General features: G+C 38.4%; 2 protein-coding genes across 8 annotated transcripts; both read right to left on the reverse strand.

Moving 5' to 3' along the window:
- Positions 1-21,379: 21,379 nt before the first annotated feature.
- crfb4 (cytokine receptor family member b4) lies at positions 21,380-68,672 on the reverse strand. Its single transcript, XM_079428943.1, has 7 exons — positions 68,404-68,672; positions 67,804-67,930; positions 67,318-67,484; positions 26,734-26,888; positions 22,421-22,562; positions 22,115-22,269; positions 21,380-22,036 (listed from the first exon to the last, which is right to left on the reverse strand). The coding sequence occupies exons 1-7, from the start codon at positions 68,462-68,464 to the stop codon at positions 21,854-21,856; spliced, it is 990 nt and encodes a 329-aa protein (XP_079285069.1). The 5' UTR covers positions 68,465-68,672; the 3' UTR covers positions 21,380-21,853.
- A 19,790-nt stretch (positions 68,673-88,462) lies between these two features.
- On the reverse strand, positions 88,463-208,851 carry LOC306876626 (plakophilin-4-like). 7 transcript variants are annotated; one of them, XR_013784844.1, is made up of 22 exons: positions 208,697-208,851; positions 178,265-178,380; positions 165,577-165,689; positions 149,908-149,942; positions 143,740-143,954; positions 141,502-141,985; positions 135,993-136,184; positions 127,585-127,783; positions 127,272-127,404; positions 118,115-118,328; positions 112,451-112,634; positions 104,409-104,526; positions 104,129-104,317; positions 103,490-103,663; positions 102,678-102,828; positions 102,131-102,323; positions 101,866-101,953; positions 101,669-101,786; positions 90,255-90,377; positions 89,996-90,069; positions 89,122-89,554; positions 88,465-89,002 (listed from the first exon to the last, which is right to left on the reverse strand). XR_013784844.1 is itself a non-coding variant. In XM_079427942.1 (21 exons), the coding sequence occupies exons 2-21, from the start codon at positions 178,373-178,375 to the stop codon at positions 89,315-89,317; spliced, it is 3,348 nt and encodes a 1,115-aa protein (XP_079284068.1). In that variant the 5' UTR covers positions 178,376-178,380; positions 208,697-208,851; the 3' UTR covers positions 88,463-89,314. The 7 variants fall into 7 exon arrangements, 6 of the variants coding, with proteins under 6 accessions (XP_079284068.1, XP_079284067.1, XP_079284072.1 ...); XM_079427942.1 differs by having other exon boundaries at positions 88,463-89,554; XM_079427941.1 differs by having other exon boundaries at positions 88,463-89,554; positions 90,255-90,380.
- Between the last annotated feature and the right edge of the window lie 10,852 nt (positions 208,852-219,703).

Here is a 219,703-nt window from a genome sequence, read left to right on the forward strand (position 1 = left end):
CGCTAGAAGAGTGGTATACGCTAAACAATACTCTGCGTCCCAATGTGCATACTTATACTACGCCCTTAACCTGTTAACGTTCACCAGAGCGACCTCGCACTGAACGATCTTTGTTTGCATGTGTCATTGTTTTCTAATAGAATAAATGAAACGGGACAAAGTTAATCTTGTCAAACTATATATCATTCTGAGGGTCTAAGCCTCAAGCATCGACGACAGATCGCTGTTTTTCGATGGAAAGCTTATAAGGAATGAGTGGCACAAATTTGCTACATTTGTGTAAGCAGTACACATCCAAACACGCAGAATAAAAAAGCAGTACATACCTTTATCATTGTAATAACGAGCCACAAACGCGTCCACTGCTGAAATCCCAGTTTAGTTAGAGAGGTAAGGGTCCACAGAACAACATACCAGCGAGCACTTTTAGTCCAGCGAAACAGTAACGTTGTAATAAGGATGAATATTCCTTTGTTTACGTTTCATTTCTTCAGAGAGTTATTGTTCGCGTCCGTTATGGAATAAATTACGCTCAAAAACAGCGTCTTGGTGGTAAAAAAACAAAACGATGTTACAGCATACGGTTTTACAAAAATAATGAGACCGTCTACGGAAAAAAAAGTCTCAGAAAAGCGGAATATAGATTATTTGAATTTGGCGCTCCCTCCTGCGAGCTCTGACGCGGGCTATGACGCTTCTGTCATCTGAGCGGGGCGTAACTTAGCGATCTGCTTTATCCATAAAAAACTGTTTTTTTTTTTCTTCTACATTTTTTATATGTGTGTGTGTGTATTGTGTGGGGAATGTGGCCGTGTCTGCATGATTATAATATGTATGGACGCACATCAGCGTGTTTATTAGCGACTCTATGACGGCTATCATTGTGATTCATTGATCAGCTATTATTGATTATATGGCCCATCTGTTTGATTATAATCTGAATGGAAGCACATCAGCGTGTGTTTACTGACTCTATGACCATGTCTGGCAATATCACTTCACGTCTGGCAGTGATATTTATCATTGTAATAACGAATAACGAAGAATACTTCAGTATACATACTATATACAAAGCATTTTTTTTCTATTTTTTTTCCTTTTTATTACTCAAATAATTATTTTTGTATTTTTTAGTGCTCAAATAAATCTGTCTATTATTTTATAATTGAAAAACTATGCAGGAACATGTATAATGACTAAAATAGCTTGTATAATTCTGCAATCCATTTGGTGGTTATTTTTCCTCAAACAGGGGGGAGGGGGGGACTATAAATAGTTTCAGAAAATATTGCAGGAATCTCATTTTTCATGGTATCTTCTTCAAATTTGAAATATGAACTCATGAGACCAGTGGCTTTCGATCCATTACTTTTCTGGATTGCTCCAGGACTTATTTCATGTATTTGTATATGAAATAAAAAAAACATTCAGTGTGGAAAAATATTTTTCAAGGCACGTCAGTGCCTATAACTTTTTATCTTTTTGAGCATTATCAACTCTGGATGATAGATAGTAAAGCCCAGGGTCTCTTCTTTCCAAAGATACCTAATTTGTTTGTGTAAGCACACTTTGTCACAAACTGTTACCATTTTAATTTAGGTAGGTTATTTTCACCTGCGAGGCCACAAATGGCAGTGAAGGTTAACAGGTTAAAGTATATACTCTTTTGGTGAAGAAAAAGTACACACTTTTGAGTAGAAGAGTAGGCAAGCTTTGGGACATACTATCATGTCACACAACTGTGTCTTTACCGGACTGCTCTGTCGCACCTGTTACATGCACCCTGTCACTGTAAACTGGCCTGTCAATCATCTTGCCACAGTTAACATCCTCCACATTTCATTTCATTTAACTTCCTACCGTATTAGAGAGAAAAGAAGTAGCTCGTTGATTTTCCAGTCGCGGGTCTTTCATGCAGAGAACTTAGCTCATATTTTCTGCATAATGATGCATTTAAAAGTTAACGACCAAATGGATGTTTATAAAATTTCACATTGTGGTTGCAGATGAAATATAACACAGATAACAATAAATAAATATTTTTTACCAGGTTAAATGTTGATAATTGGTAGCTCAAACCCCTTTTTGCAAACCTTCTACCTAACCGTCGATTGAACGTATCCGCCACGTTTGTAGTTTTTCTAACGCGTTTTATTCGTGTTTGTAGTTCTGGATCGAATCCTTTGCCAAAGCGCAATGAATTGTGGGCAATTTTAGCCATTAGAGTGTGCATGAATCCACACTTCAAAAATCAACCTGAAATAGTGGACCATCCAGGGACTTTTGGCATACTATTTTCAACATACTATGCTTTGGGACACACTCATTATAATCTCACATATTATTTAGGAAGGATAGTATGAACATTGGGACGCAGAGCAAGGCTTATAAAGCGCGTCTGATGGGATTCAGCTGTGTGTGTGTAATCAGTGCAGTGGGAAATGTAGTCCAGGGTGTAGTGTAACAGTCTGTGTCCATGTGGTGAGCAGGTGACCTCTGGTGGTGAGTGAACGTCTCGGTTACGTACGTAACCCTCGTTCCCTGATGGAGGGAACGGAGACGTTATGTCGTGACGACATAGGGGATTTACTTGGAAGCCCCAATCATCTCTGACTAAAGAGAAAACGCCAATGAAATTGGCTAGTGGATTTTGCATACCTGAGCCACTCCCCGTACATACGGGTATAAAAGGGCGACAGGTGCATCCACTCATCAGGTTTTACCCGCTGAGGAGCCAAGAACGAGTCCTCGGCAACCAGCGATGGTTCAAGATTGTGGCATGGGGACATAACGTCTCCGTTCCCTCCATCAGGGAACGAGGGTTACGTACGTAACCGAGACGTTCCCTATCTGTCGGTCACTACGAGTTATGTCGTGACGACATAGGGGTCATATGGAAAGCGCCACAACCTGAACCCCGTCACGACCTTGTGCATGCAGATGTTGACAAGCTAGTGCGTGACAGACAAATGCCATGCGAAGGTCGCAACCTTCCCATCGCCCCAGCGCAAATTCGCTAACCTTGCTGCCCGCAGGGACCACTGAGTACATTGCTACTGGAGATAGCCAAGCCGCTGTTCCTTTCCCCAAGAAATCGGAAGGGATTTCGACCTTCTATGAAAGACTGCTTCAAGTCTTTCCTATTTGTTGTTACAGCCTGGCAGTAACGACAGGGAAGCGAGCCTTCCGGAGAAGGGCGCTACGGAGGCCACATCCTGCCCGAAGGGAGGTAACATGTGGAGACACTGATATGGACTGACCCAGGCCTGGGGCAGTACTACATACGACTGGACCCTGGGGCAGATCCTACCTAGGAGTAGGGAGGAGGGCTGCCAGCAGGGCCTGACAGAACTCTGCCAACAACAACAACAACAACAACCTTTATTTATAAAGCACATTTAACACAATAAAAATTGATCCAAAGTGCTGTACATAGTGCATAGCAGGACTACACTATAAAAAACAACAATTACAAATTTCCAAAAGCTAAGGAATAAAAATGTGTTTTCAGAGTAGATTTAAAAATGTCCAATGAAGAAGCAGACCTCACATGATAAGGAAGAGCATTCCAAAGCTTAGGCCCAGCCACAGAAAAGGCCCGATCACCCTTTAATTTGTAGCGACTTCGTGACACATTTAAAAGCAAGTGATCTGAAGATCTGAGTGCCCTAGCAGGACAATATGGCACAATAAGATCACAGATATACCTTGGTGCACAGCCAGACAACGCCTTATAAACAAACATAAGAATCTTAAAATCAACTCGAAAGGCCAAAGTGCCAAAGGGAAGACACGGGTTTACCGTGAGGGAATCAGGCCATACGGACACCTAGCCGAGTACAGGGGCTGACCGGAGACCCGGGCGAGCTAGCACCAGTACTGGGCCTGGCGTCAGACTGCTCCGCCCAGTCTGACTGCCGGGGGTGCTGGAGGTCTCCACCAGGGTTCGCCGTCCGGGGAACTGAACTGGAGGAGGAAAACAGGCGCTTGTATCCCCGGGTGAGGGGGAATGGCGCAGCAAGCGTGACACCGGCCAACTCTTCCCGCCACTTACCTGTTACCCAACACACGGGAAGAGACTGGCTCCACGCGGAGACTGTAAAATCTCGCGAAGGTGTTCGGTGTCGCCCAGCCCGCAGCTCTACAGATGTCTGCCAAAGACGCGCCGTGCGCCAACGCATAGGAGGAGGCAACACTCCGTGTGGAGTGAGCCCTCACCCCAAGGGGGCACGGCTTGCCTTGGGATTGGTACGCCAAGGCGATGGCATCCACTATCCAGTGGGCCAACCTCTGCTTGGAGACAGCCTTCCCTTTCTGCTGACCTCCGTGGCAGACAAAGAGCTGCTCAGAGCTTCTGAAGCTCCGGGTGCGGTCCACGTATATGCGCAATGCTCTTACGGGACACAGCAATGCCAAGGCTGGATCTGCCTCCTCCGAAGGCAGTGCTTGCAGGTTCACCACCTGATCACGGAAGGGCGTGGTGGGAACCTTGGGCACGTATCCAGGCCGGGGTCTCAGGACAACGTGAGAGTAGTCCGGCCCGAACACAAGGCACTCTTCGCTCACCGAAAATGCTTGGAGGTCCCCGACCCTCTTGATGGAAGTGAGCGCGGTCAGGAGCGCTGTCTTAGCCGACAGGAATTTCAGCTCGACTGAGTCCAGCGGCTCAAAGGGACCCCTCTGAAGTCCCGCCAGGACGATAGAGAGGTCCCAGGAGGGCATCAGGGGTGACCTAGGCGGATTCAACCTCCTGGCACCCCTCAGGAACCTCACGATGAGATCATGCTTTCCCACGGACCGGCCGTCCACTGCATCGTGATGGGCCGCGATAGCAGCCACATACACCTTCAAGGTGGAGGGTGACAGCCTACGCTCCAACCTTTCTTGCAGGAAAGAAAGCACTACTCCAATCGTGCATCTTCGGGGGTCTTCCCGGCGAGAAGAACATCAGTTCGCGAACAGACTCCACTTCAGAGCATAGGCTTGCCTTGTTGAAGGAGCTCTAGCCTGAGTGATGGTGTCTACCACGGCCTGTGGTAGACCACTTAAGTCTGCCGCGTCCCATCCAGGAGCCACACATGGAGGTTCCACAGATCTGGACGCGGGTGCCATATGGTGCCGAGCCCCTGAGAAAGGAGTTCCTTCCTCAGAGGGATACGCCAGGGAGGGGCTGTCGCGAGGAGAATGAGTTCCGGAAACCAGGTCCGGGTGGGCCAATACGGCGCGACCAGCAGGACCTGCTCCTCGTCCTCCCTGACCTTGCACAGTGTCTGTGCGAGTAGGCTCACTGGGGGAAATGCATACTTGCGTAAAGCCCGAGGCCAGCTGTGTGCCAGTGCGTCCGTGCCGAGGGGCCCCTCGGTCAGGGAGAAATATAGCTGGCAGTGGGAGGACTCGCGGGAAGCAAACAGGTCTACCTGAGCTTCCCCGAATCGACTCCAGATCAGCCGGATCGTCTCGGGATGGAGTCGCCACTCTCCGGGAAAAGTGAGCTGTCGTGAGAGCGCGTCGGCCGCACGGTTGAGCTCCCCCGGAATGTGGACAGCGCGCAGCGACCTGAGCTGCGTGTGACTCCAGAGGAGGAGATGGCGGGCGAGCTGTGACATGCGGCGTGATCGTACACCTCCCAGCCGGTTGATGTACGACACAGCCGCAGTGTTGTCCGTACGGACCAACACATGCTTGCCTAGCAGCAGTGGCCGAAACTGCCGCAAGGCCAGATGCACTGCCAACAGCTCCAGGCAATTGATATGCCAAAGCAGTCGAGGCCCTGTCCAGAGCCCCGAGGCTGCCTGCCCGTTGCATGTAGCGCCCCAGCCCATGCTGGAGGCATCTGTTGTGACAACAACATGCCGGGACACTAGTTCTAAGGGCACCCCGGCCCATAGAAAGGCAAGGTCCGTCCAGGGGCTGAAGGAGCGGCGACACTCGCGTGTGATACTTACCCGAAGTGAACCGCGGCGCCATGCCCACCTCGGGACTCGGGAGTGCAACCAGTGCTGGAGTGGTCTCATATGAAGCAATCCGAGCGGCGTGACCGCAGCTGCGGATGCCATATGCCCCAGGAGCCTCTGAAACTGTTTCAGTGGCACCACAGTCCTGCCCCTGAAGGAACTCAGGCAGTTCAGCACTGATTGGGCGCGCCGTCATACTCACCGAGTCTAACTCCACACCGAGAAAAGAGATTCTCTGCACAGGGGAGAGCTTGCTCTTTTCCCAGTTGACCCGAAGCCCCAACTGGCTGAGGTGCCGTAACACCCGCTCCCTGTGATCGCACAACTGCTCTCGGGACTGGGCCAGAATGAGCCAGTCGTCGAGGTAGTTGAGGATCCTGACGCCCACTTCCCGTAGCGGGGCAAGGGCGCCTTCTACGACCTTCGTGAAGACACGGGGAGACAGGGAGAGCCCGAAGGGGAGGACCTTGTACTGCCATGCCCGACCTTCGAACGCAAACCGTAGGAACGGTCTGTGTCGCGGAAGGATCGAAACATGAAAGTAAGCATCCTTCAGGTCGATCGCTGCGAACTAATCCTGGGGCTGAATGCACCTGATCATACGCCTGTGCGTCAACATCTTGAACGGAAGCCTGTGCAGGCCCCGGTTCAAGACTCGCAAATCCAGGATTGGCCGAAAACCACCGCCTTTCTTGGGTACGATGAAGTAAGGGCTGTAAAACTCCTGCCTCATCTCGGCTGGAGGGACCGGCTCGATTGCATCCTTTGCCAGGAGGACAGCAATCTCCTCGCGCAAGACAGGAGCGTTCCGAGGTACCACTGAGGTCTTGAGAACGCCGCTGAACTTGGGAGGTCGCCTGGCGAACTGAATCGCATAGCCGAGTCGAATTGTACGCGTGAGCCACCGAGACGTGCTGGGCAGCGCAAGCCACGCTTCCAGACGTCGTGCAAGGGGCTCCAACGGCACAATCGACGTACCTGTGGTGGTGCAGCGCAGAGGAGTATGGCCGGATGATACAGAAGGCAGCGCGTTCTGAAGCACCCCTACCGAACTCCCTGGGTCCCAAAGGGGACTGGCTAGAGGTGCGTGGGGAGGCACTGCGTCCCCAACCCGCACTCTCCTGGCCGCTGGCAAGATGGGTCGCGGGCGAGAGTGAGGAGGCAGCGCGTCGCACACTGTCAACCCGCGAACCTGACAACCTGGAGGAAAAGGAAATTGCTCTTTCTGTGACATTGTGGGTACCGCTGGCCCTTGGGCCAACGGCGGAACAGAAACAAAAGGGAACACAAGGGGGAAGGAGCGGCGCTGTCCTCGCCGTCTCCTGAGAAAGAGCAAATTCCAACATCTCCAGGTTGCCCGCGTCAGGGCCGCTTCGTCGCTCTCCTGGACGACTTCGGGCCCGGCTGGGACGCGGGGGGCGCCGCCCTCCTGCGAGAGGCTCGACGCGCCGGCCCAGGTGTTGATTCGGCACGGGGCGGAGCAGCTCTGGAGGACGCAGGGGGGCGCCCACGGCGGCGAGCAGACTGAGGCCTGGGCCCGGGGGCAGCTGTTGCAGGTGCCTCGCGCCGGGGCAGGATGTGCTGGATCGCCTCTGTCTGCCTCTGCACCGCCGAGAACTGCTGAGCAAATCCCTCGACGGTGTCGCCGAAAAGCCCAACCGGGGAGATGGGAGCGTCGAGAAAGCGTGCTTTGTCGACATCCTTCATCTCCGCCAGGTTGAGCCAGAGATGGCGCTCTTGGACCACCATGGTAGACATCGCCTTCCCGAGGGACCGCGCCGTGACTTTCGTCGCTCGTAGAGCGAAGTCAGTCGCCGTGCGCAGCTCCTGCATCAACCCCTGGTCGGAACTACCCTCGTGCATTTGTTTGAGTGCCTTGGCTTGGTGAACCTGCAGGATAGCCATGGCATGCAGGGCAGAGGCTGCCTGGCCCGCAGCACTATAAGCTTTGGCCGCAAGAGCAGCCGTCAGCTTACAGGCTTTGGACGGGAGACGCGGGCGATTCCTCCAAGTGGCGGCGTTCTCCACCTGGGGAATGCCCACGTACCCCCTGGCAGCCCCGCCATCGAGGGTAGTGAGGACGGAGGAGGCAGACGAGCGGCTTCTGGCCGTGAAAGGGGCCATCCACGACTTCGTCAGCTCCTCATGCACCTCCGGGAAGAAAGGCACTGGAGTAGATCGCGGTTGTGAGCCGCGCCCCACTCCGAGAAACCAATCATCCAGCCGCGAGGGCTCGGGACTGGGCAGTCTGTTGACCTCCAGCCCGATGCTCGCGGCTGCCCGGGCAAGCATGGCCGTCAACTCTGGGTCCGGTGCAGGGGAGGCGACCACACCCGAAGGGGGCAGCCCCTCTGCACCTTCATCCTCAGAGGACGTAAACCCGTCCCCCGATGCTGCGATCGACATCCTATCCTCGGGTGGCGCACCGAATGAAATGCTGGGCGCCCCGTGGGACGGACCAGCGAAATCACCCGGGAACCGGACGGGACATTCGCTGCGTGAGGAGTAAGAGGTCCGTGGGGACGTACCCGGCGGAGAGGCTCTTACTGTGACCCTCAGATCTCCCAGAGCGCCAACCGGCGGTCCTCTGCTCGAGCCAGAGAGACCGGGGCGGGTGGCGGCAGAGGGTGCCAATCCTTTAAAAAAGGAAAGGCGAGATCGCAGCGACGTCATGCTCATACGCCCACAACAGGCGCATGAGTCATCCACGAACGCAGCTTCAGCGTGCTGGAGACCCAGACACTGAAGACAACGATCGTGTCCATCATCCGCGGACAGGAAACGACCGCAACCAAGAGGACACGGACGAAACGGCATCTTGAAAAAGACGTGATCGTCCGTGATTTTGCTCTTTTAGAATTTGCTCTTTTAGTTGAAGTGCCCAGGGGAATCGCTGGAGAAGGGACTCCGCTGTTTGCACCGTGACGCCAACCAGGAACAAAACAAAGATGAGGCTTTGTGGAGAATGGCACAACCGTCTTCATCCACTTGGCTCCGAAGCAAAAATCTGATGAGTGGATGCACCTGTCGCCCTTTTATACCCGTATGTACGGGGAGTGGCTCAGGTATGCAAAATCCACTAGCCAATTTCATTGGCGTTTTCTCTTTAGTCAGAGATGATTGGGGCTTCCAAGTAAATCCCCTATGTCGTCACGACATAACTCGTAGTGACCGACAGATAGGGAACGGAAGTTCATAGACCGGATTCGTGACACAGTCAATTTTTTTTTTTTTTATCTGTTGGTATTTGATAGAATGAGTGATGCCATGTGTCTAAACAAGATGTCCAGGACCTCCAGCAGAAATATAGTCCCACAACATTAAAAATACAGCAGTTAGTCCCACAACATTAAAAATACATTTCACTTTTTATCCCTGTGTTCACCAAACCCATCTTGAGTGTTTGCTGCTAAATAGCTAAATTTTTAGTTACATCTGACCATAGAAGCCAGTCCCATTTGAAGCTCCAGTCGTGTCTGACAACTGAATATGCTGGAGATTGTTTTTTGGTGAAAACGTTCTTTTCTTGATTTTTTCTTGAAGCCCTCCCAAACAACATGTGGTGATGTAGGTGGTGTTTGATCATTTTTTAAAAGATTTTCTGAACCCCAAACTCAACCTTTTTCTGCTATTCTCCAGCTGTGATCCTTGAAGAGTCTTTGGCCACTCAAACTCTTCTTCTCACCATGCATTAGGACGATATCGACACATATCCTCTTCAAGGGAGATTCATAAAATTTTGTGTTGATTGGCATTTCTTAATTATTGCCCTGATGGTGGAAATAGGATTTTTTTTACTGCTCTAGCTCTTTTCTTAAAGCCACTTTCTAATTTGTGAAACTCAATTATTTTTTGTTGCACATCAGAAATATATTCTTTGGTTTTTCTCATTGTGATGGGTGATTCTCATTGTGAGGGGGTAGTCGTGGCCTAATGGATAGAGAGTCGGACTTGTAACCCAAAGGTCATGGGTTCGAGTCTCAGGTCTGGCAGGGATTGTTGGTCGGGGGGTGAATGACCAGCTCTCTCCAGACCAAGGCACCGAACTGCTCCCCGGGCACCGCAGCATTGGCTGCCCGCTGCTCTGGGTGTGTGTTCATGGTGTGTGTGTGTTCACTGCGGTGTGTGTGCACTTGAATGGGTTAAATGCAGTGCACAAATTCTGAGTATGGGTCACCATACTTGGCCACATGTCTTTTTTTTTTTTTATTAATTTGGAATTTGGCCTTTGTACTCCCTCTTATTTATATTTCTGTGAAACAGGAAGCCATGGCTGGATAATTTCATGTTCATAATCATGCTGTTGTGCTCAAAATTGTGAATATGAATGGGAATATATTTTACTCATAAGAATTTCTAGGGTTACCAGTAATTGTGTCCAACATGTATTTGAGAAAAAAACATTTATTTCATAATGATATTTTCCCCCTATTTTAAATTCTTATTCTCCAATGAAAGCTTAGATTTTTGTGTGTTTTATTTTTATAAAAGTTTAAAAGGATTAACAATGTTAATTTATTTTAACAAATAGCCTTCTTTGATCATATTTACCAAGAGTACCAACAATTCTGACCATGTGTCTACATTATATTATAATCGCCAAGCATGGCATTACGTGGAGAGACTTGATAGACTAACCCTTAGAATTAAATTTCATTGGTCCACGTTTTCATTTCAATAGTGTTGCACAAGTGAGAGCGAACCAATTCATCCTTCGCGGAGGAGCACCAACTAAAAAATTAATATAATCAGAAAGAGTGGTTAGCATTAACATCTAAACATTCAAATTCCAATGCAGGATTCAGTAGCTCTGAATTTTGCACATTATTTTGCTCCTTAACAAAAAACATTGATGTGGAAGTATTTTGAGCCAGATCACACCTCATACCCACACTCCTATGCTGGCTCCCTGTTACAGAAGCAGGAGCAAATTTACATCACAACTATAAAACGTCCTTACCTTTGTTTGGAGCATAATAGCATTTACACTTTGCCACAGCTGAATGCAGCCACATAACACCATTTGATCTTCTAAACTGGCTAGAGAAATAATGAAAGGGGGGGTGTAAAACACTAAACCTCAGACCAAAATACCAGAAGTCTTTATGTGCCACAGAGATCTGCATGTGTGAACAACACCATAAAACAACATTACCAAACAGACAACACCAAAATAAGTGAACTCATTTCTGCCGACAGGTCTGACTGTAATGAGTGCAACTGCAACTAAAGCCATGGACATTGGAGTTCATGACGACACATGGGTGATAAAAACACCAATTAATCTAGAAAATTCCTCCAGCAGAACTGGGGTCTCTAATGCTCATGATACAGCAGACTGTATACACCTATTTTGTATACTTTATAATTGCACTGTCCTTGGAGCGGACCTGGCCTACATTTCACTGCTGGTTATACCCTGTATAATTGTGTATGTGACAAATAAAAATCTTTAATCTTGAATCTTGAATCTTGACTGTGAAGGCTCAACTGCAAGAGCAGCATCAGGTGTTATACACAGCAGTAATTCACATGTAACCAACGAGACTCAGTTTCATGTGACATCTGGAATTAAAATTACAATACATGACGATGATGCAGTTAAAGTAATTCCACATCTGAACATAAAACTGATGAGAAGTTCAAAACTAACTGTGGTTCTCTCTATATTTGTTTCTGTCTCAGGTTGACCACTGCAATTCCTTGGAGGTCAGATACCAGGAAGGTGCCTGGTCCCATCTGCATCGAGCCAGGACAGCGGAATTGTTAGAATATAACCTGATATTGTGGGAGATGGATGTAACAGCACTTCAAGAGGCCATTCATACCTCACAGTAGAACATCACTACACAAATATTTACATGGCCTCCCGGATTAGCACCGGAGCTAAATTTTTGCAACACAAATTGTTAATAGATTAGACTCCGTACATCTCCCAGACATGAGCACAGAGCACACACCTCCACCACTGCATCATCACCTCATCTAGACTAACCAGTCTGAACACTACATATCACAGAAGACAATGATGGCTTAGATCCCAAACGTGGTACCCCACTAAAGATCTATTATCCATCTTCACACTAACAGAACCACATATCACACACATAGGACAGTAGAGTTAATCCCGTGATGACAGGCCAAAAGAGACACAACATATCCTATTTACAACCATCTGCAAATGGAACAACACTGTAACACACATTTGCATGACTAGTCACAGATCGATGGTGTGAATTCTAAACACAGAGGCAGACGAGCCCTTACAATTTAAAATATTTAATCTTTCTGATTGTTATTAGGGTGGGCGACAAGCCAGAGGGCCCCTGGTTTCCCAACACATCACTAATAACAAAAACATTTTCAAAATGATCAAATGTTAAGTGCCTGCACTTCATTTCTATCAATCAATCATAAAATGTACAATTTTACCAAACCATCAACTGTGACTTAGCCTGCATATCAGATACCCATTCACATACACCCACACCCACACACCACTGTTATTAGGAATTCAGGATTTCCATTCTAGAAAAATTCTTAATCATTTTCTAAGTCACTTCTTAGAAAACTTTGATCTACATAAGTGGCTTGCATTGGAAGATTCCTGAATGAACAGTGTGATTATTATCCAGTCAACACATGAGATCACTCGATGATCACAGTGACATCACACCATTCTTATATGGTGATACTCACAGTGTGAGTAATATGTGAGCTCATTGTGAATTCAAAATGTTGAGCAGGTTGAGAGGAGGCAGTTCAAATATTGGTCACCGGGGGGCATTCTACTTCCTGTTTCTCAACACTATCACAGTGATATCACAGTGCTCTCACATAATGAGCTCATGAGTGCACACCCAGCTAAAAGATTTCAGAGAAGAACCTTCTCCAATCATACAGCTGACTTCCAGACACAGCCTTAGATGAAATCCACTGAAATAAAAGAAGACATTAAATCTCTCATGATCTCAGCAGTGAATGATTAAAAACTCCACAAACAGCATCACCAGCTCCACTCATTACTAACCAGATTGACTTTATTTCTGACATCTACAAAAGCGCTTATTGAGAATTAGATGTTTTATTGTTTTGTTTGATGCTACCATCAAAGTGATTAGTGTTTGCTTTAGTTGGATTCTTGAACCTTGACTTTATAATATATTATTTTGGGGCTGCTGTAACTGTGTATGTTATGCATATTTGTTATGGCCAGTGTTGGGGAGTAACTAGTTACATGTACCGGAATTACGTATTTTAATTACAAAATAAAAGTAATTGTAATTAGTTACAGTTACTAAGACAAAATGTGTAATTAAATTACAGTTACTTATAAAAATGTTAAGGATTACAAAGGGGTTACATCTGATTTTCTTCACACACACTCCCACATACAGATTTAATTGATTTCTTTCATAAATTGCAGTGACTGCTCTAAAATACAAAACACCAACTCTTATTCCTATATGGGTTTATGTATATGCTTTATTTTTTTTAAAAGATTAACAGTTTTTTTCTAAGGCATTATCAGATTCCAGTATTTCCTGTAATATCTATGCAAAGATTTGATTTCAAAAAACAGTATCATAGCTATTAAACTATTTCTTGTTATGATTTTAAATCTGTATTTAACCTCTAAAATCTGTATTTAATGATCTAAAAGTAAGTCTTATTTTGTGGTGGCTGTGCTTCAAAGAAATGGTCTCAGTGGTAGTGAAAAACAACACCCTTTTACCTTGTCAAAAACAGCTCTGCTCACAGCGACTCGTTTCGGTGCATATCTCTTTGCATGCTAGTGCAAAGTTCTGCTCACCCGACCCCTCTCTTCTGTGGAATAGTAAAGGCGATTAGCAAATAATCATAAAAAATACAAAGTGTGAGACTTACTTCTTCTGGAGGTGCAGCTGGATCATGAACAATGGGTACTGATCTATCCTTGAGTTTTAACTGTTTAACAAGACCTGCCTTGAATTGTTCCCCATTCAGAAAACATAAATTAATTTAGTGAAAGTGAAGTGACGTGGCCAAGTATGGTGACCTATACTCGGAATTTGTGCTCTGGAATTTAACCCATCCAAGTGCACACACACAGCAGTGAACACACACACACACACACACACCATGAACACACACCTGGAGCAGTGGACAGCCATATTGCTGCAGCGCCGGGGAGCAGTTGGGGGTTTGGTGCCTTGCTCAAGGGTCTCACCTCAGTCATGGTATTGAAGGTGGAAGAGAGCACTGGTTATTCACTCCAAAATCAAAATGGCTTGATAATTGAGATTAAGGTTTTTGGGTGGAAAAAAACAGAGTGACTTTTTATTATTGTAGGGTAGTTGTGTTCACATACTGCTAGACATATTTATATGCAAATGAAAATAAAAATAGTATAATCTTAATTCAAGTGATAAGGGACTTTTCAAGTCTGATAGTAATCAGTGTTGAGTACTACTGTGGGGTTAACCATGCCTGGTTTACATGTTTGAAAATAATTAACAGTTGAAAACATTAGAAATTTAGAAAAAGTAATCAAAAAGTAATTACATGTAATCGGTTACACTACTTTAATAAAGTAATTGACAAATTACACTACTTATTACATTTTAAGTAGGGTAACTTGTAGTCTGTAACCTATTACATTTCCAAAGTAACCTTCCCAACACTGGTTATGGCAAGGAATACCAAAAAGAGATTGCAACCAGGTGATACTGATTGAAAGAATATACCTACATAATTGTGATTGAATATGATTATTATTGCCATTATATTGCTTGTTTGCTGCATTTGCTTTGAGTCATCCAAATATTCAGTGTTGGTTCTGGGAACATAAAAAATGTCCAGTTTTCTTGACGTTAGAGGAACGTTTTTAAAAGGTATGATGTTCCTCAAATGTTCTTTAAACTTAATTTTGATTTAAAATTAAACATTCTAGGAACGTTGATTTGTAACATTCCAAGAACATAAAAATAACCAGTTTCCTTAATTTTAGTAGAATGTTATTTAAAGGTTAGTATGATGTTCCTGAAACATACGATCAATCATTCAAACACCTGCTGTGAACAAGAACTGAAAGAAAGATCAATAAGAACACAAACTACAACTTTCTTCAACCACAGCCTTAAAGGAACATTACCAGCTTCAATTATTGCTAACCAGATTGATTTTATTTCTGTCACACGTCTACAGAAGTTCTTATTGAGAATTAACAGAGGTTTAGATGTTGTCTCATTGAAAATGTTTAGTTTGAGGTCACCATCATAGAGATCAGTGTTTGCTTTAGTTGTGCTCTTGACCCTTGACTTTTGTTAAGTTGCTTCTTTAGCAGCAATTGCAGGTTTTTTCAGAAAATTATTTCTGTCTTGTTAAAGCAGCCCAACGTCTGTTTACACCACAATTATGGTGGCAATGTGTTTTTTCTTTCTTTTTTTCAGATGAGTCAGTTGTAGTTCTTGTGTTTCTCTTTTCTTCAATGATGCTGCTTCTTAACAGCAGGTGTTCATCACTAATGCACAATCACCATTTAATTAGTCACTTAATTATCTTATTAACTTTAACTCTTTGAGGACTTGGGATTTGACTTGAGACTTGCTTGTGACTTGAAAGGAATGACTTGGTTCCACCTCTGGTGAAATCAGCTGGCTGAGTTCATGGGTGGAATAAACATATGGCAGGACTTTTACTTTCTGACCCCTGGACTTTCCACCTCTGCTTGTAGATTCGCTGACAGGAAATATTATTACTACCTATTTTCAACTAGTTGCTGTACAGTACAGTGCATGCATAATTATTCAGCAAGTTGATATTCTGATCAAACCACAATTCCATGCCACATTAGTAACTACTGTTCATTTTGTTTATTTTTGACTACTGTTAATTTTGTTCATTTTTAGTTTATTTTTGAGATTAATTTGCCTGTGTCTGCTATAAGATGAAAAATCTATGGACAAAAACCCTCTCTACAAACAAAGTTCCTGTTTGCTGCCGAAATGTGCAGCCTGTATGAACTAAATTCCAGACTACCAACTATGTTCACTTCTACGGAGAATGCTTCTGTATCGTAAATAAAATGACAGTCTTTTGGTATAATTGTATACTTCAACGAGTTGACATACATTTGGAGACAATCCAAATAATAATAAAAAAATATTTGAAGTTATGCAGTTTTTCAGATATGGACAAACTGAGAATGGCAGATTTACAAAATAAGCTAGTTCACATTACCGCAGGAAGTAGGGGTGCTGCAGCACCCCCTGGCGTGTAGCCCAAGAAAAAATGGGGTTGTTGGGGGTGTGGCGTTAAAAAAGAAATGAACATTTTGTAACAAAAAATAAATAAAACTCATTTTATTAATTTGTATATTCATTAAAATTAATAGAAAAAAGAAGCCTAAGCCTACAATGACAATAAGCAACAGTAAAACATAAATTAAGTTGAATCAAACTGATTGTGAAAGTCGTTTCAACTTTAACTGACTTAGGAAGTCATTTGTTGCCATGACTTTTTGATCATATTATTACCTGTAACATGTCTGTGCCCTACCCAAATCAATAATTAACAACCATTTCTCCAGCAATTGCGAAGATACAGCAGAGAAAGATGGAGAGCATCTATTTACCTCAGCAGCAACCAATCTCGCATTCTCGCATCTGCAGCACTTATTTTGATATTTAACATTAGATATTTCCTATTCTTGGAACAAAATGAATGCTTAAGGTTGATTCAGTATTACTCTTAATGAAAAAAAAATCCCACACACAACATCAGTAATACTACAATGACAAAGTAGCTTATATTAAACATAAAACTTTTATTAACAGAACGAATAAGACATACCTGTGTTGTAACAAATAAATAAAAGATTTTTGTATTTCCCCCTTACTTCAAACGAATGCTTAGTTTGGCTCGTTATTATTATTATTATTAATAATAATAATAAAGGCTAAACAATAAAACAGTACACCGACAAATTCATATATATTTAACTTTTATTAACAATATGAATAAGGGAAACCCGCATTGTAACACAAGTAAATAAATAGTCTTTGGATTTCCCCTTTCTTTAAAACGATCGTAGTTTGTGGTTCATTATTAGCCTATTAATTAAAACACATCAGCAATAAAATAGTACAACAGCAAATTCACATAGGCCTATATTAGACATTTAACTTTTATTAAATTAATGAATATGACTGACATAGCCTACTTGCGTTGTAACACAAATAAATAATGTATTTTCCCTTTTTTAAAACAAGTTTGTGGTTCATTGTTTTATTTTATCTTATTTTTTAATAAAAACACAGAAACAATAAAGACAAACTCACTTATATTAAGAAATGAAACTTTTATTAACAAAAGTTGCGCTTTTGGATCATAGTGTCTCACATCACTCTCGTCACGTGACCATCCCAACCCTAAAGATTTTTGGGTTTTTTATTTTTTAAACCCAATAATTTCTGATTATTGCTCCACTATTTACAACAGGTTATACATACCATCACAATTGGATAAAAAGGCTTCTACTGATTTTTTTTTTTTTTTAAATCACTGAAACGAAACTGACAGTCAAACAACAAATTTGTGACATTGGAGCACAAAACCAGTCATAAGTAGCTCAGGCATATTTGTAGAAATAGCCAACAATATGGGTCTTTTATTTTATGCCAAAAATGATTAGGATATTAAGTAAAGATCATGTTTCATGACGGTATTTTGTAAATTTTCTACCATAAATATCTCAAAATTTTGAATTTTTGATTAGTAATATGCATTGCTAAGAACTTTTTTTTTTTTTTTGCACCCTCAGATTCCAGCTTTTCAAATAGTTTTATCTCGGCCAAATATTGTCCTATCCTAACAAACCATACATCAATGGAAAGCTTATTTATTCAGCTTTCAGATGTGTAAATCCAAAAATGTACCCTTATGACTGTTTTTGTATGACTGTTAATTTGCTAATTTGCTAAGCAGCTAACCCCTTTTCTTCTTTAAAAAAAAAAAAAACTAATTCCAGCTTCCCATCATCTATCACTCAAAGGGTAGTTCCTAAGCCTAAAAAGGTTTGTTTATTATTGATAACTGGCAACAGTTTTTTTTAAAGGTGATTATAAATGTATAAATTAATTGCTTCTGTATTTGCTAAATGAATAAAAAAGTGTTTTATTTAAATGATAAAAGTGTCTGTTGTTTTTATTTTATTGATAAAAGTATGTTATTGATGAAACTCGGTCAAGTTTAATTAAAAACAGGCACATTTCAAATTATACAAGATTAGTATATATTAGATTATTTTTATTTGGATAACGCAAATAGTTTTATTTTATTATTAGCTCTTTGGCAATGTTTTTGATACTGTTGAACATGGCTTTCTTCTTTAAAGGCCTTTGGTGGTTTCTTTTGATGATTTAAACCTCACACAATAAAACAAATTGCTCCATCATACTTAAACATAGAACCACTTCTAGATTTGAATTAAAAAGAGAAATTAGAAAGTTCCCAGATAGCAACATATTGTCGGCCCAGATCTGGCACATGTGGAATGATGATCTGGCTCACATGTAGCGCCCACTTGGGTGGACCGCTCCTGTTTGCCAGATCTGGGCCAAAAGCAAGCCATAGCAATGCCACATGTCAGCCAAGAGCAAAGAAATAAACCACACTGGACCTTTTCTGAGCCACAAAATCTTCATATATTATTTATAGAGTCCTCTCAGCTTGTCCAAGCTTGTTAACAAGCAAAATCACTGAAGGAAAGAAGAGAACAGAAAAAAAAGAGACAAACAGAATCTCAAGAACTACAGCTGACTTAAGCTACAGCCTTAGATGAATTCAGCTGAAGATAAAAGACATTAAATCTCTGACGATCTCAGCAGAGGAGGATTAAACAACTCCACAAACAGCATTACCAGCTTCACTTATTACTAACCAGACTGACTTTGTTTCTGTCAGATGTATACAGAAGTTCTTATTGAGAATTAAAATAAATCTGAGTGCTACACCATGGTAAACATGCCCCCGTCCCAACTATTTTGAGACCTGTAGCAGGCATCAAATTTGAAATGAGCTCATTTTGTGCATGAAATTGTTAAATTTCTCAGTTTAAACATTTGTTATATTATCTATGTTCTATTGTGAATAAAATATTGGCTCATGTGATTTAAAATTCTTTTAGTTTTAATTTTATTGAAATTTAAAAAACATCCCAACATTTCCAGAATTCGGGTTGTAAAATTTACTAGCAATTTCTGAGTGAAAAAGTACAAATAATTACAAAGATACTGCAAGCAACATCTAAGCATGATAATCCTTGTTTCATTTAAAACTTAAAAAAAATAATTTTTACAGAAAGTAAAATGACAGAGGACAACAGGGCAAGCTCATTTTTTAACATTACACGTTCATCTGTTAAAAAAACCTTTAGTCAGAGCACTTTAAAAACATTTCTGCCCGATACTGTTGCTCCCCCATTTTGTCTTGAAACAACATGGTGGAAAAGTAGAGATGGATAAAACCCTCCCCCTTTGTCTGGCTATGGACATGTTTGTTACTTTTTTTTTATTTTTGTGAAGGCAAACTTTAGTTGTTATGAACAGCATAAAATATCTGCCTGTTACAGAACATTTATTTTTTTGCAAGAAAGAGATGATCGGTTCACATATGCTCCATGCTGCCGAACTGAGGCGGCTACATTAGTCTATTGTGCTAAATTAAGCAGTGCCAATACGCCATTAATCCTCTGGTTGTGTTCGGGCTCAAATTGACCCGGAAAAGATTTGTACTTACTGACTTTGTTCACATAAGGTATAAGTACCGTATTTTCCGCACTATAAGGCGCACTTAAAAGCCTTTAATTTTCTCAAAAAACGACAGTGCGCCTTATAATCCGGAGCGCCTTATATATAGATCAAGGTGCTCTGTCAAAATGTTACCGTAGTCAGTAAACACCGGTACTGTGCTTACTCACACCCAACTGTTCAATTCGGACACTGAAGAAGAAGATTTCGAGGGATTCGTGGACGGGGAATGAACTGAAAAAGTGAGCTTTACGTGTTATACGTAACTGAACAATGTTTGATTTAGTGGTATCAGACTGTTTCTTTTACTACGTGTTTACTGAATTAGGGAAAAGTTCCTCTCCACGTTTGGGAGAAGAGCGAGCAAGGCTGGGAGATATTGTTAATATGCACATCAACGTTTGAACAACGTTACCATGGGAGTGAACGGAGTTGTCAGAACGCTTAATAAAGTTTGACTTTATCTGACTGTTTCGTTGACATTCCCTTTAGCACAGCTCCATCTAGTGGATGCATAGCGCAAACCCAGTCAAACGTTTGACTGCAGTATCTTCTATTCTATGCGCCTTATAATCCGGTGCGCCTTATAGTGCGGAAAATACGGTACTTCACACACTACACACATCTATGCATACAAACTATTGTGAGTATTACACCTATTTCATCCTACCCTGAAATGCATGCAGTATGCTTTTATGAATCTGAAAACTCTCTCTCTCACACACACACACACACACACGCTCAAACTGCCTTGTTCTAGACAAAAGATTATGACAATAGGTTTTTAGGCTTTTGTGTTCTCAAAGAGTAGACGAATGTTTACAAATAAATGCTAGAGCATACAAATGCCTCACAGTGCCTTGCTTGTCATTCGCACGAGGAAGGGACAACTGAAGATGAATCATACAGTGAAGATACATTGCAAGATATATTGGAAGAGGAAAACATCACTGAACGAGCTGAAAACCTTGCAACAACTGAAGAGGAGCAATCTTCTGATTTTGAGGGCCCAGCTGAAGTTGATGTAACGTTTTGGATGAAGGATGGAAAAAAAAGATTATTTTGAAGTCAATGCAAGGCCGTTTTGAGCATGTGTGTGTGTGTGTGAGAGAAAGGGAGAGAGAGTTATAATATCAGATTCATAAAAGCATACTGCATGCAGTTCAGGGTAGGATGAAATAGGTGTAATACTCACAATAGTTTGTATGCATAGGTGTGTGTGTGTGAGATAGCGTGAGTATACATGCATGGTCCAAGGCTGGTCCAAGGCCTTTATGTTTGCAAGCACAACATGCTCCTGAACACTAGTTGTTTCTCTTACTTTCATTCTTCCCCATTCACTTTCAATGGCCGGCCATTTTGTGTGACTTTTTGCAATTTTGTACAAAATAAAAGCACTTAAAAGCAAACTTCCTGATTAAACATTAAAGCACACTAGTGTGAGAATCAGTGCAAATTTTCATAATTTTTTCATCTCATATTGTGAAAATTCATAAAAATTATGTTTTTTTCACTCAAAAAACGAGGTACCTACTCTCAGATAAAAGGCTTACGATTAATCAGATGCAAATAGAAACACAAAACCAGTCCTAAATGAAAGAAAACAAGTTGACAAAAAGATTGAATCCAATATTTGGTGATAATATAGCATAATGAAAGATTTATAAGCAATTGTTTGGAGTCTGGTCATTTTTGACCGGGAACACCACAAGTGTCCGAACACAACCAGAGGGTTAATTGTTTTAATTTTGTTATACAATTGACAGAATTTGAAAGCTGGGACTTTGTAACAAAGCTAATGTTTAGTGTATTGTTTTGTTCATACATCGACTGAAAAACAGCATAGATTAAAAAATAGATTCTTGGGATTTAAGAATCAATATCGATTCATTAAAATGAAGATTGCATAAATATAAACAAAAACATTGTCAGCCCAGCCCTAGCTGACATGTTTAACTTTTATAGATGGTCCTTTTTTTTTTTTTTTTGCTGTTTTCAGTTGGCAAAATAAATGATCAATAATCACTGATTATGATACAGTATTACCACAGTCTCATTTCAGCAAGCAAGGGCTTCTGTTCTGTTGTGATTATCATTTCAGATTTCTCCTCACTGTTCTAAATCGGCTCCTATACAACACTCATTCTTATGTGTCTGAATCCTGATTGGTCCTTCTATCTGCTGACTGTCCAGAGAACTGTTTGGCTCCTTGTGCAATATCTCCAGCTCACAAAAGTGCTCCTTCACCAGCATGGCCGGAAGTATTGAAGACTGGGAGGGTTGTGACAAAAACTTTAAGAGAACAGCCAGTAAGAAAGTCAGTAACAGAAAACAGTTCATTATTCTTTGCCTCTCTTATTCTTTCATTACCTTTTTTATGTCCTCTGGCAGGTCAGCATCAGGGAAAATAATTTTGCATCCTCTGTAGCCAAACCACACAGCCAGAAAGATCAGGACAACAGCGACTAACACCACCAAAAAACTGACCAGGAGCACAACTGCTATAAGCCAGGGCTCTACTTCATCTGAGCAGACAGATAAAACGGAACAATACAGGATGTTGAGATTAAAGGTTATATCATCACAACAAAACATTCAGTAAATGTGCACGACACCACAAACATAAATATATAAACATGCAGCATCTACGATACAAATACAAACTACTTTGCTTACTGCTGGGGGTGTTGGTTAAACAGGTGATATTGCTGGTATGACTTGTATTGTTCAAATACAAAATCTCTACTTCAACACAGTAGTTTACAAGAGGCTCCAGTCCTGGTAACATAACTCTGTTCTGCTGTCTTATTAGTTCTTCCTGTTGAGAATAAAAAAAAAGACATTAAGGTAGGAAATGTCCTGATGATATAACAGACATAACCAAAATAAATGTCTTGTTTGCTTTTGAAGGGAGATGTGTGTTCAGATTGGAAACTGCAGTAGGAGCATCACAGAATGGGTTTCCATGGCCGAGCAGTTGCAAGCAAGCATCACATCACCAAGAACAAGTCAAGTGTTAGTGTTACCAAAGTGTTACCATGTGATTTAATGGAAAAACTATTTAAGTGGCACTATTGTGGCATGGCAGGATTTTAAACAGCCTTTAGAGTCATAGCTGGGCACCACAGACAGGAGGCAAGTGTGTGCATTGGATGTCACTGCAGGAGAGGCTTCAATACACTGAATTCATTACCCCAACATGACAGCTGATTACTTTATGAATTGACTGGCTGACTGGCTGTCCTGCGGAGGAGAAGAATTGTTGAATAAAAAAATATATATATTTGTCCTCTTTGGGCACAAAGGTTTTTTATAAGCTTCGTAAAATTATGGTTGAACTACTCATGTCACATGGAACATAAATTAAGTTATTTTTTAACTGAAATGTTCCCAGAACAAAAAATGTAGGAAGTATGTCGGTAAACGATGAACAAAGGTCTTAAGGCCCAGGTATACTTCACTTTCCGTGTTCCGTTCTGTCTCGTGCATAGCCGCGTCCGCACAGCATTCAAAGTATACTCAATGGCGGAACAACTTCCTACTTGACGCGCTCGGTCTCAACATTCACCTCGTGCATGCGCTGTTGTACACGCACTGTCCGCGAGCCCTCTTGATGATGAAAATTACGCCGAAGTATACTTTGGCCTTTATGGGTTTGGAATGACATGAGGGTGAGTAATTAATGACTGAATTTTCATTTTTGGGTGAACTATCCCTTTAACACTGTGTTGTTACCTGCATGATCCACTTATTATTTTTTTTTTGGGAAAGTTGTTATACTGTATGAGAGCCTTGATTGTCCTGAGCACTTTTAAAAGGCCCACTGTTTTCCAGCATTTTCTGCGTATTTGTATCTTTTCCAAAACTAAGTGTGAGGACAGTTGTGGGACTCATACCCAACTGTTACAAAACAAGACACATAAAGAGCAGTAGGGTGTAATCTTTAGGAATGGTGATCTTTTTATTTTTCTTATCCTCTTCGGATAGTCTGATATAAGGACTGTTCTCCATACTGACAAGCTCTTCTTGCACTACACATACATCTGCACAGTTTTGTTTTATTTAACTGGTTTGCACTATCTATTCTGCCACTTTATCTCTTTTTTTATTTTTCTACAATGTCCTCAGATTGATAAGCTCTTTTTGCACTACAAATATATCTGCACAGTTTTGTTTTTATTTAACTGGTTTGCACTCTATCTATTCTACCATGTGCCTTATGCCACTTTATCTATTTCTTTATTTTTCTACAATGTCCTCATTTGTATACCTGTATAGTTGTATGTACATATGTTTAAACTGTATTATCTGTATTTGAACGTGTTTAATGTTTACTGTATGCACCAAGGGTCTGAGAGTAACGCAAATTCAATTCTCTGTATGTATGCGCCGTACATGTGGAAGAATTGACAATAAAGCAGACTTGACTTGACTTAATCTTGTTTAGAGATCACATTTTTTTCCTTTTAGTACTGCTCTTTTTCATTTAGCACTTCCTCAAGAGCTAATTATATGACAGATGATAATATTTCCTAGAACATTATATTAGATTCAACTTTGTCATTATGCAGAGTACACGTACAGAGCTAATGAAATGCAGTTAGCATCTATCCAGAAGTGCAAGAATATAGTGTTTTATATACATATAAATGCATAGTAAGTGAAGATATGATTTACAGAGTGTACAGTGGAATTGCTATATACAATATTGAGCAGAGTATATTTTGCTTTATACAGTATTGAGCAGAGTATATACAGAATATAAATAGGAATGCAATGTAGGGATTGTATGTACATTATGAACAGAGCAATGTAGGATTATATGTACACATTATGAACAGCAGAAACGTGAGAACAGTGGTAATAAATACAGCTGGATGAGTGTGCAAAGTATTGATAGAACAATGTATTCTATGCAAAATAACAGTAATGCACTATTTTATAGAAATTATTTACTGTGCTTTGTACAGTAATAACTTTAGACAGTTTATAGTGTAATAACTTTAACAATGTGCAGTCTGTGCAAAATATGAGTAGTGCAAATGCATGTGTGTAAAGTACTGTGACCAGTGCAGTAATAAGCAGGTGCAGGTTAGATTGGTGGTGTGGCATTCAGAAGTGTCACAGCCTCGGGGAAGAAGCTCTTCCTGAGCCTACTAGTGCGAGAGCGTAGGCACCTGTAACGCCTGCCGGATGGAAGGAGGGTGAAAAGTCCATGGTTAGGGTGAGAGGCATCCTTGATGATGTTTCTTGCCCTGCCCAGACAGCGCTTATGATAAATGTTCTCAATGGAAGTTAACTGGGTGCCGGTGATCCGTTGAGCAGTTTTCACCACCCTCTGGAGTGCTTTGCGGTCAGATGCGGAGCAATTGCTGTACCATACTGAGATGCAGTTCGTGAGTATATGCTCTCAATGGTACAGCGGTAGAATTCCACAAGGATCCTGGGATTCAGGTGAACTTTCTTAAGGCTCCTTAAGAAGTAAAGGCGCTGCTGTGCCTTTTTGACCAGAGTGGAGGTGTTATGGGACCAGGTGAGGTCATCAGAGATGTGGATGCCAAGGAACTTGAAACTCGACACACGCTCCACTACAGCTCCATTGATGTAGATGGGTGTATGTGCATGACTCCTAGTCCGCCTGAAGTCCACAATGATCTCCTTTGTCTTCTGGGTGTTTAGTTCTAGATTGTTGGTGGCACACCACTCAGCCAGGTGCTGCACCTCATCCCTGTAGGCTGACTCATCGTCATCCTTGATCAGACCTACCACCGTGGTGTCATCTGCAAATTTGATTATGGTGTTGGAGGAAAACATAAACAGGAACACAGTCATGGGTGAAGAGGAAGTACAGGAGAGGGCTCAGTACGCAGCCCTGTGGCACGCCCTGTGGTACGTTCAGGGTGATGGAGGAGGAGAGGTTATCTAACTTAACGGACTGAGATCTGTTAGTCAGAAAATCTAGAATCCAATTGCAGATGGGTGTGCTGATTCCAAGCTGGCTGAGCTTGGAGATCAGCTTGGAGGGGATTACAGTATTAAATGCAGAACTGAAATCTATGAACAGCATTCTCACATGTGTGTTTTGACTGTCCAGGTGGGTGAGGGCAGAGTGAAGTGCTGTTGAGATGGCGTCCTCGGTTGACCTATTGTGGCGATAGGCAAATTGGAATGGGTCTAGTGTAGCAGGGAGACAGGATTTTAAGTGGGATGCAACCAGTTTCTCAAAACACTTGGCAAGGATGGGGGTGAGTGCAATAGGACAGAAGTCGTTAGGGACCGAGGCAGTGGAGTGTTTCGGTACTGGTACGATGGTGGAGGTTTTGAAGATAGTGGGGACAGATGTTTGGGCCAGAGACCGATTGAAAATGTCTGTGAAGACCTCAGCTAGCTGCTCCGCACAGGCTTTAACCTGTAACATGCCATACAATTCAAAACATTTAAATTACAATGTTCCATTTGTTCCATATTACAGTGGCCCTTTAAAGTTGTAATCTCTAACCATACAATGTAAATTATTTCTTGCAGCAGCTCACTCTGTGTCCTCCGGTATTTTTCAGATGCGTTTAATCCATAGAACTTTGTTATTTACCACTGTGAAGTGACGTGACTGGTAAGACTTTGCGTTAAATTTAACATGCATAGACCCACATGTAGACTATATGGCAAAAGTCCACAGACAGAAGTTATTGCATGTGAAGTAAGATTCGCTCTTAATTTATAGAAACTGATATTTTCACCATACATATTTGAAATTCTGTTTTAAACTGAACAGTAAATGTGGTGAGTGTCAAGTTTATGCCAAATGCAAATATATACAGGAACAAACTCTGATAAATGTTGAACACTAAATTAAATTAACAATATTATGGAGGGGGGGAGTGAGTCGTTTTTTTTGCAGTAGAGTGCAGGCTGAATGGTGTGTTGTGGGGCCCCAAAGGGTGATTTTGCTTCAAGGCCCAAAAACTTCAAGACGTCAATGCATTCATTACCTTTTTTGCTTCTCCATTTTTCCAGAAACGAATGAGGTAGGAAATATTTCCAAAGACATTCCTCAAATTCTTTTTTTTCATAGGAGGATCAGTGATATCAACTTCTGTTTGTCCTTTTCTGCTTCTCAGTTCTACATGAGGAGCGCTAATCTCAGCTGCAGACACAAAACACATAAACACATAATAAAACCGAATGAGACACAAAATGCTAACTATGATTATTAATAAAATGCAATGTTGTTTGATATTCAGTGCATTTAGGAAGTATTCAGACCCTACACGTCACGTCATTTTATCACTTCACTTTATTATACCATTTAAGGTATTTAAGACTTTCTATGACCTTGTATTTGATGCACCTAAATTGAAGACTTTTAAAGAATTTTTTTTTGTACCCACGGGAACCCTGTATTTTAAAACAGCCCATCGGAAAGGGCAGAGACACATTTTGGAAGGCCGAATGAAATGCACAACAGTCCCGGGACGTTGGGCTAGCGATTTTGCGAGCTCTAGCTAAAGCTACTTAATTCACCCTAAAAAGGAAGAAGAAAAAAGAAAACTGTCATCATTTATTCACCATCAAGTTGTTCCAAACCTGTTACAAAGAATGTAGGTAACCATTTTTGATCCCCAATGATTTTCATATTTAGTTTTTGTGTGTACCACTGTTCAGAACTGTGCTAGCTAACCATATGCTGATTAGCATATTTGAGCTAGCTTTAAAAGTATCTAAAATTGTCACTACCGAACAGAGGTGGAAAGAGTACTGAAAATTTGTACTTGAGTACAAGTACCGTTACATTACTGGTAACACTTTACAATAAGGTTGTATTAATTAACGTTAGTTAACATGAATTAACAATGAACAACTCCACTGTTCAGGATTACTTAATCTTTGCTCATGTTAACTTATTCATATACTACAGGGCTCCAAACTGCGACTAAAATGGTCGCATTTGCGACCAAAAATATTAATTTGCGAGTGAAGTTTTTGCTGAGGTCGCCACTGGCGACTATATATAATTTGCATGAAAGGACTTTTTTCCCGATTGTTTTGCGCTCACATGTTTTGTTATGTTCACGTATTAAACATAAGACGATGCGCATCAAAGTTTTACTGGAAAAGAGTTTCAAACAGTCCTCGTCTCTGCCGCACACAGTCTGCTGAACGCAGTGAGAGAGACCTGAAAGGGCCTGTTTACACCTGGTCACTTCATACATTTTCTCTGATCGGATATCTATATGATTTGTTAAAAAGTTTCCCCATTTACACTTGGCCACATAAATGTGTCTTCGCAAAACGGATATAAATCCGTTCTTCAATTCCCGCTTCATATGCAAATATAACGGAGTTCACGTCAATGAAAGCAATGGATAATTTTATTAATTATCAGCTAATTTCAATATCACAGACCGCAACAAGAGAGCGCGCGGCATCCGCACTGGAAAGATAGGCTAGTCTCGCAACTTTTAATGAAGAAGATTGTGTGTTGAGCGTCTGCGACTTACTAGAAATACTCTGCTACTCATCCGCGGTGATGCTTGTTGCATTGCGCTGTCATATCTGACTATAACATGCCATATAGCCTATAAAACGCTCTCACACATTACTAATATGGCTTCTTCTTATCGAGATCTTAGTCTATATGCTGTGTTCTGTTAATGCATGGACTTCCTGTTATTTGAAGCGCACTTGCCATCCAGTAATCGCAAAAAGCTTTGTGCTGTCTTACTTTTTAATAAACAAAGTATCAGGTTTAAAATGCTACGAAATTCAAATGATGCGGTTTGGGTGCTCTTTAATGCGGACCACAAGCGCACACTTTCGGTAATATAAACACCAGTACCCCGCGTCCACACGGTCCGTGTATGCGTCCGGATCGCGCGAGCGGAGAGTATCGCACTTAATGCTCAGGCGCGATCTCTTTAGCACCTCAGTTAAAGCAGCAAGTGAACCCATTATATATTTCGATTTACTACTATAGTATGAAATGAACATGATCAAATGGTAGGCAACAAGAAAGCCTATAGTACAGCTTACTGAAATGTTTTATGTAAAAGCTCATTCAGTGTTTCAAACTGAGGAAATGTATAAAGCTTGTAAACATTGCATTGTAATACATTTACCTCAGAATAACCACACAGTGTCCATAAACTCATCAGTCAGCTAGAAAAATAACTATAAAGACGAGCGTTTTGCTATATTCATGCGCTGTTGCATATTAATATTTTTACTTATTCTGTTACATGATTCAACTCCTCCTATAAAATTGCATTTTACTAATGAAGAAAAACAGACTGAATGTGTGAAAGACGTGACAACATTTATAGGATGCACTGCACTCAGTTGCCAAGTGATGCTTATGGTCCATGATATTGGTACAGATTCTGTGTAACGAACAATTCTTTGTGACTGTATATTTCAAGTTGTAAAAGACATTTAATTCACACTTTAAGTGAACCTTAGTCCCCCGGTCGACCTGATCATCTACAAGATGGATTAAAATGCTGATAAAGCCTAGAAAAGATAAGACAAACACATGACAAAATGATTGAAATGTTAAAATAGGGCGGGGAAAATAAAATGATAATAATAAAATAAACCACTTTTGTTCTGTGGCACCTAAAAAAATAATTTGGCGCCTAAGTTTTTCTTTTATAGGAGCCAATGGCTCCTTACTCGATTTTTTTGTCTGGAGCCCTGTACTAATATGTTAGTACATGCATTAGTTAACATGAACTAACAATGAACTATGCCTGTAAATAGCTTTAATTAATAAGCTTTATTTAATTATACTACATACAGTATATACACAAGTTTATGTAGCAGCTAACACACACAATGGTGTAGGATATCAGAGACTGAATCAGACAATTTTAAGATGCATCAGAACATTGAAACCTGAGGAGCTGGAATGCAGAGAAGCCTCAAAGCTGTAACAGGACAACGCCATAAATCGGATTCCTGCCTCCTAACCAGCGAGCCTCTTTCACCAAACAGCTTGCAACACTGAGACAAACGAACACTTATTGATAATTCCAATTCAAGAAGGAGACTGTCAAAATTGTTGCAAGTAATCAAGATTGATGGTCACATCTAAACCTGTGATAGAAAATCACGAACTACACACTCTCTCAAAATGTCCACACATAGAAGACAGACCAAACCAAAATTCGTTTGTCTAAAGAACATGTCATCATTCTCCTTAGAACTACACAAAGACTTTCTTTTTCATATGCACATAAAATCATCCTAAAAGGACATTTTTATGCAGAACCTCATATTATGTTGTAAACCACATATCATGTTTTAATCAAATAATATGTATGTCTTTTCAATAAGTATTGAATAGCTCGAGCCTTAAAGGGAAATATTGCATATTTAGTATGTATGAGCTTGAAAATTCATGCTTTAAGTGTTTCTTCCAATCAATTCTGTGTCAAATGCATCAGTCTTGTTATTATGAAATCATGTTCAAAAAGGTGTACTTTGCCAGAGCCTGTAAAATTTGGACCATGTGACTGATAAACAAGCTGATTTATGATGTAAAGAACACCCCTAGCTAAGATAATAGCCTATCTAATTGGTCAAGACATCCAGATGGGACGGTCTGAAAGCTGAGTTTAAAACTCTTGTCCGATTTCTCCTCCCTCTCTCTTACTCTCTTACTCTCGCCCCTCTCACCGCGTGCTGCTCTTTGAGCGTGCTCTGGCCCACGTGCCATAATGAGAAGGAAAACAACTTAGTCTCGTTACATCCTTTTATTTTATTCTTTTACTTTAGTTTCTTTTCTTTCCGTGGAGTTTCGTGTTCTAGTGTAAGTTTGCTGCAAAGTCCAGCTCCGACTGCACTCGCTTCAAGCTTCGACTAGACTCCAACTCCGCGTCCTCAGCCAACGCCCAAGACCTCACTTCAAAGACTACTGAACTCTCAACCAATCAGACACGTTGGGGAACCCCCTGTCTGCAATGAGACACAAAGGAAAACCCGTAACACAGGCAATGCAAGCAAGCAGGTACACCTCCAGATTCAATTGGACCTTAAATGAGTGAAATCCATTCATGCATCAGTTAGATTTTCAGAAACTTTATTACATATTATATTATTACACAATTGTGGTATACATTATATACATTTATATTATACAGTATAATCAATTCATTAAATAAACAAGAAAAAGAAAAAAAGAAAAAGGAGGTGTTTCTTCTAACGTTAACTGGAAGTGAGCAAGCATGGTCAGGTTAAGCTGGACAAATAGTAGGTAATCACCTTTGCGTTTTAAAGCCGCTATTTTCGATGAATGTCATTGAAAAGTCTTCCAAGAAGACCATTTCTATCTCGCTTTCCAAGCCAGTAAATCCACTCTATCAGGTGGTGTTTTAGTAGGCCCAGTCTTTTGCCGCTGAACCCCGCAAGAAAAAACGTGCGCGCGCTCTGTAGATAGTCACGTGGAACTAAACTATTTCCAATCAGAAAACGAGCTGACGGAAGACGGAAACATGACTGACCTCCAGCTCGCGCTGACGCTGTAACATATAAACTTCACGTTCACAGTCTCCACGACTCAATCATAACATTTTTTCTTGTTTAACCCCACAAACTTTCGGTAAATAAAAGAGATCCAAATATTATTTTTGCCATTTCTTCTGCACGTCGTCCGCCATTTGTTTACTCTAAGGTCACGTTTGTCAGTGCAAGATTTCCCGCTTTTACAGTCGTGATCTGTTAGTGGTGTACTGTCACATGGGAACCAAACTGTTAAATACATTTTTTGTTTGTTTGTTTGTTTATTATTTGTTAGTGTTATGCCTAAATCATGTTAATAAACAGCCAATGTTAGTTAATGTTGGACTAGTGTACACTTTACAACAAGGTTCACAAATTCCCTTAGTAAATACTTTGTTAATGGTAAGTCATGTTAATAAACAGTATACGAACATGAGAAACATTATCCGTTGATGTTTCATGAATTCCAAGTTTACCAATAGCCAAAATCAGTGGCAAATGGGGAGTTAGTATTGTTTATCCATTGTGTGTGTTAGCTGCTACATAAACTTGTATACTGTATGTAGTATAATTAAATAAAGCTTATTAAATAAAGCTATTTACAGGCATAGTTCATTGTTAGTTCATGTTAACTTATGCATTAACTAACATTAATTAATACAACCTTATTGTAAAGTGTTACCGCTGAAATAATACTCAATTACAAGTAAAAGTACAGGTGTCAAAATGGTACTCAAGTAAAAGTACAAAGTACTCTTCTCAAAAACTGCTCAGAGTACTAATTACTAGTTACTTTTTAGCGGCGATATTTAATGAATTACCAAACAATATTATATTCATATCTTCGCTTCTGGGTCCTAACGCTCTGCCAGATGCCCCAAGAAAACAACAAACTGTGCTATGTCATGTAATACTGAAAAATTATAACCCTAATCTTTATCTTCATACTGAAAACCCAGATGGTCAGACAGTGATTCAGGCTCAGTGAAAATATTAGTGTCTGAGACACTGTGAGCACGGAGATTGGAGATTTTCTTTTTCAAGATGGCTGCCAGGAGTTTTCTCTGAGAACCTGGCCTCTTAGAATCTAACCGAAATCTACTGAATCCTTTCTGGTATTCTCAAAATCTAGTGATTAATTGACTCAAGTTCATTTTATCCTAACTGTGTCTCAACATTGGAAACAATATTTCCTCTTTTCGTTGAGCTTGGGCTGTAGCCCAAGTTGATGGGCTTTTGGGCCTACTAGGACCTTGACAAACAGATCTGTCACCATCAACATTTGCAACTTTCTTCAACTTCCGGTACATCCTGGTAAGATACATCATGCCTCCTAAAAATGTTAAAACGTCCCCTAGTGAGGAAGATGCTGTTGTTACAATGAGTGTACTCTCCCAGTTAATGGAGCAGCAGAGAGAGATCTATAAAGATATGTTATTGCAACAGCAAGATAACTTCAAATGTTTCATTCAGCTGATCATGGATGGAACTAATAAAAGATTGGACGGTGTTATCAGAGATGTACAGGATCTGAAGACTAGCTTGGAATTTACCCAAGCAAAGTTTGAAGAAGATAAGATGGGATGCATTGAGACTGAGGCAAAGATAAGAGCATTTGAGACAAACACTACTGCTTTCAAGCAGGAATTGGATGCAATGTTCAACAAGCTTGATTATATTGAAAACCAGGGCAGGAGAACAAACATTTTAATCGATGGCATTGCTGACGAGAAAGGAGAGAATTGGTGTGAATCAGAGAAAAAGGTGCGAGATATGCTTTCTAATAACTTGGGCTTAGATGGAGCAAATATGGACATTGAGCGGGCCCAGAGACTTGGTCAGTTTCAGGAGAGGGGAAGGCCAAGGAAAATTGTTGTCAAACTTCTTCGCATTAAAGACAGAGAGCTGATTCTTTCTTCAGCCAAGAAATTAAAGGGCACTAGGATCTACATTAATGAAGATTTCTCTGAAGCTGTGCAACTGAGGAGGAAAGAGCTGTGGCCGAAGTTGAAAGCTGCCAGAGAAAGAGGTGATAAAGCGAGCTTAAAGTATGATAAATTGATCATTATCCCAAGGGCTGGACAAAGTCAGTCAGCGGCCTAATGAGCTTCAAAGCTCAATTTTAATTATGTTTGTGTATATGCATGTGTGCAGGACTTATATGTATGGAGCCTACTTGATGATGACAAAATTTATGGTACAAGATATTCAACTAGATTATAATATAGGACTTATTTATCTTTAACTAAGATGACTAGTATAAATAAACTACCTAAAGGTTTAATCCTTGCACATATTAATATATGTAGTTTAAGGAACAAAATTCACGACCTGTCTTTGTTTTTGCAATTAAACAAAATAGACATACTTATGATTTCTGAAACCCATCTGGACCATTTCATAGACAATTCAGACGTTGATATAGGGGGGTTTTCAATTTATAGAAACGATCGAAACCGGTTTGGAGGGGGTGTGGCCATTTACATACGTGATCATTTCCCTGTTAAACTGAGACATGACTTGATGGTTGATGATGTTGAAGTGTTATGGTTACAGGTACAACTTCCATATTTAAAACCGATTATTCTAGGCTGTTGTTATAGGCCACCTAGTGCCAGGATAGAGTATGTAAATGGTTTATGTGATATGCTAGACAAAGTGACTGAGGAAAACAGAGAGCTATACTGGCTGGGTGATCTAAATATTGATTGGCTATCTGATAATTGTCCTTTGAAAAATAGGTTGAAATCTATGACAGACACCTGTGGCTTATCTCAATTAATGGATCAACCAACAAGAATGTCTAGTAACAATACAGGATCTTTAACCCTAAAATGTATTGATCATATTTATACTAATAATCCTGATATGTGCTCAACACCAGTTTCTGTAACTGTTGGCTTTAGTGACCACAACTGTATTGCTGTCTCCAGGAGAACTAAGCTGCCTAGAGCCTGTCCTAAAATTATTATGAAAAGAACTTATGGGGTATTTAATGAGGAGAGTTTTTTAAATGAACTGGATCATATTAAATGGGATTTGGTATGTGACATTGAGGATGTGGACGCATCCTTTGACTTATTTATGGATGGTTTTATGAGAGTGGTTAACAATCATGCCCCATTAAAGAAATTTACAGTTAAAGCCAAAAGTGCTCCTTGGGTTGATACGGAGTTAAGGAGCTTAATGGCTCAAAGGGACGAGGCTAAGAAGGTTGCTGTTCTTTCTGACTCCCTTGAGGACAGAAATTTTTATTGTACTCTAAGGAATCATGTGACCAAGGTGAATAGAGTGAAAAAGAAAAAATATTTTCAGAAGCGAATCAACGATAGTGGTACAGATAGTAAGAGAATGTGGAATGTATTCAACGAAATCATGGGGAAAAAAATCTACTTGTACTTCTTTTGTTGAACTGAATGGAGTTTATTTGACTAAGCCAATACAGATTGCAAACTATTTTAATGATTATTTTGTTAAAAAGGTTTCTAACCTTAGAGAGACAATGAAATTTACTGTTGATTCCAACTCCAATGAGTTGATAGAAAAATGTATTATGAAAGATAAACTGTGTAGTTTTGAATTTCATCAGGTTAATGTTGTGCAGGTGGAAATGTTGCTGAGATCTTTGATTGTTAGTGGGTCTGTTGGTACAGACAACTTGGATAGTAGGCTGTTGAAATTATCAGCTGGACATATTTCTAAACCAATCTGTCACATTTTCAACAGATGTTTGATTAATGGTGTGTGTCCTATGCTTTGGAAGGAGGGCAAGATAATTCCTTTACCCAAAGACACAAAATCAACATTCTGTGGTCCAAATAGTAGGCCTATTAGCATTTTGCCTATTTTAAGTAAATTGTTGGAAAGGATTGTATTTGAGCAAGTGCAAGATTACTTTTCTAACAATGATTTGATTACGAAGTTTCAGCATGCTTATAGGTCTGGTCATTCCACCTGCACTGCAATGACACAAATGTCGGACAGCTGGCTAACATCAATTGATAATTCAATGCTAGTGGGTACACTATTACTGGACTTCAGTGCTGCTTTCGATGTGATCGACCATGAAATTTTGATTTCTAAACTTATTAGTTATGGTTTTACTTCCTCTGTAATCAAGTGGTTTAAGAGCTATTTGTCAGAGAGGTCGCAAAGAGTTTATTTTAATGGTGCATTATCTTGTAGCAAGTCCCTGGATTGTGGTGTCCCCCAAGGAAGCTGCCTTGGACCTTTGTTATTTTCAATTTTTACAAATGATATGCCATATACACTCAGTAAGGCTACATTGACTATGTTTGCCGATGATTCTACTCTTTATTATGCAGCCCCTACATGTTCTGAGCTTAATCAGGTTCTGTCTTGTGAGATCAGCAAATTGTATAACTGGATTAAAACAAATAAACTTGTTCTAAATATATCAAAAACAACGAGTATAATATTTGGGTCTAAGTATAGATTATCTGATAATCCTAAAATTAATATACAAGTAAATGGTCAAAATATACAACAAGTGAAAAAGGTGAAGCTTCTTGGACTTTGGCTTGATTGCACATTGTCATGGTCTGATCACATCAATAAAGTTGTTGCTAGAATGGGTAGAGCTGTTGCAGTAACCCGTAAATGTGCACGGTTTCTAAATTCACAGTTGTTTTGTCGTGTTGTTTGTACATTGGTTTTATGTCATTTGGATTACTGTTCTGTTGTATGGTCTGCTGCATCAAACAGTCTTTTGAAAAAATTACAGGTGGCTCAAAACAAGGCCGCAAGACTGGTTCTTGGTTGTTCTTCTAGGACTAGTGTTGCAGAGATGCATGAACGTCTTGCGTGGCTGATGGTCAAGCATAGACTATCTGCTAATATGTTAGTATATTTTCATAGAATTATTAACACTCAGACTCCTAAATTTTTTTATGATAAAATAATTTACTGCTCAAATATGCATTCACATTACACAAGAGGGGCGAATAGTCAACAGATTTCTTTACCCCTACCTAAGTCGGACTCTATGAAAAGGACTGTGTTTTATAGGTCAATTGTGTTTTGGAACAATCTTCCAGTTGTTATTCGTGAAATCAAGGGAAAAACTGCTTTTAAAAAGAGACTAAAATTGTATTTGTTCTCAACATCATAATATCATTTGGATTGGTTGAGTGAGGTTGTGTCGTGTGCTATGTTGCTTTTCCTTATTATATTATTATTTTAATAGGTATTTTCAGTATTGTTACTCTTTATTGTACTTTTATGTGAATAAATATGTGATATATTTGGGAGTAATTGTGAATGTAACTATTGTGTTTTGTATGTATTGTCTGGACCCCAGGAAGACTAGCTGTCGTCTTGGCGTCAGCTAATGGGGATCCTTTTTAATAAAATAAATAAAAATAAATAAATCAGAGTGAGAACGCCATTCCAGTGAGAAAGCGAATTTTCAGTTTTTGATTAAATATTACGACGGCAGACAATGCCCCCCCCTCCAGTCTATTGGCTTGCATGGTTTAATTATTCACCACAAGACTAGTAATGTGCACTAAAAAGTACATTACAAAAGTAGGGTCATTTTTGATTTTGTGATACTTCAATCATTTTCAATAACATTGGCAAAACTACCACATACTGTATACTGCCATATAGATATTTTAATATTTAAAATTGTTTTGTCCGTCCATTTTTTCAAGGCAAGCATTATTTCAAGCTTTAAGTGGTTTAATCCAAGTGTTCTAAAAAAAAGACATGTTTGCTTTATATGATGAACAGATGTTAATATAGGATTTTATTTACATAGCCTACATATAAACATTGATCAGTCACCATTACAAAAATCTCAATCTTAAACATTTGCTCATTCTGTGAATTTGTGTCTTTAAAATAGGGTAACTTTGTTGTAAAAGCTTACAGCAAAGAAGCTTGATTTCAAACTGAACTGAATTTACAAAATTATTAAACAAATGACCTCAATTCAGTTGAGGTATTCGAAATATGACAACACTGAATTTTAAGAGCCATTTACGTTGTTTATTTAGATAAATGGCTTTGACCTGTAATGTCTGTACAATGTGGTGATGCAGTTAGTCAGAACAGGATAGTTATATGTACAAATCATACAAATATCCCATTCCGAAACATTTCTAGCATAAACTTACATTGTAAAGAAATTAAAGTTCCATCTTTCATATTGAAAGACTTTCTGGTGCATTTCACTTACAGTCAATAAAATTTCCAGTAGCATTTTCATCGGTCGGGTGTGGATCTATTCTGAATGATAACTTTTGACAAAGTTTAATCTAGGAGCAAAGAGTAATAATTTCTACTATAAAAGCACGGACACCGTCTAAGTGCGCACAAGCAATATCGTACTGAGAGGACAGGCAGTTCATTTGTATAAGTTAGGCCTATTTGAAAGCTCGCATCCAGTTTTCTGCAATTACATGACTGTGTTCTCATGTTACAATAAAGCGCTCGCCACATATGCGCAGGAATGATTAAAATTATGCGGAATACCTGCAATCCCGTGCGGATATTCAGACTCTGTAATTGACAGGAGGCAGATGCATGGTCGAACTCGCTGTCGGAGAGGAGAGAGCGAGACGCAGCTTGTATCGGTGTAGGCTATACGGTAGATACTGTGGAACATGAGTAATGGAAGCATGTCAGCTATTTCAGTATAGGTATCAACAGGGATTAAAGTGAAAAAAAATCTTCTGACTGAATTTTTTTTTCAGGCCAAGTCATATTCCTTTAACCAACACTTTATTTAAATAGTCGAGACCAATAGCGTGGAAGATGTTTTAAACCGCTTTAATATTGCCAGTTTGCGTATTTTAAAAACTTTTTTTTTTATCTATGAAAAAATTATACATACCTTGACAAATAATCAACCATCAACATAACTTTTCAGTGCATGTTTTTATTTATCTTATAAGACCAAACAATGTTTTGTGAAACTCTTAATAATTAATAATCTTGAAAGTGCACTCTTGTCTTTGACAACTGATTGCGTTAAATTAACTAGCGGTTGTGAGACTGTGAACGACAGGTCATGCTCCGCTATGAAAGAACATATGCGCGCACTTTTAGATCACACACACGGTCGGCCATAGATGCATTAACCCAGGGGCGTAGCCATCATTTCAAAAGTGGGTGGGGGGGGGGGGGGGGGGGGGGGGCGGAATGTCTAGTGTTATACCTGTTTTTATGTTGTTGTTTTTTTTTCAGTTAACCCTTGTCTAATTGACAGGTTTTATTTTTAATCATACCTTTGTGCTTAATATGCTTTATGATTATATTATTATGTATGATTATAAAATAGAAGGAAAGAAAGATAGAAAAAAGAAAAAGAAAGAAATACAACAGCTTGTCACTGGGACAGTACCCTTAAAAGCACATCTTTGTACCTTATTTACCCCAAAAAGTTTCATAGTTGTACATATTGGTACTCTAATGTACTAATATGCACCTTTTTGAGTATAAGTTACAAAGATGTCCTTATAAGGGTACTATTGTTTACATATTTCAGATTGTATTTTGTGTGTGTTGTATGTACAGTACATGGCACCCAGTAATGGATACTCGCACATTCACATACTTTATTCTGTTCTGTTCTACTATACATTAGTCTGATTAATCTATGTTAAAAGGTATAAGAAATATCTTATCATAGACAATGCTGTAAATAATCTTTACCTCTGAAGCTTCACTGAAACTTTCTGCTTCATTCACTCTCAACTCTGAATTCACTTCTGCCTGTCTACAGCAAATAAAGTAGTGTTTGAAACATGTACATACAGGGAATAGTGACATACAGAAGAAAATAACTAATTAAGTACACTGCTGGACAATAACCAATCATTTGTATCCTAAATAAATTTTTAACACTTTAGAATGATAAACACATATTCACTATTAACTATGACTTTTGCCTCAATAAACTCATTTACTGCTTATTAATAGCTTGTAAGGTAGTCGTTGTAGTTGTTAAGTTTAGGATTATGGGATGCAGAATATGATCATGAAGAATACAGAATTAATATGTGCTTAAGTACTAATAAACAACCAATATTATGCAAGCTAATAATCACCTACTGTAGTTAAAAATGATAGCTGAGAAGTTGCTCATCATACTAATGTTATTTTTTATTTTTCTATATTTGACTAATTATGTGTTTTTTATGATTGGTCCATATATAATCCTACAAACGCTTGTGTATTAATAGACGTTATACAATATAAAAACAGCCAGGTGTTAAAAGCCACTCTTCTCACCTGTCACTGTGTGTCGTCCTAATTCTGTCCTAACAAACCTAAGCTGACTGTTTCTTGTTCATTCTTGACAACACATAAAAACTTAAAATTAGTGCAATAATGATAGAGCACCCCTAAATGAAGATCGATCCTGTATCAGATCAGTGCTTGCATACTTGATTGAAATACATCATGTATAGTATTGGCAGAGTTAATCAGTTCAGTATATATATCTATGCATTTCGCCAAGCCAAGCCCATCTCCATTTATTTTTTACATTTTTATCGATCTCTGATACATCGGAGCCTTCCTGCATTATAAGTGTGTCCATGCTATCTGAAATAACTTTTAAAATGGATTGAACACACGGAGCACTTTTTTCCGTGAGCGGGAAAAGAAAACCCGGAGTGGATCCAAAGCGGAGTGATTACAGAACGCTTCGAGAGGAGAGAGGAACGTGCTTTCACTCCACTCCAGGCTTTGATCACATCCCCCTCAGCAGGCTGAATACACCTCATCTTTCCTTAATTTAAGACCTATTCAAACTGAAATTAAGTCATTTATTACACTATTTGAGAAATGTAAGCCTATTTACGGCCTTAAAATTGTGAAAAGTGAATTTAAGACATTAAGGACAGGCGGAACCCTGCAATTGACGGAAAACCGTCATAGACTCGTTGCAATTAACGGAAATCCGTCGTAGCGACGGAGAACTTTAATCCCTGAAATATACAGTGCCCTCCAAAAGTATTGGAAAAGTAAGGCTAATTCCTTTATTTTTGCTGTAGTTTGGGTTTGACATCAAAAGATGAATATGAGATGAGAGATTAACATTTCAGCTTCTTTTTACAGGTATTTTCATCTGGATCTGATACACAACTTTTATCGACCGATTATCGGCCTGGCCGATTATTGGCACCGATATTAAGCAGTTTTATGATAATCGGTATCGGTCATTTTCAAAACCGATGTGCCGATAAAATTATTTAATTTTGAAACGCACTATTTGGCTCTGATGCAGCCTGTTGGAACTCACCACTCAGTGGCCTAGAGCAGTCTCCGCCCACCGCGCATCTGATTTGTTGAGAGTCAGGAGTCCGACCAGTCAACGTGGAAGACTAAAGGCACTCTCACACCGAAAGCGCTTGCTAACTGGTGCTGCTTCATCACGCATCAGTTATCTCTCAAAAGGCAGCAGCAGACGTTGCTCAAGTTGCAATAAATTACAATCCACTACACTGAAGTTGTAAAAACCTCAATATTATCTATTTATGGTTTCCGAGATGGGGGAAACGCAGGGGGAATCGCGGAATCCAGCGTTTACTGTATAACGCGGAGTCACGGAATTAGTCAAAGTTTGGATGAATTAATCAAAAGTAGGTCAGTACACTTAAATCGACTCACAATATGGACTATCTGCAAACATTAAGCTGCAAAAAGACTATTTAAATATGATTTCTGCATGTTCGGCGTGTCTCTGTATATGCGAATGGCACAGACGCGCGGTTTTGACACACACACACACACACACACACACACACACACACACTGAAGTGCGCGACGCTCGCGGTGTTTTCCGCATCTGCCATGTCACTAAATGAGGACATAAATATATGAACATCATCCCCAGAACTGCTCTGAGAGTTACTTCATGAGAATTTGACTGTTTCGTTTGAGTAAAACGATCGTCATATCATAAATAGGCTACAGAAACTTAAGAGGTCCTCATGGCAACCCGTCAAAATAAAAGTTCGGTTTATTTACTAATACTACTACAATTATTACAACTTTTGTTTAAAAGAACAAATCACACAATACGCTATTTCTTCCATGATTTAATTTTAATAGTAAACCCATTTGTTTGCCAAATTTGAGTTTAACTCTCATTTGATTAAAAGATAAATTTAATTAATGTTTTATGCCTTCATTTGCACTGCACTGTAAATGAAAACTAATGGAAATTACTGTCACATAGGCCAAGATTAAGATACTGTCACATAGGCCAAGATTATGATGACGGAAATTGGGACATTTCAATAGGCTATTGAACCAAGTGTGCCTATAACAGGCTATTAGTGTTATAGTTTCATTAAAATAGTTGCGGTCTTCTTCACAACTTCTACAATGGAGCTATGAAGACAATTAAATTATTTACACTTATTATATACATTGCGCTTTTTAAATTAATCAATTGATGTGCATTAGATGATGAATTGAATAGTCCCCTCTTGTAGGTTATGATTTAGTCAACCGAAAATAATTAATGAAGAATTATGAGAGGTTATGCTATTACACATACATTTCTAACATGTAAATTATTGAAGCCAAATACTTACATTTCCCCAAGCTGTTTAGCTTTAGTATTTAGTATTCATAGGCTTAATCATGAAGCATACAGTGGCCCCACTTTTAACTCTCTCTTTATATATTACCCTTATTGTAGATGGATGCATGGGGGAAGACAAGAGTAAGAAGTGCAACCAACACTAGGGAAGGCCATTTTTGTCAGAGCCCTTGTTATTCTTAATTTTGACATTCATTTTAATTTTTACACCAGACATATATATCGGTTCAATATATTGGTTATCGGTCTACTTTGTCTGTAATAATCGGTATCGGCATCAGCCCTGAAAAACACATATCGGTCGACCCCTACTTAGAAGATAACACCTTTTGTTTGAACCCACCCATTTTTAATGTTACCAAAAGTATTGGAACAGATAGAATTAACAGATTAAAGTGAAAAAGATTCGATATTTAGTTGCAAATCTTTTGCTTTCAACAACTGCATCAAGCCTGTGACCCACTGACATAACCAAACGTTTGCATTCCTTCTTTTGTGATGCTTTTCCAGGCTTTAGCAGGTAAAATGGATACTCTACAGGGTTTAAGTGTGGAGATTGGCTTGGCCAGTCTAAAACCTTCCACTTCTTGCCCCTGATGAACTCCTTTGTCGTTTTGGCATTATTTTGGCATTATTTGTCATTATCTTGCTGCATGATGAAGGATCTCCCAATCAGTTTGGTTGCATCTTTCTGTAAATTGTCAGACAGAATATTTCTGTAGACTTCTTCTGAGTTAATTTTGCTGCTGCCATCATGTGGTACAACATTAATGAAGATTAAGGTGCCTTTACCAGAAGAAGCGATGAAAGCCCAAGCCATTACATTACTTGTGTAATGTGTACTATAATGTACACCTGTGTACAGTATGTTTCAGATGAGCTTGTATGTTTGGGATCATGAGCAGATCCTTTCTTTCTCCAAACTTTAGCCTTTCCATCACTTTGGTCCATAAAATCAGTCCATAAAACCTTGTCCCAGAATTTGAGGCTCGTCTCCTATTCTTCGTTCTAATGAGTGATTTGCATCTTCTGGTGTAGCCTCTGTACTTTTGATCATGAAGTCTTCTGCAAACAGTAGATTGTGAAACCTTCACTCCTGTCCTCTGGAGGTTGTTGCTGATGTCACTAACAGTTGTTTTAGGGTCTTTCTTTATAGGTGTCACAATGTTTCTGTCATCAACTGCAGATGTTTTCTTTGATCTACCTGTTCGAGGTGTGTAACTTAGTACACCAGTGGTTTCTTTCTTCCTCAGGAGATTCCAAATGGCTGTACTTGCTATTGCCAGTGTTTGTGCACTGGTTTGATTGATTTTTCATCACAATTGCTCATTTTTCACCCATAGACAACTCTCTGGTTTTCATGTTGGCTACACATCTAACTAACTATAAATGCAGTCTGCACGGATCTGTAACTGAGCACAGACATTCAGTGCTATTTATTGTTTGAATAATCAATTAATAGGACACACCAGGGTAACAAAACACACCTGTCAGTCACATGTTCCAATACTCTTGGTAACATGAAAAATGGGTGGGTTCAAACAAAAGGTGCTATCTTCTAAATTGTGTATCAGATCCAGATGAAAATACCTGTAAATAAAAGCTGAAATGTTAATCTCTCATGTCATATTCATCTTTTGATGTCAAACCCAAATGTTTACAGTCTAGAGCAAAAATAAAGGAATTGACCTTACTGTTCCAATACTTTTGGAGGGCACTGTAGATATTTATGATAACACTACCATGTAGTTTGTTTCTCCAAACTTTGACTCCATAGTTACGCTGAGCTCCCTCAGTGTCTGATCAGCTCTTCAAAACCTGCTGCAGCAGGTCTGTTTACGGGTCTGTTGGTCTGTTTACGATCGGATATCTTTATTGGCTACTGAAATGCCGTTAAAGCTTTGGATATCAATTCAAATTGGGCGTACTCAGTAACGAACTACGATTTAAATGTAAAGAAGCAGATTATTTTGCTTAATTTGTACTTAAGTACAAGTAAAAATACAGCTTTAAAAATATACTCAAAAGTAATAGTACCCGAAAAAACGTTTGAAAGAGGCGGGGACAATTTTACTAAAATAGCTATAACTCTTGAACGGAATGAGATATCTTCATCAAACTCAGTTCACGTGTATGACCTTAATCTTTGGTCAAACAAAAAGAAATTGCGCAGCTCTGCCACTTGTGGCGCTGTAAAATGGAAAAAACCTAAAAACAGCTATAACTACGCGATCGTTGGTCCGATCGACTTAAAAATTGGTAAGCAGTGTCTTTATCCAATGTGAGGACATTGTATGAGGACATTGGCGTATCTCAAAAAACATGGCTGCCATCGGCCAATGAAGTTTGAGCACCTATTAGACAAGGTTAACGGAGGTCGATCGGAATGAAACTCGGTGGGCTTGTTCGACTCATGACCCTAAAGGTCTAAGAATTTTTAAAGAAATCGGCCACTAGTTGGCGCTAATGAGTTTTTTGGCTCTGTAATCACGTGGTGTTTAACATATCCACACAATATGCATATCATTTGATAGATCTCCTCATAATGAGCAACTTTGCCTCAAGAACCATTGCTGTCAATCAAATCGTTTATTAATTATTCAGAAATATGTTAAAAACCTACTTTTGCTAACTAGTCTCTTGTTTTTCGCTCAATCTTGATCAAACCACTGTAGTAATAATTTCTGGACTCTCTAGATAAATAATTATTGGAAAAATTTTGAATTTTGTCCTTTCGTTAGCTATAATTGGCTCATTTAAAAAAAGGGGGCGTGGCGACACATAACCAAAAGCCTATAAAACCTAAACAAAAACTTGAAACTTTACGAAAGTTGGTGAAAACGTGTCAGATGACTGTTAACAAGCATGAAAAGTTTCATGGCGATCGGACCATAGGTGGCGCTATAACAGTAAAAAAAAAAAAAAAAAAAAAAAAAAACTTCAAAAACACAATATTTCAATTGTACATGAACGCAAACTGTAAAAAAAAAGTTAGTATATTCCCACATACACTAGATATTCATATCTCATGATAGATCTCCTCATTCTGAACAACTTTGTCTCTAGGATCAATGCCATCAATAAAAGTGTTATTTAAATATTCTCAATTATGCTCAAAACCTACTTTTGCAAACTAGTCCTAGGTTTTTCAACCAATCAGAATCAAACCACTGCAGAAATGTTCTCTGGACAGTGTACATCAATAATTATCAAAAAAATGTTGAAATTTCAACTTACTTTCACAACGGGGCCCCAAAACGTTTAAAAGTCGCAGGCCAATTTTATGAAAAAGGCTATAACTCGTGAACGAAATAAGATAGCTTCACCAAACTTGGTATACATATGTATGAGCTCAATCTTTGGTCAAATAATAAAAATAAAAAAAAAACTATCCGGAGCTCTGCCACTTGGAGGCGCTATAAGAGCAAAAAAACTATAACTGGGTAACCGTTGGTCCGATCGACTTGAAAATTGGTATGCAGTGTCTTTGTCCAATGTGGTACAAGTGTCTGAGGACATTCGCGTACCTCAAAAAACCTGGTCGCCATCAGCCAATGAAGTTTAAGCACCTATTTGACAAAACTCGAAGGGCATGTTCGACTCATGGCCCTAAAGGTCTGTAAGAATTTTGAAAGAAATCGGCCACTAGTTAGCACTAACAAGATTTTTTGGCTCTGTAATCACGTGGTGTTTCCAAATGTTTACAAATCCACACAATATACATATCATTCGATAGATCTCCTCATAATGAGCAACTTTACCCCAGGAATTTTTGCTGTCAATCAAATAGTTCATTAAATATTCTCTATTATGTTAAAACTTACTTTTGCGAACTAGTCCTAGGTTTTCCGCTCAATCTCGATCAAACCACTGCAGCGCAATTCTCTGGACTCTCTAGATCAATAATTATCAAAAAAATTTTGGAATTTTGTCCTTCGGTTACATATAACGGGGTCATATAGAAAAGGGGTGTGGCCTAATTTACCCAAAAGCCTATAAAACCTAAATGAAAACTCAAAACTTAACGAAACTTGGTGAAAACATGTGTCAGATGACCCTTAACAATCATGCTAATTTTCATAGAGATCGGACCATAGGTGGCGCTATAACAGTTGAAAAGGCCTCAAAACAGCATTATTTTCATATATTCACACAAACAGTAGGTCTTCATATCATATGATAGATCTCCTTATTCTGAGCAACTTTGCCTCTGGGAGTAATGCTGTCCATCAAATTGGTAATTAAATATTCACAAATGTTAAAAACCTACTTTTGCGAACTAGTCCTAGGTTTTTCGCTCAATCTCGATTAGGTTAGCTATAACTGGTCATTTAGAAAAGGGGAGTGGCCACATATACCCAAAAGCTTATAAAAACTAAACGAAAACTCAAAACTTTACGAAAACGTAAAGTGAAAACATGTGACAGAAGTCTCTTAACAATCATGAAAAATTTCATAGAGATCACACCATAAGTGGCGCTATAACAGCTAAAAAGGTTTCAAAAACAAGATTTCTATGTTAAATGGCCTCAAATTTAAAAAAAAAATTGCTCATATATTCACAAATACACTGTATCTTCATAACATATGAATAATATACAACAAAAATTTTTTTGAACATTTGCATTTGTATAATTATAAACCGGTCATTTTATAATATGCTATTTACATAGTGTACCCAAAGGCCTATTAGTACTAAAAGAAAGCCCACAAACGGTGTAAAATGGTGCATAACTTCATTCTAAACAAGCATTAAAAAAAAATAAGAGAAATTGGGCAAAAAATAACAAAATTTTTTTTTTTTTTTTACATTTATTTATCCAGGTAAACTGTTTGAGAACAACTTCTCATTTACAAACATGACCTGGCCAAGAGGCTACAAAAATCAATAAGGACATACTATACAACTGTACATAGTCAAACACATAACACACATAGAACAAGCAATTGAATTAAAAAAGGTAACAGTAAAAAAGAAAAAGAAAAAAGGTGCTTAAATAAGTGTGTGTAAATATATACTATAATAGTTATAATTGTTAAAAACAGTGTTGTATGAGAAATTGCAATTTATAACCACTAGATGGCAGCGGAAGACCACTAATGGGCTTTTGAAACACTAAAACAGCAATGTTCATAGGTTTTCTTATGGAGATGTTATAAAAATCACTGTTATAACATTTAAAATCACATTTAATTCAAGTTTACCATTTTGTTCATACAGATATGTCAGTTTTTACAATTTTGCCATACGATTACAGAGAAACCTGAAAATGACTATATAAACTCTTAACCTGTTAGCCTGCACCAGAGCGACCTCGCACTGAACGCTCTTTGTTTGCATGTGTCATTGTTTTCTAATAGAATAAATGAAACGGGACAAAGTTAATCTTGTCAAACTCTATATCATTCTGAGGGTCTAAGCCTCAAGCATCGACGACAGATCGCTGTTTTTCGATGGAAAGCTTATAAGGAATGAGTGGCACAAATTTGCTACATTTGTGTAAGCAGTACACATCCAAACACGCAGAGTAAAAAAGCCGTACGTACCTTTATCATTGTAATAACGAGCCACAAACGCGTCCACTGCTGAAATCCCAGTTTAGTTAGAGAGGTAAGGGTCCACAGAAAAACATCCCAGCGAGCACTTTTAGTCCAGCGAAACAATAACGTTGTAATAAGGATGAATATTCCTTTGTTTACGTTTCATTTCTTCAGAGAGTTATTGTTCGCGTCCGTTATGGAATAAATTACGCTCAAAAACAGCGTCTTGGTGGTAAAAAAACAAAACGATTTTGTAGAATACGGTCTTACAAACATAATGAGACCGTCTACGGAAAAAAAAGTCTCAGAAAAGCGGAATATAGATTATTTGAATTTGGCGCTCCCTCCTGCCGGCAGTGACGCTTCTGTGACGCACGCTGTCATCTGAGCGGGGCATAACTTAGCGATCTGCTTTATCCATAAAAAACTGTTTTTTTTTTCTTCTACATTTTTTATATGTGTGTGTGTGTATTGTGTGGGGAATGTGGCCGTGTCTGCATGATTATAATCTGTATGGACGCACATCAGCGTGTTTATTAGCGACTCTATGACGGCTATCATTGTGATTCATTGATCAGCTATTATTGATTATATGGCCCATCTGTTTGATTATAATCTGAATGGAAGCACATCAGCGTGTGTTTACTGACTCTATGACCATGTCTGGCAATATCACTTCACGTCTGGCAGTGATATTTATCATTGTAATAACGAATAACGAAGAATACTTCAGTATACATACTATATACAAAGCATTTTTTTCTATTTTTTTTCCTTTTTTATTACTCAAATAATTATTTTTGTATTTTTTAGTGCTCAAATAAATCTGTCTATTATTTTATAATTGAAAAACTATGCAGGAACATGTATAATGACTAAAATAGCTTGTATAATTCTGCAATCCATTTGGTGGTTATTTTTCCTCAAACAGGGGGGTGGGGGGACTATAAATAGTTTCAGAAAAAATATTGCAGGAATCTCATTTTTCATGGTATCTTCTTCAAATTTGAAATATGAACTGATGAGACACATGGCTTTCGATCCATTACTTTTCTGGATTGCTCCAGGACTTATTTCATGTATTTGTATATGAAATAAAAAAACATTCAGTGTGGAAAAATATTTTTCAAGGCACGTCAGTGTCTATAACTTTTTATCTTTTTGAGCATTATCAACTCTGGATGATAGATAGTAAAGCCCAGAGTCTCTTCTTTCCAAAGATACCTAATTTGTTTGTGTAAGCACACTTTGTCACAAACTGTTACCATTTTAATTCAGGTAGGTTATTTTCACCTGCGAGGCCCTAAATGGGGTTGAAGGTTAAAGTGTTAAAAAAAGAGAAGACTTGCAAAAAGTATTGTCACCTGTCATTTATTTCAAATATCTATATCTGCAGAAAAATGTGTATGCATGTATGTCTATGTATGTGTGTGTGTAAATATGCTTATAGAGTATTAATATACTAGTTTAATCATTTAATTTCAGTGTGTGTGTGTATGTGTATTGTGTGTCTGTGAGCCTAGTCTCCATTTTGGATGTGTTTAACTGTCAGCCATACATCCAGGTTGGCCAAGACCACCTTGAGTGCTTGAACCCCGGTAATCGCTGCTCGCAGCTATATTTATTATTGCGTTCGGAAGTGACAAATTTGGGGAGAGGACAAATATTTCAAAACTTTCTGAAAATAAAATATGAGAAATAACTTCACAATTACTAGAAATGTATACCTCGGATATTATTCAATTTGCATACATACAAATGTTTTGGAAAAAGAGAAATATTTTTCAAGACGTTTCCAACTTTGACTTTGAACCAATTCTGTAGAATGGCCCATATAGACATTATCTTGCAAATTTTTTTATATGCAATAATTTTAGGACATGTCTATTTGTGATGTATTTTTGCTATTCGCAATTCTGAAGAGAGATCGCGCTCACGCAGAGAAGCTACAGAGCGCACAACATGAAAGTCCTGTTTAATTGTGATGAAAGAGGACAGAACTAAACATTTAAACATCTGCTTACACTTTAGGCCTATGGTTGTGATATTAAGGTAATTTCATTGTTGATTTTGATTTTGGCTTCCAAGGATCATAAAAAATATGATATGAGGTAAAACTATGAAACACTAGCCACGTTTCTTCTAGCGCAACTTCTTTCCCTTCACAGCGGTGCACATTCGTTCCTCCCTAAAACCTAACATCAGAATCAGCACAATTGGTGATTGCTGTAAAATACAGTCTTTGTTGCTAACTTGCGGAACGTTTGATCAATGTTGAAAGTACAATAATCCGAGTGAAAGACACTGAATTGTGTGTGCACGCTCCAAAACGGACAAGCAAATTACACTTTGGGATCAGGCGCATCTAAACGATCAAATACACACAAAACTGTGTCAAAATGGCCAGCTTGGAGAGTATACTTAAACACAGTTTATGTCTCGGACGTGAACAGCTGGGAGAAAATCTGATGGGTGTAAATATATATGCAGTCACCTTCTGACGTGTTCAGTGTTTGTTCATGTTTTTGTTGCTGTTACGTGATGTAGCGGGGGTCTGACTAGGGGCAAGACGTGGTCTGATGACTTCATTGTTTCAGAAAATATACGGATTCGCTGTACACACGAAAACGCAAGGGTGACGTTTTCAGATTTATCCACTCTGGGACCTGGTTTAAAAAAATAGCAGTTTCACTCTCCCAAAATGCCGGATCCGTCTGGATGAAACGCCTATACGTTACAAAATTTGTGCGGTACTAAACTCTGTGTGGACGGGGGCCTTAATCTGAATAATGTTAGTTAAAAAACATTAATCTATCAAATTATACAGTGAAAACTATACAGTCATATTTTACTATTGGTTATTTTATTAGAATTCTTTTGTAGACTACATTACTTACCTGAACAGTAATGTTAGTAGACACTAATTTAACTAATGAAACTAATTTATTTAATTTGTATCTGTTTTATTGCATTTGTCAGTTTGTTTTACAGGTATATTACAATAGATATTTTTTGTATACAAAAATACATTTTTGTATTGTACAGGTATATTATGTGCAAATTTGAAGTGTAAACTAAGTATGTATGTTAGATAAATAAGTGTATAAATACTGTTCTTGTGCCTGGCCGTTCTGGTGCTCAGTGCTCTGTAGCGCCGACCAGACGGCAACAGTTCAAAGAGGGAGTGTGCTGGATGTGAGGGGTCCAGAGTGATTTTGCCAGCCCTTTTGCTCACTCTGGATAAGTACAGTTCTTGGAGAGTAGGGAGGGTTGTGCTAGTGATTCGCTCAGCAGTCCGAAGTATCCAACGTAGTCTTCTGAGGTCAGATTTGGTAGCGGAGCTGAACCAGACAGTTATAGAAGTGCAGAGGACTGATTCAATAATGGCAGAGTAGAACTGTTTCAGCAGCTCTTGTGTCATGTTGAACTTCCTCAGCTGGCAAAGGAAGTACAACCTCTGCTGGGCCTTTTTAACAATGAGTCAATGTGAGTGTCCCGCTTCAAGTCCTGAGAGATAGTGGTGCCCAGGAACCTGAATGACTCCACTGCCGTTACAGTGCTATTCATGATGGTGAGTAGGGGGAGTGCAGGGGGGTTCCTACTTAAGTCCACGATCATCTCCACTGTTTTGAGCGTGCTAAGCTCCAGGTTGTCAAGACTGCACCAGACAGCCAGCTCTTTAATCTCCTGTCTGCAAGCAGACTCGTCACCATACTGAATGAAGCAGATGAGTGTGGTGTCGTCTGCCAACTTCAGGAGCTTGATAGAGGGGTCCTTTGAAGTGCAGTCATTCGTGTAGAGGGAGAAGAGCAGCGGGGAGAGAACGCAGCCCTGAGGAGCTCCAGTGCTGATAGTATGGGTGCTGGATGAGAATTTTCCCAGCTTTACCAGCTGCTGCCTGTCTGTCAAGAAGCTGTTGATTCAATGACAGATGTAGGTGGGCACGGAGCTGAGTTAGTTTGGGCAGGAGAAGGTTTGGGATGATAGTGTTTAAAAGCTGAGCTGAAGTCCACAAACAGGATCCTCACATAAGTCCCTGGTCTGTCTAGGTGTTGCATAACATAATGCAGTCCCATATTGACTGCATCATCTACAGACCTGTTTGCTCTGTAAGCAAACTGAAGAGGATACAGCAAGGGTCCAGTAATGTCCTTCAGGCCTGTAAGATGAACCAAACAGTGATCAGAGAGCCCCAAAGCTGCCCGTGGGACAGAGTGATATGCATCCCTTATTGTGGTGTAACAGTGATCCAAAATATTACTGTCTCTGGTGGGACATGTAACATGCTGTCTGTATTTTGGCAGTTCACGGTAGAGATTTGCTTTATTAAAGTCCCCAAGAATGATTAAAACAGAGTCCGGGTGATGTTGTTCTGTCTCTGTGATCTGATCAGTGCGTTTCTGTAAAGCCAGGCTCACGTGCGCTTGCGGAGGAATGTAAACACTCATGAGAATGAACGAACAAAATTCTCGCGGCGAATAGAATGGCTTACAGTTAATGAAGAGCCCTTCTAGATCGGGACAGCACATCTTCTTCAACACAGTTACATCTGTACACCACCTCTCATTGATGTAAAGGCATGTCCCGCCGCTACGCGATTTCCCCGTTGATTCTCAAATTCAAATTTTATTTGTCACATACATATACATACGTAGTACGACATGTAGTGAAATGTATTGTACGACTGTCCAACAAATTGTCCAACAAAATTAAGAAAAACCTCAAGTTTACAAAAATACAAATAGAAAAAGTACAGTAAACATATATACAGAAATAAACTAGCAATAAAATAAAATAACAAATAGATATGAGAATAAAAATAGATATGAGGAATAAAAAATAGAATATGATTCTATATAGATTCTATAAAAAGTAAAGTGTATGTCAGTGATAAAGTGTCCGTGTGCTGTGCAGTGCAGTAAAGTGTATAAGTGAGTAAAAGGAATACTAAAGACAAAGACAAATGGTATGTAAGTCCCACTCATTTATCCTTACGTAACCTTTTACAAATTAGTGCAGATTGTACTTGAAAAATGTGCAAAGTGGAAGTGTGGGGTGATGTGATTATAGTGGAGAGTAGGGATGTAACGATTACCGGTTTGACGATAAATCATGATAAAATTTCCCACGGTTAGTATTACCGTTTCATATTTTAATTATCATTAAAACCGTATTCGATTACCATGATTTGAACAACTCGCGATAAATAAATACTGTCCAGCATAAAGCAGAGTTTTCAGTAACAGTGTCACGAGCGCACGGCAGCACAGTAGTTTCGTTCTGAGTGAAAACAGGGCGGAAAAGCTGGGAGGTTTTAAAAGAGTGCTAAGGGAATTATACAAATGAATGTATCAATGAATTAATTATATGAATGTACCTCTGAAGGTTCGGACTGTCTTCAGAAACGATTTGATGGCATTTTGTTCTCATTTTCGCTCCATGCAATACCTAAAGGAAGTGTTCGCGGAGTTCACGGGAATCAGCTGTAATTCAGCTTTTCCGTATAAAGCGCCACCTGCTGCCAGAGAGTGGATTTACAGACACTTATTTACATTCAGCCTGTGTGCAGTTTCTGTCTGGCCAAAAAATTGACCAAATTTGCATGACCTGCTGTAAATTTTAACCGGTTGATGAAAAACAAACTTATGTGGATTCTACACATTTAAACAATTCATATGCTATATAGAATTATTTATGTAGCAGATAAAATACATATAATCATTTATTAATCAATTATCATTTTAACTTAACCCTTTTCTTTAAAGGCTGAAATGTGTGGTCTACCTTTATGTTAAACTTTTTCAAAGCTTTATTAGAACATTTACATTATTTATTTGAACATGATATTAAACTGTTGTCAGTCAAATTGTCATTTAAAATCCAGACCTCATTGGTAATGTTATTGTTTTAGTGATTATGCAAACAAAAAGTCATTTTATTTGCTGTTTGTTGATTTTTAAGTATGAAACTTGGTGAAGTGATTTATGTGTCGGTACTTTTTGAACATCTCCAGCACATTTTAACAATACCGTGATAATACTGATAACCGTGATAATTTTGGTCACTATAATCGTGATTAGAAATTTTAATACCGTTACATCCCTAGTGGAGAGTGGTTAAGACTCCGAATGGCCTGCGGGAAGAAGCTCCTCCTCATTCTCTCTGTGTTCGCCTTCATGGAGCGGAAGCGTCTCCCTGAACGCAGCAGAGAAAAAGAGTCCATTGTTGGGATGGCTGAGGTCCTTCACTATCTTCCTGGCCCTGGTCAGGCACCGCTTGCTGTAGATGTCCTGCAGGTCAGGGAGCTCGGTGTGAATGGTACGTTCCGCTGAACGCACCACCCTCTGGAGGGCTCGTCTGTCCTGCATAGTGCAGTTCCCGAACCAGGAAGTGATGCTGCCCGTCAGGACGCTCTCGATGGTGCAGGTGTAAAAAGTCTTAAGCACCCGAGAGGGAAGTCTAAAGTCCTTTAAGCGTCTCAGATGGTACAGACGCTGCCTGGCCTTCTTCACCAGGGTGCTGGTATGACAGGACCAAGTCAAGTCCTGCGTGATGTGAACACCCAGGTATCTGAAGCTGTCCACTCTCTCCACTGGAGTCCCGTTGATCGTGATCGGCTGGTATGACCGCTCCTGCTTCGTACTGAAGTCCACTATCAGCTCCTTAGTTTTGCTGATGTTCAGGTGTAGACTATTCACCTGGCACCAACTCTCCAGGTTCTTAATCTCCTGTATGTAGGCCGTCTCGTCGTTGTCTGAGATCAGGCCCAACACAGCAGTGTCATCAGCAAACTTAATGATGGTGGTGGACTTGGAAGTGGCCACGCAGTCATAAGTGTACAGTGAGTACAGCAGGGGGCTCAGAACACAACCTTGAGGGGCTCCAGTGCTTAGGGTGATGGAGGATGAGGTGTGTTTACCCATCCGTACGGCTTGCTGTCTGTCCTTCAGGAAGCTGGAGATCCATTGGCACAAGGATGTGCTGAGACCAAGGGCCTCCAACTTGGAGGTGAGTGTGGAGGGAATTATGGTGTTAAACGCTGAACTGTAGTCCACAAACAGCATTTTTACATAATTCCCTTTTCTGCAGTCCAGGTGACTTGTTGTGGTGTGGAGGTGTGAGATGGCATCCTCCGTGGAGCGGTTATGTCTGTATGCAAACTGTAGTGGATCCAGTGTGTCTGGTAGTGATGCAATGATGAAGTCTCTGACCAGTCTCTCAAAGCACTTCATCACCACTGATGTGAGGGCTACAGGGCGATAGTCGTTTAGGCAGGTGGGCTGCGGTTTCTTGGGGACAGGAACAATGGTGGACTGCTTAAAGCATGAGGGGACTATGGACTGTTCCAGGGAGAGGTTGAAGATCTCGGTGAACACCGGTGCTAGCTGGTCAGCGCAGGCCTTCAGAATCCGACCTGTGATGCCATCTGGTCCTGCTGCCTTCCTGATGTTCACTCTCTTGAATGCCCTCCTCACGTCATGCTCCGTGATGGTGAATACGTTGTCCTCACCGGCTTCCTCAGCGTGCATGCAGTTAGCACTGCTAGCGTCGTTAGCGTGATTAGCTGCAGCCTCGAAGCGAGCATAAAAAGTGTTCAGCTCGTCAGCCAGACGATGATTCTTCATCACGTTCCACTCTGAACAGCTGAAAGCTCAGCAGATGAAGCACGCTGTCCGGAATGGCATCATTCAGCCAGGTTTCTGTGAAACACAGAGCAGCAGAATGTGAAAAATCGTTGTTTATCCGGGAGAGCAGGAGGAGTTTGTCCGTTTTGTTGGGTAGAGAGTGGAGGTTCGCCAGATGGATGCTAGGCAGCGCCATTCGAAATTCGAATTTCGAAATTCAGCGCCAGTTTTCACCCCCTGGCTCTTAATGCATCGTGTTTCCTTCAGGAGCATCAGTGAATGTTTGAACCTTTTTTAATTGTTGTGTTTGAGTCCCTCAATCATCCTCAGTGTGAAAAGGTGGATCTCAAAATCATACAGTTACTGCTGGAAAGGGTTCAAATATGCAAAAGATGCTGGAAAATTGAAGATTCTGCAGGACCTGGAGGATTTTTCTGAAGAATAGTGCTCAGTTTAACTGTTCAGAACAAACAAGGGACTCATGAACAACCGTCACAAAACAAAAAAAACTGTCGTAGATCATCCAGGTAACCACACACGGTATTAAGAACCAAGGGTTCCTAAACTTTTGAATGTGGTTATTTTAATAATTTCAGCTATTTTTTTGTCTTGTGGTCTATATGTAAACATCTTTTATGGAAAATATCTTACTCAGGACAGTACTAAATAAAAAATAACATGCATTTTGTATGATCTCTCTTATTTTGGTAAAATTATCCACATTTTCACAGATTCTGCAAGGGGTTCCCAAACTTTCGCATGCCACTGTGTATGTATGTATGTATGTATATACACTCACCTAAAGGATTATTAGGAACACCTGTTCAATTTCTCATTAATGCAATTATCTAATCAACCAATCACATGGCAGTTGCTTCAATGCATTTAGGGGTGTGGTCCTGGTCAAGACAATCTCCTGAACTCCAAACTGAATGTCAGAATGGGAAAGAAAGGTGATTTAAGCAATTTTGAGCGTGGCATGGTTGTTGGTGCCAGACGGGCCGGTCTGAGTATTTCACAATCTGCTCAGTTACTGGGATTTTCACGCACAACCATTTCTAGGGTTTACAAAGAATGGTGTGAAAAGGAAAAAAACATCCCGTATGCGGCAGTCCTGTGGGCGAAAATGCCTTGTTGATGCTAGAGGTCAGAGGAGAATGGGCCGACTGATTCAAGCTGATAGAAGAGCAACTTTGACTGAAATAACCACTCGTTACAACCGAGGTATGTAGCAAAGCATTTGTGAAGCCACAACACGCACAACCTTGAGGCGGATGGGCTACAACAGCAGAAGACCCCACCGGGTACCACTCATCTCCACTACAAATAGGAAAAAGAGGCTACAATTTGCACGAGCTCACCAAAATTGGACGGTTGAAGACTGGAAAAATGTTGCCTGGTCTGATGAGTCTCGATTTCTGTTGAGACATTCAGATGGTAGAGTCAGAATTTGGCGTAAACAGAATGAGAACATGGATCCATCATGCCTTGTTACCACTGTGCAGGCTGGTGGTGGTGGTGTAATGGTGTGGGGGATGTTTTCTTGGCACACTTTAGGCCCCTTAGTGCCAATTGAGCATCGTTTAAATGCCACGGCCTACCTGAGCATTGTTTCTGACCATGTCATCCCTTTATGACCACCATGTACCTATCCTCTGATGGCTACTTCCAGCAGGATAATGCACCATGTCACAAAGCTCGAATCATTTCAAATTGGTTTCTTGAACATGACAATGAGTTCACGGTACTAAAATGGCCCCCACAGTCACCAGATCTCAACCCAATAGAGCATCTTTGGGATGTGGTGGAACGGGAGCTTCGTGCCCTGGATGTGCATCCCACAAATCTCCATCAACTGCAAGATGCTATCCTATCAATATGGGCCAACATTTCTAAAGAATGCTTTCAGCACCTTGTTGAATCAATGCCACGTAGAATTAAGACAGTTCTGAAGGCGAAAGGGGGTCAAACACAGTATTAGTATGGTGTTCCTAATAATCCTTTAGGTGAGTGTATATATATATATATATATATATATATATATATATATATATATATATATATATATACACACACACACACACATATACATATACATACATATACACACACACAGTCATGGCCAAAAATATTGGCACTCTTGGTAAATATTTATTCTATTTATTTATTTAGTCATTTAGCAGACACTTTTATCCAAAGCGACTTACAAATGAGGACATTAGAAGCAATCAAAACCAACAAAAGAGCAACAACATGCAAGTTCTATTACAAGTCTTGGTTAGCCTAACGCAGTACACACAAAAAGGTTTTTTTTTTTTTTTAAGAAAACGATTAGATAGAATATAGAAAAAGTAAAGCTAATGTTAGTTTTACAAGAAAAGCTAGGAGTTAGAGAATAAATATGCAATTGATAGAAGGTCAAATGTGTTTTTTTTTTTTTTATAAAAAGAAGACCGATACAATTAAATTAGAATAGAGAGTGCTAGAGTTAGAAGGTCAAATAAAGAGATGAGTTTTTAGCCATTTCTTGAAGATGGGTAAGGATTCTGCTGCTCGGATTGAGTTGGACAGGTCATTCCACCAGATGGGAACAATTAATGAAAAAGTCAGTGAAAGTGATTTTGTGCCTCTTTGGGATGGCACAATGCATCGTTCACTTTCAGAACGCAAGCTTCTAGAGGGCACATAAGTCTGAAGTAATGAATTTAGTCCCCATCAAGCTAGCTTCTAAACTCACAGACGTCGGCCTAAACTCCTCACTCTGTGACTGGATTCAAGACTTCCTCACCGGCAGACCTCAAGTGGTGAAAGTTGGCCAGTTCATCTCAAACTCCATCACTCTGAACGTAGGAGCCCCACAGGGCTGTGTCCTGAGTCCCCTGCTCTACTCTCTCTAAACGCATGACTGCGTGTCCTCTCGCAGCTCCACATCTATTATCAAATTCGCTGATGATACTGTGGTTCTGGGCCTCATTACCAACAATGATGAGACCGCTTACTTGGATGAGGTAGAGAGACTCACATCATGGAGCCAGGACAACTGTCTCTCTCTGAATGTGAGAAAAAACCAAAGAGCTGATCATGGACTTTAGGAAGAGACAGCAGCAGCCCTACACTCCTCTTATGATCAGTGGGACCCCTGTGGAGAGGGTGAGTAGCTTCAAGTATCTCGGTGTAAACATCTCAGAGAACCTGACTTGGACTACACACATCCAAACACAGGTTAAGAAAGCCAGGCAAAGACTGCACCATCTGTGACAGCTGAGGAAATTCAGGGTCTCACCAGCAATCCTGAAAACTTTCTATTCAGGGACCATAGAAAGTGTATTGACTCAGTGCATCTCAGTGTGGTATGGAAACAGCTCCAATCAGGACTGCAAAGCACTACAGAGAGTTGTGCGCTTAGCTGAGCACATCTCAGGGTCTGCTCTCCCCTCTCTGCAGGACATCTACCTCAAACACTGCAAAAGTAGAGCTGTCAAAATCATCAAGGACTCAAATCACCCTGGTAACCATCTATTCACTCTGCTACCATCTGGTAAGCGCTTCCGTAGCCTGATGGCAAAAACTGAGAGACTTAGGAGGAGCTTCTTCCCCCAGGCCATCAGGCTCCTAAACTCTAACTCTGTCATAACATCTCACGACTCCATGTAAATATCACTACATCAATAAGTTATTCATAATTTTTCTACCTCGTATTGCTGCTATGTAAATACCCTGTAAAACTTTTTTGCACATTCCTCTTATACAACTATTTAAGTCAACAACATACTGACCTGCACATTTATATTTATATTTTTTATCTTTTATTTTATTATTTTTCTACTTTTATTTTTCTTAATATTTCTGTACATTCTGTGTTTTGTACTCCATATAATTGCACTGTCCTTAGAGCGGACCTGACTTACATTTCACTGCTGGTTATACTCTGTATTGTGTATGTGACAAATAAAAATCTTGAATCTTGAATATTTAGGTAAAGGGGTGCAGAGCCAGTGGTGGTTCTGTAGACAAACATTAATGCCTTGAATTTAATGTGAGCAGCTATCGGTAGCCTGTGCAAATTGATGAACAGAGGGGAGACGTGTGTTCTTTTCGGCTCATTAAAGATTAATCTTGCAGCGGCATTTTGGATTAATTGTAGAGGTTTGATGGAATTGGCTGGAAAACCTTCCAAAAGAGCATTGCAATAGTCAAGTCTGGACAGAACAAGAGCCTAAACAAGGAGTTGTGTTGCATGTTCCGAGAGAAAGGGCCTGATCTTCTTAATATTGTATAATGCAAATCTGCAGGACCGGGCAGTTTTAGCAATGTGGTCTGAGAAAGTCAGCTTATCATCAATCACAACTCTGTTTTTGCAGGAGTTATGGTTGATGAGCCTAACTGGAGAGCCGTCTGAGAGAGGAATACTGCAGGTCACCACAGGCTCCACAAGAACACAGCACTGCCATGTCCACTAGACCTGCTCCTCTTTCCAGATCCCTCCAGTCAGAGGATCAACATGATGAGGCTGTTGGTGTATATCTTGCACAGCCTTCACCATTTAACACACTTTATCAACACATTAGTATGATACCCAGACTGAAAGATTGTTAAATGTTTTTAAATGGGTCAGATGGTATTCCTTTTAATAGTATATGTTTGGTACATCTACATACATATATATATATATATATATAAACAGTTGAAATGTTGTGTTTTGAGTTGCGTATTAACAGTGCTATGAAATAATATTTATGATTTAGTGCTGTATAAATAAAACTGAATTGAATTAACCATAAATGCAGATCTGCTTGATTGTGATTTATTGTCTACAAAATGGGACCATTCAAAACCTTTATAAAGTCCTCCTTCCTCTGTAAACTATCTTCTAATGGCTGACACAACAAATGCAGGTAAGGGCTGCCCAGAACACCACAGGCCCAGCGGACAACTTGTCTGTATGCTGTCATTATTGATCGTGTTATACCAATGGCATCAAAAAGTGTTACTTATAGGTAGTCATGACCTAAATAGAGTTAACTTCTAGAGTTAACTGTTTTAATATTAAAATCTTTAATTATGTATTTATACATGTATACAAGTATTTAGCTTAGAGTAATAAATTATTTCTGCCCTAAAACACGTGTCTGCTGCTGGCCTGGAGAGGCCTATGCTCCTATCTGAAGTGCATATAGGCTATCTGTAGCACATATGGGTTCAGACAGCAAGCCTCAAAGCCTGGTTGTAGAGTCAGACACTGCACATCAAGTGTGGGGGTCACATTCTCCACTAAGACCCAGTATGTAACGTATCTAACTCCCTGCAGCACTGACTTTCCTAAGCTGTGACCATGGGCTCGCATTTCCCACACAAGCACCTATGAATCAAAAACGTGTTTATCTCTCTCTCCTGCGGTGATCACGTAACGTTAGTGTGGGATATTAACGAGTGTGACACGCCTGATCAACGCTTATTAGTTTCTATTACTGGTAAGTATCAATACTCAGATGACCAATACTAGCATTGCTATTAGCTAACGTGTGTATATCTGTAAGCTAACACTGATCTCTCACCAAACACCTGCCCTGTTCTCCTCACATCAACTCAATTTGTCTCCTCTGACCGTTGTTCTGTCTAATCCTGGCCTGTCCTGCTCTCTTGGCTGCATAGCAGGCTCATAATTTTATCTGTGGTCCGTCATACGAGTGTAAATACACATTTAACATTTCCTCAGCGTCCGAACTGTCATTGCGATCCATTGTTTTCCTATGGTTTAAATGGACCGCTCTCCCTTTTGATGCGTCACTTCTAGTTTTGGCGCGTTTCAGATGCGGAAGTAAAATTCTCTCACAAAAACGACTCCAGAAGCCTTAATAGCGTATTTTAAAGGTCCCATGGCATGCAAATTTCACTTTATGAGGTTTTTTAACATTAATATGAGTTCCCCTAGCCTGACTATGGTTCCCCAGTGGCTAGAAATGGCGATAGGTGTAAACCGAGCCCTGGGTATCCTGCTTCGCCTTTGAGAAAATGAAAGCTCAGATGGCCCGATCTGGAATCTTCCTCTTATGTCATACGGGGAAAGGTTACCTCCCCTTTCTCTGCTTTGCCCGCCCATGAGAAAATGAGCTACGACCGTGCGAGGCGAGTGCAGTTTTTTTTTTCGAGAGACATCATGGCTTGCAAACGAGCGAAGCACTGTTTTGCGTCTGAGAAATAAACTGTGCATATTGTTTTTTTTTTTTTTAAAGTCGCTAGGTTTGTTAGTATGTACCCGTTATGGGAAAAAAGCCGCCTAAAGGGTCTGAAAGTTACTAAATATTGTTCTAAAGTCGCGCTCGTGTGTGTGAGACGCAGGAGCTGATGGCAGCGGGGGTGGATATTGTTGCGGTCCACCCAGGTAAAGTCTATGTGTGGGAAACACTGACCGTATCCAGACACAATATTTTAAACTAACCATTCAGAGATGTCCTGCTGTAGCCGCTGAGTTGCAACTTCTTCATCTGGTGCTTCTCCATCCGGATCAGATTCTGGGTCAAACTGAAAAGCTTTAATGACTGCGTGTCTACGAGCCATTGCGATACATCCACTGTCAACATTAGCGCATGGTACCGTGGCCGCAAGCTGCAGGACACACACCCACCCTCCACCTTGCCCCGCCTCTCTCCTCATCGCTAGCATTTAAAGCTACAGACACAGAAATGGCTCGTCCTAAGGAAAACTCATTGTGGGACTGGCTCGTAGTGGCTGAAATTCTGAACCAAGGCTGAATTTCAGGAACGAGACTTCAGATACAGTACTAGGGACCACTTAGGCCTATATAAAAGCATCCAAAAAACAGCATGTCATGGGACCTTTAAAGTATATTTTAAAGAAAATCTAGTTCCCATATTATTTTTCTATACATCGACTCACTGGAGTCTCTAACCTGCAATATGCCCTTTAATTCAAACATACACTTAATCTTTAATATTTGGCCATTTCTTTAGGATAGAAATGCTACAGCCACTGTAATTACATGAATATGTGGACAGCAAACAGTGTAAACTCAGAGTGAGGGTTTGAGCTTTTATTTTGAAATCGCGATGTATTCTCCTGTGTTTGTGTGGATTTATAAATGATTTGGTGCAAATGGGAATTGTCACTGCTCTAGCTCTTTTCTTAAAGCCCCTTCACTAATTTGTGAAGCTCAATTATCTTTTGCTGCACATCAGCAATATATTCTTTGGTTTTTCTCATAGTGATGGATGATTAAGGGAATTTGCGCTTTGTTTCCCCTCCTGTTTATATTTCTGTGAAACAGGAAGCCATGGCTGGATAATTTCACGTTGGAGTTCTCAAAATTGTGAATATGAATGGGAACATACTTCAGAGATATTTTACTCATAAGAATTTCTAGGGGTGCCAATAATTGTGTCCAACGTGTATTTGAGAAAAACATTTATTTCATAATGATATTTCCCCCATTTTAAATTCTTATTATCCAATAAAAGGTTAGATTTTTGTGATTTTTTAAATAAAAGATCAAAAGGATTAACAATGCAGATCAATTTTCACAGCCTTTGATCATATTTACCAAGGGTGCCGATATTTTTGGCCATGACTGTGTGTGTGTGTGTGTAATATATATATGTATAAGGATTTTTGACAGGCAAATTTTAAAATACAAAGAATAGTCATATCTTTTGTAGTTGTTCAAACATTAAGAAGGTTGTGTACACACAAATTCATATTAAAATTTTAAATTAAGTGATTTTAGTGTTTTTTCCATCTAGATGAATCATCCATAGCCTTAAAAAAATGTCATGTGGTGCGACCCTGATTTATATTCAAATTAATTTACTTAACATTTTTTTTAGATGTTCTCAGAAACTGAAGTGTTTAAAAACAAAGTATTTGCATTTCTATTGAGTTTTTGTACAATGATCTCATATTTTTGTTCTATAATTTCAGAGTTGCCTTCTTAATTGTAGTTAGCAGACTTTTTTTTCTGTAAATTGCATAAAACTGAGAAAAATATTTTTAAAATACCATTCACTTATGCATACTATAGCAGTGATTCATATTTCAGCCCCAGAAATTATAGATAATTTATTTTTAATTTAATACAGTTATTGCTAGTATTGGTCACGCCACATGATGAGTGGTCGCTCCAAAAGACACAAAGACCTTACATTAGGGGTGGGCGATATGGGAAAAATATCATATCACGATTTTTTATAGAAATATCACGATTCACGATTTTTATCCCGATTCTTTGTTAGTTTTACTATTTTGGTTTTACAAGTTGTCTGAGCATTACAGCCAAACTAGAAAGACAAAGATGCATGGCAGATATTTAGGCCAAAGTGGGTGAAGATAAAAAATCTTTGTCATTATTTTATTTTTCTTATTAAAAAATAAGAACAAAGATACACATTACAAATACACATAATATACAAATAATAAAAAAGTGCTTTATTTCCAGGTACAATAGGTGTATTTAGCAGAGCATTCAATGAAATTGAATGAACAAATATAAAAATAAAACACTAGATAGACTGATTCCTAAAGCAACTGTATTAAAGTTTTTCAGTCAAGAATAGTGAGTGATTTTTCTCTTTGTGTTTTGTTGTTTTGTTAACGTTAAATGAATAGTTCCCCCACAAATTAATATTCTGTCATCTGTCTGTCAATTCTGTCATAATGTTGTATTTTTATATCATCATTTACTCAAAAGTTGTTTTAAACCGGAATGAGTTTCTTTCTTCTGCTGAACATAAATGCTATTTTGAAGAAGGTGGAAAACCAAACAGTTGCTGGTCCTCAGTGACTTCCATAGGATTTTTCTTTCCTACTATCAAAGTCAATGTAGACCAGCAACTGTTTGGTTTTCCACTGAGTAAATAATGACAGAAATTCAATTTTAGGGTGAACTATCCCTTTAATGACAGTCGACAGCATGTTTAGTGTCCTGTCCCTTTAAGAGCTGCACGCATCTAATATACAGTACAGGCACGCATCCGTTTCTCTCTTAACTATTTACTTTCATTTTAGAGATAACCAACTCAGTCTGTATGTAAACCTTGTGTGTTTTGACAGTATTAGCGCAAAATATAACTTAGTTGAGTAATCAGGCGCTGTTAGACAGGCGTTTTAGTGCGCGTGCTTCAGGTGTATGCGCTCAGAAAAAGGGCACCTCAGACCAGCGCGCGAATTAAACATTTAACCAGCAAGGCTTGTATGCAAATAATGTACTTTTGCGATCGCGAATAAGTGCAGTGTCCTGTCTGAGTAACTCTACTGCTGTATGTCGTGTTGTACAATACATAGAGACGGCGGCGCCAGAGCTGTATTTGACAATGTGCGCGGTAGCGCGATACTACGATATTTCTTCAAAAGCAGATCGTGGAGACATTTTTATCGTCCACGATCAAAAATCGTCATATCGCACACCCCTACCTTACATCATTAAAAATCTATTTAAAGAAACGTGTGAAAAGTTCAGCATATGGCATTAACTGCAGTCATTTTTTTTAGACCCAGTTATTTCTAAACTTTGTCCAACCCTGACTGCTCAATTGACCCTTCACCGGGAGTTTGATTAACAGGCAATCTGAGCAATCATAATACCTAATCTGCCATTTTTGTCCGATAAACAAACCAGACAGGAGAGTAGATTAATGTCGGTGGACTTGAAAAATAGTGTTTATTGACATCTTTTCACAGTTGAAACAAGATACCTTCTGATGTTCATTCATGTTTATTTTGTGCTATAACTAGTAAGAGATGATCGGTCACATGCCGCTTGAACTGAGGTGCTACAGCGATCTGTCACGACACATTAAAGAACCACAAAACAGTTAGAATTTCTTAAAAAATTACTAAATTTGAACTCTGGGACTTTGTTTAATACCGAAAAGTACCTGCTCTGTCTTGTATGTCGGCATGTTGTCAAGTGTCCTCTTTGCTCCGTGATGTATTTTTCACTGCATGAGAACATGATGTGTGGCATAAAAGTGCCATGGTTTGTCAGATGGTTTGTCTGACGTAGCAAAAGTAACTAAGGGCGGGTCTTTGCTAAGGGTCAATTTATGGCGCTTTTCAGAATGGCACGACACGGCTCAGTTCGCTCGGTTTGTGTTTACACTGCAGTTTAGAATCGCTTTAGAGTGGGCGGGATTATTCACGTGTCGTTATAGTTGCGCCGCCTCTACTGCCGTGACTCCTGAAAAATGTTTTAATTCCACGTCGCTCCATCACGCTCTCGCTGGATCCGCTCCTCGGCTTTCAACGAGAGGAACGTCTGTACTTCCTCAACAGACAACGAAACAGCCATTATTTGGTTATTAAAAGAAAGGTGTGCTCATTCAAAACAGTTGTGTTCAATCCTTCGCTGGCTGTGCTGATTTAAATCTAACGGGTCTGTTGTGTCTCGTGCCGCAAGTTGACTGACGCAGGCAGTGACGATTTTCTCCGACCAATTAGTGATCAGCAGAGTTTACATGTCATGTTTTGGTAACGGTACGGCTCGCTTGGAACCTCGGTCGAGGTGGTACTAAAAAAGTACCAGGTACTGTACCAAGTGGAAAACCCCCCAAAAGTGAGCTGTACTGAACCGTACCGTGCTGTACCATGCAGTGGAAAAGCGCCATTAAAGTTGCTGGCTCAGGTTCTGAGATTAAATCATAAATATCTTTCTTACAGCAGAAAATTACATCTGGAGTTTGTGCTAGACTGCAGGGTCAGAATTAACATGCTGCCTAAGGTGAGAGTTTATTTTACTTTGTTTGGCAGTGGAATCTGGTCAAAAAGATTAAAATAGTTATTAATAAATATATAATAAATGACTAATAAATGCATAATTACCAAACTGAAATTAGATGCTCTAAATTCCTATTTTTTCATTTTTTGCTCATATTGTACAAAGATTACACACAAATCGCTCGAAATGACCCAAACTTCATAAAAATCTATTCCAAATTATATTAAAATAAATTATTTTGTGTACATAAACCATTAATTGAATATAAAAGCACAAAAACTGTGAATCTGGGACATATATCTATAATGGACAACACTCTGCATTGGTCGCACCACATGATATTTGGTCACAACACATGATATTTTCAAATTCAGTCAAAATTTACAAGCACAGAATCAGCCACTTAAACAAAACAAGCTAGCTTACCATGAAAGGTCACTATGAAATTTATGATAAAAATAAATGCTTGTAGAAATAACTTTTTTTAGGTCATACCGCATGATATCCAAATGTGGTAACTACATACCAGCCATTAAAAAGGTCATTTTTTTCCAAATTTGAAAGAGAGTTACAAACCAGCTAGATGCTTCTATGGGTCCGTGGCAAAGTGTTATATGATGCAAAGTCTTATCTTTGAATGTATGTCAACATAAAAGTACCAAAATGGTTGTCTCTTGATGGTCGCACCACATGATATTTCATAAAATGGAGATTATAGGACAAGTTTGTTTGAATATTATGATGGAAATATAAATACAAATGCTTTGCAATTTTATACAGGATTACAAAACACTTTGGAAAACATGCCAAATAGTGCAGAAATTTGATCTTAATAAATGTAGGGTAATTTCAAAGATGTTTCCAAAACAAAAGGTATGGCCGGACGGTCGCAGCACATGATGTTTTGACTCTTTGAATAACAGAAAAATGACAAATAACTAATGTTTTTTGAAAAATTAAAGTTGGTACATATGTGGGAGAGGTACTTCTTATATATGGTATCATTTTATGCATTTAAACCAATTTTTAACTGAAAAAAATGCAATCGGAAAGAAACTTTATGCGTCATGTCATTGACCCATGTAACAAAAAAGTACAGATAAGAACACCGTTAAAGTACTGGATCAATAAGCAGTAAATGTTGTGATGCCGTTAAAACCTTATTGATACACATCCATATCCTGCAGATACCATGAAAATAGTGAAATAAAATTCCTTCCTTGATATTTGTGTTGCAAATATTTTTGCTTTATGCTTAGACTCCAGTCTAATTTTCTACATTAAAAGAAATTGTCTTTTTTTTTTATTAGGGCTAGATATGTGAAGAGTGCCTGTCCAAAAGGGCTACCAGGGATTGTGAAAATTTGCAAGCCCTGGGTTTCATGAAACTGGGCCCTGAATACTTTCTTGAATGCACTGTACGTGTGATATTTAAGGGACATTAGTCCAATGATAATTGATTTAGCTCTAGGTCCACTAAAACATTTTAATTGTGTTCTAGAATGCCCCAGCCAAACTTTTGTGGAATGATTTACTAATTTCTCTACTGCCAACAAATTCAAAATAAGTATAAATATATAAGTAGATAAATTAGATGACTCACTTTTTTCATCCACTGATACATTTTTAGTTTCCACCCAATCAGAAGTTTCTCCATGTAGCTCTGCCCGAACACGAAGTTGGTAAGTTCCAAAAATGGAAACGTTGTCAGTGAAATCACAGCTTAGTGATGAGCTGCTTAGACACACTGGCTCATATATATTCCATCCTCTACAGGGAGAAAATTAGACAACAATTAACATAACAAATTGCATAAGCATCCACCTAGATCAACACAGCTTCACACACAGAATGCTTCTAAACCCTTCTGTACACCACTGCTTTTCTTACATGATTAAAATTTGGCTTTTGTCTCTTTTTAAAGACAGGTCTCTTTTATAAGACCTGACCTGGATTTAAAACCGGTTATACTATCAAATTATTGTTAAGATGCTGCTGCTACTGGAATAGTAAACTAACCTACATTTGTTAAAACCTTCTTTAGTGCACTTATCATCACCCTTGACCTGACTCTTGACCAGTAACTTACTTAATTTCAGCAGTGTAGCTGAAGAATGTATTTGTGGTGCTTTGTGGTGGATCCCATTCCAAAACTAATCCCATGTTCAGAGATATCATTCTCACATTCTCAGGGGCCGGGACCTTCTCTGACAACACTTAAACACACAAACATAGATAATTAAATAAATGGCTGCCACAAAGGTTTACTAAAATACACACTACCACAACAATGCAGCGACAAATGTTAAACAAATCAAAACTATATTTCCTAAACTGGATCTTAACTAAATACAAATAAAAAACACAAAAAATACAATTCATTAAAATTTTGCCTTTAGTAAACCTATAGTATAGTATAGTGTTGTAGTTAATCCAGAAATGTGTCTGAATCTGTTGACATGACTGTTTTTGACTGAATCATCCATTAATACAGAAACAGGAAGTTCAGCGAACATTTACTGTCAGACACGGACAGGTTTTCCCCTAACACACTGCTTAATACCACAACTAAAGTTTAAATAACAACGCAGTGTTGAAGAATGCTATGAACTAACTTAGTAGCCTAAACGTTTCCCCCTTTTATTACTGATGTTTCATTCGTGTAAAGCCTCTTATGAATGAAACTCACCTGCTGTGACGCAGACCGTACAAAACAATAAGACCACAGACAGACAGGATAAAACGGTCATCGTTCTTCTTTAAAAGATCAGGATCACCTGTATAAAGTTCACAGCCAGTTTGATCTTACTGTAAATTTGCGCTTTGAGAGCGCGTATACCGTACGTCGTTTGTTTCCTTGTATATGACTAAGTCTAGAAGGAAAGCGAAAGGGAACCTACAACGCACGCAGATGTACAACACTAGCGTGCATTTACAAGAAATATCGTGCAAGAGGAGGTGTCAAGCTGGTCAGGAGGCCAATTGATAGTTTTTACGTGACGTCACATCCTCATAGGAACGCCCACCTGGCGGGCAAAACGAAGCTTCACTGACCGCCAGATATTTTTACACAGATTGCATCAAGTAATAATGTTGTAAAACGCAGATATTAAAAGGCGAGATTCCGTGGACACTTTATTGATGATGTATATACGTTTTGTCGCACTGTTTATGATTGAAATATTGGCACGGGTGCTTAATATGGATTGCAAGTGGCCAAAACTAACATTTTGTTCAGAAATAGCTTTGTTTATTCTTTTGAGAGGTGATCTAAATATTTGCGGCTGGGAAACAGATGAAAAATTTACACCCTTGTGCAGCAGATATGGATGTTTCGCCCTCCAAGTCTTCGAGCCGGTCACATGACTGAAAACTATCAATAGTATGCAGCTGCAGCCCGCAGTTTCAGGACAACAGCGGAAGTGCAGGTGGACTTACTGACAAGAAAATGAACAAGAAAGAGGTTTTTTTTTTTCTTTTATAAATAAATAAATAAAAAAAAAAATTGATGTGGTGAACAAATTTATATAGTACGAGTTTATTTGCTAATATATGGGAGACATTTTACAATAAAGTTATATTAACAACATTGACTTTATTTTAAAGTTGTCCTTATGTTGTGTAGGCTATATCAATCAAGTCAAAATCCATATGAAAATAACAACAACAACTCATATCTAATAAAGAGAAAATACTTATAGTTGTCACAAATCTGTAAATAGCTTCATGTATAGCATATGGAGCAGTTTCAAAAACTCACTTGATTAAAACTGTACAGAATTTATGGAAAGACAATGAGATTAAGTTGTGGTGCTTATCCATCAATCCAAATTTCATCCATTTCAGGTGGAGGTAGGTAAAACAAGAATCTCACAACTGATATATTTGCATATTGGTAAAATATTGAAGGTCAGGTTACTGAACAATGAAATTATTAGAACCATGCTGGGAGATGAGAGAAGAGAAGGGAATGCAATAGTTTTGGATCGGTAGTAGGGGATATTGTTAAGGAAATAAAAGAATACTCATATGCCCCAATAAGATATATATTTTTTTCAGTTTTACAGAAAAAAATGAAAATGAAAATAAGATGCTTACAAAAGGAAGATACATAGGAACCAGAGGTACTTGCATAAAAAAACACACAAAAAAAAAACATGCTATTTTGATCAATTTAAAAGTGCATGCAATTTCAGGGTTGTTTTACTGGCCAATACAGAGAAAAAATAACTTGGTGCACCTATAAGAAAGCAAATTGCTGTTACTCATTTAGTAAATTAATCATGGCTGAGTGCAAATAGACCAGTACTACAGTGAAATCACTAACCGACCAAAACCTTTTTTGAGTGATTCTCCAATCTCCACCCACGCTGGTACAAGTATAAGTCCAAGAACACTTTCATATTGGGCAGTGAAATCTTAACTGTTGCAGAGGGGGGAAATGCATTCGTTTTGTTGATTTACTTTACACAAATGGAAAGTGGAAATTTACACTATTATAATTTGCCTTGACTCTCAAATATCAGATATACTGTATGCTTGTAAAAGTTTTTTCTTTTTTTCTTTTTTTTAAAGAAATTTCCTAAATATGCGACACCACAGTCTGAAGCATGCAACTTGGCACATAGCTTTCAACATGAGCAGCAGATGGATGGGGGTCAGCTGTGGCGTCTTACTTTGAAAAGTAGGGAAACAAAGATTCACTTTTCCTTATGTATTATAATGTTATTGCATAAATTGATTTTTTTTTTTTTTTTTGCTAAACTACAGGGGGAGCTCTCAAAACTCACAAAAACTGTGAAAATGGCCAGATATTGTATAGCGTGCACATTAATTGAACGTGGCAGTAAGTTTATTTTTTTGCAATCAAATTCACTTTCACCTTTTAAAGTCATTGCTGGAGACTGGTATGATGGTCTGTTGAGGTCCTTTTGGTGTTTCAACATCACATACTTGGCATTAATAACACTTCTTTTTGATAAAGCTTTCATACACAAACACAATTTATTGATAAGTTGGATCATATTGATAAAGTAGCTTTGCTAAATAACCATCTCTTTGTTCCACAAGGTGATGTTTATGCCCTCTGCACAGCTTGTAACAAGACAAACCCAGACAATGACATCTCTGAAAAAATAACGATGGTAAATGACCTAAAGATTCACACCGTGTTCACAGGATAAAGTTTAACATACTTGATGTATTGTTGATTTAATGTTAAGTCACTTGACTCTTTATAGGTGCTGTCACATTCCCTGTTCTGTGTCTTGTGTTTTGTAAGGAATTGTGTGGGGTCAGACACTTGGTGACGTGTCAAACACCGCCTTGCCAGGTGACCGTCCTCTTGGCTTACAGGGCCTTGCTGTGAGTGTACTGGGTTCTCCCATAGGTGGATCTCGAACACGAGATGATGAAAGCGAACAATAGGTTACTGTTCATAACCCCGGTTCTCTGAAACATCGAGTGAAGAGATCCACCATGTTTGCCCCGCTTGCTGCACAAGAAGCAAATATGCTGAGGAAAGGTAGCGCGTACGTGGGCTTTGTGCGCTCGGTTAAGGGGCAGCCCCTTATCTGCCATTGGGCACGCGCTCCTGTCTGTCAAGCCAGACTTGGTGCAATTGGATGTGTAACCGGTTCTACTCCACCCGCTCCGAGCAGGATTCAAACCGCGGTCTCCGGTGCGGGAGGCGGGCGCTCTAACAAGGAGGCTAAAGGCCACAGCCTGTAGCGTCAGTCGCCAGAGCGCCTCTTTTTGAGATCAGGGGAGTGAGGTTTACACGCACCAGCACTTACTTGCCTACGTCTGTTACAGATGCTTCTGCAGAGGTCAGGCGCAGATACCCTTACTATTATGGGGTAGTCGTGGCCTAATGGATAGAGAGTTGGACTTGTAACCCGAAGGTCATGGGTTCAAGTCTCAGGTCTGGCAGGTATTGTAGGGGGGGAGTGAATAACCACTCTCTCCACCCTCAATACCACGACTGAAATTTTATTTGTTTGTATTCATCTTGTTAAGATGATTTTAACATGTATCTGTTAACACAATATGTGTTCCTGGAAAAAAATATGAAGGTACAAAAATTGTAGCCTATTTGTTATTTTTATTCAAAATACAAATGTAACATTTTTCTGTCAACACAGTAGGAAAAGTGTCTCTGAGAGAGAAAAAAAAGACATCTGTCATTTAAAATTATAAGCAAAAGAACAAAACCGTTGGCTTGTAGCCATTGTAGTGAATTTTGCTTTCGCCAACCTAAGGAGGCGAAATAGTGTAGTGATGGGTACTCACGTCACAGGTCACGTTATGATTTTGGATCACGTGTCACTTAAGGTGTGGTTATGAGTACATCACATAAGAAAGATTGGTGGGATACCTATCTTGTAGAACCTTTACTGCATTATCAACACAAGGAAGACAAGTGTAATAAAATAGATTTTATTAACAAAAGATAGACAAGAGTAATCAACAACTACTAAATGAATACCATGAATGGGAAAGGAATAAAGAGCATAAGATGCATAAATACATGTTGCTATGTCAGAGCTACGTTATCTGGAAAGATAAACTGTTGCTACTCTGAAACAAGTAAGGTGAAGAGCCTTATTTTGCATCAAACAAATACATCAAACAGTTACATTCTCTGTGGTTAAGTGAGCAGTCCAGTGGCGGTGACTTCATCCACTGGTTGTGCTGGTGACAATGCAGTGGGAAAGGAGCAGGAATCCATTTCAACAGCCTTGAACACGACGCACTGGAGGAAGCTGATCTCCTGGAGCACCAAAGGGTCCTAAAATCTGGATCATGCAGATGTGGCCCTGGAGTAGGTGCAGAAGGTCCTTTGCCTGGAACACGCAAGCAAAGGTACCTTGGAGTGAAGGTTTGCTCGTCGGAGCTTAACCTTGTTTCAAATGTCTGTGTGTCTTCTGCCTCTCTGGGCTAGAGACCCAGAATTTGGTCGATCCGCTTTGTCTCTATGATGGAGACTCACGACGTGCTGCATCTGTTGTTGTATTGCTCGATGAAGACTCTGAAGTCTGAATGTAGATTATCTCTTTCCTCAAAGGCTGGAGGCTCAGAACGTGGTCGTATCTGTTGCTGCCTCAAAGCTGGAGACTCAGGACTTGGTATCTGTTGTTGCCTCTTCCCTCATGGCCAGAGGTTTCAGTGTTTCTGTTAGTGTCTCTCCCTTTCGGGACTCAGAACAGAGGTTGATCTGCTATCGTCTCACCCATGAAGGGCTCAGACTCAGAAAAGGTTTATCTGTTTGTGTCTCACCCTTGCAGGCCAGACACTCAGAACAAGGAGTGTCTTTTGGGAAGGTACCTTTATCCCTTTCCAATGAGGAGGAGATTGCATTCTGGCGCTTCTCCATTTCCAGGTTGTGATTGGCTGTTTCCATCAGAGTGGGGGGACATGGTGTGGCCCACCCTTCTTTCCTCCTGTGGAACTTATTTGCATAGTCCAAACACACATAAGTGTCACTGAAGTTTTACCAATGCATCATTCACTTACCAAACCACAACCAGAATACCCTTGGCAATGTTACGAACACATTAAGTCCAAACATGATGGAAAAAAGATTGAACTGTCATGCATGCATTCATTGGTCCATCAACAGCTAAGTTTGTGTAAGATGTTGCACTACACGTCGCTGTCACTGAGAATGCTTATTTCTCTGAATAAGTATAAGATGTGTGTGTTGTAGTTTGCATCAGTTTAAGGTTTGAGAACATAGGTAGTTATGAATGGATTTGGATGGAACTTTGTGATCTCTCTTTGTTTCACCCACTGCTGCTGCATCCAGAGGTCCAAAGGAATTTTTATGGCGGTCACGGGCCAAAACCTTTTAAATCAGTCTGTCGGTGAGTGAAGGGCAGAAACTGCTTTTTGCCCAATGAAAAGTCCTGTCCTTCCCGGGCTTTGTACCAAAGGTCTTCCTCTTGTCCTCTAAGAGGTGACTGGCTGTTGTCCTGGCATCTTTATCAGATGGCGTTGGACAGTTTGCTTATGTTAGTCCACCAAGATCCAATCAAAATGTAGCAAACCTTTCTCCACTATTGTGGTCAGAGAGGGGCCCCGCCATAAACTGGGCCCTGGAATGTGCTGTCCACTACACCATTGTGAAATTAAATCACTTTTTAACCTAACAATTAAACAAAAAATGTCCTGACTTTGATTTCAACGTCTCTCCTACAAAATAAAATATAGGCCAATAAATACATCAATAATAACTAATAATAAATTGAATGATATTAATGAAATGAACGAAAACTGTTTTCCTTACTTGCAAAATCACCTTTTTCCAAACTATTTTAAATATCCATGCAGAAAAAGAATGTCACTGATTGACGACGCTTTCAGTACCGAAAATATCTCCTCTAAAATCTGACCACAAAGGCTGAATGCTCTCTCGGAAGGTGCACTCATGGCCGGGATGCAAAGGATACATCTTGCAAGGTTGCTCAGGGTAGGAACGATGTGAATTCCACCACTGCAAAACTTTTTGTTGACTTGATAGTTCCAGTTTCATCGTCCTGTACTCCTGAATCTGAAAATCTAGTGAATTTGATCCACATGATTCCACATCATCCTCCCAATCTGAAAATTTACAGAGAACAGTAGGCCTTTTGGCAGGTGTTGGCTCAACATCCTCATCATGTGTATCAAACTTTAAATCTTCGATCATCTCCTTGACTCCCTGTATCACCTCCTGTCGCCCTCTTTCATCCAACATTTTCAAACCTCGCAGATTTGGTGTCAGAAAGGTTGCTATTTTATAAAGCATGTGAACCGAATGTGGCAAAGTGCTCTCTGTTGTCAGTAATTATTTCAGCTGTGTCACACAGACGGTGGCGATTTCAGAGAGCAGAGGGTCTTTTGTGACTGATGTACAGTGTTCAATTAATCGCACAGACCACGGAAGAACCAGTGAGGCACTTGGAGCTGTGTTGTCGGTTTCCAAGTCGTCAGTTGCCTCTTTGAAGGGTTTTAGGAATGATACTAATAACTTAAGTGTGCTGGCGCTGATGCGTCTGATCTTGTCATAATTATTGCTCTCAGTCAGCAGAGATGTGATGTCTTCGTACTGTTCCAAAACAGAATTCAGTTTTGTTCGACAAATGTAGCGACATCATCATTATTATCCGGTGTTAGAACTGCATTAATGTCTGTGGGGAGACTCTCGCCTTGCAGAGAGATGTTCATAAAACCGGTTTCGCCAGCCATTAGCCGAGAAATATCTACGATCTCATTCAAAATATCTTGCAAAAAGATGTTATATGCAGCGTAATCATCCGTGTCGATTTTGCGGAAATTTAAAGTTCTACGAATTTCTAAACCGTTAAATCTCGGTCTTGGAATAATTGTATAAATCACCCACATGACCTCCTTCATTTATTAGTCTATCTATAAAATTTCAGGTGAGACCCATATCTGGAGCTGACGGATCATAACCTGAGGACTCATCATTAGACGGCCCCGCACCAATTTGTTCACAGTCATTTATAGACATCCCTAACCATTCATGCTGTACATCTACGAGTTTGTGTAATCTTTCGATCATGTTAAGCAAATCTGGTTGTAACATTTGCAACTGATTATTAATCAGATCACGTAACTGATTGGCATTATTTTGAAAATCGTGTCTAGGTCTCGATGTTCTTTGATCATCTTCTGATCCATGGTTATGTAAATCGGTGTGACATCTTTTATTGCTCATTTTGAAAATTTATTTTAAAAATCAAATACAAAAACCCTTGAAAACAACACTGCGGTTCACAATGTAACAAACAGTTGTCAAAACAAACGCTTACAATATAAAACCAAAAATCATGTTTTGTCAACAGTGGGTAAAATCGCATCAGAAACTACGAATAATAAGAAGTTACAAATCAATACATATATGAAATGCTAATGATATAAATCAATCAATCAACGGTGAGCAGGTACAATTCAACAGGTATATGAATTACTAATAATAATACGCATAAAACAAGAATAATCCGTTGTCAATACCAAACATTAATAATTGTATGAAAAACTGGATGCCTGTAACAAAAAAAATTTATAAATACATGTAAGATTATCTCCTCGATATCATACTATCATACAAATCTGCTAGCATTCTTTGTAACAGATTCAGACGTTCAGACATCAATCATAAAGCATTTACCAAAAGTCTTTGTTCCGTGTGCTGGTCGTGGATGGCCTCCAGTACACCGCTCATGGCTTGTTGAAACTGTCTGTATTCGTTATACAGTTGCTCATGACAGCTTCTCCAAAATTCTGCCGCATGACATAAGGCGTCGGTGTGTTGTTGCTGACACGCTATGATATTTCTTAAAATCAAAATTACATCACCTTGCGCTTTAGCCACAATCTCTTCTGCTTCCCGGTAAAGATAACGGCTGTCCGGCCAGGTCAAAGACTCTCTCAAAGTACTGATTAACACGGTTCTGCGCGTCGCGATCAAGTCTCCTATTTAAATCACGTTCGCGGAACAGTTCCTGAGGTATTTCATGTTGTAATTCCTCCTCTTCCTCAGTCTCCGAATCGCTGAAGGATACCTGATCCCATGCGTGGTTCATGGAATCAGACCAAGCTGTAAGACCTCGCTCGTCATGATCTTGTTCTGTAAAATGAATAACAATAATCGTTTTATTAATTTATTAGATAAAAGGCGAACGTAAACGCTATAATGCGATTTTCTGTTTTAATATGTACCATTATTTTCTGAAGTCCTTAAACGGGTGGTGATCGGTCTGTCGACCGTCTCCTGTTCGGGCAATCTCACACGTTTTACACCCTGCCCGCTCCCGTACATTCGCGATGTGGGAGAACAGGTCACGATCGTGTGCGCACTCGCACAGACGGTAGGCGTGTGTACTCTTTCCGCTGAACACGATCTGTGGGAGGGGTCGTGTTGTGTTGCGTTGTCTGCTTGATGACGTAAGTCCATTCTTACCACAATCTCCTGCTGCATGCTCTCTGTAGGTGATATTATCACACCGTTGTTGTCATCAACGTTCTCGTCTGTCAAATTTGGCAGATACTGTTTATGAGATCCTGTAACTTTTTAACGTGTTAAGAGAAAAAAACAAAAAAAAACTAATACCTGTATAACTTACCGTTAAGGCCGATGTCATCAACGCCAGCGACTAGTTGGGCTTCATCAACTGTATAAATGATAATGGGTATTATTATTATAATTAACGCTATTAGACATTAAACCGTTCAATAGAAAAAAAGTGTAAAGACTTACATATCTCTTCGAGTATCTATTCTTATCCCTCGTCAAACTCAATATTCTCAAAAGTATCTGGAGATAATAACAATGTAGCGTTAAACAAATACGCGTTAAAATATTTAAATATCATCTATGAACAAAACACACTTACCATCGTAATTGTCAGCCATTGTTCAGCCGTTGAGGTATATCGATGTCGTACGAGAAGTAGAGTTTACAGGTTATAACTTTAGCTTTTTTAACGCTTCAGAGAGCGGAAATCGTATCATAAACCCGATAACAACCTGCAGGGGGTGACCTAATACCACAAATCTTTAGTACGGTATAAAGTTAATTTGTGAAATAGTAGTCAAATATTACGAAATCTGTGTTTAAACATAATGAAATCTATTCTATAAATAATACGCTCATTCGTTCATGATTACATAAATATAGATACAATATAGGATACAATATAGATTCACATCACATTTGTAAAAACAAAAACTCTGAATACATTTTATATTTAGTACTTTTTATCGTTCGCGTCCGTCGTATGTTTATTTAGATTCTGACTTTTGTTATAAATCTCATCAAAACCTCCCGCGTAAATTCATCAGACGCAGTTACCCGTCCCACATCTTCATCAGTTTACTTAACGCAGCTGGAGGTGTTACACCGACTGGGTGAAACGCCTTTTAGATCTTTCTTTTTTCTTTTACAACTTAATTGGTTCGATGTTAGCGTAGTCCCTCTTGCGTGTAGACGCCGTTTTTCCCTTATCTACGTGAAAGGTGCGTAGGCACCTATTGAAACCGTTGGCGTTATTAGGGGCCAAGCACCGACGGTGCAGGCACCTATTGTTATGGTTAGCGTTCTTATTAGGGGCCAAGCACCGAAAGGTGCATAGGCATCTGTTGAAATGGTTGGCGGTATTATTAGGGGCCAAGCACCAAAGTTGCGTAGGCACCTATTCAAACCGTTTGCGTTATTAGGGGCCAAGCACCGAAAGGTGCATAGGCACATATTGAAACGGTTGGCGTTATTATTAGGGGCCAAGCACCGAAGGTGCGTAGGCACCTACTGTGTTTGTTAGGATTCCTATTATTATTATTCTTCTTCCGCTATTGCGTCTTTGGCAGCCCATAGAACCGCTTGCGGGAAAGTTGTAAAATTTGGCACACTGATAGATGATAGTGTCAATAGTAACCACAGCAAATTTGGAGTCTCTAAATAAAACTCTGTAGCGCCACCACTAGTCCAAAATTTCAATTTTGTTATGCTAATAACTTTTGAATCGTAAGCCACAAAATGAAAATACTTTTTTTCCTCTGAATCCTTGGCTCAAGCTGAGTCGAATGAAGTCCACAATTCCAAATTTGTAAGGTTTAGGTTTTTTTTGCTATATTCAATTGTTCGTAAAACCTACTTTGTCGAACTCGTCCTAGACGGTTCATCCGATTCTCACCAAAATTGGCTCAGATCATCTACAGATCATGGTGGCAAAAAGCTATGGAATTCAAGTCGATTCGTGCAAGCGTTCTCGAATACCACACTAATGAATTTGCAGAAAAGAATGCAAAAATGGATCTGAGGCTATATCTCCGAAAAGGTTTGACGAATTGAGACAAAACTTGGTGTGTGTTATAACAAGCATGACCTAGGGCTACCTGCAGTGTTTCGGCGCTGTGCCACCTAGTGGTCAGGAGATATGAAAAATGCATATTTTTGATTATAACTTGTGATTGGTTTGGCCAAAAATCACAAAACTCATTGGATTCATTGCATCATGCCGTGTCGAACCATATCCAATTTTCCTATGTCAGCCATTTTGGGTGTCGGCCATGTTGAATTTTATAGTTAAATGCTATATTTTACGAACGCATTGACGTATCGTTACGAAACTTGGTATGGGCAATCAGCACGATGCCCTGAAGGAGCCTGAGAAGTTGCGAGGCAGCGCCACCTAGTGGTAAAATAAAAATTTCACATGCTTATAACTTTGAGCGGGGTTGACTTATTTTCACAAGAGTTACATTTTTAAACTCCTGAATACTTTCCGAGTGCAGCGATATCAAACTTGCCAAATTTTGGCTTATGGTTTGTGCTACGTTGCATTGTAGCGCTTAAAAAACATTTCAAGTCAAGTCAAGTCTGCTTTATTGCCAATTCTACCACATGTACAGTACATACATACAGAGAATTGAAATTGCGTTACTCTCAGACCCTTGGTGCATACAGTTAACATTAAACACTGACAGTAGACATTCAAGTACAGATAAATACAGTTTAAACATATGTACATACAACTATACAGCTATACAAATGAGGACATTGTAGAAAAATAAAGAGAGATAGATAAAGTGGCATAAGGCACATGGCAGATAGAGTGCAAACCAGTTAAATAAAAACAAAACTGTGCAGATATATGTGTAGTGCAGGAAGAGTTTATCAGTCTGTTAAAGTGACAGGAGAACAGTCTTATTATCAGACTATCCGAAGAGGTAGTTTGCAGTCAATGCTGGATGAGGTAGAGGTTCAGTTCAATGCTGCACAAGTGACAGGTGCTGGTCACAGTTTGTAAGCGGGTGGGGTCAGAGTTCAGTATCAGAGTTCAGAGTTCAGTGTTGCGTGGGGGTAAAAGAGGGGAGGGGGGGCAAGGACGGGAGGGAGTTCAGCTTCCTGACAACCTGATGAATGAAGCTGTCCTTCAGTCTGCTTATCCTCGCCTGGAGACTCCGCAGTCTCCTCCCTGATGGCAGCAGACTGAAGAAGCTGTGTGTCGGGTGGGTGGGATCACCTGCAATGCAGAGGGCTTTGCGGGTGAGACGGGTGCTGTAAATGTCCTGGAGGGAGGGGAGAGAGACACCAGCGATCTTCTCAGCTGCTCTCACTATGCGTTGAAGTGACTTGCGGCAGGATGAGTTGCAAGCGCCATACCACACAGTGATGCAGCTAGTTAGGATGCTCTCGATGGTGCCTCTGTAGAAGGTGCACATGATGGGGGGCGGGGCTCTGGCTCTTCTGAGTTTGCAGAGGAAGTAGAGACGCTGCTGTGCTTTCTTGGCCAGTGCTACTGTGTTGTTAGTCCAGAAGAGGTCCTCTGTGATGTGCACACCCAGGAACTTGGTGCTGCTCACCCTCTCCACAGTCGCACCGTTGATGGTCAGAGGGGCATGCTGGGTGTGTACTCTCCTTCGTCTTCTCCACATTCAGAGAGAGATTGTTGTCACTGCACCACCCGGCCAGACGGCTCACCACGATCCTATAGTTTGTCTCATTCCTGTTGCTAATGAGACCCACCATAGTCGTGTCATCCGCAAACTTAATGAAAATGTTAGAGTTGTGTGACGGTGTGCAGTCGTGGGTCAGCAGAGTGAAGAGGAGGGGGGGCAGCACACATCCTTGGGGGGCGCCAGTGTTCAGAGTGATGGTGCTGGAAGTGTTAATGCCAACCCGTACTGCCTGAGGTCTCCCGGTCAGGAAGTCCAACAGCCAGTCGCACAGAGAGGTGTTGAGCCCCAGCTGGATCAATTTGTGAGTGAGCTGTTGAGGGATGATTGTGTTGAATGCTGAACTGAAGTCTATGAACAGCATCCTGACATATGAGTCTTTTTTGTCCAGATGTGTGAGGGCTGGGTGGAGGGCAGTGGCGATGGCATCATCGGTCGAGCGGTTGGATCTATATGCGAACTGGAAGGGGTCCAGGGAGGGGGGGGGGCAGACTTGATGCGGTGCATGACTAGCCGTTCAAAGCACTTCATGAGAATGGGAGTGAGTGCTATTGGACGGTAGTCATTGAAGCAGGATGGAGATGACTTCTTCGGGACTGGAATGATGGTGGTAGCTTTGAAGCATGTGGGGACAACGGCCTGATTTAGGGAGATGTTGAAAATGTCTGTGAATACATCAGTGAGTTCCACTGCACAGTCTCTCAGTACACGCCCAGGAATGTTGTCAGGACCCGGAGCTTTGCGTGCATTGATCCTGCTGAAGGATCTCCTCACACTGTCCAGGAACAGCCTCATCACCTGGTCGCTGGGAGGAGGTGGAGTCTTCTGTGCAATGGTGCTGTTCTGTGCCTCAAAGCGAGCAAAGAAGGCATTCAGCTCGTTCAGCAGGGGGATGGTGCTGTCACAGGTCTGTGGTGGGGGCTTGTAGTCCGTAATGGTCTGTATCCCCTGCCACAGGCTCCGAGTGTCTCTGCTGTCGCTGAAACGATGGGCTATCCTCCTGGAGTACTGTCTCTTGGCCTCTCTGATGCCGCGGGAAAGGTTGGCCCTAGCTGTCTTCAGGCCCACCTCATCTCCAGCTCTAAAGGCAGCGTTCCGAGAAGTCTGTGGACCTCCCCGGTCAGCCACGGCTGGTTGGCCCGGACAGTGATGGTCTTTGTGACAGTTACATCATCAATGCACTTGGAGATGTAGGCAGTGACAGTCTCTGAGTACTCTTGGAGGTCTGTGGTGTTGTTGTATGTGGCAGCCTGTTTAAACATATTCCAGTCAGTGGTGTCAAAACAGTCTTGAAGTGCCTCTGACGACCCTTCCGGCCACACTTGAATCTGTTTGTGAACTGGTTTGGTGACTTTAACGAGCGGTCTGTATGCAGGCATTAGCATGACAGTGATGTGGTCTGAGGCTCCGAGTGGGGGAGGGGGAGGGCCTTATAAGCTCCTCTCTGGGTGGTGTATACAAAGTCCAGAGTATTTTTTCCCCTTGTTGGAAAGTCTATGTGTTGGTGTATTTTTGGGAACACACTCTTTAAGTCTGCATGGTTGAAATCCCCAGCCAGGATGAGAAAAGCATCTGGGTGGGCTGTCTGCTGCTCACTGGTGTGCTGGTACAGATCGTTTAGTGCCTCACTCCTGTTGTTGTTGTTGGAGCTGGGAGGGATGTATACAGCAACGAGCAGTATGGCTGTATATTCCCTCGGTAGATAGAACGGCCAGCACTTAATAATCATAAACTCCACCAAGGGTGAGCAGTGTTTGCAGACCACAACAGCATCGCGGCACCATGCATCATTGATGTAAACACAAAGCCCACCGCTGCGGATCTTACCTCCCTCGACGAGAGCTCTGTCAGCTAGATAGCATGTTAGCTGGTCGAGCTGTATGGCGCAGTCGCTGTTGTTAAGCCATGTTTCCATAAACACAAAAACACAACAGTCTCTTACAGTCCTCTGAGTGGAGCGAAGTAGTCGGATGTAGTCCAGTTTATTGTCCAAAGAGCGTACGTTCGCCAGTACGATGGTGGGGATAGCTGGCTTGTGTGGGTTGGCCGCTAGCCTAGCTCGGATACCTCCGTGCTTACCCCTCTTCTGCTTCCTCTCACGCCGCTTGTAGCGCCTCCGCTGTGGGCGAGATGCAGTAGTGGGAGTCGGTGATGGAGTAGCCCTTCGGAGCAGACCGAGGTCCCGCAGCTCTTCGGCGTGCGCGGAGTTTAACTCTAAAAATGTGATTCTGCCGACATCGAGCAGAAACTCATGACTGTATGTGCGCCTAAAGACAGGTAGACGTGACGAAGATGTACAAAAACATTGCGACTTACAAGACAAAAACCACAAAACCACCGTTCTGTCGGGAGAGAGAGAAGCCGCTGCGTCTGTGCGCCGCCATCTTACTACATTTGCCAATATCTTAGAAACCGTTACTCTGATCGACACGAAACCACCATAGGAAGTTCGGAAACTTAGCGTCCCAGCAAGACACTATTGCCCAATTGCCAAATTTTTATAGTAAGTGGCACAAAAATGCAAACAAAGTCAACAGTCAGTCATTTTTCATCTACTTACACACAAATATGTCTATAACGCCAAAACAAAATGAGATATTTTCACAAAATTTGACACTCATATGTATGGGCACACTCTAAGGGATTGTGCCTCTTGGTGGCGCTATAATTGAACAAAACATGAAATTGCCATTGACTATAATTTTTGTGTTTTATGATATAAAATGCTATATTTTACGAATGCATTGGTGTACCATTCCGAAACATTATCTGTACCATGGAGACCATGACCTGAAAGTACTCAAAATGTTTTGAGACAGTGCCATCTTGTGGTCAAAAGTTATAATGAAATGGCAAATAAATGCTTTTAGCTTTCTGTGAATTTTGCCTATTGTGATGAGACTGTTATTAATAGATTCCTTGGGTCATGCTGAGAACAGTGATACCAACGTTGCCATAGTCAGCCAAACTTCCTCTCTGACCTTTTGATTTTCTTTATAGACGTACTTATTCGAACTCCTCCTAGACCGTTGGTCCAATTTTCACCAAAATCGAATCATATCATCTTCAGACCATGCTGACAAAAAGTTATGGATTTCGTGTTGATAGACAAAACAGTTTTCACATACCACAACAACGAATTTGAGGCATGATGCCAAAATGACACTTAAGGCCGTATCTTTGCAATGCTTTGGCATATTGACTCCAAACTTTGTGTGTGCCATTGTCACCTCACACAGAACACACCACATCGATTTGATGACGGTGCCACCTGTTGGTCAAAAGTGAAAAGTCATTCAATCATATTACCAGTGTTGGGGAAGCTACTCTGAAACTGTAGTTTGACAAGCTACAAGCTACTCGTAAGTTAAAGTAGTTAAACTACAGTCAAGCTACCCTTTTGGAAAAGTAGTTAGCTACACTACAAGTTACTATCAAAAAGTAGCTAGCTACATTGAAACTACTTTTGATTTTTTTGAACAACGTATATTATAAATAACTGTGTCTGAGGAATGTTTTAAGTAAAATATTTAGTGTTTAAAACAATGCAATACAATTATGATTTCAAAGAGTATTGTTTTATTACACACAACACTCAAATATCTCAGACTGTTACAAAAAGTGTAACCTTTACTTGTCGTTTCTTTGAGAGACATGAACTTGGACAAATAAGGCCATGGGTAATTAACGTTAGTTGTTTCTCCATCCTCCAAATCTGCCGCCACGTCTTGCTCCATCATGGATAATATGGGTGTGTCAACCCACTTCTGTACGTCAGTGAACCGTTAGCCGCAAGATGCGTGATTAAACAACAGGTGGCGGTAATGGCAAAAATGAGTTTGTAATCTAACATGAAGAATATCCTTGCATCGCGCTGATTCGCGCAGGCTCGACAAAACGCAATGTAGCTTTTGCTCGCGCTACACCGCTACTTGCTGCAAAAAGTAGTTAGCTACTGGAAAAGCTACACTGTTTAAAAAGCAACTGAGCTACTGCCAAGCTACTGAAAAATGTAGTTAAGTTAGTAGCGTCGCTACTTGTAGTTAACTACTCCCCAACACTGCATATTACTAGTAGTTTTAAATGATTTTTCAGCCATTTGGACTACAATAATTTTCAAATGGCTTCAATTACTAATTTCTGCAGTTGGTCTGATGCTCCATGCTATGCTTAGCTGGTTTTCACATACCAAAACAACAAATTTGAGGCATGATGCCAAAATGACACTCGAGGCTGTATCTCTGCAATGCTTTGGCATATTGACACCAAACATTGTGTGTGCCATTGTCACCTCACACAGAACACACCACATCGATTTGATGACGGTGTCACCTGTTGGTCAAAAGTGAAAAGTCATTCAATCATATTACTAGTAGTTTTAAAAGATTTTTCAGCCATTTGGAGTACAATAATCTTAAAATGGCTTCAATTACTCATTTCTACAGTTGGTCTGATGCTCCATGATATGCTTAGCTCCTCGTTTTGCCGCTGATGTGCTTGGCCCCGTCATTGCTGCTTGCAGCTATATTTTAAGTTTGTTGTTATCGACTTCTTCTTTATCCATCTCATCTCATCCTGAACATCAGTTTGAAACCGCATTCGAATAGATTATAAATTCATTATAAATACTCAATTCTCAACTATACCTAACTTCACCAGATGTGTCATAAAAGGTTCAATAGAGCACACATCCTTTGACCCATACCTAAACCTTTGACAGAGTTCACACTCGCAGGTGCGTGTCATAAAATAGATGTGATAGAGATGCTTTGATCACTGAACATCTTAGAAAGATGATCTGTTTTGATCAATTAACTTTTTACCTCATGTTCTAACAAAGTTTACGACGCCAGATCCCCTCAAAACTCATTGGATTGCAAATGAGTGAGCCCCAGAAACTTTAGATATTTTACAATGGAACTCTTGAACAGATAAGGACATTTCAGTGATCATATGGCCAGATGCACTGTGGCCATTCTCATTTCGTCGCACTGCGTGAGACAAAATATTTACATATTAGATGTTGTAAAAAATGTAGGCGTCTAATTATGCCTGAAAATCCAAAGACCCCGCCAAAACATTTGCTTTCATTCCAGTTTGTTCTCGCATATGTGTATTTTAACTGACATAGCACACTAGAATTCAAATTCAAATTTTATTTTTAAAAGAAGTTTAAGATTGACAAAATCAAAGAGTAAATAAAAGGTAATAAGTGTGAATAACTAAACTAAAATAAAGTAAAACAACATTTCCTGTGGGTTAGAGGTGAATGTTTAAAAGAAAACTTGTGTAACCTAATTTTAAAGTGAAAAAAGTCTGGGTTATATAACACTGCAGAAGTCTTAAGCTTGACAAAATTCAAAAGGTAAATAAAGGACTTATGGCACTTAAATAAAATATATATATATTTTTTTTTTCCTGCGGGCATTTGTTTAAAAGAAAACTTGTGTAACCTTTAAAGTGAAAAGCTTTAGGATGAATACTGAATGGTTTCATTAATTAAGAAACGCTAAAGATTTATTAAAAATAACTTAAAAACGTTACTTTGTTTAATTCTTTTAACATTTAAATCTTCATGTCGGTCTCTCCTTACAGCGTTAGGGGCGGTGATGTGTGGCCTGACTGCAGCGCTCCAAGCTCATTCTGAGTTTGACACAGAAGTGAGAGGTTATCTGATAGACGCTGCGTAAAATAGACTGATCTTTTAATTTTATAACCTGTGACAACTAGTTTTAAATTGTAATGTTACAAGATCTTTACAAGTATCTTATACTATATTGTTTTAACGGTCTGATATTTTTATTTCATATCACGGTAAGATAAACCAGTTCTATATTATTTAACTTTGTATCTGTTATAAACTCAAACTTTAAAAAAAAATACAACATAGATTTTGATAAATATATATTTTTTAACTAACCCGTCCGATGCTTTTTTGTTATAGATGAACGAACGCGCTCACCTCTTCTTCTTTTTAACTTTGTCAAACGAACTAGTTTTAAATTCTAATGATAGAAACAACTGACGTATTGTTTAACTAAGATGTCAGATGCTTTTTTGCTTTATTTTCTACGTTTTTCCAAAAAAAAACAACACTTGTTTTAACAACACTAGCACGTCTTGACTTGTAGGGAAAAAAAAGTCATTGTATGTTCTACGCACGTTTGATCTTTTTTCTTGATATGCATGTGAAAACACTTAAATAAAAATGTTCCTTTATCCCATTTAACACAATTTCACCATTTAAAGTTTAAACCACATAACATTGGCCCCCACACATTGTCATAAATTCCATAAGATCACTGGGGTGGATGAAACAGATGGCCACTTAGACGGGTGGGGGTGTACAAAACAGGTGTCCAGTTATGGGTGGGGTGTGGAATTTTTATGAGGGAAAATAAATAAATTTTTTGAGACAAGGTGCCCTACTCTTTCTCTTCCAACTGCTTGCCAGTTCAGAGAAGTATAATAAAGATGAAGTCCACTGTCTTGGACTCAAGACACTGCTTGGTGTTCACAGGTGTCTGAGGATTAGCCATTTCTTCAGCCATGACACCTCTTTGTTTCTACAAAGAGTGTCTCTATGTGCTGAATGAAGAAGCAATTATAGTAGTAACATGAACTGTGATTCTGTGTTTGTGTTGCAGTCAGTTACATGAGTTTTGGCAAAGGTAGCGACTACTATTATTTATATAAAATATTATTTAATAATAATAATAGTATTTAATAACAGCCATCATAAATATGTACCACAGCCATATCACCCTGCAGCCCAAGACAGGTTGCCCACTGAAGCTAAGCAGGGTTGAGCCTGGTCAGTACCTGGATGGGAGACCCCCTTGGAAAACTAGGTTGCTGTTGGAAGAGGTGTTAGTGAGTCTGTGTGGGTCCTAACACCCCAGTATAGTGACGGGGACACTATACTGTAAAAAGCACCGTCTTTCAGATGAGACGTTAAACCGAGGTCCTGACTCTCTGTGGTCACTAAAAATCCCATGGCACTTCTCGTAAAGAGTAGGGGTGTAACCCCGGTGTCCTGGCCAAATTCCCTCCACTGGCCCTTATCAATCATGGCCTCCTAGTAATCCCCATCCACTTGATTGGCTCTATCACTCTCTCCTCTCCACCTGTAGCTGGTGTGTGGTGAGCGCACTGGCGCCGTTGTACTGTGGCTGCCGTCGCATCATCCAAGTGGATGCTGCACACTGGTGGTGGTTGAGGAGAGACCCCCACATCTTCGTAAAGCGCTTTGGGTGTACGGCAATACACAATAAAAGCGCTATATAAATGCATCATTCATTCATTCATTCATAAAAGCTGCTAGGCAATTTAGTCAGACGTACAACAATAAAGTTACATAAAATATAACGTGATGAGGTTTGCCCTCTGCCAAAACTATTTGCTGAGGAACAAATAATAGTTTAATGAGACCAAAGACCCAAAACTAATTATTTCTCTTGTTTAACCACTATGGAGACATCAGAGCCAGCAGCAAATTCCAGAAGATCTGGCCGAGGTGAGGTGCTCTTTCCACGGGTTCATGTGCGCTGAATGGCCGCTGACACCCTGGAGCTCACATCTCCGAAAACGTTGAAGCAAATTTTCAAATAGATATTAACTTTATTAAAAAAACACATATTTGAAGTCTAAACAACTACATTCTCAGCTAAAAAAAAACTCTTAAAACAGCATGAGAGACCCTCCACATGATTGTAAAGCGCTTTGGGTGTACAACAGTACACAATAAAAAGCGCTATATAAATGCATCATTCATTCATTCCGTGACACAAAAACAGTATTATTTATAAAATTATACTGGATTTGTACGTCAGTCAAACAATGAAATGGTTGGAGGAGTTCTTGTTATCACTAAAATATCGCACACTCCTCTCAGCCAATCCGATTCGAGGACCAGAAAGGATTGTTGTAAACACACACGTTTGTTTTTGTGAATTGTGGGGACATTCCATAGACGTAATGGTTTTTCTGCTGTACAAACCGTATTTTCTATCACCCTACACCAACCCTACACCTAAACCTACCCCTTACAGGAAACTTTGTGCAGTTTTACTTTCTCAAAAAAACTCATTCTGTATGATTGATAAGCCTTTTGAAATTGGGAAATGTCCTCATAAATCACCTTCTCCTTGTAAAACCTATGTCATGCCCATGTCATTATACAAATTTGTGTCCTCGTATGTCACAAAAACATGCACACACATACAAGTACGAACATATGTATGGCTGACTTGTTTCATGTAGTTACAAACAGAGATGCAGCAGAAAATCCGGTGAGAAAAAGCAATTTAATATATGATGGTTTCTTACTGAAACCGCTTCTATATTTTTGGATACAGACAGTTTATAGATGTTTTACGATAGTTTTTGACATGGACATTTTTGCCCTTTGAGGATTTCTGTGTTACCTTAAATTGATACACAATACTGTCATCAAAACACAACACCATTAAAAAAAAAAAGCAGCAAGAATGATTTTTTATTAATTTAGAACTGATATAATATTTATTCACTTAGGTCTGCAAGGTTTAACATGACAGTTTTTACGAATGTAGTAAAGCATAAACTATTTTCATTCAATCTAAAAATAAATGAACGATATGTACAAGATTCCATAGCATTAATCTCAACAACAACAGGTACAATGTTCCCTCTGAAATCCTTCATATACATTTAATCCTTATTCATTTATTTATTGTTTTGACAAACTGAAGTTCATGGTCAGGTGCCCCAAGTTTTAAGAATTTCCCAGTCATTTTCCTCAGCGAGTCACCAGGGGTGCAAAGCTCAGTTTCTGTAGGGCCACAGTCCTGCAGAGTTCAGCTTCAACCCTAATTAAACACACCTGATTCAGCTAATCAAATCCTTCAGGCTTATTTGAAAACTATATGGTGTGTTGAAGCAGGGTAGGAACTCAACTCTGCAGGACTGCAGTTTTTTTGCACCCCTGGTCTGCAACATCTCTCCAGTCCCATATATACAGAATTCATGATTCATTTCTTATTGCCATTAAACCAACATTCTGCTAGACATTCTCAATCACATTCATATGCTTTGCATCCACTTCTCACATCTCTAAAAACAATGTGTTCCCACGTGCATATCTGTGTTAGAGATAGGCTCTATACCCATGAATCGGGGGATCCTTGGTAATGTTCACTGTGGTGTAACGGTCTCCTGGTGGAAGAGTAAAAGTCCACATAGTTGCTTGTGGTTCTGAAGCCGTGTGTCTGGCTGTAATCAGTGGGAGAATAGTGCACCATCTTTTCCAGATATGAGTCCTCGTAGGCGTGTGGTGAATGCAGGAATGTGCGGTAAGTGTCATGGTTTCTGTGTCCCGTTTCATCTGTGCGATACACCTTCTGCACACAAACAAAACAATCTGGTCTTCAGCTAAACAGTCAGGATCTTGTTTATTCTAATTTTCAGTTCATTTTGTGTAAACCATTCATGGATAGTTAACAGGGCATTCTACAAAAGAGCGTTGTTCATGAACCCTTGAGTGCTCCCCAGGCAGCTAAAGCACCTCATAAGGCAGCATCCTAAACCAAGTGGAACATCATAAGTGACTGAATTAAGAAACTCCATTAAATGCAAATATATATATATATATATAATATATATATTTATAAAGTAGCTAAAAAAAGTATTTAAAACAATTTGAACTAATAGATTTGTAGTCCAGTATAAAATTATTGTTCAAACTGCTAGTGAATTAAAGTAATGAGAATCTATTGGGAATCCAATAGAAAAGGAAAATTGTAAAGGTCCATTGCAGTGTAAGTTCAGTTCAGTGACCTCACCTGTTCTCGTCTCGACCCCTCTCTGCTCAGGGAAGTGTACGGCCCAGTGTAATACTGAGATGCTTTTGCAGACCCTAAAAAAAATCAACTTGGAGTTAGGCAGATACATGTAGCTCAATTTTAGCTTAAAGAAATAGCTATCAGGTAAGTTTTGGATTTGGGGACTAGATTAAAGTACAATTCATAATTATGAACTCATTAATGGGCTTGTAAACTTAGTCCAGTTAGCAGGAACCTTTGTTGAAAGAAGTTCTCATACCTATAGTTTTGTTTTTACTGATGCCGTTTTCTCCTTGGTAATTATAAAATTGCATAGTTTGTGTCTTCGGACAATCAGAGTGTTCTTTGATGCCCAGCATGATGGGAGATGATAATGTGCTGCCTGCTAAAACAAACAAACAAACAAACAAACAAATCACTGTATGATTTAATGGGGGGAAAAAAACTAACCTAATTCTATAATAATAAAGTGTATTGTATCATAATTCTTGCAGTGTTACATGATTTACCTGATACTGATGGTTAATTTATCTGCATTTTTACAAAAAACATAATTTACAGTCAGAACTATATCTACCTCATTCACTCTTAACAATTATGTAATATCACATAACACACTGCTCAAAAAAATTAAGGAAACACTTAAATCATTGGATCTTGATGAACGAAATATTCAAGTTGAACATCTTTAAGTGTATACCCTGTGTAATTTGTTAAGAAGAAAATGATGTGACAATGGTCAATGGAAACCAAAATCTGGGCTGGATGGAAGCCAGGGTGTAAGGTCTGACAGCGGCTCTGAGGAGTTCATCCTGGTACCTAACAGCAGTATACGTAGGCTAGCACGCGGAGGTTTGTTACCCCTTTTCCACCAAGGCAGTTCCAGTGCTGGTTCGGAGCCAGAGCCTAGTTTCAAACCGGTTCTTTGTCTTTTCACACCCAAAGCACCAGCTCCGAACCACATTGCTGGGCTAGAAGAAAGAACTGCTCGCATCAGAGGCTGGGGGCGGAGTTACCGTGACCAACAAGATGAACAGAAACTTTGGACCGACATATTTCAAATAGCAGCTAAACACAAACACGTTGAATTCGCCGTGTTTGGATGCTGATGTAGGTTCACAAAGCCATGAACATCAATAGCAACGCAACATCTGCCATTGTTGATAGTTTGTTTAGGCTTGTTCGGGATTGATCGGCGCTGCGCGGACCGGTCGGTGTGAGGCATCGGGGTGCTGTGGGAGCAACTGGAAAGCAGACGGCCCTTTATGCTTTTGGATCGCGGTCACGGTGCTTTAGTGTGTTGTGTGCCGAGTCCTCCTTCTAAAAAAAAAAAATAAAAAAAATAAAAAATAAAATAAAACTGAAAGCGGGGATTTCGCTGACATTTTAAATGCCATTCAAGAATTGTCTACTAAACAAGATGCCACTTTCCAAAAACTTATCTCCATCGAGAATTCGACCGATGCTACAACGAAAACCGTTGACAACCTGTCTTTGGTAGTGCAGAAGCTCGTTTCTGATGTTAATGAGCACTCTGAAAAGATGTGCAGAATTGCAAGAGACATTACAGAGCTCCAATCTTCAGACAAGGATGTTCGATCTCTGATTGAGCAGCTTGAGCGGTACAATCGGTGTTGGTGTTTAAAGGTGCACGGGGTTCCTGAAACCAAGAATCAGAATCTGCATTCGATTCTTTTGAATATTCTTGAACATGTAGCACCTAACATCCGTGGCAAGCTCAGCGACACACTTGACGTGATGCACCGTATCGGGAAACTGAACCAGGATGGCGGTCATCGAAACATCATAAGATTCTCTACGTGATCACTCCGAGACATCGTTTGGAAGGCTGCGAAGGACAACGCATACTTGAAAGACTCTCACCTATGTATTTCAGAGGCATTGATCCCTGCAGATGCTGCTGTGCGTGCAAAGTTATGGCCAAAGTTATGGTCTGTCTGTTCCTGTCTGTCGTGCTGCTGAGAGGTTTGCAATTGTAGCTCCGTGTTGTCATGAGTCCGGGTCCTGCGCTTCTCCCTCTCACCACAAGAGGTCGCCATCTCCCATCTTCCCGGACTCAATTCTCCAGATTCCATTCACCTGACACTCATTATTACACCCTCAGCTGTTCCCCATTGCCACAGACTATATATATTCTCCTCTCACTCACCACTCTGCCTAGCTTAATTATTAGTTGTTGGTATGTGGACTCTCCGTTGTTTAAAGTGGTAATATATAAATTAATTCCCACCACATTTCTGGTATTATCTATCTATTTTGATTGTTCATGTTTTAAAACCGCGCGTGCAGCGCGTTAGCATTCGTTAGCTTGTCACTCCCGGTTCCATTTGCGCCTACTATTGTTTTCTTGTTTCTCGCTCCGTTTTTCATCAAACAACAGTGGTAAGCGAATCATTCATCAATCACGGTGAGTGATGGCTTCTCCTTGGATCATCACTTGCCACATGTATAGTTTTTCTGTCTCTGTCAGCAGCGAGGGATTGACGTGTGATAAATGCAGGGAAATACAGGTGCTGGTCATAAAATTTGAATATCATGAAAAAGTTTATTTTAGTAATACCATTCAAAACGTTCATTACACACAGACTGATATATTTCAAATGTTTATTTCCTTTAATTTTGATGATTATAACTGACAAGTTTCACTTTTTGAATGGTATTACTGAAATCTACTTTTTCATGATATTCTAATTTTATGACCAGCACCTGTAGTTAGGCTGACAGAGAAGATTTCAGAATTAGAGATACACATCCAAACTTTAGTTGAGGGCTGTAGATACTGCTTTGGATGCGACTAGCTCAGGGAGTCCTGTACATTGTTCGGTTCCAGTAGAGCCCATGCAGCAGGGCAACTGGGTGACTGAGGAGGCATAGTCGCGGGTCAAAACTAGGGATGCACCGAATCCAGATTTTTGGGGTTCGGCCGAATACCGAATCCACTGTTTAAGATTCGGCCGAATCCGAAACCGAATACCGAATCCTACTCGCATCCTTAGTTTTAACATCGGCGATGTTGTGTACTGCTTAGGGTCCTTGCCAAGAGGGCTGCATTGGGATTGGGACCCGCCGGGTCCCGCGGGACCCAACGCAAATCTCGCGGGAGCGGGCGGTTTGAACTTTGCTGCGGGGCGGCTAACCTAGCGACATGATGTCATTGTCAACAAAATCAAAGTACTTGAAGTCTAAAGAAACGCGCGGTAGCCTAAGCGTTTTAGATGTCCCCGATAGCCCAGGCTATATTCATCTTCCCTACCAGTGCGTCAGAATACATGCAGGTCAGGGAAAGGAACAAACATGAATCTCTTTAATAATGGCAATACAATACGTTTTTTTTTTTTTCCTGCGGGACGGGAGAAGACACAAAATCAATGCATCTCTATTATCGTGCGGGAATAAATTCTCAAGAGTTTTGCGGGTGCGGGTGGGAGTGGACATACATATTGCGGGAGCGGGCGGGAGTGTAACACACGTTGCGGGAGCGGGCGGTAATGGTCAGAAATTCGGCGGGCGCGGGATGAAGAAAACAGTCCCGCGCAGGGCTCTACTTGCCACCACGAGACAAATTGGCATTGCAAATTGAACATAAAGCTCGACTTGAATCGCCTTCTTTTGGTTGAAAGTATACTGCCAAACAAAACTTTTTTTGCTTACGAGTTCCATTTTCAGATTCTTACAGCCTACTACATTCGAACAGGTACTATGTAAACACCTTCACGTAATCAACGGCCGTGTGACGTCGTAGTGCAAGTCTAGGGTTCGGTTTCGGTGGAAAATAAATCTAAGGTTCGGCCGAAACCGAACCCCGTCAAAAAGCCCAGGATTCGGCCGAATCCTGGATTCGGTGCATCCCTAGTCAAAACACCGCTTTTCCGTTCCAATCAAAAGATCAAACAGGTTCTCCCACTCAGTGACACACCCACTGAGAAACCTGATGAAAGTGCTATGGTTATTGGTGATTCTATTGTACGGAACTTGAAAATAGAGACACCAGTCACCATAGTCCAATGTTTACCGGGAGCCATAGTCCCTGACAATTTGGCAAATTTAAAAGTGCTGGCTAATGCTAAACGTAAATTCAGTAAGATTGTTATCCACATCGGCGCTAATGATGTTCTACTTCGCCAGTTGGAGATCACTAAAAATAATGTTAAAGAGGTGTGTGAACTTGCAAGTACAATGTTAGACACTGTAATATGCTCTGGTCCGCTCCCTGCTTACCGGGGTGATGAGATGCATAGCAGACTATCGTCACTCAATGGCTGGATGTCTAAGTGGTGCCCACAGAATGACATGGGTTTCTTAGACAATTGGAATAATTTTTTGGGCAGACCTGACCTGTTGAAAAGAGATGGTCTTTACCCCTCCTGGGCTGGTGCCGCTCTTCTCTATAGAAATATGGCACATATTCTTAGAGTTTGTATTTGACTAACTGGGGCCAGATGAAAAACCAGATGATTACATTACTTTAAATGAGTCTACCCCCCATGATTACTGTTACAAACATGAACCGATTCCAAAAGGTAAAGGGGGAGGTGTTGCTACAATTTATAGCAATATTTTCAGTATTTCTCATAGGTCAGGTTTCAAGTATACAGGTCCTTCTCAAAAAATTTGCATATTGTGATAGTTCATTATTTTCTGTAATGTACTGATAAACATTAGACTTTCATATATTTTAGATTCATTACAACACAACTGAAGTAGTTCAAGCCTTTTATTGTTTTAATATTGATGATTTTGGCATACAGCTCATGAAAACCCAAAATTCCTATCTCAAAAAATTAGCATATTTCATCCGACCAATAAAATAAAAGTGTTTTTAATACAAAAAAAGTCAACCTTCAAATAATTATGTTCAGTTATGCACTCAATAAGGTCGGGAATCCTTTTGCAGAAATGACTGCTTCAATGCGGCGTGGCATGGAGGCAATCAGCCTGTGGCACTGCTGAGGTGTTATGGAGGCAAAGTCGTTATCAATTTATATCGATAAATTGATAACGACTTTGTACACTAAGGACACGGATCGTAATACTTTGTTACTTGCAACCAGTTTTCATCAGACTTCTTTAAAAAAAAAAAGGGACTTCCTAAGAGCCAATTTTATAGTTTGAGGAGGATTTGTTAATCTGACGAAGATTATTTGGGAGAATAAATCCTTTTTTTTGGAAGGACGAGCTTTACGGAGACCACAAAAAAGAAGTGTCGGAGAGGCTCAAGGGCCTCAAAGAAATCTACGACCGTGGACTCGGAGCTTCTCAAAGAGACGGTAATCAACATTTCTGAAAAAGAACTCTCAACTGATCAGATTGGGGTTTTGTCAAAAGGTTTATCATTTGTTCCGACTAGTGGTATAAATCCTTTTGGTCTAAAAGTGGATTTATTTAAATGTTTTAGACACATATAAACATATAAAATTATGATATTTCTTCTCTAAATCAACCTCCGTTTCTTCTTTGAGTATGCCCTTTAGACCAAAAAGTACTTTTTGTCCAAATGTTTCTAATCATACAATTCACACATTTTGCAGTTTAGTTGAACAAGATGCGATAAATGTTCGCTTCTAGTGATCGATTCTCTCATAATCTTTCATTGAATGAGAAAAAAAAGCTCTGACTGGATTGCTTAATGACCCAAATATTATCATAAAATCTGCGGACAAAGGAGGAGCGATTGTAGTCCAAGATAAATCCCAAATATCAAAATGAAATTCTCTCACAATTACTCCTTCGGTGTTCTTGATCGAGATGGCTTTGTATGTCTTGAAGTATAATTATTTCAATTTTGATAAAGATTTTTTTTCTTCAGATTAGCGGTACAGCTATGGGGTCGATCTTTGATGCTCAAAAAAATCCTTTTTGTTCACGTATTTTTAAATGGTATAGGTACATTGATATATTTTGTATTTTTTTGGCAGATAAAAATGAAGTTGAAGAGTTTGTGTCGATTCTTAAATTTGAAGAAGACTTGGAATTTACCTTGGAGTGCAACTCATTGAGAGTGCATTTCTTAGATATGTGGGTCCTAAGAAATGATAAATTGATAACGACTTCGTACACTAAGGACACGGATCGTAATACTTTGTTACTTGCAACCAGTTTTCATCAGACTTCTTTAAAAAAAGGGACTTCCTAAGAGCCAATTTTATAGTTTGAGGAGGATTTGTTATTCTGACGAAGATTTTATTGAAAAATCGAAAATCATGAAATTCATTTTTAGATGGGGGTTACCCTTCTGAATGGATTGAAGTGTTTACTAGTGCTTTTCAAAAGACACGTTCTGAGCTGTTTTCTTTTACTTTTATTACAACGCATTCAAATAAGTCTTATCTGATAAGATTGATTTTTAAGAAATATTGGCATTTGTTGTCCTCTGACCCGGAGTTGAGTACCATTTTTTTCAGCATCCACCTTTGATTGTATACAAACATTCCAAAAATTTGAAAGATTTTTTTGGTACATGCTCGTTTTCAGACGGATACTCCTGATACTCGGAGATTACTTATCCCTATACCAAATGGTAATTATTTGTGGTAATTGCACTCAGTGCAATAATACATCAAAACCTTCTTTCTTTTGTCATCCAAGAACCGGTAAAAAATATAGAATTAACTCTTTTATTACCTGTGTTTCTATGCATGTTTATTTATTATTAACAGTAGATATATGAATGATCTTTTATTTGACATGGACATACAATGACATAGGACAAACCATATGTATTAGTATGAGTGTTATAGCACACATGCTAATTTTCAACACCTGTCCACGGGATATAAAGCGAATGTTACATTATTCAGTATATACATCCACCTAGATGTAAATTTTTCTGGACCAATTTTTTTTGACAGCATTCATTGGAAGCGAGCATAGTAAACTCCCTGAAAAATTCTGCATCTCTAATAAAATCAGAGAGGTACATTAAGATTTTGCATAATGTTTATCCAACGAACTCTCAAATTGCTTATTTTTTTGATCTCTCTAACTTATGGGTATTCTGCAAAGTGGAGGAAGAAACTTTACTCCATTTATTTTATTATTGCAATCAGGTTAAATCTCTTTGGGAGAACTTAAGTTATCTTCTTTTATAAAATGTGATTTAAAAATTTCACTGAAAGACATTTTTGTATTTTTCTGGCAGTGACCATGCTATCAATCTTGTTGTAAATTGTTTTGCATTGTACATTTTTTATTCATAAAACCACATTTCTCAATACGTTACCTAGATTTGATGTCTTTCTTTGCAGAGATGTTGCTTATTGTTAAATCTCTTAAACACATTGATAACACTAAGAATAAGTTTATTAAGGTTTATGATGATATTTTTCTTACTGATTGATTGTTGTTTTTTCTCCTTTGTTATTGTATGTCAATGCAGTGCTGTTTCATGTTGTTTTCTTTTTGTCTTGCAATAAAAAAATGAAAAAATTCTTTGCGTGGCTTTTAGGTTTTCTTCAGTCACAAAGTCTGACGATGTGTTTGAGTTCTGGAGTCTCGCTAGCCTGATGTTACAGCTGTGAGCGCTTTGTAGCACAATCAACGGAGGCGAAAGAGCCAAAGATCGAGAGAGCAAGCCAGCGACGAAGGCTTTGTGTCCAGTTCTTAAGCGGGCTGATTTTGTCCATCCCTCGATGCGATCTTCCAATCAGACGTTGCAGGGCTTTAACCACGCCCCGTACTGTTCCTTATCATGCATGAATTAACATGCTCTTCAATTTATCACGTGGAGAATGTCCAAAACGATTTTGTTGATGCTTCTATAAAGTGTTGTAATCATGCGTATGATACCGAAAATCAACATTTAATTCACACCAAGTTATTGCTAATAAAACAAGCTTTCACCCAAAATCAAACCTCAAGTATCTGGCATACACAGAGTACATATACTATCCTTATCTACTAAACGGGTTTATAATGCATAGATTAAAATATCATGGGTTCCAATAAACACATCAAATGTTAAAAACGCTATATAAATAAAGGTGATTTGACTTGACTCTTCATTTACTGCCACAAATTGATGCTTTTCACGCTTTACATGTTACCCTTGGGAGATATCATTAGGAAACATGGTGTTAGCTTTCACTGTTATGCTGATGATACCAGCTCTATATTTCTTTGCGACCTGATGAAATTTACCATTTTGCTAAACTAACGGAATGTATAGTTGATATAAAAAAAAACTGAATGACTAGCAATTTCTTACTGCTAAATTCTGAATTAATTCTTTGGGGTCAAGTTGTGTTTTTTTTTATGAGAGGCTTAATAACAGCCAGTTTGAAGTTTTTTGGGACATATCCTAATGACAATGATGAGCTAATAATATTCAGAAGAGAATCTATTACTTCTGGAAGCACCTCTTTTAGGAGCTTAGATGGAACAGGTTCTAAAATACAGGTTGTTGGTTTAGATTATTTAACAAGTTTATACAATTCTTCATTTCCAATAGAAGAGAATGAGTGGAATTGTTCCTCAGGGGATCTATAGTGTACTATCTGATGCGATACTGTGGCTGACAGCTGCATGGTTACAATTTTATCTCTAATAGTTTCGATGTTGGAAGTAAAGTAGTTCATAAAGTCATTACTACTGTGCTGCTGGGTAATGTCTGCACCTGCTGATGTTATATTTTTTGTTAATTTAGCCACTGTATTAAATAAATACTTGGGATTGTGTTTGTTTTCTTCTAAATGAGACGTAAAGTAAGCAGATCTAGCAGTTTTTAAGGGTTTCCTGTAGGATAGGGTACTTTCCCTCCAAGCAATATGAAATACCTCTAATTTTGTTTTTCTCCAGCTGCGCTCCATTTTCCGGGCTGCTCTCTTTAGGGCCCGAGTGTGCTCATTATACCACGGTGTTTGACTCTTTTCCTTAATCTTCCTTAAGGGTAAAGGAGCAACCGTATCTAAAGTGGTAGAAAAGTGAGAGTCAATAGTTTCTGTTACATCAAGTTGTTCTGAGCTATTTGGATATGCTGAGGAATTGAGATAAATAAGTAAGATTATTTATAAAGTAGTCTTTTGTGGTAGAAGTGATGGTTCTACCATATTTGTAACAAGGAGTTGGCTTTACAGCTTCAGCTATATGGAATATACATGAAACTAGATAATGATCTGAGATATCATCGCTCTGCTGCAATATTTCAACGCCACTGACATCAATTTCATATGACAGTATTAAATCTAGAGTATGATTTCGACAATGGGTAGGTCCTGAAACGTGTTGTTTAACACCAACGGAGTTTAGAATGTCTATAAATGCTGATCCCAACTAATCTCTTTCATTATCAACATGTATATTAAATCACCAGCAATTAGGACTTTATCTGCAGCCAGCACTACCTCAGATAGAAAATAAGCTAATTCTTTATTAAAGTCTGTATGGTGCCCTGGTGGCCTGTATACAGTAGCCAGTACAAACATCGCAGGGGATTTATCATTAACACTTGTTTCTTTGGATAACGTTATATGAAGCACCATTACTCCAAACAAATTATACTTGAAACCTGACCTCTGAGAAATACTGAAAATATTGCTATAAATTGTGGCAACACATTCCTCTTTACCTTTTGGACGTGGTTCATGTTTGTAACTGTAATCTTGGGTGGTAGACTCGTTTAAAGTAATGTAGTCATCTGGTTTTAGCCATATTTCTGTCAAACAAAGCACATCTAGTTTATGGTCCGTGATCATATAATTTACAAAAAGTGCTTTTGTAGAAAGGGATCTAATATTCAATAAGCCAAGCTTTATCATTTGTTTATCTGTATTATATCTGTTTTTTATTTGTTGAACATCAATTAAATTGTTACTCTTACTTACGTATTTTTTAGTTCGGGGAACAGACACAGTCTCTATCGTGTGATATCTAGGTGAAAGAGTCTCTATGTGCTGAGAATTAACTGACTTCGGTGACGTGAGGCGGCTAGCAGACGGTCGGTTTAGCCAGTCTGCCTTGCTTCCTGACCTGGGCCTCAGTTAGTCAAGTACGAACTCTAAGACTATTCGCCATATTTCTAGAGAGAAGAGCGGCACCACCCCATGAGGGATGAAGACCATCTCTTTTCAACAGGTCAGGTCTGCCCCAGAAATTCTTCCAATTGTCTAAGAAACCTATGTCATTCTGTGGGCACCACTTAGACATCCAGCCATTGAGTGACGATAGTCTGCTATGTATCTCATCACCCCGGTAAGCAGGGAACGGACCAGAGCATATTACAGTGTCTGACATAGTATTTGCAAGTTCACACACCTCTTTAGCATTATATTTAGTGATCTCCGACTGGCGAAGTCGAACATCATTAGCGTGAATAACAATCTTACTTAATTTACGTTTAGTATTAGCCAGCACTTTTAAATTTGCCAAGATGTCAGGCGCTCTGACTCCCAGTAAACATCGGACTATGGTGACTGGTGTCTCTATTTTCACCTTCCGTACAATAGAATCGCCAATAATTAGAGCACTTTCATCAGGTTTCTCAGTGGGTGCATCACTGAGTGGGGAGAATCTGTTTGATGTTTTGATCGGAAAGGATGAGTCACCCAGTTGCCCTGCTGCACGGGCTCTACCAGAACCGAACAATGTACAGGACTCCCCTGAGCTAATCGCATCCAAAGCAGTATCTACAGCCTCCACATTCTTACTGTCCTCAACTAAAGTTTGGATGCGTGTCTCTATTTCTGAAATCTTCTCTGTCAGCCTAACTATTTCCCTGCATTTATCACATGTGAATCCCTCGTCGACGACAGAGAGAGATAAACATGTGGCAAACAACAATAGCAGGAGAAGAAGCCATTACTCACCGTGATTGAAGAATGATTCGCTTACCACTGTTGTTTGATGAACTCGTGAAAAACGGAGCGAGAAAAAAGAAAACAATAATAGGCGCAAATAGAAACGCGAATGGAACCGCGAGTGACAAGCTAACCGGCTAACGAATGCTGACGGTTTTAAAAACCGTCAGCGGTTTTAAAAAGCGAACGATCAAATTAGTTTGATCGATAATACCAGAAATATGGTGGGAATTAAGTTATATATTATCACTTTAAATAACAGAGAGAGAAAGATAGAGATTCAACAGAAAAGTGAAGCTACACGGAGCTACAATCGTAAACCTCTCAGCAGCACGACAGACAGGGACAGACAGATGCAATCGATCATTAGCACTGCAAAGATAGGTTAGTCTCACTACTTTTAATGAAGATGATTGTGTTAAGTGTCTGCGACTTACTTTCAGTTTCATTTGCGAGTTTGCATGTTGGCTTGATGAAGAGATAGGACTACTCAGCTACTCATCCACGGTGATGCTTGTTGCATTAGCGCTGTCCTATATCTGATTATAATATGCCATATAGCCTATAAAATGCTCTCACACGTTTATTGTTTTAATATTTTGGGAGGAGTAAAATTTGCATTTGTGGTTTCGACAACCAGATGCATTTACACTTGTCCAGTTTCCTGACCACCTCCTGAAGTGGTTTGAGCGATTGGATTTAAATGCATCTTGAAAGCGTTTCAGAGGGCATTTACACCTGGTCTTTTCATGATCGGATAGCTATCCGATCAGAGAAAACAGATGAAGTGACCAGGTGTAAACAGGCCCTTAATGAACAATAAAACACTGCAATGTATGTATTTGTGTAGTGTGACACTAACCTGTGTGGTGCACAGGGGACGTCTGTAGCATGGTTGATGGTAGAGTGGGTTGTGATTTGAAGCGCTCTCTCTCCAAAGTTGATACAGGAGTCAGGAAGTGATTCTGATTCCAACCATCCTGCTCAAACACAGGAAGAAATAAACACACAGACAGCCCTGATGTGGAGCAGCTGTAGCCTTACTGTGCTGCCGCTCACCTTCTTATAGATGGTGCGCAGGTCCCTGTACTGCCACAGCATGTTCAGCACCTGAGCAGCCGCCTTCACCACCTTCATAGAGTATCTGCTGCGAACGCATGTGCAAAACATACAAAATGTGCAGAGCGGTGGAGCTGAGAACCACTGATTTAGACAAATGAAGATGGAGAAAGTATGTGTGCGCACTGGTGAAGTATCGACTGACTACATAAAAGATGAACAAGCATTAAGATTTATTTGTTTAGTATTCATAGCAGTCGCTTACCTTTCTCCTCTGCCCTTGGTGATGTTGACGAGTTTTTCAATGCCACCCGCATCTGCCAGGGCTTTAGCATTCTCCATGTTTCTTCTTGTGACCTCATGCAGTGTGCAACAGATTGCTGCCACTGTATCATCTGACAGCTGTGTAGTGTCTCCCCCCGACAAACGGTTCACCAGGTCCCGCATGGCATATTTCCCTGAGATACAACCAACATCAATCATCACGCTCATACAATTAGTATTATCAAGCTTCTTTACAGTGGAACGGCAAACTGCATGTGTAAAACTCAGAATTATTTTCATGGCAGCTCTGTTAATGAACAGATAAGTCTGAGCTGGATGATAACATTGTTTAATTTTGTCCTCTTTTTAGAGCTGCTTTAAAGCAGAATTTAATTTTGTTTGTATTATTGACACTATTTTCATGTTTAAGGCTGTGAAGCTTCTTTGACACAATCTGTATTGTATAAAGCGCTATAAAAGTAAAGGTGATAAGACATATACTGCATGAGTAAAATATTACAGGTTTATCTTGGTAACGGCACTCTCACCAATCAGTTCTTTATTTCTCACGTCCAGGGCCATGTTTCTGAGTGCTGTGGCAATGGAGCACACCACTCTGTCATTATCCATGCGCAGTAACTCCACCAGAATGGGCAAACCTTTCTCCTTACGGACCGCTGCGCGAATATACGCTGCAAACTACAGACACATACAGATTAACACACATTCAAAGGCAGGATTAACTTTAATTAAAATTCTTATAACTCTAATGCCATATTAGATTACAGAATGTATATGAATGACAATTTTCAATTTGACATTTACCACTTTCCCCCAAATGCATATACATAATAAAGACTGAATATATCAATGAAAATATTTGTCCAAAAAAACAACAACTAAATATTACATGGTTTATCTTACATTTATTTTATAAATGTTTACAAAACAAGCAACAATATAACCAAAAATTGGGACATCTAGACACAGTTTTATGTTATTTTAGCAATAAACATAAAAAAGACATCTCTAAATAAAAATTTCTCAGAGTAAAAAAAACAGTGGGTAACTGCAAGTTTATATCTCACAATGTGACTTCTTAGTTGTGACTTTTTTAAATGTATAATCTCACAATGTGACTTTATATCTAGCAATTGGGACCTTATTTCATTTAATGTTTACTGCTGTTCATTTAAAACTAGTCAAAACAATGTCAAAAGTATATGGACACAGACTGTACCCTAAATATGCCTTTAGGATTTTTAAAAAAAGCTTTTTTACTAGCTTCTATTGCAAGCCTAAAAACTGTCTTAGAGTGTAACACTTGGTCCTCTGTGGGCTGTAGAATTCAATTACACACCTTCCAGTTTCCTGCGGAGAGATTCTGGAGTGATCCGGCAGAGCCCTCTAGTGTAGCTGGGTTTGAGCTCTCAGCTAACAGGGTAAGATAGGGCTTCACTACAGATGGGTGCCACAACATTTCAGCACCTTTAGGAGACTTTGAGAAACCAGGGATCGGCCCAACTCCATCCCACTAAGAGGAATAAAAAAAACACAGGAGTTATCAGTTGACTTAAAGAGACGTTCACCCCCCCCCCCTGATGACAGAATTATCTTTGAGTGAACTATCCCTTTAACACCGGCATATGAAGTGAGATTAAACAATCATACATAACTCTTACACTACCATTCAGAATACGCCTGTACACATGAAGCACAAGCTATGTATTTACATGCAGATAAACGACAACATGAACACAAACACACACACACAGGACTTAAGGTTGCATGCCTGTTTTTAAGAATTGAATTAGCTATTTAAGTTATTTGCCTTCTAGTTTAAAAGTTTTTGTAGGGGTTTTATGAAGTAATGAGATGAAGTAATCAGATTACTAGAAAAATAATTAGTAAATTATTTTGGTACTATTTTGATACTGTAAAGGAGTTACTTTAAAGTGCTGTTAAACCCTCTTTGGTGATGTAATGGTGTTAGTCTAACCTGTTCTTCGAGTAAATTCTTCTTTTTTCTCCTCTTCCTCCCCCAGCAGCTGTAATCTGCCTCTTTTCTGGGTGACTCTGATCCCATTAACCCATCAAGCTCCTGATTGGCTGTCAGCCAGGAGGGTGACATTTCCAGCTCCAGCCGATAGGAGAGATTCCGCAGGATGCAAATACAGTTTTCCACAATCTGAGAGAGAGACAGCCTTCACTGACTTAACATGATTGTGTGACAAAGTGTGAGTTTGTGTGATTGAGTATGTGTGTGTTCTGGTGCACACCTTGCTGTCAAAATCAGAGGTGCTGACACAGGCTTTGATGACGTACAGTAGTGAGTCCACGAGTCCCTCGCAGGAGCGCATATATTTTCTGGCTTCTTCTCCAGCTGAACTCAGGTTCCTATGCCAACACAAAATCACTACACAGTCATTCACAAACAGAATTGCAGCTCTGATTTGATTTATTAGTAGACAGTTTAATTTTGAGGTCATGGAAAAACACTTTAATATCAACACAATTTAAGCAATAAGTTAACACAGGTTGTTCATAAAATCACTTCAAAAGGGTGTTTTTAAGGCATGGTACAGAGTGCAGTGAATAAATTCCCAATATAGAACAATCTCTTGGGCATTATAAACCCTTATAAACCACTTACTACATAAAAACATGAAAACAAATTTAGTCAAATTTAAAATCATAGTGAATAAGAAAGCACTTTTCAGCTGCTCTAAGTGCTTTAACATGTTTTAACTTGCAGCAAATTGGTAATACTCTTTAAACTACTCTTTAATAGTGCAGTCAAAATTAGCGTGTTAACGCATACATTTTCCCAGTTTAATAGCATTTAAAATATTTATCGCAGTTAACGCAGGGGCAGGGCTAGAGTTGGCCACCCCACTCACAACTGCTGCTTCTGACTCAAATCAGACTACCGGCAGCTGAAACAAGCTCTAATAGAAGAATTCTCAGACCCAGAGTCTGAATATGGACCACTTTACTGCACTGGACATCAAACAGGGTCAGCATGAACCTCCTAAAGCCCAACGTATACTTCACTTCTAATCTACCACATCCAGTACTCAAAAGTCTTGTGAAAATATATTTACATGTGTGTTTTCTGGTCTTATTTCAGTGACTTAGCACACGCACACACACACACACACACACACACACACACACACATTTTCTTTAACCATGCATAACCCTATTTTCTCAAAAATACAAACTTGTACTTTGTAGCATATATCATTGTAGCACAGCACATGATTCTTCCAGGGGGAAGCAACGAAAGACACATTTTATATTATTATGATTTGAAGAATGATTAAATAAATTGACGAATAGATTAATCTTTTTATAAGGTCATAATATAATGTGCCCACACAGACAACACCTGTGATGTGACCGAAGAAACATTTAATCTGCAAAACGTAGCAAAAGTGTTTGACAAGGACCAACCACCCACAAAGCAATGGATGTTCCATTCACCAAAACAAATCAGACGACATTTGAAACAACGTACCCTTGCAAGTGATACACTTCTGCAAAATCTCACGGGGAACATAAAGGGGAACAGCACGTGCGTTAGCTGCTGACAAAAGGTTCCATGTGTAATCCAGTGGAATAACTTGTGGATCATTGATGAAATCATGGAAAATCAGGTGAGCAGCTCACAAAAAAAAACAAAAAAAAGAATCCAAAGCTGCAATATCCAAATTCATGTTATTGGCTATTTCTTGTTATTTTGTTTTATTATCTGTGTCCTGTCCTGTTACTGTCTTTCTGTTGCACTGTGGAGCTTCTGTCACTACAACAAATTCCTTGTATGTGTAAACATACTTGGCCAATAAAGCTCATTCTGATTCTGATTCTGATGGTCCCACGTACCTAGCATTTGGCAAAATCCAAATGTTTCCATATTGACAATGTAATGTTTATTTGCTATACTATTAATTTATTATATAAACAAGGATTTGTATTTCACTTGTCTCACAATATTCATGTACTTCTCATGCTTTGTAATAGCCTATAAGTCAAAGCATGTCTCAGATGATAAAAAAAAAAAATGACATTCTGGAATTTATGATAAAACTATATACTGTTCTGGGAATATGCATATACATGCTAGGGGGGTGGTTTGTACACGATTTACAGGGAGAAAAGTAATTTTTATGTGCATTCTATAGAGTTTATTTTCTCCTGTGACATTTGATGCTTATGTGGCCACCCATTCCCATGGCATCTCTTTGATATCCCAGGGAAGGTGTCACTAGCCTCCTGGCTAATGTCAGAAGAAGCAAAACACTGAGGCTGTCTTTACACTTGGCATTAACATGCGATCACTGTGATCCGATCAAGCAGATCGGATCATCAGTCAATCAGAACACGGCACGTTTACACTTGCCAACATCAGCTGACTTCTCTATCTGGATAACCGATCGGATCGGTCTTTCCCATGCAATATTTAAATAAGTCTGCAGAGAATGGCCTGGTGCAAAGTCAACCTGAAGTGGTGGGTTTTCTTTTGAAAATAATTTTCAAATCGCACGACATTTTACAAATCAAAGATGAGTGTAGGAGTCTCACTAGCGCTCTACATGGGTGTTCTCCGTCTTTTTTCTGATAGTTTGTGAGAGAGGGGGCGGAGTTTTGCGTGATGTCAACCTGTGAATGGAGACACGATGGCTGTATTGCGTTTACATTTCACTGAGATCCAATCACAATGAGTCCTCGACTACCTCTGGAGCAGGACACGCTGATCGTATAGCATTCCGACCAGAAGTGCGTTTACACTTGTCTTAATGTGTTTGTGGACAACATCCGGATACAGGTCGCATGTTAATGCCAAATGTAAACGCAGCCTGAGATTAGGGTCTAATCCTATAGACCAGCGGTTCTTAATCTTGGTCCTCGTGACGGTCAAATGGAACAAACCGCTGCTATAGACCCATCAGAGCTGCTGGCGAGTTTTGTTTGGGCCCTTCTTTTGATGTTACAATTTAATTCATCTGTGAGGGCGAGGGTTTACAACTCTCAGCTGGCATGATCCACAGGGTTATTCTCAGTGTTGTGCAAGTTACTTCCAAACTGTAATACATTACAGATTACGTGTTACTGTTATTTAAAAGTAATTCCTTACCTTACAATATTACTGTCTCAAAATTGTAATGCGTTACATGACTCCTGTATTACTTTTGAGTTACTTTCACCAAAATATCTACAGAAGTAGAACTTAACATTCTAAAATGACAAAATGTACTAGAGCCCTGCCCTAATGGCAAAGTGTTTATATTTTGTTCCCGGCTTTTTATTAAGTTAATTTAGAAAAAACGTTTGGAGCATTTTTTGTTCATTAAATAAGTTGTTTCTTTCTTAAAGTAACGACCAAGTGGCCAGCGGCAGACCGGCAGGCTGATCATAGCTTATGTTTGATCAATTCCGCCTTCTCAAATCATCATGACTTGCCTAAAATAAAATTTATAGATGCACTAAAACAGGTCAAGCATATAACAATGTTTAAATGTTAAACCTAGATAAATGTGCGCTGCATCCAGTTTGTGCGGTGAGTGGAAGCTAAATCGCAGGACATGGAGGCACCAGCGCAATCATTTGCAATTTTTTTTTCAATGGAAACAATTTACGCCATAATTTTTGCTCGTAAAGATAAGAGTAATACATCATTCGTAACTGTAAAGGGTCTACTTTTATTTGTGTGCACTCACAATATCAACAAAACGTCTGCTTTTATCTTGAACATGAGCGCTTCACAAAAATGAACCTAAAGTCAACGAATACATGCCTCACAGACATGATAAATATATCTATAGAAAGCTTTACATTACTACTTAATGAAATAAATAAAAACGAAAACAAAAACTATTTAATATAATCGTTATCCGTGAAGATGCACTTCTCTCTAAAGGCGCGTCTAACAAGGAGATGGCGAATCCTTACTATTTCCTCCCGGACACATTCATGGTAATTACTTTTGCTGGGGTTTTTGCTTTATTGTGTGTATTTGAACGCAGAACTCTTCAGCTGTGCTGGCGGCTCGCTGCTGCTGCAGGACACGCTCTTGATAGTCGCGGCAGCGCGGACTCATGTTGTTTCCACTAGCACGCCGATTTTTTTTCATCAATAATTGATGGATGTCTAAAATATAAAGATAAGGAGAAGCCTAAAAGAGGCCCGAGGACCGGCCCGCATCTAAACTATGACGTGAATATTGGCCCGAAGCCCGGCCCAAGGGATGTAAAAAGGTCGGATCCGACTTTAAATAAAAAAAATAATAAAAACAAATCGGGGGCTAAAGTGTAGTGATCGACCGATATTGATTTTTTATAACCGATACTGATACCAATTATTTGCCTGCTTATGTGCCCGATAACCGATATGCATAACCAATATTTATTTACTGTTATAAAGTAAATAAATGACTGCGTGAAGCAAGTCCATACTTCACTTTGGTTTTTCCTCCTTTCAGTCATCTTAACAAAAAATGTTTTGAGAATTAGCAGTCTTTCATGCAGGGCTCTAGACTCATTCTTCCCACTGATCTCACTTTTGCAACTAACTTTCTCAGTTGGTCGCACGAGCACATAATTTGGTTGCAATTTGTTTTTTGTTTTTGCACATTTGATTAATCAATGCATGCTGATGAACTTTTATCATAGTTTATAGTTATATGGTAACGAAAGTGTTCAACATTCAACTCGTTCTTTTTCATCTGTATTATTTGTGATTTTAATTTTGTGAACAGGAATTCCTTTTTTCGTGCGCTTTCACTTTCAAATTTGCGATCTTGGTGTCATATTTTACAAGAAAAGATCATTGTGTTTTGTTTATATCTATACACCTTTCATTTTTTAAGACTAAAACAAAAGATGGATTCATTGTTATTCTTAATTAAAAAGCACAACAACAATAAAACAGTACGTTGACAATGGCAAACTATATAGCTTACATAACATTTATCAACAAAAACAAATAAGACAAGGCATGGCACAGGACACATCACATGCTGTACTATATACAGAGTATATTACAGAATGTTTAGCAAACTCTGAGGAAGCAAATAAATATTAATATATATTTTTTTTAATTAAGGAAAGCCTCCATAGCGTAACGTGAGGTAAACAGCGAAGATAACAAGCTTCTCAAAACGAAAACAAAAAGAAAAGTAAAACTAAACTGGCTGTCACTGACAGGACTTGCATGTTTTTTCTACAAGAACACCAGCATGTTCACCTTCTCTGGTTTAAGAAGCGATCTTTTACTTTAGTTTGAAAACAAAATCCTCCGTTGCGCTCCGTCCGCGACGCGCACCTTCGCGCTCGTGCTGGCGCGGCGAGTATAAACCAGGCACTACCCACGAAGCACTCGAGCTGAAAGTACCTCTCTTCACGTGATCAGTGAAATCTGACTCCTGCTATAATGTGCTGCGGCTGGCAGCGCGCGCTGTATGAGGCAGACGTTTTGGAGCAGCGCAGACCAGGCACTCGTACAAATGCAACCACGTCATTTTACCATTTTGATCGCAGTCTAGAGCCCTGGCATGTTAAATTTAATCTTCGTATTACAACAATAAAAAACATTTTATTTATAAAAAAGCTTTAGCAGTAACACTAGTATTAGCAGTAAGCAAAATAAACGTAGAATGTCTAATGTTTTCAAATGGAGAAAATAAATAAAGGACAGGAGTCATATCAACTTCATTTTTAACTACAGTTTTAGTAGGTTTATAAGCTGTTTAATAGGCTAAAGAGTGAAGAATAATTCACTGGATAATGTTAATTCACGGAATAATATTCTCTGGAATATTGGAATATAACAAGCATTGTATTTTATTGCATTTCTCAACTGGCATGCTCTAAATTATGCTGCTGACAGCGCGGTTTATTATGCATTTACACAGAACTATAGGCTACTCAAACTGCGATCGATTGCAGAGAATTTCCGTAGAGTTGTATTAATTTAGATGTTTATAAACGAAATAATGGTTATATAGTAAGTGTTAACACAATTTAGGGTGCTTCAAAAAAGTTAATCTTGTTAAAAGTTACATGCGGTGGCCGTGCTGAGCATTTCTTGAGCATCAACCGCTGAGTGAACTGCAATATGAAAGCGCCGTCACAAGACTAATGATGAGCATATAGACAACAGAGAGAATTAAATTCAATGCTTTTATTTCCAACATGCAATCATTCATGGCTGTATTATTTAATTCATGCAAAGTTAAGTCTTTATTTGGAGAGGACTTGACGGATTATCTACATGACTCCGACTTCACGAGACTAATAGACCATAGAGAGAGAATTAAATTCAGCGCTTTTATTTCCAACATGCTCTGATTGGTCAAAGGAATGCTGGCAGCAGAGTGTCACAAGCTCATTCCTCGCCCTGGCCCTGTTCAGCAAGTAGCACTGTGGAAACTGAAGTAATGACCTACTTGAGAACAGCCGAAACAGGGATGGAGATTCTCAAACAATTTCCCACAATAAAGGAAATTTATTTGAAGAAAAATGCAGCTACTCCATCCAGTGCACCTGTTGAGAGACTTTTCAGCCTGGGAAGTCTGGTACTGTCTCCAAAGAGGAACAAGCTGTCTGACCAAAGGTTTGAGAGACTTCTTCTCATGCGGTACAACCACTGGTTTGAAGGGTAAAACTCAACTCAAACATTCATTCAGGTCCTTGCTAGTAAACACTTTGTTTTTTAAATAAATAAGCACACATTTGTTACTAAAAATATTTGTTTGTTAAAAATATTGGTTTGTTTAGTAGCCACAGTGACATTTCTGTTATATTTTAGAACACTAATTTTATATTAAATGCATTACGTTGTATTGCTAGGAAAAATGCTGCGTTTTTTTGTTTGTTTTTATACAACTGCAGATTTTGCACTTTGAATACACACAGCTTACATAAATTGGTGACATGCAACTCTTAATTTGTGGTTAGGCTGAAAATTGCTCATAGATTTCATTTTTGAGCAACTTTTATGGGGGTTTTTTATGTTGTTTTTTAATGCATATCATTTCTGGTTGTCCATAATAGCATTTTTTGGTGCTGAGTTTCCCAAATTGATTCTGAATCATAATTCAGATTGCTTTCATTTATTTATTTCAAAATGTTTTGTGTTATGTTGTACATTGTTGATAGTTTTCATACTTAAGCTGTGGAAGGAACATTTAAAGGGCTGAACACAACAGCTTTTATGATGCAGAACCCACTTTAGTTTTTTTATTTTTGATTCTGAATATATTGATCAGCCAGTTTTGTGTTATCTCAGAAATCCTTGTGATATTTTCAGTTTGTGCTGGTCTTAAAATGGTCTGAAATAAAATAGTGTTCAAAAATTACTATGTGTTCAAATCAGTTTTGTGTTTGTATAGACCATAACGCATAAAAGAGCATTATTGGGAACAATCTTTAAAAAAATAACTAAAAAATTACTTTTAACAGTAATGCATTACTTTTTGGTATAAGTAATCAACAAAGTAATTGAGTTACTTTTTGAATGAAGTAACTAGTAACTGTAACAAGTTACTATTTCTTAGTAACTAGCACAACACTGCTGAACATGTACCGAGTAAAATATTACTGAAAATTTATTAGTAATGCCTTACACTACTGTGTTACATCAAAAAGAATACGTTAATGTAATGCATTACTTTTGTAACGCGTTACTCCCAACACTGGTTATTCTGCTAGACAATATAATAGACAGGTGTGTGCCTTTCCAAATCAAGTCCAACAGATTGAATCTGTCACAGGTTAACTCCTACCAATTCAAGATGATTCCGATAAATGAAAATGCTCCTGAGCTGTCAAAGGAAATTGTCCGAATATATTATATTTAAAAAATAATAATTTTCTGGCTTCAGAAGACTTGGAATACAGTACATAACTTGTATGGACTACATTTATGATGCTTTCATGCGGTCATGCTTTTTTTTTTTGTTGTAATTTTGGAACTTGAAAGCCCCTGATCCTTATTCACTTTCATGATGGATACAGTTGCTGAAACATAGTTATGTGTATATAAAAATAAACTGTAAGAATTGGAAAAGGGGTGTCTAACCCAACATGCTGACTTTTTCTAAATTTCATCAGATCTATATATTTTTTATTAATAATAAAATAAACAAAATTGTTATTATTTACTTCCCACTTTATTCCCCTTCATCAGTTCAGATAAACCAATCATTTAGTGAATGTGAATTATGTGACATTTATTAATAATGGTTTGTGAATATGAATTAAAACTATTCTGACTTCACACTTCTCGTCCATGAAGCGGTGCTGTGATGTGCTGCTGTTACCTCAGACAGCCGGTGGTGTTGCGGAGCACGACAGAGGAGTGCAGCTTGAGTTTGTGCTCATCGTGAAAGTCAGTGCTGCTCCAGCCCGAGTGAGGGATGATCACAGTGTTGGTCACGCTGCTTAAGGCATCGCAAATGATTGTCATCTTCACTGCATCACACGAAGACAGATTCCACAACACACCTACACACAGAAAGCAGTTCACATGCATGATGTTTCTGGACAATCACACGCAAACCTGTTGATCGATAATCTGCCTCAATAAATTGTAGTTACTGTGGTCATTAAATTTGTGACAATATTGACAACAGGTCTTTGTGGAAAAAAACTAAACAAAACAAAATAACATTTACTGTCTGAAATCTGTCCCGTTTCGGTCCTGTAATTGTCTGAACATTAAAGATCCCAAATGAGCAAGACAAATAGTGACAGTGGCAAGGAACAAAATCTCTATCAGGAAGTAGTGGAGAAAAAAAAACTTGGGAGAAATCAGGCTCATTTAGAGAGACCAGATATAGCTACGTATATCAGATACTGTCACTCTTCATGTTTGCTGGACAACAGGTGATCAACAGATGATCTTTATACACTAAATATTATAAATATTATACACTAAACTCTAATATTACTAGCAAATTAGCTCAAAGGGAAATATGAACAATTCATTATTACTGGTTACTGCTGTAGTAATTAAACCTGATTACAATTAACTAGTTTGTCTAGAAAACAGTGTTTTAATTGTCTATCAATTCTCAGAAAGGTTATTTTTGTGGCTACAGAAAATCACTAATTCTTATTGTATATAGTACTGGCACCCTGTTCTCTTCACGGATGAGAGCAGATTCACACTGAGCACATGTGACAGACGTGAAAGTGTCTGGAGACGCAGTAGGGAACGTTATGCTGTCTGCAACATCATCCAGCATGACCAGTTTTGGCGGTGGGTCAGGGATGGTCTGGGAAGGAATATCCTTGGAGGGTTGTACAGACCTCCGTGTCAAGTCAAGTCAAGTCACTATTTTGTATAGCGCTTTTAACAATGCAAATTGTGTCAAAGCAGCTTTACATCATCTTGATATAAAGCTGGGTGGCTTTATATCAGCTTTACAGTCTTTAGACGGGGAAATATTGCGTCAAAATAGTGTCATTCTCCTCTTGTCAGACAAAATCAGCAGTTTAAATCTAGGCTAAAGCAGAGTCAGACTGTGCAAAGGACTCATCTGGTTCCTGTGGTCTTGTCCCGATGGCCGTCTAGGAGACAGGGTCTTCACTGTGGATCTGTCTCTGGGGCTCATCCAGGTTAAAGAGATGGGTCTTTAATCTAGATTTAAACTGACAGAGTGTGTCTGCTTCCCGAACAGTGTTAGGTAGATTGTTCCAGAGTTTGGGGCGCTAAATAGGAAAACGATCTCCCGCCCGCAGTTGATTTTGATATTCTAGGTATTATCAAATGGCCAGAGTTTTGAGATTGCAGTGGATGTGAAGTACTATGGTGTGATAAGAGCTCACTCAAATACTGAGGTGTCAAACCATTCAGGGCCTTATAGGTACTTAGCAAGATCTTAAAATGAATACAATGTTTAATAGGGAGACAGCAGTGTTGACAGAACCGGGCTAATACTTCCTGGTTCTAGTAAGAACTCTAGCTGCTGCATTTTGAACCAGCTGGAGTTTCTTTATTAAACGTGCAGAACAATCACCCGATAAAGCATTACAATAATCTAGCCTCGAAGTGAAAACATGAATTACTATTTCTGCATTTAACATTGAGAGCATAGGTCGTAATTTAGATATATTTTTAAGAGGGAAAAATGCAGTTTTACAAATGCTAGAAACATGTTTTTCGAAGGAAAGATTGCTATCAAAAAGTACGCCAAGGTTCCTAACTGATGACAAAGAATTTACAGAGCAGCCGTCAATTATTAGATAGTGATCTAGGTTATTAGATGCAAAAGTTTTTGGTCCAATAACTCTGTTTTTTCAGAACTTAGCAGTAAGAAATTGCTAGTGATCCAGTTTTTGATATCAACTATGCATTCCGTTAGTTTTGCAAATTGGTAAGTTTCATCGGGTCGCGAAGAGATATAGAGCTGAGTATCATCAGCATAACAGTGAAAGCTAACACCGTGTTTCCTAATGATATCTCCCAAGGGTGACATGTAAAGCGTGAAAAGTAAGGGGCCAAGTACTGAGCCTTGAGGTACTCCATGCTGCACTTGTGATTGGTATGATACCTCTTCATTTACTGCCACAAATTGATGGCGGTCAGATAAGTACGATTTGAACCTTGCCAGTGCACTTCCTCTAATGCCAACATAATTTTCTAGTCTATTTAAAAGAATGCTGTGGTCGATAGTGACAAACGCGGCGCTAAGATCCAGTAGCACTAATAGAGAGATACAACCACGATTACACAATGCATACAAGTAAATATTTTCAACTTGAATATTTTGTTCATCAAGATCCAATGATTTAAGTATTTCCTTAATTTTTATGAGCAGTGTATTTTCCACTCCCAAGAGAGTGGAGAAAGTGGTCACCTATAACTTATACTTATACTGAGGTCACACCTCTCCTGTTTGTCTTGACCAATGAAAAATGTGAAATTTCAAATGGGAAGAGTTTTTTGTTTGGAAGATGATTTATTTGGTTGATCAGAATGGACTGGCAGTTTTGTGTCCCTTCATATTCTGATTAATATCTCAGGCATTCAATACACGCTATGAGGTGAAGTTAAATTGTCTAATAATTCTATCTTAAGGCAAGCATGCATGAAAGGAGTGGAAATCAAATAGCCATGTTGCGGTCTCAGTGTGTCTTTCTGAGCTTGCCAAGAGTAATATGAACTAAGATACTAAATTTCTCGGATCTGATGTCTATTTAAATCTTTTAAACCTAGTATGATATGATACACAATATGTTTGTCAGTAAAAATGGGTTTAAAAAAATGTTGTGATCAGATCACTAAAATAAATTTCTTTGATTACTTTCCGTATGCAATTTAAGCGCAATTAAAAAATCAATTGTTTTTCATGCTACTAAAAGAATCAATGCACATATAACTGTTAAGTCTATGGCCAACTACAGTCCTTACATATCAAAACAATTGTTTATAACAGAGCAAGCTTGAAAATGAACACGGTTACTTACAGGTAGCAGAATTATTACTGCATCCATGTTTTACTAAAAGTGTGTTTGCACAGCTTGTTCAATTGTGACAAATAGTTATTCACTTCTGACATGATCTGGCACTTCATTGAATGAACACTTGATGGCTGCTCTGTCAATTCTACGTCATCAGTTAGGAACCTAGGCATGCTATTTGATAGCAACCTCTCCTTCGTAAGCCACGTTTCTAGCATTTGTAAAACTGCATTCTTCCATCTCAAAAATATATCTAAATTGCGACGTCTGCTCTCAATGTCAAATGCAGAAACGTTAATTCATGTGTTCATGACCTCGAGGCTAGATTATTGCAATGCTTTATTGGGTGGTTGTTCTGCACACTTGATAAACAAACTCCAGCTGGTTCAAAATGCAGCAGCTAGAGTTCTTACTAAAACCAGGAAGTATGACCATATTAGCCGGTTTAGCACCTCAGTACTTGAGTGAGCTCTTATCGCATTATAGTCCTCCACATCCGCTACGTTCTCAAAACTCTGGCAATTTCATAATACCTAGAATATCAAAATCAACTGCAGGCTGCAGATCCTTTTCCCATTAAGCACACAAACTCTAGAAAAATCGACCTAACACTGTTCAGGAGGCAGACACACTCTGTCAGTTTAAATCTAGATTAAAAACTCATCTCTTTAACTTGGCTTACACATAACACACTAACACATTTCTATTATTCAAATCCGTTACATCAGTTACAAAAAAGGATTGTTAGGCTGCATTAATTAGGTCAACCGGAACCGGGAACACTTCCCATAACACACAATGTACTTGTTACATCATAAGAAGAATGACATCTACGCTAATATTAGTCTGTTTTTTCTTATTCCGAGGTCACCGTAGTCATCAGATCCAGTCTGTATCCAGATCAGATGGCCACTACAGTCACCCAGATCCTGTCCGTATCCAGCCCAGATGGTGGATCAGCACCTAGAGACGACCTCTACAGCTCTGAATGTCAGCGGAGATCAGGACAACTAGATGAGCCCCAGAGACAAATCCCCAGTAAAGACCTTGTCTCCTAGACGGCCATCGGGACAAGACAAGACAAAGGTTGCAAGCTCGAGTCTCAGGCCAGCAGGAATTGTAGGTGGGGTGAGTGAATGTACAGCGCTCTCTCCACCTTCAATACCACAACTGAGGTGTCCTTGAGCAAGGCACTGAACCCCCAACTGCTCTTTGGGCGCCGCAGCATAAATGGCTGCCCACTGCTCCAGGTGTGTGTTCATGGTGTGTATGTATTCACTGCTGTGTGTGTGCACTTTGGATGGGTTAAATTCAGAGCACGAATTCTGAGTATGGGTCACCATACTTGGCCGTATGTCACGTCACTTTCACTGTATAAATAAAGGTGACTTGACTTGAAAATAAAAACTATAAAAACAAATAAATGTTGTTTTTTGACTAATATGGAAGTTTTGAGATCTGAAACTTCCAGTATGTTTTTTTATCTTACAGTATACACTACATGGACAAAAAGTTTGGGATACACCACTTAATTACTGAATTCAGGTGCTTCAATTAGACCCCTTGCCACAGACATACCACATGCATATAAAGTCAAGCACCTAGCCACACAGTCTGCATTTACAAACAAACATGGGGGGGGGGGGGTAAATAAATAAGTCTGTAGAGGTCAATGAATCTGAATGTGGTACTGTGACAGGATGACACCTTTGCAACAAGTCAGTTTGTTAATTCATGAATGAACCAGCCATTTCAACAAATCAGCTGAATAAATGACATGACATTTGAAACATTAAGACTGTGACCTGTGGTGACTTGCCACCACCATCTGGCGGTTTTAGTTTTAGTAGAAGCGTGAGAGCAACGACGTGCAATTTTATATTATTATACAGGTACATCTAAAAAAATTAGAATATCGTGAAAAAGTAAATTTTTTCTTGTAACTTATTTCAAAAAGTGCAATTTTCATATATTTTAGATTCATTACATGTAAAGTAAAACATTTCAAAAGTTTTTTTGTTTTAATTTTGATGATTAGAGCTTACAGCTCATGAAAGTAAAAAATCAGTATCTTAAATTATTAGAACATTTACATTTGAGTTTCAATTAATGACTATCCCTACAGTACAAATTCCGGGAATCTCTTGTTCTTTGAAACCACAATAATGGGGAACACTGCTGACTTGGCAATGTTCCAGAAGACGAATATTGACGCCCTCCACAAAGAGGGTAAGTCACAGAGGGTCATTACTGAAAGGTGTGGCTGTTTACAGAGTGCTGTATCAAAGCATTTTAATTGCAAAGTTGACTGGAAGGAAGAATTTGGGTAGGAAATTTTTCACTCTATGTGTAATGAATCTATATAATATATAGGTTTCAGCTGTACCAGTAGACTGAACATGTTATGCATTTTCTACAGATACATTCAGGGAAATGTGTGTGTATTGATAGAATGCATGCTGTACATAAAAGAGACAAGCTATACATGTACACACGTATGTAACAACAGACTGGCTGACCTGTGACAAGCTCTCGTACTTCAGTGTCCACTGTTGTTCTCAGCAGGCGAAGCAGTGCAGGAACTCCACCTACGTTTCTCACGGCAATCTTGTTGTCATCTGTAACTCTGCCATAAACGAGGTTCCTCAGGGCTCCGCATGCATGCCGCTGCACATCCAGAACCTTATTATCCAACAAATCCACTAGGTATTTTATTCCACCCAGACGACAAACCTTCAAAACAGAAGAGATTTTCATGTTGTTCAGGGGTTGCTCAAACAATCTGCATTAAAGGTCCCATGGCATGAAAATTTCACTTTATGAGGTTTTTTAACATTAATGAGTTCCCCTAGCCTGACTATGGTCCCCAAGTGGCTAGAAATGGCGATAGGTGTAAACCGAGCCCTGGGTATCCTGCTTCACCCTTGAGAAAATGAAAGCTCAGATGGCCCAATCTGGAATCTTCCCTTTATGTCGTCATACGGGGAAAGGTTACCTCCCCTTTCTCTGCTTTGCCCGCCCATGAGAAAATGAGCTACGACCGTGCAAGACGAGTGCAATATTTTTTTTTTCCTCGAGAGACATCATGGCTTGCAAACGAACGAAGCATTGTTTTCTGGCACTTCAGATCGGTTCTACTCTATGAACTGTCACATACTGTAATACAACTGAATGCCCAATAAAGCTGTTCACATTTACATATTTACAATACTGATCTGTATTGCGATCCCTTTCATCGCTCATACTAGTTACATGCTTATTGTCATCTTGACATAACCAGTTATATACAAGCTCACTGTAAATATAACATTAATGACAAAAATACTATAACATCAGAGTCAACAGGATTAAAGGACACTTGTACGACGCGCTTTCTCTGGAAGGTGAAGCGCATCATAAAGGACCACTGTCACCTTGCCAAGCACTTTTTACTTTTCTGCCTGTTGGTAAGTGGCGCAGGACTATTCAAACTCACACTAATAGATTTATGGATGGTTTCTAGCCTATCATTATTAGAATGTTCAAAACATGTACAAGTAATGTGTAATATACTGGGCTCTTTACATAGTCATTTTGCAACCTAAGGCCGTGTTCACACTTGGCGTCTTTTTCGAAGCTGCCGGCGTCTGTTTTACATTATAATCCTATGGAGTAAACCGTGTTTTCAAAAAAGTCCTGAGCGCTTTTTAAAACGGCACCGCCGGCGTCTTTTTCTGCAGCTCAGAGCGTTTTTTCGAGTTGAAAAAAATTCAACTTTTCTGAAAAAAACGCCTTACGTCAAGCGCCTTTTTGACAGCTGACCAGTGACAAGCGAGTGGCGAGATCTGTCATTTCCATAACAACAAGAAGAAAAATGGAGAAGGTGCCGGTAGATAGACTGATTGTACTAGTTCCTTCCCCGTATAATGTCGTGCCCCCACAAACGTCGTTGTGAATCGACATTTTCTTTCCCGTTAACTTCAAAAGCCAACGCAAGAGCCAACTTTTTACTCTTTCTTGACATTTCTGCAGTACACAGCGCTAGGCTACTGTTGCAGCTGTTGCTATGGCAACAAAAGACGCTCTCGGCTGCTATTTGTAACAGACGCTGCCAGCTTTGTTTTTCATTAAAAAACGCTCTTGTCAACTTTTTCTAGTCCAAAAAGACGCCAAGTGTGAACACGGCCTAATTTTGCCTAATTACTGCCACTTTACTGGGGGGCAATTATTATTTTGATAGGGCATGTCAAGTCGTCACCTTATAATTTTGCCTTTATTTTGATATGACAGTGGAGAGCAGACCGAAAGCAAAGTGGGAGAGAGATGGGGCAGGATTGGGAAAGGATTCGATATTTGACTTAAACTGAAAAAAACCCCTGCATATTATTTTCCTCTTTTTAGAGCTGCTTTACAGCAGAATTTAATTTTTGTTTGCATTATTGAAACATTATTTTCCTGTTTGACACTGTACAGCTGCTTTGAAACAATCTTGTATAAAGCACTATACAAAAAAGGTGACTTGACTTGCAATATTTGCCTGCTGGTAATTTATCCTGAAACAAACTTTTCTTTTAAAATCATCAACTCATTTTCTGCCCGTTGGTTCAACCTGGCAACCATGCTCACATGGTTTTCTTATAAGGGTGTAACGGTACACAGAAGTCACAGTTCGGTAAGTACCTTGGCATTATGGTCAGTTCAATATGGGTTTGGAACAACATTTTTTTTAAAATTTTGAACAGACAGTAGTGCTATACTGCATGAGCAGTTGTTTTTTATTTGAATTCGATTGTAATTATACAGTCATGCGTGTAGAGAGAGTAAAGCAGGGGACTCAGGACACAGCCCTGTGGGGCTCCTATGTTCAGAGTGATGGAGTTTGAGGTGAACTGGCCAACTTTTCACCACTTGAGGTCTGCCGGTGAGGAAGTCTTGAATCCAGTCAAAGAGTGAAGAGTTTAGGCCGAGGTCTGTGAGTTTAGAAGCCAGCTTGATGGGGACTATAGTGTTGAAAGCTGAGCTATAGTCAATGAATAGCAGCCTTACATAATTCCCATTGTTGCTGTCCAAGTGTGTGAGGGAAGAGTGGAGGACGTGAGAGATGGCATCGTCCGTAGATCTGTTTGGGCGATAGGCAAACTGAAGAGGGTCCAAAGTATCAGGTATGGAGGAGCAGATGTGGCTCTTTACAAGTCTCTCAAAAACCTTCATGACTATAGATGTGAGGGCAACTGGGCGATAGTCATTCAGGCAAGAGGGTTTATTGTTCTTTGGCACGGGGGTAATGATGGATTTTTTGAATGAGGTGGGAACCACTGAGGTAGCAAGGGACTCATTAACCTGTTAACGTTTACCAGAGCGACGGCGCACTGAAGCGTTTTTTTCCCCACTAGTTTAATGTTTATGGGAAGTTTTTGGGAAGTCGTGGCCTAATGGTTAGAGAGTCGGACTCGTAATCCAAAGGTTTTGAGTTCGAGTCTCGTGCCGGCAGGGATTGTAGGCGGGGGGAGTGAATGTCCAGCGCTCTCTTCACCCTCAATACCACGACTGAGGTGCCCTTGAGCAAGGCACCGAACCCCCAACTGCTCCCCGGGCGCCGCAGCATAAATGGCTGCCCACTGCTCCGGGTGTGTGTTCACGGTGTGTGTGTGTTCACTGCTGTGTGTGTGCACATTGGATGGGTTAAATGCAGAGCACGAATTCCGAGTATGGGTCACCATACTTGGAAGTATGTCACTTCACTCACTTTATGAATGAATTTAACGTGAAAGAATATCATTAATCTTGACAAACTATATATCATTCTGAAGGTCTAAGCCTCAAGCATCGACGACAGATCGCTGTTTTCCGATGGAAAGCTTATAAGGAATGTATTTGCTACATTTGCGTAAGCAGTACACATCAAAACATGCAGAATAAAAAAGCAGTATGTACCAGATTCATTGTAATAACGAGTCACAAACGCGTCCACTGCTGAAATCCCACTTTAGTTAGACAGGTAAGGGTCCACAGAACAACATCCCAGCGAGCACTTTTAGTCCAGCGAAACAATAACGTTGTAATAAAAATTAATATTCCTTTGTTTACATTTCATTTCTTCGGGAGAGTTATTGTTCGCGTCCGTTATGGAATAAATTACGCTCAAAAACAGCGTCTTGGTGGTAAAAAAACAACACGGTGTTGTAGCATACAGTTTTACAAACAGAATGAGACAGTCCACGGAAAAAAAAAGTCTCAGAAAAGCGGAATATAGATTATTTGAATTTGGCGCTCTCTCCTGAAAGCGTGACGCACGCTGTGACGCAGCTGTCATCTGAGCGGGGTGTAACTTAGCGATCTGCTTTATCCATAAAAAACTTTTTTTTTTTTCTTGTACATTTTATACATATCTGCATGATTATCATATGTATGGAAGCACATCAGTGTGTTTTTTACCGACTCTATGATGGTTATCATTGTGATTCAATGATCAGCTTTTATTGATTATATGGCCCATCTGTATGATTATCATCTGTATGGAAGCACATCAGCGTGTGATTACTGATTGTATGACCATGTCTGCCAATATCACTCCATCTCTGGCAATCAGAATACTTCAGTATACATACTATATACAAAGCATTTGTTTTCTATTTTTTTTCCTTTTTTTATTACTCAAATAATAATTTTTGTATTTTTTAGTGCTCAAATAAATCACTTATATGATGTCTAAAATTCTGTCTTTTATTTTATAATTGAAAAACTATGCAGGAATATGTATAATGACTAAAATAGTTTGTATAATTCTGCAATCCATTTGGTGGTTATTTTTCCTCAAACGGGGGTGTGGGGAGGACTATAAATAGTTATCATCGATATAAATAGGATCAACGCTGCTCTGCCTGCTGCTTCCAGACGCACCCCCGCCGTTGCAATCGAAGCGGCCGTGGAAGGTGTTTAACTCGTCGGCCAGCAACGGATCTGCTCTCACCTCCGCGGAGGATTTGTTTCCAAAGGCACAGATGGTCCTCAGTCCCTGCCACATCCGTTGAGAGTCATTGAACTGGAAATGAGACTCAATTCTCTCTCTGTATCTATGTTTTACAGCTCTTACTGCGCGTCGGAGAGCATAGCACGATGCTTTGTACTCGCTCATATTCCCGGTCAGAAGAGCCTCATTGTAAGCGGCAGTGTGTGTGTTAACCGCAGCATGGATAGTTCTGTCCACCCACGGTTTCTAATTGGAGATTGTTCTTACAGTTATTGTTTCTGTAGCTTGCTCAGTTAGCGTGTTTACAAAGCTTAATGCTACATCCGTGAACTTGCTGACGTCAGAAGAACTCGCCCGGAACATGTCCCAGTCGACGTCATCAAGAGCCGCCTGCAGAATAGCCTCTGAGTGGGAGCACCAGCGCGTCACTACTCTCTGCACCGGAGGATCCTGAACGAGCCTTTGTTTGTATTCCGGTGTGAGGAAAATGGCGGCATGGTCCGATTTGCCAAAAGCCGGTAGTGAGCGGGCTTTGTAGGCATTCTTGAACTGAGTGTAGCAATGATCCAGTGTATTTGGTCCTCTAGTTGGACAGGATACATGTTGGTGAAAGTTCGGCATGACCTGCTTGAGGTTGGCTTTGTTAAAGTCCCCCGCGATGATAAAGACAGCGTCAGGATGTTTGTTAATGTAGTGTTTCTTTGTTATAGGTGATCAGTGCCGACGTGAAATGTGTAAAAAGAGAAAGTAAAAGTAAGTAAAAAATTAAATAAAAACACAATCTTAGCAGAGCGACCTGGACGGCGTCCGAACTCAGCAGCGCCATCTTGAAATTAAGAGTAACAATCTAATTGATGTTCAACAAATAAAAAATGTTTACAATACAGAGAAACAATTTATAAAACTTGGCTTACTGAATATCAGGTCCCTTTCTACAAAAGCACTTTTTGTAAATGATTTGATCAATGATCATAACCTAGATTTGCTCTTTTTGACAGAAACATGGCTAAAACCAGATGAATACATTAAATGAGTCTACCCCCCAAGATTACTGCTATAAAAATGAGCCACGTCCAAAAGGTAAAGGGGGTGGTGTTGCTACAATTTATAGCAATATTCTCAGTATTTCTCAGAGGGCAGGCTTTAAGTATAACTCATTTGAAGTTATGGTGCTGCGTATAACATTATCTAGAGAAACACGTGTTAGTGATAAATCCCCTGTGATGTTTGTACTGGCTACTGTATACAGGCCACCAGGGCACCATACAGACTTTATTAAAGAATCTGAGTTGGTACTGGCTGCAGATAAAGTCTTAATTGTTGTTTTAATATCCATGTCGATAATGAAAAAGATGCATTAGGATCAGCATTCAGACATTCTGAACTCTATTGGGGTTAGACAACACATTTCAGGACCTACTCATTGTCGAAATCATACTCTAGATTTAATACTGTCACATGGAATTGATGTTAGTGGTGTTTAAATTCTGCAACAAAGCAATGATATCTCAGATCATTATCTAGTCTTGTGTAAACTCCATATAGCAAAAACTGTAAATTCTGCTCCTTGTTACAAGTATGGTAGAACCATCACTTCTACCACAAAGGACTGCTTTTTAAGTAATCTTCCTGATTTATCTAAATTCCTCAGCATATCCAATAGCTCAGAACAACTTGATGATGTAACAGAAACTATGGACTCTCTCTTTTCTAGCACTTTAGATACAGTTGCTCCTTTATGCTTAAGGAAGATCAAAGAAAACAGCCTGACTCTGTGGTATAATGAGCACACACGCACCCTAAAGAGAGCAGCCCGGAAAATGGAGCGCAGCTGGAGGAAAACAAAACTAGAGGTATTTCGTATAGCTTAGCGGGAAAGTACCCTATCCTACAGAAAAGCATTAAAAACTGCTAGATCTGATTACTTTTCGTCTCTTCTAGAAGAAAACAAACATAACCCCCGGTATTTATTCAAAATGGTGGCTAAATTAACGAAAAATAAAGCATCAACAGGTGAATTAACATCAATAAAGCATTCCCCAAGAGCACAGCAGTAATGACTTTATGAACTACTTTACTTCCAAGATCGATACTATCAGAGATAAAATTGCAATCATGCAGCCATCAGCTACAGTATCACATCAGATAGATCGCATCAGTATTGTGCACTATAGATCCACTGAGGAAAAATTCCACACATTCTCTACTATAGGAGAGGAAGAATTGTATAAACTTGTTAAATCATCTAAACCAACAACATGTATGTTAGACCCTATTCCATCTAAACTACTAAAAGAGCTGCTTCCAGAAATCATAGAGCCTTTTTTGGCTATTATTAATTTGTCATTGTCATTAGGATATGTGCCCAAAACCTTCAAATTGGCTGTAATTAAGCCTCTCATTAAAAAAAAACACAACTTGACCCCAAAGATCTAGTTAATTACAGACGATCTCAAATCTCCCTTTTTTGTCAAAGATACTAGAAAAGGTAGTATCCTCACAATTATATTCCTTCTTAGAGAAAAATGGTATCTGTGAGGAATTCCAGTCAGGATTTAAACCGTATCATAGTACTGAGACTGCTCTCATTAGAGTTACAAATGACCTGCTTCTATCATCTGATCGTGGTTGTATCTCTTTATTAGTGCTACTGGATCTTAGCGCTGCGTTCGACACTATCGACCACAACATTCTTTTGAATAGACTAGAACACTTTGTTGGCATTAGCGGAAGTGCCTTAGCATGGTTCAAATCGTACTTATCTGACCGCCATCAATTCGTAGCAGTGAATGAAGAGGTATCATATCGATCACAAGTGCAGTACGGAGTACTTCAAGGTTCAGTACTAGGGCCGTTACTGTTCACACTTTACATGTTACCCTTGGGAGATATTATCAGGAGACATGGTGTTAGCTTTCACTGTTATGCTGATGATACTCAGCTCTATATTTCATCGCGGCCCGGTGAAACACACCAAATTGAGAAACTAACGGAATGCATTGTCGATATAAAAAAACTGGATGACGAGTAATTTCTTACTGTTAAATTCTGAAAAAACAGAAGTGTTAATTATCGGACCTAAAAACCCCACATGTAATAACCTAGAACACTATCTAACACTTGACGGCTGCTCTGTCGATTCTTCATCATCAGTTAGGAACCTAGGTGTGCTGTTTGATAGCAATCTTTCATTTGAAAGCCATGTTTCTAGCATCTGTAAAACTGCGTTTTTCCATCTCAAAAACATATCTAAATTGCGACCTATGCTCTCAACGTCAAATGCAGAAATGCTAATTCATGCGTTTATGACCTCAAGTTTAGACTATTGTAATGCTTTATTGGGTGGTTGTTCTGCACGCTTGATCAACAAACTACAGCTGGTCCAAAATGCAGCAGCTAGAGTTCTTACTAGAACCAGGAAGTATGACCATATTAGCCCCGTTCTGTCATCACTGCACTGGCTCCCTGTCAAACATCATATAGATTTTAAAATCTTGTTAACTACTTATAAAGCCCTGAATGGCTTAGCTCCTCAGTACCTGAGCGAGCTCTTATCACATTATAGTCCTCCACGTCCGCTGCATTCTCAAAACTATTTGATAATACCTAGAATATCAAAATCGACTGCGATCTTTCTGCAGATCCTTTTCCTATTTAGCGCCCAAACTCTGGAACAATCTACCTAACACATTTCTTTAACCTAGCTTACACATAACACATTAATACACTTCTATTATTCAAATCCATTAAAGGATTGTTAGGCTGCATTAGTAATAGATAGAGAGTTGGACTTGTAACCCGAAGGTCGTGGGTTCGAGTCTCAGGTCCGGCAGGGATTGTAGGTGGGGGGAGTGAATAACCAACACTCTTTCCGCCCTCAATACCACGACTGAGGTGAGACCCTTGAGCAAGGCACCAAAACCCCAACTGCTCCCCGGGCGCCGCAGCATTGGCTGCCCACTGCTCCGGGTGTATGTTCACTACTGTGTGTACACTTGGATGGGTTAAATGCAGAGCACAAATTCCGAGTATGGGTCGCCATACTTGGCCACACACCACTTCCCTTTCCCTTTAATTAGATCAACCGGAACCGGGAACACTCCCCATAACACACGATGTACTCGTTACATCGTAAGAAGAATGGCATCTATGCTAATATTTGTCTGTTTCTTTCTTATTCCGTTTCTCAGTCCGTGTCCGGTTCAGAAGGTGGATCGGCGCCGGGAGATGATGTCTCCCTGATCGTTGGCGGAGGCCGGGACACCTGGATGAGACCCGGGGACATATCCCCAGTGAAGACCTCAACTTAAATGCAATAAAACTAAAATTAAATAAAAAATAACTAAAAATATAATAAAATACCTAACTACATAATACTATTATTGTTAGAAATTGCATAAATATAAAATAGAAATAAATACATTTATACATTTAAAATTTGAATTAAAACATTAAGTAAACAATAAATAAACAATTATCTCCTGGCCAGAGGAGAACTGAGCCTGGTTTCTCCCAAGGTTTTTTTCTCCATTCTGTCACAGAGGGAGTTTTGGCTCCTTGCCGCTGTCGCCTCTGGCTTGCTCAGTTGGGGACACTTAATTTCTAGTGATTATCGTCAATTTGTTTTCGCAGATACTATTTAGCAAAATAATATTGACTAACCATTTAACCATTTCTTAATTTACTTAAAATTGTCTCACAGACATAGAAAACGGAGCATTCTTTACCTCGGTCTTGATGTGGTTTTCTCTGTAGCACAGGTGTTGCAGGTATGCCGCTGCATTAGCCTGCACAGACGGAAACTGATGCTGTAGCATGTGGATGACTTCTGGCAGGTCTGGGTCACGCCATGCAAACTCTCTACAAAAACGCACATTAACACAATGATAACATTCCCATGAAGCTAGCTTACGGATTATAACACACACATACAGAGCAGTAACAGGGGGTGTTAATGTGAATGCAGATGCAGCAGGTGTTGATCCAGGACTATGTAAAACTTGCTGAGCTCTACTAATTACCATCAGTAATGTCATCTACCTTGGGTCCTTCTGCATGCTGTCTACTGAAGGGGAGCGTGTGGCATCATCATCCATGGGCTGGCGTGAGTAGCTGGGATCAGGGGACCAGTAAGGGGTAGATTGGTATGCTTCTGTGTATATGGTGTTTAAAGCATAGTTATTTCTTTGGAACTTCATGTTACTGCACTGACTGGAGCTCCGCTGCAGGTTACTCATACCTGAAACACAGCAACCACAGCACATGTTAATTAGAACCTTTCATTTTTCTTTTAAACCTTGGATTCTTTGGCTTAAAGAGATGTTTCAGGTTAAATCAAAATCAAGCTCTATCAACAGTGTCTGTTGCAGTCTTTACAAAATAACTTTCCCATAATTCTTGACCAGCTACTTTGTTTTATATCCATTCTTCAAATTATCTTCAAAAACTATATATCATTTGAAAGCTGCAGACCTTAAGTTTTGACCCCTTAAGCCTGAGACATCATTATGCTTCTTGTCTCACCGCAATTGAATAGTCTCAATAGAGGACAACAGAATATAGTTTTTCTTCTTTTCAAAATTTATTAGCATAAATGTGAATACAAATTTGCACTGTTGGTGGCACTAGAGGGTTAGAGCCAGTGGGCAGCCAATGCTGCAGCGCCCGGGGAGCAGTTGAGGGTTTTTGCTCTGGTTAATGTTAAAACTTTGTGCTGATATTTTTTGCCACTTTTTTTTTTTTTTTTAACAATGATCTTATCTTTTCATTGCTATCAAAAAAAATATAGAAGATTTACATTTACATTTAGTCATTTTGCAGACGCTTTTATCCAAAGTGACTTACAATTGGGGAATACAAAGTGATTCTTCTTAAAGAGGCAAACAGACACAGGAAGTGCTCGTAATACGAAGTTTCAGGCATTGTTCAAATAAGTACAAGCTAGAAAGGGAAGGAATAAATAAAGAGAAAGACAAATAAAGTTTTTTTTATATATATTTTGTTTTATTTAGAATGAAGTCAAAATAGTGTCAAAAGTGATGAGTTTCCAGCTGTCGCTTGAAAATTGTCAGGGATTCAGCATTCCGGATAGGGGTGGGAAGATCATTACACCAGCCAGGAACTGTTAACTGTTATGGAAACTGTTGTTTGTTTTCTTCTTCTAGAAGAAAACAAACATAACCCCCGGTATTTATTCAATACAGTCACTAAATTAACGAAAAATAAAGCATCAACAGGTGTTGGCATTTCCCAAAAGCACAGCAGTAATGACTTTATGAACTACTTTACTTCCAAGATCGATTCTATCAGAGATAAAATTGTAACCATGCAGCCGTCAGCTACAATATCGCATCAGATAGATAGATCCCCTGAGGAACAATTTCACTCATTCTCTATTATAGGAGAGGAAGAATTGTATAAATTTGTTAAATCATCTAAACCAACAACATGTATGTTAGACCCTATTCCATCTAAACTACTAAAAGAGCTGCTTCCAGAAGTCATAGATCCTCTTTTGGCTATTATTAATTTGTCACTGTCATTAGGATATGTCCCCAAAACCTTCAAATTGGCTGTTATTTAGCCTCTCATTAAAAAACCACAACTTGACCCCAAAGAATTAGTTAATTACAGACCGATCTCAAATCTCCCTTTTCTGTCAAAGATACTAGAAAAGGTAGTATTTTTTCACTTCATTTCCAGCGATATCGTCGACCTGATTGCAAAGACACTATTTAAACTGAACTGAGATGGATGATGATATCACTGAATTCAATAATGAAATGCCTTTAACTGAAAATCTTTTTTTTTTTTTTTTTTTTTTCATTTTACATTGACACTATTTTCCTTTTTTGATATTGTGCAGTTGCTTTGACACAATTTACATTGTAAAAAGCACTATATAAATAAAGGTGACGACTTAACGAAAATGCTCTGAAAAGTGATTTTGAGCCTCTCCATGATGGTACCACGAGACGTCACTCACTAACGGATCTCAGACTTCTGGAGGTGATGTAGATTCGTAATAGTGAGTGGAAGTAGGCGGGTGCTGAGGCTGTGGCTGTTCTATACGCAAGCATCAATGTCTTGAACTTGATGCGAGGCGCAACCGGAACCCAGTGCAAGGAGATAAAGAGAGGTGTAACACGGGCTCTTTTGGGCTCGTTGAAGACCAGTCGTGCCAAAGAAGTTGTGCAGCATGCTCCGTTAGGAAGGGCCTGATCTTTCTGATGTTGTGTAATGCAAACCTGCAAGATCGAGCAGTCTTTGCAATGTGGATGAGATGCGCATGACAATCACATTCGATTATTTGCACAGCCCAAAGCCATATCCACAATAAAAAAACAATGCACATTTAACGTACATAAATTTTTAATTTTATTATATTAGAGGAGTCTCCACAATTATAAACCAAGAAAAAAATTCACAATTTCGAACAATGAATAATTTTCAAAGTATAATTATCGAGATTACAATAAAGTGGAGTGGAGACAGGGCAGTCTTGCCTGGTCCAGTATGGTGTGTGTTGGCGTATCAGAGCATCGAATGTCCAGTGTTTAAAAGCGAAAACAAATGCTTTTTAAGAAATGTGCTGTTTTGGCAGTACAAGTAGATACTTTTATAATTAGAATACGTTTTGTAAAAGAAACTTCAATTTTCAGCTAATTCAAGTGATGAACTGGACTACAGTATGGACTAGAAATATGGCACATAGTCTTAGAGTTCGTACTTGACTAACTGGGGCCCAGGTCAGGAAGCAAGGCACACTGGCTAAACCGACCGTCTGCTAGCCGCCTCACATCACAGAAGTCAGTTAATTCTCAGCACATAGAGACTCTTTCACCTAGATATCACACTATAGAGACTGTGTCTGTTCCCCGAACTAGAAAATACAGAAAACATCCAAACCAAAGTAAGAGTAACAATTTAATTAATGTTCAACAAATAAAAAACAGATATAATACAGATAAACAAATGATAAAGCTTGGTTTACTGAATATTAGATCCCTTTCTACAAAATAACTTTTTGTAAACAATATGATCACTGACCATAAACTAGATGTGCTTTGTTTGACAGAAACCTGGCTAAAACCAGATGACTACATTACTTTAAACGAGTCTGTGATGAAGTAGATATCCCCGCTGGATACAGCACGCACACACATACACACTTACGGCACCACATACACATGCATACTCACCACACTGATTCCCCTCCCCTCTGTTTGGCTGCCAGGCGAGCGGGTGCACACGCCATCTTGACAGCCCATGGACAGTTCACACATTACATTACCCTGTTCCAGATTCATCCCGACCATACATACTACATGCATTGTCTCGTTTATGTCATGTATTTCGCGTTTGTTTGTCATGATTGATTGGCGTGGTCAGTCTTGCTGGTGGCGCCAGCAAAACCGAGCGATTGAGCGTCAACCACTTATGACATCATCTTTGGTGCTGCGTTGGCGCGCAGTGCTCAAAATCGGGCAAAACCATTGTTTAATATGTTAAAGACTGACAAATGTGAAAGAGGAACACAGTCATGTGTGTTATTGGTTTTATTTTGTTTATTATGTTGAAGTGAGGTTTGGGGTTTATAAAATGTCTATTGTGTATAGGTACAGAGATTGTTAGAAAATGTATTGTTTTATAAATGGTACGTCCAAAGAAGGGGCGGAGTCTGGCCTATAAAAAGGGAGGCCAGACTCACATTTATCACTTGTTAACCAAGTCGAATGCGAGCGTGCAACAGTAGTGCCGTGACCAAACACCCAGCAAAGCGAATATACTGAGGATACCCTATGTGTATTTTTGTAGCTATCTTTTCCATTTTTATTTTCCAGTTTGTTGTTTCTTTGCTACTTTGTATTTTTATGGGTCTTTGGTGATTACACTGTATATATTTCTACACGGCATCACTCGTGGACTTTTGTATATCTGCGGTGCTGTAAATAAACTATAACTTGCACAAAAGTGCTTTTGTGGGTAGAGCCATCATTTTACATCTTTTACGGACACTTTCTACATCCCAAGGCCTCACAGAGTCTACCCCCCAAAATTACAGTTACAAACATGAACCGCGTCCAAAAGGTAAAGGGAGAGGTGTTGCCACAATTTATAGCAATATTTTCTGTATTTCTAAGAGGTTAGGTTTCAAGTATAATTCGTTCGAAGTAATGGTGCTTCATTCTGTCTTCAGAATGTAGTAATGGTACTTCATTAGCCCGGTTCTGTCAACACTGCACTGGCTCCCTATTAAACATCGTATACATTTTAAGATCATGCTAATTACCTATAAAGCCCTGAATGGTTTGGCACCTCAGTATTTGAGTGAGCTCTTATCGCATTATAGTCCTTCATGTCCACCGCGATCTCAAAACTCTGGCCATTTGATAATACCTAGAATATCAAAATCAACTGTGGGCGGGAGATCGTTTTCCTATTTAGCGCCCAAACTCTGGAACAATCTACCTAACACTGTTCGGGAAGTAGACCCACTCTGTCAGTTTAAATCTAGATTAAAGACCCATCTCTTTAACCTGGTTTACACATAATACACTATCGCATTTCTATAATTCAAATCCGTTAAAGGATTGTTAGGCTGCATTAATTAGGTCAACCGGAACGGGAACACTTCCCAAAACACCTCATATACTTGTTGCATTGTTAGAAGAATGGCATCTACGCTAATATTATATTATAATATTAGTCTGTTTCTTTCTTATTCCGAGATCACCGTAGCCACCCAGATCCAGACTGTCTCCAGATCAGATGGTGGATAACCACCTAGAGATGACCTCTACAGCCAGGAGACCTAGATGAGCCCCAGAGACTGATCCCCAGTGAAGACCTTGTCTTCAAAGCCCCTTTCACACAGAGATTCTGGAAAATACATGGGTAATGTGTTCCGGCAATTGTTCCCAGATCGCTAGATTTTGGTTCATTCACACTGCCAGTGATTTTCCGGAATCTGTGCGTGCGTTCACACACAACTAGGGATGTAACGATTACCGGTTTGATGATAAATCATGATAAAATTCCCCACGGTTAGTATTACCGTTTCATATTTTAATTATCATTAAAACCATATTCGATTATCACGATTTGAACAACTCGCGGTAAATAAATACTGTCCAGCATAAAGCAAAGATTTAAGTAACAGTCTCACGTGCGCACAGCAGCAGAGTAGTTTCGTTTTGAGTGAAAATTGGGCGGAAAAGCTGGGAGGTTTTAAAAGACTGCTGAGGGAATTATGCAAATTAATTTATGAATGAATTAATTATATGAATGTACCTCTGAAGGTTCTGAATGTCTTCAGAAACGATTCTATGGCATTTTGTTTTTATCTTCGCTCCATGTAATACCTAAAGGAAGTGTTCTTAAATCGCAATACTGCTTTGTCCAAGGAGTTTACGGGAAACAGCTGTTATTCAGCTTTTCTATATAAAGCGCCACCTGCTGTCAGAGAATGGATTTACAGAGACTTATATTTACATTCAGCCTGTGTGCAGTTTCTGTCTGGCCAAAAACGGACCGAATTTGCATGCCCTGCTGTAAATTTTGACCGACTGGTGAAAAACAAGCTTATGGGGATTCTACACATTTAAACAATTCGGATAAGTTATCTAGAATTACTTTTGGAGCAGATAAAATACATATAATCATTTATTAATCAATTGTCATTTTGACTTAATCCTTTTCTTTATTTAAAGGCTGAAATGTGAGGTTTACATTTTTATGAAACTTTTTCAAAGCTTTATTTGAACATTTACATATTTGCAGTGGTGTCAAAAGTATTCACATTCATTACTCAAGTAGAAGTATAGATACTAGGGTTTAAAAAGACTTCTGTAGAAGTTGAAGTATCAACTCAAGTTTTTTACTCAAGTAAAAGTGTAAAAGTACTGGTTTCAAAACTAAAAGTATAAAAGTAAAAGTAATGGAAGGAAAAAAAAATGGCATTAAGGACAAAAGCTTAGGCCGCGGCACAGGGGCCTATTGTGCACTACCCCACCTCCTCAAAAAAACATTTTTCTAAAGGCCATAATGACTATAATGTTATATTAAAATGTTAATGTTGAAAAATGTGGGATGCACTAGGCTACCTGTTTCAGCGGGATATGTGCCCACTGAAAATGAACGCATTTTAGTACAATGCAAATACATTAAAAAACCATATATGTGTACTACTGGGCATTAACGTGTTTCATGGAACGGAAGATATGATGACTAGTTGCCTGTAAGTATTGTAATGGTGCAAAAAGTCAAACTTCAGAGGCATGTCATCAATAACCTTTATTGGAATGTAAATGTACATCCAAGCGTAGCTGCAGGAATCTGTGAGGGCAACGGACGAAGAGAAAGCACCCGTTTGATAAATGAGCCAGTAGTGGAGAAATAATAACTTTTAAGAAATAATCTTTTTTGAGTGTGACGTGATTTGTGTCATGTGCAGGTGCGATGGATCGCGTACAAACCAATAGGGTGTCAGAATGGTATAGGTTTATATTCTCATCCAACCACAATTCACTCTATCCGGATGGTGCGATTTATCTGGATAGGTTTTTATTTTATTTTTTATTTATTTTTGAGCGATGACCAAGGGCGATGCTAGGATTTTCATTTTAGGGGGGCTCAGCCCCCAATGATGGTATAATAATAAAAAATAAATAAATATTTACAAACAAATGTATTAATAGGGTAGGATGGTATACTAAACTTATTGCAGTATTCCACTGTATTGCATAGATGGGTATAACATCCGAGTACAAGCCAAATACAAGTCCACCTGATCTCACACACACACACACACACCTGTTTACTGTACAAACCAAAAATGTTACTGTTTGCATTACTAGTACAAATCTTTTTCTATGCTCAAGTACAAACAGAAAATTGTAAACATAAAACATCATATCACTTTAAACTTACAGTGACTATCCATATTAGCAATATAAACAACACAGCTATAAGGCTGGACAATGGATTAAACTATGTGGGTGCTGTGATTAACTTTTAAAATTAAAAAAATTTAAAAAACAGCAAAAAAACCCCGCAGTCTGTGGATTGAAGAACGCGCAGAAAGATGGGGAGGAGCAGAAGTCTGCTGCCGTTTGAAATTTAAAGGGGAAGAATCGCAAGATTTTTAGGGGGGCTGAGCAGAAATTTAGGGGTGCTAAAGCCCCCCTAAAAATGACCTAGCAACGCCCATGACGATGACAAGCCGGAATGAAAACGAGCCGAAATGAAATAGGAGTAACGAGGCTATTTTTAAAATGTAAGGAGTAGAAAGTACAGATAATTGCGTGAAAATGTAAGGAGTAGAAGTAAAAAGTCGACTGAAAAATAATTACTCCAGTAAAGTATAGATACCCAAAATTTCTACTTAAGTAAGGTAATGAAGTATTTGTACTTCGTTACTTGACACCTCTGGATATTTGAACATGCTATTAAACTGTTGTCAGTCAAGTTGTCATTTAAAATCCGAACATCATTAGTCATGTTATTATTTTAGTGATCATGCAAATAAAAAGTCATTTTATTTGTTGTTTGTTCCAGCACATTTTAACAATACCGTAATAATACTGATAACCGTGATAATTTTGGTCACTATAATCGTGATAAGAAATTTTCATACCGTTACATCCCTACACACAACCCGTAAAGATCCCGTAAAGACACGTGACATTTCATGTGGCGTGTATAATGCGCGGCGCACCATTTCACTAAACTGGCAAACGGAAAAAAATAACTAAACTGGCGAACAATTTCAGCTTCAGCGCGGATAGTGAGGAGCTCCGATCGCTGCTTCATTTCAGTTTACACATTTTTCGTTGTGTGAACATTGATCTGCCTTCAAAACACCCGGTAAAAGAGTCACATGATAACGCACGTCATCAGCCTTTACGGCATTGTTCACACAGCTCTCGTTCCGGGACTGAACCCGGCAATGTTACTAGGTCCCGAACCCAGGATTGATCCCGGAATCAATCCCGGGACGTGGTTGCATTCACACAGAAGGCACTCCAGCAATTTTCTGGCAATTTTCCGGGACCAACGTGCAGTGTGAAAGGGGCTCAAGATGGCCATCGGGACAAGACCACAGGAACCAGATGAGTCCTTTGCACAATCTGATTCTGCTTTAGCCTAGATTTAAACTGCTGATTTTGTCTGGCCAGAGGAGAATGACACTATTTCGACAAACTATTTCCCCGTCTAAATACTGTAAAGCTTTATATCAAGCCAATGTAAAGCTGCTTTGACATAATTTGCATTGTTAAAAGCGCTATACAAATAATATTGACGACTATTTTCAACATTTTAAATAAATATTATATATAAAAATGTATTACATTAGATGTTATACACAATTGTTTTTAAAATACTTTCTTTTTATACAGTTCAAATAAAGAAGCAGAAGAAAAAAAGAATTCACAAAAGTTTCATACCAAAAGACGACCTGTAGAGTGCACTCTGTGGGCTGTGGTTCAGGTCTGAAGCGGTCTGGCTGAGGCTGTGGTAGAGGGGTCCCTGGAAAGTCCGGCCCTCATAAATAGGTCCTATATGGCGGTCAGGGGAAGTGGCTGATCTCAGATCAGCACCTATCTGACTGTGTTGACTAGTGTAAGATGCTCGCACACCTAATGATGACAATACAATACAAACACATAGTTAGAGATACCACCACTCATATACTCAACTGACAGACACTTATTAAAGTCTGATTACTGTAAAGGATACAAAGAAAATAATTTCATAATTTCAAAACAGAAGATATTTTGAAGAATGTTTTGGTTGCAATTGGGGGATCTTTTATGTTCCACAGAAATGAAGTTTGACATGAAAATGAGTAAATGATGACAAAAATGTTATTTCTGATCCCCTATCCCTTTAACCCAGGATGATTTTCTCCACTGTTTTTCATTATATTGACATTAGAAAAAAACTAAACAGAATCATTGTCATTTGGATTCATATAAGTATACAGTTAAATACATTATATTTGACATTAGATAACTTACAAGTTTTGAATAACAAATAACAATTATCAGATTTTGGGAGAGCCTGAATAATGCTTTAATTCATGATTTTGCCATAATTGTCAGAACGCAAACTTTTTATTATTTAGTTAAGGCACCATCTTGTGGTGTGACTGACTGGAAAGGTAGGAAGTGGGTCATCTCAACTTGGATATTCCCAACTGCGACTTTGTCTTGAACGCAGCATAAACAAAGGGTTCAAATGATGAGATGTGTAACAACAAGACATTTTATTGGTGGAGAAACACACCCCAAGTAGGAGGAGAACGCAAGAAAAACACAAAACAATTGGTAACACTTTATATAAAGAATACAGTAACAAAGCACTTTTGCAAAGCACTTTTTCACAAATTATTGGCAAACAATTAGTTTACAGTTAATTTATAGTTTATAAATTGTGGTCTCTACATTGTTAATAAATTAATAGGTTATGTACAGTGTCACATAGCCCACAGCAGTTAAAAAAAAGTTTAATTTTCTCATTTGTAAACAACTAGAAAACATTTAATTTTCCATATCTAACTCGTATACAGTATTTAAACCAAAAGCACAAAAGTTGTTAAATAGTTTATTGAAAGTTTATTTATTCTCACTTTATTTTAGGTCACAGAAAAAATACAAAAATAAAAGGCAACAGCCTACCTCCATCAGATGTTTATTGCATTAAAATGGACATTTCTGTACTATTCATTTATAACTTTTTTTTTCTACTGCCAGGACTATGAAGTTTTACCAGCCCCAATCCAGTCAGCATAATCATATCATGAAGATAAGGTCCACACCTTATTATTTATGATCACTAACAATAGTAAGCCAATTCTCAAATAACTACTATGATGACTTTTGTTCTACCCACTTAAAAGTACTTGCGTTGTCCAATCTATACAGACTGTGTCTGTTCCCCGAATAGCGAGGTCAAAATATAAATTTAATGCAGGATCTAGAAAAAATCTGATCGTGATTAAACCAGAAAAACGCAAAATAAATGAACAAAAACAATTTTTAAAGCTTGGGCTCCTAAACATTAGATCACTCGCACCCAAAGCAGTTATTGTAAATGAAATGATCACAGATAATAATTTTGATGTACTCTGCCTGACTGAAACCTGGCTTAAAGCAAATGAATATTTTGGTCTAAGTGAGTCTACTCCACCAAGCTACTGTTATAAACATGAGCCCCGTCAGACTGGTCGTGGCGGCGGTGTTGCAACAATATATAGTAATACTCTCAATGTTACTCAGAAAACAGGATACAGGAGGTTTAACTCATTCGAAATACTTCTGCTTAATGTTACACTGTTAGATATGCAAAAGAAATCTCTCCTGTCTCTTGCTCTGGCTACTGTGTATAGACCGCCAGGGCCATATACAGATTTCCTAAAAGAATTTGCAGATTTCCTCTCAGATCTATTGGTCAATGTTGATAAAGTGCTAATTGTTGGAGATTTTAACATTAATATAATACAAATGATGGGTTAGGACTTGCGTTTACTGACCTAATAAACTCTTTTGGAGTCAAGCAAAACGTCACCGGGCCCACTCATCGTTTTAATAATACGCTAGATTTAATTATAATCGCATGGAATTGATCTTACCGATATAGATATCGTACCTCAAAGTGATGATGTTACTGATCATTTCCTTGTATCGTGCATGGTGCGTATTACTGATATTAATTATATGGCGTTATCGTCCAGGCAGAACTATTGTTCCAGCCACCAAAGACAGATTCACAAATAACCTGCCTGATTTATCTCAACTGCTCTGTGTACCCATAAATACACATGAACTAGACGAAATGACTAGCAACATGGGCACTATCTTCTCTAATACATTAGAAGCTGTTGCCCCCCTCAAATTGAAAAAGGTTAGAGAAAAACGTACTACGCCATGGTACAACAGTTATACCCATTTTCTCAAGAAAGAAACTCGTAATCTTGAGCGCAAATGGAGAAAAACTAACTTAGAAGTTTTTAGAATTGCGTGGAAAAACAGTATGTCCAGCTATAGACAGGCTCTAAAAGCTGCCAGGGCAGAGCATATCCACAAACTCATAGATAATAACCAAAACAATCCAAGGTTCTTATTTAGCACAGTGGCTAGATTAACAAATAAACACACGCCCCCCGATCTAAATATTCCCTCACAGTTTAATAGTAATGACTTTATGAATTTCTTTACTGATAAAATAGATAACATCAGAAATACAATATCAAATGTAGATTCTACTTCGTCTAGTATTTCAGCTTCATTCATCGCACCCAAAGAAAACTGCAGTGCTTTACAACTATAGGACAGGAAGAGCTAAATAAACTTATCAGTGCATCTAAACCAACAACGTGTTTATGAAAGAGTTGTTACCTGTAGCAGAAGAACCGTTTCGCAATATTATTAACTCATCGTTATCTTTAGGTCATGTCCCAAAACCTCTTATTAAGAAACCACAACTAGATTCTAATAAACTGGCAAATTACAGACCCATTTCAAATCTTCCGTTTATGTCTAAAATTTTTGAAAAAGTTGTCTCTGCTCAATTGTGTTCCTACTTGCAAAAAAATGATCTCTATGAAGAATTTCAGTCAGGTTTCATGCCTTACCATAGCACAGAAACTGCACTTGTTAAAATTACAAATGACTTGCTTCTTGCTTCAGACCAAGGCTGCATCTCATTGCTAGTATTACTTGATCTTAGTGCTGCGTTCGACACTATAGACCAGGGGTTCTCAAAGTCTACATTCAAAGGTCCAAATCTGAATTTTCATCAGTGTCAAAGGTCCGGAACAATTGGTTATTACAAAACGTGTTTTTAATAAACATACATAACATATAACAAATAAACACTCTTTTTTAAAAAAAAAGGTTCCCTTTGCATTCAAAATATTTTAATAAGTGCAAAAGTGGCAAAACAATTAATTTAAGTGTCAGCTGTAGAAGTCGACCTATAATGTTTTTTTCTCTGGCCAATGCCGATATTTAGAAATCAGGGCAGCCTATGGCCGATACATGATGCTGATTTTTTGGGCCGATTTTCTCTTTTTTTCCTTTTATATCAAAAGAGAGTTTGCGTATATGGTTATTGCAGGGCACAAGATAGTAATAGTAGTAGTAGCAGCCTAATTCATAGTAAGAATACATGGCTCAAAACTTAAGCAGCTTCTCAAAACAGTTCTGAAGCATGCTTTTTTGTTTATGTTTGCTGACAGACACCAGTGAGTGTTTCCCGCAGACTAGCAAAATGCAAGTTGATTCTCTGCCAGCAGGAGGAGCTGTTGGAGCGTGATATATAGCTGTTTCCCCGCTAACGACTGTAATCAAATAAGCGCTACTTTATCAGCCATTACAGGAAAGACCAAATGAAAATTGGCATCAAAGCTTTTCTGAAGAAAACGGACGGTTCTTTTAAAAGATACAGTCATATAAAAACACCCGCGCAGCATTTTATTTTCGAAACGCGCAGTGCTCAGTTTATTCAACGAAGTATAAGCCTTTTGTAAAATTTATTTGTAGCGGTCAGTTTTGATATTGTGACAAGCCGCCACAAATAAATGTATACACTGGGCACTGCTATAAGACAAATTGCCATAATATAAGTGATAGCAAAACAAAGCAAAAAAATAAAAATATTAGCGGTGAAATGTCGCCCGATTACGTCAAACGCTCACTGGATGTCATGATGACAACAAATGTCATGAAGGAAAAGATTCAATATCTCGCCTGCAATTTCGGACCTTCTCCAAAAAGACATAAAAAATAAGAATAAATAAACAAATGATTTACAAGTTTAACGTGCGTTTATCGAAGTAGGAAATATAATTAGTGTTCTTGAAATATGAAATAGAAGCGGGTCCGGATTGAATTCCCTCCGGGTCTGGATCCGGACCGGAGTCCGGACTTTGAGAAGCACTGCTATAGACCATGACACACTCATAGATCGATTACAAATCTATACTGGTATTCAAGGGCAGGCTTTAAGATGGTTTAGATCCTACCTGTCCGATCGCTACCACTTTGTTCATTTAAATGGGGAGTCATCTCCATTATCACCAGTAAAGTATGGAGTACCACAAGGATCTGTCCTAGGTCCTCTGCTATTTTCAATATACATGTTGCCCCTTGGTAATATTATTAGAAAATACGGGATTAGTTTTCATTGTTATGCTGATGATACTCAACTATATATCGCAACAAGACCAGATGAAACTTCTCAACTAAGCTAATAGATTGTGTAAAAAATGTAAAAGATTGGATGTCCAATAATTTCCTCCTATTAAATTCAGATAAGACAGAGATATTACTTATTGGACCAAAAAACAGTACACAGAATCTCTTGAATTACAATTTGCAACTAGACGGATGTACTGTTACGTCCTCTAAAGTCAAAAATCTGGATGTTATATTATACAGCAACTTGTCCCTTTGAAAATCATATTTCCCATGTTACAGAAACAGCATTCTTCCATCTTAGAAACATTGCCCAGCTTCGAAACATGCTACCTGTTTCTGATGCAGAAAAGCTAGTTTGTGCATTCATGACCTCTAGACTGGACTATTGTAATGCACTGCTAGGTGGTTGTCCTGCATCTTCAATAAACAAGCTACAGATAGTCCAATATGCAGCGGCTAGAGTTTTGTATCATAAAAAGCGCGATACAAATGAACTTGAACTTAACAATAGCCACAACTTCAAAGACTTGAGTAGGAGCAAAATAGACATAGATGAAAACAGGGACTCTAAAAATTGTATTCCTAAAATTTGAAGACCTGCACTTTATTTGTGTTAACCACATGGCCAGAAAAGATAGGTAGGCTACTTGTTTTTACCCTAAGAGTCCTCGGGAATTTTTGATGGTTCACATTTGAAGGTTGAATAAAGGAGTAAGAAAGGAATAGGAGATCAAAGCATTCGCTGTTTTCTTACCTGTTAAGCTGTCTGGTCGTGGGTCTATTGGCTCGTAGATCTCAAAACTGTGTGTAATGTATGGATTAGATAAGTCATGCAGAAATGTTCTTGACATCATCGACCCATAATGCTGTGGTACTGCGGTCATCCCCGGCCTGGCTGGTGACCCTGCCCCGAGCTGCTCGTCTTCTCTCGCAGAGCCTCTACCTCCAGAATAGGGTGACGTGGTGCGGCCGGCACCGCTCGAGCGGGAGGAACCCATTCTGCGCAGGGTGGCAGGAGAGGTCTTCTGTGGGACTGCAGACAGGGCGGTGCTTGTGAAAACGGAGGATAGAGGTTTAGATTCAGTCGTAATTGGCAACCCATAGGAGCTTCCAGTGGCCCGAAGAGACCCTCGAGACGGAGAGACGCTGCTTCCGTACAGCGACTGGGCACGAGCGGGCATTGAACCAACTCGGCGTATAGCATGACCTGGTTTAGCCCCGTCCATCATTCCCGACATCTACAAGAGGACGCAAACATCCTTTACAGCATCTCAATATAGATAATTATGATTAAGCTGCAATGATGTTCAAATGAAAAAAAAAAAGATCTGCCGATATAACTTATTAATCTTCTTAGAACAGATTCCACTGAAAAAAGTGCATATAACTTGTCAATTACTCTAAAAAAAAACTGTTTATACTTGATTCAATAGATATACTTTTCTCAGTAACACTTTAGAATAAGGTTCCATTTATTAACATTAGTTAACAACATTAGTAAACATGAACTAAGAATGAACAATACTTCTACAGCATTTATTAATCTTAGTTAATGTTAATTTCAGCATTTACAGATGCATTATTAAATTCACAAGTTGTGTTTGTTAACATTAGATAATGTAGTGTGAACTAACATGAGTAAACAATGAACAACTGTATTTTCTTTAACTAACAATAACAAAGTTTAATAAATAGTGTAATAAATGCATTGTTCATTGTTTGTTCATGTTAGTTAATACATTAACTAATGTTAATAAATGGAACCTTATTCTAAAGTGTTACTCTTTTCTGTACTGTTATTGGACAGACGTTTTACTGGTGTAATTTAGACTTTTTATTTCAAATCAAATGCCTTGCATGCATTTTTGTTCAAGCCATGTGACCACTGATGTCATCAAGGTTGCCTCTCATAGGTTCACTACTAACACTGCGATTGTCTGAAGCCCTTATATCATCACAGTAATTCATTGGTCAATGGTGCCTTGCACCGCGTCTGAGTAATATGTCACGGATGTCTCAGGTTTTAATTCTTCCGGAACCGATTGATCAGTTTGCCTGTCAGAAAGTGTTTCTCATGTTCTTGGCTGTCTATTTTAGAGCTGTAATTTTTCTATTTGTCTATTTTTATTTTGTAAAGTTTTGACAAACTCTACTGCTTCAGCTTTGTTTATATATCTCATAAGTGTGTCTTCTTCTATTGGACTGTAGCCAGGAAGGCAGAATTACAGTTACATAGCAAGCGCCAAAACCTTTACCAAGTTTTGTGATATAGTAAAAAATTCTAAAAAAATATATATATATATTTTTTTTCTTGTCATAATTGACTGAAGATCACCACAGGGTTAGGTAATGAAATGGAAGAAGTGCAAAATGCTTTGTTTTGACAGACTATTTATTCTATTTTATTTTTATTTTTTTATCTGATTTTGGACTAACAATTAAATTCTGACGCTTTCTGTATGTTTTTGAATGCAGTACAATGACCACTTGTATGTCAAAACATCAAGGAAATTTGACACTTTTAAGAATTTTTATTTTATTCAAACATGACCAGGTCATACCATACCATACCAAAAATAAATCAATAAAAATATTTTTTTTTTTTTGCAAAAATTAAATTTTTAAATGTCAAATCAAACACATTTGTCCACAAAATTCTCAATACTGCAAAGCAAAAAATAATTAATGTAATATTTGAAGTATTTATTCATCATGGTAATGCCTGTTTTTTATACTACAGTATGGTAATGAAATATCAAAAGAGTAACACAACAAACTAAGACACATTGTAATGAGAATTTAGGACATAGGGATAGATGTGCATAAATGTTATGAAAAAAAATCTAATAATATTAATAATAATGATAATAATAAAATGCTTCAGGAGAGAGGCTTCATTTTCTTCTTTTACTTTTGATTTTGTGGTGAAACATGACCCGCACATGTTTTTCAAGAGATTAAGCTATTAAGAAGTGAGGGATGTGAGATCTACCTGAAGCTCAGGTGTTTGGTGGTGTCCTGCAGCCTGGCCCTCTGCCCTGGAGCTCCTCTGCAGCGTGGAGCTTCCTCCTGAAGCAGGTAATACATTTTGAAGTCTCTGCTGACACTCGCCGTGTGCCTGACTGCTGTAGAAGCTGACAGCATCCTGATAACCACTATCAGAGTAAGAGTTCATCTGGGTAGAACTGTGAGAGTTCCCCACCGACCCTGAGACCGACAGTAAAGTGCAGGTCAGACACTTCATATTAAATTCAGAAAGGATACTTTTTTAGGGTGCCTTTACACTAGAGGTTTTGTGTAGACCCACACCATTTTCGGTGTTTCCCCTGCCATTATATTAGGGGGGCGCCCCACTTGAAGGTCAAGTTAATTTTATTTTCTCTTTAGCGCCAGATTGCAACATAAGTCATTTGAAGTTACATTTCCTTTAGAACAGGTATATACCCTGTTCTTTCATTAAATTAACTAAATAGCCTTATGCTATTTATCTTATTTACACGACGACATATATCATTTCTGTCTCTACATGGTCGCGGGTTTTCTTCTCTGCATTGTGAACGGCGGAGTTCCGCCCCAATGCGCATACATACACATACACACAGGTGAACACACTCCCACTAGCAGTGGCTTAGCCAGAATTTTATTTTACTTATTTTTATTTGGGGGGGGGGGGGGGGGGGGGGTACCTTAAAATGAGAGGGCCGCTCTATATTACATTTTCAAGTGTTTGTGCGGCGTGTGGAAGCTCAATAGCAGCGCGCCTATACAGCACGACAGTTCACACATCGCGCCTAAAAATGCGTGGAAAACCTCCTTTTTTCCAAAGCGCTCTGGCGGTTGCGCTCCGGAGGCGTCTGTCGTTGCTAAGCAAGGAAATTTCAGCAATGGATTTCCACCATCCATCCCTGGACCGCAATGATGAGCTGCTCCTCCATTTTTGTGCTGAGGTTTCAAAGTAACGGAAAAGGCGAGGAAGCTGATTAGTTGGTTCTTGTCACATGACCTGCGCTGCGCTTGCTGCATTCTGAAAAGTTGAGATGTTTTTATCTCGATGTAGCGCGGACGCGCCTGGAAAAAACGAGCGCGTCGCTTCCATTATGAGGGCGCATACCGCGCGTCTACATTTGAAATAACGAACTTGAGCGCGCAAAAGACGCGATATGTGAACGGCCCCTAGCCTGGTTTATACTCGCGTCAACACCAGCACGCAGCTCAAGTTACTGCCAGAGGAATACTCGGACTGATTTAATTTTATTTTTGATACTATTTTGTTTTTCGGGTGAATGGGTGTGTTGTGGATGGGGTCTTTAAAACAGGTCTATTCATTTATACTGTTATCAGCACATGTTGAAGTAGATTCGTCTCTGAGAGAATATGCGCTGTTAATGCAGTGGGTTTATTTTTTACTTTCACTTTCTGTATGACAGGAGTTAAGACATTCACAGGCATAACTATTGCGCAAAGTTTGCACGTTGCTTGTGTGATATCAATCGGCTCGCCTTTATGGTTTAAAACAGAAATATTTCCAGTATTGCGACGTAACCTAATTATTACTGATAATAAGTATCGCTTTTTATTTTAATTTTTTTTCCATTTATATGTTTACTATTGAAATGTTGTTGTATGCATTTGTCAATTTTATTTAATTTATGTATTTTCTTAAATGTGTGTGTGTGTAGAGTATTTACAGAGTGTTAACTATTAGTTTTAGTTACTTTTTCTTATTTGGATAAAAGCGTCTGCTAAATGACTAAAAGTAAAAGTAAAGTAAAAGTAACCGCAAACCCCCATACATATGTATCTTAAACGCAAGGATACATGAAAGAGGAAACAAATTGGTATGCCACGCTGTCTGAAACATGTCTTTATTCTTGTGAGCGCTGGTCCGTATATCACGGATCAACTTTGATCCGTTTAAGCCCTAATAGCCTATATGACAGATGAGAGCAATCTTTTATTTACTAATTTAACATGAAATCGCAAATTGCATTTCCATATCAATAGCATACAACGAAAATACAGAATAATTAGAGCAATCATTTACGCACAATAAATAACAGAGCATCATATCTATACACATTTTCCCCCGAAGGTTCTCGAGACCCGGTAGGAATTCTTCCAAGGCCCGGTAGTAGGTCGCGACCCGGTGGTTGGGGACCTCTGCTTTAGAAGACGTATCTGTGCTGAATTCTACATAAATAATCCACAACAATGCCTATGGGCACAGCCATCGATAGAGGCTGCAGCGGAAGTTCTTTTATGGGTCGTTCACAATCACATATCCGTCTTTTGCGCGCTCAACTCCGTCATTTCAAATGTACACGCGCGGCAGGCGCACTCATTTTTTTCCAGGCGCGTCTGCACAGCATCAACATAAAAACTTTCAACTTTTCACGGGTCTAGGTTGCTTAGCAACGGCACCGCAGCGCAAGCTACAGAGCGCTTTGAAAGAAGGAGAAAGCGACGCGCCTAGCATTTTCCACACGCTTTTAGGCGCGACATGTGAACGGCCCCGCGCTACTATTTGAATCTTCTGCTTTTCGAACGTGGAAGTGTGATAAAGGCTTAAGTTTTTTTTTTTTTTTTTAAGCAATCAGAAATCTGAGGGGGCCGGACATGTAAATGAGGGGGGCTAGGCCACTGCCCACTAGCAGGCTATTTGTAAATATTAAGCCCCAAAAAGTCTATTTAAAGGGTAACTAAACCCTAAAACAACTTTTTTGAGTTAATGATCTGCAAGACTGTGTCTTTATTAGTGCTGTGCATTGATTTGAGTAAATGTTTTGACATTTGGTTATAGTGTTTTAATTCTACAATATGGTGTAAAAACGTCTGAGTGCTGCCCTCTTCAGGTTGAAAGGTGGCTACTGCAGTTGAATTTTGGACGTTGCATACCCCTGTGACATATGATGGCACTTACTAACCACGCCCCTACACGAGCTCACCACGTCCCCTCTGGTCTCTGCCCACTTTTCCAGCATTTTTCAAATATTGCCAGTGGGTGGAGTTAGGCTCTGACCAGGGGGTTAGTTACCCTTTAAATATGAAATATTACTTATACTAATACTTATGCAATTTAGCTTATTGGGTTAAAATTCATAATCAAATCTTTTATTTAAAAATAAACAGCGACAAATGATCGTGACTCCGTCAATCTTTTATTTCTTGAAATTTTGATGATTATGGCTTACAGATAATGAAAACTAAATTCAGTGTCTCAGAAAATTAGAATATTATTAATATAAAAAAAAAAAAAAAGAGGAAAACGTCTGCGGAACGATAAGGCAAGAGGTGTCACGGTGCACACACGAGGGAGGAACCAGGAACACGCAGACGAGGATATAACTTCAAATAATAATCTTTACGGAATAACATCAAGGCAGGGCAAGACAAGGCAGGGCAAAACACAGACAGGAACACTGGGGAGTAACGAGTAGACCAGACGAAATCTAACTGAACAGACAGGACTAATATACACAGGTAAATCATAGATAATGAGACGAACATGGCTGGACAAGAATTAAACTGGATTACATTTAACAAGGACAGGAAACAAACCAAATAAGGAAACATAAGGCAGGAACACATGACACACACGACAGAACCCTGACAAGAGGTAGGACCCGTGTAAATATCGGATCAGCTTTCCAGCGCTGGAGACAACTCAAGGAGCGGAAGGCCTGCGATCGGACACCGAGGTTGCTTTGTTTCTTCTCGATAGGTGAGTAACACTGTGTCTACACCAAGGTTATAATCGTTAACGAAAACGAACGAAAAAACGAAAACTAGGTGGGAAAAAACATTGTCGTTAACTGAAATAAAAATAAAAACGAGGCATTACAAAAAAACGATAACTAACTAAAACTGTAATGTGTGTTTGGCAAAACTAACTAAAATAAAATAAAATTATAGAGTAAATGTCCTTAGTTTTCGTCTTTGTCAAGGTCTTTAATTTTTTAACGCTATTTAGAACATTCAGCGTATTCGTTCAGCTGCATTTCCTTTCCCTGCTCTCCCTCCGCCTCTCTGTCACTCATGTGTCTCTCACATGCGCGCGCGCGCGCACACACACACACACACACAGCCCCTCCCCTCCGTGCACACCGCGTCTCCATGAGAACGAGTTCGTTTGACGTTGAAAGTTCGCGAAAGGTTGGTATCTCCATCTCTTGAACACCTTCAATCAAACATTAAAAAGTGATACAAAAATATTTTAAATTCTGAATATAATTTTGTCAGTGTGTTAATGTTGACCCGAGAAGCGATTATGCCTTCTTTAGAAAGTTAACTAGTCGTAAGTTTGAGGTAAAATGCACTTTTTGGTTGTGGTTGTCGATGTCAAAACACTATATAAGCTGTGATTCAAATATAAAATAATGTTATGTAATTTTTTTACTTTTACACTGAATGTTTGCTGCTTCAATCCAGATGAGTAGGCTATTGACTGTAGGCTATAGGGTAAATTTAGTATAGGGTGTGAAAATTGTACAGCTGTGGTATTTGTAGGGTGTGAATTCTAGAACATGTGTAGATTTTTGGTACGGCGTGTGGATTTTGTAAGAGGTATTCTTACACATGCTCACATACTCTCGCACACACACACACTCAAGCAACACACACACACACACTCTTGCTCACTCGCACACACACACACACACACACACACACACACACTCTTGCTCACTCGCGATCGCACGCGCAAACACTCACACATGCTCACACACTCTCGCACACACACACACACACACACTCTTGCTCACTCGCACACACACACACACACACACACACACACACACACACACACACACACACACTCTTGCTCACTCGCGATCGCACGCGCAAACACTCACACATGCTCACTCACTCGTGCACACACACACACATACATATACACACACACACACACACACACTCTTGCTCACTCGCGATCGCACGCGCAAACACTCACACATGCTCACACACTCTCGCACACACACACACACACACACACACACACTCTTGCTCACTCGCGATCGCACGCGCAAACACTCACACATGCTCACTCACTCGTGCACACACACACACACACGCACACACTCTTGCTCACTCGCGCACACGTACGTCACTTACACATTTTGCACTTACTGCGGAGACGGTTTACATACATATTTGTGCCCATATGTACATTTTATGTACTGGTGTTATTGTTGAATAAATATTTTATAAAATTGTATGATGGTTTTGTTGAGTTATTATTACACAATACTTTTTCTGACCTTTTTGAATCTTGCCCCTGACAAATAACCCAAATTAGAAAAAAAGACTAAAACTAACACTAAAACTAATAAAAACTAAACTAAAACTAAGCATTTTCAAAAAAATAAAAACTAAACTAAACTAGCAAACTCACTTTAAAAACTAATTAAAACTAAACTGAATTTGAAAACAAAAAGTCAAAACGAAATAAAAATAAAAACTAATGAAAAATGCAAAACTATAATAACCCTGGTCTACACCGGATGCGCCGTGCCGAACTGGACGCGACAAAGCAACCATTGAAAATCATTTGAAATTTGTGTCAGCAAGTCATAAATAGAACACGGCAGCAGTTTTCTGTTGGAGATTTGTCGCCCCGCGCAGCATCACTGATTATAATGACTTCTATAGTATTTTGTGTAGACACATTGGTTTTGCTTTGTTTCAAAGAACTAATCGTTGCCTGGGTTGCGTAGGGGCGGAGCTATCAAAATAAGGGCGAGACCCTTTTGGGGTAGGGGCGTGTTTGTTTTGGTTATTTCAAATATCGTATCTTTGACTTCACACAGTTGTGAAGTGACAATGCTTTGTACATGAAGAGCTCAAGAGGATCTAAAATTTGGCAGAGAAAAGCTAAGGTATGTGTACAGCACGCGTTACTACATAGTCATGGCACTACATACAGTCATAAATCAACCTACTAGGAATTATTTGGGAATTTGATTAAAACTAAGAATATATCTTAATTTGCTGTTTTGAATAAAATGACAAATTAGTGCACTTTGTGCAGTTCCAGTATGTTTTTTTTTTTTTTCTTTACTGAGGTATAAAAGCTATCGTCGATTAATTACCGATTAAAATGACATTGGGGATCCCCTTTAGCTAAAACTGGGTTTATTCATGCATTCACTCATTCATTCCATACCTGCAGATCTCCAGGGAAGAGACATCTCAGAGGAACTAAAAAAAAAGAAACAAACAGAAACTAAGTTTATTATGTTTCTGTCACATAAAATCACTGCCAAAAATGTGGAATGAGATGTGAGAGCCACGCTGGAGGATAACAAAATCTGCTATAGCAAAAGCTTTCACATGACGTTTTGATATGGTTTGCAAAACTGTCATATGACAGTCATTTTCCATCCTTTGATGGTAAGAAAGTCACACAAATGTAAAATAACAGGAGGATGAGTAAATGATGACATTAAACAAGCCATAATGTAACAAAAAGATATTATCAATAACTGAGCAGTACATTTAAACCAGCATACTACTCTAAAACTGAGCAGGAGGGAGTGACACCTAACCTTTGTCACTTATCACTCCACCCTGAGATATATACAGTATGTGTAAATCCACCAAAGCACAAGGAGCAGTGCTGGTCAAAAGTATAAAGACCCCCACGGTTAGGTCCGCTCTAGGCCTGTGTTCGATATACAGTGTGTGTGCGTGCGTGTGTATTATATATATATATATATATATATATATATATATATATATATATATATATATATATATACACACACACACACACACACACACACACACACACACACACACACACACACAGCTCAAAAAAATTAAAGGAACACTATGAAAACACATCAGATCTCAATGGGGGAAAATATCATGCTGGATATCTATACTGATATGGACTGGATAATGTGTTAGGAACGAAAGGATGCCACATCGTTTGATGTAAATGAAAATTATCAACCGACAGAGGGCTGAATTTAAAGACACACCAAAAATCTAAGTGAAAAAATTATGCAGCAAGCTTGTCCATTTTGCTGAAATTTCACTGCAGCAACTCAAAAGGTTCATTAGTTAACATTAACATTAGTTAAACATGAACTAAGAATGAACAATACTTCTACAGCATTTATTAATCTTAATGTTAATTTCAGCATTTACTAAATGCATTATTAAAAATCACAAGTTGTGTTTGTTAACATTAGTTAATGCACTGTGAACTAACATTTACATTTATTAATTTAGCTGACGCTTTTATCCAAAGCGACTTACAATTGCTATATATGTCAGAGGTCGCACGCCTCTGGAGCAACTAGGGGTTAAGTGTCTTGCTCAGGGACACATTGGTGTATCACAGTGGATTCGAACCCGGGTCTCTCACACCAAAGGCATGTGTCTTATCCACTGCGCCACCACCACCCTACCTAACATGAATAAACAACAACTGTATTTTCATTAACAAAGATTAATAAATAGTGTAATAAATGCATTGTTCATTGTTTGTTCATGTTAGTTAATACATGAACTAATGTTAACAAATGACACCTTATTGTAAAGTGTTACCAAAAATGTTTATTTGATTAAAAATGTCTGTATTACTGTACGGTAGTTTTTTCTTTTTTTTTCTTTTCTGATCATAAACTATAGTAACACTAAAAGGGTGTTGTGAATCTTGTCTGTTACAGGAGATTTCTCCAAGCAAAAACAGCATCCTGAATATGAGGGCAGAATCATCATACAGCCAGCTGTCCATTTTACAGAAATGCAGAATTAGGTAACCCAAAATACATTTAGTTTTACATTGCATTTACATTCATGCATTTGCCAGATGCTTTTATCCAAAACAAGTTATACTGTATTTAAAGTAGGGGAGCACGGGGCACAACCTAACACTGTTTGACTTTCTTAGTTTGTGTAAATCCACGTGGGGTTCAGAGTATAATTTATTTTATACACTTTAATTTCACACTTGTCTAGTGCAAATATGTTGCGTTGTTTCATAATAACAGTGTATATGTTTTTCGTTATTTATCTCAAAAGAATGGAAGTGAAATGTGACAACATGCCCGTAGGTGTGGTACATTGTAACATATGAGGGGCACGTTGTAACATAACCATATGACAGCTTAAAATGTTATCGGATCTAATATATGGCAGATCATTGAATATCGGATCATTGATATGGCAGCTAGTAAATACTGTAAATTTGGTTATGCTGGCATGTGTGGAAATATTTAAACCATTTGTGTTACAACTAACCCCGTGTTAGTTTGTGCCCTGCGCTCCCCTACACATTTTATTAAGTTATTCATTCCCTGGAAATCAAACAGGGGCGGCGCTAGGGGTGGGCTAAGGGGACTGAAGCCCTGAATGTTTTTATTACCATGTCTTGTGCGCATCAAGATTGAGTTTTCATGCGCATTAAAATTATTTCTATTAAACCAGCACTTAAACAGCAAAATGCAGCTGCTTCAGATATCTTTAACTTACTGTAGCGTATAAATTCATAATACCGATATCCCCATCTGACAAAATTAGATTACTGTTACTGTATAGCAACAAATATAGATTTTCAATCATGGTACTATAAGCAAAGATTTTCTATGACACACACACATTTAGAATGACTAGATTATATGAACAGATTGGTTAGCATTTAGCATGGTCTGTGGCAGACTTTACTAAGTGTCAGGGCAACAAAATTCAATAAACGAAGTTAATATTAAGTTATTTAAATCGTGAAGAAAACATTGTCTTTTTGCTCTATTTCGCAAAAATGGTTCTAAACAAAGCCATGTTGTACATCTCTGCACACAATAGTGTTTCATTACTGAATGAATTGACCTTTTTTGAATGCCTTGAATCAGTGATTGACTGATCCATTCATAAAAACAGTTTCTTCGTTCCTGAATGAATCAGCAGTTTTTAATGATTTGATTGAATAAATGACTCAATGGCTCAGTCATTAAGACAGTGGCTTGCTGCCACCTAATGGTACTGGTTTTAGTCACATTTTTAAAAGTATCAATCTATTTTTTTTTTCTATCATTACATATTTTTGTGTTCAAATTTTTTGTTTATATTTAAAACATTAATTTCATAATATTATTTATGCAATTTGTAAATGCAAATTATAATTAATTTTGAAAAATTTAAATGGAATCAAACCCATTAATTCAGCATTCTAGCACTTTCCTCTAAAATGGAGCTTTAATAATTTGAATGTGATCGATTATCAACTAATTATGTACCTTCCCTTGTAGGTACGTTCAGATGTAGTATATAACGTTTTTATTAACATCAAAGTGCATACCGCACCAAGTTTGACAGTTGAGGCAAATTCTGTAAACACTGCTTTGAAAAATAATGTTTTCTTGTGCTTGCAAAAGATTCCAGTCAATCTTTGTGGCACCAAATGCATTGAAAGTCACAGATCAGCTGGAATTCTGGAAAGAGGGTGCAAAGAAAAAGGATCTGCCTGAATCCCATCCTGCTGTTTCTCATCGGAGAGCTTGTCAACTTTAGCCCGATTCGGACGGTAATTGTTTCTCATATGGACGTCTGTAAACATAAATTTGCATATCACCTCAGTGTTAAAACTCATGGATTTGGATGGTGATTTATTCACAGTGGAGGAGCGAGTTCAGTGATCCTGCGCACCCGGGCGTGCTGCTCACGTGACCAGTCACATGATTGTCTGCTGTAAATAAAATACATTTTTAAAATGTTTTTTGTAAACACATTACAAATTTATTCTTATTATTGTGTAAAATGCATTTAAAAATACTTATGTAAAATGTAGCTATTCTTATTATTCTAAGCATATTTTATAATATATAATCATATTTAGTATTTGACTATTTAAATCTCCTGTTTAAAAATAGGAAAATAGACTCGCTATAGTTTTATATAATTATACACGATATGTATCTGTTTATAATACACATTTTAAAATTGTGCCATAATAAAGACCCATTTTGAATGTTTACGTGCTTTTCTTCTCTTTCTGCTCCCAGTCGCTGTGGTGGAGCATGAAGAATTGTTCTTTTAAATACTTTCCAGCATTTCAGAAATAAATATGTATGCAAATTACACCGAAGTACAACGTTACGGTGTTTGGGAGTGCTCAAAAAGGGTTTAAACACTGAATTTTGAATTGATTTCTTCTCGTAAACTTAGATATGTGGATTCGGACGGCAATTAAATTACCACACGACCTTGGTGTTTGTCAAAAAACAGTAGGTAATTCGGCCAGGGATTTTTAAAGGGGTGGTGAGAGAAAAACACAGACATGCTGGATTCGGACGGCAATTAAATCACCAACTACCCCCTGCATATGGTGAAAATCACTTACGTCCCCCTGAGAAACAATTACCATCCGAATAGGGCTTTAGACTGTCAAAATGACTGAAATTTAACACAACACTGTATTATTTCATTTTATTAACACTACCAGTCAAAAGTTTGTGAACAGTAAGATTTTTTATGTTTTTAAAGAAGACTCTTCTGCTCACCAAGCCTGCATTTATTTGATCCAAAGTACAGCAAAACAGTGCAATTTTGAAATATTTTTACTATTTAAAATAAATGTTTTCTATTCATATATTTTAAAAATGTAATTTATTCCTATCAAAGCTGAATTTTTTAATTACTCCAGTCTTCAGTGTCACATGATCATTTAGAAATCATTCTAATATTCTGATTTGCTGCTCAAAAAAAACTGTTGAAAACAGCTGAGCCTAATTTTTTCAGGTTTCCTTGATGAATAGTTCCGAAGAACAGCATTTATCTGAAATATAAATCTTTTGTAACATTATAAATGTCTTTATCTTCACTTTTGAAGGCTACACTTTATAGGCTATAAGGTTTATTCCAGCACACAAACAAATATGCCTGATATCAAGACATGATCCCCCAATCAAAAAAGTGTTTATCTGAAAACACTGGTAAGCTTGGAGTTTAGCGATAACCAGTGCGATATTCTGTTCAAAGAAAAGTGTAATACAACAAGTCTGTGTTCATTCGCAAAGCTGCTGGTGTTATTTTCTGCTTCTAAAACTGAAACCATCGACTGTAATGTCTGTGATTGTGTTTCCTTAATGAATAAACTTGCATAACCTTCGTTCTGCATACAAAGTTTCTGGGCTTGTGATAGTACAAGCTCTTATGTTTTAATAGAAAAACATGATAATCTGGAAATGTTGAAATAGTAGATATATTACTATGTTTCAGCTGTTGAGTTGTGAACAGCTTTCATAATTATAAATTAAACAACTTTCTGTGAAACTCTGACAGGCCAAAATCTGATGTCTGGCTCTGACAAATATCTAGCCAAAAAGTTGTGCATCCTTCCTAGAATGCAAATACATTTGTTGTGCTTCACGCAACATCCACCAGGTGGCGCATGAAACAACATACTGGGGCAGATAAGACTGCTCCAGGTGTGTGTGTACTTGGATGGGTAAAATCTACAGTACAAATTCTAAGTTTGGGAACACTATACTTGGGTACATGTCATGTCACGTCACTTACAACAAAGTAATAATAATAATAATATGACAAGGTTGCAGTTACTACATTTTGATTTGTTTCCTTGATGTATTCAAAAAATGCTGTTTAAACAAACAAAAAAAATAACTGTAATTCTACCTCCACTCAAATACTCTACTTTTGGGTGGCAAAGCTCATTTTTAGGATTGTAACCAGTGCTTGAAGTGGAAAAAAAAAAAACTTTGACCCACTTCGAGCACCGATTGTAGCTGCCACTCTGTGCCACCCTTGTGGCCACAGCCCTGCTTTGATGTGGTGTGACAGACGCTACAGCTCGCTAGAGAAATGAATGCTCTAAGAGTATTTCACTAAAGATATGTACTATATTAGCCTACATATTCATTATATTTTACTTAACCTGATAGTGATACCTTAATTATTTTATAAAATATTTTTTACGAGTTTGACATAAAAACAAGTTATGACACTGTGTAAAGTATTACAGTTCTACAACAAATTGGAGTAGAAACATAATTTTATAATTAGATGTATAATGTAGAAGTTACATGTCTGCATACCTTTTTTTTGATTGTTGATTATTATATCTAAAAATAAATAGCAACTGAATTTAATGGTTCAGACTCTGTTTTTAAATGTAACCTTTATTATTACAGTAATGTGCAAGTAATAGGGTTCCCTATATATTTTAAACCAGTGTTTAACAAAAAAGATAAAAAGGAGCAGTTTCATATTTAATATTTTGCCCCGTGCTGTACCAAATATTGTCCCAAACTATGACTTAAAAACCGAGGTACGTACTACCAATCCATCATTTTTGTGTACTGTTACACCCCTAGTGGGAAGCAGCCATGTAATAAGCAGAATAATGTACATTCAGCCAGATGTTATTGCAGAACCCCAGACAGGGTGATCAGGTCTTGTATCACCCTGAAGGGGTTTATTTGGGGCGGGATGTACATTATTCCTTACATAATATAATATTCCTTACATAACACAGCACAGTGATAAAACGTAAAGTTTCCCCTTAATAATAAACAAATGATTGTATTGATATCAATGAAAGTTTTGCTGTATCCTCACAACTGCTGTTGCTATTGACACAATGCATATTTTCATGCTGCTTTGCTTATATTCTTATTTTTTCACTCCTTGCATATCATATACACAACTTGTTAACCACTGAATATCATTTAAACCTTATGGTTGCTTCATTTAGGAACGGATAAATGCAGATGTTGGAATAATGAAAGTTCCCTTTTCTTAAAGGGGTCCTATTATGTTTTCTCACTTTTTTAATTTTAGTCAGTGTGTAGTGTGTATGTTTGGGCATAAAAAGATCTACAAAGTTACAAACGTCAAAGTCCACTCCAAAGGGAGATATTTCGTTAAAAAAAAAAAAAAAACCTTTTCAAGAACTACAACCAATGGCTCGTTTGGACTACAGCGTTGTTTTCTTGTGTTTGTGATATCACAAAGCGGCTAATTAGAATATCATTAAAATAAAATCCCACCAACAAAAATTTGAATGGTTGGCAGGTGGGGAGAACGCTTGGTTGAGCACTGCACGTTTCAAAATCAAAACCCGGTGCGGGTGTATTTATATCACTGTATTTCTGAAGGAAACCGACTGTCTTCAGAAAATTATGGATGTCAGAGAATGAATTTGCATATATATGCCGCCACAAATAGTGTAAATCTGTGGGAGTGGGACTATGGTATAAAGAATTTCAACTGTATAACAGTTTCACTGCAATTCATGTTATAATGTTGGAATTAAAGAACAATAAACATATTACCGTTGCAATTATCTGTACATAGGAAATGCAGTTATTTTTAAGCTGTTGTTGACATCCTACCTAAAACATGATTTTGCCAAAAATAAAAACAACAACAATGTTACTACTTTAATATTTCTTGCAATATTTGTGCGTGCAAAGGTTCTGCGCGATGCTCTAGTTCAATATTCTCGGGGTCTGAATTGATATGACAATATTGACGAACTTGCTGATTTGGCAAGGGGCGGGGCAGTACTGAAATACCGTCTAAGCTGTCCACCAATCACAACGCACTGGGACAACTAACCAATCACAACATTTCGTTTTTCATCAAACCCGGAACTAATTGAGCCGTTTGATCCAGGCTATGGCAAGCCGTTTTGACATTTATTAATTCTCAGGATACGAATTCTTGATATCAACAATTCAGTTTTTACTAGTTAAAATGTTAATTCTTGATATCAGGAATTAGATTTCTACTAGTAACAATGACTATTTTTGACATCTATGGCAAGCCGTTTTGACTTTTATATATTCTCAGGATATGAATTCTTGATATCAACAATTAAATTTTTACTAGTTAAAAGCTTATGGCAAGCCATTTTAACATTTACAACTTAATTCCAGATATCTATATTGCAATTATGACTAGTCGTAATTAGAATTAAAATATCTACAATGTCATTTTGACTAGTCATAATACACATTCCAGATATCTACAATGCTATTACGACTAGTCATAATCTTCCATTGACTTCCATTGAAAAATATTTGCAGATATCTTCAAATGAGTTTTGACTAGTCATAATTCCCATTCAATATATCTTTAAATATGATTTGCCTAGTCAAAATTCTAATTAGAGATATCTCCAATTACAATTTGACTAGTGATAATTCAATTAGAGATATCTTTAAATATGATTTGACTAGTCAAAATATAGAGATACCTTTAATTCAAAATTTTTTAAAGATATCCAAAATACATTTGCAGATATCTGCAATTCATTTATGACTAGTCAAATTACAGTTGTAGATATCTTGAATTGGAATTTTGACTAGGCAAATCATATTTAAAGATATCTTGAATTGGGATTATGACTAGTCAAAACCCATTTGAAGATATCTACAATTTAATTATGGATATCTCAATCAGATTTCTGACTAGGAAGAACTTTTTTTGAGATATCTGCATTAAGCTTTGAGACTAGGCGTAATTGCAATGTAGATATCTGGAATTTAGGGCTGCCACTAACGACTATTTTTATTTCGATTAATCTATCGACTAATTTTTCGATTAATCCAAACTATTAATTTCCTGCCAAAAAATCAACAATTTTACTTAAAAATATTTTATTACACCAAATGAAATCCAAATTTCTATGAAATCTTTTTTTAAAGCAAAAGTGAAGTGCAACATAGAGTGCAAGCAGCAAGTGTCCATCTCATAGTCCAAATCACTGAAATCAAAGTTCACTATTATAGTGTGAGAATGACAACATATCCATGTGTTCTAGTCTAATAATAATATAATTAAAATCAAAAAACACTTTTTAAAGGAATATTTACCAGAAATATTATTTACCAGAATTTATTTAGGTGAAAATTTTAAATGTGCAGTATTTCTGAAAAAGTTATTTGTTTAATATAATCAATTAATTGGAGATGCTTTTTATTATTAAAATTTAATGGAACAATTAAAATGGAATCCAGAAAATAATGGAAAACAGAATTTGGTACTGATAAAACTGTAAAACTCAATTAATTAGACAGGCTTTTTGATTAATAAAATTTAAAAAACTGAATTTGGAAATAAAACGGATTTCATAGGGCCCTATAATTATAACATTTTTTGTAGTAATAAAAATGGATTTAAGTGAACAATAGCTTTTAAAATTATTTAAAGTACATATATAATAGCAATGATGCAATAATAGTTCAAATATAGTATCAAAAAAGCAAGAAATCATATGGTTTTATTGAACAAAACTGTTAAAATACATAATGTATTATAAACAATAGAGCTAATGTAGATTACGCATTACAACAAAGGCCTGCAGGAGGCGCCGACGGCCTGATGATTGTTTTTACACATTACTGTTTAATATTGACCAAGCACCATTTAATTCAAACGTACACTTAATCTTTAATATTTGGCCATTTCTTCAGGACAGAAAGGCTACAGCAGCTGTAATTAAATGAATATGTGGACATCAAACCGTCTAAACTCAGAGTGAGGGTTTGAGCTTTTATTTTGAAACCGCGATGTATTCTCCTGTGTTTGAGTAGATTTATAAATGATTTACCTCACAAATCTGACTAGTCAAAATTCCTTTCTAGATATCTAAAATGCACATGCAAATACACCTTTGTTGAGCCCCATCTTTAACATTTCATTAACCAATCCTAGCTTGGAAACTGTTGTCATCCACCATTTTGTCAGAGTTGTATAATAAATGTCCTGCATCTTTGGGTGATTTAAAACTGTTTTATACAGAAGTAATTCAAAAGTATGGAAATAAAAATGTAGCTTAGGCATGTGTAAAAGTGGTAGGCTATACAGAGAGGACTTAAATAGGCTTTTGTCCTGTTTTATATCGTAATGTTGAGACGTGTGTGCTGTGGATTAAATTGTGTTAGTCTTTATTTACAAACGAACACATGTATAAGCCTCATGCCAGCCGTTGCAACATTTGATATAATGTTAAACTAATCGGAGTGTCTATTTACACTAAGTGCAAATAGTGTAATAATATATTAAACTATTCACCTACCAACGTGTGATTTAGATAGTCAAGAATGAAAAACGACGCTCAATCAGCATTACTTTCAGTGGAGTAGAGGTAACAGTGAATGCTTGTTGATGCGATCAACCTGAGTTCGAATTTGCCTTTTGCCGAACTTTTTTTTCCTCCCTTTTCAAATCTCATATCGTATCGGAAAGGCATTTCTTTTCAATAAAAATTAAGGAAATAATTCAAAAGTTAAAAATACTGGCTAGGGTTAGGGTAGGTGTAGGGAGGGCTTTATTGTCCCAATAAGTTGCCATCTATTTAAAAACTGGAATTAAAATGATCATTTACATTCAATACGTGATTATTGGGTACTGTTTTATGATGTACTACAATACTGATGTGCAGATAATTGCCACTATTTCAAATAAGTAGTATAAATAGCAGAAAATCTTGCTACTTTAACAGTGTAAATAAAATCTATAGCTATTTGCACTTAGTCTACATAGCATATCCTTAAAAAATACTGCTATTTTCATTTAGTGTAAATAGCATCCATTGCTATTTGCACTTAGTGTAAATAGCACTTATTGCTGTTTGCACTTAGTGTAAAGAGCATCTATCGCTAAGAAAATGTTATTTGCACTTAGTGTAAATATAATCTAATTAGTGCAAATAGCCGCTGCCTAAAAGAATACATTGAACACAGCAGAATCATCATCATAGATCTCTTGCTGTGATACAATACAATACTCCCACCTTGTGGGCTATTTCCTATGGAAGCTCGTTTCCACCACTAAATAAAGAAATATCAACTTTTTATCTCACAATTATAAAATTGATATCTCGCATTGTTTTTATCTCGCAACTCTGAGAAAAAAATGTCAGAATGAATGGTAAGATAAAAAGCTGCAAATTATCTTTATTTTTTTATTCCATGGTGGAAACAAGCTGCCATAATGACACAAGTGAACCTGAATTCATACACAACGTAACGTAACCTACTAATAAATGTCATCAATGTCAGTTAAACTTTCATTAAATTGTAATCTTTTTAAAATCAGCCTTTACCTTTCACTGCATCTGATTAGGCTTTGTTCTTGTCCGTCATGCATTTATTTGTACTATTTTTCATGTTGTTGTTTTTTTTTTATATTTCCATTGTGTCTAAATATATAATAAATAAATTCAGATGAGTTTGCGATTTTCCGCCTTTATTGAACATTAACATTGCATTTGGTCCGTATTGCAACATGATTCAATTAAAATCACAGCGCTATACATACATGCACGCTGGAGACCTTTTACCACATAAGGCCGCATCCAGATTTATTTCAGAATCCATGAAGCACTTCATCCAGTAGCTATTTTCTCCGTGACAGCAAAAGCAGACTTTTATTATGTTGTCAGCAGCAGGCGGGGGGGGAGCTCTGGGAGGAGCTAAGTAAATTTATTCGCACATCACACAACAGCAATTCGACCAGGAGCAATTGCAATTCAGATATCTTAAACTATAATTGTGACTAGTCGAAATTGAATTGGAGATATCTCTAATTACATTTGCGGATGTATGACGCGCTATTGAAGATATCTCTAATGTAATTACAGATATCTTAAATGGAGTTTTGACTAGTCATAAAGTATTTAGAGATATCTCTAATCCGATTTCTTACTAGTGCAATTATAATTGCAGATATCTCTAATTGTCATTGACTAGTCAAATTATAATTATGACTCTCCGAATTACAATTGTGACTTTCCAAATTATATTTATGGATAGTCAAAAAAAGTTTTAAATGTTAAAACGGCTTGCCATAAAATGTTAATTCTTGATATCAGGAATTAGATTTCTACTAGTAACAATGTTTATTATTGATGTCAACAATGACATCATCACTCGTAGAAATTGAATTCTTAGCAATTAAATTTATACTAGTAAAAAATATTATTCTTGATATCAAGAATTTATATCATAGTAATAGGCAAGCCGTTTTGACTTTTATTCATTCGCAGGAAATTAATTCTTGATATCAGGAATTAGATTTCTACTACTAACAATGGCTATTTTTGATATCAACAATTCAATTTTCACTAGTTAAAATGCTAATTCTTGATATCAAGAATTAAATTGTTGATATCTGTAATTGTATTTTCACTAGTTAAATGTCACCATAGGCTGCCATTCAAAATCAATTGTTGACATCAAGAATTCATTTCTTACTAGTTGAAATTCCAATGTCACATATCAGAAATGCAATTATTACTAGTAAAAATGTCTATTCTTGATAAATTGTTGATATCAGCAATTTAATTCTTGAAATCAACAATTAAATGGTCACTAGTGACAATGATAATTTCTGATATCATGAATGTGATTGTTACTAGTAAGAAAGCCATTTTAGATATCAGAAATTATATTGATATCAGAAATGCATTTTCAGATATCAGAAATAATAAAATGTAACGTGTTGCAATACATTTACTGATATCAAGAATTCACATTTTTACTAGTAACAAAATAATTATTGATATCAACAAAGGCAGTTGATATCTGAAATTGCCCTTGCAACTAGTGAAAATAGAATTACTGATGTCTTAAATAACATTTTAACTAGTAGAAATACTTTTACAGATATCTAGAAATGCCATTTTCACTAGTAAGAATAGCTATGGTAATGAATTCATGAATATTAATGAGATCTTTTTTTTCCCATAATCCTCTTTTTAGCGTCAGCCACCAAGTCCTTCGGATAATTAAAAGAAAAATTAACAAGGCATTCATTTAGCCATAACATAAAAATAATACTTCGTTTTTTCATGTTTACTTTTGGTTTCATTACTCTTTCTTCTAATACATCAAATAAAAAATACAACCAAAATGAAAAATAAAACATAATAATGCGTACAAAGTTTGAACGTTTTGCTGGATAAAAAAAAAAAAAAAAGTGTTTAAATGTCGTTGTATTTAGGCTACATGGACAAGTGTAAATTATAATTTGTATTAAAATTATTAACTGTGTGCCGCCCCTACAACTAACCTTACCCTTAACCAATAATCACGTTATTTTCCATTCAGTTATTTTCCATTATTTCCTTAATTTTTATTGAAAATAAATGCCTTTCCGATGTAATACGGGATGTGAAAAGAGAGTAGAGGGAGATCGGTAGAAGGAATTAATTGTTGATATCAACAATACATATGTTTAAATGTTAAAAGGGCGACAAAACTCCCCGTGGTCTTTGCCTAGTATTCTCACTGGCCACATCTCATCTATAAAGCAGCCTTCTCAAAACCTGAACTCAAAACCAAATACAAACACCTGCCAATGGATCACTATCGGTCATAAGCAGACATACATGTGCACTTTTGTAATGTTTCCTGTGCTAATCAGAAAGTATTCAGAAAGTCTTTAAACACTGTAAAATCTGTTACATCTGTTTTTTCAACCGTTTTGACTCGAAGGCCCCTAGCTGTCCAACACAATATTCAAAGCCTCACGTCTGATTCTGGGAATCCCAATCCAATTATAAAATGATTCTTAATTTTTTTGTTTCTAATTAATTAATGAGTTTACAGACTTTTGGTAAAAATGCACAAATAAATTTGATATTCACTTATATAAGTAGTATTTAAAAAAAATATATACATTGAAACAATTGTATGGTAAGAATTACAGATTTGTTCAGTAATTTCAAAATTATAATTTTGCTATCCACCTTTTTCCTAAACCTTGTTTTGCTGCTTATTAATAGTAAGGTAGTTAAGTTTAGGTATTGGGTAGGATTAGGGATGTAGAATATGATCATGCAGAATATGTGCTTTATAAGTACTAAGAAATATCCAATATGTCAATAATCAGCACGCTAATAAGCAACTAGTTAATAGCGAGAACTGGGGCCGGATTCACGAAAATCTTCTTAAGAAATAAGTTAAGAAATTTCTTAAGATAAATTATACGAAGTTCGTAAGAATGTTCTTAAGTGCAATTCTAGAAAAATTCTTAATAAAGTTCTCAAATATATTCTTAATAACATCTTAATTTTTTTCTTAAGAAGAAAATGACAGTAAACTCTATTGTCTTTTTGCGCATCCTGCAGATTACCCTAATAATCATAGTAAGCACGCACACTCTTTTTGTCACGATTTTGACTGGCGCTCAGCTTTACATTTTTAATGCAGCATGTTTTTGAACAGCCTGTCTCAAGCCGCAGCGATCTGTTTGATTCAGTTTTGTAGTGCTGTGTCTGTGCTCTCATCCGAGTGAACGCTTCCGGTATGTGTGTCCGCGCTGCATACTGCCAAAGATTATGTCGTATTTATAAGCTAAAATAATAGTGTCCAATTAAAGTTACCTATCTTACTCATTTTTGTAGAGTTGCTACTGAGTTTTGAAGTTAGCAAAAAGTAGTGTCACACACAGGCTAATCATGACCGATCATTGTTTACATTATCAGTCATCGCTGTCGCTTCAGAAAACTCGCGCACATCGCTATTAATAGTTATACTATGTATTAGGCTATATGTAGCTAACGTTGTTGTAATGCTCAAATATAACAATTAATTTGAAATAACCCAATAAATTCATTAAATAATTCTTACTGTTTTGGATTTAAGACAAGTCTGGGGCTGTCCTAACTTTAAGAAGTTATTTACGATGATTTTTAAGAAGATTCTTTTCAAGAATTTGAATTCTTCTTCATTTTTGTCTTAAGAACGATCTTAAGAAAAAGACCCCAAACAAAAAGACCCCTAACAAGATCCCAAACATTCTTAAGAAGAATGTTTGGGAATACTAAATATTCTTAACTTTTTTCTTAAGTTAAAAAATAAGAAGAAAATGGCAGTTAAGAAGAAATTACTTCTTAAGAATTTTTCGTGAATCCGGCCCCTGGTCCCTATACTAAATTGTCACAAAAAATGGTTTTAAAAAGCACATGACAATTTCATTCCTTTACAAAATATAGCTTCAAAACATATTAGCAAATGTAAATAATGAAGGGGAAGAAAGAAACACATTAAACAGAAAGTGCTTTAAGTTATCTGAAAGTTTTCCAGGTAGGGTCAGTGAGGGGATTTTCTCTTTTTCTCAGCATTATAACTGTTTGATTATTACTGATGTCATCATAGACAGCGGCAGGTCTAATAGGTTGCGTTCATTTCATTAATTTATTTTACATATCAGAGGTTTTGTCCTGTTATGACTATGTTTACATTAATTTTGTATAATAAAAGCATTTGGAGATGAAAGTGTATTTAACAGTTTTGCATTATATATTAAAAACTTCAGTAGCATTGAAGAAAGAATTGTGATCAGATTTTTTTTGCCACCCCCATCACATAACTGAAGATATTTCTTGTATTTCTGTTGTAATTACAACAAAGCTGCTTGTTTTCAAACTTTTCTTTATTAACAGAAAATAGGAGTGTTGATATTAAATAAATTAACCATTATTCATTCTTTGATTCTAGAGAATTCAAGAACAGTATGTTCAATAAAAACAGTTACGGAGGGGAAAAATACATTTTCATTTATTGTGTATTTTAGGCATTATAGTAATATTCAAGTTACTTTATTTTACTATATAAAAAATGTATTAACGACTTTTATGTTGCTCTTCTTTTGGCATGATGATTATGTATTAAAATGGAAAGTTGGCCCATATGCTGTGGCCACATTTTTAAATCTTTACTACTCTCTCTCTCTTCCTCTACTTCATCTGGATATTAAATGAAAAAAAAAAAAAGAGTAATGTAAATGCACACTATCAGTGGTCAGCAGGGTAATGCTGCAGTTGTGTTTTGTGTGTGTGCGCGTATGTGTGTACCCGCCACTAGCAGCTCCTGGGGATTCTGAACTCAGTCGGCATCGTTCCAGCTGATTGGCCACAATCTGTCGCTCCACCTCCAATTCCCAAGTCAAACGCTCAAACTGCAGCTCCTAAACACAATACATATACTCAGTCTCTGTCTCTGATGAAGAACAGTATCATGATTGAGCCAGCAGTAAACACATGCACTGCATGTACCATAGTGCAACCCAAAAATGCTTTAAAATCCCTTCAACAAACACTGAAAGCAATCATATCACGTACACGCACCGTAGTGTAAGTTAGTTCTGTCCTGCAGCACTGAGGAGGTAATGCACTGCTCTAAAAGGTGACAACTATAAATTCTCAACACACAGTGAGAGCAGCGCTCTCTAGAGAACAATCTGTTGACATCAGAGACATCAGCTTCACACTCCCACTGTCGCTGAAGAGGAAACTAGCAGACCTGATCCATTAACTCAAACCCTGCCAGCAATCTTTTTAAACAGACCCTGCATTTCAGTGGGCCTCTGACTGTAGCAAATGTCCAGCATTTTGGATAATAAAACATCTGATAAATGACAATGTAGTAACCCTTCAGAGAGCACAAACAGCACAGCCATAAAGTAACCCCTGAACTACAAACTACAATTCTCAATTCTTAAACCCCAAGAACGATGTGAGTAAAGGGACAGTCACATTAGACTTTCCATTCCATTGGCTTCCATTTATGTGAATGTGGCAGAACAAAAACACAGGCTTGCACATATTTCAATGTAGGGGTGGGAGATATGGCAAAAACATCACATCACAATTTATTTTTGGGCAGGATCACAGTCAACAATTTTATTTTGATTCTTTTGTTGGTTTTTAAGACAGCTTTACGAGTAACTGAGTAGCACAGTATTTAAACAGTATAGCCCTACAAATGACAAAAGATAGAAGACAAATGATAAAAGATAAAAAGAATAAGAGACTATTTAGGTTAGAGAGAGATGACATGACTAAAATCTTGTTTCATGATATACATCATTTTATTTAATTATATCATAATACGGTTATTTTTATTTTCCTTATTTAAACCTCTGCTTCCTTTGTGGGTCACTTGGTACCTTTGCGATCAAAAGTGACTGAATCCATGAAAATGTAACTTTTTATTCAAGAAAATCAATCTAATATATTTTTTGTTCAATAATATTTTTTTTTATAATGATTTCCGCAGACATGAGTTTGGTGGTGCATTACCATCAAAAATGGTAATGCACTGTGTCTTCAGTGGCTCGGGTGTCGGGAGAAAATGAAGACTCTTACTTTTTTTTTACATCCAAAGATCCCACAACATTGAAAGGGGTCATGAACTGAAAAACCAAACTTTTGACATATAAGGGGTCACTGTACAATAAAAACATCCTGTAAGTTTTCAGGACTCAGAACTTTCTCCTTAGTCTTAAAACAGCTTATACTGAAACAACAGCTTGTGGAATGTTCTACTCTACTCCACAGAAGATGATCAACACCTGCTTCTACATTGCTGCCTGTTTAGCCCCGCCCACCAACTTACGCATGTAGGGCAAATAACGAGAGGTGAACGCAGGTGTACACACAAACCAAATGATAAAGATGCTCCAAAGACAACAAGATGTTGTGCAGTGCCAAGTTGTGGAAAAACAGTGTTTGCGTTGCCTTTCTTCTGATCCCAAAGTTATGAAAAATTTGATGAACTTTATTTTTAAATACTTCAACTTTGTTAAATAAATTACTGAATTAAATTCCAGACCACATCAGTAAGAACTAGGTCCTTTGTTCATTTCATTTTACCGTGGATTCTAGTGCTGTGTTCGATACATCGATGCGACGATGTATCGTCACAGAGATTTGACGATACGAGTATAGATACAGCTGGCGCTGTATAGATATTGTGGCACGTGTGCAGCAGTGGACTTTAATTTGAATACAAGAACACCGTTTAAAATGTTTAACGATGTTTAATCTGGCCTCAGAGGACCACTACTGGGTTGCCTGATATAAAGAGACGTAATCTCCGAAACAGAGCTTCCCACTTACGCAACACAGAAATATCTGCTAAGTGTGATACTTATCTTTGTCAACCTGGCAACCATGTGCACATGCCATGTGTTTTCTGAAAACACCGGCTAGCTTGCAGTTTAGCCATCTCCACTTCAATATTCTATTCTCAGAAAAGTGTAATTCATCAAGTGTTCACTTATGAGAGAGAGAAGTAGAGAGAGTGATATGCTGTGTATGTATGAATTATCACCGTAACAGTGAAGCTGTGGTTTAAATTCCTTTAGAAACAATGATGTTACCAGCTCCTTGTTGAGAAAGATAATGTAGCTCTTGAGCGATTAAGCTATTTTATTGATAAAATTGCAGGGCAGCGGTAAAAAGTTTGTTGCTGAATGTCTGTGTGTGGCCGCAACGTGTGAGTGACTGACTGTGTGTGCGCGTTATTAGATACAGTGAAGACAGCGCTAGGGGTGTGCGATATTGAAAAAAAATGATATCTCGATTTATTTTGGATTTTTTCGATAACAATAATTAAGACGATATTTTGCAGTGTGTTATTGTGCTGATATCTGACTACCGTGGACAGCTGCAGTTTTTGATATTCTTCATATTCTGTGTGGTCAGTTCACATTAGTGATTAATTAATCTTTTCATTTAAGTTTAAATTGATTTTTACTTTTAATAAAGCAATTTTTTTCTAATAGTGTACATCTTTTAAGTCAAATAGTTACATTTAATCAGTCAATTAAGATATTACACATTTAGACTGTTACAATGTTAACAAATTAAACCAGTATCATCAAAATTAATCTTCGCAGAAGTTGCATCTGAAGTGGCATTTAGATGTATTTACACAATATTTAATGCAGCTCAGAGGGACATGGAGTGCTTTAACCAGTTAGAAATGCATAATTTTTTTACATTTTAAACAAAACACTGAATACTGATATGTAAAATTATTTTAAAAATGAAAAGACTTTAAATGTGAAATTAAAACCACCAGTAGGTGGCAGGAAGTCACTGTTAATAAGTGAGTCATTGCGACTGAACCGAATCATTTAACGGTTGATTCATTCAGGAACGAAGTAGAGGTCTGCGCGGGACTGTTTTTTAAGTCCCGCTCGTTCCCGCGATATTTTCACTCTTTGTTCACCCGCTGTCCGCTTTGAATAATTTTCATCCCGAATCGACCGTTCCCGCTAAATTTAGATCTCGTTTCCAGAATCACACATTTAAGTTTCCTCTACTGAAAGAAAGAGAGATAGGCTGACAAAAAGTGTAGTCTGCACAAAATTGTATTTGTTATTTTATTCGTCTTGTCTTTTATTGACAGCAAAATGTTAAACGAATTTTGTGTCTTAAGACACAACACAGTAGGAAAAAAAAGCGTCACAGATAAAATAAATGTAAAAAAAAAAAAATGTATTCCTTATTTTTATTCGTCTTGTCAGGATACAATTCGTTTAACATTTACAACACAATAGGAACAAGTGTCGCAGAGAGAAAAAAATATATTTAGGTTGCATAAAACTGACCTATTTTATTGGTCTTGTCAAAATACTAAATTCGACTAAACATCTAAATTCATACTAAATTCATACTAAACATCTTGCTGTAAACACAGTAGCATAGGAAAAGTGTCACAGAAGAAAAATAAATAAATAAATTCGACATATAGCTGTCACTGATCGACAACCTGCCTGTTCTGTCTGAGGGCCGTATATATTCACCTGGTAGGCTAGCATGCTCTGATCATCGTTATGTACATGCTGCGCACAGACCCCGCAAATAAAACGAAGCACTGGTTAATGCATGCAGCGTGTGCACAACAGTCCTGAGTGCAGGCTGTACCGGTGGTCAATAAGAATAAAGGCAGATATGCTGTACTGAAAGGACGTCGGAAACGGGATATTGTTAGACCACCCGCTCCCGTCCAAATTACACCAGAGTTACCGACCGCTGCTGCGTTGTATTCGGGAATTTAATTGTATTTAATTGTACAGCCGCGGGAATGCAGACCACTAGAACGAAGCACTGTCATGTTGCTCAGAGATGCAAAACAGAGCTGTCACTGTTTGAAATTATTTTTTGTCGGCGAAATGGAGTAAAAACAGGCAATATGGTGTCTAAAACATAAGTCTCTTAATGTTAACTTATTGTTTATTGAACTGCTGTATAAAATCAATATCACATTTGTAATCATGCTTATTTTTGAAGAAAAAACGGCATGAAACATACATTTTCTGCCCCCATATCTTGAATTTTGCGATTATTCTCAATGCATTTAAATAGACTGAATCATGCAGTGAAAGAACACACTCTAAATGCGCAAGTGCACCGTTTCACCCGCTTCATCACCACGTAGGCTAATTTAAGCGTGCACTCCATTGGTGTTTTGTTTGGTTTTTGCTAAAAACTCGATATTGTCAAATTGCACATCGTTAAAACAACAACTACGATATTAATCGCAGACGATATATATTGCACACCCCTAGACAGCGCATTAGTTTAGAACTCTTCTAATTTGTATTTTTATTTTTTAAATGTAGAGTGTGCGTTAATTTGTGCAATGATAACCTACTAGCAATGTTAAGATGATTTTTTTATATATTAATATGAGTACATTACAATACAAATTTATTAGAACAAGTACATTATTATTTATGGGCTTAAGAACAAGATGCAAGCAATCAGAATATTTTACCTGGTGGGGAGTGTCCAATGTAAACATGAAACATGCCATTACCTACAGTATAATGTACTGTGGTACAGTTATGCAGGCCCTTCATAATGCAGATGTCAACTGCCTGCTCTGCCAATAGTTAGCAATGGCCCTATAGTATGCAGTGTTTAATAAACAGCTGATTTACTACATTCTTCTGGGGTGAAATTTAGTGCAGTCCCGTATCGTGATGCGTATCGTGGCCTCTGTATCGTGATACGTATCGTATCGCGACTTTGCTTATGATACACAGCACTAGTGGATTCGTTTACAAACAAGGCACAATTCGATGCAGGATTTTCAGAAAGATTGAAACTGAAAGATGATGCTGTGCGACTATATTGGATCCGACATGTTGCAACACAAGTGTGAGTAACTTTTCATAACGTGGTCACTTTTGCTTTGTCCCTTCTTACAGATCGTTTGATATGTATGGAGTTATTTATGTTTTTGACGCAAATCATAGCATCTATGAGAAATGTAGGCTGTCAAACATACAAAACTATGAGCCAATCATAGCAGTGGGTGTTTACTTCAGAGTCTAAAATCCACCATGCCTATTCAAACAGAACGTTTTTATGAGGGAGGTTAAAACAGGACAGTAAATAGCTTATTACTTCTAAATTGTATTTTTTTTTTATGTAGAAATCTTATAACATTATAAGGACCTCAGAGAATAGTACAAAATAAAACAGAGGTAGTTCATGACCCTTTTAATTGTGACCGAGCATGCTTGCATGCATGCACTGATCGGCTGCACTGGGAGGATTTTCAAACATCCCACCAATGTCTTACGCTCTCTAAAAAGGCAATTCAGAACATCTGGTGCACCACCATGACAAAATTATTGAATATGTTAGTTAGGGCTGGCTCGATACTACTTTTTCTGAAGTATCTGCTGATACCGATATCGATCCGATACCAGCACACTTTTTTAAAATCCGTGTAGAATTTCTATACCTCAGTGTGTGTTGACCTGCTCCTCACTCTTTTGTGTTTACACACAATCAACTAAATATAGACAACTTTACTGTAAAGAAAAACAACAAATGAGTGAATATGTAGTTATAATCTATGAAAAAAATACTTTTATAAACTGGTTAGTGAAGTAATTCATAAACTAATTCAGTAGCAAAAGTTACTCTAGAAAAATCATGAGTGCACAATTTTATAAAATCTAAAATTAGTGAGAAAAAAACATTTATAGGGGAACAATGAAAAGAGAATAAGTGTAGGAATAAATCTGGTAAAACTTATATATTGCTCTTTGTATTGTTGTAAAATACATTCATGGAAAACAAGTAATATATTTTTATATAAATATATATACTGTTATATATTATATATTTATTTTAAACGTACTGCACAGTAATGAAGCAGCACCATATGACAGATGAGACAAACAAGAAAGGCTTTTAATAATCTTTCATTGCGCAAAAACATTATAATACGAAAGGCTCCAATACAGAGCGGCATAAAGCACTTATGCACATCCCATGCGCAGAATGATGCACAGCGCTCCGGAGTCCGCAGAGAAGTTCGAAGCACAAAGGAAAGAGATGTTAATGCGTAGTGTATTAGATCTGTGTGACAGTTTATTGAGCCTTTTCTTTAAACGTTTTAAATTTCAGTTACTGTGCTCATGAAGAACCATTCATAGTGCTCTCTACAACAGTGTTGTGATCTAACAGACACCCGGTAGAAAGTAACACGATTTAGAAACAGAGACTCTAGCTAGATAAAATCCTTTTATGCAAAACCATTGAACTTTATTTACAGATCAAGTATAATAGGAACAGTGGAGAGAGTTTTATCGTCTTGACTCTATATTTAATGGTAACAGATTGCATATATTTCAGGATATTCAAAAAGACTATTTCCTGTCAGGTACCTCATTTTTATGTTGAGACAAAAGAAAAGTTCTAGTTTAAAAGGTAAATAGGAAAGGGAAGGGGGGGGGGGGGGGGCAACCAATGCTGTGGCGCCCGGGGAGCAGTTGGGGGTTCGGTGCCTTGCTCAAGGGTCTCACCTCAGTTGTGGTATAGAGTAGGGCTGTATACCTTGGAGAACCTGGCGATACGATACATACCTCGATACACAGGTCACGATTCGATACGTACCTCGATACAGAGCTGTCTCGATACGATTTGATACAATGTGACACGATTTGATACGATTCAATAAAAATACATGGGCCAGAGCCAATTAGTTAATGCTGAACACATTTACTCAACAAACAGAACTCTGCATTTTTCTTCAATTTATTGAAGACAAAAGTGCATTATAACAAAGTGCATTTTGCTTAAATATTTGCAACTTTAAGTGCTCTGATTAATTGTACACAAATTGTATTAATCTGGAAATTACCACAAGTCAACATTTAACTTTCCAAGGGTACAGTCTGAGCTCACACAAGCACAAAATCTTCTTCTTATTATTCTTAACTTCTTATTAAATCTTCTTATAATTCTTTTTTGTGACACCATGTACTGCCATTACATATTTCACTATGAAATCGCTTAAATGCTACATCTTGCTTTAACATTTTCCATGAGTTTTTTTTAAACTCGCGGGCGCCGCTGCGCCCCCTAATGGCTGGGCGGAGTATCGATACTAAGGGCTAGAATATCGATACTGTATCTTTTTTTATTATATCGGTATGTATCTAAGAATCGATATTATAGTATAGAGGGTGTAGAGAGTGTTGGTTATTCACTCCCCCACCTACAATCCCTGCCAGACCTGAGACTCAAACCCACGACTTTCAGGTTACAAGTCCAACTCTCTATCCATTAGGGCACGACTGCCCCCAAAGCATCAAAGACCTTAAGTTTGATCCTTGTCTTTTATTGTTTTGATGATTCCTCTTACAATTTAACATTAGTTCAAACAAGACTGCTAATGTCTGGCTTAACTCACTTACTTCTTTATGTCACTGTCATAAATAATGATGAGATAACATTAGTGTCACATTCACTACTGCGTTGAAGCGAGGAATGAGGAGAACGTGGGAGAATTACAATAAACTGTCTTTAATAATCCACAGGACGGGGTAATACAGGCAGGACACACATGTAGCACTTTCTGGAAGACGTTCAACCCCGGACAAGGGAACATGGGGCAGACAATCACTTTAAATACATATCTTAACGACGGGTAATTGGCGAGACACAGGTGAATGACATGAACAATCACACATTCGGAAACTGGGTCACGGGGAGCACGTGGGGAGAAAAAAACGTCCAGATCCGTGACAATTAGAGCAACCTTCAAATGTAAAAATGCAATAAGAATCCATAAAGTGCAATCCTAAAGAGCAGTTCACTGCTGCTAAAAAAACAAAACACAAAATATTATTCTAGTAAGGTTCATTTGGGCAGGATACACTGTCGCCTATTCAGAGTTTTCAGTCACGTGACTGGTATGGAGACCTGGAGGGCAAAACATCCACAGAACTGCAGCACAAGCCTGTCAATTTTCCATCCGTTTCAAGTCATGAATATTCAAATCACTTCTCAAAAGAAGGAAAACAAAGACATCAACAAACTGCAAGTTTATCTATACAGCATCTATCTCTTATCTGACAAATTAGCTGCACCTAAAAATCACACACTGACTAAATAGGTACTACATTTGATTGATCGTTCAAACAAGTGAGAACATTCTCGACATTTGATGTGTTTGATGGTGAACTGAGCTCGGCCCGGTCAAGTAGGATCATGTTTTACAACATTAGAAAAAAATTAAGTAGCCCAACTAAGCCTCTACAGATGATGCCAAAGAGAACTTTCGTCAAACTCCTCCTGCTCTCACTCCACTCCCAGTTATGGCCAAAATCAATTTTAAGGTTTAGACCCTAGCTTTCAGGACTCCCCCGGGAAAAGAACCTCCCTACGTCAATTCACTACTACAAATGTACGCTCAGGTCACTGAATGAGCAGAGTCTTGCTGCTCCTTCACAATGAGGCAAAGTCAATCTCCAAAACCCTCTCAGTTCCTCCACTCAAAAAGCTGAGGCAATCACATCTTTCAGAAAAGAAGTGAAATCTTTTATGAGTCACTTTTGATAAAAGCGTGCGCTAGATTCATAAATGTAAATGTTGTCAAATGACTCGTGGCGTTATTTGCGTTACTTCACTGCCATTCATAACTCCTCTCCTGTGGCCTCATGGGATAGTAAAATATCTTCTGGATGTGCACTTCAGAATCTCAGTGGAAATAGTAGTTAATCCAGGTACTTTTTGGTTATAGTGTTATGATTATGAATACTATGAATTTGGACATACTACTTTTCATATACTGCTTGCATATATTAGGGAATAAAGTCGGGAAGTAGACATATGCAGATGCAGAGATATTAATTAGAAATTCCGAGTACATGAATGACTGAGTCATATGTGTGACCCTAGACCACAAAACCAGTCTTAAGTCGCTGGGGTATATTTGTAGCAATAGCCAAAAATACAATGTATGGGTCAAAATTATCGATTTTTCTTTTATGCCAAAAAGCATTAGAATATTAAGTAAAGATCATGTATTATGCATTGCTAAGGACTTAATTTTGATAACTTTAAAGGCAATTTTCTCAGTATTTAATTTTTTTTGCATCCTCAGATTCCAGATTTTCAAATAGTTGTATCTGTATAATAGTTGTATATTGTCCGATCCTAAAAAACCATACATCAATGGAAAACTTATTTATTCAGCTTTCAGATTGTGTATAAATCTCAATTTTGAAAAATTGACACTTAAGACTGGTTTTGTGGTCCAGGGTCACATATATGAGTGGGAAACTCAGAAATCAAGACAATACATGAGTTGTGACATTACAAGGGACTTTCAAACATGGTGGAAATACATATATAATATAGAAATGCATTTATGTATCTATCTATCTAGTCATTTAATATAAGGCTACATCTATATAGAGACATCATTGAGCGCAAAGTATAGCGACGTTGTTAATCACACAACCTTCACACTTTCCCTCATATTTAGTTGTGATGCCATGTGTAAATAAGTGATAGAAATGAATGTGTTTCATAATTTTGAATTCAGTTGTAGTAATTTGGAATTATGATTCAAAATACATTTCTCCATAATAAATATAGGCCTGTAACCCATTAGTCTTCTGGGTTTTTATGTAACTGCTGTTTTTTATCAATATATCAAAATGACACAAGCAGCATATGCACTGACACAAGATGATACTTTTATTTGAGAGATAATCACCCGGTTGCAAAGCATACAACTTAAGAGTGCACATATGCACGTATCAACTGAAGGTAAGTTTGGGCAGCTCACTCAAGGCCACCAAACACACATATACAAAACTGTAGCAAGCACACACCCGCCAACACTAAGAAGTCAAGTCAAGTCATCTTTATTTATATAGCGCTTTTAACAATGCAGATTGTGTCAAAGCAACTTTCCAATATCAAAATAGGAAAATAGTGTCAATAATGTAAAATTACAAGATTAAACACTCAATTTTCAGTTAAAGGCATTTCATTATTGAATTAATAAATAAAACTACTGATAAGCTAAACTAAAGCACAAATGTCTTCTGCTCCCTTTTATTTATGGTTTGACCTAAAGCATGTCAGTGTGAATACATTTGTACATAAAAGACTTTGTCATGAGCAAAATCATGACAAAATATTTCATGAGCATGATGCATGCATCGTGGAAATGGAAAGCTTTATCTCAGAGGACCAGCTCTTCAATCTTTAACTATGAATGGATCTGCCACAATAATCATTACAATAATGTTCATTTAAATAAAATGACTGTATATTTAGAATTAATAGAAGGATGTGTTATTTGTTTTTTGATGAAACATACATTATATTACTTTCTGCAACAGCACAGATAAAAGTGATAATATCTCTTCCCAAAACACCAGAGCAAAACCCTGAGAAAACATAACAAGAAAATCAAGAAAAACCAGTAAAGAGCAATACACCAATAGACTCACTGTGACATCACTCATCCCAGCCTTTTTTGCAACAGTCGGCTCTACAGTCACAGGAAAATCTCCCAGTCTGACGTCTCTCTCTCTCGTTCGTTCGCTGGTTAAACTGCTAGATGGGTGGTTTACAGTATGGGGGCTCAACGGTCTAACCGCTGCTCAATCAAACAAGCTTCTCTTGTTCTCTCCTCTCCTGCACATTTACTTTGAGCGAGTACTTCAACAAAAGGAGTGAAAGTTTCCAGGAAATTCCTTTTAAAGGAAGAGGAAATGACATTGGCCAGGTATTCTCCAATAGAGATTTATTTCCTGTTGACACTAGTCAACAATAGGATTTGGCTTTGCGCCATAAAGAGGGAGAAAGGGAATAGAGTATGACCTTTCTCTCAGCTTGTCATGCTTAAATCACCTAGTGTTATTTTAACCCTGGTATAAATAACCTTTGCTTATCTTGTTCTGTTTCACAATAATATTCTTACTTGGGGGCATAATTAATCCTGGATAGTCAGGTTTTGTAATTTCACACTGTACACTGAAAACCCGCGTTGCATTTACAAAATTAATAAGCAGGCATGTGATCAGCTATGATCAGGTTGATCAGCTTTTTTTTTTTTAGCATTGTTATTATTAGGGACCAAGCACCTAATGTATCTCTTCTTCGTCGTCATTTTCTTTTCTTTCTTTTTTTCCTTCTCGAGTCTACGGAAGCCCATAGAACCGCTTGCAAGAAAGTTATGAAATTTAACACAGGGATAGAGGACAGTCACAATATTAAACATAGCAAATTCAGAGCCTCTAACTCAAACTCTCCACCATCAGGCCAAATGTGCATTTATGTTAATGCTAGTAACTCCAAACTGAAAAAAAGAGTGCTGTTGTGTTTTTGCTAAAAAAATAAATTCCTATCCTAAAGAGCTGATAAAAACATCACAATAACCCACTAATAATAATAATAAAAGAACAAATCTGTGTGTTTGTTCTTTTATTATTATTATTAATAAAACATAACAATCCTTCCTTCAGTGAAAAAGTCCCGTGTTGTCCTCTCACATCAACATCTACAGAAATATTTGTTTAGAATGGCTTTGGACTGTTTTCACTTGTAATATGTGCATATTTCTCTTTTCTTTCAGACAAGACATTTTTCACTGGAGAAAGCATTACTATGGGCTTGTATTTTAGCCGGAAATTATTTTTGCCAGCTTAAAGTTCATCTTGATGAATTTGTTTATTACAGACAGCTTTTTGCTTCACAAGACATTAATTGATCAACTGGAGTTATGTGGGTTACTTGTGGATTTTTTTTTAAATCAGATGTTTGGACTCTCATTCTGACGGCACCCATTCGCTGCAGAGGATCCACTGGTGATCAAGTGATTTAAATCTACATTTCTCCAAATCTGTTCAAAAAGAACCAACTCATCTACATTTCCGATAGCCTGATGGAGAGTACATTTTCAGCAAATTTTCTTCTTTGGTCTTTAAAGTCAAGTAGATTTTGTGTGGACTCACAGAGATGAATTCTTTTTTCTAAAAAATCTCTATTTGTGTTCCACAGAAGAAATAAAGTTATTTACACCTGGAATGCCATGGGGGTGAGTAAATGACCAGAGAATTTTCATTTTTGGGTTGGATTTGGATTTTAAGGCCATTTTGAGATGCATGTGACTTCTCAGGTCTAAAAAATACAGAAAACCGTACAAATCTGGAAAAAATCGCAATAGAATAATATTGGCGGAAGAAGTACACTATAGCACACAACATCTTTAAGTAAATGTTTTTCAATCTAGAAGACTTCAGCACTTCATGATAGTTCACCCCAAAATTTAATTTCTCTCATTATTTACTTACTCTCATTTATCATTCCAAACCCTTCATGACTTTCTTGCTTCTTGTGAAAGACAGTTGTGGTTACCACTGACTATAATTGTGTGGACAAAATCAACAACAACAACAAACTAAATGTGTGTGAAGTAGGTTCTAACCTGTTCTTTAACAGAAGCCAGGATATTGGTGGCTGTACTGCCCGACTCCATGCTGTGAAGCGATGGCACAGCACCTTCCTGTGAGCCTGGGCTTGGCTTCAGAGTTGGCATTCCTCCTGTCAACACACAGCACATGCCTGTGATTTGAACATTCACAAGAGATTATGGAAGAGGTGGTTGAACTGGTTTACCATACAAAAAAAAAAAAAAAAAAAAAAAAAAAACACTAAACAAATATTTGGTGTAAATATTAATTTAAATAGAAACAACGGATTCTTATAGTGATGCTACTAATACCATTCCATCACATGGTATGAAAAATCAGAATCAGATCAGAATCAGCTTTATTGCCAGGTATGTTTGCACATACGAGGAATTTGTTTTAGTGACAGTAGCTCCACAGTGCGACAGAATGACAGCGACAGGACAGGACACAGATAATAAAAAAATTATGTACAAATATACAAAATGGACAATATGCAAAATAGGACAATATGCAAAATAGCACAAACACAATATAGAAAATAGACAATTCAGTATGTACAGGTATGTTAGGTACAAATTTGAAATGTAATAAGTATGATGTGTGTTAAATAAAAACTAAAATAAGAAACTGTTTCTGTGTCTGGTCGTTCTGGTGCTCAGAGCTCTGTAGCGTCGACCAGACGGCAACAGTTCAAAGAGGGAGTGTGCTGGATGTGAGGGGTCCAGAGTGATTTTACCAGCCCTTTTGCTTACTCTGGATGAGTACAGTTCTTGGAGACTGGGGAGGGTTTTATAATAAATAAATAAAACCGTGGCATTATAAATTAACTGTAGCTATGGCTTTTTCACTCTACAGATTAGAGCAGAAGCTCAAAAATGAATGTAAATTAAACAAAGTAGATAATAGGAAATTCTGTATGATACCTAAAAGATTTGTATGAGCAGGGTAAGAGTTGTGAAAGCGTACATAACACTATAAAGCGTCAATTAAATTTGCATGAGCAATAAAAGCTTTGCAAAGGTGTAAATCGCATTTCAAGCGCAAGAAAACAAATATTTGCAGCATTTGACTGTTATTTGTATTCGTGTATTGTGAAACTGCAGCTTCATGCTAACGCAAAATAAATATGATCTGCATTCTTCTGACTTCCATTTTTCCGCATTTACACTTTTGGCACGTTTGTTTTTCGCCAAAATACAGTCAAAAACACTGCAAGCCTTTGAACAGTGATTTGCAAGCAAAAACAACAGTTTAAAGAACTGCAAAATGGATTGACCGCGTAGAACCAATCTGTATGTTTAAAAAAACTAACTGTGTATGTAGTGCAAAAAGTTCCCGAAATAATCCGAAATGTACAGCTCAGTAGTCGCTCTTTAATCTGCGTTTACAGTTTTGGCACGAGTTTTGCAAGCGTGAGGGGGATATTTTATAAGTTGTGTGTACCATTAGATAGCCTACATACTGAACACATAGCCTAATGTGTGTGTGTGTGCTCATACTGAATATCGAGCTGTGCAGTATCTTCTCCTCAAAAGGCTATATGATATATTAGTTTATAGTAATATCATATTGTAATTTTGATGATACTTAAAGAAGGACTAGTATCTGCTCTAGTATAATACATGCATAATTTCACCTGTCTACTGATAATTTTTTAACAAAAATAATAATAATAATTGAACCAACAGTAATATATATATTTTTTTCTTTCACATGTTGTAATTTAAGGGGACTTTACAAAATATTACTAAAATATTTATTAATTTATCTCCAACTTATTCACCATTTATCATCTGTAATACCGTCGTGTAACCACTAGATGACTGTTTAGCTCTCTATAAACAACTAGTCACTTGAATTTGGATATATATTTAGACATTATTAAATAAATATTTATCAGTTTTTGCATTAGTCAAATCTGGACACAAAGAAAGCATTTTGTTACTCATTCTTGCTTAATATAATAGCTTGATCAGTCACATGAAAGTAATCAGAATCAATACTAAAATTTCAAAATATACAATTAAGTGTTAAATACCATAAACAGAGACATGGTCTGAAAATTGACAAATTCGGATTTAATTAGCTTTACTGGCATAGTAAAAAAAATGTTTTACAAAGTATAGCACTCTGATACCATATTGTTGAGCATTATCACTCACATAACATCATTTTGATTACAAAGTTTAACATCAGTGGTGTAAGCAGATTAGGACATTTCAATGTAAAGCCAAGCCAAACCAAATAATGTTACCACCAGCTCGCAATTCAGTATGAACACATGGGAGTCTAGCCTAAAAGAACACAACTTATAAAATATCATGTTTTAATTAAGTTGGTATTTATTTATTTTTACCGTGTGTGTACGTTAAAAGTACCATTCCGGCAGTGAGAACATTCCTTAACTAATGCTGCCTTCACGTGCTATGGGAAATTTCCTATTTCACATTCCTTAACTAATGCTGCCTTCACGTGCTATGGGAAATTTCCTATTTCCCACTTATGAAGTCATGATTACAAGCTTGTCATATTCAAGTGCTTTATTGTCGGGAAGAATAAAATATAGCAACCCATTGGTTGACAATTATATAAACATTCACCGCGCTATACATTCAGTTTGCTGACAATTCTGGAATTTCGGTCAAATACATGCTTTATTGCATTGCATTATTGAACCAATCCTAAAACATGCAATATGCTTTGAATGATCGTTCATATCTAGCCTATAAGTACACTACTTTAGCGACAAGACAAAGGGATGTAGTTGTTGCGAGAACAGCATTGACAGCAGCAATGGTTGTGCCCTCCACCATGTTTAAAGTTTATGACCCGCCCAACTCGGAAACTCTGGTATCAAAATTACAAGATTCCAAATTGTAAAAAGCGTTCATGTCCTCGTAATTACAAGTTTTCTGAGAGCTATGACTTGTACCTCATGCATGACCACTGTACCACCTTACCACCGCAGGCTCTAGGGCTGCGTCCGAAACCGCCTACTCAATGAGTAGGCACTTATTTTCAAGAAGTACTTAACGAGCGCTAAAAGAGTACGTACTCTACAGCCAAATCTCATTGAGTATGAATGAGATCCGCCATGTTTACGTTATCATGTGATCTATGACGTTATAACAAGTGCAAAAACAAAAGATATGAGCGACAGGTTTAATTCATCTATCTGTAAATATTTTGATGCTGATGAAATTTGCTAATTTTTGGTCTTGAAGAAACAGCTACCCTTATGATTGTAGTATAACCAACAAATTTTGTGTTAAGTTAAGTTTTTATATTTTTAACTCAACTAATATAACCCTACAGTTTCATCCTTAAAGAAATTATTTTTTATTCCGAAAAACCAAAATCGTTCGTCCACATGCAAAACTGGCTTAAATCTCCTTTGTTTTCCTCTTTTTCTTGTTGAATGTCCCTCTCGTTTCATCCCTGAGGTTTATGAATAACAAAAACAAATGCAATTTTAATGCATTATGATTATATTAATTTTATGATTATTCAAAGATATTTAATCTTTTTGTCCCTGTGTATATAATCTCATACTATGATGTACGCAAACCAATTAGTTTTCTTTTTTTGTGTCATTATGATTGTTCATTGTTAAAGCTACTACCATCTTTCCCTGAGCTTGTATATTTTGCAGTAATAATAAATAATAATAAAAATAAAATAAGAGCGACAGGTGCACAAACATCTCAAAGCATCTATAAATCCACAACCCTACCTAGTATGTTTTCCTCCATGTTTGTAATTTCTGCACAAAGGAGGTGTCAATCGGCTGCTCAAAGATCTTACCTTTGGAGAGGATTGTTGATTTTACACTTGAAAAATGTAAGTATTACTACTTAGAAATTAAGATTCCTTCAGAATGCATTGGTTGCCCAACACTTATGAACAATAATAATGATAAATGCTGACCAATAATTAATTATATTTTTTAGTGAAACAAGCTAAATGTAATTTGCTTCTTCATTTGCCATAGCTATGAATGACTGTACACTAGACAAATGCAGCCAAGGTGAATACATCTCAATTTTCAGTCAAGTCATGAATTAATGCACATGTTAATGAAACAATTATATTTTATTTACTGATAACAGGAACAAATGAGTAAAATGTAAATAAAACCATGAAAATAAATAAGTCAACAACACATGAAAAAGCTTTATTCAAACATAATTGTTCTAACAATCATGTATTTACAGGCAGTGAACCCACATCCTACTGCATCTCAACACAGCTGAGCCAGTTCTGCAGCTTTATTCTGATGAAGCAGCTGACCACCGTGTCCACCTTCACCTGTCTCTGCTGTCCATCACGTCCCTCATTGCTGCAGTCAGACTTTATATTTTTGTAATCCTTTTTTTCCCACAAATACCGCTGTCACCTGCTCCGCCACAAAAGCTCCGCATCAAATGCACAGAAATCAAGAATCAGAAAAGCGCTGTAACGGCTTCGTTTGAAATTACAATAATTAAAATAAACAAAACCTTAAGATTTAAAATATTTTTTTTTATTAATTTCAGTAACTGAAAGGTTTTCAGCTCACTGAGAGCCTTTGAATATTCTTTTAGAATATTTTCCTGTCTCTTATTAAATAGACATTTAATCGTCTTTAAGATGTATAAGGTTTATGTAAATGCACTTTGGAGACGTGCGTGTTTACTGGAGCTCCGCTGTTCACTATACAAATATACTGTAACGTTACTGTCTAGCATCTACACCTTCAGCAAATCAACAATTTACTATACAGTAGCTCAAGAAATGTGAAACTAAGAAAATTACTCACATTTGTAAACAGCCGCATCGCTGATCTCCGTCACGTTCGATGATGACGTATCCTCTCGCGTGGGGCTTCTGGGATAGAAAAGTGTCCATCGGATGAACACTCAAGAATCTGGGCAGAAGCAGTAGGACATCCGGGAACTTCTCGACTACTTTTCTATGAATCAAGAGTTTTTTTATTCGTCACATACACAATTATACAGAGTATAACCAGCAGTGAAATGTAGGTCAGGTCCGCTCCAAGGACAGTGCAATTATAAAGTATACAAATATTAAGAGAAGAAAAGTAGAAAAAAATAAAATAAAATAAAATAAAAAGAATAAAATAAAATAAAAAGATAGATAAAAAATATAAATATAAATGTGCAGGTCAGTATGTTGTTGACTTAAATAGTACTAAGAGGAATGTGCAAAATAATGTGCAAAAAAGTTGTACAGGGTATATAATAGCAGCAATATGAGGTAGAGAAAAATTATGAATAGCTTATTGATATGGTGATATTTACATGGAGTCAAGTGATGTTATGACACAGAGTTAGAGTTTAGGAGCCTGATGGCCTGGGGGAAGAAGCTCCTCCTAAGTCTCTCAGTTTTTGCCATCAGGCTACGGAAGCGCTTACCAGAAGGAAGCAAAGTGAATAGCTGGTTACCAGGGTGATTAGAGTCCTTGATGATTTTGACAGCTCTATTTTTGCAGCGTTTGAGGTAGATGTCCTGCAGAGAGGGGAGAGCAGACCCTGAGATGCGCTCAGCTAAGCGCACAACTCTCTGTAGTGCTTTGCAGTCCTGATTGGAGCTGTTTCCATACCACACTGAGATGCACTGAGTCAATACACTTTCTATGGTCCCTGAATAGAAAGTTTTCAGGATTGCTGGTGAGACCCTGAATTTCCTCAGCTGTCGCAGATGGTACAGTCTTTGCCTGGCTTTCTTTACCTGAGTTTGGATGTGTGTAGTCCAAGTCAGGTTCTCGGAGATGTTTACACCGAGGTACTTGAAGCTACTCACCCTCTCCACAGGGGTCCCACTGATCATAAGAGGTGTGTAGGGCTGCTGCTGTCTCTTCCTGAAGTCCATGATCAGCTCTTTAGTTTTGCTCACATTCAGAGAGAGACAGTTGTCCTGGCACCATGATGTGAGTCTCTCTACCTCGTCCAAGTATGCGGTCTCATCGTTGTTGGAGATGAGGCCCAGAACCACAGTATCATCAGCGAATTTGACAATAGATGTGGAGCTGTGAGAGGACACGCAGTCATGCGTGTAGAGAGAGTAGAGCAGGGGACTCAGGACACAGCCCTGTGGGGCTCCTATGTTCAGAGTGATGGAGTTTGAGGTGAACTGGCCAACTTTCACCACTTGAGGTCTGCCGGTGAGGAAGTCTTGAATCCAGTCACAGAGTGAGGAGTTTAGGCCGAGGTCTGTGAGTTTAGATGCCAGTTTGATGGGGACTATAGTGTTGAAAGCTGAGCTATAGTCAATGAATAGCAGCCTTACATAATTTCCATTGTTGCTATCCAAGTGTGTGAGGGAAGAGTGGAGAACGTGAGAAATGGCATCGTCCGTGGATCTGTTTGGGCGATAGGCAAACTGAAGAGGGTCCAGAGTATCAGGGATGGAGGAGCAAATGTGGCTCTTTACAAGTCTCTCAAAAACCTTCATGACTATAGATGTGAGGGCAACTGGGCGATAGTCATTCAGGCAAGAGGGTTTATTGTTCTTTGGCACAGGGATAATGATGGATTTTTTGAATGAGGTGGGAACCACGGCGGTAGCAAGGGACTCATTAAAGATAGAAGTGAACAAACCAGCGAGCTGATCGGCGCAGGACCTCAGAACACGGCCGGTTATCCCATCAGGTCCGGCTGCTTTCCTGACGTTCACTCTCTTTAGCGCCCTCCGAACCTCATCCTCCGACACGGTGATTACAGGATCATCGCTGCTCTGCCTGCTGCTTCCAGACGCGCTGGTCGGCAGAAACGCGCCACCGCCGTTGCCATCGAAGCGGCCGTAGAAGATGTTTAACTCGTCGGCCAGCAACGGATCTGCTCTCACCTCCGCGGAGGATTTGTTTCCGAAGTCACAGATGGTCCTCAGTCCCTGCCACATCCGTCGAGAGTCGTTGAGCTGGAAATGAGACTCAATTCTCTCTCTGTATCTGTGTTTGGCGGCTCTTACTGCGCGTCGGAGAGCATAGCACGATGCTTTGTACTCGCTCGTATTCCCAGACAGAAGAGCCTCATTGTAAGCGGCGGTGCGTGTGTTAACCGCGGCACGGATTGTTCTGTCCACCCACGGTTTCTGATTGGAGAATGTCCTTATCGTTATTGTTTCTGTAGCTTGCTCGGTTAGCGTGTTTACGAAGCTTAATGCTACATCCGTGAACTCGCTGACGTCAGAAGAACTCGCCCGGAACATGTCCCAGTCGACGTCATCAAGCGCCGCCTGCAGCATAGTCTCTGAGTGGGAGGACCAGCGCGTCACTACTCTCTGCACCGGAGGTTCCTGAACGAGCCTTTGTTTGTATCTCGGTGTTAGAAAGATGGCGGCATGGTCCGATTTGCCAAAAGCCGGTAGTGAGCGGGCTTTGTAGGCATCCTTGAACTGAGTGTAGCAATGATCCAGTGTGTTTGGTCCTCTAGTTGGACAGGATACATGTTGGTAGAAGTTCGGCATGACCTGCTTGAGGTTGGCTTTGTTAAAGTCCCCCGCGATGATGAAGGCAGCGTCAGGATGTTTGTTAATGTGGCCGCTGAGCACATCGTGAAGTTTAGACAAAGCCAAGCCAGTGTCCGCCTGTGGTGGAATGTACACAGCAGTAACAATGATCGATGAAAACTCCCGGGGCAGATAAAATGGGCGGCAGATAATGGAAAGATGTTCCAGATGAGGCGAGCAGGAACGCGACAGAATGGAGATATTCCTGGGGTCACACCATTTCTTGTTGATCATGAAACATACTCCTCCACCCCTGGATTTACCGGCCTCTGCTGTTCTGTCCGTCCGAAAGACAGAGAAGTTATCACTCGGCATTACAGCAGTGTCCGGGACCGAGGACGAAAGCCACGTTTCTGACAAACAAAGGATGTTACAGTCCCTAATGTCCCGTTGGAAACTAATCCTGGCTCTAAGATCGTCCATCTTATTCTCCAAGGATTGGACATTAGCGAGGAGAATGCTTGGGAGAGGAGGACTGTGAGCCCTTTTCCTGAGTCTGACTCGAATTCCAGCGCGCTTCCCGCGGTGTTTCTTGATCCGTCGCCTCGGGGGGGTGTTGTTTATCTCCGCGTTCCGAAGAATCTCCAGAGGCCACGCAGGATTCGTGGATAAAGTGTCCTGAAACAGGTTGGTGTAGCGGTTTCCAATGTCCAAAAGTGTTTCTATGTTGTAGGTGATCAGTGCCGACGTGAGATGTGTAAAAAGAGAAAGTAAAACTAAGTAAAAAGGAAGGTAGAAGCAAATTCTCAGTGGAGCGAACCTCACGGCGTCCGAACACAGCGGCGCCATCTTAAGTCCTATACTGAGGTTTCGGACATACTTATTCGTTCACCTACTGCATTTCCCCTACTATATAGTAGAGAAGTAGGCGGTTTCAGACGCAGCCTAGGTGTGTTTGACTTGAAGCGGCGCCGCTTCAAGTCGAGCACATCTTCTGTTTGGGCATTGAACATCACGTGTTGTCTTCACAAAATTACGGTAATTACAATATGGCGTGAAATAACATTATTTCCGAATTTCCCAGTAATAAATACGAATTGAGAGGCGTTCACATCTAATTTCCGATTAGGAAACTGGTATTTACGATAATTCCGATCAGCACACGAAGGCAGCATAAATGAAGATAAATGTCTTGGTGTATGACGCGTTTATTGAATCAATCAGATAAGAGTAAATGGAGAATCAGCGAGAGCCTCATTTGATTGGCTACAAAAAGAAGGTGGACTAGCCCTCCCCTCATGCTTGCAAAACTCAGCGAGTGAGAGAATGGGCTCTTTGCACAGTCACGTCTGCGTTTTTCCTCAGGACCCTTACTTACATCCGGTGCTGCGCTGGAAGCCATTGTTTTTAATGAAGAGCTTTCAAAATGAGCGAGGAGAAGATGACTTTTCAGTTTACAAGAACTTCCCTGAATTATTGTAAATGCTGTCCATCGCATTGCGAGTCTGCCAGCTGTCATACCAAAATGGAGAAAGGCATTTTAAAGAGCTTCAAGTTACATCGACAACATTAGGGTGAGTATTATGCTATCGTCTTCTAGCAAATCTAGCTAACGTTAATAAGGCTGGATAACGCAGCATGACTTTTGCGCCGATTTGATCAACACTTAAATAGAGTTTAGCTTTAAATGCAATTCACTTTAAGTTTTTTGACCCCTAAGAAATAGCAGCAATAACAACAGAGCTCCCAGAGAGTTAATCCACGGTTGTTTGCATCTGTCATGTGGCTCTGATGTGTTTGCTGTGATGAACGTCTTCAACTGATATTTAAGTATATTAAGTACTATACCTATTTTTAGATTGCATATATCTTATAACGCATTGGAACAGTAAAGACCAAAAAATTAATTGATTAAAAGATGAATATGAGACAAAACTACAGAATGTCACATTTTATTATTGGGTGATTCAACACATGGATGTTTTACCAGCTAAGAAGTTCAGCACTTTTAGAGTTTCATCCCTCTATCTGATGTGAGCATAAGTATTGGGACAGTTGCCTCACAGGTCTTTCTAAGTGATCAGCTGTGTCCTGTTGCATTAATTCTTCAGATATTAAAAAGCAGGGAATGTGTCGTATCAGTTATATCCATTACTTCTGTATTCTGAATCTTGCATTCGATGATGACACACACAAAACCAGGATGAAGATGAGGGAGCTGACTTTGAGAGAAAAGCAAGTGATTTGGATGCTAAAAGAAAAGAGGAAGTCAGTTAGAGCTCTAGCAAAAACAAAGGGCATGGAGAAATCAAGAGTTTGGAAACCACCAAGCGACACCAGCAACCTGATCGGCTGAGAAAACAGCAGTAGTTGATGACAGACAAATCATAAAAGCTGTGAAAATGAATCCTAAAAGACGTGTCTGTAAAATCACCAACAACTTCCAGAAAGCTGGGGTGATGTTCTGACAATCTACTGTCCTCAGGAGACTTTGACACAGAATTACAGATGCTACACAGCAAGATGCAAACCTCTGACCAGCACCAAAAATAGAAAGGCAAGATTAGAGTTTGCAAAAAAGCACCAAGGTGAGCCAGAAGAGTTTTGGAGCTGTTTATGGACCGATGAGACAAAGATGAACCTTCATCTAAGTGATGGGAAGGCAAAAATGTGGAGGAAAAAAAAGGGAACTGCAATGATCCCAAGCATACAGCCTCATCTGTAAAGCATGGTGGAGGTGTTGTCATGGCATGGGCATGCATGGCTGCCTCTGGAACAGGCCCTCTCAACTTTACTGATGACTTAATGTATGATGACAGTAGCAGAATGAATTTGGAAGGGTACAAAACCATCTTGCCTACCAATATTCAAGAAAATGCCACCAGATTCATTGGGAAGTGCTTCATATTGCATCAGGACAATGACCCAAAACACCCTGCCAGTTCAGTCAAGGAATTTATAAGGGCAAAGAAATGGAAAGTCTTAGATTGCCCAAGTCAATCTTCAGATTTAAAATCGATTGAACATGAATTTCACCAGCTGAAGAGGATAGTAAAGGCAGAAACTCCCCAAAACAAGCAACAATTGGAACTGGCTGCATTAAAGGCTGAGAAAAGCATTTCAAAGGATGAATGAAGAGTCTGGTGATGCCTATGGGTCACAGACTCACTGCTGTGATTGTGCGCAATGGATCTGCAACTAAATAATAGCTTTTAATCTTTTATATTTGCCTTATGTTCAACTGTCCCAATACTTGTGCTCACATCAATGAGTGGGATGAACTCTAAAAGTGCTGTTCTTTTCATTTGGTTTGTGTTGAAACGGCTAATAATAAAATGTGACATTCTGTAGTTTGGTCTAATATTCATCGTTTAATCATATTTGCAAATGTCTTGACTCCACAGCCAACAGGGCAATTTTGTCTTTACTGTTCCAATACTAATGGAGGGCACTGTTTATGTTCAATTATTTTATTATCTGTACCCTGAAGCTTGAATTGATTGTTTACATTTAATATAGCAGTTTTCTAACACAAACATGGTGAAGCTGTTCAGTTAAAAAAGCAAACAAGATCAGAAATGGTTAAGGGATAGGGAAATCCTTTTAAATATTACTGAACAGTGTATTGTGTTTGTAATATTATACAGATTATTAATTCTTCATAAGTTAATTTACAATGTAACAATTTAAAATGCAACTGAAAGTAATTCAAAATGCATCTGAATTCAGTATGTAATCCAATTTAATTATCTGCACAGATTGTTCCTCCTGTACATAACTGCACTGAAACGGAGCAGAGTTGGCACAAACCTTGAATAATGGTAAGTGTATGAGAATTATCAAATACTTTAATGAAGGACATATATAATTAATAAACTTTGATTATAAAGTTAACATGCCCCATTGGTATGCCTAGAGAGTCAAGCCAGGGCCTGTCAGTGGGATGGTGGTCCTGTTTGCAAGACTCACTGAGACAATAAGGTAGGAGTAGACTGTAAATGTATCACAGTCTAATATTGTAACATTATTTTTTCGTATCTTGCTATATTCATAATATATAACATGCCTATATGATTAGGCCTTGGAGAAAAAGAACAATTATAGTGGATATGGTACTTTTCATAATGTATGCAACATTTGTATGGTCAATTTACCCTGTCTGTAACTTTGTTTTGGTTTTTTTCTCAGGAAAACACTTTGGTGTCACCAGTGAGCTGCCTCACCTATCAGTCCTTCAAGAGGCAGAAGTTTAAAAAAAAAAGACCATTACACTATCACAGTTATTAATATTTAATGTATTAGTATTTTACATAAACATTACACTATCAAAGTTACTTATATTTGCATGGTATCAATGTTCATTATATTTACATGTTTAGATTACACCTGTGAGCAAGAAACAGTATTCAATATACAGTGCCCTCCAAAAGTATTGGAACAGCAAATACAAAATTGCTCTGTTGACTCTGGAGTCAAGACATTTACAAATATGATTAAAAGATGAATATGAGACAAAAAAAAACTACAGAATGTCACATTTTATTATTGGGTGATTCAACACATAGATGTTTTACCAGCTAAGAAGTTCAGCACTGACCCTGTTCACAATAGGCATACAATGTGCTCGGTAATATAGTAAATTGTTAGGTCTTACCTGAAGTAGAACCACTTATTGCGATTTCCTTCATCCAGGGGATGTTGCTGGGACAAAACGGGACACAGCAATAGAGGGACAAGCCACCCTCACGGAGGTTTAAACTTTATGGAACTCTTTGTTAAATAAGCTTTGTATTATATTACTATGGTGTAGGGGTGTGCGATATGTAGATTTTTGATCGTGGACGATAAAAATGTCTCCACGATCTGCTTTTGAAGAAGTATTGTAGTATCGTGCTGCAGCACACATTGTCAAATACAGTTCTGGCGCCGCCGTCTCTATATTCTGTACAACAGGACATACAGCAGTAGAGTTATTCTGACAGGACACTGCACTTATTCGCGATCGCAAAAGTACATTGTTTGCATACAAGCCATGCTGGTTAAATGTTTCATTCGCGCACTGGTCTGATGTGCGCTTTTTCTGAGCGCATACACCTGAAGCACGCGCACTAAAAAGCCTGTCTAACAGCGCCTGATTACTCAACTAACTTATCTTTTGCGCTAATACTGTCAAAACACACAAGGTATACAGACTCAGTTGGTTATCTCTAAACTGAAAGTAAATTGTTAAGAGAGAAACGGATGCGTGCCTGTACAGGTCCTTCTCAAAAAATTAGCATATTGTGATAAAGTTCATTATTTTCTGTAATGTACTGATAAACATTAGACTTTCATATATTTTAGATTCATTACAACACAACTGAAGTAGTTCAAGCCTTTTATTGTTTTAATATTGATGATTTTGGCATACAGCTCATGAAAAAAATTAGCATATCATGAAAAGGTTCTCTAAACGAGCTATTAACCTAATCATCTGAATCAACTAATTAACTCTAAACACCTGCAAAAGATTCCTGAGGCTTTTAAAAACTCCCAGCCTGGTTCATTACTCAAAACCGCAATCATGGGTAAGACTGCCGACCTGACTGCTGTCCAGAAGGCCATCATTGACACCCTCAAGCAAGAGGGTAAGACACAGAAAGAAATTTCTGAACGAATAGGCTGTTCCCAGAGTGCTGTATCAAGGCACCTCTGTGGGAAGGAAAAAGTGTGGCAGAAAACGCAGCACAACTAGAAGAGGTGACTGGACCCTGAGGAAGATTGTGGAGAAGGACCGATTCCAGACCTTGGGGGACCTGCGGAAGCAGTGGACTGAGTCTGGAGTAGAAACATGCAGAGCCACCGTGTACAGGCGTGTGCAGGAAATGGGCTACAGGTGTCGCATTCCCCAGGTCAAGCCACTTTTGAACCAGAAACAGCGGCAGAAGCGCCTGACCTGGGCTACAGAGAAGCAGCACTGGACTGTTGCTCAGTGGTCCAAAGTACTTTTTTCGGATGAAAGCAAATTTTGCATGTCATTCGGAAATCAAGGTGCCAGAGTCTGGAGGAAGACTGGGGAGAGGGAAATGCCAAAATGCCTGAAGTCCAGTGTCAAGTACCCACAGTCAGTGATGGTCTGGGGTGCCATGTCAGCTGCTGGTGTTGGTCCACTGTGTTTTATCAAGGGCAGGGTCAATGCAGCTAGCTATCAGGAGATTTTGGAGCACTTCATGCTTCCATCTGCTGAAAAGATTTATGGAGATGAAGATTTCATTTTTCAGCACGACCTGGCACCTGCTCACAGTGCCAAAACCACTGGTAAATGGTTTACTGACCATGGTATTACTGTGCTCAATTGGCCTGCCAACTCTCCTGACCTGAACCCCATAGAGAATCTGTGGGATATTGTGAAGAGAAAGTTGAGAGACGCAAGACCCAACACTCTGGATGAGCTTAAGGCCGCTATCGAAGCATCCTGGGCCTCCATAACACCTCAGCAGTGCCACAGGCTGATTGCCTCCATGCCACGCCGCATTGAAGCAGTCATTTCTGCAAAAGGATTCCCGACCAAGTATTGAGTGCATAAATGAACATAATGGCCATTCTTTTATTGGTCGGATGAAATATGCTAATTTTTTGAGATAGGAATTTTGGGTTTTCATGAGCTGTATGCCAAAATCATCAATATTAAAACAATAAAAGGCTTGAACTACTTCAGTTGTGTTGTAATGAATCTAAAATATATGAAAGTCTAATGTTTATCAGTACATTACAGAAAATAATGAACTTTATCACAATATGCTAATTTTTTGAGAAGGACCTGTATATTAGATGTGTGCAGGTCTTAAAGGGACAGGACACTAAACATGCTGTCGACTGTCATTAAAGGGATAGTTCACCCTAAAATTTTATTTCTGTCATTATTTACTCACTCACATGTTGTCCCAAACTTCTATTAATTTCTTGTGCTGAACCCAAAATAAGATATTTTGAAGAATGAGGGTAACCAAACAGTTGCTGGTCCACATTTACTTTGATGGTAGGAAAGAAAAATCATATGGAAGTCACTGTGGACCAGCAACTGTTTGGTTTTCCACCTTCTTCAAAATAGCATTTATGTTCAGCAGAAGAAAGAAACCCATTCAGGTTTAAAACAACTTTTGAGTAAATGATGGTATAAAAATAAAACATTATGACAGAATTGACAGACAGATGACAGAATATTTATTTTTGGGGGAACTATTCATTTAACGTTAACAAAACAAAACGCAAAGAGAAAAATCACTCACTATTCTTGACTGAAAAACTTTAATACAGTTGCTTTAGGAATCAGTCTATCTAGTGTTTTATTTTTATACTTACTATACTATACACCTTCTTTATTTTTATACTGCTAAATATACCTATTGTACCTGAAAATAAAGCACTGTTTGTTTTATTTGTATATTATGTGTATCTTTGTTCTTATTTTTTTAATAAGAAAGATAAAATAATGACATATTTTTTATCTTCGCCCACTTTGGCCTAAATATCTGCCATGCATCTTTGTCTTTCTAGTTTGGCTGTAATGCTCAGACAACTTGTAAAACCAAAATAGTAAAACTAACATGACAAAGAATCGTGATAAAATCGTGATATTTCTAAAAAAAATTGTGATATGATATTATTCCCATATCGCCCACCCCTACTATGGTGTACTTACTGTGTTATATTCTAACAATACAAGTTATAAATATTAGTATATATTCATCGTTCACTGACAAAAGATAGCTGGTAACGCATTCATGCTATGGTTGAATACAGACTGGAAGCTTGTAAGCGGCCTGAGATTTAACCGGAAATACGTAGGCTACGTCCCATACATAGAGCCCATCGTGCCAAAACTGTAAGCACATATTAAAAGAAAGACGGTGCTGTACATATCAGATTATTTCGGGAACTTTTCGCTCTACATAAACAAGTCATTTAGACATTTGACTTTTTTTTTTTTACACATACAGATTGGTTGCAGTTCTTTAAACTGTTGTTTTTGTTTGCAAATCACTGCAATCATTTGCAGTGCTTTTGACTGTATTTTGGCCAAAAAACGTGCCAAGTGTAAGCACGGAATAATGGAAGTCAGAAGAATGCAGATCATATTTTGCGTTAACATGAAGTTGCAGTTTCACAATACTTACGAATAACAGTCAAATGCTGCAAATATTTTTTTCTTGCACTTGAAACGCGGTTTACATATTTACAAAGCTTCTCTTGCGCATGCAAATTTAATTTATGCTTACAGTGTTATGCACGCTTTCACAACTCTTATGCAAATCTTTTAGGCATCACTCTAACTTCATAGCTCTGACTTCTAAGACATCAGTTAACACAAGTTAAGCAGAATTATTTTAGACACATATGCTCTGTCAGATTACATACATTAAAAAATTTAAAAAGCTGTCACTTATTTTCAGATATCTTCAAAATAATGATTTAATGGCAGTGCATGACTATTTAGTAAAATGGCCCTATTTAAATTTTCTAGTAAAATCAGACATTTGCCATGTTCAAGACCAACACAATTTTCCTATTGCATTTTACATATTATATTCAGCATATAGATATTACACACACACACCTGGCACTAACATGCATTTTTTGTTATTAGATCAGAAGTGGTCAGCAGATACAGGTGGAAACAGGAAACCACATATGAAATGAAGTGACATTCAGCCAAGTATGGTGACCCATAGCAGAAATACAGCAGAAATTTATTTGACGCATAATTGAAGAAGTTTCCATGGTTGATTATCCTATTTTTCTTTTTATTATTAAGCTGCTTCGAAGCAAATCATATTCGCTTGTTAAGTCGTGACGTAAGGAATGCTGTTTCCAGGTCCATGCCTCTACTAGTTTCACTTGAGAATACTACTCAGCAGCTGTGTATGAGTATTTATTCATATTACACATTTAGCCCAAGTAAAATATTTAAAAACCCTACGGTTTCCATGCTCACAGCATCCCAGACACAAATATTTAATGATTTATAGAAGATGAATCATTGTCTGGCCATCTGGGATTTTGGTATGGAGATAAAGGCTAGGATTATAATTTTTCTGTAGTAATAAATCACATTGTGAGTGCATATTTGCACCGTTTGCTGCTTTCTTGTGGCATCTGATAGAGTGTTTGGACCCAGAAGTGGTGACATGTGACATCAGACTTAACAAGCGGATTACTTTTATAGAAACAAACACACAATTTATCCATTTGCATCAATAAAGCATCTGTTACACTTGTTTTTTCTTCTGTGCATTAATGTAAATGTTTAGGATGTTATGTCTGTCTGACTTCTTGACACTTGTGTAGAATTCCCCTTCTTTTCTCATCTTCTACTATTGTATATGCCCCAGATTTCACAGACCAGATTTACGCTAAATCCCAGACTAAAATGCACGTCTGCTGGGCTGTTTTAACTGAAAGAATCTTGAACTGACATATCTCAAAAATATTTTAGTGCCATTGTTTAAGATGTAAACCAGGGCAGTCATGGCCTAATGGACAAAGAGTTGGACTTGTAACCCGAAGGTCGTGGGTAGGACTGTGTATTGGCAAGAATGTGGCAATACGATACGTATCACGATACAGGGGTTGTGATACAATATAGTTGCGATACATTGCGATACAGTAAGCAAGGCGATATATTGGGATTTCTCTTATTTTTAGGTATAGGATATATTTTTTTTTTAGGTAAGCTGTCATTAAGAACCACCATATGCAAACCTTAGCAAAACATAAATAAATAAAAATAGTTTAACCAGAACACACTGGGATCTGCATTTGCAATAATCAGTCCCTATAACATTCAACATTATTGAACCACTTTTTGTGCAGTACATGTAAAGGGGGAAATATTCAAGTGTTTGCATGATTCTTCAGTTAAATTTATGTATAAAATGTATTTTATAAAAAGAAAAATATATATTTATAGTTTCTACTTTAAAAGGTTAATAGTTTAAGTTTATAATTGTGACATACAATGTCATAAGACTCATAACATTTGATCTGAACTAAAAATTACATCTGCTTAATATCAGTGAAAAATAAAGTGCTTGCAGAGAAAGAAAACAAAACAATTGTAAAACAATCAAATAAATACAGATGTTAAACATTCCCAGAACCTTTCAACTTGGATTTCACAGGTTTTTCAGTTTGTATTTATGTTCCGCGTGTAATCGCTGAGACCCAACTGCACAAAACGCCCCCGAATTACGAGAGAAATCTGTAGCTGCGCGACGACTCTACCGCCCGCTGCATGCGATAAGGGTTACAATCAGGCAAGAGGTAAGGCCTGCGTAAATATCAGAGCAGCTTTCCATCGATGGAGAGAACTCAAGGAGCGGGAAGGGCTCGAATCGGACGCCGAAGTTGCGTTGTTTCTTTTTGACAGGTGAATAACGTTGAAAAATCGCTTAGTGCACCTTTAAGTAACCCCTGTTGTAAGGTCAGTTAGATGCAAACAAGACAGTTCTGCTGTTACTGGACACACACAAGTGACAAATTTTAAATCCTTGATTTCAAACAATGCTGCACTATATTCAGTTGACCATTATGTCATATTAATATCATATACACTGTTACCTGGTCTTTTAAGCTTTCTACAGACTGCATGATTTTAGCAATCCTATAAGATCATTACAAATCACAGTGTGCGACATGGATCTAATAAACTTGGGTATGACATGCATGTTGACTGTGTAATGATGACATCTATCGACTTCTACGTTACGACTCAAGTTAGTATTGAAGAATAAAACAATTAGCATGTGCTAGGTAAACGAAGCACACTTTGGAAGTTGTAGTTTTTATGTGTGCTGAAAAAAAGAGGAAGAGGTGAAAGAGGAAGTTAAAAGAGTTTGAGGTGAGCAGTTTTATGTTTTAGCGCCATGTCGCGTTGATTTCATGTTGCAGTTTTATTGGCTGGTCAGTAAACGTGGGTCGTAGCAGCAAACACACTGTGCGATGATCATGCTGAATTTCTGACACTGTCAGAAAATGATTGTAGGCCATCTTTGGTCGCAAGATAACAACGGCTGTCTTTGAACCTCTCTCACTGTACGACATAAGAGCAACGATTAGGAGACACGATCACAGAAATCGCCACGATTGTTTCATGATGCCAATCTTTTGGCTAGAAATGCCAAAAATTGTGCAGTGTGTCCCAGGCTTTAAAAAAAATATGATTCCAAGTGTGCAGAGACTGGAATGAGAGCCCTGTTGGTTATAGTATAATTACTTCTTTACTTGTGGAAAAATAGTAATGATATACACTGAACAAAATTATAAACGCAACACTTTTGTTTTTGCCCCCATTTTTCATGAGCTGAACTCAAAGATCTAAGACTTTTTCTATATACACAAAAGGCCTATTTCTCTCAAATATTGTTCACAAATCTGTCTAAATCTGTGTTAGTAGGCACTTCTCCTTTGCTGAGATAATCCATCCACCTCACAGGTGTGGCATATTAAGATACTGATTAGACAAAGAAACCGTCTCAGGGAAGCTCATCTGCATGCTCGTCGTCCTCATCGGGGTCTCGACCTGACTGCAGTTCATCGTTGTTCATTCCTCATCGGGGTCTCGACCTGACTGCAGTTCGTCATCGTAACCGACTTGAGTGGGCAAATGCTCACATTCGATGGCGTCTGGCACTTTAGAGAGGTGTTCTCTTCACGGATGAATCCCGGTTTTCACTGTACAGGGCAGATGGCAGACAGTGTGTATGGCATCGTGTGGGTGACCGGTTTGCTGATGTCAACGTTGTGTATCGAGTGGTCCATGGTGGCGGTGGGATTATGGGCAGGCGTATGCTATGGACAACGAACACAGGTGCATTTTATTGATGGCATTTTGAATGCACAGAGATACTGTGACGAGATCCTGAGGCCCGTTGTTGTGCCATTCATCCACGACCATCTACCTCATGTTGCATCATGATAATGCACGGTTTTCGGTGATTTGTGAACAATATTTGAGAGAAATAGGCCTTTATAGAAAAAGTCTTAGATCTTTGAGTTCAGCTCATGAAAAATGGGGGCAATATATATATATATATATATCCTATTAGCTGTCAAAAAAAAAAATCATATCAGTCAACCATTAGCCATGAGCATTTATGGTATCCGGACTTAAAATTGCATCTGAACTCAACGCTTTTTAAATGGATCCTTCACAAAAACACTCACAGGAAAACATTCCCACAGGCACACAATGCTTAACTGCTTCTCTCAAATAGCATATTGCCATATAAAAGTGAAACATTATAATATTTGCAGTCAGCTTTTGCCTTTCAGCTCTCCTTACACAAAGTCAATCCATTTTCCAACTTCAATAAAATAAAATAAATAACAAATAAATAAATAAAAAAATGTTATAGGCCTATTCTTTTCTACTGAATTGTCACATGTCCAGAGAACCAGCATTACTGTAGCAGCAACCACAAGAACAAAGCTTTAGAGGACACACGCACACTGATGTTTGGAAAGATTAATTACCTGAAGGCCATCATTTGTTTGATCCACAAATCCAGAAATGTGTGTCAGTAGCAATCCAATAATGAGCAAAATGTCTTAAATTCCTCTGAGGTGAGGATGTGAAGGTTGAGATGAGGGGTAATGCCTCTAGACTGTGATATGGAGCACTCATTAGAATTTGCAAAGGTTTGACTTTCCACAGGACAGAATGAGGAAAAGAAATACTGAAGGAGGAACAGCTGAAAACATTCAACTTTGTCTCACACACTCAGTGGCTTTGGAATGGATCCCAGCTCTAAATGTTCCAGTTTGCATCAGACACAACACGCTTAAAAAAAAAAAAAAAAAAGGAGAAAAAAAGAGAGGCAGAGAGAAAGAGAAACCCAACATGTATGCACACGCATACTCAAAAACTAGAATAAACACAGCAGGGTTCAACACAAAACATCTTTTTACATGTTCTGAGTAAAATGTTAAAAGATTCCCCCCTAATTTCCCGGCTCAGAGCAGGTCTTACCGTTCTCTCTGTTCTTCCCTCTGTGGAAAGACTGCAAGCTGGAGCATTCTGTGCGAGGCTGACACAGAGCCATCATATAGTGCTTAACCTTTCATGGGCAGGGCCTGCAGTCACCTTACACAGGAAGCCGTGTCATTCAGTACATAAAGGAGTGTTTCCACAACTTGCATTCTCTTGAAACTTCACTGAGACACACCTCACATAAACGCACTCCTTAATCACACTCATTCACTAAGTAATCTGACACAATGGCCTCAATTTTAGTGTTACACATTATGGTATCTAACGTCAGCTTTTTGAGGTGATATTTCTCATCTTTGTTAAATAACAAAAAGAGTACAGACATGATTCAGACACTACATGGCTTTTACTTTACTTTTGTCATTTAGCAGACGCTTTTGTCCAAAGTGACTTACAAATAAGAAAAAGTAACTAAAACTAAAAGTTACAACTTTATAAATACGCCTGATCCCTGGCAATCTTCAAGCAACAATTGAAAACTCATCTCTTTCGGCAGTACTTGACTTCATCCTAAACTAAAAAAAAAACAAAACAAAAAAAAACTTTCCCTCTATCTTTCTCTCCACTTACTAGCTTGTACTTATTTGAACAATGACTGAGACTTGGTGTTACGAGCACTTCCTCTGTCTGATTGCCTCTTCAAGATTAATCGCTTTGTGTATTCCCCAATTGTAAGTCGCTTTGGATAAAAGCGTCTGCCAAATGACTAAATGTAAATGTATTTTATCATTTCACTTAGCCATTTTATTATGTGTCTACAACAATGATTTTATTTATTTTACTCTTTCCCTACAAAAAAAGAACACCCTTACACACACACACACACACACCTCTCTTTGTAGTCTATACCACTATGCTAAACTTTTTCAGTAAAATGTTATGTAGCCTAGGAACAAATGGGACAGAACACAATAGAAAAAGGATAGAAAGAGCAACTGCAATTTCAGTCATAATCTGCGTGTTTGGTACAACACAGCAAAACATCTCCTGTTAAGTGAGTGGGTGGCAAGTAGTGTTGTCAAAAATATCGATATTTCGATAAATATCGATACTGAAATATCTGAACGGTACCAATATTAATTTCCCGAAGTATCGATACACCGATACTAGCCGAGCGGTCACTTTCACTTCTCTCCAAAGGCACGTGGACAAGCACCACACGTGACCGCACTCGTCTCCTTCGCTCTGGTTAAAGGATTAGTTCACTTTTAAAAAAACTTTTGCTGATAATTTACTCACCCCCATGTCATCCAAGATGTCCATGTCTTTCTTTCTTCAGTCGAAAAGAAATTAAGGTTTTTGATGAAAACATTTCTCCACATAATGGACTTCAATGCAGGGCTTGACGCTTACCTATTCCCCAAGGAGCACATGTGCTCCTAAGTCAAAAAATTTAGGAGCGCATTAAAAACATTTAGGGGCGCAATGCAAATTTTTCTAATTAGGTGTTTTAGCTTAATAAGGGGATACAAAGAGACATTTACAAGCACCATTATTTAATTTATCAGAATACAGAAAGTACACAAGGTTTTTAAATATTTTTACTTCAGACACTATTTAATAGGCTAATTATGTAATTAGTTATAATCCTATTAAACTGTGTCGGTATAAAATTTTCACAATAATCATTGAAGCTTTTGTCACGGTATATGTTTTTGTTTATAAATCACAATATATAATTTCTAAGTGAAAAAAAGTGTTGTCCTCCTAACAGGTTAAATAACTTTATTAAAGATAATTTACTAAAAGACTTTTATAAAAAATACATAAAAATATAAAGTAAACAAGTGTTTCAAGATTAGAGAGCAAAAGATTGTTCAAATGAACGAAAGAACAATAGGTAAGTAAGGTCCCATTTATTAACATTAGTTAAAGCAGGTTAACATTAACTAAAAATGTGCAATAGCTAATTGTTGCAGTAGTTAATATTCTTTGTTAATGTTGATTAATAAAAAATACAACTATGCTAGTTAATGTTAGCTCCATTGAATTATATTAAGACAACTTTTGATTTTATAATGTATTATTAAAAGTTGAAATTAAGATAGCATTATTAATAAATGCAGTCATTGTTTTTTTTTCATGTTAACTAATGTAACTTGTGTTACTGAACAATAATAACGAATCAGTCGTTGATATATAGATAGGCCCACTGTTCTCTATTATAGATCAGTGGATGGGCCATGTTTTAGCTTAGAAAAAATGTTTGAAAATAAATAGCTCATTAAGTCTTTAAGTAAGAATTATTTGAGGCTATTGTGAAGATTAAAGCGAATATAAATATCTAAATGACTGAGTGTGAAACATTATTTACACAGTTTTAGGAAAATAGTGCAGCTGATTTGTTTACTGGGTTACCGGGGTAACGGCAGCGCCCTCTAGGGGCGAATGTGCGTCATTCAGCGCGCCTTCACTTTAACTCGCTCATTTAAATTAAACCGTTGCCTTTTTAAAGTTCTAAAGTAATCATATGAGGCTGCATCGCAATTTTTCCATAAATAAACAGAATAAATTAATACGTTTGTTATAGGCTACTGTATAAGTTAGGCTGTTTTGTATTCGCACTTGCGCTCCTAAATACATTTTCCAGTTCGCACACATCTAGTTTTAGTCGCAAATGCGAGTGAAATGCTCGCACTGTCGAGCCCTGCTTCAATGGGACCCAAACGGTTCAAGGTCCAAATGACAGTTTCAGTGCAGCTTCAAAGGGCTTTAAACGATACCAGACGATGAATAAGGGTCTTATCTAGCGAAACGATCGGTCATTTCAAAAATAAATAAAAAAGTTTAAGTTTTATAAGCACAAATGCTCGCCTTGCTCTGTTCGTGACGTCGGATTATTTTATTTAAACGGAATTTACAGTTTAACGCGGAATGTCACGGAATTTGTCATCCAGTTTGGATGAATTAATCAAAAGTAGGTCATTACACTTAAATCAAATCGCGATATGGACTAGTATCTGTAAATATTAAGCTGCAAAAGTCGATTTAAATATGAATCCTGCATGTTCTGCGCGTCTCTGTGTGAATGTGCTGCACGTGCGGTTTTGTTTACTAATGTGGCGCTCGCGGTGATTTCAGCGTCTGCCGTCTCAATGAGGACATAAATACATCAACAATATCTCCAGAACTGATCTGAAAGGCACTTTACGAGCATTTTACCATTTAATTTGAGTAAAACTAGCGTCATATCATACACACACAGAACTTTAAAGGTATTCACGGCAACCCGTCAAAATAAAAGTTCGGTTTAACTTGGCCTATTAAAGCCTATTAAAGACCGTGTGCCAGAAATAGGCTATATTACTATTATTTAGTAGAATGTACATAATACTACTACTGTTAATTTTTTTTAAATAAATAATCACAAAATATTTTAATTTTAATAGTAAATCCCCTTCATTTGTCAAAAATGTAAATGTTTAAATTTCATTCATTCAAATATAAATGAATTAAAATTATTTTATGCCTTCATCTGATATCCAGTAAAATTTAAATACACAACACAGAATTTCTGAGGGGGAAAACACATTTCATAAGACTACTGTAAGAATAAATACAAATTGTTTGTATGCATTCAAATAATAGACATGCTAAAAAACAGAATTTGGTAACAATAAAACATAAGGTGAGAAAAAAATAAAACATTTCATACGGCCCTAAACGTATCATTTTTGTTACACTTTTAATAAATTAAATGTTAAATTGTATAATTTTCATGATTTTAATGAATTAGACATGCTTTTAGATTAATAGCATTTAATTTGAGCATAAAAAAAAAAAAAAAGAGTCCAGAAAAATTCAAACAGAAAAAAACGGAATCCAGAAAAAATTTAATTTAACGAAAAGCGACAAGTTTGCAGGTATGTTTAAATTTAAAAAAATTACCCCCTTAATATTGTGGCAGTTTTTTTCTCCGTGGTATCGAAAATGGTATCGAATATCGATATTTTTCAAGGTATCGTTTCGAAGTTAGAAATTCCAGTATCGTGACAACACTAGTGGCAAGCATGCTGTGCTTCACTGCTGTCCATGCCTGTCCTGCAATTCCACTACAAACATCATGTGGTCACATATATATTTGACTGCACCTGTATACATTTTCAGTGATATGATCACAAAATGTTTTGAATCTAATTTCCACCGGCATTAGCACCGACAATAATAATAATTTATAAGCTTGAAGCTTGTTAATAATACTAAGAAAACACGTCTTTCGAGTTCATGTGGACTGCACACGAAATCAAACAAACACAGCAAAATTAGCGTAATCCAATTCACAAACAAATTACTTTAGTTTAGTGGCCCAAAAACCTGTGCAACTAGTATAGTAAAGTTCTAGTACAAATTACATTATGAGCTGGATCTCTTTTAAATGACAGACGTTTTGTCATGCACATACATATATCCAACTAATCCATAATGAAATTAGTTTACTTTCATCATTGATTTATTGTCTTGCAACTTTACTCTGAACAGTACAAACATATTAAAACTAAAGTGGAAGACCTATTTAATAACACTCTCCCGATAAGCCTGACATCACTCACATGACACAGAATATGAGAGAAGCATGACTGGAAAAGAAAAACTAGAGCAGGGCTTGGGCTGGCAACCAAAATTTTTTATGCTGGAATCAAGGTTGTTATGATGCCAAATTTATAGATACCTCGACACAAAACTGGAGATCATAGCAAAAAAAAAAAACTAATACTAGCCTGTAATGTAAGAAAAACCTTATTAAAAGGAAAAGTAAACCGTCAGTAATAAAACAAAGAAATTAATTACCACAATAAGACAAATAAATAAAACGGAACAAAGGCACAAATAAAGTTAACAATATTATTCAGGAAGGTCTGTCCAGCAGCAGAATTATTACAGAAAAGTAATCAAATGCAAAAACTTTAAATAGTCTTCACTGTATTAATAAAATAAACAATCATAGTGCACCACGATTTATAGCATTACTAGCTAACTAATAACATTGCCATGATGGAGGACAAAAGAGTTAGGTCTATAGCTACTGGCCCCCACAGCGTAAAGAGCTGAAATATGGACTCATTTCGGCTTCCACAGTAAAGGCGGCACCAAGGAGATCGACAAGAGTCATGCTGATCGACAAAATAAGCCAAAATCAAATACTCTGGGAAAACACAACAAATCCGAGAGCACAGTAAACAAGGCCCAATTCTGGTGAAACAGCAAACGACAAAAACTCATGCAAAGACAAAACTTTGTTAAAGATACACATCTTCTCAGTGTTGTAGAAAATTAAAGTGTGAAAAAAATTAAAATATGAATTCTTGATACTGATTTCATTTGTTTAGTAACAGCCTAAATGTATTATTATAATTGATTGATTAAATGTAAGAATTTGACTCAAAAGATGCACACGTTTAGAAAAAAAAATGGCTTTACAAAAGGAAAAAATGCCCACAAAAGGTTAAAATCAATTTAAACTTATTGGAAAAGATTAATTTATATCACTGCTGTGAATTGACCACACAGAATATGAAGAATATCAAAGACTATAGGAGTCAGCTGTCCACGGCAGTCCTTAACATATCAGCACAATAACACACTCAGCAAAATATTGTCTAATTATCTTTATCGATACAATCCCAGAAAATACTGAGATATTTTTCTTTTTTTTGTCAATATTATACACCCTTAGTACTGACACAAAATGATTTGAACAGTCACTTTGTCACGTCCAGTGCAGAGAGCCTCAAGCTGTTGGTTTATTTCTGTTTTTTTTTGGTTAAATGCCATTAACCAAAGGCGTTTCACCTGCCACAACATTTCTCAATGTATACGGTCCGATTGATGCACATAAGCAAACAATTTAATTTTGCTACTCATGTGTGTCCATAGTACTGAATTCTTATTTTAGTTTCTAGCCAGTTCACTACAAAAACAACACAAATACAACACTAAACATAAGCTGTCCACATTAAGATCATGTTGAAGTCACATCATTCTGAAGGGATTCCTCAATAGCTTATGAAGGCATGGACGCCAGCCAAGATTACTAGATCCATTTACACAGCCACACATGACATGCAGCCAGAAATCCTGTTAGCAAGTCAACAACAGAAGCACACTCTGATTCATGTGGTCAGTCCTGTTTTCAGAACAATAGAATTGTGTAGACCAAAAAAGATAAATAAATAAATAAAACTTGGCTACACCAAAACACATTTTAAGTAGCATTAAAATCTTGTATGCAAACAAAATAATTGATTAAAAGGAGATGCATGTCATTTCTGTAATTAAAATTTAAATTCTGTATCATTAATAAAATATATGTATATTTTAAATAACCTTTCCTGTGTAAATGCTTTTTTTTTTTTTTTGAGAGCCAAGAAAGCACTGCCCTACTAAAAAGCTGTCACTTATCTTAGTTCATTGCAATCTCACAAATTACGTTTTAATCACTGAAGCTCTACACTGCACAATAATCTCTTATTAACATTGTGTCTATGCTATCTTTGTCATAACGAGAGGATTCACTAGTGTGTAGGCTACAACTCAACACTGACAAAACTCTGGCACACTGTTGCCAACTATTTTCAATGGAAAGTAGCTAATGCCCACGTGAAAAGTTACTAAATGGTGCTAGATGATGTAGTATGCAAAATCGCTTATTTAATTATAATTAATTAATAATTACATTATAATTTAATGATTGTGGTCGCTTTTCTTGAAAAACTAACACTAGGTTTCTTTTTTCTATATTCTATCTACTCATTTTCTAAACAAAAAACAACCTTGCTATGTGTACTGCGTTAGGCTAACCAAGACTTGTCATAGCACTTGTATGTCGTTGCTCTTTTGTTGGTTTTGATTGCTTGTATTGTCCTCATTTGTAAGTCGCTTTGGATAAAAGCGTCTGCTAAATGACTAAATGTAATGTAAATGTAGTATGCCACTAGCATTATTGCATATAGCATTCATTATGGCATTGTGTCGTATTTGCATTTTGCCTAGTATGACCCCTTTTCATCTGTTTGCTTCTCTCCTGTATAAAGCCAAATTCCCATTGAAGCTGTTCTCATTAAGTTTTTTTGCTATCAACGAAACATGAAATTCAGTGACTGAAACATGACCCATTATGCACGTTGACCAGTAGTCACTTCCAAACCATTTCCAAGCTGCTGCTCTGCACCACTAAAATATCAAGATTTACAACCGTGACATAATCTGACGAAATCACCATATACATAAGCTAAAGACAATGGCTATATAGTGTATTGTGATTAGACTATATTTAAAATCAACAGATATGCGTGATCTGATCGCTACATTGCTCAACACTGCAAAATGACACTGTAAATAGAAATCTATGATCAGTGGAGATTGTAATATTAAAAGACCCAGCTAGGGGTGTGCGATATTGAGAAGAAAAAAAAGGATAGCTCTATATTTTTGGGGATTTTTTCGATAACGATAATTAGACGATATTTCGCAGAGTTTGTTATTGTGCTGATATCTGACTACCGTGGACAGCTGCAGTTTTTGATATTCTTCATATTCTGTGTGGTCAGTTCACATCAGTGATTACTTAATCTTTTCATTTAAGTTTAAATTGATTTTTACCTTTAAATTTTTTTCTAAAAGTGTACATCTTTTGAGTCAAATTGTTACATTTAATCAGTCAATTAAGATAATACACATTTAGGCTGTTACCAAACAAATTAAACCAGTATCATCAAAATGAATCTTTGCAGAAGTTACATCTGAAGTGGCATTTAGATGCATTTACACAATATTTAATGCCGCTCAGAGGGACATGGAGTGCTTTAACCAGTTACAAATGCATAATTGTTTGACATTTTAAACATAAAACATTGGATACTGATATTTAAAATTATTTTAAAAATGAAAATAGACTTTAAAAGTGAAATTAAAACCACCAGTAGGTGGCAGAAAGTCACTGTTAATAAGTGAGTCATTGCGACTGAACCGAATCATTTAACGGTTGATTCATTCAGGAACGAAGCACTGTCATGTTGCTCAGTGCTGTAGTGGTTTGGAATTATTTTTTGTCGGCGAAATGGAGCAAAAACAGGCAATATGGAGTCTAAAATGGAAGTCTCTTTTAATATTAACTTGTTTATTGAACTCTTGTATAAAATCAATATCACATTTGTATTCATGCTTATTTTTGAAGAAAAAACAGCATGAAACGTAAATATATACATTTTCTGCCCCCATATCTTAAATTTTGCAATCTTTCTTAATGCATTTTAATAGACTGAATCATGCAGTGAAAGAACACACTAAATGCGCACACGCACTGTTGGTTTTTGCTAAATACGCGATTGTCAAATTGCACATCGTTAAATCCCTGCCGGCCTGAGACTCGAACCCGCAACCTTTGGATTACGAGTCCGACTCTCTAACCATTAGGCCACGACAATTTAGGAAAGGTAGGAAAGGTACGTTTAAATGACTATAACTTTTTATAGGAAAGGTAACTTTAAATGACTTCTGTTGTGATCTGGTGCTATAGAGAAAATAAAATTAACTTGACCTTCAAGGGGGGCAGGGCGCCCCCTAATATGGTGAACATGATTTCACCAAGTACAAAATGTTCCTGGATAAACATCCTTGTTGATCCTGGAACAACATTCAAATCAACCAATCAGAATTGAGGGGATGACTTTTCCAGAAATTGCAGTTTTAGGCTTATGATCAGGGTTAAGTGATTCTACACCCTTGTTAATCAGCTATCATTTCCCACTGATTTTAGGAATAAATTATGGGTAGGGTTAGGTTTAGGGGTAGGGATTGGGTTAAGTTTGTATTTTTGGACAGTAACGTTGATCCAGGATCAACAAAAGATGTTGATCCAGGAACATGTCTTGGAAAAAAAATCACACAAACCCCCCAAATATAAATGGCAGGGGAAACACTGCATTCAAATGACAAGCTTTTGTGATGGCGTAGCATGGAAAACATCACGTAATCGTAACCTAGATTTGCTCTGTGCTAATCATTGTTAAAATGTTAATAATAATAATAATAATAAACAATTACACATCATCTGCAGGGTGCATTAATTGCTGAAAATACATAAGTGCCAATGGCAGGGATTTCCACCTTAAATGGCATAAGCGGTTTACTCACATACAAACACATTTTGTGTGTGTGTGGTGGTGGGGGGGGGGGGGGGGGGGGGCATATAAAACATAGACTACTGAAACAAAGTCATATACAAGTGTGGTTTTCACTGTCGGTCAACAACTGTCATCCCTTAGCCGACACCCCTTTAAGTGTCACTATCTGCTCCAGCATTTCCTTAGATTTAAATTGTATAAATCTGGGGTGGTCTGTGAGATGCAAAGTGGACAGTACAGGAGATGAGAAACTGGATTAAACAAGAAACAAGCCACAGTTGGCATACAGGACAGGCTGACCCGCACCTAGACGTTAAAAAGAAAACCTTTCTTATTTATGGACCATGTTATGGTCACAATACCAGAGTATTAAAGTATATTAAGTAAGACTCTTTTTTTTTTTTTAGCTCCGCCCCTGAAACCCACACATTCCCGGAATTCCTGCACAGTGCTCACCTGGCCCAACTCACAAACACCATCCACTCACCTTCAGCAAACAGATATTCATACACACGAACACGTGCACTCTGACTGAGAAATACAAAACAGACGAGTAACATCTAGTACAGGCTACACAGAATGGACTCTCTTAATGAAAGGTCTGTGTGTGGGCTAACTGAGATAAGTCACAGGAGACAGATTAAGATAGCATTAACTTAATATCCTCCCCCGCATGCACTGACCTCCATCTCCAGCCGTAAAAAAAAAAAAATCATTTGATTAAAAACTCGTAGTTCTTTCGCCTAACGTTAACTCTAACGTTGAGTAGCCAGCTCAAACTTTCCGCATTAAATAAAGTCGCACTTTAGATTGTCAAAATACGAATAATTATGCGTTCTCATTACCTTTCGGAGCACTTGTTTAATCCAGCCAATATGTTTAAATATCAAAGCTCGTGGAGAAGAAGTATTCCACTCTGTCGGAGCTCATTTGTTAGTTCCGTGAATCCACTGCCATACTCCAGGAGCTGCGCCGCACTCCGGACAAACGGAATACGAATGACGTCAGCGCACCCTGGAATTTAAACCTCGCACGCCATTGGCCCACACCGGGTATAGCGGAAGCTTGGTTGGTCGGCTGTGTTGTTGAATTGGCCAATAGGAGAGGAGAAAACTGTTTCCGTGGTTACGCGGGATGCACAAGTAACAGTCTTAGCAACAGAACCATTAAGGTAGTTTTTATGCTTTTATTCTTTGTTAGGGATTAGGTGTGCTGTTTTAAGTTATTTTCTTCCTTGTAGTTACTAGTACTTCGACAAACTCAAAGAAAGATTTTAAGATGTTTAAAAAGAAAAACGTTAGATTTACATAATTTCTGTAAATTAATTCGGTAAATTAATCACTTTACATCGTGGATAATACTGTCAGCTGGACACTGTTTGTGTAAAGCTATTCAGAAAAAATATTGTAAATGATATTTAGTTAATTTGGACAGTCGAAAGGGATATAAACAATCATGGTCTTTTCTGTATTGTTTGAAGCTGTTAAAATACAATGTGTTCCGGGAATCATCCCGGGATCGTTTGATTTTGGTTCATTCACACTGTCAGGGATTTTCCGGAATCTGTGCATGCGTTCACACACAACCCGTAAAGATCCCGTAAAGACGCGTGACATTTCATGTGATGTGTATAATGCGCCACGCACCATTTCACTAAACTGGCGAACGATTTCAGCTTCAGCGCGGATAATGAGGAGCTCCCTGATCACTGCTTCATTCCAGTTTACACATTTTTCGTCGTGTGAACTTTGATCTGCCTTCAAAACACCCGGTAAAATAGTCGCATGATAAACGCGCATCATCAGCCTTTACATTGGTTCTGGCTTTTGCTCACACAGCGCTCGTTCCGGGACTGAACCCGGCAATGTTACTAGGTCCCCAACCCGGAATTGATCCCGGAATTAATCCCGGGACGTGTATGCGTTCACACAGAAGGCACTCCGGCAATTTTCCGTGACCAACGTGCAGTGTGAAAGGGGCTTAAGTCACTTATCAAGTCAAGTCACAATTTGTTAGTTACACAGCGCTTTATACAATACAGATTGTATCATTAACAACTTCACATTATTAACAGTGTTAAGAAATTCATCAGTTAAGAAACTACTTGAATTTTAGCTGTAAAGCAGCGACAGTTGTGCCATCAGTTCAATTTAGTTAGGTGTTGTTTAATTTCTGTTCAATAGCTATCAATATTACAGACTCCATAAACAAGTTCAGTAATAGCTATATACTAGGCAATAGTGTCGTTATTCAGCTCAAATCTGTTCAATGTTGATTCGATCCAGTTTAGTAAGAGTGTTGATGTTGCAAAAAGTTAGTGTTATCCAGCTCAGTTAAGTTCAAATTCTGATAATGTCTGTGCAGTTACAAAAAAAAATAAAAAATCCGGAATACTGATTGTATTTTAAACCTGTCACATTGTATTGATTTACATTTATACAAAGACTATATTTGTAATCATATTTGCATTTTGTTCTCCTGAATTATTCACAGATGTGTAGCAGAGATGTTTGTTCTTTTGTCACAAACCACTGCTCTGAAGACAAAGGTAAGCAGCTGTGATCAGACTTTAACATTTTATCCAGAGAATTATCAGTCAGCACCATCTGTCATTCATTCCCCTCAGCAAATGTGAGCTGCAGAAAAGTGTGTATCTATAAGGGTATCACTGCCTGCAGTGCCACTTCTGTACAGACATACATGAATTCTACAGTTTAGTGTTGTTCTGTGCACAGACTATAAATATAAATTCAGATATAAACTATGTATCGACTGACATGTAATTGACTACATTTAACCATGTATTAATTACATGCACACTCCTTTGCTTATTGTAATGTGTGTGTGTGTGTGTGTGTGTTTTTTTTTTTTTAATCACATAGAAAAGTTGCCACACAGAATACAAGTGGATCTGGGACACTCAAAATGTAAAGTGGTCCAATATGAGCAACTACAGGACATGCTAGAGGCCAAATGACTTTCCTCTCTGCTCTCTCAACAGAAGGTAATGAATGTGTTGCACCTTTTGCCATGCCTTTGTTACAGTGCAGAAAAGGGTATTTTGGCTAGTTTTGCAGGCAGAGTCCATTTTCTTTGATAATGCTTGACACATCTCCTATAAAATAGATTCCATTTTTTATTTGTGTTCAATTTTTGATAGATAAATAATTAATAATCTGTTACATTTATATAGCGCTTTCCTGGGTACTAAAAACACTTTACATGGAGGGGGGGGGTCTCCTCATCCACCACCAATGTGCAGTATCCACCTGGATGATGCGACGGCACCCATATTGCGCCAGAACGCCCACCACACACCAGCTTATTGGTGGAGAGGAGACAGAGTGATTCAGCCAATCAGTGTATGGGGATGATTAGGAGGCCATGATGGTCAGAGGCCAATGGGCAAATTTGGCCAGGATGCCGGGGTTACACCCCTACTCTTTTTCGAAGGACATCCTGGGATTTTTAATGACCACAGAGAGTCAGGACCTCGGTTTAACGACTCATCTGAAAGACGGTGCTTTTTACAGTATAGTGTCCCCCTTACTATACTGGGGCGTTAGGACCCACACAGTCCACAGGGTTAGCACCCCCTGCTGGCCTCATTAACACCTCTTCCAGCAGCAACCTAGTTTTCCCAGGAGGTCTCCCATCCAGGTACTGGCCAGGCTCAACCCTGCTTAGCTTCAGTGGGCAACCAGTCTTGGGCTGCAGCGTGATATGGCTGCCACAATTAAAATACATTTATAAATGAATAATTCAGACTGGTCCAGCAATCATCCTTTATGAGAGTTCTTAACCGTTTGGAGTCAGCGAAGGTGCTATGAACATCCAAAGTAATTTAAAATGAAAGATCTTAAAATACTCAGTCATTTTTGGTTGTACAGATAAGAGAAAGACATCACTTAAAACTGTAAAGAGACTTTTTGACCAGGTCCCCCCATCCATTATCCAGGTACCTAACCATCTCTACCAATAGTATATTATTATTATTATTACATTTACATTTATTTTATCCAAAGCGACTTACAAATGAGGACAATAGAAGCAATCAAAACCAACAAAAGAGTAACAATATGCAAGCACTATGACAAGTCTGGGTTATCGTATATAATACGAGATATATAGTAATATTGTGTATATATATTTTGTATGAATTTATTACATTTAAAATGCTTGTCATTGATTGCCAATACTAGAGGGAAGTATCGCACCCAATGAGAAATGCTGCACTAAAACATTATTAATAATGCAATAAATTAAGAAAATATTAGATATAAGGTGCATATTCATTGGAACAAAGTAATTTTCAAAGCAAACAAAGACATTTATTTGTAAAGACATTTAAGTTATTTACCTTCATGTTTAGTTGTGCCTGTAATATAATTCTTTCAAGGGAGCTTAACAAGACCTGTCCATTCTTCCAAGCTTACAATCATTTTACACTGAAACATAAAAAATCCCCACAAACACCTATTCAAAAACAGTTTCTGTGATGCAGGGAGAAAGACCTCTTATATGTCCTGTACAGGTCAAGTCAAATTTGATTTTTAATGTGATTACCCCTACATGTTAAAGGTAGGGTAGGCAGTTTCTGCACTACCAGTGCCATCTAGTGGAACTTCAAAAATAAAGCATGTTTCAAACAACCTGTGCACGTGTGCAACCTGTCCCCCAACTTAACATCACAAACGGGTCTATAAAAGTGAAGGCATGTCTGAACAGGTAAAAATAGGCTACTTTTTTATAAAAGGTCCAACATATTAGGAATACTTTTAAATAAAAATTTAGCTTACCCGCTGTGAGGAAACACAGTTTCTCCATCTTGTAAAAACACTGTCATTATTTACCCTTGTTTTACCCTGTTGTATGTATCTGTGGATTTTGACAAGTCTGCAAATTTTGGATCGCACATCTGTAACAGAATCTAAATTAATTTTTCCACACTTTGGATTGTATTAGCTGGTTAAAATATAGTTCCAATGACAGTACTGTACAAACTCTACCGCACACAGTATACAGTTGGTGGTATGCAGTACATTGTGTATCCTGTCGCAATCGCAGTGACTATTAAAACTTTCCCAAATCTGAGTACTGCCATTGTTTCACATTTATGTCTGTTCCATTATTCACTGTTCAGTCAGTTCCAGATGGATAAAATCATGTCCACCATCGCTATTTACTTATTTATTTAATATTGAATATCTTTGACTTTTATGTCACATTATGAAAGTAAAACCGACTAAAATGAGTGTGTGTGTATTTCAGGTGCAGAAGGTGTTGGATGCAGCTCAGGTGAATAAGTAAAGGAGTGTTTTGAGACTGTGGTTCCAGGAGCATCACAGACTCAATATAGCCAGGTAGCACACCTGTGAATGCTAAAACTGCATTTTCAAATCTTTGTTTAAAAACACAAGCACTTTTAACATTTGGGGACAAATTTACAAAAGTGTGGACATCGTTTTTGTGGCTCACTTTATTGCATATGTAAGCTACTTTCTATCTAAAATGGCGCTGCTGATGGCAGCTATTGTGCGTTGCTCCTCAGTGTTTGTATTGTTTTTGTTTGTTTTTCCTGTTTTTTGTTTTTCAAATAAGATCAGCTTTACCAGGGATGATCTGCTGAACATTCGGCAGAACACACCACAAAATCTTCTGCCGGTTTTTGATTTTTCGGACGTTTTGCTGGACATTGTAGTTGGCGGAGCCGTAGCTCTGGTCAAACGCTACAGGAGGCGCAGACGGGGAAAGAGAGCCGGCGCGCTCGTGAAACTTCGTCAGCGCGGATTTAGAACGGCGTTACCTAGCATCCATCTGGCGAATCTCCGCTCTCTACCCAACAAAACGGACGAACTCCTTCTGCTCTCCCGGACAAACAAGGACTTTTCTAACTCTGCTGCTCTATGTTTCACGGAAAACTGGTTGAATGGCGACATACCGGACAGCGCGATTCATCTGCCTAATTACCAGCTGATCAGAGCAGATCGGGACACAGAATCAACGGGGAAATCGCGTGGCGGCGGGACATGCTTTTACATCAATGAGAGGTGGTGTACAGATGTAACTGTGTTAAAGAAGATGTGCTGCTCAGATCTAGAAACGCTCTTCATTAACTGCAAGCCGTTCTATTCGCCGCGGGAGTTCTGCTCGTTCATTCTCGTGAGTGTTTACATTCCACCGCAAGCGCACGTGAGCACAGCTCTACAGAAACTCGCTGATCTGATCACAGAGAGTGAACAACAACACCCGGACTCTGTTTTAATCATTCTCGGGGACTTTAATAAAGCAAATCTCTCCCGTGAACTGCCAAAATACAGACAGCACATCACATGCCCCACCAGAGACAGTAATATATTGGATCACTGTTACACAACAATAAAGGACGCATATCACTCGGTTCCACGAGCAGCTTTAGGACTCTCTGATCACTGTTTGGTTCATCTTATTCCATCCTACAGGCAGAAACTTAAGTCTGCGAAGCCTGTATTAAGATCTGTTAAAAGATGGACTAACGAAACAGAGTGGGATCTACAAGCCTGTTTCGACCTGACTGATTGGACTGTTTTTGAAGCTGCGGCAAATGACCTGGACGAGCTCACAGAGACTGTAACATCTTATATCAGTTTCTGTGAGGACATGTGCATTCCTACCAGGACTCATCTATTCTACAACAATGACAAACCATGGTTCACTGCCAAACTCAGACAGCTCCGTCAGGCCAAAGAAGATGCTCACAGAAAGGGGGATAAAGTATTGTACAAACAGGCCAAATACACACTGGAAAAGGAGATCAGAGTGGCAAAGAGGAATTATTCTGACAAGCTCAGGAACAAATTCTCTTCCAGTGATCCGGCTTCAGTGTGGTTAGGATTGAAGGACATCACCAGCTACAAAACACCACCCCCCAGCACTCTGGAGAATCAACACCTGGCAGACGACTTAAACGAGTTCTTTTGTCATTTTGAACGATCACCCCACACCCGCCCAGAACACCCCTCCACACAACCATTCACACCTCCAGCAACCCCTCTCTCCCCCACACCTACAATTCAAATCAGCGAAGACGATGTGTGCCAGGTCTTCAGGAAGAACAAAAGAAGGAAAGCACCTGGTCCAGATGGTGTGTCACCAGCCTGCCTAAAAATCTGTGCTGAGCAGCTGGCCCCCATCTTCACACAGATCTTCAATAGATCACTGGAGCTGTGTGAAGTCCCCTCATGCTTCAAACGCTCCACCATCATCCCCGTCCCAAAGAAACACAAAATTACTGGACTTAATGACTACAGACCTGTGGCCCTAACGTCTGTAGCCATGAAATCATTCGAAAGACTGGTTCTGGCTCATCTGAAGGACATCACTGGACCCTTACTGGACCCCCTGCAGTTTGCCTACAGAGCAAACAGGTCTGTGGATGATGCAGTCAACATGGGACTGCACTTCATCCTGCAGCATCTGGACAGACCAGGGACTTATGCGAGGATCCTGTTTGTGGACTTCAGCTCTGCTTTTAACACCATTATCCCGGAAACCCTTCAAAATAAACTAACTCAGCTCTCCGTCCCCACCTCCGTCTGCCAGTGGATCAACAGCTTCCTGACAGACAGACAGCAGTTAGTAAAGCTTGGCAAATTCACATCCAGCACTCGAACCATCAGCACTGGAGCTCCTCAGGGCTGCGTACTCTCCCCACTGCTCTTCTCCCTCTACACCAACAACTGCACATCTAAAGACCCCTCTGTCAAGCTCCTGAAGTTCGCAGACGACACCACACTGATCGGCCTCATCCAGGACGGTGACAAGTCTGCTTACAGACAGGAGGTTAAGGAGCTGGCTGTCTGGTGCAGTCTCGACAACCTGGAGCTTAACACGCTCAAAACTGTGGAGATGATCGTGGACTTCAGGAGAAACCCCCCTGCTCTCCCCCCACTCACCATCATGAACAGCACTGTGACTGCAGTGGAGTCATTCAGATTCCTGGGCACCACCATCTCTCAGGACCTGAAGTGGGATATTCACATTGACTCCATTGTCAGGAAGGCCCAGCAGAGGTTGTACTTTCTTCGCCAGCTGAGGAAGTTCAACCTGCCACAGGACTTACTGAAAAAGTTCTACTCCGCCATCATTGAATCCATCCTCTGCACTTCAATAACTGTCTGGTTCAGCTCAGCTACCAAATCTGACCTCAGAAGACTACGGAGGGTAGTCCGGACTGCTGAGCGAATCATTGGTACAACCCTCCCCACTCTCCAAGAGCTGTACTTATCCAGAGTGAGCAAAAAGGCTGGTAAAATCACTCTGGACCCCTCACATCCAGCACACAACCTCTTTGAACTTTTACCATCTGGTCGACGCTACAGAGCTCTGAGCACCAGAACGACCAGACACAGGAACAGTTTCTTCCCTCAGTCAATACATCTCATGAACACTCAATAAATAAACGTAGAACACACAACTAATACATTATCCATTCACCACACTCACTTATTTTATTTTTATTTTCTCATTTCTAATTTGCACATACTTGACCTGTACATACATAGTCGCCTATATTATATATTATATATTGTGTATTTTTTTTTTTTTTTGCTGCTTTGTACATTGGTTATTGGCTATTTCCTGTTATTTTGTTTCATTACCTGTGTCCTGTCCTGTTACTGTCTTTCTGTTGCACTGTGGAGCTTCTGTCACTATAACAAATTCCTTGTATGTGTAAACATACTTGGCCATTAAAGCTCATTCTGATTCTGATTCTGATTCTGATATGCATTTGTAGAAGTTTCACTTTCAGTCACAAAATTTATGGGAGGAGAGTGTTTAAAAATTAACCATGCAAGGTGATTTAGAGTAAACACAGGAAGAAGCTGGACTTGGACTGGAATAAAGAGTCAGGAGCCCTGGAACAGAACAGACAACAGACAGGAACCACCTGAGCCAAATAGCAACAGACCATAGTGGACAGGGCTGAGATGAGCAGAGAATGGCAGGCTAAACTGGAAGCAGATTGAGTAAAACCAACAAATGAAAAATCCCCAGCAGGATTGGTTGAGGTTAGGCGGATAGCGCGGATGGGGACAGGACTGATTTGAACAAAATCACTAAAGAAAAAAGAAAAAATGACAAAGCAGGGTAGATTAGCCCCTTTTGAAGCACCCCCCATTTTGGCAAGGGTCAAAAATGAAGAATTACTTAGACTGTTATAAATATGGAGATATATAAGATCAAACACAAAATCATTAAGAATATATTTTTTAAATATGTAAAAAATAATATGGCTGTGGTGAATGATTTTGGAAACACAATGAAGCTGAATCCACAAGATGAGTAACATCAAGATGGAGCCACGATTCTGAGCTCCACAATTATTTTGCTGTTTTTGTTTGTTCTGTGTATTGTCATTCTTCTTCTATACGTTTTACCAGAGACAAACTCCTTAAAATTGAGCGTCAAGTCAAGTCACTATTTCTGGTTCCGGTTGACCTAATTAATGCAGCCTTACAATCCTTTTACGGATTTGAATTATAGAAATGCGATAGTGTATTATGTGTAAGCCAGGTTAAAGGACTATAGTGTGATAAGAGCTCACTAAAATACTGAGGTGCCAAACCATTCAGCGCCTTATAGGTAATTGGCAGGATCTTAAAATGTACATAATAGGGAGCCAGTGCAGTGTTGACAGAACCGGGCTAATATGGTCATACTTCCTGGTTCTAGCATTTTGAACCAGCTGGAGTTTGTTTATTAAAAGTGCAGAGCAACCACCCAATAAAGTATTACAATAATCTAGCTTCGAGGTCATGAACACATTAATTAATGTTTCTGCATTTGACATTGCTATCAAAAAGTATGTCTAGGTTTCTAACAGGTGACGAAGAATTTACAGAGGAGCCATCAGCCATTAGACAGTGATCTAGGTTATTACATGCAAAAGTTTTTGGTCCAATAATTAACACCTCAGCAATTCCATGCAAATGTCAACCTTACCATGAAAAAATTAAGTTTTTACCAAAAGAAGAAAACCGTGTTTAAATTGTGAGTTTAGGTCTGTATTTTACTGCATTAACGTGCTTTAATAGAAATTTGAAGGAAATCGCTGTTTATCCACCACGTATGAGGGGTGCACCTATAGTAAAAATACGTTTTCATTCAATTGTATTTATTGTTTTCAAATGAGATATCAAAGACTGCCCACTTTTAAATTTATGTCAACAGTAAGTATTTTGTAGAAAGATGGAGGCCTGGCTGAAAAGTAAATACACTCACTTAGTCTAAACAGCGATGATTCTTGGATTTATAAGGGCTAGATTTATGACGTCAGGACGCTTCAGCCCTGTGTCACGTCCGTAACGTTTTAAAGATAAAGTTTATATCATATAGTAATTATTAATGCAATTAACTTGAAACTTTCTGTACAAAGCCAACTTATGGCCATGCTAATTATGATCAAAAGCTCATCTCCATTATTTGCTCTTATCAACCATAATATTGTGTTACCATCAACATGTTTACCATGTTGCTGATGACTGATAGCCTGTGTATGGCTATACTGCTGCTATCTGTTTCAGGCTTTCCATAACAACATTTTAGAAATGAATTCATTGTAGCATTTCAGAAATTGCATTCTCAACGAGAACATCGCAGAGATTTAGACTGCATTTGCTGTGCGGTTCAGAAATGCACAGGCGGACTGAAGGAAAAATCGCCAAAAACTATTTTAAATGTACTATAATGTTCATTATCAATATTATTATCTTATTTAAACCTTTTATGTGTTTCAAACCAATTTTTGTCGCTATCATACGAGAGAAATGCATACACTCAATTGTTTTATAAAGCTTTTAGTCTGTCATTACAAATATCTTAAAGAGAAAAGCCTTTCACGCATTCTATTTTCATTTGTCTCAGGATTCTGTTACACAAAAACCGTGGACACAAATCCTACATGAAAGCTAAAAAAGATGACTTTTTAAACAATTTTTACAGATACTTAACACTTTAACACATCTGTATCAGTAATATATTTATGTCATCACAAACCATCAGACACGTCAGGCTGTGGTGTGATAAAATGGACTTATCGAATATTTGCATGTTTCTTATATCAGTTATTTGATCAAATCTTAGTCAAATAAACCTATATAGACCAGTTGTTTTTATTTTAATAAAACATTATACTGTGAAAAAATGCTGCATTTAAACTCTGCGGTTAATAATACTTTTTTTTATAGTGAGAAAGATTCTGAGAGACATTTGTGCCACCTTATAGAATTACTTTTGTTGCAAACAACCTTATGACAAGTAATTTTCAGTCTAATATAGGTCAAATTCATAAAGAAAAATCTCTGTAAGTGTCTTGCATTAATCAGAGGATCATTTGCCAGCTTCTAATCCTCACTTTAGAGCATCATGGTTTTAGTTTTGAAAGATCTAAAAACTTATGTTAAAATGAAAGTTATATCATTGTTTAATCATACTGATTTTCATCATCTCGTATGAAAACATAAATACACAACATAAAAGTCTAAATATTTAAGTGTAGGGCTGTTTGTTTGAGTGTTTGTGTTTGTTTTTATTTGAGTGTTTGTGTTTTATTATACTATTTTTAACAGTAATATTGAACTTTACATATGTTTACACATACTTAACATCTGTGAGTGTTTATGTTTTATTATACTATGTGTGTGTGTGTGTGTGTGTGTGTATGTGCGCGTGAGAGAGTTTGAATAAAAAATGTTTTAGTTAAAGATGTGATTAACTACAAGCATCCTAACTTAGAAACAATCTTACAAAAGATTGTTATTCTTAGAATCTGTTGGCATAGAAAAATACTGCTATTTATGCACATAGTATGA

Source organism: Barbus barbus (genome assembly GCF_936440315.1).
Source record: "Barbus barbus genome assembly, chromosome: 11".
NCBI lineage: Eukaryota > Metazoa > Chordata > Actinopteri > Cypriniformes > Cyprinidae > Barbus > Barbus barbus.

Excerpts from the sequence above, each read along its gene's own strand:
- crfb4 (XM_079428943.1), bottom strand. The coding sequence starts at position 68,464 with ATGACCGTTTTATCCTGTCTGTCTGTGGTCTTATTGTTTTGTACGGTC. Across the intron at positions 26,889-67,317 it reads TGTATCAGTGGATGAAAAAA|CTGAGATTAGCGCTCCTCAT; the intron begins GTGAGTCATCTA and ends TTGTGTCTGCAG. Across the intron at positions 22,037-22,114 it reads TGCCAGAGGACATAAAAAAG|TTTTTGTCACAACCCTCCCA; the intron begins GTAATGAAAGAA and ends GTTCTCTTAAAG.
- LOC306876626 (XM_079427941.1), bottom strand. The coding sequence starts at position 178,375 with ATGCCAACTCTGAAGCCAAGCCCAGGCTCACAGGAAGGTGCTGTGCCA. Across the intron at positions 143,955-149,907 it reads TCTTCCCTGGAGATCTGCAG|GGTCGGTGGGGAACTCTCAC; the intron begins GTATGGAATGAA and ends TGTCGGTCTCAG. Across the intron at positions 104,318-104,408 it reads CCTCTGATTTTGACAGCAAG|ATTGTGGAAAACTGTATTTG; the intron begins GTGTGCACCAGA and ends TCTCTCTCTCAG.